General features: G+C 40.1%; 3 protein-coding genes and 1 long non-coding RNA gene across 6 annotated transcripts; 2 read left to right on the forward strand and 2 right to left on the reverse strand.

Annotated features, from left to right (window-relative positions):
• Positions 1-82,202: 82,202 nt before the first annotated feature.
• MPPED2 (metallophosphoesterase domain containing 2) lies at positions 82,203-190,160 on the forward strand. 2 transcript variants are annotated; one of them, XM_075755295.1, is made up of 7 exons: positions 82,203-82,583; positions 87,566-87,809; positions 120,518-120,699; positions 141,348-141,573; positions 182,777-182,892; positions 185,570-185,683; positions 188,728-190,160. In XM_075755295.1, exons 2-7 carry the CDS (start codon positions 87,682-87,684, stop codon positions 188,844-188,846), a joined length of 885 nt encoding a protein of 294 aa, XP_075611410.1. In that variant the 5' UTR covers positions 82,203-82,583; positions 87,566-87,681; the 3' UTR covers positions 188,847-190,160. The 2 variants fall into 2 exon arrangements, with proteins under 2 accessions (XP_075611410.1, XP_075611411.1); XM_075755296.1 differs by lacking the exon at positions 82,203-82,583 and adding an exon at positions 83,748-83,831.
• A 36,405-nt stretch (positions 190,161-226,565) lies between these two features.
• On the reverse strand, positions 226,566-235,255 carry ARL14EP (ARF like GTPase 14 effector protein). 2 transcript variants are annotated; one of them, XM_075755297.1, is made up of 4 exons: positions 235,057-235,255; positions 230,634-231,140; positions 229,488-229,618; positions 226,566-228,063 (listed from the first exon to the last, which is right to left on the reverse strand). In XM_075755297.1, the coding sequence occupies exons 2-4, from the start codon at positions 231,054-231,056 to the stop codon at positions 227,835-227,837; spliced, it is 783 nt and encodes a 260-aa protein (XP_075611412.1). In that variant the 5' UTR covers positions 231,057-231,140; positions 235,057-235,255; the 3' UTR covers positions 226,566-227,834. The 2 variants fall into 2 exon arrangements, with proteins under 2 accessions (XP_075611412.1, XP_075611413.1); XM_075755298.1 differs by having other exon boundaries at positions 235,062-235,169.
• A 2,894-nt stretch (positions 235,256-238,149) lies between these two features.
• Positions 238,150-244,093, forward strand: LOC142601938 (uncharacterized). Its single transcript, XR_012835513.1, has 5 exons — positions 238,150-238,490; positions 238,663-238,741; positions 240,076-240,132; positions 240,712-240,879; positions 243,494-244,093. It is a non-coding gene; the product is annotated as an uncharacterized LOC142601938 (long non-coding RNA).
• Positions 244,094-269,480: 25,387 nt separating this feature from the next.
• FSHB (follicle stimulating hormone subunit beta) lies at positions 269,481-270,488 on the reverse strand. The gene is made up of 2 exons (XM_010299552.1): positions 270,330-270,488; positions 269,481-269,717 (listed from the first exon to the last, which is right to left on the reverse strand). Exons 1-2 carry the CDS (start codon positions 270,486-270,488, stop codon positions 269,481-269,483), a joined length of 396 nt encoding a protein of 131 aa, XP_010297854.1.
• Between the last annotated feature and the right edge of the window lie 17,870 nt (positions 270,489-288,358).

Below are 288,358 nucleotides of genomic sequence, written 5' to 3' on the forward strand. Positions count from 1 at the left end.
GTACCTTCGTGGGTGAACGTCAGTGGCAGCAGAAAAGGTGTCAAGGCTTTGCCTCTGTTATCACTGGTGCACAATTTCGTGTCTCCTCATTCCTTCCTCTCCCCTCCCGTCCACTAAGGATGATGTGTAAAACACAAAGGATTTCTTAATCCAATATGCTATATATGCAGTTGTGAAGCATTTCTACTGTCCTTGGTAGGTAAAGTGGCATTGTCTTTCCAGTGGCTACACCCACTTTCATATAAGGAATCAAATGTTGGGTTAAAGTTACCTCTAACACAGTGTGTTTTATGAATGACTGGGTAAAGCAATTTCCTGTGCAATTTGGGAATGCCCAGGATGCAGAGCGTTTTGCGTGAGGATTGGCACTGGTACAAGTAATGTATGTATGCATAAGTTGCAATAGACCGTGGTCAACTTCATTTTATACTTGTAATCTAGTCTGTTTGGCTGCTCAGTTTATGGATGAGTTAAGTATGGCTGCTTCCCGACTAGTATAATATTTTACACTGTGGTGAATTAACTTAAAATCCTGTTGCTGTTCTCCTGTAAAGTGCCTGCCTCACTTTCTTTAAAGTGTTCTGAGGTCTGTATGGCTGCAGCAGTGTAACTACTTTAATTTAAAAAAGTAATAATTTAATTCCATATTATGTTAGCATATTTGGTCAGTCAGGACAAGTAATAATAATGTAATTTCTCACTCTAGTTCTCAGGTTTTAACCCATTGCTTAATTTTCACGCTATTTCTCCAAATTTTCATTAAAATTTTGAAAGGCTAAGCTAATATTAAGAACTGGATGCTAGCATAGGTGTTGGAAATATTGATGAGAAACTTGTGTATGCAAAACTGTGTGGTTAGTAAAAAGCGGAGAATGGCAGATAGGGAGAATTTCCTATTGATTTGGATGTGTTTAAAGTATTCTGTTGTACACAAGCCATATAAAGAATATTTATTTGGTCATACAAAGAATATTTATTTGGTCAACTACAATTCAGTGGCCATGAGGAGTGCAGAATAGGCCTGTATTTGCTAGAAGTGTATATTTTGAGACTGTTTTGCACCAGGAGATGCTGATCCATTATGATTCCAGTAGAAAAGTCACTCGAATTCTGTGAAGTGTCATTTAAAATGGAACTTATTAGAGCTAACACTAAAAAGAGGAAGAGAATAGTAAAATCTTGCATCGCTTTAGATGTTGGGAACCCTGAGCTATGCAGCATCAAAACGGGCCTCTGATCCACGTACAGCACACCGTGCAGACCTGCCTGTGTAAAACATTACTCCATTTTGGTCATTCAAGCTCTTATAACACTTTCTAACAAGAAAACAACTCTATTCATCATTCCTACTGTCAAACAGAAAGGATGTTCACATGAGAACTTGTTGCTGCGCTCGTTAGATAAAGGCAAGGCCAGGCAGGTGGCATCATCGCCGGTACGAAGTGGGAGCTGCCCACAGGCTCCTCCATTGCAGTTAGCCCTACGTTTACCCTAAGTTTATCCCACGGCCAGGAGATATGAGCAGCACATCACAGGGCTGAAGGCCAGGCTGTACAGGCAGCACGGCACAAGCCTGAGACTGCTCAAGTTAACTGTTAGGTCGATGTACGGTGGTCTTCTGGATAGGATCACTGCAGAGACCACGTCCCTTTTGTTCACAACTCGAAAGCGTAGTATCAAAATAGGAAAGGTAAAATACTGGTCAGATGGTGTCTGGTGTTGCTCGCCTTTTGAAAGCCCCAGTGTTACACAATGTGTGTATCTAGTCTGCAAAATTGATTTCCAGTGTTTTGAAATCAACACCAGGGATTATTAAAAAAAACAATTACTGGTCTTGGATGCAGCGTTAGAGTTTTATGTGCATTAGGGCAGCAATACCTCTGTAAAGAAAGCCAAGAAAATCACCAGCTATTGATATACTAGAAAGAAAAGCTTTGTTAATGTATTTTATGAGTTGGAGTGATTCAAAGAATGTCCCAATGTGATCAATCTCAATGTTACTCCTTTACCACAGCTTGAAATGTGGAGAATGTAGAACTCATTGAGTCTGAACTAAGTCTTTGGACAAAGTCACAAAGAGAATTGTGCGTGTTAAATCCTGTTGCTGACCTTATTCAGGAACTCCACCTGCTCAGTCCACACTGCCTCTTCACTCTATAACTTGAACTCCTTCATTATGCAAAATTTCCTTTAATGCATACAGAGTCAGTTTATAAAACAAAACAGTGAGAAATGCATCTCCTAGTTATGCTCAAAATACAAAAATCTATTTAAAGTATTTTGAAATATTTGAAATTTAGAACACTACCTCTTTCCAAAAATCATCTGCTGAGTTACAGATCAGCTACTGAGCAGTATTAGTAGCAGAATATTTTTAAATATTTCAGATTACCAATTCCAGTCAGACTAAATATGAAATATGTAGTTTACAAGAACATAACAGGAGCCAGCTGTGAAGCTGTAAAAGTAAGGAAACTTGAATTTGCTTGACAGATACTGTACTAAAATCTTGATTGTGTTTGATACACCTATTACCAATAAAGGCTGATTTAAAAAAAAAAAAAAAGTAGTTGAAGAGGTATAATTTTATTGTGTTTTTGCGTGCATAATCCATATCATCAGGTAACGTGCAAAAATCAAGGCAGAGGCAAAGGAGCTATTAGAAAATTTGAACCTGGGAACCATAGAAGTATGACTCTTGGTTAAACTTGTATAACCTGCACTAATGCTTATTATGAGCTGTTGTGAGGAAGCATTTTGGTTTGTCACTTAAAATAACCTGCAGGTTATATGTATGAAAATATAATAATTGTGACTACTGCACTGAGTGTCCTTCAGCCATAAACCTTAAGTGATTGTGCATATATACACACACATATATTTGCCATATGCAGCTGTTTAGTTTGCATTCTCAAATGGGCTTTGTAGCCATGCTTGTTGCCAGATTTTACTTTCCCTGTATTGCTGTTCATCGCGCTCTGTTGCCCAGTTGTAGCATCAAACGTAGTGTGCTATCTAGCCTATAAATGCCAATGTGTAATTAGTGTTTTAAGGATCGAGGCTTTTGTGATAAGAACTACAGTGCTCTAAGCTGTGTCGGGTCTCAGAGTGGCAGATAGAACAAATAGGCTGAACCATAAGGGAAAGAGCTGTGTCCTTCTGATTACACAGAATTACCTGGATTTCAAAACTTAAAGATTTGGGTTTTTTTAAAAATACAGTGTGTTAAAACAGATGGAATCCTTTTTCTGCTTCAATGTGGTTAAGGATATTTTACTTTGGAAGGACTCCACAAAGTAATTATTACCCAGTTCTATAACTGTTACAGAATACAGGAAACGCAGAGAAACTAATAATTAAAATCTTAAATGAGTGTGTTTTGGGCTAGGTTATTTTTCTTTCCTCCTAGAAAATTCAATTGTTCAAATGCCTGCTAATTAGAGTAGGGATAGTCTATATTAGATTACCTTCTCTCCTCCCCCTTTCTGGTGTATTTGGAGTGGTATGTTTCAAATTATTTACAGTCTTGAATTGGTGAGATATTCCCAAATGTTTCACTGATATTTTTTTTTCCTGCTGTTGCCATAGATTTAATGTGATTAGTTCTCTCCTTTTCATTAGGTCACTCAGGCTGATGTATATCCTGAATGAAATCTTCTTATTTTATGTTTAACTAGTAGTTATAACGTACTTAACCCAATAGGATCTGATATTTATCTTGCTGTGTTAAATCCCTATTGTCTGCATTTCAAAAATGTGGGGTTAAATTTGTAATTATACCTTAATTATTTGGTTTTATTTTTATCAAATACGTTGCTTTCTGGCATTATACAGTTTTTTTAAATATCCTCTTAAACTGTTTGGCTTTTTCTTACCATGTGGACTGTATTGTTTTAAACTTACTCTGAACATACACCCAAGCGGTGCATAGCGCTGTTGGATATATTCTGTTTTCATGAGATGTGTGAAGCTTTGATTCATGATTTTGTTTGTTTTTTGTCAAGATTTGCTCTCATCTCCCTCCTTTGTCAGTCTGGTCCCTTTCAATACTTATGGGGAGCAGGAAATAATCCTACTATTAAGACGAGGATATACAATCTTTTTTTTTCCTGCCATGTTCACAGCACTCTTCTTTCAGTAGCTAAATGTTTTGTCCTGTCAACTCTTTTGCAGACCAGGTTATTAGGAAGTAGAATATTGATTATTTAGGATGAGATTTTTAAAACTTGCCTAGAGCATTGGGGTGTCCAATTAGAAATTAATGACCTAGAGGCAGCTTTGAAAATCCCACCTGTAGAGTTGAAGCTTTTAAATGAGTCTGAAGTTAAGAGTGCAGCCATAATGAGTGCACAAATGGTGTGATATTTTCCTGTGATTGGAAGGAGTGTTAAATAGCAGCTCTCTATCTTCATGTCAAATAATTAAGGAAGTTACCAGAAGTAGACTTCAGATCAGTAAACTGATCCTCTTTTCTTTGGAACAGGCTAACAGGCAGTTATTTAAAAATACTAAGGCACAGTGCAGCCCTGGTAATGACAAGTTTTGTCTAGGAAGTCATACTGTATCTGTTTTGTGAAGATAGTTCATCAGAAACTTAGAAAAAAAACTAAAGCAAGAATAAAAGCAGGAAATGTAGATGCAGATTTTTTTTTCCAATGGAGTAAGAGAAAAATAATTTTTAGTTATTTTTAGGATGTAAAAGTAATAGTACATCAGCTATAAGAATAAAACTAAAGAAAGGCTCTTGTGTGCCAAAGATTTTTTTTCTTTTTTTTAATGATTCCAAGGGTATGGCAGGTGAATCCATTTAGCAAGTCTAATGACTGGAAAGTGGAATGTTTTTCAAATAGCATAGATGAAACGATCTGTAGCCCATCAGCGTACAGCTGGAATGATGTCATACGTGGTTATGCTTTAATTCTTCCTGCATTGCTAAAGGGGGAATGGGGTCTGTAATATCCTCAGACTGCCTTGTTGAATGCAAATCCTCAAGCTGGAAATGGAGAGCCTTCTCTTTCTCCACATGACTAATGTTAATTTCTTTAGCAGAAAAAAATTTAATAAGTCTCTCTAATGGTAAATTACCATTTATTGTAAATGTGCCACATAAAGGAAGTAATAAGTCATTATTATTGACCTATTACTGTTCTTTCTGTTTTACCTCTAATTAAATAAAAATGTGCACTCTCAGTTAATATGCTTTTTGTTTGAATATTCTCTTATTAGTCCAGAACTGGTGCTGATACTCCAACAGACTGTAGTAATCAAAACTTCCTCTTAGATTTTGCTTAAGCTGGGGCTGAAGTTTTCATCTTAGTTGTTCTCCTTTAATTGGATTCCCCCACCTCATTTCTCTCTCTCTGAGACTTCTAGTTCTGATAGCATATTGTTAGGTGGTGTTTCTAGTCACTTGTTTGCTCCTCGAGCACAAAGGTGGAGTTTTTCTGTGGGGAGATAGTGCCCTACTGAGCTAATGATAACTTAAAATACATTAGTGCTTAAAAGAGTGGACTGTAACGTAGAAGAATGAATGAGAGTAATTATAAAGGAAAGCCAGAAATTCACAGGGTGTGAGTGATGTTACCGTGCAGCTGGTGGAATAGCTGAATGACTGAGGTGGTGGTGTAGTGTGCCAGTGTTAGAAAAGAGCCTCAATTCTCTCTTCTCAGGCCAACTTAGACACTTCAAGAAAACTGCCACAAGGGTAGAAGCTATCCCAATATGGGCTCAGGAACTAAGATCATAATCCGGGAACCTGGAGGCAAAGTACCCTATCTATAAAACCAGCTCTGCTCATTCTTTCTCATGGTTGGTTTTGTGGTGTTTTGTGGGTTTTTTTTTTCTTTCCCCCTCAGGTCAGTATTTCTTTCTGTGTAATAGCACAGGGTTAGCAGGAGGAATCACAGGAATTGCTTTGTAGCTTTTTATACACCCTGGGGTAAAGGCAGTTTCCTTGGAAAACATGGACTTGAACCTCGTGAGGCAAGGAAGGCATTGAACCTGACCTCGTGCACCCTAAGCAAAGGTATGAGTGCTGTGATAGTATATGAAGGTGAACAGTGTAATCACCACCATATCAGTCATATTTAGGAAACCCTGTTCAGATCTCATAAAGACTAGATGCAAAAGCCTACCCTCAGAAGAAGGTCCAGTACTCTGTGTGCTAGCACGCATCTACATCTCTGAATAAGTGTATTCGCTCTGGCATTTAAGATGCAGTGTGTGCTGATTTTTCTCTGGACTTCAGTGCACTGGTTGTTTTGAATCCCACTCTGAAATGCCAGGTTCCTCCATGCATCACAGACATCAGACTCTGAAATCTGAATTCCCTCCTTGGGATCAGAAGCCTAGAAGTTAAATGTCATCACTCGTTCTTTACAGAGCCCTGTGTCTTTTATTGGACATATCTAATCCCAAGTGTCTAGGCAGAGTGCAAGCACAGTATGTCACCTCACATCTCTTTAGTGATCCTGTTGCAGTAATTGTCACTAGGGATACTCCAGGGTCATCCTCGTTCAACTAAGTGTTGGCAACAATACTCTCAGTATTGTGTACAACTATAGTGGGACCAAAGCCTTGCTATGGAGCTCTGTTAAGTCTAATTAAAACATTGTGATGTAAACATAACACAACACCAAAACTATCATGGTATGATGGAAATGCAACCACTGAAAATTGATCTTCAGCTAACGATAACGAGCATGTTGATAAATGCTGGTACTTTCTCAGTCAAAATTTAAAACTGAGCCCAGTCTTTGTTCTCCAATGTACATGGCTAATCCCACTAAATTTGACTCAGTACTAGCTCTCTAGCTCCTTAGCATTTTTTAAGAAAATATATTACACTTTGGAAGTGAACAAAATGCTGCTGTTACTTGAAAGAGAGATGCTAAAGAGCATTGCTAACTGAGGCCTGTAAGTCCTCGCAGACTGTTACGACTGTTGGTAAGTATGGCAAGCGTGGATGTTGCTGAAGGCGTAAGAAAACCTGTTGAACTGCCTGTCATTATGGATTTCTCCTTGCATGCACATATTTTTCTGAACTGAGAAGTCTTCTGAAGCGCTGAATGTCTTTAACTTTTCTTTCCCGGTAGCCATAGTTCCCTTTGTTGCCTGTCCCAAATGTTCCTGCTTCCCCAGTCTTCCTATACATACCCTGCTCCTTCCTTTGCTTCTGAAACACACCTCTGACCCGGATCTCTTTTCCCAGAGTTCAGCCTCTTCTTTCCACCAGTCCCCTGGTACCCTTTGCTCTGTTTTGTTCTTTCCTTCCTTCATGATGCCTTCGCTTACCTGAACTTTGTGAGGAATACTTTGAGGAACACAAGTAACTGAGGCCAGATAGTAATGGAATAATGCATTTTAGCTCATTGTCTCTATGCAGGGAAAAACCCCATCCTTTCTGTCAGAAGTGGCATTGCTCTGTAGCAAGAACTCTTTAAAAAGAAGAAAAATTTCCTAGAATTCCTAAATGGTCGATCTATTTAGCTCAGATTTTTAAATCACTGGTGACTGTATTGTTAGTCTTCAGCAATGGTGCTTAATAAGATGGAGAAAAAATAGGAAGTATAATTTCTGTTTTAATGCTCTTTGTATAAGAGTTCTGATGTAGAAAATCAATACTAGCTATTCAAAGGAAAGCTATTGAAACAAATAATATTACTGGTTGGCAGGCTCAGCAGGCCGTTTTCTTTGATTACATCCTTGCTGACATAGTACTGCGCTGGTGGTTAGAAAACCCAAAAAACAATTCTAAGTGCTTATGCTATGAAACAATTTAAGCAATTTATTATTTGGGATATAGTTAAAATAAACCTCAAGAACAGATGAGAATATGATCTTGTTTGTGCTAAAAAAAAATTTTTGTATTAATGAGCAAATAGATTCTGTACATCAACTCAATGACCACTACTGTCCCACAAACCCTTTCTTTTGGTTGTCCATGTTTGGTTTTTAAGTTTGTTCTTTGTTGAATTCTTAAGTGGAAAATATGATACTTGGGGTTTTTTTAAGATCTCTTTTAGCATATACTTAATCACAGGCATTTTCCTTGTTATATCTGGAACACAGATTACTCAACGGTCTTTCTTTGTCTGTGCCAGCTCATATAATTCACATTTTTATTACCCTGATCAATTGAAACATTTTATTAAAGGTCAAAAGAAAAGAAAAATTGTAAAATTAGAAATGGAAATGGATTTGATTAACGATTGAAAGCATAAATATGGAAGCAAATGATCCAATTTATTACTTTTTTCTGTTTAATAAGTATCTTTGCCTTTGATTCTAGTTCTACATTTTACTCCAGCTGCTTTGACTATACAACTATCTGTTCTTTTTCTATCTAGTCATTTATAAGCATGGGAGAAATCTGTGCTAACCTATGCATGTGTAAAATGGCTGGTAACAATGGCAGTATACGATGTAGTATTGAACTCGGTCAAATGTGTTAAGCGTTCCTTTTTTAATTTGCAAACTCAATACAGTGCTGAAACTGAGAGATTTTTTTTCCTGAGACTGAAATTGTAATGCTAAACATTTATTACTGTTGAAAGCCTATTTTGCAAACAGACTATGTGTGCGTAGCGCTTAGAATAGCAGTCACTATGATCGTGTCTGCGCTGCGGGGCGAGTATGTGCAGCGTCGCTTTGTGACACTGGTGTTGGCTGTGCAGGCAGACTGTGGATACTGAGAGTTCTGCTGACAGCCCGTCAGACCTGGTCTGAGCACCCATCATCTCCCAGTGCTGTCATTTTCCTCTGGAAGGACGTGGGGGGTTTGAGCAAGAAGAGAGACGAGGTACAGTAGGTCAACAAATCTGGTGATGGGGTGACTAGGACTGGGGAGTTTTCTGCGTGTCCGAGCACACTTTAATCCACAGTGTATACACAGTGTAGGTTACTCCAGTTTGGTGGTGGTGGTGTAACTGCTGGGTTCAGTGGTGTTAGAGTGTTTAATGGGTATAAATGTGGAAAATGAAGCCATTTTAGCTGTGTAGTAGAAGGTGTTCTCCCTGTTAGTGCCCAGGTTCAGCAAAAATACTAGGTGGTACTTAACTTTTAAGTGTGCAGGTGGTCCCCTTGAAGTTCACGTCAGGTAAATGCGAGTGTATGTAACTTGCTGAGCTATAGACTATTTTCTTTTACTGGTTAAGGCTGTGAGAGGGCCCTTGAGGCCCTTTGGGAAAAGGAAGTCTTCTAAGCAGTCAGCGATCAAGGCACCAAGCAGGAGAAGGTGCACCCTGTGCACAACATGCTCTCTGAAGTGCAGCCAGGCTACAGCAGAAACCTAGCAGAGGGCAGGTGGTGAGGGCAGTTACGCTTAGGGGGGAGGCTGGGCTGACAGTACAGCTGGATGCTCCCCAGGAAGCTGACCTGGCAAGGCTTCATTGCCCATTGTGACCCAGCTGAGATTATTTGGAGGGATGAGAGTCCAGCCATCCTTGTGAGATGTCTTTTCACAGATCTTCAAATGTCCGGCAGACAAGTGGGTGACTGTTTTCATGCTCTGTGTAAATAAGGCAGTAGTACATAAAGTATCACGTAAAGAAAGTGCAGATAAGCACTTCCTGGACTCTTAATTACACAAAACAAATTGACAGGTATAGTGACATAAATGTTAGCTGAAGACCAAAACAAACTCAAGTCTTTTATCAGTGATCTGAGTGATGACTGTATTCAAAAGAGAAGGAAACTGAGGGTTTGTTTTTTTCTGGAGTAGTAGTAGTGGATTTTTGTCGTTGTTTAGGAATCACAGTACACCATTTTTAACACTATAAAGTCATGTCCTTTATAGCTTGTCTAAATATATTTGTACATAGTACTTTGTTTTCTAGTATGAAGTGTTTATCTTTGTGCCTACTGCTTCTATCTGACCCTGAATTAACAACTTTCCCATAAGCTTTGCATTGATGATTACAGCTAGAGTATCCGACACAGCCGCGCCTCCAGCAGTGACTGTAGCTCCAGTGGCCCTGTTTGGCTGCAGTAACAGCACCGTTTATGTTCCCACACCTCAGTGAGCTGTGGTCTGTCCAGCTGGTCAAGTGTTGATGGTAGAGATGCGGTGGTGAGCACGGAAAATATCCAGTGGGGAAGTAAAACTGATGGAAGTTGAGGATGAGTAGGACAGGAAGACAGTGCTTGCAAGTGTTGTTCCAGAAGAGCTGGGAACTGCTGCACTGATTTTTGGATACTGAATGTAAGATGCCTAGGGTATCCACTTTAGAATACTTAGTGGCAACAAGCACTTCATATGTTGAAAGCTCAACTTGCATTGAGGTCACTTTTGAACATGCTCTATTTGCAGAACTGTATTCACACTTCTGTAAATCAAACCCGATGCCTGAATTCGGGACTGACAAAAAGAAAATTGAGGAATTAGTGGCCATCTAGGGCAAAAAAGTGATTTGAGTGATTTATGTTGCACTATATAGCATCTGTGGCAGGTGAACAAGTTGTATACGCTTTCCAGGTCAGCTTATCAACTGATGTATCTTTCGTATCATCCCAGCCTCTTTCAAAACATAACTTCTTTTTTTCCCCCAACAACCAAAGTGGGTGTTCCTTTAGTTACAGCTCAGTTCCCTCCCTCTACACGTGCAATGAATGAGGCAAGAGACTTGTTAAAATATCATTACAGTCTGTTTTGTACATGTTGCGTCATTGCACACAAAGGAGTGAATGAAATTGTATGGCCAGCCCTAGTTTGATATTTCTCAGGTTTGGAATCCTGGATTTTTGAAAAGTCTGTTGTAACACATTGCACTGCTGTAACACAAGGGGGTTTTGTGAGCAATTATACAATACTCCAAATATGTTAATATGCAGTGGTTGAGAAGATTGATGGATTCTAAATATATCAACAGGGAATTAACTGAGGGTATCTCGAGGGGTAATTTTAGAGACAAACAAGACAAGACAGTTATTTTCAGCAACAGTCATATAATTCTTTTACATGGAACAACTCTTTGAGAGATGTCTGATTCACTGATAATTAAAATTATAAATGAGTCTTGTTTGGCCTGAGTGATTATGTTCATGCTCCAGTGACCATGGCCTCTAAGTACTAAGGCATATAATTAGACCCTTCTTTGACCTTTCAATATCATGTTGACCATATCTAGGCTATAACAGATCCATAGCCTAGATAGTTGTTTAGGGCCAGATGGTGTTTTCATGCAAAATTAACGCAAGAGGTTGCTTCAAAGCTCCTTGTTCCATGCATAGCACAAGAATAGATTATTGAAACAGGGGCTCTGGTATGATATGATGAACTGTAACTGAACTTACTGATGGGCACTTTGTATGTATCATCTTCCTTCCTCTCCAGCATTCTCTGTGTCGTTCTAGGTGATTTAACTTGTAATTTTCTAAACATTTTTTTTTTTCATTCAGCAACAAGATGTAGGTTTTAGTCTGACTGTAGGAATAATTCATATATTTTACCAATAATGATCTTTTGTGTGTTTAGCTAAATAAAATAATTCTACTTTCAGAATAGTGTGACAAGGTACATAATTCGCATGAAGCATCTATGTACTTTGTACATCCAAAGTGAGCATCACCTCACAAACTGCAAGAAGAATACTCAAATGTATTTACACAGTGTGGGAGACTTTCACATACAAATTCCAATTACTAATTCCTTTTCCTGAAATTTTAGTTTGGCTGTTTCCACTTCAATCATTTTAAATTTTGACAATTTTTGTAGGATGAAGGGTCGCACTAAAATGACAAAACACAGGACACTAACAAGTCTATCAGACACTGCTGAGGATTTCCTCAAGTTAGAAGACGATGGCCAAGATAAACATTCCTTTGAAATATCCTGATGAGCCTGAACTTTCAGAAGGTAGGTTATGTTCAATGTATGAGCACAGCATTTCTTTTACGTGCCCTAGAATGCAAATAATCATTATGGAATTTATAATAATTATGGAAATTATATAATCATTATGGAAATAAAACAAAGTAATGAAATAGAAAACTAGGGGCGAGTACGTATCAGCTCTACATCTTGACTGCAGCTGTTACTTCGCCTTACCTACTTAGGAATTCATCAAGAAAAAAATGAAACAATCCTTAATATTCTGTGTAATCTTTAAATCTGTGCATGGGAAGGCATAAGACACACAATTTTTATATATTCATTGATGTGATCCTAACAAGTTGACAAAATATTGGGCTAAACTGTACCCTAGTGTAGCTTTACTACTGCTTTACAGAGAGTTAATATTGCCTGTTTTTTTGCAAAGCCAGCTGTGAGAATTTCTGTAGTGCACAGTTTCCCTTTAATGCACTCGGGCAGACTTTGGAAATGAGGTCCAGCAGTAACTTTTTTCTGGCAGTGCCTCCATTTTCCACATGTTCATTTAAATGATTTACATCATCTTCTACCGTGTCCCCAGCCAAAGTCTGCACTCTGTACCTACTGCTTCAGGTAATGGGCCCAAGCTGTATTTAGAAGCCCAGATGAGGGGTTATTGAATTTACATACTTTGTCTATGAGGCAAATGAAAGTCATATAAAATGGTTTGACTGATGTTGACAACATAAAGGAGTATAATACTTCTCAATTATTGATTTTAAACTAGCCTTTTGGTAAACATGTCTTCGGTTCTGATGTTTCTGGCTTTTAACTGTGAAAGAAATTGGTCTGGGTTTTTCTTTGGTTTGTGTCCTCCTAATCTGTTTAAACTGGGCTGCTACACGTGCTGTCTTCACAATGGTAGATCAAGGGGTTTCTGTTTCCTTTTGTTGGTTTCATGTATAAGTCCGGAGTCAGCCACTAAATAGAGTTATAGTAGCTTTGTGTGGTTATAAAATAGATGAAAATTTGTTCTCTGTGTTAAGTATCATTCAGTTTTGTTGGGTGTAATTTCCTTCGTAAGTATTTATTAGGAAGTCTGACTGGCTGGAAGTGGTGTGCCTTTCCATGGCATGGAATTGTTTCATGAGCCCTGTTTCTCTTTTCCCTGAAACTTACATAAAATACATACTGTGTAAATGATTCCACTACCAGAAAAGTACGTGTAGGCTAAGGTTGTGCTAAAAAGGGCTGAATAAACTGTAATTCTTCATTTATGGGGCTGAAATTACTGGAAAATGTAATCTAAATTTGAACTTTTTTTAATTACTAGGAGAGATTGCTCCTGGTCATTGTTTAATGACATCTTTCATTCTAAACCACTGACAGGAGGTTGTGTCATCCACTGCTGAAATGGATCCAACACTTGTATTTAAACCATGTTAGCAGCAAGAAAAGGGCGTTGGTAGGAGAGCAGCGGAGAGATGACCCTTTATATAACTGGATCTTCTTTTTTGGAGTTTACGTTTCTTAGGAAAGAGATGATAGGGAAAGGATGGATGCATAGATGGATGGGGAAGGGGTTCCTATCGCCCTTTTGGAAATGAGCATATGTTACTTGTGTGTGCCTTGGAGCCATGGCACGCTGGGAGCTGTTGGAGTTGCAGCTCCAGGGAGCAGGGTATGAGAGAGGCTGGGGCCGGAGTGGCTCCAGGAAACATTGAACCTCGGGCAGTGAGTGCCTGGGAAGTCGCTCAGGGTTTGGGCTCTTGCCCCTTCTGTTAAGGATGGATTTGATACTCCTACATTTCTTGTTTCCTTTCTGTCACCTCTCATGACTCCCATCAGCTCCCCTGACTTTCACTTTGAAAGGGACAACTCCTGTTCGTTCTTCTGGTGTGCAGGGAAGAGCAGTGATTTGACCTGGTAGCCGAGGAAATTTTGAAGCCCCTCTGAGAAACAGAAGATCTAATATAGGAGTCCCCAAGAAACATGAGTAAGGACGTTTAGGATATAATTTTCTAATAGTTTTTTCACCAGTGCAGAACTTGCTTTAATTACCATGTGGTTTCTTTCATTCTGTTGCATGTTATCCAGTGGTACTGGTACTGTCATTCAGTTTTTCAAAATACGAATATTCCCTTTTTATTGTAAAAAGAAGATTATAAAAGGATGCTGCTCAAGTAAAGAGTGCATACCTGCTGTATTAAGGCCTTGCCCTCTGCGATTACTTGGGAGAATGCTGTCCTAAAATACCCCCCTCTTTCAAGGCAAGCATATCAAGAGCATCTCCTTTCAATTGATTGTATTTTAACTATTGACTTTGAAATCCTGATTTAAATATGAATAGATGTAATTTTTTTTCCCTGGAGTTAAATTCCTCTATTTGATTTTGGGTCTTTGCTTGTATATTCTCATTTTGTAAGGCAGCTGTTTAGGCTTATGCAATACTAGATAATGCTGACTGAACCTCCCATGTTTGTTTGCATTATGCTTTTGTTTTACTTTGCAGTTCCAAATGATAGGTTGCAGTAAGTATTCAATTTTCTGATGAGGCTTAAAAGAACTTTGGCTCTCCAATGCATCAGCACATGACTTCTGTTTCACCATGATAAGAAAGTGTTTGCCTTTAGGGAAAAGGAAAATGATTGAATGTGTGTGTTTTACATTACTTGAACCATGATCATTTTACTGAAACAGGCCAAGACATTAACAAGGGTTTGGCCATGAGGGAATTAAGAGTCAGTCGTGTCTCTTATATCCTAGTCAGATGTTGCTTTTCTTTTCTTTAAAAAAAAAAAAAAAAAAAAAAAAAAAAGAGAGAGAGAGAGATAAGTGCTGGAGTTGAATGCAGTTGGTTCTATATAAATTTATATAGATGTATATGTGCATCCCTCTGCATGCACTAGCGGCCTGTATGCAACATCTGTATGTAAAGTACAGTGTTATCGCTGAATGCTAATGGTGATCCTCAACTAGCAAAATGTATTTGGAGGAGAAAATACCATTTCAGCATTTACATAGTGGTCAGAAGTACTGAAGAATGAGATGTGATTATACCAAGTTCAGTGCCATTATTCATATAGATTTGAATATAAATCAAAAGTATGTAAAACTGTGTTCTTTGTTATATATTTATTGTATTATAATTCCTCAGTAATTATTTTAGCCTACATCTAGACTTTGTGCCATTTTCAGACCTTAGATCCACTCTCCTTCAGGAGTTGTCTGGCCACAGTCTTTCTTCCTCCAAGAATTTTGGGTTTTATCTTTGAAGTCTCTCCTGAGCTGTATCCGGAAGTATCATTGCTTGTGAGTGAGATTCCACGTGTCACTCTGCTCCCTGAAAGGTTGGAAGCCACTCGGATGCAGTTCAGATGATAATCTAGATGTTGTAGCATGATCCTCTATGCTGTATCAGCACTGATGTTCATTCATCCACTTTCTTTTAAACAGTAGCTGCATTGATGTCCTCTTGTGCAGCATGATGTAAGGGGCAAGCACTGGACCATTTGCTGATATTTTGTAAGAAGTGATGTTCTAAAAGATGAGAATTGTTTGCAGCAATACCTCATAACCAAGTTGCTTCCATAGAATAAACAATGCCAACAAACAGGGCATGGAGGAGCAAATCCTGAAATCTTGCTACCAAAAATAGAATGGCACAATTCACAATGCCTTATCATTTCAAGAAACAATATGATAAAAAACGAATCTTCATTAGATGCAATTCAGCCTCTCTCCTGGACCTGGTAGGGCACTAGTGGTTTATCATCATTTAGGTTGGAAAAGACCCTTGAGATCATTGAGTCCAACCACTGACTTAACAATGCCAAGTCCATTTCAAAACTCTGGAAATGGTTACCTCGTTGTTTAGAGAATGATACCACAAACTCTTGGAGGTGCCCGCCCTCTGGGAATCAGCAGATACACCACTGAGGCTTGTGCTAGCTCGGTGTTCCTGGGCAGCTCTAGGATTAAGCCTTTAGCCAAGCACCGTTACTCCACGCGTCCTGATGAGACAATGGGGACAATGTGTTTCATAAACTGAAATGGTTGCAGTCTGCGTGTTTATATTCATTAGTTGCATGGACTGGATCCTTTGGCTGTTTATGTCAGTCTGTGCTGATACAGCGTATGCGTCTGTCTATATCTTTCCTGTATATGTTGTTCAGCTCTAATGATAGACTTCATGAGACCACAGCTCCTACCACGCTTCCTTCTATGTGCCCAGAGTTTTGCACTGATCTGCAAGAGGAACTGTTTAGACTCCAGCCAGGCTTTCTGGTGGTAGATTTTGGTAGTTTCTAAGGCCTGTTGTTTTCCCTGCGCTGCCAGGGTCTCCTGGGGCGACACGGGAACTTTAGGCCTCATGGAACATGCAGCATTAACCTGTGAAATCAAGATTTTCACTGCAACATAAGCTGTCACCCAGGAAAGCAGTGTACAATGCATTTGTGAAATGTATGAAAAGAAGTCCAGGAATTCAGTTAATTAACCACATCAGTTTCTTAACGTGATCAATTTTAATTAAACTGAATTTTAATAGAGATCTGTGTAGTCTGTAGAGAGCAATTGCTAATTCTACAAAGCATGTGCTGCTTTTCACTTCAGATTTGCTCCCATCTAATTAATATGGATAGGGCATTAAGCCTTTTTGGACTCTGGTGGTTTTCATTTCATGACTATTAATGATTTTAATGAACTGGACTAATTCAGTAGTTTTCATCCTAGTGTTTCAGAGCTTTGTTCATCACAAATTTCAGGTTTATAATTGGTTTCCAGGTCTTAACAGTGGTCATTGATCAGCTTCAGCAGTTTCTTTTACAACCCAGTAGGAACATAAGAAAAGTTTTTAACCCTTTGCAAGCACATGGGCACATCAAAACTGCCTCGGTATCCAGAGAAAGAAGATGGGATCTGTGAGTTCATTGAACACACCAAATTGTGTCTGAATGCAAGTTGAGTAGAAATGTTGCCATTAAGACGTAATACAAATGAAAAGCAAAGACACAAGGTGGAACTCTGTCAATCTTAATATATAATTATGTCACACAGTTTACAATACAGAGGACCTGATTCTGCACTGTTCCTCCTGGTAGTTTTTTTTTATACCAATACAGAACTATCTTAAAGCATTGCTATTCTAAATGTGTATTACCTGTCTGATTTTTACAAACATACAAATATATTTTAAAAATGATTGTGAAAAGTGTGGAGACTGCTTGTTCATACAGTGCCATGTGTATTCAAAACGTTGCATTCATAAATCAACAGACCTTTTTAACCTTTTTATCTGTACCGTATGTGTTCAGATTAGAAACCCTTTGTAGGTTCATCTCCCTGACTGCACAAAGACTGGCACAAAGTGTCCTTCTCTCGGTAGAGGTTTTTACTGTGCTAATGTGTATTATTACTAACAGCAAACACCTTCTTTCAGTAGGACTTAACTCTGCTGTTGAGATAAGTACAAATGCATATATATTATTTTTGCATTTAAAAATACCAAATATTTTCAGCAGGGTTTGAGCAAGAAACCTTGTACCTGTAATACAAGTTTTATTGATTCCTACATAAAACATTAATGCTGGAAGTTCTCTTTCAACAAACAAAGCCCCTGGTTTTGTTCATTCTTGTAGCTATCTGCACTGCCTTTGTGGTCCTTATGAATTTTAGGACAACCAATTCAGAGGAAGCAAATAGTGTCAAGCTTCATTTTTAAGTTGGTTGGTCATCTTAGACTTGGGAAAATAATAAAAAAAAATTTGCAAATTTGTTTTAGGTGTAAACACATGTTCATTTACAAGCGACATAGAATGCTTTGCAATTGCTACAGACAATGTGCTGAGCCATGGAAATAAGAGGCAGCCATATGTGTCCTGGTGTCATGGCAATGGTACTGGTGTTTTGTTTGTTGAAAATCTTGATCATTGACCAAGACTGAGTGTAGAAGGCAGGAGAACAGGGTTATCTTGCTACACAGTGTACTCAGCAGTTACCTGGCTGTTTGCAGATGGCCATTTGCAGAAGGATGCAAACCACTGTGGGACCACTGCTCATTGGCATGAGAAGGCAGCCGGGTCTGGTGAACTGAGCTACTCGTGGGCATTGACTTCCGCTCAGGTGAGTCAGGAAGAAGCTGTGCTCTACAAGGCTCTTGTTCGGTTGTGTGTCAACCTTTTTATTTCTCTTTCTCATGGATCATGCTACATTTGGAGTCAGTGAAGGTGAATTGTTTCACACCCACAATTTCCTAATGTTTATATACATTTCTAGTCTTCAATTACTTGATTTCTAAGTGTTAATGACAGCTTGGAATGATATTTGCAGTCAAAAAAAAAAAGTGCACATCTTGTCTAGAGGCAGCTCAGAGACCCCAGATGTGAACCTTCAGTAAAGCATCAAGAAGCTATGAATTCAGGCTGAAAAATAATGCGGTGTGGTGTGTTTTTTTTTTTAATTTTCATTTTAAATCTACCAGAAGAAATAACAGCAGTTTGATAATAACACTAGAGATATATTTAGTAGGTTTGTTGCTGAACGGAACTGTATTTGTGCTACTTCACCAGTATCAGTTGGTACCATTTACCCATCATCTACCAGTGCACATTGGGTAATTGTGTTCAAGTTCTGAATGGATAAGAGCAAGTCAGAAGAGAGAAAGCCTTATGTATATTCAGAAGATTAAGCAATGATCATAACTATTCCTTCTGGTCCTGTAATCTCTGCAGGCATTAGCATAGGGTTCCCATTCCTTCAGAAAGACACCTTGCGCTCTGACAGAAGGATCCCTTTCCTTCTGCTTCCAGTTGTAATCTCTTTGGTTGTGCCTGAGATGAGAAGATTCTCATCCAACTGCACTGTAGTTTGGAAATACCTCTGTTTCAGCACTGATGTGTGTGACTCTATCAGCAGCAGTAAAGATCCATCATGCTTCCCAACTGTCTGTTAATCCCGCTTCAGTCTTTGTCAGGGTTTGTTTTCTAGCTGCCCTCAGACTGTGTCACTTTTTAAGAATACGACATGTATATAATGTATGGATGTGTGAGACCAAAATTGTCAGATTGTTAAACAATAATGGTGAAAAAGATACTAATAACTTTCATTATTCTCCAAAACAACGCTCTCTTTTTAAGCTCGCTTTTTGGCATTCGCCTATCATTTTTAGCACTTTTAACATTTCAAAACAGCGCTGAGTCAGCACTAAGAAACATGCTATAGTAGTAGGATCTAGTGAGTAAGGTAGTGAAAGATAGTGAATGGTGTTTGACACTTAATGGTTCAATGTTTTCACTGAAAAGTGAATAGAAGCTCTCATTTTATTTTCTTGCTGTTTGTGAGGTTTGAGCTTATCTGTAGTCTAGCAAGTTTCTGTTAGAAAGCGCTGTGATAATTTCTTGGAGTGAAGGTAAGGGAGAGATTTGACCATGTGCTTATTACATTTCAAGAAATAGGAGTTATCCTTGGATTTCTACTCTGTCTCAAACAGATTTTTGAGACTGCTGGAAAAATGCAAAAGAAAATCCTTCTGGACAAAATGAACCAAGTAGAATGCCTCTGACTCCAGGTCCCTGTCCCTGTTTTGCTCCATCTGCCCTCCAGAACAGAATTCTGGGAGGTCAGCAGTATTCTGACTTCATGATGACTTGCAGCAAGATTTGCACGACACTATCTCTGTGTGTGTGCGTGCCCCAGGCAGAACTTACTCATTTAATGTAATTTGCAATATGCCGCAATGATTCTGTAAAGTCAGGAAACATTCTATACAGAAGGATTAAGAGCTGGGTTTACAGCTGTAAGAAATACCGATATGTAGCCATGTTTTATAAGCTGTTGAGTCCCTTTCAATGATGAGTGTAAATGTTAACGTGCTGACATAAAGTCCATTGACACTGAGACACCATTGTTCAAGAATTTACCTATACAATATCTTTACCTCATAGTGTGGTCCACCAGAATTCACTGGAAGGTATTTCAGGGAGAGTGTGCGTAAGGAAGGATATGGTCTTATTAGAAGCAGTTTCCCAAGCAGATTTTAACCGTTATGATTGGTTGGCTGTTGTCATGTCAGTAGACCAAAAATGTGCTAAAAAGCAGATGCCAATTTATTCAGTTAAGTTGAAAGTGGCTTTTTCAGTTTGCAGTTTCTCCCTTTGATATAATGCAACGACAGTAGAACAAAAGGAGAAAAAAATAACGGGGAAACAAAGACGAAATAACATTAAAATACAACAAACTGCAATCTGTTTTGTGTAAGGATGTGGTTTTGTAATCAAGGGGCAGAGAGGAGGAAAAATACTAAGATACAGCACCAGAAAGGGACAGAGCTATGTTATATTGTATAGCTAATACAGTCCTGAACATAATGTTGCTGCAACACAAAAAGCAGCTGTGATTTAGGAAATGGTCATGTTTGAAATGTCTAGATTCCAGTTTTCCTCCTTCTTTCATCGTTGCAGTCAGCATAGTAACAAAAAATAGCTCTCATGATGTCATAAACTTTACTGAAGAAAGCGGTGTCTTTCTTGAATTATTTATTTTACATAAAACATTTATAAAGTGCTACCAGACAACATGTAAGAGCAGTATAATAAAATCAATAAGCATTAAAATCAGAATTAATTTGGACACCTCATCCGTTCTGTGGGATTATTCTTCAACTGTGCCCTATATGTGGCTACAAAACACCTTTTCTGCCATCCTGGATCCTGTGGCCTCTCTGGGGAGGCTCTTGATATTTGAACAACGTTGCTGGGCTGTCCTCAGCCAGATCCCAACCATTGCCAAGGGACTGTTTCCCAGCTGGGATCTGCATGTCATGGTTTGTGCTGACCTCGTCGTTCTTGTGCTGTTGAGCACCAGTATTTTTGCAGAAGTTTGAAGGGTAGCACAGAGTTGGCTGAGTTGGTCCATGAAGTGCTGTCGCTATGGTTGGGGATCTCCCAGCTGCCCCCATAGCTGAGCTTTAGGTCCCATAAACTCCCTTGGAATAGCAGAAGGAGGACCAAGGAAATGACCTATCGCAATGAGCAGTGATCATTATCGTCTTTCTGAACCTGAGATTAAAATTCTCAGTGTAAGAAATAAAAAGCAGCTAAGGAGTTCAAGTAATGTGGAAAGAAGGGAAGATTGCTTTTGTTCTTACCGAATTTGTAACTACATTTGTAGTTATCTGAATTAATAACATCACACAAATACGAAATAACAGCATTACATAGAGCATATAAGCGTAATATAAATTACATCATTCAAAAGCGGAGTCTGTGCAGGTGTACAAGACAGGCGCTGGACTTTGCAAATACAGATTGGGAAGTGAAATGAGATCACTTTGTCACACACTCAAAAGCTTTGCAGCGTACACTCTGGTGTCATAATTCTGTCGCAAAATTTATTTTTTAAATTGCTGAGTGATAGTTTTGCAGTGAGGTGGGGTTGGTGCAGCCAAATACCTCTTTGAGAGCACTGCTTCGTCCCTTCATACAGTTCTTGGGTGCATCTCTTCATCCTCTGGTGAGATTCACACCCTGGTGAGGTAAGTTATCATACTACCAACTCTTCCTCTGCTCAGTATTTCTTGGCTGCTGTGTTATCTGTTCCAGAGCGACCTCTCTGGGTTTCCTCAATTAGTACAGCATAGTTCCTTGAGGCAGTATCGGTATTGCCTGCTGATAAGCTGTCAATAGGTTTCCCAATAATAACAACCTGTTAGATGCTGTGTGCTGTGATTTCTTGGCATGTAATTTGCTGGTGGGGTATAATAAGTCCTATCTAGTTTCTAGACAATATCAGCCAACAGATGGTCCTCATAATTGTACCTCTTCTTGTTGGTAATCCTCTTGGTTCCAGATCGTAATCACAATTAAGGATCTGGAAATAATTGATTAAATTTTTTTTTTTTAATAGAGTCTATATGTCAGCTGCTGAGGGAAAAAAAAAAAGCTGGCAGAAAAGTTACTTTGATTTGGAGCAAATCTTAGCTATTTTCTCATCTCAATGAAAAAGGGGAAAATTGAACAAAGCATACCATTCAAAGTTAAATGAGCACAAAAAGAAGACTGCCGCTTCACTACTTGAACTTGCTTCAAGAACTTGAACTTGCGTGTCTCAGAAAATTGACTGTAAGACCAGGCAATACAGTCACTTTCTTTCATACGCTGGGGGTTTTGTTTGGTTTGGTTTTGTGTCAGTAAATATTTGCATATTTTGTAGTAACTGAAGGAGTATCAACAGCAGAAGCTGAGAGCACATAGGCAGAGACTGTGTATGGTTTTGACTTGTGAAGTGAAAAATGAAGATTTTCCTAAGCAGAGAAATATATTGAATCTGGCCTTGCACTACTGTTACTGGACATTGCTGCTGACAACTCCACTGACAAGTTAGAAAGTTGATCTTCAAAAACGTTTTTGCATTCTCCAAGCCTGTTTCGATGGGTTTCTCACAAATTTCCTATTAGTTTTGGCCCGTGTAGTTTTGGGATGGCCCAAATTAAACCTTCTGGTAAATAACTTAGATAGTATTTTCAGTTTTACATGTGTGTACTTGCTTGGGTTTTGTTGATATGTTTTGGGTTTTTAGGGGGTTTTTTGGTTTGTTTGTTTTTAAGGGCATTGCATTAACAGGCAAAATTATGTGGTGAAAGTAATGTTTTACCAAATTTTGCAGTTTGTGAGTGTGTTAAAGACTCAACAGATAAAAATATTTTTAATTGTACAGGAACTATTTACTTTCACAATTGCAGTAATCACTAGCAGTGGTGAATGTGCTTTGTACAGTATAATAAGAAGCCTAATCTGCTAATTTTTCCATAGTGTGTTTTCCCAGGCTGATCAAAGTTTATTGGTCTCATGACTGAACTGCTAAAGCACCTAAAAAGCCTCTAAGACTTCATAGAGAAGCTGCTCTACTGTATGACTTTTGCATGTGTTTGCATGCAGGTTCACCAAACTCTGTGAGTTTTTATTTTTTGCTACCTAATTACTCTATCTGTAGCAAATCAAATGGGATCTGCTTGCTTTAACTAAAATTTGTAACACAGCAAAGCCCTTTGCATGACTATTGATCTTGGGTAAGAGTAAAAATGTTGGAGTGGTAGAATTCTTCTTAGAATCAGTTTTTGTCCATTTAAGTGCTTGTCAATAGTCAGATATGACTATAATTGAGCCCGTTCTTCCTTTCTTTGCACAGGAAAGACTCCTAGGAGGCAGGAAGAGTTTTGCATAAATGAGGCAGGTCACAGTCCTCTAGACGGGCAGTATTTTCACAAGAGCTGCTCCACATATTTTTTTTTCTGCCTTCAGCCTGTCCCCAGTACACATATACCTCTATATGCCATAGGCACCACTGAGCCCTCCAGGTAGCTACGTGTCATGGGTCTCTACCCAGCACCCTGACAGGAAGACTCAGTGGCTCAATTTGGATAAAGTTCTGAGACTTTATTAGTGATCTCATGGTTTCTGATGACTTGGGATGTTCAAGATGTGCTCTGATGCAGGACATTCAGCGCCTTCAGGTCTGCACTCTCGCCATAAAAACAGAAGTCGTCCTTTGACTAAAGTGGTTTGTGGCAAAGCGTCTCTTCTTTTTAAAATCTCACGCCATCGAAGTGGCAGACATGATCTGACAATGATGAAGGATGGGTCAGTGAATATTATATATCCTGGTGAAATGCAGCGTTTGGGAGTAGCAACATTGAAAGCTTCTTATCGGCTCCTTGCTAGTACACCAAGTGGAGTCTGCCCGCATGGGACGATGGACACATGCCTGTTTCTCCCTTCTTGAAAGGTGGTGGGTACTACTGGTTCAAGTACTCTGGGCTAGGTGGGACCCAAAACTGGTACCTGAGGTTTTCAAGGAAAAAAAAAGAAGGGAAAAAACCCAACCCCCAAAAAAACCATCCCAAACCGCAGATGTCTTTTTTTTTTTTTTTTTTTAAAGTAGCTCTTTTGTTTTAAGGGTTTATATCTTGTATTCTTATTTCTCTGGTATTTCTAGATTTAGCACATTAGCCTGTCTTGTAAGGGTGAAAAGTGGGGTTGATTTTTAGACCTAACTGAACAGCTATTTGTTATTTTAGAATATTTATGCTAAATAATGTCTTGTTATTTTAGAAATCTGTTCTTTGCCAGGTTGTCTAGTTCAGTTATAGGCTGGCTGGCTGGTTGCAAGGCAAATACTTTGAAATCTACTGAAATAATAACTAGAATAATGACAAATACTTTCTAGAATCTGCAGAATTTATTGTCTGCGTTTGGTTTGAATTTTGTTGATTTATTATTGTTATTTTTAAAATAAGCCTGTCCGTTCTCTGAAATGAATACATAGTACAGAAGTATTACCCAATTACAAGAATCATCTGGCTAAATGTTAGATAGAGTGCTAGTTAGTCAATGGAACTGCCGTTCTCCTGAAAGCCCAAATCTGTTTCACATAGTATTACTCTCTGCTGCACGTTGTTCAGTTTTGTACGCAGTGCCCAGATAAACATGCAGGGATGGCTTTTCCCTAGGCAGTAGCATAGCACGACTGTAATCTATGAACTCAGCTTGCGCATGCCTCCACATTGCTAGTTGGTCTTACTACTGCTGAGCAAGATGGCAGAGTGCAAAACGGGATGACAAGGCGGTGTTGCTGAGCAAGGTCACCTGGAGCTTACGTTTCACAGCTAAGCAGGCTACTGCTCTTGACTAAATTGCTGGTGAGTTCACTGCCTGGAAGAGTAGGTGGCCACGGCAGAGACAAGACTTGCTTGCTTACTTTTGGTAGGAGGATAAAGGCGATGCTGTGAAGAGACAGAAGTGGTGAATTCTGTCTCGGAAAGCTTTTATGTTTATTCTTACAGTGGCAAAATTCAGTTTTGCATGTACTGTATGGAGCTGACCATATGAAGATGATACTTTAGATTTAATTTTAGTAAGTTATGAGGAATGTGGAGATTATAACTTCGAAAGAAGTGATCACAAGTGATTCGGTTTAAACTACATGGAAGGATGTACCTAAACACCAAAGTAATTTCAGAAGGAAAGATTTGAGAAACGTATTAATTAAGGATCAATTAAATGAACTGGACTGAAGGATTTAGGGAATTGAAAAGTGCTTTGGATCTTCAATTTAAAGAAATTCCAACGCGTAGTGTGGAATTTGCAACCAAGGACCTAATTACAGAGCATCGGGTACAGTTACTACAGAGATAATTTTGGCCCTAAATTAAGGGATGCGACCCATAAGCAATCATGTTCATTGCGTACCCTGAAACTATAATTAAGCTAATGCAGATCTAGTGGGAGAACAAATGTGCATAATTTTGCTTTGAATAAATTCAGATTGAAAACTAGCTATTGTGATTCTGGCACAGCTCTCCAAAAGAAGCATCAGGAGACAGAAGACCTAAATGGAGTTACAGTGGAGCCCAACATACTGTTTAAATGCGTTACCTAAAAAGAGGGTGTAAGCTGAGGGTGTAAACCAGATATGAACTGTAAGCTGCCTCTGGTATTCTTCTGTACAATACTGTGTTGTGCAGTGTAGGTTTACCCTCAAAATGTGTTTGTTACAAACCTGCTGTACTTTTTCAAGACTCCCGTTGACTATAAATAGGCTTTAAATTATGTCCCAAAGCAGCAAGTGGGATTTAATTTGCATAGCTCCTAGTACCTCAGCTGAAGGTACTCCTTTTCCATTTCTGGCATGGTAAAGCCTAAGAGAAAGAAAAGTCTGATTACCAATATTTTACGTCTGTCACCTGCAGCTGATGTTTTTTAAAAAGAGAGGAAGAAAACAGGCATAGAAACCCAGTGCGACAACCAGTATCAAATTGACTGACAGTTCCATCCTAGTGAAGGCTGCATGTGCGTGTGGGAGTGAGCAGGGAAAGGGGGGCCAAGGTCCTGTCTTACCTGGTGCCTTGCTGCCTCTGCAGCTCTCTACCTCTGGCTTTTGTAACACTTATCTGAACACTTGCTTTAAATGAACAGGATTTTAAAGGTGTGCAGGCTATTTTATGTGAAAATAAGGGAAGTTTAGAAGTATGTAGTCATACATATTTTTAGGTTTTTTAATTTCAAAACCTCTCTAATGGTAAGCAAGAAGTAATCCCATTACAATAAGCAGTGTTAGTCATGGGCTTGAATGAAGTAATTTTGCTTAGTTGGTGCATAGAAATATCCAGAGTCCCAGTGCTTAAGGAATCAGCATAATATATCCAGTGTCCCCTTCATGTTTTATATTTTGGGAACCCAGAGGTTATATATTTTTCAAACACATTTGAAATCAAATAAAATCAAACAATATTAGCAAAGCTACTATATAGGATGTAGCACTTAGAAGAGAGAGAACATTTGAAACTATTAAATTATTATCTACAGTAGTACCCAAAATATTTTAGCCTCATCTATGAGAACTTTGAAATTTGTTTTAAGGGCTATATAGTTAAACACTTTTTAAATGCACTGTTTAATTTTTCCTCACATTGTAATTCATTGTTGGCCTTTTCCACAATGAATTGTTGGGATTAACCAATAAATCAACAGAAAAGACATGCCAATTTCCTCAACAGTTGACAAATTACAGTGTGGGCAAAGTACTGTATGTTTTATTTATTTTTTAAAATTTATTTCATGAGGAAGGCTAACATTCAGATGCCTCCAAAAAGTGTTGTTTTTATTTGCTAATATTGCATTTAATTATGTTTCATTGTTTCTCAAGTAGCATTTGTAAATGTATTGCTAATAGTCATTACCGATATTAAAGTAACATTTTCCTTGATTTACAAATATTTACTTAGAAAAAAATTGTAATATTTGGGAATAGAAGATTTTTAGTTACAAGGTTTTTCTTTCTAGAGCTTCACTTTAATGAAAGACCTTTGTCTTGGGTGTATTTTTTCAGAATAAATAAAGCAGAACTTTGGGTTTGAATACTGTAGTTCTGAATTATTTAAATACTTGCATTCTAGTTTCCACACATTCATTATTTCCTGATGTTTTGGGATTGTAGCTGTGCAGTCAGACCAGGCACGGTATCTGCCATGTACAAATCCTGTGTGTGTACTTACAAATGGATATTTATCAGGCTATTTCTAAGTAGCACTTGATGTTTGTGAAAACTAGTGAGAAATGGCCATGCAAATTAGGCCGTTAATTGTGCTTTACCTTGGATTTCTCAGTTTTTAAATATCATTGTCTGCAAGGGTTAAAACAATAAATACAATATAGTCCTTGTCAGGAAGGTAGTCTCTTTTGTCTTTATCATAACAAACCTATTGTTTAAGACAAGCTTTTGTTAAGTGCTTAGAAAGTGCCAGTGGAGAGAAAATGTTCCTGACCTTGGCCATGTACTACACCTCCTGAAATTGTATTAGCTTTTATACTGCATGATGTATGAGCAGCCTTTTGAGATCTGGGAGTCTGGAATACGATGCTGAAAAATAACCATTCATGCAATCCATTCAATATTTAAGGTTAGTCACGTGAAAAAGACGGCAACCTTGGAGTGTGTTGCAACATTACAGGGTTTCTTAGAGCCCCGAAGCTGCAGTCGGCACCTGGGGAGCTTCCCTGGGACATGGGGAAGTTCTCATGCAGCAGCTGCCTTGTAGCTGCCATCGAGACATCTCCCTCCCTCAGAGACACCTGAACTGTGGCAGGGGAGAGCGTTCATACGAACTGCGGTGTGCCAGGTCTGTAGAAATGAGGCAAAGTAGAGAAAACGCCCCGTAGTCACGGTCCTGATCTCAGCTGCTTGTTGTGCACTGGCCTGTAGCTGCTCCCTGGGTGGGTGCAGTTATGAGGGGGGAAATCAGATCCTGTCACAGAAGAGGTGAAACATCCCTGGGGACGGGGATGCAGCAGTGACTAAAAACCAAATGATAACAGTAAATCACCTGCGACTTAGCAAGATCAGTATTGAAACAGAGCTTATGCTGTCTAACAACTCTTGAGGGGAAGAGGTGAGGGTCCTGGCAGAGAACATGGCTGCATCTTCCACCTCCCTTTTGTGTTGCATGGTGGGGCTGACTTTGCCCTCGTCCCTGCTTTTCAGTCAGCCTACATTTTTGCATGTATGGGCGGCGTTGCCACTTTCTAAAGCTCTGTGGAAATCCAGAGCTCACCTTACTCCGGGCCAAGGCACGGGTCCCATCCCACCATCACCCCTCGCTGACTGAGCACACCTGGGGACAAATGAGGCGGTGCTTGGGGAACACTGTGCTTTTTCTTGCTGCCTTTTGTTAAAAATTATTTGAGCTTCAAGTATGATCTCAGTAAAAAATGGTGCAATTTCTATATTGCTGTGTGATAGATAAAGTCTTTAGCCTGCTTCTGGACAGGGAACGTTCTGGGAAGGGTGAAGGCCCCGTGGGGGCCAAAATGGATTTGGGAGCTGTGGGCAGTACTTAGAGTGTCTGTTTGCATGTTAAAACTGAATTTCTGTTTACTCATTTAAAACTCTCTAGAGAATATGGCCAGGTATATATTGCTTTAGAAACTATACATTATTTACTCAGCTGTGACAAACATGCTCCTGATTTAAAACCAAACTGTGCTGCTTGTTTGGGTACCAAGTAAAAATCCTGTCCCACGTAAGAGGAAGTATCGCTCATGAAAAGCATCCGTGGTGTTAGAGTGTGTTTGTGGGAAGGGAACTGGTTTGCTTCTGAAGCTACCGGACTTGGTGGTAAGGCACTGGGAGACACACTCATGTGGATACAGAGCCAGTTCTTGTGGTATGAAAATGTCTGCCATACTGGCATTAATTGTAGTTAAGGGCAGACAGTGTGAATTAAAAGGGTAGAATAGTGTGAATGAACAGCACTTTGGCTTTACATCCAAACTTTAAATGATCAGCTAAACTCTCCTTTGTAAGAAGCTCTAGCTGTATTTCTGTATTATCAAGGTGTTATGAAACTCGTCTGTCTGGATATATCTCAACTTTTAAAAGTTAGCTTACATAATCTGAAAAGCGTGATAGCACCATTGCAGCTTCTGTAACTAAAATCTGACAATCGTAGGGGTGCGGTTGTACAATTCATTGCTCTTGGCGGTTGGACTGGCTCTAGTGGTTTCCAGGCTGGGCCGATCATCTGCGTCCCCTCGTGCTCACGCAGCTTTCTGTGGCGCTCCTCTTGTAGGGAGCGCTTGCTCTGGTTAAACACAGCCTCGCAGGCAGCTGAGGAGACCTTGCTCTTTGGGGAGTGGGCAGACTGCTTGTGACAGCCCTGCCAGCACGGCCTGAGGCTTGGGAAACTTCCTCCTCCTCCTCCTCCTCAGCTTCTGCCCTGGCTTGCATCTTTGCCATTGCATTGAAGGCTTGTAAAAATGTTTTATTTGTTACGTTACAGCAATGTTTCACCTTACAGTTTCTTTTTGGTTTTCCCTAATGTTTCAAAATCAAGCTTCAGAAAATTGTTCAGGAGGGAGAAGGAAGGCTTCCTTTATGTATTTGTTTCTGTAGGCTCTCTTCTCTCTTTCATAGTATAAAAATATTACTTACCTGTCTTAAGAAGCTTGTAAGGGATAGCTTGAGAAATTGGTATTTAAATATGTATTGGAACAAAACACTCTTGGAAGGTTACTTTGGTGGTAATTTACAGCTACTTCTGGGATCACTATTTTGGCAAGACTTCCTTCTTTTTAGGCTGTAAACCAAATACAGCTCATAAAAGCATCATACCAAGAAAATACAAGAATATGCAATACATATAGTACATCTTTCTCTTTTGCTCCACTAGTAATACATGATGAGGTAAGTAATTTGTATAAACAGTCACAGATGGAGCTTCAGTTTTACTATTAGGATCTCTCATAAAGCACTAATTACTTGGCTTAAAGGAAAGCACTAGGGGGAAAAATGGGGTTTGTGGATCAGAAAGAAGGAATCTGAATTGAAGTTTTTGTTTCATAATTGCCTACACTTTTCTTTTGGTTTGGGCCATGCCATGACCCCAAAACCTCTGAAAATAAAGGTTTCAATTTACAGACTTCAAAAGCTTTGTATCTGACTTTCTGCTTTCCCATTGATAAACTTAAATGAGGCAATAATTTAAATAACCTACCAATTTTAAGGGAGCATTTGAGTGTTTTTCTTGCTGTGAACATTACTGGCAGGAAAGAGGTTCTTTCCTTCCCCCTTATTTTCCAACATGTGCATGTCAGAAATGAGCTCAAAAACGAAAAAAAAGGCTGTCTCCCCAAAAGTGTTAGGACAGGACTCACGTTTGTGATCCTTAAGAGTGAACTCAAAGAAAAAGCTATATTTACGGTGCTTTTTGAAGTCAAAGGTCTTTATAAATGTGGGTAAATTTAAAACTAAGATAATGAAAGGTTTTGTCTCAAATTGTGCAAGTTTCTTGCTCTAATAAATTTGTCCACTGCTGGTACTAGCAGTCTTTTCACTGTCTGAAAAATGATTCAGATGACCCACCTACAACTCTCATTGCTATGATTAAATCTTCTTATCCAGTGGGGCCACCCTAAAACACCCCAAACATTTTGTAAATAAGTTTTACAATAAAGTGTCCTTACTTGTGGGTGGCAAAAGCAAGTTAGATTTTTATTTCAAGGCTTAGCTGGGTTTTCTCTGGCTGATGAAATTTGGATACAAAGCCTTAACGTTCCAAGAATTCAACCTGCTGCCGGTATTTGTCCTTTCATGCTTTCAATTCTTGATTGCGTGATTCTTTTGATTAGAAAGAATATGTATGTATGTGTGCTAATAATTTTATCTAGGGATTAATAATTGCTGTGGAGATTCATTTAGGAATAATGATGATTTGAAAAATATTAATTAACCAGTCAGGTTGAGAGCATTGGCTAGCAGCATTAGATTTCCAGGCCTTTGATTTCTTACATGTACTTTTGTTCTGTGAATCTACATTTTCCTGCATCTAAGTCTAATTAATCTATAATAAATTTTTCTCTCATTTCTAACCCTTTGCTTTTAGAATTCCATGGTCTTGTTCTGTTTATTAAATAAAGGTTGCTTTCCAAATACAAATGTATGCTGAAGAAAATTAATATAACACAATGAAGTGAATGTTGCAATTTTTAGGGTATTTAATTAATACTAGAACACTTGAAACAATGTCCTGAAACGAATGGGGTTTGCTGATGAGTTGGTTTATATTTCATTTTTTTATATTATCCTGCTTCTCCTAAGGGGAAAAATATTTTTTGTTCTTAGTCTAACATTTGTCTCAAGAATAAGCGTAATGAGCATCTGAAAGTTGACTGTGGGTGAAATGATGTGACATGCCAATGACATTTTCATTAAAAAATATTTTAATGAGAACAGGAAACAGGAGGGGGAGAAAAACCCTGTAGGCTCTGATGCACTGTTAGCTTCTAAAAAGTACAACTATTTACTTTGGAGTGTGGTGGGATAGATAGGTAGATATTCTTTCCACAAAATAATCTTTAAAGATGTGCCCAAGTTTTTTGTAAGGGGTTATAAGTAATGCAGAACATAAGGGTAAAGTAAGACGTTGAGTTTAGTGACATGAGCTGCTCCTGTTCTTTGTACTACTGGATGCAGGAGACTCTCAATAGTACCTGGTTTTAACCATTCTGACAGTTTGTTTGAAATAGTATGCCATTGAGTGGAACAGGGAAATGTAATGTGCTGCATTTCAATATGCATTTGTATAATCTTTTTTTTTTTTTTTATAGCAGCAAAAGCTATGTCATTAGAATGAAAATAAAAAATAAAAGAAGTCAGACAGAAACAGACATCAGCTGACCTCTCCCAAGTGGATCCACTTACAAAACTACGGTGGTATCTCTCAATTTCCATTATTCATACTTTGGTTTATTTGACTAGTACCAAAGCAATTCAGATTTAACATGTTGAGGAGCATAAGCTATGTAAGTAGTAAGACTAAATTAAAACAAGACTAGTGTTTGCAGAAGAAGTCCATGCTTTCCCTCTAGTGCACCAACTATTTTTACAAGGTGTGTTTTAATCTAAGACACAAGTACTGTAAAAACATACAGGGTATACATGGCAGAATGATCATCTTCACCAAAATGCTGAAAATAAAGAATCATTCTTACCTTTTGTGGTAAGTATATATTAATGAATGCATCACCAAATCCTTAGTGTTGGAGCAGAAAGCGTACATGCTGCAAAACTTGTTGCATTACATTATGTTAAAGTCAATGAGGCCTTACAACTGTCTGCAAAAATAGTTTTGCTTACAGAAAAATGAATGTTCAAAGTCATATAGGGGAAGACAAACAGAAAAATGTCTGTTTAACCTGCTTCTGACTGTTGGCTAGTGTGTACGTGCCTGAAATTTTTGTTTGAAATCAGTCAAGTTGTTCTATAAACTTCTGCATATCATCTCAGCCAGTAAGAGCCTGAGAGGGTAATTCAAATGAGTGAATATTTTCTGTATGTCTCAGAACACTTATACAATTAATCATTCCCTTGAAAAACGTTTTGAATTTTTGCCAGCGCTTATATTGGTACAGAGCCAGTGCAGAAATAATTGAAGGGTCCTTATGTGTAAAAATTGTAATATATAATAGAATTTGGGAATGAGGGAAAGGTCTGGGTTCATGTTGCAGTGATGTCATCCCAGAGCTCAGATACCATGCGAGGCGGGGGCTGCAAGCTAGAACAAGACAGGAAAAGATCCCTCCCCCTCTTTCTCTCTTCAACTGTGACCATGATGGCTCAAACCCGTCTCTTCTTCCACACTAGAATTGAAATCAGAAGTCACTCTTCTTCCAGTCTTTAAATGTAACAAAGAATGAGATGTGGAAGTGTCTTGTGTAGGGGATATTTAGACCAGAATATGATCTTTGGTTTGGATTCTAATAATCTGAATGGATAAAGGACATCTTCCTTCATTAATATCCCTACCACGCTTGGTAGGCAGGGATCCTGAAGTTCTAATAAGTATCAAAAACCCACTGGAATCTGTCCCTGACAGTAACAAACCATTTAAAATAAATGAGACTTGCATAACTCACTTCAAGCACACGCGAAGGCAAGTTTCATACAAATGTCTGTATGCTGTCTTAGCTTCACCTGCCAACTCGGTGTCTTGGTTGCCCTTTCAACACCCCTCATACTTCTGCTGAAAGGTCCCTTAAAACGGAGGCTGACAGCCTCATGCCAAACTATCTAAGGCAAAAATTAGGACATGAATAATTTTACCCCAGAATATATTTTACTTGTGCCTTTGGGTGAATATATAATAATAAAATGATTATCACAGAAGAATAACCTCAGAAAATCCTGACTGAGTAATATATCGTTTGCTTATTTTAAAAGAAAACTCTGACTACTTTTTGTCTACAGAGAAGGACAGAGGGAATAGAAAGGTGTGCCTAGTTTTTAATGTTCTTTAGTCCAGTGTTTAGAATTCTGTTGGTTTCTAATATTTTTTTAACTTAGAAATATATTTAAATGAAAATCCATTAGGTAGACCAATTTTCATAGCAGAAATAATGACATGTTTTCTTCAGTCTCTGACCTTATGAGTTGTGCCACAGGGAGATTTTACCTTTTTAAACAAACCAAGTATTTCTGTGCAGTGAGCTAGCTCTGAAGGACTGAAATTCGTAACACATAATTGTAGTGGAAGAGTTAAAGGCAACTTCTGCATTTTCTTGGCAAATAAATACCAGATTTTATTAACTATATGTTGTGCAGAGGCAATGCTCCACATAGAGAGGAAATGGCATGTATCCTGCAGATCCGGAAGATGCCTTCTGCACCTTCCCCAGGCACTGAACTTCACTGATTAGCAATTAAACCTGAAAACATGGAACTGTAGGACAAGGTGCTGTGGCAGTGATCAAAAGAAAAAAAGAAAAAGATTTAAAAAAAAAAAAAAGTTCTCTATGCTTACAAGGGGAAAAAAGCTAAATATATAGAAATGTTTATATATTAAGAAGGTTTTGTATATTATGTAGTGTTTGGAAAGGGTTCACAATACTGAAGAACTGGAGTTTCTTAATCCTTTTCCTGTCCTTAAGTCTTGGGTTTGTGTAAGGACCATCAGTTCATTCCAACTTTGACGTTTAACTTGGCTCAGATTTTCAGCATTCAAATGTTACGTTTCAACCTTATGTGCTATTCAGGAGGCCAGTTAAAAATCTCTGCTTGAGATTGAGTTTTTGGTGATTTTCCCTTTTACCATTGCTTTGTTTGTGTGTGTGGAGTCAATATTGTCTCTAGCGATCATTCCACAAAGTTCTTGCAGTTAAGGGAGGGGGGCTTGTTTGGGGGTTTTTTGTCTTTATGATTAATAGCTGTTTCTGCATCTTGTCTGATTAAATTTGGGTATTTTAAAATTAGAATATTTCAGTGACAGCATTTTAGTGACAGCATTTCCCAGTATTATGAATCAGCTGAATTTTCATTTGCAATATGGGTAGTATAACATTGATAGCATTGCAGTGACAGAGCAGACAAACAAAGCACTCCACTGGAAATCAAATAACCTTTGAGTTTGCAGTCCTAAGCACCAAAGCTGTCACTGGTGTGTTCAGGTAGGAGAGATGGTTGTACATAAGCCAGACTATCGATGCTTTCAGGCAGAAGATTTTAATGGTTCTATCAAAATGTTCAAAGAGGAAAGATGAAAAAAAAGATCTTTGGTGCTGCAATTTTGCTCTCATCTGTGAAGTGCAAAGTGTACTGATTCGAACTAAGATCAGTGTGATTGACTTGGAGACTGTCTGATTACTACTTGGATACTAATTTTAATAAATTGGTTTAGAAACCAATTCAGGTCTATAAAGCACATCAGGCTAAATCGATTTAAGGTTCTCTTAAACTGATTTAAGAGAGACTGCACCAGGGAGTTGCACGGATTTAACTAAATCTGTTTCTAAACCACTAGAGTTAACTCAGTGCTCATATTGTATATAAATCAGCCTTTAGATGTAGAAGTTAAAAGGTCCATATTTTATAGTTGTTCACTTTGTTCATGTGATTCATCTAGATATATGTACAAATGTTCACTGTACACAACTATTTCATTAGCAGCGAGCAGCATGGAACAGGAGTCATAATTTTCTTTTTTTTTTTAATTGAACTAATATTTGGAAAAGGAAATACTTGAGATGCATATAACAGTGCTTTCTGCTGAAACCTTTAGAAGGATGAAAAGACACTGGATGATAATGATATTGTATTTTGAGCTTTTTTCCATAAAATGAAGTAGTCATTCTAGTGTGCGAAATGCTATAATTATAAAGCAATTTGCCACCCTTAATGGGAGGACTTTTATTTCATAAAATATTAACAAAATATAATATCGGTGCAATAGGTTAGGAACAGTCTTATTTTCTCCATAAAAAGTCAATTTGTAACCACTGTAGACTGTCTTGCTCAAGATGACTATATTAGAGTAACTGATCCTTTTATAGAAGTATCAAAATATAAGCAGTAAAATAATCACAACAGAGGTCTCATTTACCTTTCTACTTAGTAGTCAAATATTTTTCACTGTCTGCCTCTAATTTAAAGGCTGGTGTTTTTTCTGCACATGATTGGCCAAGGGAAGTACCATCTAAAGTGCCTAAAAAAAGTAAAAACATTTGAGACAAAACTACTTTTAAGAAGGGTTATCAGCTAGACAACATGGACCTGTCTCCCAGCGTGCCTAAAAAAACCATTTGTATTAGGCTAGCAAGTAAGGAAAAATCAAACTTCTTTTCCCACAGTGAAGCAAGAGGAAGGAAAGTGAGGGAGCATCTGTAGTTACAGGATTTCAGCTCTGGTCTGGGCAGCTGCAAAGCATATGTATCATATGAAGAACAAAGGACTGGAGATGGCAGAATTAACCAAGCCTTAATGGATTTGTTCTTTCATTTGCTCTCTTTGTTACTATTTTTAATTAACCAGTAGATTTCCTTTTTCTCTTTTTTATTTGCTCCTGTTACTGTTCCAGTGTCCGCTCAAGCAGAGCAGGATCAACTCCTACGGCAATCGTTAATCATATTCATTGTGATAGTCCTTCAAGATGAACTAAGAAATGGAACTCTCTAAACAGTTGAGACAAAGATCAACTCCAAAGATGGAGGAAACCACTTCAGCAGAATGATAAACACCATTTTCCCCTAAAATAAATGAGAATCCCCCCGTGCTCATGTTAGCTGGGGTGCTAGCTGGGTAGAAAGGTAGGGAAACACCAGGAGAGACAGAACAAAATGTTCAGTTAGCAAAGTAGGATCAGAAATCAAATGTGAACCACCTCTTTCTCCAGCTTTCCAGTCATCTGATCAGTCACTAAAGATGAATACAACAAACCTTACCGCAATATTTAATTGTTGCAATGAAGTTGATAAGAGGTATCTGGTCAGGATGAGAATCTGTCAGGGCTAAAGTTTGTGTGTTTGCTGAAGCTCAAGGGCCAGGAAGCCGTCCTTTCATTTTAACAAACAGGTTATGTTCATTGGCTTCAGTGCAATTGCACCACTTTACACTGAAGATAATCTGGATCCTATGTCTGGTAAAACGGTGTCGAGTTTTGTGCAGGTTTTCTGCTGACCCAGAACATTCAGATGTGATAAAATTAGATGGATTTGATGTTATCTCTGGAAGCTATGCTCTGCCTTTTTTTTTTTTTTTCTTAAGTCAATAATGACAATACATATTAGTAGCATAACCCTCTGTATTTAAAACCAAACCAACAAAATCATAGGCAATCCATGGGCAACTGTAGAGTTAATGTCCATGAGAAAGAATTCACCAAACTTTTTTCAAATGCAGCCCCAACTCTGTTTGGCAAAATGTATTTGTAAGCTTTTCTAAGTGGACTAAATCTCTGTTTTAATGATGATTGGGTTTTGTTTGCATTTAAAAAATAAAAACAAAACCAAAGGAACAGCACTACAACAACCAGTTAAAATCTTTTATTTCTAACTATATTTTAAGAGTTCATTTTCTGAATAGCAGGAAAATAGCTTAAGGAAATTACATTTATCTGATTGAGGATACAATAAAGATCATTAGAATTTTAGCCATTCCAATGCCGTGAGGTCCCATCCTAGTGTCCTTTATGCAAGTAAAGCTCCACTGATGTTACGTGGGCTCTATGGGACGTTAGTTGATGTTCAGACTGAAGGATGGGATCCCAGCAGCATAGTTAGCAAATGGTCCCTAAGAATTCAGTGTACAGTGTAAACTTGATTATTAGCTAACAAATCACTGCGAGCTGAATGTTTAGTCAGTCTGCCAAAGCTGCTGGTTGGAAAATCTGTATCTAGAGAAGTCATTCACACTGGAAACCCATCCTGCATCTATTATTAACAGGGTGGAAGCAATCTTGCTTATGTCTCTATGTATGTTCACAGCTGTCTGGCAACCAGGAGTGGTGGAAAACACAGAAGAAACATTGCCTAAACTAGTTGCTTGTGGGTTGAAAAAGCAGTGTGTTGGTATTTATCCCTGTCAACAGCAGGCCCTATTAACTGTTTTTAATGAATCACCGCTGCTTTTACTTTTGCCATCAGCCATGACCTTCACCATTTAGAAACACATGGTCTCTCATAAACGATGGTCTATGACATATAAACTTGAGAAGGATTCTATCACGGCTCAAACTACAATATCTATCACTAAAACAAACTGCTCATTCCAGCTGAAGAGACACTCGTATATATCATGGAACCAGCCTTCCATATTTTGAAATTTACTGCCCTGCATTGGTGCTTCTTTTTCTTGGCTTTTTTTTTTTTTTTTCTTTAAGGAGGCCATGCAACCTTGCTCACTTAATACTTTTGATAAACTTCTACTGACAAGGAACTTGATTAATGATGGTTAAAAGAATTGAATCAAGAGTAGGAAAGACAGGGCCAAAAAAGCAGACTGCTGGGCTGATGGAAACTAACGTCTCTACAGAAATATATGATGGACCCTCCTTTTTGCCATGCCAAGTAATTACTCGCACAGGCCTGTTGTAATAATTCCTATTACAGCCAAAACGGAAAAGTCAGTAACTCACAGCCCTGGGACAAGGTGAAGGCAAGGCCAGAGTAGCGTGGATCAATATTTCATTTACTCACTGAGGTTAGCTTCTATCCCTGTATCAAATTCTTTTACAGAAAGCCATGAAAGAAATGAGGTTTGCTGAAAAACACCAATACAGGGCCCTCATTTCCTTGGGGGTGCTCATAGAGTACATGGAGCAACAAAACCTTTCAGCAAAACAATATGCACTCAAGGTCACTCATTACTTGCTACTGTTGGAAAATAAAGTGCCATTAGCCTGATATGAGTAATGTACATCAATCAACTGCAGACCAGCAAAAGTATGTTTTCAACATGGTGTTGCAGCTGAAAATGAATGAACCATGTTAACGCTTTCTGAACAGTTTGACAACAGTGAAGAATTTTTCCTCTGGCGTTATCATTTATTTCAGAGTTTCACTGCGACTCGTCTCTGTAAAATCAAGCCAGAGCATCTCTCTTGTTTGCTGTGCTTTATTATAATTGAATTAATTCTCATTAGGCAAAAGTCATTATTTTGATGGGGGCAGTTGGATGCTTTCCAAAAAGCTCCTGTCTGTGTCTTACAGGACACTCAGTCTAAGGGCAGATAAATAGATTTAAGAAGAAATGATCTATCGTGTTAGTAAAATAATTTAAAGCAATTCTTGCTTAGAATACTTCTACTTTGCTGCATACAGCCAATATTTTCTTCCCTAAGGAAGTTTTGAGGAAAAGGAGGACCTCAATATATCACTCAAGAATTGCATGTTGTATGTAAGGCTACCACTGTGCTGATCTGAAGGGCAAATATATGCTTCTGAAATAGCTAAAGTACACCGTGGTGTATTTTTTTTGCTGCTTCCTCTCACGGACTTCCTTTAATATTTTAAATGTTGTCTTCCCTGTAGATTTGGGGTTTCCAGAGAAGCTGTTGGCAGAAGGTGGTAACTGAATGTGTTCTGGAGCTATGTACAGGAGACTGTATGAAGCGCAGTCACAGTGATATAGCTACTGTGCAAAATACTAGTGTTTTTTCTTGCATCTGGGGCATTTATCAAAATGCGGGCTGTCTTGTTTGAGCTTTCTCATTTGTAAATACTTCCATGAAAACAGAAGAGAAAGTTCTTTTCCTTCTGTGCACTTATAGGGATACAATCTTGCTTTTACTGACTGATTTTTGGAAAAAGTATTTAGTGGGTTATTTATGATTGCTCATACGGTTGATGACGTTTTAGATCTTTTCAAATCATCTTGATTGTCATCTGGTCAGAAAGTTACGTTTTGGTCCTTAGACCCATCTCCTTTTTGTGTGTGGCATTTTTTGAGTATTTTCTCCTTTAACTTACTTAGGGCATTAATCTGTTTTGTGTTATTAAAGTTCAGAATTCTCTAATCTTACCTGCACCGTTGAAAAATTTATATCATAGTCATGAAGGGATACCTTCCTAGGAACTGCCATGTCATCCTATAGAATAATAAATGCATTTTGTAGACATAAACTGTTACAGAGTAGGGAATATTACTGTATAAAGGGCACGCTTCTTTTTCTATGAGATGGCAATCTTTTCTTCCCCCCCCCCTTTTCTCTTTTATAGTATTCTCTTTGTCTTTCTTTAGCATTTTCAAATCACTTACTAAATAAAAATGTTAAGTCTTTGTTCCAGGTTCTTATCCTGAAGACTTACTGTGGCGTGCAAAAATAGTTGAAGTGTTTAGGATTTTGCACTATTATTGTTTTCTGTAGTGGTGAAGATAAAGCAGTTTCTTTTTCTAGCACCATCTCCTAAGCGTTGAGCTACTTCCAGCATTGAACTCACTTAACCCATGTTAAGTCCATGCAACACTCTGAGGCGTAAGTAAACACAACCCAGAAGTAATGGAACAAGGGGAAAATAAGTGATTGAAGGTCATGTGCTTAGTCAGAAACAATTGTGGTCTTTCACATCTGACATTTTGAAAGTTTCTGTTAAGTTTACTGCTGTTCAGTAGAGTCTAGGAACATCCAATGAATTAATTTCATGTCTCCTGCATAAAGGTGTCCTCTACAGTTGTTAAGAACTTGGATAATGCTCCTAAGTTTTGTGCGGTCAAGATGTTTTGTATTTTCATTTACAATTTGGAAGCATTGGCAGTTCAGCAAATACAGTCTTAATCTCCGTTCCTTGCAGACCACGCTGTTTCCATTTGAGTAAATCAGCTGAACCACTGGTAAATGTGAGTTTGATTATATTTGGGGTTCATTTGTTTGGTTTTTTTCCAATGGATTTCCTTCTTTAAAAATGAAGATTATAGTAATTGTAGTACTGTGGAACACTTACCTCTCCTTCCCATTGTTCTCCCTATGTGCTATTTCTTTCTAATGATTTAATGTAAAATGATGTACAGTGTAAGAGTCCTGAGACAATACTGCTCCCTTCTTCATGCCTGCAAGAAAGAGAGAGAGGTGAACATTTATAACTGCCTGTGAAACGAAACAGATCAGTTTAAAGGGACTCTGTCTTTCTAGTCACGTAGAGAGGCTCTCTTGGATTAAAAGGGTCCACTACATTTGATTTGCTCTGTGGTTTAGATGTGGAGTCAACTTTGTAAAGAGGGGGTAGTTCAGTTATTAAAAGTCTAATAATTCCTTAGAGAGATCCTTTGAAAGGCACAGAGGAGAATTAGAGAACCTATCCCCTGTTCTCATAGGAGAATTAGAATCACAATTTCTTTTTTTTAAAATCATGTTGTTGTGATTAAGTTACTTTTCAAAATCTCATTCACTACGGGTAGTAAGCCTATAATGCTGTATGGGGCTTATCTATCCTATGTTCCTACAGTCTCTGAGGCCCAAGTCCTCAAAGTTATTTGGGGGACTAAATATAATTTGAAATGATTCAGTGATGTTAGTAGTTCATTCTCGTGAACCTTCTTTGAAACAAGGAGACAGTATTGTCTTCATTTACTGGGAGGAAGAGGGGTGGTGAAGCATAAATAGGTTTAAAGGCATGTAGGTGCCCGGTTAAACCAATAGGAAATGGGCACCTAAATACCTGTGGAAGATGTAGGTTTCACTTACTATAGGGAGGATCAGCACCTAGGTATTATAAATCTCTGGAGATTTCCTATGCTTCTTCTTGCAATGAATAAATCTTTCAAGAATGCCTCAGTCAGGGCAGGAGGGCCTTGTGATGGGAGGTTGAATGCTTCAGTATGTTTTAAAAGAAAATTAACCCCCTCTTTCCCCCCCTAACTTTCACTGGTATAAAAGAATCAAAGATTTCTTTTTCACAAACTAGCACTCTAACTTTGGGGTTTGCTTTTTTTCCTGTTTCACAAGAAAATACCCCAGCGGTTCTTGGTGTTACTGAGAACTAGGAGTCACTACTTTGTGTTGGTGAGCACTCTTGTATAGCTTTCATAACAATAAAGTTGTGTGCGGCAGGATTACTCTTTGAACCAGAGTGTTAACCGAGAGATTGGGGTCACATCCGTCACCCAAATGTGAGGTGGTTTGCTTGCACTTATAATAAAGAACAAATGTTTGGTCTGGAGGTCAGGATTTTTGGATTCCCAGTGCACTTAGTTAGATCAAGGTCTGATCTGGGATTAAAATCAATATTGCAAATTGCAGCTAAAATGACAAAGAATATGTTTCCATCTATGTTATATTTTAGGTACAGTAGTCTTAATGTGTAAGTAGGTCAATTCCATTAAGATGTAATTTCATTAAGGGACCATAATTGCAACTGAAATTTGGCCACTAGATGAATTGTCTAAAGCAACCGTACAGACATGCATCGCTCTTGGATGCTGCTCACGTGGGTAGTTCTGCTTTGGAACAATAAACCCAGTAATCGTACAGTGCACTCTGCAAGAAAGTTTGAAGAAAATCAGTAAAAAAGTGTTTGTCTGTAGGGAATGCATTCTTTTTTTTAAACTGTCACAAGAATACCTGTAATATAGTAAAGCAGTCAAACGTTGAAGAAATACACACTTCATAGAAATTGAGTTTAATGCACTTGTACAGGTACAGATGCAAGTAGGGTATTTAGCAGTAGAGCCTTCAGGCTTGCTTTCAAAAGGAACATGAGACAAAACACCTGATTTTCGGAAGCTTCGCTTCAGTTTCTGTAATGTGGCAAATCTTGACCATAAAATACTTCAAAGTCTGTGAATAAGGAGAGGAAGAAGTCATTCAGGAGAAGACACTTCTTCTGCGTTCATGCTGGCTAAGGTACAATGTGTGTCTCCAAGCATGGTGCATGAAGGGCTGGCAGATGAGGAAGAAAGGGGAAGTAATCTCAACATCTTGGAAAAGAAGAAAGATAGTGGAATGGCTTTTATTTAATAGTCTGTGAGGATTAATTTCATGTGCTTAAAAGTCATATGGAGCTTTGTAACAAAGCGTGATGCCGCATTTACAAAGGGCGGCTCTGTGTCTGCTGGTGGCTGGGCCATAGGTTGAGTCATCTGACTCTTGTAACTGTTGAGCTAGAAGAGGCTGTGTATTTTTTGCACAAACTGGAAAAGTTTATTTTGGGTTTCATCCCCACTGCCCATTACCCTAAGGGCATCACTCAGCATTGCCGTACAGCACGGAGCATAATATGCTTTCATCCACTTACCGTGCGGAGTCAGGGAGGAAATATAGCCAAAGCTGTAGCCAAGCAAAGAGCTCTGGCTCTTTCTCTCTGCTGGGGGGGGCCTTAAGAAGCCCCAGCTTGCCGACAAAGATGTGCTGCGTGTACGTGGAGGAAGTCTGGGGAGAGGGAAGATCATAACTGGGCAGCAGCTGCTCTGTATGACTTGCTTCCCTGGTAACCTGGCAGCTCTCCAAGGCGAAATCTGAATAGGAGTTAAACTGCGCGAAGCATTCATTCTCCGTACAGTCACGAGCCTTCTCTTTCTCCTCCCTGCTCCCGCTGGAGCAATGCTCAGTAGAATTGGAAGTATCCTACGCCCGTGCAGGATTTGGAGGGTTCATGCTGTCAGCAGAGATGGGGAAGGTGCTGCTACTCAGCATGGTTTGTCTTGAGTATTGGCTGCCTGCTGTAACAAACAGGAGGGCTGGGATGTTGATGAACGACTCTTTTCTCTTCCTTGGGCCCCATCACTTGACATGGCTCGATCTCATGAGGAGTTAAACACTGCATTTACAAACTTTTGTGATTGTATTGATATTTGGTGATTCCTGTTTACATGGAAGGCTTTTCTGTGAATTTCCAGTCATGTGTAAGGATCTTGGGATTACTTTCTGCTGCCTCTGGGTGACTTGGACATCACCCCCCTGCTCTCCTTCTGGTATTCTACATGAGCAGAATTTTCTTGGCAGCTTTTCAGGACTCCCCAGCTTATTATTGGGTTGTCTTGACTTTCAAAACACTGCTCTGAATCTAAACCCTGTTGCAAAAATGCAGTTTTATGTCCCTTTGATATTTATAGACATATTGTTTTAAATCTTCCCAGTTTCAATCATGTTATAATTTGTGGGTCTTTATAAGTACCTTTTAAATTATCCTGTTTCCTTCCTGCTGCCTTTTGTAACAGTTTTGTCTTGAGCTTTCAGTTAGTGTACAACATTAGTGACTCACATATTCCAAAATATTGCAAAGAGGAAAAAATAAAATTTCTACCTGTTGGAGAGTGAAGAGATGTAAGTTAAGCTGGGTGCAAATTAGTGTCTATTAATGAAATGCTGATGTTTATTTTGTCAAGATATATAAAAAAGGAGTATAAAATTAAACAAGAGTAACACATACAGCTACTTTGTGCTTACTAGTAAGTTTTCTCTCTATGGAGGCAGTAACGACAGCAGCCCAGACAGTTTCTTAAGGCTTTTCCTGCTCTTCTGTGCCCTCTATTTGATCATCTGCCAAGGCTTGTGAATAGTGCCAAATCAAACAGTACAGCATCTCCATAAGTCTGCTTTTGGAAGCTAAGGAATTCGGCAGTTGAAGTTCAATGCCAGATATAAAAGAAGCAATTATAGTGGACGTCCAGGAGTTTAGGTTGAATAACTTTAATATTTGTTTAACAGATATTTTGAGGCTCCTTTTACTGACTGGACTTCTGCTTTCTGTATGCTTTATCAACAGAATCTTAATTTATGGAAATACAATCTTGTAAAAACATGGTTTTTCCCTCTCTTTTTTAGGTTCTGAAGTTCCATACAAACTATGAAGCCTATTTCTGTGTATACTGGCATTGGCAACTGAAGAGCAATGTTCACTGAAAGGTGAAAGAGAACCTTTGCAAAAGGAACCAAAGCATATTTTGAGTATGGAAGACCACCTTTGTCTTTGCAAGTATTTATCTTTCTTCATGCTTATGCAGAAGCCTTCTTAAGTTTTTTGTCCTTCTTACTTAGTAACAGTGAAGAAAATATTTAATGTGAAATCTCACAGCTTTTCATGCTTTATACAATGAAATGAACTAGTGAGGTAATGACACTGTTTAGAGTGAAAGGAAGAAAACTTGGATTTCTTTCACTGAATTGCAGTGTGGACACATGCCAATTCTGACTGAAGTAAAATTCATCTCACTGTGGTTGACCATCCAAAATCTATTCACCGTTTAATCTTCGGGAGCACAAAGAGGAGCTTTGCCCCAAATGAAACTATTTTTACATCTACGTTAGTGAACAGCCATGCTCTCTTGGGGTCTAGAAAGCCAGAGTGCATTTGCACTGATTTAACATGCTGCTTGCTTAAATTCTACATGTGGGGGCAGGGAAAATCTAACTGAACTTGGAACTTGATTACAGTATGACAAAGTTAGGGGAATAAATGGCAAAATCAATCTCACAGTTAGTGATTTTCCTTACCTGTATATGTATTTTCTTGTTGTCTCCTAAAGAAGCAATGGCTTCTTACTAACCCACATGACCCAGACCTTCCACACTGTGCCTGTTTGTTACGTTCATACCACTGTGTTCGAGGGGGGAAATAATTTCTTTGAGTAGCTTTAACGAGATAAAACCTCGGTCTATTTTCTTTGTTGTTTCAGTCATTCGTACCTTGGAATACTTGGACTATCATGATAAAGGGAAAAATAGTTGAAGATTTCCACTTTTATGTGAAATTTATTGAAGTAGCTTTTGATGGTAGTGAGCTCTAACAAACACTAAAACAAACAAAAAAATCCTTTTTCTTAATTATATGTGGATTTTTCCCCTTGTTATTTTACTGTGCAGGCTCAAGTCTTCACTACAGTAGATCAATAAAGAACTTGTTTACATTAACAGGGCTAACTTTACACTTGATGTAGGTGCCTGGCTGTATACAAAGGTCACTTGCACTGGAAATGCATGAGAGAAGTCAAATCTTTTACCTGCTTTGGTTGAATCTATGGACAGATTACTCCTTTTCAGTTGAGGGACTTAGTTCTTAATTGTAGCTACTAGAGCTCTGTTATTTATAGTCTCTGTGAGACTTGTAGGAGTAATAATAATAAAAAATAAATCCTAGATTTAATTCTATTTTTAAGCTCACTGCAAAAAATTAGTCTATTTGTCTTGTAAGTTCTACTTCACAACATCACAGTCAAATTCCTTTCCCATTCAGAAACACTTTGTAAATTCTATCTCTTGGACTAACGGGTGGCTTCGTTACTGCACAGGCACAAATTTTCTAGAGTAACATAGTGCAGGCTCATTGTAACAGATCTCACGCTTACGCTCGGGGGAGTTCACTGTCCTTGTTAGCAGACTTTACCTGCTGGTGAGCTTCTAAGTTGTATTGGCATCTGTTTAAGACAGGGTTACTTTCTGTCTCCTCTTTCTTCTTTTCCCTTGTTCTCCCCATCTCTAGTGAAAGATGCAGCAGAAGTGACGATTACCTATCAAGCAGATGTAAGTTCAAGTATATATAGAGAACACTGTGGCAATGCGGGCACATCAGGTATGCTGGGGAAACAATCTTCATGGTATACATATATTTTTAATGACATAATGACTCTAAGTTCTTTTTGCTATGGAATGGTTTGTTTCATCCCTGCAGATGTTGAGCTGATGATGCACCCTCTACATATGAATTACTTTGCAGCCTTTCAGAGGGCACTCTCTTTTGGAGTGAACTGCATAAAGGGAAAAGGACGCGTGAATTATACACTGCAGTGCCAAAAGGCTGGAGCTCAGCCATGGGAGTGGATGGCACTGTATGGCCGGGAAATCTTGGGTCATTGTGGAACTTGTGGCAGAAAGTTAGGTGTCTCGTTTGGGACTGATAGCAGCCACCGTACTGAGCTTTGGGATGCTAAAAAGGCACGTGCTAGGACACGTCAAAGAGAAGGCTGCATCTAAAACTTCTCTCTCCCGCACAGATGCACATGCCTATGTTCTGGTTTCAGCCATGCTTCTGGTGAATGTTGGCTTCAGAATTTGGAGCTGTGCTCAAGCAGAGGTGTGTGTGTGGAGAGGAACTCTGTTTAGCTTCTGAGATCTCGCAAGATTAAAGCTTAAGTTCACAGGACATATTTGGTCCTCAGGATGCAGCTACTTGATTTAGGGTAGAATTGGTAGAATGAATTTTTAATATTTCATCTTTCAAGGCTCCTTGAAATGCAGAAAAAAATAGTGTTGTAAGGAATCTTTATACTTCTTGTATGCAAACCTAGTTGGTTTTTTTTTTACTCAGTACTTAACATGAAGGAGAGGTTTGTTCATTTAATAATTTTATGTTCTAAAGGAACAAGTTTCTAGCTTTGGGTTTTGCTAAAAAATAAAATCTACACGTGTGCACACAAATGTGCTGTCCACCAGGTGACATTTTCTAGTATCTTTTTCCTAGAGAAGTAGGATATGTTGAAAAGAGAAGTAAAATAATTTCACTTTGCTTTGGAAAGCAACCTTTTGTAATGTGTAATCCTATGTTACCACTTCCTTGGAAAAGCTTTCTTTTACCTAAAATAAACTTTCTGAAATAACTCTCACCATTTGGGCAGCTTTCAACACATTGTAGGACAGAGTTCGTTCTTCTTCTCTTCCAATAATGCTCTGCACCATGCTGTGACTTGAACTTTTTTTTCACATGTTGTGGGAGCATCTGAAATCCCTTGCCAATCCACCTTTCTCTCCAAATCCTTGAAACAAAATTAACAGAAAAAAAAGGTGTGTATGTATAGGTATGCTACAAATACATGTATAGGGTAATTATTTTATAACAATGGTAGGTAGGAAAACAACATAGGCTGCAAATGGAGCTTTCTGACATCATTTCCATGACAGATACTAATAGCAAATGCTGGTTTTAGTTTACAAGAAACTGGTGAAAGTTCAGCTGGTGCAGGGGCAGACCGATGATATCTTATGGTATAAAATAATGTTTACAAAATTTCTATTTTTTTTTTTTTTTAATTGTAAACTGGGTAGGAACTCTTCTAGGGGAAAAATATAATCAGATAAGGGGTGGGGTTTTGTATAGCAAAGAAAAATTTTAGACTAGCCAACTGTTTAGAAATGGAAGTAGGATATAGAATCCAGGCATAGCTATTACCTGCGGTGTGGTGAGGATACTTAATCCGCAGTCTGCATATTGAAAAAATCTGTTGGGTTTAATCTGATTTGTGATAAATAGTAATGGATTTTTCACTTTGTGCAGTTATGTTTGTTGTTATTTTTACTGAAGCAGTTTATGTATAAGTTAGCAAAATCCTGAAACCCAGTCAGGCAATGTTTGTGATTTCAGCAGTTCATGTGACTAATCCAAAATAAGCTTGCTAAATGGAAATGTTGTTATGTCTTTCACTGATGGATTTTTTTTCATGAAATTTAAGTTCAGGTTAAGTCATATTATGTTCAAAGAGAAAAAATAATGAAGAGTCTGATCCTACAGTTGCAATTTCTTTGAATCAAGAACTGTATGATTTGGTCTTGATATAGTAACAGTTAATGTTATAGATTCTTACATTCACCTTGAGCAATTATATGGTTTAAAGTTTATGCAGCAAATTATTAGGTTTGGCAATGACTCAGTCGTCAAGATTAGTTTTACACCAAATTACTTGCAGATACCAAATGACAGGTTTTGTAATGAAAGGTTGCAATTATTTCTAATTTCTTCAATAGTAGTCACAAATCACTGATGCTGATTCTGCCATTTGTACATGGCTTTCTAAAATAATATCCTGGTGTGTCTGCCTTACCAGTCTTTTATTCTGTTCACAAAGTTGAATAAATCAGGTAAAGTTTCAAGTGTGCAGGAGGAATTTTCAGATAAATTATTGCTGAATGACCGGAGTGTGTGTTCTGTTTTGGTTTTGTTTCTGTTTCGTTTTGTTTTTTTCCCAGCACATTTGGTTCTTACTATTTATTTGCCGTTGATTTTGTTTGTTATTCCACCTCCCTTCTGAGTTTTACAGTGAACTGCAAAAATGGGTAATTAACCGTGGTACAGCATTACACTGATGTGACTCTTCTGCTCCTAGTTCTGCAGGTAGCATGCTCAGCCCTGTCTCAGGGATCTTTGCATTCTGTGCTACTCAGTACAGCATAAACGCTTTCAGTCTTCCCAAGCTTCTGAAATTATTCAATCCACAGAGGCTTATTACACTGCCAAGCTCATATAATCTCCTTATCATGGTCAGTCTCACACAAGTAACACCATGACTTATCCTTATGCTGTCCTGGCCAATATTAATGTATTCTTTCCAAATAAAACAGCTTCTAATTGCCTGAGCTGTGCCTGAGCTATTGTCCACATGGCTACTACTGCTATTACAAGTATTTAATGGCTTTGTAATACCATGAGTATGAAAAAAAACTATGTAAAAGATACTTTGGTTTATTTTATGTCATGTTTCAACAACTTGCTGCAACAGCACTGTCTGCAATAGTAGTAATTGGGATTCTAATGCAATTTTCTGATTAATGCTTTTGTTTATGGTGCATGTTTAACTGCATTTTACCAAGAACAAAACTGTACTGCCAGAGAAAGCACCTAAAATCACACAAACTATGTGGAATTCTTTTCATTAAATACTTGTTTCATCTTATCTAAAGTTTTGGCCAAAGCTGTGTTAGCAGTTTACACCTATTCAGTACATGCAGGTGGATGGCAGTGCTATTCTGGATGAATATGCGACAACCTAAATCTTCAATGTGATCTGGATTTAGATATTCATTTTGAATTCTTTCTTATTTTGGTTACTTGCAGGAAGTAGCACAACTATTGACACTTGATATACTACTGTAGAGTTAAAGCAATATGCCATTTGGAGACCATGCTCTGGGAGCTTTCATGCATGTTTTGAAGAGAATTTCCTTTTTTCTCTGCCAACAGGTTTCGTGAGGGTGCCCCCACCCAGCCCCAGGGGTGGAACATTTGCATTGCATTTGTTTGCCCAGTGCAGATATTCTTCTAAATGAAAAGTAGAAGTGCAGATTGTTGCACAAACCTCTTCTCAGTGCTTCTCCCTCATTCTGACAAGATGTTAACTTTCAGAAAATGACTATCAACAGACAAATAAAAATTTCTCCCTATTTTCCTTAAAAATTTGTTACTAAAAAACTGTGCTGCTATTATTCTTGTATAAATTGCAGTAACCCTCTTGGGGTCAAGTTGTTTTAACTTTCAAACAATTCTCAGATGAAGAATAGTAGTAAATAAGCATCAGTGGATGTGCAATACAAAAGATGACTGTCCTCAGTCAGTTTGGGTTTCTCTGTGCTCAATTTTTATATTTGCAAATATGGCCATTAGAGAGGGAGCATATTACACCTGAAATAAATATTTTAATATTATTTGATTGAAATAACTTGAAAAAGCTTTTCTTTCAAGCAATGGGTTTTAGTTTATTTTATATATACACTAAATATTTTCTTAAAAATTCATAGTTTTTCTGTTGAGGAGGAAAAAAGTTTGGTAAAAGTAAAAGGGTTGTTCAGTATAAAAACCAAAGATATATGTGATGTGTTAGTTCTCTGGGATGCAGTTTGTTCTCAGGGGTCTGGGATTCCCAAAGTGGATGCACATAGGGGAAAGTCTGGGATACCCAATTCCTTCACATCTGTGACCTTCTCTTAGAAGCGAGTAAGACATCTCTGCTTTAACAGTCAAACTTTGGTATTTGCGGTATGATGCTGCTATGCTGGAATAACATTGTCAGAAAATGTCAGTATCCTAAAAATGATGGTGGTAGGCACTGACCGTCAGACTAAAGCAAAACCTTCTGAGATATAACAAACCCAGCAATATGTGCTAAACATGGTAGTGTAAGCAATCTTCTGGCCACTTAGCACAATACAATGAATTTTAGGAATGCATTCTGGAACCTGACTCTACTTGATGGAAAAATAATCCCTTATGCTGCCTGGGAAGGGAGAGGGCAGCAAAGCATTTTAACAGAATATTTTGGGAAGACAGCAACCTTATTTCTTCAGCATATTTTATTTGCTACAGACTTGCAGTGGCGGTTTCACTCTATGGCATCGTGGTGCTGTACAGCTAATATGAGACATGACATGAAATGCAAAATAGGTAGGAAGACTTGCAACTGCTTACAGATGGGCTATGTCTCCATGTATAATCACACTAAGTCAGTATTACCAGGGTTTTTGCTAGCATTTCAGACCCTTCGGTGTTTTGATTTTTTTTTCGTAATTGCATTTACATGTACTGTGTTCTTCTATGACTTACCAGGCAGCCTCTAGTGATGGTCGGTGTTGAGCGTATTTTTCATTGCAGTGCAAAGGGAATGATTTTACACTCAGGGTATTGCCTTATGAATAAGGCTTAAAGCTGGCCAGAGCTTTAAGTCCAGAGCTATATTCTTTCTGTATTACTTAATTTCATTCTTGGGCAACTAAATTCTTTTTCATTTTTCTCTGCAGTTTCAAAAAGAGTTGTTTATAAAACAATTCCTTTTCTAAGCTGCAGTAAATATGAGCAATGGGTGAAACGATAACTGTATGCTTTTGAAAGTGTATATAGTAATCAATAGAGGCAGAAGGCTCTTTATAAAAACAGGAGTTAGTATTTAAAATCAACCATTGAAATACTGCAGAATTTTTAATTACTCTTAATTCTCTTATTTTAATTACTTGTCAACTGTTACCTTAATTTTTGTCAGATAGCCTTGGTTTGGGTCAGGCAGAAATACTGAGGTTTCAGAACAGCACAAAGCAGGAAGCTGGCTATGTCTCTTCCCGTCCTTTTCTTGTGTTCAGGTTTTGTACACGAGGATTAACACCCGTCACATGGCAGAACTGTAAATATTGCAGAATTTTCTCTCTTAAACCTGGATGGTTTCAAATGTATTATTTTGTTTGAGAAGTTCAAGCATAAGAGGACTATGTCTTTCTAATGAGTCTTCCTTTTAACACCTTTGCTCCTCTCCAGAAACACTACTCCCAAAGTAGCAGACTTTTTTTTTTTAATCCAGAGATATAACAGCTTCCTGAAAGGCATGCAGCCTGCAATTAACTTTTTTCTTTACTTTTATTTTTTGCAGAAGAATCAAACTTTCTAACATACTCTTGACAGCCTGAGTCATTTGATGGGGTCCTTCAAGGTAAAAGGGTCATGAAACATCACAGAAAAAGGAGACGTCTTCAAAAAACCCCAGACCTCAACCTTTGCTATAACTATACTTCTTTTACTTCCCAAGAAGAAACACTGTGCTTCAAAATGAAATATTTCTATCATATAGTAATAAACTAGTGTCGAATAGGGAACAGATATAAAATTACTCAGCAATTCTGTTCTTTTTTAAAGTCTGCGTTGGGAAAGATGATTAGTATAAGGCCCATAACAAAAATGATTTAATTTATTTTTCTGTACCCTATTCTTTGGTCCAGTCTCTTCTTTCCAATCAATTTTATGAGAGGCTACGTGGGACTTCTGTTTAATGAATACCCATAATACCAAGAGAATTTACAAAGGTAGACTTAATAGTACAATTATTAGGATTCACCAGATGCCAACTAAACTAGTAATAATGTGTTGGATCTCAAACATCAAACCTTGCAGTAGGTCTAATGCTTAACTGTACCACTGGTAGAAATGAAATCTTGATCCCATCGCCACAAGTGGGGATTGGCTGCATTGCTCTCAATGCTCAGACTCTGAGCTAATCGTTATCAGCCATATTATCTGCTTGCTTTTCAAGCATGAGTATGACAATTATAGAAGTTCTTTTATAAAAAGAGAAATGATATAAAGAAAATCTCTATGACAACTATAGCAGCTTACCTGAGTGTGTTAATATAGATATAAAGAACTATTGATAATTGTGTAAAATAGTTTTACCCTTTAAATGGAAACTAAGGAGATTAAAAGTATACTAATCTATCATTAAAAGAAAATGAAACTTCAGAAGAATTTATGACAGTTCCCCTAGTTTGCTGTAGCCTTGTGGTACTTGTTACGAACGTTAATTAGGAAAGGCATAACGGTGGCGCAAATAATAGTCAAGTATGTGGCAAGGTAATTGAGAGAACTGTCTAATCTGACTAGAAAACTGGCAGATGCCATGAGGAACGTCTGAAACATTTTTGGGCTAAGAAATGCCAAGGACCTCGACACTAAGATGAATAGACATACTTAGCATGGACTGGACACCGGACACTACAGAGAGTCCAAAAGCAAGGTGAGTAAGCGGTGGTGTCTGAAACATGACTGTCGAAGGGTATGCTTCATTTAGGAAAGATAGAAATGAAAGTGATAGGTGATTTTCTGTGCTAATGAATCTGTAAAGTAATACAAAAGAATAGAGTGACTAAAACAAAGATTTTGGAAGTGTCGGTTGAATAATGACCCAATGGAAAAGTATCAGCAGTGAGTTATATACTATCAAAGTAAGTTTTGGTTGTGAGTAAAGAACCTTGTTACATAGTTTGACAGAGCCCTGTGAGAATTGTGCTGTGGTGAAAAGGTTTAACGTTCCACATAAAAATGGAGGAAAAACTGAGGCATTGGTGGTAGGACCCAATTTTAATTCAGTGTGAGTATGATGAGTTTCTTTATCAAGTTGTTACAGAAGAAATAAAAGGTGATACTATGCTACGGTAAGCTATGAGTACATAAGAAGAAGCTGTGCACAGAGAAAAGCTTTGGCTTGGTTGATCCTTCGATTAATTTCAAATTAAATAGAAATATATCTCACACTGTTTTTGAAGAAATTACTTAAATCAAAGTAAAGAGCTATTCAGTGGAGTCACGTGGACTGTCGAACTCAGGACTTGGAATTGCTCTCTACTTTTGGTTTAAAAAATGTTTGAAATTTGCATCTTAAGCAAGAGGGAATAAACTTGTAAGGAAGGTTTTGAGGTCTAGTTTTGTGATGTTAAACTGCGTAACCATCTAGAAGATTATGAACAGTAAAAATCCCACTAGAAATTAGGAAGCAAGTTGATGAACAGAGGAGGAGATCTGCCATGGGTAGGAAAACTGTCTAGTAAGTATGACATGAGAAGTGCCAAAGTCAAGATGTCTTAGACTTGTGAAATAAATTGAATGTAAATCGATGGTAAATAGTTCCTTATCTTTATTTTTTTTAAAAAAGAAAAAGAAGGTGTTGAGAGGAAGTGGGACTTGCATTTAATGTAAATGAGGTGTAGACTGAGGGTAATCTGGGTTTGGCCAAACCAGTTGGAGTTGGGTGGTGGTGGTGGGGGTTGTCAAGGAAGCAACAGAGTTCTTAATGAGAATAGAAAGTATGAAAATGTAATCTTAGTAAAGCCAAAAGAAAATGAAAACTTGGAAAGCATAATATACAAATTTGGCAGAGAGAAAGTAGGAGAGAAAAAAACCCTCTGAATAACTCAAAAAAATATGGTATGTGAAACTATGGTTTAAAAGATCAGTAAAATTGTATGTGGTGCCAAAACCCAGGAGAATAAAAGTTTTAAGAAGTTTATGCATGGTGGTGAGGATGGCACCTGCTGTCTGTTGTTTTAGCTTTAATAGTATTCAGAACTTTAGAGAAGTTAAAAGAAGATACTAAGAATAAACAAACAAAAAGTTCTGGAGATTGATTTAAAATGGGATAACACACACTGAATTTACCAACAATAAATTATACCACATATCTCTTTGATAAATTAAATTCTTCATGGAAAGCATTTTTTTTATTTAAAACATTCTGTATGGATCCTGTGGTAAAAACCATGAAGGATGGGGTAGAGGGAAATAAGAGAAAAGCCGTAAGGTAGCTGAAGAATTCTACAAAAATCTGTTCTGAAAGTAGAAAATTTTGATTGGAAGTAGACTGAATGGAGGTTTTTTGAAAGACCACCTTTGAATCATTGTTATATAATAACACTGGAATGAAAAGCAGGTACAGCATAATTAAATTATTGCAAAGCCCCAAATTATGAAGTTATTGTTATTAAGAAATGAACTTCATAAAGGAAGAATTTGGTGACTGAGGATAATGGAAATGGGAAGGCATTTAATACTACAAAGGCTGATGCCATGCTTTTGAAAACTAGTCATGAGGATTTCTTTTGCAAGATCTGAGCTAATCAATTGGAAATGACAACAAAAAGAAGAATTTGAATATATTAGGAGATTACAGGATAAGGATGAGCTACCACCATGATGGGGGTTGTTAAAAAAGCAATAGTTTGATACCCCTGGACAAGTATTCCCAAAAGGGACAGCAAACTGCTAAGGTCATATATGTGACAGTGCTACATGTCATTTAAATTATTGCATGCTGTTCTTGCCCCTGTTTCAATAACATCGTTCCAGTTGAAAGAGGTGTAGGAAAAGGCTGCAAGGATTGTCGATGGGATGGAGAACCTCTCTGCTGAGAGAAGACTCAAGTAGCTTTGTTTGTTTAGCCTAGCAAAGTGAAGCTGTAAAAGAGCTTGCTCGCTCTTTACAAGTATGTTAAAGAAGTGAACACCAGACAAAACAGCTGTTTAAGAGAAAGGAAAACATTGGCACAAGAACAAATTGTGCATCACCTGGTCTTAGATGCGTACATTTGGGCTGGAAATTAGGAGATCTCTAAGGATTGGAGAAGGGAGATGCCAGAAATGCTGTCTGACAGTAGAAATGGGAGAGAGATGCCAAGGTACTGTTAAGATGAAGTATGATTAATTTATAAAACAGATTGTATGATGATGTGGCTTGTGATAGCAGGCAATTAATTTTGATTTAAGAGGTTCCTTACTGCCCTGTGTTTGGGTTTCATTAAATGGTCTTCCCACCTGCCTCAGAGTGCATGTTGAATGTGATGGCATGGCACTGAGGGAACACCAAGGATGTAATTTTCAGCTGTGTCATAAAGTCAGGGGATATACCAGTTGAGATTGTTTAAGATCCTATGACTGTTTTCTCGAGTTCTTTCTTACTGCTTATGACTTTGCTAGTTTGCTGGTTTTATACCTACCTTCTGTCTTTTGCAGTTTTGCTGTGCTAATATAGGTCAGAATACTTGGCCAATTCTAGCTTCCCTTATAGAGCACTGAAGGGCAAGGACGAAACCAGACTTCCTCAGCTGAGGAGTCAGTCAGAATTCCCTGAATCTGTTCTGGTTATGGGGTTGCATCCTACAACCCTCCTAACGTCTCTGGCACTGCAGGAGTGGATGTGGGAGTCAGAGAGCAACAGCTAAAGCGCTCTTGAGCTTCACCGGTCAATGCAAGGTGGGGCATCCCTTTTGGGAACCACAGCCGGGCAGTTCTGTGGCTCCTTCTGAGACATGCTCAGGCTCAAGTCTGGCATGAAAACAAGTCCCAGAATCAAAAAGCTGTTGTGTTGCCAGTTCCTTTTTGCAGTTTTCTTTTGGTAAGCTGACAATTTTTCTGCAATCGCTGGGTGATAGGAACCTGCTAAGCATTAATTCACTTTGATGTTGTGCATTAGTAAGCAGTGGCTGCATCCCTGTTCTGAAATATGCTTTAATGAATGAAATTACATTTATACATAAACTGAAAAAAGTATGAGTGAATATATCTTACATAAATGACAACTGATTTTTTTATTGCATTTAGTAAATTAAAAATGTATATGCTGATGGTAGGGTATTAACACAGATGCTTCAGCCTCAAGACAAAAAACCCGCACTCAGAAATGAGGTATGAAGAATAATCTGGGTTTGGGGTTTTGTTTAGGAGGTAGAATATTAATCATGAGAATTGGATCTACAGGGGGATTTGTGAGGTAGGGTAAGAGTTCGACATTGCCTGCCAAAACCCCATGCAGCTGGATTGTTTACCTACGTATCTTTGTAAGAAATCTTTAAAATAAGGAACCTATCTACCAGAAAGTCTTTTTATGTTTCTTTCTACAAAATTGTCATGAAGCTTTGACTCTAGATAAGGAATTATAATGAAATAAAGGAAACATTGTTTAGTTGTCAAAACGAATTTGAAGTGTGACATGTGTGGGAAGAAAGAAACCACAGAAAATTGGATATTGGCTCCTTGAAATTTACGTATATAATGTGATGACTGTGGATTGTCTGAAAGAATCTAGCCCTTCATGATTGGTAGAATCAACAATTTTATTGACCTTTCTGTTTTTATGTTTTAAAGAGTATTAATATTAATGACACATAAACAAATACTGTAAAAAAGCTCAAGAAGTACTCATTTGCAATCAACTTGATATTCACTGTTTCTGCTTTTTTTCAAGATTTATTATCATGCTTGCTCAAATTCCCTAGTAAGTGATATAGTAGATTTGAACTGAATGTTGTAGAGCGTCCATGAAACAAAACATTCTTTGCATCATAAACAGAGTATTGGGTTTACTTAGATGATTAAGATTTGCTTTTATACAAATAAGAACTAGTCACATGCCCTGCCTGTGAATCAAAAATCAAATATTTTGGTGTAGGAATGACTAATGCTATTTCTCCTAATTACTGCTCAATAACCTTCACGAGGCTAAAGTATGTAAGGTTCAAATGTAAAGGAACATAGAGAAATATATTCTCTCTCTCACATACACGTATTTGCATATGAAGAGAGTCAAATGATGGAGGAGCATGTTTTAAAATACAGATATGAATTTAAGGCATTGGGTTTATCTTCTAATAGCCAAGCATTTGCATAATCAGGATCGTATCAACGTCACAAGAGATGTATGGAATCCTGAAGTCAGCTTTGACAGCTATAGCACAGGGAGCTACCTCAATCCTTTGGTTTTAATGTGCCTTTATAGAGAGTACTAGAGTATACGATAATGATAGTGCAAATGAGCTTCTGTAAGACAACTTGTTCTCTCAATAATATTGTTCAGTTCTGTATAAACCATCAGTCAATTTTTAAGTTTCTTTGGAATTCTCTAAAGCCTTTATAAAATGGTCCAGGAATATGCATACAATATGTTTATGTTGACAAGGCTAAGAATCTAAAGTGAGGTTGATGAAGGTCTGTGTTATCTCAGCGCAGTGACAGAGATGGCACTGTAAAGCTGAAGACAGTGTTATCTGATGCTTGTTTTTGTGCCATTTTATGCTCAAAAATTACTCTTGAAAACTAGGAATAGCAGTACATTCCTTCACAGACACTAGTCAGAATAAAATTTTCCTTTTCCAAAAGAGTTCACAGGAAAAATTTTACTAATGCCAACTGATCAATACAGGGGGGAGAAGCCTGACTGGTTGGTGATGAGCAATATGTCACTGGTTAGAAGCTGCTGGGGGCTGGTAGCAACTGAAGTAGTCATTCTCTGATGGCTCTTTGGTAGTTGCGAAAAACAAGTTCATGCTTCATTCAACTCTTAGTTGACAAACGCCTTGAATTTCAAAACCTACTGTGCTGGTTGTCACCAACTGCAATGCCTTTTTCGGTAATTTCGCACCGAAATTCAAGAATGAATGAATTATAGAGACTTAGATGTTCCTTTGCTACTAAAGTTGTAGTGGCTCTCCTCTCCACAACTGAAAGCATCCATATGGATTTATAAAGACTCATGGAATTTGAGCCTTAGCTCTAGTAGACTTGTGGGAGAGTTTCTCTCTTTACGATTCTCTGTGCAATTTTCTTTCTTGTGTTTTCTTAATGTGGGCTAACTGGGCAAAAGGAGACACTTCACGGGACTCCATGTGGTTGCAGGAGCAGGATGCCAACCGAGCTGTGGGTCAGGCTGGCGCAAGGTCCTGCCTCCAGGCACGATCCAAGAGAGAAAGGTCTTTCCCTCCGCTGTGCTTCCTCGTGAGGGGAAATAATCTGCTGCCTCCTTAGTAATTATAGGACCCACCACACACTCACCTTCTTTCTATACTATGAGGTGACTGAAACATTGAAGAAAAGCTTGAGTTCATTTCTTTCAGCCAGCCGTATGCCTTATCTGCATGAGGAAATGTGAAACTGTGGCTGTAATCCCCTCTCTCCAGGTGTGCATTCATATGAAATGAAATGACGCTGCGCAAGTGCACGGCCTCTGGGGGGAAATGCAGGGAACCAACCAGACAAAAACCCCAGTGCCCTCACAGAAATAACAGAGAACTTACGCTAATACTGCGAGCAATGTTTCAGCAGCAGCAATATTTATATTTAAACAGCAATACAAAGTCAGCTCAGCAAATCAAAACTCAGTGAAGGGAAGGGTTTAGTAAAAACTAGGGTTTTATTGAATGCATGATATTTTGAGACAATTAAAACTAATTCGGAACAGATTGCGTTACCGGTGACCGAAGCCTGTTCAGGAAGACCTGGAGCTGCAGTTAGTCTGTGGGTGTGTTTCCCAACACGGCCTTGCACACACCCCAGCTCTTTTTTCCCCTTGCGCTCCCTACGCCTGGCTGCAAGCAGTGACTGCAGCCCAGGCTGAGGCAGGCAGGGGCCCCGCGTCTGCGCCCGGTGAAAGCTAGAGTACTTCCACTTACTTTAATGGTGTCAATCCTGATTTACTGTGGCACAACTGAGCTTGTAATCTGGCTCTGAAATAATAAATTGATGCACACTCGAGGGGGGAAAACATGTCTTATGTAAAATCAGGAAAATGCTTTTGTTAAAGGACGACTCTGAGATTTTTATTTTTTATTTTGTTTTGTTGGGTCTTTTAATCTCTGGTAAAAAATTCAGTTTTTTCTCCGCTCGCTTTGTCACATAATAAAAAGAATATATAGTAAATAATATCTTGGGCTTTGTAGAACTAAATGTAAACAGTGTGTTGTTCATGCCAGTGAAATGCCTGCCTTTTTCAACATGTCAGGGCACTTCTGATACACTTGCGTTGGCATCATTATACTGTGGTAGGAGGAAGTCATTTATTTATTCCCTTTTGGCATCCATAGGATTTAGAGATGAGACATCGTCCTTCTGGATACGTAATCCAATTCTGATGCTTTCATTTTTTCCAGTAAAACATCAATAATTTGATATGTTTCTATTGTCTAAAGCGGTTGTGTCTTGATGAAAGACATTTTAAGTGGGCAGTGTTTCAGAACAAAATTTCTCTTATGTATCTTGTCATTATGTGTATAATGTGTAAGTAAATCTTATCTATTAAATTAATGAGAATGTGGGGAGAAGGAAATATTTTTGATCAGTGGTAACCAAACTCTGAGAACAGGGAGGAAAAAAAGATGTGCAAAAAGCTTCAAAATACAGCGCCGCATTGTTTGCAAAAAGCCTGCTGTTTCCTTTATGTCTAACTGATCCGTGCCAGAAGCCCTCTTGAATTTCTACAAGAATAGAGCTTCAGATCATCTGCATTCAGTGCCAGAGTCATGGCCCTGGAACCGATAATTGCCTCTGACAGGATTTAATTACCTTCTCCAGGACCTTTTCTCTGTTTGATTGGAGACCACCCCCTGCCTCCGATCAAATCAGACAGTAATAACACGCCGCGGCGCCGGAGCCAATCCCGAGCCCGGCCGGCGCGGTGACCTTGCCGAGCTGGAGCCGATTGGCGGTGTCGGCCTTGTCGGCGGTGGCAGGCAGCCGTCACCGGCCGGCCACCGGGAGATAAGAGAGCGGCATTAATGCTAATGGAGTCTGTCAGCACGCCGGGCCCCGGGTTGCGGTCGGAGCACGGCGGCATGGGCAGGCACAAGGGCTGCGGAGCTGATGCAGGCCCCGGGTGCCCCGACCCGCAGCCCTCTCGGTGTGCCGGTTGCCGTTCAGCGGCAGCCCTGGTAGCCGGCCGGCCGCGCGCGCTCGGCGTGACACAGTCGCGTTCAGGCGAGTCTTCCCGCGCTCCCCTCCGAAAACAAGTGGGGTGAAACCCACCGGTGTTTTGTTACGTAGGTGGAGAACGTCGCTGCTTGGTATGCATCACGCAGCCCCTCTTTTTAATATTAACTTGACACGTGCAGGCACTATATTATTTATGGTCGTTGTAATGTAGAGTCTGTGTGTACCCTCGGATCTCAGAAGGAAAACTGCGTTCCTTTAGCAGTCAGCTTTTGGAGACCTAATGCTTTTTAGCCGAAATAGCAGCAGAATTTAGAGTGCGGTAGTTTTTAACAAATATTTTTTCATTTACAGAAATTAAGCAAAATCTTTTGCCCGCACCCGATTTAGCAGCTGGATGTCTTTGACAGCATTACTGCTTTGAGAGTTTAATTGGCCGGACTTCAACGTAAGGTGTGCGTAGCAGCCAAGAGTCAACAGATATTCTTTTGGTTTTGTTCAAAGTTATATTGATCTTGGTGCAGGTAAAGGGCTTGTCCCTGCTCCAGCGAAGCCAGTGGCCGAGCTCCAGGTGGAGCAGGGGTAGGTCCAGCCTTATTTCATGCTGTATTTGTTGCTTCATCTGTTTTCACCTCGAAGGGAGATGTAAATGTCATGTAGTGAAATGGAGGGGAGGGGGTGATTTGATGTCATGGTAACTTCTCCAACTCTCTGTACAGCTGTACATAAAATCCAGAACTGCTAGAGGCAATGCATCTCATAGCACCTCAGACAGCAGCGGGGAGATGCTGATGCGATTCTTTTCCTTGCGGCTCCACTGGGAAGAGCAGCGGTTACCCTGGTGAATGTCTTGCATCATGGTATTGCCTCTTCCCATTTGAAAGGCCTAGCAGTGTAAACAGGAAAACGGATCACAAACAGTGCCGCAGATGCAGCGTTACTCAGAGAAGCAAAAGCACAGAAGGATGGAGAGAGCGTGTTCAGTTCTGCATTAGATAATCTAGCCCTTTGGGCAAACTGGCTTCATTTTGCCAGTTACCTTGTTTTTCCCTTTTCCTAAGTTTCTGTGTAACCGAGGATCCAAGATGCTTCCATATGTTCCCAACAGGAATTACAGGGACGTAGGGCTCTCCTGACTCTCAAGGCTAAGACACTTCCATACGAATGCGTTGTTTGGTGAAAATAAGTTGTGTTTCTACAAGGCAGCAGATAACCGTGTATGTGTGGCTCTGGTCTGACCAAAGGCCAGTTTAACTGGGAGTTATTTCACCTTTCTGCGGGTGGTCTGGCAACACAGCGGTCTTCTGAGGTGAAGAGATGTTAGACAGGAAAAGGTGGAGGTGCGATTTTTTTTTCTTTTTCTTTCAAAGCTTTGCTAGCATATAGCAAAGTATGCAGACTGCTTGTATAGACTGAGGCACTGCACAAATGCTCTTAACTGCAGTGCAAAAGCAAGTAGCGTTTTATTTTTATTTTTTTTTTCATTTGCCCAAACAGATTCCACTGTGAACATGTAATGGTTTTCACTGAAGCACTGTGTTATTTTAAGGTAAATCTGCTGACTTCAGAATGCATAATCAGTTTCATGATCGTAATAAATTATATCACAGCCATCTCTGGTGGGAAAATGCAAGGAAATGCACAAAGCAAGAGCTCTAGGACACCTTCCTGGTTAGGATGCTAGCCTAGAACCCATTTTTTTGTTGCTTTTTTAAGCAAATAATTTAGAAAGCATCTGGGTCAATTAAAACCTCATTTTGAAAGCGTTGTACGCACTCAGAATTCAAGTGTCTCTGAAAGATATTTTTGAAAACGTTGCTGCAGTTCAGTTCCATAGCTGTAAGTTGGGAATTGCACCACTTCTTGCAAAGGTGATGCATGAAGAAATGTATTTGAAAGGAAGTGGAACAAAACAGCAGCTCTGTAAGGACCAAGGACAGACGGACAGGCTACATAGGCTGTGGTACTGAGAGCAGTTACTCACTAGCGGTCATAGCTTAAGCAGCTCGGGCATCTCTCCCCCCTCCCGGCGGGTTCTTCCCAGCTCTTGCATTTGTTGCCACAACTGTTTGCACAGCGGTGCAGTGAACTTGATCAAGGAATAGATCCAGTTGGTAAAAGATAAAATATATGCTGACTACATGGCAACACAAATGTCTCTGCCAGCCAAAACACTGGTTGGCACGTGGGGCGGAACGAAGACTGGGAGGAAGGAGGGTGGGAGCTACTTAAGCAACCTGCCGCCGAATGCAAATTCAGTCTATTCTTATTTTCCAAGTACTTTAAATGTTAATCTAGAACAGTAAAGGTTTTGTTCTAATGTGCAAAAAGGATTGACCATGGTCTGATGAGAAAACTTGGAGATTTTTGTCACTGATTTCTATACAAGCGAAACTGGCTCTCTCATTCAGATACTAAAAAAATAGAAGTAAAATAAAACAAAATTTGTTGAATGATGGCAGTAGCCCATGAAAAGATGATTTAGGAGTCATACTGTCAAGTGCTATATTTTGATTTTTCTGAAGAATTTAATAGAAAACGTATAAATGGAACACTGCCTTTAAAAAAGACAGCTATAATTCTTTATAACTTTTCTTAGAAGCTTGTATTGTATGTCCGCTACAGTATTACTTTTTTAATTACCACTGCCTAATTGTGAGATAAATCATTGTTGCATTACCCTTTTATATTTGAGATACAGATACTCGTACTTCAGGTTTGTCTTTCCAGGCTTCAGTGGCAGTATACTAAAGATGAATTTCATCTATTCCATGTGACACAGGTTGTTTAACAGGAAAATGTTTTTATTAGAAGAGCTGGTTTAAGGGTCCATCTGGAACCAATTGAATTCTCTAATGGCCTAACCTTCTATTTCTAGAGGGAGAGAGGAGAAAAAGCAGGGAGGAAATTCAGGCTAACAGTGCAGTTCTCAATGTGAATTTAAGAACTTTCCCCTCCGCTCCCTCCAGCCTCTTGTTCCTGCTCTCTTGCTGTAATTTGCCACGTCCTCAGCTTCGTACATACAGCTACTTCTATGACTTGCAGTAAATTACACTGTTCAAATAACTGCTGTTAAAAGTCATCATCAAAAAAGGATGAGGGGAGCACTTAAATAGGACAAATGAGAGAAGAGTAAATTGTGCCATGGAAAAGGATATGAACATGGGTCTACCAGGGAAGATCAGGAGCTCCTCAAGCCATGATCACTTGAGCCAGTCATCACTAAAGCCCATATGCCATATAATTACAGACTCAGTCACAGACTGTGACGATCAGCAGCCCTCTTTAGATGACCAAAGTATTGCTGTGTACCTCCCAGGACTGCGTACAAAGGCTTTATCAATATATGAAGCACTAGAAAAATGGAAGGCTACATATTGCAGCCTGATTCAAAGTCCAGTGATGATCCTAGATCTCATTCCATTATTCCAAGCGGCTTTGGAGAGAACCTGTGTGTAGCATTTCTACATCAGATGGGAGGAATTCTGCCCATCGGGTGCGACAAATTGGGCTGAGCTAAAAGAAAAAAGGGGGGGAAAAAGATTCGCAGTAATGTTTCTTTAAAGGACTTTTTCATATCAAAAAAGACATTGAGGCAGCATTTGTCCTGATACTGTGTTGCTTATAAACCCAGAACTTACCGAGCTCCCCATTTTGTAAACCTATTCTCAATTCAGGCACAATGTTAAGCAATTGCTTTCTCAAATGCAGACAGCCTGTAAGACAGCAAATGATTGCTACTTGTCCGGGATGAAAAGGTCTACAGTACATACATTAATATATGTCATGGGAATCTGAATTCTTTTTTTTATTTCATTGCTCGTTTAGTTTCAAAGCGCAGTGTAAGAGTCATTATTGATAATCTCACTGTATTTATCTCTGCTGTTTCAGCAGCTTGAAATAAGGTCTCTGCCCCAACCACCTTAAAATTTTGTTAGTAAGCGATACAGAAAAAATTGTCCAAAAAAAAAAAAGAAAATACTTTCCCTTGTTGAAATTGTCCACTGAAAATATTTTATTTCCAAGTCATGTTGTATTATTAACTCACATCAGGGTGGAGTGGTAGCAAAATGTAGAAAAAGATTATGTTAATATAGAAACAAACAGCTGTGAAGTCTGAAGCTGTGAATTTTGTGTTACTTGTGTTTGGTAGCACCACATCCTTGGCAGAAACATTGTAGGGTAGAGCATAGCTAGAGGAAATTAATGCAAAAAGTGTTGATTATAAAATATTGGTGAATGTATTTGTGTATGTGTTTGGGGAGGAGATAACTGCGCAGTTCCCTCCTAACCCCATCTGCTTAAGTGCACGGCACAGTTATTTGAAAAACCTTATAAAAAAGATAAAATCCTGAGTGCAAAGAGCCTAAAAATGCATCTGTATTGAGAAACTGTAGCCAATTGATTATTCAGCTCGCAAAATGGAAATTTCAAGTTGCATAGACAGCTAATTGTGGCCTGCCTATGGAATGACAGGTCTATAATTTTTAGTTTTGTGCACATTCAAAGCCAGTCACCTTGACACTTAACAGTCCATTATCTGCCGGCCACCGACCATATGATGATATTCAAAGAGTGACAGGTCTTTTCCATTACAGAATGATAAAATGCACTATGCTTTATTTGGATAAAGCTGTCTTCACAGACAGAACAAACCAGGTGCTTATCTGATCCTTGCATGCAACAATGACATTGGGACACCTTTTACTCCACAGGGCTAACCTTTTTTTGTTGTTGTTGTTCTTTTGGGATAAAGATGAGAGAAATGAGTGAAATTGGTATCCCCAGTATTATTTTCTAGAAGAACAGGTAAGCTGGCATTCATATCTATGATTTCTTTCAGTATTAAATAAGATAGATTGCAGGAAGCATTGGGAGCCAGGTCATGCAACTACATGATTCATAATCTAGGGAGAAATGTTTATTTTTTTTATAAAAAAGATTGTTGTGTTTTCAGCATGAATACAGAGCAAGGTCAGGAAACATGTCCCAGGATACTTGCTGTCAAATAATAAAAAACAAACTGCCACAAATCAGTCTCAGACCTGGCATTTAATTCAAACTTAAACAAGGGGCTGGATCCAGCCAGGGACTCTGCTGCACCTTCCCTGGATGTGGAAAATGTGTGTGCGGCTCAGTCCCTGGGCTGCAGCAAGGACACGAGCCTGGTGACCATCTCTCTTTGTGGGACAAACACAGCTTGAAGAGCCAACGGTGCTTGGAGCTGGTTCTGTAGGTTAGGGCGTTCCCTGCCTGGGCATCTCTTGAGGGGGTTGTGTAGTCCAGGGAGGGCAGGGAAGCGATGCTTCTGTAACAAAAGCTCAAGTCACAGCGGACAGAGGGATTCCCTTCCTTGTACCTTGCTGCGCAGGGAAAGTCATACCTTGGAGCGCTGCAAAGGGTTTGAGTGCAGGAGCTTGCAGTCTTCAGGAACCTAATGGGAGATGGGCCCATGCCAAAGTCATAAACTCTGCTTTGGCTTCTGTGCCAAATTGTTCTCAGTGCATTTTATTTATTTATTTCTAAATGTGACTTTTTAGTTGGGAATTTTGAATGTGGCTTTAGAATATTTTGAAACTATTTCTGAAGTTTTAACAAGAGCCAGTACTGTTTTTCTTTGCCGGCAGGGCCTGTTTCAGCTCCTGGTGACATTAGCGCAGAGACAGTCAACGATTCATCGTGTGCTGGAGCAAGTGCTGTATGAGTAACTGTGCAGAACTTTGCAAGCAAAAAGTTCTATCAACAGTTCATTTTGAAATGATCTTAAAATGATAAAAATCCTGTGAATTGCAGATTTACCAAGCCATTTTCTTGGCCATTTAGAGTTAGCAATAGTAACCTTTGCCACTGGAAAAGATGACTTGTGGATTTTCCAAATAATACAGAGCTGCCATTTCAGTGTTAAATATTATTCTTTTAGCTCCTTGCTTATTCAGTAATGATCTACAATACTTTTGTGGGTTTTTTTGTTTTTCCTGTAAGAAATGTACTTCATATGCAAACGTTCGGTCTCCTATGTTCTCATATGTACAGTATATTGCCTGTATTTATAGCTCTGGCAAAAAGGCTAATGAAGAGAGCATATTCTGAAGAGGACAGTCATGAGACTTCATTTGTTCCCTACATGCTGCAATAATACTAATACACCTTTTACTCTACAGAATGGCTTGTACTTGGGGAATTGTGTTTCATCCAATTTTCTTGCAAATAATGAACAAGTTCCCTCAGGTTTATTGGCACTATCTTGTGCACACTTTTTTGGTGTAAATTATTTATTCTACTAATTTAACAGCAAACAGTCCTGGATAGTGAGCTTAGTGAGGCAATTTCATACATATTGGTTGTAAGTTAATTATTTAGGGATTGAGATATCTCTGGTAATGCCAAATAAGTACAGACCTAATCAGAGAAAGCAATTGAATGCATCTAGGTTTTCCAAATCTCAGATCATGCAACCATTATTTGATGGTCATTAAATTTGGGGTCTTAGTGCAAAAGAACATGAATGCGTTTTGAGGTAGCCCACAAGTTAACCCTTATAGTTCCTATCATTTCTCAGGCAATCGACCCCTTGGTCGCTATGAGCCAGCTAACCAGGATGTTCAGATCCACGTATTCTGTTCTGGAAATGGAGACGGTTAAGGATGTTTTTGGGTATACGTCTCGTGGGATAGCTTAACGGTTTGGAGGCTGTTGAAATGGGAATGCTGAAGAATCAACAGATAAATCATATTTAGGAATAAAATAAACATCCTCTGCTGATTTTTTTTAAAAAGATGGTGTGCAGCCACACAGAGGAGATAGTTTAACTGTTATAATTGTCACTACTTTATTTTTATAGATAAATTTTGAAGCTAATCATCTTAAAAATGGGAAACATTTCAAGTCCTATGTAACATCACTATCCAGTGTCAGTTTAATGGGAATGGGTATTGTGTATTTTTTTTTAATTCAATGAGGAAAACATTATTCTTAATCAGTATGAGGGGTTTTTCCGCTGAGATACAATAAGTTGGGCAATTCATTGGAGAGAAGTGTAAGCTCTGAGTAGAGCCTGGGAAGACAATGAATGAAAAGCAGTGTGAGGAGACATCTGTGAGCCAATGCTTGTTGTGGAGAAAATGTTGTAGTTGTTTCCATTCTGTCATCTTTATTTATACAACGAAATTATTGCTCTGTGCTGTGCTTGACTCCTTAAACGGCACTCAAAGCAGCCCTTCGGAACAGCTAGAAACGCTTTTATCTTATGTCCACGTTCTAGCACCTCTTCAATAGCAGTTGTGGGGGGTTGTTTTATTTTTGAAGATCCCCAATGGAGTAATCTGCTCTGTAGGCTGTTTGTTTTGATAGTTTGGGGGTTTTTTCTCTTTATGTTTGTTTTGGTTTTGTTGGGTTTTTTTAAAATACGTGTGTGGATTCTTTTTTAATGTTAAATTTAAAGCAAGTTCCTAAAACGTGCTCTCTTCCAGATGAGCCCTACCTTCTTGCTGAAGAATCTGTTTTGTTAGAGGAGTAGTTCATTGCAAAGCTTTAGGATTCACAGGCTTTCCAGTGTAGAATAGAGGATGTGATGGTGAAAGCATGATAGTTTGCATTGTCAAAGGGATGTACCAAAGCATTCTGCACTAACTGGATTTTCTTTAGCACGAAAGCCTTCGTGCCAGATGTGTTGCACTGGTAAGAGAGATGAATAACCGAAGATCATTAACCAGCAGGACAGGATGGAGTCACTTAGCGGCAGATTGAAGGAATCCCCATTCATTGCCACATAAGGGCATTCTGCTAGCAAGGAATTCAAGAGTACAGCTAAACGTGTTTCCCATTTCCCATTCAGTTGATCTGAGATGCATCCTAACAATATATTATTCTTCTCTGTTTCACTATGTAAAAATAAATACAATCCTTCAAGGAGGATGAAAAGCCTCAATGCATGAGTGGTTCTCTGGTAGGAAAACATACTAATCTGCTACATTCACCAGTTGCTGTGGCATTTTTGCATTTCTTAGGAGAGAGCTAATAAAACTCATGATTAGTGGAAGAAGAGAAGAGAGCCATGGGTAGTCCTTTAATGATGGAGTGCTTCAGGGAAGCAAGGAGGAGACCTGGGGCTAGAATCTAATGGACAGCTCTGAAAAGAAGCCCAAAAAGATGGATGTTAAAGAGTGTCCAAAGTTCTGTGTATCTCTGGGGTGGAATAAAGAGATACTTCCAGCCATGAGCTGAGAGATCATTCAGCAACTTATATTTTATGGAACTATGGAAACTAAAAATTAAAAACATGAAAGGAAGGCTGTAATAGTTGGAAGAGTATATGAGGAATCTTGGCAAAAGTATGAAATAAAACATATACAGCTGTGTTAAGAAAAATATTTAACTCCATTTTAAATGCCATGAGTCATTAGGATTTGTTAAAAGGCAAAGAGCAGCATAGTATAGGTTTCCAGCAAAAATGAGGGAGGAAAGCTGCATCTTACTTAATTGTAAAATGTTTTAATTACAGGAGTATGCTGCGTTTCTGCTTAAGTGCAGTCCCTGTGCTCTGAAGTCCATCAGCTTAGAATTGTGCAATTACATGTGGAACTGGAAACTCAGATAATCAAAGGCTTCAGACTTACACAGGGTGACTATAGGAAGGGCTGAACTGGTTGTGTGGAGGATTTGGAGCGATTAGACATGTGCTAGTTCTTGTTATTTTAGAATTTTATTTTGCTAAGACAAGGTGATGATGACAAGTAAGAAAAATTACTTTTTCATAATTCAAGAATTGTATGACCTGGTAGGCTGGAAGAAAAGAAAGAATCTCCTAATATTTGGCTTCTGTGAGCTATTCATGCAGTACAGCTATTTTTCCTACAAAATTGAGAATATGTAGGAAATGGAGCTGTGCAGTGTAATTAGAATTGAGGCATCTGATTTTGTGTTCCTAGTCTGGCCCATAAGTGAGAGCAACAAATGAAAGACACAACTTCATAAGATGAATGATTTTCTGACTGTGATAAAGGAAGAAAAATGGATATGGACTGAGAGAGCAGTGATGGATAGGTCTTTAAAAGCCTCCTAGTTTGGGGAATAAATTAAATATTTATTTTATTAATCTAGATAGGGATGCTTTAGCTAGTCCAGTGTTTAAAGTTATGCCTGTATTACACATCTTAGGGTTCTGTAAAGAGCTACTTGAAATAGCGGTAAATGAGCAAGCCAAGTACTGGAAACAATCTGGTTTCTAGTAGTAAGGAACTCAATAAGCCCTAATTTGTCCTGTTTAAGAAAACACTGGGTTTGAATTCCTTGGTTTTTCTTTCCTGCTTATACATTTTAAATCATCAGTGCAGGATGCAGTGAAATTACTGCAGTGGGTTACGAAGGTGTAATTTTGTTGGTTGTGATGCTGCTTCTGAGTGAATGTTCAGTAAGACGACCCTGGATCCCACTCTGCCAGGTTCCTTGCTTCTGCTTTCCTGAGCTGAGTTGACACACGCTTGCTGTAATATGACATGAGATCCAGCACTGTATTTCTAATGACAGGCTTCAAGTTCCCCCTTCTCTTTGTGGCATTTGAGTTGAATTTTTGTAGAGGATATTGTAGACAGGCACAGCAGTAAGGATTTTTAATCCTTTTTGTTACAAAACTCAGTGAAAATCTTCAGAAACTCAACATACTTTGTCTGCTAGGCTTTGTGCAGTAGTTGCTTTTTTATTTCTGCTGAGAAGCAGTTCTTAAACAGAGTGCAAACCAGTAGGAACAACTGTACAAAAGGCGTGATGCTTTCCATTGTATTACTGAGCTGTTTCCCAGTTTACTTCCTGGCCCCTCTGATGGCGTGGAGATAAAGCTTGCAGCCCACCTGCATGAAAAGGAGGGCGCAGGGCTGATTTGGATACAGCCAAACTGATGAGGGAAACTTGAAACAAGGAACCCCTGACAGATTCAGGGGGTTCTGGGTGGAATACAGCCTTTAAAAGTCTCCAGAGGATAACACATTGTCTTTCAATTACATGTCTTTCAATGAGTCCTCTCATTTTCACATTGTTCTTCAGTATGAAACGTTAAACGGAGATTCCACCTGCCTGTTCCACAAGTAGGTCAGCATTTGATAACTGCAGTAAAATTGGCCTTTCCTAAATCCTCTCTCTCACTGTAATCCTTCCTGTCCCTCTCAATTTTCCTATGTTCTAATGCTCTATTATGGAGAAAATGTTGTCTTTTTTCAGATTATTTCCAAACTGTCGTGCACAATGGAGCTGTTTTGGTTTTGTTTTGGATCACATTTCTTCCCCAAGAGGTTCCAAAGATAGGCATCACGGATATGATGCCACATGGGAAAAAAGGGGGGTTTATGCTCATGCAAAATTCCGTGTCTTTTTCTATTGTTCTGAAAAAAAGAAAACCCAAACCATTTTGGGCTTGTAAAAATGTCTTAAAGAATGTATTCTGAATATGTAAAATTATTTGGTAATTTAATTCTCAAGCCTAACATCCAGTTCATTTTCAATGTGGCCTATCACTTCTGGTGTGACATTACTGAAAGCCTTCTGATTAAAGCCAGCTCTCTTATGCATACTTTACCTCTGTGACCTATGAGTAGCTTGAAACCATTTGAACTCCGTCTAAATTGGATCCCCCTGGTTGTAAGTGTTACTGCATGTCAGTTCTATGTCAGTTGGATGGAAATCTTGCTGCAGAGGATGAAAGTTCACAGCTCAGTATTAATCTACTGGGCAAACTACATCTAATGCCTTCGGTTTTCTTGAAATACAGCTTCTGATGACCTCTGACAGGTAAAATACAATATAGGATTTTCTAATATTCATTTCTAGTGTAGATATTTAAAATGTAGCATGTATCATCCTTCTGTACTAAATAAATGCTATGAGACACAACATTAAGAATAGTGACAAGTGGGTTATTGTGTGTGGAGACTTTTGTTAATAAAATATGTCTAGGTCCACTACTTCACAATTGTCTTGTTCTCAAAACAGAAAATGCAAATCCTGGCTTCAGTAAAGGAGGCTGTGTACCGATGAACTGCTGGCTGGGATTCCCTTGATATCAGTTGGATGAGACTTTCAAACTGGTGTGTGAAGAGGAGTTTAAAAAAAAATAAAAAATTCCTGAAGCTGCATGGCTTCTGGACCGGGCAGCATAAATCATTGAGTGCTAGTGGAGTCTCTCTTTAACTCACAAATAAGAACTTTGAATTTAGCACCAGCTACTATTTAAAAGAGGCTGTCTAGCTTTGTGCAGCTTGGATGACACCATTATCAACATCCGCTGTTACAGAGTGACACCTTTGCTCTGCTGTCTCAGTGGTAGGGAGTCTTAAATCACAAGTATATTACATTTGGGTTTGCTTTTGAAGTGACCTTTTTGCACATAAAATTCCAAGCTTAAAGAAAAAAAACATCTAACAGGTCCAGGTTTGTAAGCCTGCAACCTCATCTCACTTCTGTTTAACGGTAAAACTCATACCTCCTTCAGTAGGAGCAAGATTGCCTTTAAATATTTAGTTAGTATCTGAAAGAAAACTGATCCTGTGTTCCTTGCAAATCCCAAATTGTCTCTGAAAGTAGTGGGATTTGGTAGGAGGAAAGAAATCTAAGATTAAGCTCTGGTTTGCGGTGGGATGATGCTGATGCTGGGAGGGATGCTTTTTGGGCACTAGACATGAGTCAAACTCATCTTTCTCAAAACCCTCTCCAGTCCTACTGAGGAGAACTGGAAAAGTGTGCTTGTGCTGGGCCTGAATGGAGCCTTTGGCTCTTTGAGAAGTCTGTGCTTCAGCCCTGTGTTTCAAAGAGAAATTTTAGTCTACAGGTGTGTACCTAGTTGATAGTATCTTTTGAGCCCTTCCAACTCCTCCTATTCTGTAACTACAGTTTGTCGTTACAAACCGTTGCCGTTTGATGCCAGATAGAATATCTCATCTGGTGACTCTCATCCTGTTATTCGTCTTAGGGAAGTACACAACAATAGTAATTAATCAGTATCGGTATGGCCAGAGGTATTTTAAGACAGAGGTTATTGGATCAGTTCTTGGTGGACAGCTTAGGAGCATATTTTCCTGTTGCTTCCATTTTTAAGCCCAGACTTCTAAAATCCTGCGAGCCTGACTCTTTTTCCGATGAGTCACACAGAAATAAATTTTTGATTACAACAGGTGCAGAACCCAGAGTCCCAAACCTTGGAGTTCTCTTCTGTCAGAGGCTCCAACACCTGCTATCAAAAGAGATCTCAAAAGTCAGCGGAGCTCCCTGTGGATGCAGCGTTTGGTCACACTGATCTCTAGGAGACCAGAGCTCATTCAGCAGCAATGCCACAGAAGTTTTCTCTACGTACACATGCTGTATGTACACACGTTCTAATATAAATATACAATAACAGCATAGATACTCTTACAACAATGTAACAAGAACAGAGTATTAAAAAAAAAAGGAAATTAAGCAGCTTGCAGACTGCGGCAATCTTGTGGCTTGTGGGCTTTAATCATTGATTTCTGCTTTGTTAATTTGGCAGTATTGAACGCAGGGAGCTGTAGTGTTCTGATCCGATAAATATGTGGAAAAGAGCGCACTGATGAAAATCCATCAGAAGATAAGTGAATGTTTCAAAGTAACATGAGCGTGCACAGTCAGATTTTGAACTGAAAGTACAGAAGTGTGGACTGGCAGCAATGATCTCTTCCTTTACCCTTCATTGCCTCACACGATTCATTTTACTAGAGACCCCCAGATATCAAGAGTTAATTTACCCATTGTAGAACTCCTGTATGTGGTAAATTTTCTTTTTAACCTTACTGAGTGCTTTATGCTAAGCTAAACTTGAAAGAATAGAAAGAAACAATGGATGAAATAGTATGGTTTGATGGTTTTTGTATATGAAATAGCTGTCTAAAAATCATGTATACTTAAAACCCCCCCAACTTTTATATCAACAGCTAATGTCTCATCTCAGATACAAGGGTTTGATCTCAAGGCAGGGCAGAACATCTGCTCCTTTCCATTTTATCAATTTAGCTAGAAGTGAAGCCAAGGATTTCAGTGGGATGAAGGTGATTCTGTACCTTCTGCTCTCTGACCCAACCATGTAAAGCCTTTAGTTTGAAGCTTGGGCAGAAGCTTAAATATACATTTCTCGGGTTATTGTAGATTTTGACCTTCTTAAGGTGAACAGCTTGTTCTAAATGGGAAAGAGTCATTGTCAGACTATTAGTTTATCTTGCATCGGGGTGGAGACATCAGCTAATCTGGGGACGCTTTGTGTCTGGGTTTGTTTTAGAAGCTATAGAGTTTTGTAGGCTTAGCCCCATACTGAAATATGCCACTGGGCTTGTGGAAAGTTGAGACCTGAACCCCTACTTTTTCCTTTGTCTTTTCTGTATTTTTAATTTTTTTCCTTTTCACTTCTCCTTTGCAGAGGTGAGCCATCTCGATGGACAGGCACTGTTGACAATGAGGGTGCTACAAACAGACACTGTGACTCTGCTGCTCTCAGCTACCGTCAAAGGGTACGCTGCGTGCAAATCTGAACGCACAGCAGGAATCCATCGGAACCCTAGGTAGACAGAAAGGTACCCTGGTTAAATTCTAATTGAGATTTATAAACTGATTTTATAAACTGGTTTTCTTTTAGAAGGCATTTTTTACAGTAAGATCACAGTTTTGAATTTGCAGTAATAACATCACAAAAGACGGAATTGTGGTCAATAAGTCAGGGGCAGGGGGGAGCACTGATAGAGGGCGGCTCCTCAAGTGCATAGTTTGGGTTAACAGTAACTGACAGAGAAAATGACTTTTTAACACATAGGTTTTGAGATTCCCTCATGGGAAAAGATGATACCAAAACCTATGGAAATCAGGCCTAGATTAGTTTAGAAACTTGAGTGTATTACCAGAAAATCCTCTCAAGATTCCACTCACCCTTTTTCTACTAAGCCTCCTATCTGTATATTCCCTAATAGAAAGAAGTCTTCTAGATATTTGTTAGCACAACTTTCTCATTAGGCTTATTGATAATTAATCTGGATAAATCCATGTGCAGAAACTTCTCATTATCATTCTTTTAAAGCATGATATAGGACCTTCAAAAGATGCTTGTTTATATTTCCTATTTCGTGGTTTGTGCTATGTGAATGCCATAGTGAGATTGTGGGTATAGTTTAGTTAAATTTCCAAATTAGACTACACTTTAAAGAAATTAGTGCTTGGTATCCACTGCTTGATCTTGGTGATTGATTTTTATACATTAAAATGTTGATGTGACTGTAATAAGTACCCTGAGATAAATACTTTCACACACAATAGCACACTTTAACATTTCTGGGTCTTTGTTTTGTTTTGTTTTTTGGTTTTGGCTTTGGTTTTGGCTTTGGGTTTTTTATTACTTCCTGGTTCTTGTTCACCTCCACAAGCACACTGCTAAGTGGCAGGAGGAATAACATATAGCTTGTAGTCCATCATCTGCATTCCCTGTGCATTAGGTGTAACACTGGCATGAAAATCGAAGCCCCTGCTCCAATTTTTCCAGCTGTCTCTGTCTCCCTGTGATCTTTTTGTACAAATTTTCTGGCAAGTCTTCGAATATGCAAGCTTATATCCCTTTCGTGAGCATAACATACACATGTTGCTATCTCAAAACATGGGTACAACTGAATAGAATCATTAATGTTTTTTTCAGTAATTTGAGTGTGTTTACTGATGTAGGCAAACCCTTAAAGCATACAATATCTTTTTCTTTTGTCCTCTTGCTCTCAGATTTCTATGTAAGTTTGTTTTGTTTTCATTCAAAATGTATGAATAAAGCAATATCAGGATCTTTTCACTGCCATCTTCAGGTTTTATTTACAGAGTACTTTTACAGCTTCAGGAATTGTTAACTTTTAGGCAATAAATGTCATCTTACTTCTAAGGTTACATTTGTTTTATTTTCCTTAGCAATATTATTGCTTTAAAACTGTAATATGTTTTCTATTTTGGTCTTTTTTCCTATTGCCCCAAGGGACTTGTGCTATAACTAAGATTTGCATTGGCCACGGTGCTGTTCTTATTCTCTGTGTGGTGACGGGCAGACAGGCGAGAGTGCCAGGGCCAAGCATGGTGTTCTGTTGGAAGAGCTTGTGCCAAGATTTGGGCTTGAACAATTTGGAGGAGACATGATGTCACTGTCTCAGTAAAGTGAATTTGGACAAGAATGTTGCATTGTAATTTGGGCATGTGTTTCAAAAATAACAATTAAATAATATCTGGTATGTTTCCTTAATTTTTGTATTTACTCTCTGGTTTCACAGACTTCACCCTACATTTCTCGTGTCCTAGTGGTATTTTGGTTTCATTATTTTTCAAGCAGAGTTTGATGACACTGATTTAGCAGTTTCTCACAGTTCACTGCATCAGTTTTCATCAAATTATACTTCTAGTTATACTAGACACTTTCATCATCAATTTCCATATGCCTCAAAGACATGCAGGGACCAGTTTGCCAACACTGAACTCAAATGCTAGACAATAACTGGAATACAGGTTGGATTTTTTTTCCTAGGATGTCTGAGACAAAGAGTATAGAATCCCTCAGTTCTTATCAAGTGTTTTCAGCCTAGATGCATTAAAAGTCTAGACAATAACTGCTATGGAATATTGATTTTAAAACATCAAATCAGGGGATAAAAATTAACATTAACCAGAGATTATACCGTAAGGTCTTATCCATTTCTTTCCAGAAGCCTGTATTACCTTAGAGAGTGCTGCATGTGAATTCAAGCTTCTCTCTTTCACCACAGAATGGGAGGAGTCATAAGCATCCTGAACTGCATTTTCTGTACAACAGAGTTTGATAATTATGATATTTAACAGATAATAAAGATTTTGGCTTCAGGCTCTTGGTTTAAATGTACCTTCAGATCAGCAGCATTACTGGGGACATTCAAAGTGACAAGACTCCTGAGAATGACTGTGAAAGTCTTTTCCTTTCTTTAGGGAGTCTGGTTCTTACCTTCATGCTCAAATTGGAAAGATCTCCATGTTGGAACACCTGACCCCTTTAAAGGTTTTTCCATTATGTTCATCTTAGAATTCCCTACAATTTTCTATAAAGGGACCACACTCCTGACCTAAAGGTAATTTGGGACTGGACGTAGATGAGCTGGAGACCGTGGTTCTCATGTCTGTCAAAAGCGTAAAGTTAATTATGCAAGGCATGAAGTGAAGCTCTGGTGCCTATTTGTTTAGATGTAAAGAGGCTAACTCTGAGTAACTGTTGACAACAATCATCATCATCAGATGAATTTGCCATTAAATCTGTAGCCTTCAAGATAGCATAGGAGTAATAATCCCTCCTCTGCAACACCATGTAAATTGCTTTACTTGCACTGTGAGCTAAGGTCTATTTCAGCTTTGCAATTTGCTTTCCCTGTGGAATTTTGACTGATGTTGAGAATTTCATACATAACTTTCAGCGCAATAGGGACCTTCTCTCAGAAATAGAGAGAAGATTTTTTTTCTGCAGGAATTTCAGTGCGCGGAGTCCCCCATTTGCAGAATGCACTCAGTGCGATACAAACCCACTTCACAGAATCTTCTGTCTAAAGTCAGAAGGACGTGGGTAGAGGGAGAGCATAGACAGGAAGCTGTCTGATATCACTGTGACTTCTCAAAAGTCATGGGCACGCAGTTCATCTTACAGCCAGGAACAGAAATGGAGCGTGGACAGAGTCTGCCACAGGATGAGATAATCTATGTGATGAACAGGGAAGGGAGTTGTTGAGTAAGTTAAAGGTCAAGGAGAAGAGAGGTTTGTAATACTCTCTACTGTAGTACTGTCTGTTTCCTGACAGAACTCGAAGTTTTGGAATTATCTGGTACAATGAGCTGTGAGTGCCCGAACTGAAGCTGAATAAAACTGAAGGTTTTCTCATGCATTGGCTTTGACTCAATGCATTGTAGACCAATTAAGTGATAACAGGAGCACTTGAGGAAAAAGGCATCCACCTTCTTCTAAACAGGTACATTGATATGCAATAAACAGGCTGTTTGAACACCTCACATTACTCCCACAGATGCTTATTCCCTGCCACAGCTCATTGACCAGAAGGTGACCACCAAAAACCTTTTATGCCCTGAACCTTCCGTATCTGGGAGTTCCTGCAGTAATGTCTTTGCAGCAACTGCTGTGCATCAAACAATACTTGCATCTTTATGTACATACAAAACTGAAGTGACTGCCTGCTCTCTTATAAAGGAATTAATCACCCATGCATCCTTCTCAATTTTGAAAAAGAATGTTTGGTGGAATGTTCAAAAACAAACAAGCAAAAAATTAATAGAAATGGTTTCTTCTCTAGGTACCTTGACAAGCAGTTACTCTGGGAGTTTTTAGAAGGGCAAAAGATTCACCTGCAGCTTTTTTGCATCACTTTTTATTTCTACAGAGAGCAAGTAGGAGAGTTCCAATCAAATATTTAATTTAATTTAATAGGGGCAAGGCAGCAGACAACCATTATCCTGTGACAATGTTCTGGTCCATCGAATATAAAAAGAATGCCCAGAGGACAACTAGTGATATTTCCTTCAGTAGTCTTACCTGATGCTCTGTCAGCATTATAATGATGTGCTCCTCTGTCTGCAGATTCTGACAGAAGGCTCGAGTTTCACTTCCTTTTGAGAATTGTCCTTTTTTCTCAAAAAGCTGGTGCACTTCTATGGAGAGGCCATGGATTCTTCCTCAAGGTGTAGTGTTTGCTGGAGTGTTGAACAGGTTAGTGTATGGGCCCATATTTGTGAGAGAAAAAGTCAGATAAAAATTCACAATGGTAGGGATTACAAAAATCAAAAGCCAAGAGGCTTTGGGTTTTTTTTAATTCAGTTTTTAGGATTTAATTAGCTGCTAGTTCCAATCTGTAATTTTCTTAAGAAAAAGAAGCTCTAAGAACTAAAAAAACCAGTTTGTATCTTCCAAATGGGAATCCTGGTTTTTTGTTTGTTTGTTTGTTTTTTATATCTGTCCTGGTTTCAGTGGGATAAAGTTAATTTTCTTACTAACACTGTAGTGCTCTGCTTTGGATTGCTTAGGATGAGAATAATGTTGATAACACATTGATGTTTTGGTTGTTGCTAAGTAATGTTTATACTAAGTCAAGGACTTTTCAGCTTCCCATGCTTTGCCAGTGAGGAGGTGCACGAGAAGGTGGGAGGGGACACAGCCAGGACAGCTGACCCAAACCGGCCAAAGGGATTCCATACCATATGATGACATACTCAGTATATAACTGGGGGAATTGGTCAGGGAGACATTGCAGCTTGGGAACTAGCTGAGCATCAGTTAGTGGGTAGTGAGCAATTGTGCCGTACATGACTTGTTTTGTATATTCTTCTATTATTATTGTTGTTGTTGTTATTACTATCTTCCTTTTCTGTCCTATTACACTTTATCTCAACCCACAAGTTTCACTCTTTTTTCTGATTTTTCTCCCCATCCCACCAGGGGGGAGTTAGCGAGCCGCTGCGTGGTGCTTCATTGCCGACTGGGGTTAAACCACGACAATATCTAATCCCATGTTTTCCTGTCGTTGTGACGACGTTGGCCAGCATGCACACCAAATGCTCTGTGACTTAGGGGCTACAAATGGAGGAAGAGGGCAATGGAGACCTTTTAATCTATCTGACTACGTTCTGCAAATTCAGAATGTAGTATCTGCTCAGTGGGGCATGAAGCCTAAACTAGCACAGCTTTTCTCCGATTGTCTTCTGTTCCACAGTTAGTGAAGAATTTCTACTTTAATGAGGGAAACAAGCCTGTTAAGATACAGGTTTTGGCAGAACTGCAGTGGTCTATATTGAAATATGGTGAGTCCAGTGACTTTCAGTGTAGATTGCTACCAGTGGATGTCCACTGGATGAAACTCTACTTTCTTAAAACGTTAACACATCAAAATAGGCATTGTCTAGCACTGTGGGTAATTTACTAGCGTACCTGCATGTCCCAGTCTCTGCAGGCTGAAATTGAGTTCGCTCTGCAATACAAATGAGAACCCTTGACGATCTTATCTTAAAATGGCTAAAACCCCAGGAAATACATGTATTAAACAAAAAAACCCACCTCTGATACTGTGTTCAGACTAAAAGATAGTGTGAAACACTGGCCTAGCTTTGTCTGAAACTGTAGCATAGCCTGTGCAGCCTTGGTTCTGCGCTCCAGACTGTGGCATTGTATTATGCCAGCACAAGCATTCAAGAGAGTGTGCTGTGGGCTTCACTGGGGAAGGGATCTGCTTTAAAAACTTTTTTGCCTTTTTGGAAGGAGGCTTTTTTAAAAAACTGAATTTGTTCTTCTTGTGTGGTTTGTATCCCAAAGTATAGGAGCAGAAGTAAGTGTCAAAGGAGTGGGGGAGTTGTGGCAACACCCTTAGAGTAGCACTGTTGATCATTTTATACAGTGAGACATGGCCTTGTAATCAGGTCTTCCTTCCTTTGGTTAGATGATGGAATATTCTTGAGACAGCTTACTCTGAGAGTACCCTCAACGAGCAACATGCAGCAAATTGTGGAGCATGGTAATGCACCGCATGATGTAGTACATCCTGACCATGTAGGACCTGTGTCAGGACAGTACTGTAACAACAGACCGATGTCGTGATACGCAGGTTGAAAGATTTTCAGTTGTTTTTTTTTAATTCCTTTATCTGTGAAAGATCACTCCAAAAATCTTATTATTTAAGGAACCAGTTCTCTGAGGTTGATTTTAAATTATATTTTTCTTGCATTGCTGCACAGATACTTAGGGAAGATTTTTCCCAAAGTAAAGAGCAAAGTGAGATGGGTCCATGGGTCACTCTGGACTAGCCTATGTGTGTCTCAAAAGTTGTTAGCTCTTTCTTGTGCTTGGCAGAAACTGGAGACCTACGGTCTCCATGGTACCTGTGAAGTGTATTAGAGATGACATAATAGACTGTGAAGAATCTGTATGCTTTTTGTTATACTATAGTAGTTTATAATTTTTAACATGTATCTGCTGCATCTGTACATTTGATGTATGTTGGATTTGTGAAAAAACAAAATCCAGAGCAAACTCTGAAACTTGACTAAGGTTTCATGTATAACATACACTTTTAACATTACGAATAGGAAGTATGAAACTAAACAAAAGCTGCTTGTTCACTGTTTTGAATTTTGCCTAACTAGAAAAATCAGGCCTGTGACACTCACAATAAACAGTCTGTTTACTTTTTAAGTTTTTAAATTTATCTCTGAGATCCTCTTGTCAAGTGTGTATTAATACACGTTCTAGCCAAAATAAAGACGTTTTCTGTACTTACAGACTTGCATTTTGATGCTGCTCTTGTGAATTAGAGAAGAAAGGCAACAAAATGCAACTCTTTTCCTCAGAAAACCCCTTAATCAATTTCAGAAAAATATTTTTTCCTTTTTTTTTTTTAGCAACTTCAGGGCCAACATGTTTCTAGAAGTGGGTACATCTTTGGAAAGCATGCTGTTCTCAGGGAGACAGAAAACAAGTAGTTTGTTAAAAGGAAGACTTTCATTATGTGCTCTTGACAGAAAATGTTTCAGGGTTTGTCAAGTCATCTATGACTGTATTACTGCTTGGTGTTGGTGCCAAACATTTAGTAGTGTGAAGAAGATGTGACCTTAGAATCAGGTCCCATTCTGGATTCATATGAGCAAAACCCAAGCACTGCTGGCTTTCAGACCACATACCTTGCTTGTTTTGAGCACTAGTGAATTAGGTAAATGCTTATTTCAGTACTAGGACACTGGGGTCATGTCTGATTTGTCTGCCACCATACAAGATATCAGAGAGAAGGTGTTTGAGCTTTCTAATTCCAGGTCCAGTCCCCTACCCAGGCTTCTACCCTGTTTCTCCCTCTGTGCTAGAAGCTCATTTTTGCAGTGCTGGGGGCTCTAGATGAGGTATGAGGACACAACTACAGGAAAAATCCTTCTGCGGCAACTGCAGAGAAGGGATGCAGGAGGTTCGGGGTCAAACCTGCTCCTCCTTTCTCCCCATGTTTTTATATTTGAGCTGGCAGTAGTACCAATGAACCTATCCTGTCCTCTTTGTGTCCCCAGTCGCTCATCCCGTTCCCTGCCTTGTTCCAGCAGAAGCATGTGCAGTTGTGGAGTGGATGAGGAGGCTGACCCCCAGCAAAACAGGCTGCTTTTCCCTGGCGCTAACGGGATGGGTTTCCAGGCCGAGGGCTAGGCTAGTGCAGGGCCAGAACTGGGGTAAGTGGGCTGAATGCTGGCTTGCTTATTTTACAGCAGTGTCAGAGTAAGTCAGCTAAAAATATTTGTGAAGCTACGGCCTCAAGACTCCGTTCCAGGCAAAGATTCCGTGGAAATGTTGCTTTGATTTGGTGAGGAGGACGACTCATCCGTGGGCCATTTTGTCTGAAACAGGAATTTTCCTTTTGTGGTTCGCAGTGCTTACTTCTATTAAAAAGGAAAATGACAATACTTTAAAAAAAATCAGACTGAAAGGTCTAATATCAAATTTGGAGACAACTTCTGCCGTTTAATGTTTTTTTCAGGTTGATTTTTCTTAATTTGCCATGCTTTTAAACAGGACAATCCATCCTGGCAATACTGGGGACCCTTCTCATTGTTTTCAACAACAAAGAAAAACCTGCCTAGTTGCCATGCATATCCAAAGGTTGGCCAGAGTTAAAATTACTTATTTAAAATATGTAGGACACTACTTAGAGGCCTGTTAGGACCTTTTATTTTTTGTCAGCTCGATTATTCCAAATTATTTGGAATTTTTCGTTTTCTTTTTTTTTTTTCTCCCGTTGTAAGTGTGTCTCTGTGGAAGTCCCCCCATCCGTTTGCGGTCTTGAAAGTAAAAGAACAAACACCTCTAATCTTTACTTTGTTACTGTTGTGGCTGTTGACGCAATTGCTGTGGATTTCGGAAAAAATGACAAAAAAAAAAAAAAAAGACAACAGCAACCTCCCCGGTTCTACCTCTCCATAGAAAAGCCCCAGTTACCCTAAGATAATGTTCAGCCTCAGATGCTAACCCTACAGTAGTGTTTCTTCATGTTTTTCCTGGTTGCTGAGGTTAGCTTTATCTACAGAAGGAGCAGAGCACTGCATTAATACCTAATGATGAAAGGTGCGGGACATGTGAAAACCTGTTTCGAGGATTTTTTTTTTTAATTGTTGTTGTTGTCATCTTTTTATTTTATTATTTATTTCGGCAGAGGAAGAGCCGAGCGGCGATGCCGTGTGCGAGGGGTGCGAGCCGGGCGCCTGCCGCGGCCTCCCGGGCGCTGCTCCGCGGCGGCGGGGGGGTGTCCGGGCGGGCTCCCGGCGCTGCCCTCCCCGCTCCCCCGGGGCTGTGGCCGCCGGCACCCCCCCCCCCCCCCCCCCCCCCGCGCCTTGACCCCGGCTGGGCCGCAGAGCCGCGGCTCCTGCCGGCCTCTCCCGCCGGCTCGGCGGGGGGAGGCTGTGCCGCACTTGGGAAATGCAGCAGCGATTCCTCCCTCCCTCCCTGCCCGGGGGGGTGAAGTGCGAGGCAGCGGGAGGAGCTGTGCGTGTGTGTGTGTGTGCGTGTGCAAGCAGCGCTCCGTGGCCGCCGTGTTTCCTGGTGCCTGCTCCCTGACCCCAGTGGCAGCCCCGCTCACTGCACCGCGCCCGCCCTCGCCGCCGCCCCGGACCCAGACCCGGACCCAGGCCGCCGCCGCCGGGCACCGCCGCGGGGTCGGGCGCAGGCTCTGCCCCGGCCGCGCCCCCGCAGCCCCATGGAGCGGCCCCGCTGCCCGCGCTGAAGGTATCCCCGACCCGCCCGCAGCGGCAGCCGGCGGAGGGAAGGTGAGCGGCCCCGGGTCGGTGTCTGCGTGCCGGGGCGGGGGGGGCCTGGCGGGGGGCAGCGGCGCACAAAGCGGCGGGTTAGAGGTGCCGTGTCATGGACGAGAACGGGGCGGGCAGGCAGCAGCTCCGGCGGCGGCGCCGGGGCCAGCCTTCTGCAAACAATAATGATAAAACTGGCCGCCTGCTCTCGCTGCCTCCCCCGGCGTGAGCGCCCCGAGCCCGCTGGGTCGGGTCGGGTCGGTGCGGCGGCGGCGGCTCCGCAGCCGAGGCGGCTTTTTCAGCGGCGCTGAGCGAGCCTGCCCTGCCCTTCTCCCCCAGGCCGTGCCCCCGCTGCCCTCTGCCGCCGCCGCCTTGCTCCTCGGCCGGGGTGGTGGGGGGTGTGTGTGTGGGGGGGGGGTTGCAGCGCTGGAAGCGGACGGGGGGCGGGAGGCGGTGTGCCGGCTCCTGGCTCGGGGGTCGGGGCGGGGGGCGCCGCGGCGGGGCCGGGAGGGTAGGCCGGGGAGCATTGTGCTGCTGGGGCCAGCGGGCGGGCGGGCGGCAGCTCCCGCGGGCGCAGCGCCGAGCAGCCGGCGGAGGACGGGGCTCCCGGCGCGGAGGGACCCGGGGGTGGGTGAGGGAGGGGGAACACACACGCCGCAAAAAGTAAGGAGGGTAGCGCGGGTTGCTTTGCCGTTCCCCGGCGGAGTTTCCCCTCTCCGTCTCGCCGGCAGGAGAACCCGCTTTGAAACCCTGATCCCGGAGGCCTCAAGCACTTGGAAACCTTCCGGGGGTGGGGGCGAGGTGCGGGGGACGGCGCGGTTGGCAGTGCCGGAATAAAAAGCAGCGGGCATCCCTCTCCCCTCCCCCCCCGGCCCCGCCGCGCTCGCCCGCGGCTCGCTGAGGAGTTACTGCATCCCTTCCCCGAGCATCCTCCCCCCTCCCCAAAAAAATTAAAATTTTCGGTTCTGTGGCGGTGCCGGGGGGAGGCGTGATGTGAACTTTGCGCGCCGTGGCACGTATCGCGCAAAAATTGCAGAAATGCCCCTCGGTGGCAGCCGGGGCCGGGGGGGGGGGGGGGGGGCAGGGCAGGGCAGGGCAGGGGGCGCGGGGCGGGGGCTGCGGCACACGCCGGGACGGGGCCGCGCCGGAGCCATTGGCCACCCAGAGCCATCAATCACCGGGGGGGCGAGCCCGGCGCCCCGCGGGGCCGTGGCCGGGGCGGCCCGGGAGCCGGCGGCGGGCGGAGGCGGGGAGCGACCGGGAACCCAGGTACCGGGGGTCGGCGGCGGGGGAAGCTGGAGGGGGGAGTCGGGGTCCGCCTCTCCCCCCCCCCCCCCTTCCTGCCTCGGACTTGGGTAGGCTGGAGCGCGGAGTTGCCCGCAAACTGCAGCGCAGCATGGCGGGGGCTCTTGGGGCAGTTGCTAAATAACCCCCGAGGCGCAGGGTAATAAACTGTGAGGGGGCGGGGGGGCGCCGGCTTTCGGGGGGGTGTTGCGGCGGCCGGTGCCCGCGGTCCGGCCGGGTGTCACGCGTGGTGTTGCTGTAACAGTGTCGGGATAGTGGATGTAGCCACAGAAGGTGTTGACACGGAATTAACCCTTTCGGTCTCCTGCCTTTCACAATTTTCTTTTACAGCCCGAGAGCAGCCAGAAGGCAAATTTTTGAAATTCAGATGAGGAAGGCGTAAATATTTTATTTGGGGGGGAATGCGTTTTTCGCGTGCCTGTATGTGCCCGTGCATACGTAGAGCTTGTGTGTGTAGCTCTCCGTGAAATGTAACGTTACGGTTTAAAATGACTTATCGGTGCGTATTTCGTGATAGTTTTTTTTGACGTGGCGGTAGCAGGCTGAGTTAAAATTAGCTGCGCGTAAGTTTGTGTCAGCCCTTTGATGAAAAAGTGCGGGTTTATACCTGTAAAGCTGAGCAGATGTATACAATAGCGCAGCTCCTGCCTCGCTGCCGGTACAAATCCACGCTGGAGAAGGTTTGTTGCTCCCAGGATAACAGCTCTAGTTGGGAAAACGCAACATGCTAAAAAAAAAAAAAAAATAAACATCTTTAGGTTTTTAATATAGTCATTCTTATTCAAAACTGCTACGTAAGGTGTGGAAGATGCTGCACGTTGTTTACCTGACAGATGTGAAAAAAACCGCAACTTTTATTCTTTTGTACTCAGCTCCTGTATGTAATCTTCAAAGAGTGATTGCAGTTGGAGAAAGAACAATGGTAGTGATTAAAAGTAGCCTTTTTGCTTTATTTTGGTTTTATCTCGGGCCTAAAAAAAAAATTTGTTTTTAAAGTTTTGAAGTGTTCAACTCCTTTTTGATAGTTTCTTCAGAGACGTTTCCAGTAAAGGTAATAATTAGATACTTCTGGTAGGTGAGCTGTAGTACTTCATGGAACACAAAATGGAAATTAACAGAATTGTCACAGAAGCCAGCTTCAAATTCTACTTTTTTTCCAGTCCGGCGTTTGTTGTTGAATTTCATTTGAAAGGATGCTGTGTTCGGCTTTGTCTTAATTTAAGTATAGAGATTTATTCTTAAGATTAAAGATTGGAACAATGGGAAGCAATTGCAGCTTACTGAAAGTCAACTTTAAAGTATTTAATACAGCTATTCAAGTATCCTCTTATCATTCGTTTTATGCCAGTTAGTTGTAATTTCTTTTTGTAACGTGGATTGTTATAAACCTTGTAAAAAAAAATGCTTATTATCTTTATGTATAATTCACTCTCATGAACAAATTGGATTTTTTTTTCCATGAGTGAACTATAATATGAAATCTAGTGTTCTGACCTTTCTTATGCTAGATTACTGAAAATAGTGTGATTTAGCTTTGCTGAAATCCCAAGCATATTTTTGTTGTTGGTTTAACGTGTCGTTTTATATCGTAGCTTTTAATTGCGAAAAAATAACATTAGACATGTAATTTTCACGCTACTTCTTAATTTATGCAGCCGCTAAAGTTCTTGCTGTGTAGAAGAAAAACTTATTTTTTTTTCCTGGGAGCTTTGATGGCTAGCATTCTTGTTAATGACAGTCATTTTTCTAACAGGAAGATGTTTTCATTTGTATTTACTTTTCAGTGCAGGGCAATTATGCTGCTCTGTGTTTCACACTCTTCGTAGTTTCTATCTCAAAAGAATTACAGTGCTTGGAACAGGACTGCAATTTGAAGCAGGTGTTGTGTTTTACTGTTATGCAAAATAACACTAAAATATAATTGTAAGGGAGATTAAGGAAACAGCTGCAAACTTGGTACGGTAACCACTACATTATGATTTGTGAGCAGTTGTTGCACGTATCTTACATCACGTCTAACGCAGGAAAGATGTGGTTTAGTAAAGCTCACCTTGCTGATTTTTACTCCTGAAACTCTTGCGCTTTTTCTTACGAGAGGGACTTAGCGCAAAGACCAGACCGTAACTCGATTACGGAGATGTGCTCACTGGTGCCTCGGTTTGTAAATGGGAACTTTACAGTTTAGTTTCATCTTCGTATTTTTTTTTTTTTCCCTCCGATGCTAAAGAAGGTGAAGGATAGAACCCAATTACTGGAATGAAGGTTGCAGAATGTCTTAACCCAACTAACATATGGAAGCCTACATAGGCCCGAGGTTGTAAAATAGTAAAATAAATGGCCTATAGCAGGCCATCTGCCATTTGCAGGGCATTTTTATCGTGCTTCATGCCAAACTGGAAATTAGTCTTTGTATTAAAAGTATATTTTGAATACAAATCAAAGATTCCAAATGTTTAATGTTACACATGGCAAACACATTTCTATCTAGGAGTGAAGTCTAGGAATATCACACTGTAAAAAATATTGCTTAGTTCGATACCCAGGGCGCAAGTCTCTCTCTTCTTCTCTTTCTATCTCTTTGTCTTCCTAGTAAGCACTGATTTACTTTTGTAAATTGCACACCAGATATGACAAATCCACTACTGAGTGTAGCAGCTAAAGGGGGATCAGCTGATGCAAAGTGTCATGATTTCATGTAAGTCCTTGCAGCTGAGCATCCACCTCGGAAACAGGGCTTTTAAAGAGTTACTCATCTTGAAAGTATTCTTCCAACATCAGGTGATCAATTTTCACAAAGTCCTTCTGAAAGGAAGGCAGCTGAGGTATCCTCAGTTTATCGATTGAAGAAATCGAAGCTCGGATTCTGTGCAGGGAACTTGACGCAGATCAGGTTTGGGAAGTTTCTGGCTTTTGGGCTTACACTCATGTTATAGAATGCTTCCAGTCTTAATGCAAAATATGTTTAAGAGCGCTTTGAAGAAGTGAAAGAGAGGGGACAGTGTATTTCTTTCATCTTGTACAGAAATATTTATGCATAAAATTGCACTTAAATCTGTCAGATAAATCATTACTGCCTGGTGATGAATCCAAACCGGTTTTGTTGCTAGTGCACTATAGCGTGGATATTTTGTTGACGTTGTCTAGATACTAGCCTTTCTACTTTGATTCCAAGGTATTTGAGTGTACCTTTTGCTATGCAATTGTATTTTTTTCTGCTTTATATCAACTTCTCATGAGTCTCTTGGATGTAACTTATTTTGTAAAGCTAAAACAGGCCCTTGAAAACAAGTGTGCATATTTGTGGAAAACCATTTATCCTTCAGGAAACTGGGTCCACTTGTTAGTTTTCATGGTTGCAGTTAGCACAAGATGTTATTTAAAATAAAGGATAGTAGATGTGGAGTATTTAACTGGAGCTTTCAACACAAGTTCTTCCCCACCCACCCCGCGCCCCAAAGATAAAGCCTTATATTTAAGCACTTATCCTTTGGATGTATTTAATGATGATGGAGTCAAATGATGAGGTAATTTAAAAAAATTTGTGAGTAGTAATGCTTAGAGAGTTGGGTGATGGGTACATCAAAAATACAGAAAAGGATCTCTGAGCGGAAATCAGGAGAGGATAGAGTAATATGTCTGCCTATGTTTACATCTCCTTTGAGTTTATAGCGGTGTGTGCTGTCTTTCTGTCCTGGCAGAGGTCCGTGGAGTTGATGAGGTGCTGCTTGGAGTCGGGAGCCGCCGGGAACACGATGTCCTACCCCGCTCCTGGCCTTGGGAAGTTGTGAGCTGCTCATGTCCATAAGGAGGAAGGATGGCTCATGGAATTCCTTCACAAGGCAAAGTTACCATAACGGTGGATGAATACAGCTCCAACCCAACGCAGGCGTTTACACACTACAACATTAATCAGAGCAGGTTCCAGCCTCCGCACGTGCATATGTGAGTATTCCTGACGTTGCCTTTGTGCGTGTCTGCGTGTGTGCCTGCGTGTGCGTTGAAACCGAGATCCGCTGCTGAAGGAGTGGGTTGAAAACTGGAAAAATTGGTTAGTCACATTAGCTAATAGGCAAAATGGTTATCGCATTTCTGACGTGGTGTCTTTGAGAAACGCTGCTCATCATCTGGAGATAGCTCTTCCAGCCTGAGGCGCAGTGCCACCGACTTCGTGGAACTTGCCCCAACAATGACTAACAGGCTACGTCTCACTTTACTGATCTCACTGTAACTCGCCTGAGGGACCCGCTGCTTTAAAATTTAAGCTCCTTTCCCCCTGCCCTTGCACTCGGCTGTGAAATAGGGCTAATTGGGGCTAATTGTCCTCCCCGGTCCTTTGTCCTCCTGGTTGCGAGTGGAACGTGTGCCGCAGGCTGCCTTCCACTGGGGACGGCCGCACAAAGGAGCAGGGGGGGCTGCCCGGCAGTTCCTCTCAAGAATTACAAATACTGCATTAAAACCACGTCCCTGGCCTAAACTTAAACCAACAAAAGCATGGGAAGGCGGGGGCTGGAGGCTTCCTACCTCACCTTGTTATTCCCGGGGGTTGTACGACCCCCAGCATGGTTCTGCTGCAGGTACCTGGGCACAATGGTTGCCCTTAAGAGCTAAGTACCAGCTTTAACTCCGAATTTCCTTCCCATTGTTCAGTTAGGTTTGATCTTTATCGGTTATTTCTGTGAAGGTTCTTTTTTTCTTTTAACATTAATAGACTGGAAAGCACGTGAAACTAAAACAAAGAGAACATCTCTTGACCTCCTGCGTGCCATTGTTAGGCAGGATTTTGAACGATGTCACACTATTGAATTTGATAAGGATTTTGCATAATAAGAGGGGGAAAAGCTGTATGGAACTTCATGGCATTTTTGTTATGTAGAAGCCTGCCGGAAGAGTCACAATGTAGGAGTTCAGCACCTTCTAATAGGATTTCGTGTGCTTACAATATTCCTAAAGGCAACTTTAGGAAGGATGCTGAAGAGTCTGTCCTGCATGTGACTTTTCAAAGTGGAAAAAGTTGTCATTAATTACATTTGATTTAGTACTACAACGGTGATGTGACTTTTCTTTTAGAAATATTTACGTTTCTTGATTCGCCTTGCAGACCTTTTGTCAGCAAATTTCCATGGCGTGTTTTGCACTCCAGACTGCACTTCTGACTAAGTACAAATTCTATGTAGAGAATGAATTCAGAACAAACAAAAGAAATTTAGATAACGGTTTTAACGAACCTCATCTTATTGACATTGATTTCAGCAGGGCTGATTTTAGGACCAGCTAAGTGTGGTGTTCAGCATTGTCAAAATCACTCATGCTTTGTTTCAAAAGCTCACAAACATTTATACAGCTGCTTCCCTAATAATTTGTGTTTCTTTTACGTGGTACTGACCTGATAGATGTCTTAAAAGATATTCTACTTGTTTAGAGAAATTGTAGAATTGAAATAAATACTGAAACTATAAAGTACAATATAGCAACAGTATTTAAAGGGATTTTTAACTGAAATACTGCAGCTTTCTTAAAATCAGTAATTTGGTTTCACGGAACGGTGTGGCATTCTAAAAGGGAGATCAAAATTGAGAAAAACTGGAAGGGGATTAGTCTCAGATTTACAGTAGAAGCAAAGAAAACAATGTTGCAGTGCAGGAGGTGAGTTCAGGTATAGGTCTGGATAGCAAATGATGGATTTTATAAAACCTGTTGAGGAAAAAATCACAGGATCCTACCAGGTGTCTGGAATTGGGGGTAGAGGAAAGCAAGGAGGTGAAGATAGAACTGTGGCTGTGAGCGTGTGTGATGGTGAGAAGTGTAGAGTTATTTCTGGGGAGGAGAGACTACAGCGTGTGATAGCTTCAGAGGGGGTCCTACTTTGTCTTCCCAATGTTTTGTAATGGAAGCATATTTCTGACAGAGGATGTCATCCTGAACAGAAAATTGGTAAAAGCAGCGTTAACAAAGAAACCGTGATCTTTTTACTCAGTTGTATCTTTGCTAGTGCCACATTGCTGCAGCCGCCAGGATTGTTTGATTTGGTTTTACAGTCTGCTTTTCTTTTTTGCTATCTTAAAGTAATGCATGCAGTATTTTTTTGTTTTTTAAGATAGTTTGAGGAGGTTTTATTCTTCTCTAGTGAAAAATTTATTTTAAAAAAAATCATGGGATGATGAAAAATGAGTAACGCGACATAGGAACTGAGTGTTATGACATGTATGTGAATAGCAGGGCAATATATTGCTACAGGGCCCTGCTGCGTACCATAAATCAGTGGCTGGGTGCAGCTTAAGGACAACATTCTTTCCTAAAAGAAATATTTTTTTAAAGTAATTTCTTTATGGATATGCATCTTCATGTGCTGAGGTGAGAACTGGATTCTTGGCATATACTGAGCCATTTCTGGTTCCAGTATCCTTTGGGCTTGACTCTCACACAGAGTAAACGGAGAGCCTGTGGAATATCGCCAGCGTAAACCTGTGGTTAAGGCACTCCTGGTGTTGCGCTGCCCATTCCGCGGGACACGTGGGAGCAATGCTCCCACCCACAGGTTTCACTTACTTTCTGAAGATGTTATAAAATGTTAGTATTTGAATGTTTACTTTCAGTTAGTTGTAATTAACTGCATCACCTTAGTTCCCTGCTTTAAAGGGCAGCTGCAAAATAAAGCAATTATAATGTGCCAGCCTTTGCTTCTTAATGATTATTATTCTTCTGAAAATCTTCGTACTTTCCCATTTTTTTGTCAGGAATCGTGACTTCAAGAGGCAGATGCTTCTTGCTCCTTCGGTGTAGCGCTGCCAAGTATGGTAAGTTTGGGGTTTTTTTTAAAACAAACCCCAAACTTGTAAGCCTGTTTAGACCCTTGAGATGTTCCGTGTGAGGCTCGGGTCAGTGGTGCCAACAATACCATGAGCAGCAGTGGGATGGAGCCTGGGGCCGGGATGGGCGCAGGAGGAGCTGGCAGCGGTTGTGCCTTCAGCTGCAGGAGGCTTCAGCCTGCAAAACTGCAGGCTCAGAGCAGAGAGGATAGAGAAAGTTTGTACTGTTGTAAGCAAACAGTAGGAAAAAAGTAAAAATGACTAAATTTAGAAGATAATTGAATTCATTAGGTGTATTCATCATTTGCTTAGGGTGTTCTCTTTTTTTGGAAGACTGATTTTTTTTCTTTTTCTTTTTTTTTTTTTTTTTTTGGTCGTTTTTGACCACAGTGGGTCTTTAAATCATTTTAACTTAACAGGAATTGCTAAGGCTCAGTTTTGTGGAACCCTTTTTTTTTTTTCCTCAGTCCAGTGGAAAGGAGCTGAGAAGAAAATGGGACAAATCCAAACGGAAACTTACTTAAATTTTAGTGAGTGGGAAAAATCTTCCTGTTTGGGTACAACACGCCATTTACTTGCACAGGAGAAAAAATAGGGGAGAGTGAAATAAACTTAGTGTATCTGTTGTGGAAAATGCCTGTTCTGAGAGGCTGGGCTGGTGAGGATGAGGGAATTTTGTGGAGACGAGCTAGTTGTAGCCCAAGCTGCAGCAGGCTGAGCCTTTTAGAGGAGCTCATTAGCTTTCCTCTGATCTTACCAGAATGGCTTGGTGGCTTCTTTTTAGGGTACTTGAAGTACACTAAAACTCTGGTTTGGTTTATATTCAGTAGTAGAAGAGTAAGAAAGATAGAGGTTTCTGTGCCAGAGCAAAAGTCTTCTAAATGAGTTTATATATACCTGGAGATACATTGAACAATCTCTAACTATATAATTTTACTGCCTTTTCTGTACTGGAGTAATTTCCCAGGTGAATATTCTTATTTTAAAACAAAGAGTATAAACAGCATTTTAGATTAGTAGAACTATGTATGTATAGTTCTACTAAAGTATTTAAACGTATGAGTGTGTGTAAATGTGTGTATATATAATAATACTCCTCATAGAAAAATATAGCTGTATAATCATAGAAGAAAAACCTTTCAACTGTGACGAAGCCTTAAATTGTTGAAACTCAGAGATCTTGTTAGACTACTAACCTTGAGAAATAGGATCTTGTGTATTTTTTTTTTTTTTTTCTTGGGGAAACCATCCTGCATTTAATGGGCTTTATAAACTCCCACCCAGATTAGTGGGAAATCATTTGATTTGTAATATTCTCAACTTTTGTTTCATGTAAGGTGTGTGATATTTAGGGGGAGGGGGAAAGAGTTGGCATTAGTTGAATATGGACTCGTTTGACATTTACAAAGTAGTGGAGTTTGTACATGTAATAATATTGGTTGAGAGAATACAGAGATTCAGTGTCAAGCTGGTTAGCTATACCTGGGCAGGCTATTTCAGTTGCTACTAATGTCATAGAGGATCAGAGTTTTGGTGGAGATTGTTGCTCTGTCCGTTAATAACACTTCTTACAAAAGCATATGTAGCTTATGACCACCTAAGTTCCTTTTCACTACTTATTTTTCTAAATAAATCGAAAAAAACCCCAGGACTCCTTGAAACAGTCAAGTTACATTTAAGCTCTAGTCGTGACAATGTGAGTACATTGAACAAGTGTGGTTAAAACTTGAGCCTTACTTTTGGACATGGGGATTTTTACTGGGGTCACGGCTCACTATCCGTCTGCTTACCTGTGGGCAGCTTTAGCCTCCTTTCCCTCAGCGGCATGGGTGGCTACTGAAACGCGGAGGTTTACAACCCAGTGGGTTAAGTAAAACAAATGTGTTTTTCTGCAGCCGACAGACAGAAGTGGCCCTTGGGCAGCTGCCCTGAAGCAGCTGAGCTCTCCCTGCGCGGGCTGGGGATTCCAGCAGAAAGGCAGGGAGGGGGACCGACAGCTGGAGGGGAGAGGCCAGACAGCTGTCCCCAAAGAAATAGTCCCCACTCAAGAAGAGGGCCATTAACTGGTGGCGTTTTCTGATTCTCCTGCCATAGAACAATGGAACCTGAGTGCAAAGATGATAATTTTAATCGTTTTTAAGAAAACTTTTACTGGAGCGCTTCCATGTCTGTGTGAGTTAAGATCTCTACTGATCTCAATGCTTTTACATTATTTAAAGTTATTTATTTTGCAAACATATAAGTATAATGTAAGTTCTAAACTTAAATTTTACGTGTAAAATGAGAAAAACTTTTTCATGAGGACACACATTTAAAGCTGGCTGCTGGCATGGAGTGTGCTGAAAGTGGAGTCTTCACACAGTGGTGATACAAGGCTCAAGCATTGCAGTTTTGTAATTAAAACTCAAATTTAGGCCCTTTCTATTGTATTTATGCAGTGTAGTCATAGTATGCTAAACTCTTGAAAAATTAAGTTTCTGACATCTCTTTTTGTCATTGCAAAAAGGAATAATACCAACCTACCTTTAAAAAAAGTTCTGGCATCCCTGGAAGGCTGATGCTGTAAATTATTAATGAATTTTTTTGTCACCATTGCACTATTAGTTACTATATTTCTGGATTGCCGTGTCCTAAGCTGGAAGCCAGGTCTGGTCTATAGTGGTGCTAAACCCCTTTACCTCGGTGCTGGTGGGAACCGGCTGCCCGAGCAGCCTCCATAGCTCTCAAAATCAGTCAGTGCCTCCAGGCGGGTATCGGCCCTGTGCAGTTACCACTGGTGGTCTGGAGGTGCGAGCGGTGTCTGTAGGCTACTTGCAGGGCCGGAAGGGGGAAAGTCGTGGATGCACAGACTTGAGCGCTGCGGACCTGCCGCTGCCCGGCTGCTTGTTCCTGCCCCCGTGCCACACACGCGCTCTGCCCCCTCCCCGGTAGTGCTGGCAGAGTCTTCTGCGGGCCTGTGGTATGGATCATACCACTGAAATGCTCTGGCTTAAAAATGTCCGTTCAGTGGTGGTTTTTTTTTTTTCCTAATGAGCTACTTCCAGTGATCCCTTTCTTGGTGCAGCCGGAGCAGCAGTGGGTTATGGTGGTGGCCAGCACGGGGGAGAGCGCAGTGAGGTTACGGATCAGCCGCTGGGCAAGGGTGGGAGGAGGTGGGCATGTCTTCACCTTGCTTCTTCATTGACGAAGTCGTGCTGTTGAAACAACACCTTGTAGAGTCAGTCCGGCCTCTGTGGCGAGCCCTGAGAGGGAGAAAGAAAGAAAATTGTTTGGGGCTTACGCACATGTATGTTAATGTTCTTTTATGCTGTATTAATCATGTAAAGAAGCCTTCAGGTAACAAGTACTTTAATTGCAAGGCCCGTTTCAGTAACTGAACGCTATAAATGGAAATTTTCATCACGTGATCTGATTCTGTGTTATCGTATTGCCTGTGCAGTTCATTTAGTGGTCGGTCATACTGAGTGATAGGTGAGTTACGGTTTCATGGCTATGTACAATAAACAGGGTGTGCTTGTCTGGTGGGAGGTGTGTGATGGGATCTGACCGGGAATGCTTTCCGCAGCGGTGGTCCCTGCCACAGTACCTTGTGCCGGAGGGAGGCTGCTCACTGAGGGAGTTCTCTGCTCTGAAGTAGTTAGCCAAAAAAAGGTGGATACACATTGCAATCAGGATGTTGTAGTCAGTGGAAGCTTGTGATTTCTCATCAGGGCAGTAGGGACACTGTTGTGGAAGCAGCAGGTTCTTGCTTTTCTGTAATGCTTGAAGGGTGAGAGGACGAGCTATCCTGTGAAACAGCTTCTAGAGCATAGATTTCCAAACAGGGAACTTTAAAAAATTTGCAGGCCCCACGCTGGGAATCTCATAGTAGAGGTTTTGGCCCATGGTTTTCTCCTAGTGGCAGACCGAGCCTGGTCCTCCCTGCCAGCAGTGATGAGAGAGCCCGTGCCCTCTGACGGGTGGCTGTTCCAAGCCCAAGGAAAGAGCTGCACCTGCCTACCACACATCTTGTTGTTTTGTTTTACAAATCCTTGTTTGAATAACTTGTTGGACAAATAAGCAAAAGGAAAACCCTGTAAACAGTGTGGATTTAGAGGTCTATGTTAAATAACTATACGCAGCTTGCTTATGTTTGATGAAGGACTATTTCAGAAGTGCTGAAGTGTTGGTGGCGAACATTGATGCTGTACTGAATGTCGTATGGTAACTTTTTGAGTTTACATTTCCAATCTCTAGCTACCCAGAGGTGACTTAACTTTCGGATTCAGTTGCCTAGCATGGGTATCTGTGGAAAAAATGAGAAATGGAGGGCCAGCATGTCTCCTTCCGTAGTACCTGATGAGTTTTGTTTGGAATTCTGTAAAAACGTCATGGCGTAACTTGAGAAAATAAACGTGCTTAGGCATAGTAGAAATACAGCAAGGCAGGGATTTTTCTTTAAACCACACATCTCTTACACCAAGCTATAACGTTACTTCTTAGAAGATACAGTACCATTTGGCGCGGGGGTTGGTTACTTGCATTGCCCTGGGTGCTTCCAGAGAAGGTGGAGTGCCAGTCTTGGGCAGATCTCCTCAGCCTTGCGTGGTAAAATCCTTCACCTCTTAATTCATGCCAGGTTTTTCCAAGTGCCTAGAAAGGATTCCAGTGAGTTGTGAGTTTTGGTCCTTGAAGCAATGGCTTCTTGTTTCCAGTGGTTTGAATCATACTTGGCATAGGCAGTTGTAGTTTCATGGGCTTCGTTGTGATGGTTTCTGCTTGCAGAAGGCCCGACACTGGCTTGCTGATCTTTTCTGTCACGTGTACATGCAGAGCAGTGCAAAGTGGAGGAAGGACGTAAGCGTGTCTGCATATATACCTGCACATACTTCATAGGAGATATTTCAGAAGATACAAAGAGCTTGTTGTGTGATGGGATGTGGAAATTCAGGTCTTGCCCATTTACTTTCAGTTTGGATATGGACCATTAAGATTGCAATTTTTCGGTCTTACATAGCAGAGGGCAAGTTCTGTGATACTGTGTGCGGTTGTTTTTAATTATGAGGAAACTGTGGCCAAAACATGTGTGCATTTAAAACACTGAAGTCAAACCAATTCTGTCCTGTAGTAAACATGACTAGACTTCATTTAATGATTTTTATTTTTACGCCTTTTTCAAACAAAAAGCATATGATAATCTTGTACCCAGTAACATGTACAGTAGCCAGTAACATGCCCAGAGCTGTACCAAGTGGTTAGAGCAGGAAGTCTGGATTCCAAGCAATAAACTGTAGGTACCTGGAGTTGCAGTCATTTTACTTATCTCCTGAAGACCTGACCATAGAGCTTGGTCTTAACCTCCGTAAACCTGGAGATTTCTCCCGGCACGTCAGCCGTATGTGTCCTGCAGGATCTGCTGCATGAAGGTGGGCTGAAACAAAATGCTGGTGGATGAGCACTGGTGTTGCACGCTGCTGCTGAAGCTTTCAGGGTGAGGGCAGAGGATGGCTAGAGAGCAAGTCAACCCGTAATCCCCAAATACAGTTGTCCTCTTCCTAACTCTGATGGATCAAGCCCATGTTACTTCTTTCTTGTCTTCTAGATCAGAGTGCTGTCAACAGAGTTCACCTGGCTACTCTCTGCTGGCAGGGAAATGCTTGCCCCGGTTTTTATATGCCCTATTTTATAATGGGCATGTTTTCTAAATTTGAATCATTATGCTGAGGGGAGAGACAAATAAGAAAACGCCAACTCTCTCTTGTTTTTACCAAAAGATTATTTAAACGATGGTGCTGTGTGGTGTCTTGCAAGATTTATTTTTGTCGCAGGTTGTGGATTTCATATTCCCAGACCCTCTCTTCCTCGTGTGGTGCTTGACATTAGGGCTGCAGAGATTCCACTGGATGTTGACAAGGAAAAAAACTGTACTGGAGGCTTCCTCGCAGCAGAGTCCCCACTTGCTGTACTGGGCATTAACTTATATCCAGCACATTAGACTTAAAAGCACAGAGCCATTAAGTGTAGCACTCCTTTCCCAGGAGGGCAGCAGATGGAGAGAGAATGGGGGAGGGAAGGAGAAGGGAGTATGAGAGAGGGACTTTATCTGATGTATTTGTAAGCCGGGAAACTTGCTATTTACCACGTTTACAATTTCTCTGCTATAAGGAATTGAGTGTAGTGGCGGGGAGCATCAGGGTCAGCACATTACTCCTAAATGTTTAGCTATTGTATCAGTTTATGGGAAGGAAAAGGTGCAAGTCCAGTATATCTTCTTCCCTCATGCTCCTTTTATATAGGGAACACAAAGAAAAAAGTCATTACTTTTTAATTACTCTAGGCTTCTTTGTTTCTTAAAGCACATTCACTTTTGGCCAGCAGTGAGAATTACCAAAGGGTTATTTCCTTCCCTGTGAATGGTGAAGTAGTAGTTTTGGGGAAAATAATTGTTCAGAATTAAAATTTCATGTGGTCCAGCATATTTAATAAATAGGAGCCTTGTCCTATACTAGTTAAATGCAGTGATTAGTGACGCTGTTGTTGCTTCCACTGGGACAGGACCAGTCACTTAGAGATGCCAGATTAAGTGGCTCCCTCAATTTTAAGCTACGATTCTTTCAGGGACTTCTTTTCTCTGGTTGTTAACAATGTACATATGAGATTATGATAATTAACAGATATTAAAGATGTGGGAAATTTCATCTTTATGGTTTGTTTATTTTGTAAATTTCAAGTCAGCCAGGCATTCACTTTTCCTTCTGGTGGAAAGGAGTCAATAAATTAAAACCAAATAAATACATAATTATACATTAAAAAAATATGTAGAACTCAGATGTAATCTTTGAAATTACATGAAAGTTTTAAAAATAAATTGTTTTCATTTTGATAATATCTCTCTTGACATTAGTTTGATTTTCCATCATCTTTTGTTTGTTAAACAGTGATGTTTGCAGCTTTGAAAGGAAGGCATATTTACAAGAACAAATTTTGTTCTGCTATCATTATTATTCTATACCTTGAACGCTTCCACTTAGGGCACCTTCTTTGGGTTACTGAGGGAGAGTTGCAGCTCATATTGCAATTTCTTAGATCTTTTGGAGGGTATTTTAATTGTTTGCACAAAGTTTGTAAGACAGTTTTTCTGCTAGAAACGTTGTCAGTATAATGAGGCTGCACAGATCAAATACAGTAATACGAGTTTCAGACACCCTCTGAGAATTAAAATGATGATGATAATCCTCTAGGGGTGATATGATTTTTTTTTATTATTTTTATATATTTTTTTGGTACTCTGACCTTTGGCGGTGTTGTTCTCGGCTACTTTGCATTGCTGCTCTGTGAGAGTGCTGCTCTGTTAATGGAAGGATCACACGTACTGTTCCTCTCAGAACCTGATACATCATCTTGGCAACAAAATGAAGACCTTTAACTCTTCGAGTTTTCATCATTTGTTGTTAGTTAACTATTACCATAAATTCTATGCCTTCAAGAAAACAAGTTGTTTTTCAAATGTATGTAAGTAGAGTAGAACCTTCATTTTCTCTGTGCCAGAAGAGAAGGGAAATCCTCGTATTGGTTTCAAGGAATTTAAATGGGCTATGTTTAGGGGGATTTTATTTTTGTTTTCAGGCTCATTCATTTTAGATATCATTAATACAGAGCATATTTTCCCAAAAAGAATCCTTGCATTCAGTCTAGGCTGTCAAGAGGAATATGAATGTAAGTTGAAAATTAACTGTGGATCAGCTGGCTTCCTTGATGGTCTGTTCATACCATCATTTAATGCTGTGATATGCAAGAGTCACTATTTTCAGTCAGTATTTCTGTTAGAAGGTTTTTTAAGACATGATTCTACAGAATGAGAAAGACCTTTTATGAATCATTTTATTGAAGGCAGAGTTAAAAGGTGTAAACTGAAACACGTAGAGTCAAAGAGTTGGTGGACTTTTTATTAATTAGTTCAAATTACATGGAGGTCTAGAGAAGATTTGGTACAGGAAATGGCAATTTTCTGGATATCTATTTATAAAGAGACAATGCAGTTTCCTTAGGGTCCAGACACTTGTCAAATAAAATGCAAGAGGAATGTACTGGAGGTGACAGATACAGAATAAATGGAAGATGAGAAATGGATAAATGATTTCAAATACCCAGAAATAACCAGAGATAAGATGTTGGCCTAAAGTACAGTTCTTAGCACACCTTGCACCTGCAGCTGTATTTCATTTGTTACGATTTTACTGTCTGCATATGTGTTTAAAGGCAATCTTGCTCTAGCATGAAGCGTAGCCGTAATATATGGCATATTATTGCTGCAGCAGTAGGATCGGAGTCTGTCTTTCAGGTTTGTATGTGTTTTATTATTTTCCTAACAAAAGCTTTTTTAGATCTCGAGCTTCCAGACTTATGCCTTGTAGTTGTTCACAAGGGAATCTGGCAATGCTGACCAAGAGGTTGTACGTTAACATACTGAGACAAGGTCATTTGAACCTTTCAGTGCTGTGCCCAGAACCTAGCAGCTTTAAAGGCACACCTTTTTTTTATTATTATTTTATTTTATTCTTTACAATTTTTCTTCTGTTGGGCATAGTGCGCTTGTGAGCAGTGTCAGACGGTGCACTGGGAACAAATTCTCTTTCTCCACGTATGCACACAGAGCTATTGTAGTTACTGTTAGAGCTTCCCTCATAAGTTCCCTACAAATGACTCTCGTCTCTTACCTGTAGGGCCTTCGGGTGGAACCGGGAGGGTAGATTAGTCTCTGCCTCCATTCAAACTAGAGTTTCTTCAGAGAACACCAGTTGCCGTGGTGGTCTTTGTTACGTGAACGTCTTTATAGGAACTGAACCAAAGTCCTTTGTGGGTTTTTTAAGGCACTGAACAGCTGTCAGGGGGTAGAATTTCTGTTTGTTTAGGGTCAGATTAGACAATGAGCTCTAAATGAAAAATCAGGTATCCTGCTATCTATCCCCTGAGTCATCTAATCTTAAACAATATACTGTGCATTCGTGGGCCATGAGCAGTGCTGACAAGTATGTTCGAGGAATTTATGGATTTTTTTTCCTTTCTATTTTCTGAGCAGAAAAAGGCAGAGAACTATGAGTTAAAATGTTGACTCGCTGATGGTATAACTTAAGCATATTATGTATTGGCTACACGGGCGGCTGCTGGAGTTGCCATCTGCAGCACTCTGAAGGCTGTTACCTTGCAGAAGGAACAGTTGAATGGAGCGTGCAAAAGTTTCCTGAACTGCCTTAGTTTGCACTTCAGTATATTACTCTAAGTGAAAATCAGCTCTAGTTTACTTGAATACTTTGACTTGAAACGGTGTCAAGAACCTTGGGTGGCTATGTCTGGGACAGGTATGGAAGAGAGAGTAAGGCCTAGGCTGTCCTTCCTTAATTTCCTGCCAAACATGGGTGGGTACCCTGGCTCAGAGTGAGCAGTGACACCGAAGTTACATTAGGCAGCATTTAAACAAATGTTTTAAAATGTTTATCTAACTTTTGCAATAATTTTTTGTCCAGTACTGTAGAAGGGTTGTGTTACTATCCGTGTGACTACCTGTGTTCTTTGAGGTCTGTTTTCCGTGCACGTTAGGTGTTTCACCCATTGCCAATTTGGGCAGTCGTACCGCGCTACCTCCTAGTTGTTGGAGGCGTTGTGGCTGCTGCGTTCGTTGCTACTTGAGATTTTAGTGATGTTGGTTCAACAGTTCTTGCAGATCTCATACCTGAAAGGGCTTTTAGAAACAGGTGGGTATAGTGTTAAAGCAACGACTACATAGGGCATAGCAACAAATGTTTTCTATTTGTCTTACTGATGCTGCTGCCTGTGTTTTTGAAATGAAGTCTTCTGATCCATTACACAGCTACCCTTCTGTTTTCTCTGAGGAGCCTTATGACTGTGTTTTGGACGTGTCTTCTGCAATGTGCGATAGAGCTGCCAGTGACCTGGCAGCTTAATCAAGTTGGGAGTTCAGCTGTACAAAGAAAAAAGAAACCATATTCATTAACCCCCATGTATCTTTTGGTAATTAGTAAAGGTGGTATGGGTAATTACAAAAAAGACTCGAAGGTAAATTGAGACATTTTAGTAGGTATTTCCCTCACTGTGCGAATGTGACTTTGTGATGGCATGGGGGGACACCAGTCCACATGTGCAATTTAAATAGGTCTGGATTCTGCATTATAAATATGCACCGGATGCAGGGGAGAAAACCAGCGCATTCTCTCAGGATGCTGTTAGGGCCAAGCAGAATCTCATTAGGGACAACTTCAAAGATCAGTTCCTCATGTCCATAAAAACAAGTGTAAATTATCTTCTGTGAGCCTGCTGTTAGCGGTTGCACTGTTACATTATGCATGATTCTAGACTGCACATGGTATGAACAAACTGCACAGTTTCATTAGCGTGTTTCATTTTTATGCTAAGCCTGGCAACTTTGCTATTTATTGGTGGTGTTTTGGCTCATACACTATTTGACTTAAAATTTTCTGGTTTATAAGCTGTTAGTAGTGACACAACATCTGAAAAGGACTTCTAAGGTTCTACAGTGCTTATGTTTTTGCAGAGGAATAGTGTATAGATAACTCCCCGTACTGTCAACTTTACTTGCTTTCTCATTCTTTTGCTCCCCACGCTCAGTAAGAATGGGGCTGCTCCTGACTCTTGGAGTGAATCTTGACGGAGCTTTCTGTGATGCTGCTCTGCAGCACTCGACCTAAATGTTTGTGAAAACAGTAAGAGGGTAGAACTTCAATAACTTGTGCTTTCGCTGAGCTACGTACCCCATGATATACATTTGAAAGGCTGGTTTGTAATTGTTGCTGGGGAAATGGTTTGAGATAGTGAAGTGCAACCTCTGTGCATGGGTGTTTTGTGAAGTGCAACCTCTGTGCATGGGTGTTTTGTCACAAGTTACAGTGGGATCAAGATTTTTGAGTTTAAGGCTTCATTATCCTTGCGGAAACAGTAGGATGCTGTGGAATATTTTCCTCAACTGAGCTGTATTGCTAAAAAGGGCAAAATAACTTTTTTTTTTCTCCTTTTGTGGTATTTCTGCCTTTATTTATATGGCTTAATCGCTGACGATGCCAAGCTAGTAAAGCATTCACTTACACACCTAGTCAGGATTCACCACTGTCTTCAGATGTGACGTTAAACTCCAGAATGGGTCAGCAACCTGATTGGCACTGTGGTTTCACAAAGCAACCTGGGGCTGCTTTAAGCTGCTCAAACTAACATCCCTTGAAACATCTACTGTGGTTTGAGAGCTGGTGTAAGCCACTGCTTGTTAAATTCATAATGACAGTGAGTGTGTGAAGCTGTGGTTTTATGAGGGCTTTTTTGTTTGCCCCTTGGTTTGGACTTTTTTTTTTTTTTGAGGTGGCGGTACTGCCAACTTGAATACCCCTCACTCCTTTGCACCACTGTTCTCTTCTCCCACGTGTGTTTGTGTTGTACGTGTAGCATGATGGGGAATTCAGAATGATCCCCTGGAGCGAGGGAAACTCTGTGTGGCCCAGTTCAGTTCTCCAGTCCTGCTCAGCACCAGTCCCTGCAGAGGGTTGTACGGGCGCCACGGGGTGCCTCGGGGCAGACTGCCGAAGCAGGAACCAGCCGCAGCCAGGGGACCGGGAGCTGCAGAGGCTGGCAGTGCTGCTCAAGGGTGAGGTTTTCAAACTCTGTACCTGCGCTGATTAGTAACGGCCTTGTCTTTAATGCATAGCTGACTTGGCAGTTTGTTTGCAGAAGTACTTCGCGAGGCATAGCTATGGATTGTGGGTTTGTGTCTCGTGGCGTCGGATGGTTTAGCGTTCAGTGTGTAGGTGAATTGCAAAGCTAGAATGAACCCACACGAGTCTTTTGCTTAATTTCCAAACATGACATAAAGAATTCCCCACCATTGTTAAAAGCTACAAGAAAAATCTGAGGTAATTTCTACATCCTGCAGGCCCTGAGTGCCCCAAGGAGATCAGTGAGAGTTCAGCTCTGACTTTCTGCGGGGCCAGAGTGGTGCTTTAAAGCGTGGAGTGTGCCGAGCTGCCAACTGTCCTGCTGGTGTTGCCACAGCGAGTGACGATGAGAGGCACTGGTCGGTGCAAGGATGGCACAGAAGTACCCCGTTCCGAACTGTAGGAGAGCGTCTCTGGAGCTTCCCTGGTACTGAGGCATCTGGGGAGCCACGGGCTGTCAGCACGGTCCCGCTTGAGGCTGTGCTGATGGGATGGGATGAATGAGGAATGGTCTTTGTTACATGGAGCCTTGGATAGGATGATGTTCTCTCCTGGAAAACCCTTAACCCTCGTTTAGAATTCCTACCTGTGGCTCATCTGGAAGAAAGGGCAATTAGTCTGAACAGAGGCCAAATCTATTTTAGTGAAGTTTGCTAGTATAGTTTAACGTTAATCATGTTAACAGATCCACCTAATGAGAACGCAGATTATGCTGGTAAAAAAAGCTTGTACTCTTGACAGCAAGCAGCCAGATGGAGAAAAATTATGGAAGCAAAAGACTTGATCCTTCCTGGGTTTACGTTTTTTGTTTTGTTTCATACATACCAGATCTTTTACTGTTATAAAAACATTGCAAAAATAATTTTCTCTAACTGACATCACTTTATAGTGTAGAGTTGTCTGAATTTTAATGAAATGAAAAAACGTTGAGTTCTTTACTCTGGAAAACTCCCAGCCACTTCAGCTGCCTTTTAAAATCTAATGAGCCAAAGAACCTCCTTTAACTTTTTTTCTGTTCACTAGGTGTAACAGAGGAGAATTTGATCTTTTTTTCCCCCTGTGATTAAAAACCCAAAGGAATCAAAAAACCCACATGGTGTATATTTGTTTCTACACATGTGTATGTGTGTACATAAACATATAGTTGGTGCTTACCTGTTGCCTTGAGAGAATGTTTATATCTAGTAATATAGCTTTGCCATTCTCTGGAAGCTTGATGCCTATTGAAATTCTCTTGAGTTTGATTTTTAAAGCCTGTAAAACACCAGCATGGTTTGTTTATCTCGCTAAGGAGTGATCAGTTGCATTAGAAGTTCAAGACTGGGAGGAAGTCTTCATTTAACATCATTGTTTAGGTCTGGCTCTTTGTCTGACCATAGCAGACAATGTTTGAAATGGCGATAAGATAAGAAGTGGCAGTGATAGCCATGCTGCAGGGTTACTGGAAGGGCATGAAACAGCGTCTGGCCATTGGGCTGTAGAGGTCTGATTCTTAGTTGTAATGGGTGATTGAAATGTTCTTCTCACAGAGTTGGCAGTTAATGTGGCATTCATGTCAGCGTGTCCCTCAGGAAAAAATGAAGTGGTTGTAGGAAAACAAAAAGGAAAGAAGCAAAGTCTGTAAAACTGAGCAGAGCATAACTCTGCTTTTCGCATACAGCATGGTCACTTGCTGCTTTTAAAGCTCAAATAAATACATGAGACAATGTAAGGACACAGTTTTATTCGAGGAAGATAGTGGCAAATGGAGTAAGAAAAAAGCATTGATGGTTAGGACTGAGATGCTGGGAAAGAACAGTGTGAAGAAGATTGTGAAATACAGCCCCATAGCACAATAAAGTAAGTTCAGTCAGGGCTCCTGTTATCTCAATATATTAAAGTTAATTGCTTTTTTCCCCCCTTCATTAATTTTGCTTATTTGATTTTAATTTTTCTGTTTAGGAAATCTGTTTCCCATCCAAGCCTAATATAGTCTCTAACAAAAGGAGCCATCTAGAAGCCAGACAAACGATGCGCGATCAAACTGCGTCTTCATTCAGACCAAGGACTTTCTTATTGTTGTCTTAATAGGAAGGAAAGAAAAACACTTAACATGGAGGAAAATTGCTATGTTGATCCAAATTGTAGCTTCTGCTGAAAGGAGCAGCCTACTGCCTTCACTCCTGCCATACGCCAGTGCTCCTGTTGCTTCACTTGTGCTTGTACTGGTGAGGTGAATGGGCTCGTGGAGGGGCCACACAACTTCCAGAGCTAGTCCAAGTCAGCAGTCGTGCCATTGGAAGGGGCAAGGTGGACACGGGAGAACAGCTAGATCTAGGTCTAGGTCTGCACGGCTGTCCTGTGAATACTCCCTTCTCTGCTGTGATGCCTGAATGTGAAGTCTTGGCTTGTAGCACTGGCTCAAGACCGTTGTTGGTGCAGCTGCACTGTGAATGGGATTGGGAAGAGATTTGGCTGAACGCATGCCTGGAAACAAGGAGCGGTTGGGAGGATGTGACCAGCAACCTGTCTGTTGGCTCCCAGTATAGGTTCTGGGTTAGTGGGAGAGGAAGAAAGCCTTTTTTCCCTTCTTCCTGACAAGTACCCATGAAATGGCTCTTGACTCACCTTTTACGTTCTGACTTTTAAGGAGGGCCAAGTCCCTGCTTACGTATTTTGCGCTGTTAGCCTGCGAATAGTGGCCTTGACCAGATCTGTGAATGGGATGAATGGTATAGGCAATCATCTTGATAGGCTTCCTGATGCAAGTTGTTATCTCTCATGAGTCAGAGCTTGGTGCCACCCTCAACCCTCATGAGAAAGAGAAAGGCTGGGAATCATCAGGGAAAATCCAGGAGACAACAGAGCTTCATGGTTAACAGTTTCCTCTGTTTTGCTTAGCGGTGTGAAAAATCACAGCAGAGTTTATACAATCAACAGCACTTCCCTGCACTTACTTCAAAATATAAAAGTGGCTGTACATTGTATTATCCTCAGTGTGCAGCTCTGACATCTTGTTAAGCTGGTGGCAGGCCATACTTAACGTCCCGGGGTTGAATTCCCTTTGTACCATACTGCAGTTGTCCCTCCACGTACAAGCATGTACCCCTCACGCTTGGATTGGAATTGCATTTTTGCCATCAGGCTGGGAATGAAAAGTGAGTGGCACATGCCATGGGTCAAAGACCTTGTTAAATTCCTGTGAGGTTAGATTCCCTTCGGATAGTTGGCTTGTCTGAGTCGAGCACAGCTCGGCGTACCCCTGCTTGCTGAGGTCTTGGGGCTGATGGTACGTACACCTGGCAGGTCGCCTCATGCTGAGAAATAGTTCGGTGGCAAGTCTGTAATTGGGGCTGTTCTCTGGGCATGGTTATTTAGCAAAGGTCAAGGGCAGAGCGACTTTCTGGATCGTGTTTGGTCTGTGTGTGCGCAGCGGGAGAGTGGCTTCTAAGGACGGATATTGTGACGGAGTGAATGTCATTGATCTATATGGAAGTGGTTGTCAGCCTCTTTAATTAGCTGTTTTACAAAAACTATACACCTGTGCTTGTTAAACGAAGTTGTATTTGCTGTTATCTTGGTGACGCTGTAAAGGGTATACAGGTATCAAATCGTACAGCAAGGTATTGCTTTGCTGAGAAATGGTCTTTGGGGAGATAGTGATGTTTCAGACAGGAAAATGTCATTTGTGTGGGCGAGATGAACATAGCTCTTTGGAACTGCGTGATATTCTCTTCACCAGTTAAAGATGATCATTATTTTTAAAAAAAAATCTAACACATTACTTGACAAGGAGAGAAATAGTCGTGATCCTTGTTACTATAGGTAGTACCGATGGAAAAAAGCAAGGGCTAGAGATGGTTTCTTATGCACAGTAGTTGCTACTGGAAAGCCTCGGAGCGCGTTACCACTTGGTTTCTACAGCAGCCTGCAGACAAAGCCATTCTTGAGGAAAAGTTGAGAGCAGTCGATTTTCCAGAAGGCAGGTTCACCAGAGCCTCTTAATTCTAGAAAGAGCCAATTCTGCCCTTGAGGGGTATAGTTAATCTCAAGTCCTCACAGCCTGCAGAAAATGAAGGAGCACAGGATTTTATAGGCCAAAGTAAACCAGTGGAGTAGAACTAGGTGGAATAAGCAGTTGCAGAAGGGATTTCTGGAACAGAGTGAAGCATCTTGCCAGTTTTGCCCTTAAGGGCACTATTCGTTATGAAACAGCCTGTAAGTCTGTTCTTGATTGCCAAAAAGTTTGGAGGGAGGAAGGAGGAGAAAGGTTGCAGGAAATTAGTCACTTCAGTCAAAGAACTAAGAATCTTAACTGCTAATTTTGTTTAGTATAGATGACTGTTAAAGTATTGATGTGAACAAAAGAGTTTCACTTAGCTCACATTCCTGTACCATTACGGTCACTGTGAACTCTGACTTTATTGACTTCAGTAAGCACGAGCAGAAGCCCTTTGTGCTGTCCAACTGGAAATTTCAGTGGCAACGCCAGAATGCAGAAATGTAAAGAAAACTAAAAAACCAAATGGATCCAGATGTAAAGGAAGAAATGGTTAAGACAGCTGTTCCCAGGTTTTAACAGTTGTGGGTTGGTTTTGGGGTTTTGGGGTTTTTTTCGTATCCTTGAGCAACTTACTGAATTAGCCTGTTTCCTTACTTAGAAAATACCCTAATAATTACAAGACTGTCAAAGATACTGGGAAGTTTTACTTACTATCTTTTACAGAATGTTTAGTAATGATTTTTTGTTGAAAACTCACAGAAACCTTTTCTTTTTTCTTTCTTTTTTTTTTTTAATTCGCAATTCCCCATAGCCTTGCAGAGCTGTCGTGGAATTCTGGCATAGTCTGTCCCTGGAGGGTATCTTTTCCTGCTCCATAATGACAGGGAAAAGAACTGGCATTTCATTTGCATGCTGAGAAAAATTTACTGTAGATGAGTAGGTGGGTGCAATTTTACACATATTATTAGTCAAAGCAAAAATGGCTTTGATTGTTTAAAAAAAAAATCAAAACAAACAACCCACCCAACTTAGTATAGCTGATAAGTGCACCCTGATATTCTCCACGTGTGTGTATATATATGTATTTTGGTTTTGCCAGTTTGTCAGTTTTACTGTAAATTTCCAAGTAGCTGAAGCTTGCCTTAAGTTTTTATTACCGGAATACATATTAAAAACATTTAAGTTTCTTTTCCTTTTACGTACAAAGAGGAGTATGAAGGTGAAAACGAAGACTAATTGTGTATCCGTATAGGGACACTGATTCAGCTAGTTGCTGCAGAAAAGGCTGTTCTGCAGCTGGTACTCTGAAATTCCTCTTGGTGTGGACACTCATATTCTCTAGGAAAAGTGCTTAAGCTAAATCAGAAAACAGGACTGTGCCTAATAAATAGACTCCCTGGGGAGTCATAGAAGAAAAGCTATGGTACTTTTAATTCACACAGCCTGTCTTTCTTCAGAGTAACCTCCTCATATTCTCAAGCTTGAAGAAACCAGAAGATAAATAAAAACAATGAAAAACATTATTTTGCATTAAAAAATGTGGGGTTTTTTTTTTTGTGTTTTTTTTTTTATAGTTAATTTTGTTGTTTGGGTTGTTTGGGTTTTTTTTTAAACTCGTGGTTTGGGGGATGTGAAATATGATTTCTTTGTCTTTAGCTTGTTAATGACAAGCTTGGTGGAATTCATTTCTGTGCATGAGGCCTTATGTACCACTGACTATGCGAGCTTAAATTTGTGTACCGCTGACTGTGATCTTAAATGTTGCGTTACTCAGTTTATGCCTTACCAGCACCCACCGCAATAGGATGGATTTCACCCGCCTTGGTTATTCCCATCTAAACGTGAAATGACGGTTTCTATTTGTTCTGCTGCAGATACGATGTTTCATAATTTTTACGTCTGATGCATTGGTTGAAGTAATGAAATTCCCTCTTTTGTTTTGAAGTGTAATCAGTGAGATTGCATTTGCATCGCTTGTAACTGAATCACGTAAGTGAAATTACATTGCCCACATCTCATTTTGTATCGTAAAATTTATGTGGTGCAGCTTGTTTCCCTCCTTCCTGGAGCTTTTCAGGGTGATATTCTTTCTCTAAATTTCAAAGCTACAAAACATTTGCTTTTTTGTATTTGGCATAGAAATGACTTTCTGCAGTGCGCTTCTACATCTGCCACGTGAAACAAAATTTTGATAGTGTGCAACATACGATTTGGAAAGCAGCTAATTTTCAAAGCTTTCAAGGTCTTGCGTTCTGTTGCATATTAAGTGATTACTAAGTCGGTTTGTACGATTAGCAACAACCTCCGAGTCACACGTGGTAACACCTCACTGCTGTTCGCATACAGAAACTGCATATTGAGGGGGTTCAGCTTATTTGGCTTTGGAATTGACTTGTAGATAATATTGAAATCAAAATGATTCTGTTGTTCTTCCCTGTCCCCCCGTCCGTCCCCCCCCCGCCTTTGTTACTGGCATAGAAGTGAAAGTAAATGCATTTTTAAATTGAATTTTCTAAAAGTATCCCTGAGGTAGATATCTATCTTGACTATAATTCATTTTTGGATTTATTTGATTTTTGGGGATACATATTTGGAAATAAATGGCTTAACACAGTAAGAATAATTGCTAACTGCAGAAGTCGGTAACAATTCTGATAAATATGAATGTCCCAGATACTCCCACAGAGGACTTTTAAGTCATTCATTTTTATGATAGAAGTATAAACAAAACAAAAATGTTCTTAGATAACCTATAACACTGTGGTTGCCCGCAAACCCTCTGCCTATTAACTACATTATTGATAAAACCTCCTGATTGTATGTGCAGCAGTGCTTCTCATAATATTATCTAAGCGTGATGTGTGTCAAATAAATGCCATAGACAAGTTATAGCGCAACAGAAATAGCGCTGGTTTTTATCCGTAAGATTTTTTAAAATTTTCTACAAGAGGCATTGGTGTCAAGTTCAGCAGCCTCTGGCACAAAGTACTCATTGCTTAGGAGAAAGTCTATGAGAACTCCAAATAATGAACGAGATTTGAAAAACAAAATAAAGGGGGGGAAGAAAGTAAGTCAGAATGAATTGTGCATTTCTCAGGAGTATCTCCAGCTGAAGCTTACATTCGTGCAGTGTTCTGCGAGCGCAGCCATGAGATTTTATTTCTCCCCCCACTATAGCTTTATCTACCAAGCTTTTTCTCCCTCAAACTAATGTTTGTATCTTGAAATATTGTGGAATGTATACTATTTGACCTGCGGTTTCCTTGTCATAAGTTGTTTAATACTGGAGAGAGAGAAAAGAGGGAGAAAGCTATCTGGTGTAATCTTTTTAGCTGGGAATGTATTTGGCACAGTCTTTTACAAATGAAAGAACCTGCTTTCAGTATCTGTGGTACAGCACGCTACAGCCCTCTCCAATCCAGTCACCAAGGAATTGCAGCATTTTGTTGATTGAATCCAGTTCTGTCTGCAACTGGGTTTCACGTTAGACATGTATGTCAGGGAGACGACGTTAGCTGTAATGAAGGCAATTGCACTAGAAAGGTAAAGGATAGAAAGATAACAGTGCAAAATTCCCTCCAGTAGATGCCCAAAGTCATCTTTTATGTTTCTGTGTCTCCAGCAAAGTTACTCTTCAGAGTTGAGAGCATATCTAAGAGCAGAACCTTGATTCTGGTGATTTTTTTCCCCTACTTCAAAGAAAATTATACGAAGTAAATACATGGGTTTTTTCTATGCATCCTGAGACTGATTCAGATCTCTCACCAGACTAGAGAATTCAAGTTGAGCTTAAGATGACTGGTGTCAAAATTTGTGGCAATGGAATAACTAGGACTGTAGAAATATTAGACCAGCTGTGCGACTATGTAACATGAAAGCTTACATCATTTCAGTGAACCATTTTAATGTACCGATCTTTTCGGTAACCTGGATGCTGAGTAGGAGCCTGTATTTTGGTGTTGATAGAAGGTAGTTAATAATCTCCTCTCTCTATTGCTATTAAAAATAAGGACTTAACTTTAGAAGGAGAGCTAAATTGCTGTCTTTTATCATCTTCCCTGCAGAAAGCTTCTTAAACCTTAAGAAGAGCTAGAGGCTGAAACCTCTGACAAGGGCTGAAATAATTCATATACATGAGACTGAGCGGCAAAAGGCTTTTTAAGACAGCATAGCTATTATGAAGAGTTTTACTTAGTAGGAAAATAGCGTTAGATGCCCAGAACTTGATGGGAAGCATTTTATTACTAATATCTTCAAAAAGTGTGTTAGAGCTTAGCTACAGTAGAGACTGTGCATCCTAACCGAGACAGATTTTTGTACTGGTTCAGATCCACAAATGGATTTTGTAGCTAATGTACAGCGCTTGCCAGTTTACTACCTTAAAAGAGTACCCGATGCTGCATGAATACTAGGAAATTTCTTTTTATTTGAGTTATATGTTCCGCTCTGTTTGTTCACCGATCTCCTGCTAACATCAGTGACAATTTCATAGGCATGTTGATGGCACTCTGTGCCCTTAGTAACTTAAAAATGGGAACTGGTGGTGTTTACCCAGCGTGAATTGTCCTTCCTTTGAAAAGGTTTTTTTGGACTCGGTTCCATCAACCCCGTGGAAGCCAAATCTTAAGGCAGAGGAGCAGAGAGACTCCTGGTCAGCACTCTGTTTAGGAGAGGGCTAACGCTTTGCCTGCATGGAGATTGAATTGCATCTCATCCCTGGAGAGGGTGATACCTTCAGGTCAGAAAGTAAAATGATTGAGAAGGCTAAGTGCAGAGTTTCTTACTTGCACTCTATACTTAAGGAACCCCACTTGTATTTCCTGAGCTGAAAGTCAGTGAAATTCCAAGCAGTTACTGTACTTTAGACCAAATATGTATTGGGGGGAAAAGAATCAGAACCAACCTCGGGTGTTTCCCAGCAAACACTTTAGGCTCAGTCCTGTGGGTGTATAAACACTGAGTATTTGTTTCTGAAACATGAAGATAGATTTTTAGATAGGGTAGTAAATTCTAGAGGATAATCAGTTCTCCTCAGAATGTTGTACGTCTTCAAGCCTAGTGCCTTATTACATGAGTAATTGTCTATTTGCTGAATTTATCATCTCCAAGAAAAAGTATTGAGTTATGCTTATGAATTCTGTACATTTTAGGACATTCCAGATTTCATTCTTAATACAAATGGGCATCGAAAATGGAGTTTATGCTGCAATAGATGCTTATACCAGTCTTCTTTTGACAGAACCTAGTGATTATAAGTCATCTCATTAGTTTTCTGGATTTGTTTCTCTGACCAAAGTTGTCCTAATTTCTGAGAAAGATGGCATTTTTGATGTGTCAAGTTAGAGTGAAACCAATTAAATTTAATCTGTCGTGCAGATCTGCTTCTGTTTGTTTTGGGGTGGGGTTTTTTTGCATTACAGTTTGAAAAACTATTTTACTATGGAAGCAAAGGCTAAAGCCTTCTCTGTCATTTCCACCCTAGAAATAAGTCCACCCCATTTTATGACTCATGCAATAGAAATAATTAGAGTGATATTGCACATTAATTTAGCCTCACTCTTGCCGAGATATAAAAATAATTTTTCAAATCTCATTGTCCTTAAATTAAGATTGGATCGAAATTTGCTTCTCTTTGGGGTTTGGGATGCCAGATTGTACTTTCTAAGCATATCTAATGAGTTGGTGTTTGTAGAGCTTATAGCAGGGAAATAAAAATCTGCCTTTGGTATAGAGCTTATTGACCTACCTTCCTAGTAGGTGCAGTTTTATCAGCAAATGAGTTCTTGCGGGGTGGGGGGAAGGCATGATTTATAGCAGTCCCCAACAACAACAGTAAAAGTATGTGGGAAAAGTGCTTCTTAATGACTTTTAATTGAAACCATACCAGCATAGAAATGGCAATTTAATGTTTTATTTAAAGGAGAAACTTTTGCCTGGGCCTTAGAGTGATGCTAATAGTGGTGTTGATACTGTTTTCACTTCTGTTTTGCTTCTCTAACCTTTGGAAAGCCACTTAGACCCAAATTTTAGAAGGTATTTCATTGACTAAAAAGAAATGTTGTCTGCAAAGGAGTGATTAATAGGATTTTCAAAAGCGCTCAAGCAATTCAATTTCTCAATTCCCACTAATATCAAGGGAGGCTACGTACTTCACAAGAAAGACCAGCTGACTATTTGCCCTCAAAGAACACCTTAGAAAATCTGAGGTTTACCTCTTTCTGGTTTTATTACTGACCAGAATCTGGACTTAACAGAGTTTGGACGCTTAATTGGCTGAGATTTATACTGGGTTGAGAAGATGTATTAGTATAAATTCCTTATAAAGAAGGGTTTTCTAAGTTTGCCCAAATGATGACAGTGGATAATACAGGTCTTTTCTGTTTAATCTCATAAATCTCACTGGAAGTAAACCAGCTCCAAAACCTGTAATAAAAAGATCTATCATTTCCCTGCAGCTATAATTGTTGGAAACGTTAGCAGTAAGCTGCTGAGTGGTGCATTGAATCCTCCTGTGGGTTTGTAAATGTAATTTTTTTTCCCCACGTTGCACCGAGACACAATTAATGCCACTTCTGAAATAAATATCAGACCCCTGTTTTACAGTTTCCAGAACGCTCTCTAAGGTTTTGATGGGCGACACATGTACATGGAGGTTTCCAGAAGAGGTGGAGCTTTCTAGCTAATTCGGGGTAGTCTGTTGTTAGATACGTGTGCTTGTATAAATAAGATCTACCAGCGAGAGTGTTGAAAGGTATTTGCATCCCTTTCTTTTTAGTCAGAGAAGAAACCAGATGTTTTCTTGGTGTTTGACCATACTGGAAGATGGAATCAAGTTGACAAAAGCACTAATATGTATGATTTAAACAATTAATGGCTGACAGCGGCCAACTAAAGCAATGCTATATTTTGACATTCATTGTGTTTATTGAGAGGAAATGAGTATTTGGCTTTGTGTCATTCAGCATGTGTTGTATCACAAAATTGGCTCTGTGTATGTGCATGTATACATTTTTCTGGCTGGAGATGTCTGGATATCTATGTGATGTGCTGAATTTATGCAGTAAGAATTTGCAGACAGTCCACCTTCCGTTGGAGGGCACAACGCGATTGAATAACCTGTCTGTCCCCTTCATCAGAGATTTTGTAGCTTCACTTGCAAAATCAGGAGATCAGTTATAAATACTGAGAAGTTAATCTGTTTGCCAAACCATTTTACATATATTTTTGAAGCTGTACTGACTATTTTATAAGAGGCCTGTTTTCTTTGGAATTTTTAAATTCAAGTTACAAAGTGATAATAATTCTTGACTGACTGGAGTGAATTGTGAGGCTCAGCTCCTTGCGTCGGGATGTTTGCACAGTGGGTCTGGAGGTGGGTCTCCTCTGTGACAGCCTGGAGAGAGAGAGACGACCTGAGCTTTGCTCAACCGGCAGGCGTTAGGCTGAAGCAGCCATCTGTGATGTGCCGTTAGCGGAGCGGTTGTCTTGCTGGGTTTTCTTCCAGTCCCACCACCCCACCTGGCTTTTTCTCCAGTTTGCTACCCTGTTGGCTGAGGAAAGCCGTGGTAACCTGTGGTGTCTGGCTTTACTCACGGGTACTAGGATTTCTTAAGCAAGAAAATGAAAAGACAAGAGGAAACGGCCTAACGTTGCACCAGGGGAGGTTTAGATTGGATATTAGGAAATATTTATTCACCGAAAGGGTTGTCAGTCATTGGAACAGGCTGCCCTGGGAAGTGGAGGCGTCGCCATCCCTGGACGTATTTAAAAGACGTGTAGCTGTGGTGCGTAGGGACATGGTTTAGTGGTGGACTTGGCAGTGTTAGGTTAATGGTTGGACTCGGATGATCTTAATGATCTTTTCCAACCAAAACAATTCTATGCAAATGGTTTTTGCCAGCTGGGTGGGGGATTCTCCTTCACCTCCTCCCCCTTTTCCACGCACGTACTTTGTTTTCCTTTTTGTAAGTTCTTGTTGCTGGGCCATCTTCCTGCAGAGTCTCATTTAGGATTGGGATCTACAGCTGTAGACGCTGACTGTGTGCTGTTGGCGCTGGCGTGTGCCCAACCACGGCCCTTTCACTGGCGTTTCGTCGTGGCGGGCGAGGGGATGCGCTTGCTCTGCCCGGCCGGCCATGGGGTGTCCCAGGTGGGCAGCACGTGTGGGATCTTCCCAGCTGCCTTAAAAATTTGGGGAACCGCATCCAGAACAGCTGTGGCACAGCGTATTCCTTTGTAGCTTTGGGACAGTGAAGCAGCTCAAAAGATTTTGAGTAAGTTCTAATGAAGAACAGGGATGCTGTGTCTGCTCCACACTTGATGCTGGAGTTTTGGGTTTTAATTTGATGGTGTATGAAGTCTTTAGTAACGTGTCGATGTTCATATCAGCCCAATCAACTAAACTAAATTACACTACATTTTAAGACTTACATTAACGTTATGAGCCAAAGTTTTTAAATTCAGATGTTAAATTTTTTTTTCCGAATGTAGATACGTTTACAGTTTGATACAGTCCTTCTGGTCTGTGGCATTAAAAACTGGTTCTAAAATTATGAAGTTGGCCTAATGGTCCTGAGATTTTTTTAAAAGTAAGAACAATTACACATCTTTTGGTTTCATTCCATTTCTTCAATATCTGCAGGGCATACAGATACATTTCATGCATTTTTCTTCAACTGAGAGACCTATTGATATATTTTGACAAAAATAATTAAGCCACAGGTCTCATGTGATCACCCAATTCCACCACTTGGGACTGGCTTTAAGAGAAATAAAAAAGTACCACAATATATCAAAGCTGTGAGATTTGGCTACAGTAACAAATACTTCAAGAACTGTAGCAAGTTTTCACAGAAATTCCCATTATTCTGTTCTCCTGAACTTCCCATGCGAAAGGGAGCGTGGGTAGAGGCAGAGGTATGAATTCAAAGAGAGAAAAAGATGAAGATGTAGAAAATACGTTGCTTTTGTTTTCCAGTTTCAACAAAATTACCTTTTGTTGCCTTAGCTGAGGAGGGGGAGCTAACAGCACTTAGAAACAAGCTTTTTAAAGTGTTTTTTTTTTTTTTTTTTTCCCCAGAAAATGTTTGCATTTAATCCTAAAATGAATGTATCAAGCTAACTGGCTCTTTGAAAAAGTATTTTGTTTACAAATTTTGAGATTAGGAGTAGCAGGAGGAGCATGAAGATTTTGCAAGAGAAAGCTAAACTGTAAATAAATAAAACTGACTATTCATAGTAAGTATGTGAGTAGGTGGTTTTTTTTTTTAAAGCTAGTAATATAGATATGTTTTTAATATAGAATAGTTACTAGATAGCGTGTCTCCAAATGATTCCCAAAACAGTACAGTAAGTGCAACAACACATACAGATGTTATGTGGTACGCAGACTTGAAGCCTGTGCTTAAATCAGTCTATAATGAATACTAATTTAGATGTCATAAAAAGCAAACCCACAAATTCAGTTACATATACAAGCCAGTGGAGAAATTATTAAGAGATGAGAAGACAGCATACAATGTGACAAAGTCTGCGACAGGCCCGACTGTTCGTGCATCTGGTGAGCTTGGGAAGGAGTAAAATTATGTGGTCTTGCATGCTGACTGCTGACTTGTTCACCTGTAGCAGCGCAAACAGAACCAGCCTAAAAAGTAGTGTACTGTGAGCGGTAATAGTGCCGGTTTGAGTTGTTGGGTTTGGGACGTGTGTGGGGAAAAAAAAAAATCTCTGCGCATCTGTAAGTGTTTTGTCCGGCATAAGTGCTGCATTCATCAGAGTGATTTATTCCACTCTAGGAACTGGAAATTCTTCCTGGCTTAATGTTTAAGATTTTTATTTAGTTTTTGGGGATGAATTGGTTTCTTGGGAATTGTTCTCTAAGAGGGGATTTGGGGTCTGCATAGCTCAAACCCCCAGAGAGCAGGGAGGCGAAAAGGCTGTGCGTTCAGCTCTCTAAGCGCAGGCATTCCTGGGGACCGGCTAACCCAGCCGGAGCGCTGTATTTTCAGCATTCGAACTCACCCGTGCAGAATTATCCTTTGGAATCAAAACTTACTTTCTTTCAGAAAAACGGTGCTTGTGTCTTTTCTAAATTTTCTTTAAAAACGTGACCCCAGTGTAATTCTGCCTGCAGCTATGTCTCTTGGAGAGCTGCACTGCCCTTTCTGTCTCGGAGGTGCTTTCTAATGCCGATGATTTGTAGGACATCATTATGAGTAACTAGCGTGAGCTTGGGCCGAAATCCACAGCTAACGTGTCCGCTCCATGGCGTGACATCCTAAATCAAGTCCTTTGCCTCCATGCTTGTGAACGGCCCAATGCTTTCCTCTTCTGTGAGTTTCCAAATTCAGCTCTCCTACCTCGCTGTCAAAATCCCCTTGATAACTTCTGCATTGCTGATTGTCGTTTAATTACTTAATCTCTGCTTTCAAAACATAAAGCCACGACAAAATTTGCAGCCTGATGGATGAGGACAGCGTACAACTCCAATTCCGCGCAGCCGGCGGGGCAAGGGGCAGCGCTCTGCTTCCCTATGTACGTGGCCCTGCTGTCTTGGAAGTGCCATGGTAACCGTGGTTTTGGAGGAAGATGGTGATTAGTGATAGCTGAGCAAACCAGATCCGAGCCCGTTATGGTGTCCCTTGATTCAGCTGCAGCAGTGTGTGAGGAACTGTGAATTTGAGGTTTGTACCTGAGGGACTCCTATTCCGAGTGAGAACAGCTGATGGTAAGGGCAGTTTAATAAAGCCGAGTAATTATCTGATAAACAAGGTCCTTATAGAAGTGTATGAAGATTACATTGTCCCTTCCGATTCCTAAACCCTTGTCATAGATACATTAAATGTGACAGATCTTACATTACTGTCATGATCTTAGAAAGCAGTCATTGCTCAACTGCCTTACGGGATTTCATTCCAGGTCTTACAGAAACTTTTGAAAAAACACCCAAGTACCTGATTTTCTAAGGCGCAAAATACCTTGGATGTCCACGTTCATTTAGAAACTTAAGGCAAAAAATCTTCATTAGTTTTGATACTTGAATATTTTGTTAGGTTGCTTTCCATGTCTTGATTGCTGTATTAATCCTAACGTATGAACTTTCAGATTAGTCTGGAATAACGTTTACTGCATGTTTCCATGAGCGTGCTTTTCATTATCTGTAAAGTGTTTCAGTTTGCCAGCTCAAGAATACTGAAAAAATAAAGTATTGGTGGTGATGGAGAATGTCAAAGTTAGCCGGATGCACTGTGTTTGGAGCAAATGGTAAAGAATACGTTGAATTTCATAGGTATGTGCTCTGATTCAGCAGAGACTGGTGGTAGGGGGGCTGAAATAATTATTTTATCTCTTGTTGAATTGGAGTGAGGGTCAAATGCATAGCTATTACAGAGCTTTTAGAAATGCCAGTCTGTAATGCCCAGATGTTGGGTCGTGAGGTGAGCAAACCACCCAAAGAACAGATGTGCAAAGCCCAGGTAGAGGCCCGCTAGCGAGCAGCGCGTCACCAAAAGCTGTGAAAGGGGAGCGCCTCGCCTACTGCACTAGCTGATCTCACGAGTTCGGAGGCCAATCCTCTTGTGATGTAGTGAAATAGAAAAAAATCCTCATTCCTCTTTGCCAGGCTGTAACTGTGGATGGAAGGGAAACTTGAGCCTTCAGGACTGGCAATAACACCCCTTTTATTAAGTTTCTATTGAAGGACTATTTTGAGTAAGATAAATTGGTGGGCTGAACACAGTAACCTTCAGTATCTCGCTTTCAAATACTTAAGGAAGAAATTAAGCTAAGATGTAGAAAAAAGGTTAATTGGCAACATCATAGTGTTTGTGAAGAGGAGAAAGAAGCATCAGGAACGTAATGAATTTTGATTATAGAATTTTCTGTAAGTCAGTCATTGCATGAATAGAGAAAAAATCCTAAACCAGATTTTGGTGTCATGCTCTAATAGGGATTGCCTGAAGCAAAACAGGGTTTATTTGGAAACAAACTGCAGAGAATAGCAAAAGCATGGCTGCTGTGCATGAACAGAATTGGACTCCCCAGAGGCAGGCAGTGCTGGTCGTAGCTCAGGCAGGGACTCTCTGAACAAGGTGTGTGGTACTGGTGGAAGGTGGTGTTCATTTTTTGTGCTGTCTGGAGTAGACATCCTTGGAAGTGTGGAAACGTTGATTCGGAAACCCCCGTGTTTACTGTGTGACATATTTCTAAGAAGTTTCAACTTATCTTCTGTAGTTGGGAGGAAGATATCAAATACAAAAACACTATGGCCTATAATTACAGTTCTGCCCAGCCTGCCAGTGTGATTTCAATGGTAAATGAGTTTTACTCTGGATATAACAACCTTATTAATTTCTAATCCTTGCAGAGAGGAATCCATTGGTTGTCGGAGTTCAGATTTTTGTAGTGGGTTTCTGTGGTGGTAACCAGTTGTATGGCTCAACTAATCATACCTGGTGCTTTGGGTGGAATAGGAGGTACAATACCAAGAAGAAAAAAAGTTATCCACCAACCTGCCCCTTCCCATCCAGTCCACCCTGCAGTAAAATCTGCTTTTAAGATAAAGATTGTATTAAAATAAACATCTGCTTGCAGAGCCTGAATTTTGCAAACTAATTCAGTGGACCATGGCAACCAAATGTGATACGTCTATGGTATATACAGTTTGATTGGAAATATTTATGGTACCTAGGAAAATGCAATCTAACAAAATGTGCTTTATTTTCTATTACTGATTATGCAGTCTCAACTATGGGGATTTAAGAAAAACAACTTCACAGGGATGTGCACTAGTTACTTGTTTTTCTTTTCATTTAGTGTGGAGAGAAAAACTAATAAAACCTGTTTAATTTTAATTTTACTTTCAGGCACTGAGTTTTGAATGTATGTTGTGCCAGTTTGTCCAAATAAGTCTTAGAACAGCATTATTTTGGGTGCTTAAAAACACTGAGAGCTTGGCTTCACTGCTCTGATGATTGGAGATGTAAGTGGACCATTATTCTGACGTAACTCCTACATACCTCAAAATTTCTAGCTGAGCTGTAAGTATGATCAGTGGCACATCAGTGGAATGGGTTGATGTTTTGTGGGGTTGGGATGGGATTTGCTGTAGTGTTAATCCAGATACTGTGCTATTCAAATGTTGATTTACAGTGTGGTACTTCAATCTATGTCAAGAGGAGTTGAGCAAATCAAGTTATGGTAACTCTGCGGAGAAATAACTGCTATTCCAAAGCAAGCAATGGATTTCCTTTTGTATTTTAAGTTATTCTGTTACAAATTGGAACTTTTAACCACAAAGTATGCATAAAGTACTTTTCTTCCCTATTATTTTTTTCTCTCTTTTGCTTAAATTTATAAAAAAAACTCCAAAGAACAAACCAACAAAACACTTCAAAACCAAACTTCTGTGCTGGGTCTTATATAGTCAATAAGATCACATTAACAAATGTAGCTTGCAAATAGCCAATCAAACTAAAATTTTAACATCGTTTATTGTAGATAAAAATGTTTTATCTATGGTTGGTTCGTGCTCTACAACATCAGTTCCTAAATTTGTAGAATTTGGGAAGATGAGCTCAGGATTTTGTGTGAGGGTAAGAAGTCATTAGATTCAGTTCTGTGATTTCGAGGCTTCATCGACATAGTCCTGAATGTACATGATTGTGTGTAAACAAATATTCCTGCTGGAATCTGTAGGAGTGCCTGTGCCCATGAAAAAAGTCAGATGCTAAGCTGCTCAGCTCAAGCGAGAGCCTGTTGCTGGCCTACCTGCGAGACCTGTTATTTAATGGCCCATGCACTACTTCATGTGTAAAACAAGTGACAGAGAAAACATGTCTGAGTTCAAAATCTCTTAAATCCATTTTCTCCAATGTTTAAATTAACTTTAGTATCAGAAACTGGCCACATCTTGTCTATTTTTTAATCTTCTTGCCTTACCAGGTAAGTATTTGAGGAGCACTCTGGTCCCTTCAGGATGTTGGGCAGTGTTGCATTACAGAGTCAGTTCTTTCAGCACGGTGTGTAAATGGATGTGTATGTGTGTGCGTGCACGCTTATATATAGAGAGATCTGTGTTGATATGTGAAATAATAGATGTGAGGGTTTTAACCTTGTAACTGTTACGAGATCTTTATGTGTCTGCTTTAGGGTCGACCCTATCCCATATGACACTCCAAAACCAGCGGGCCACACGCGATTTGTCTGCGTCTCAGACACACACTCCAGAACAGATGGCATCCAGATGCCTTATGGGGACATCCTTCTCCACACGGGCGATTTCACCGAACTGGGACTGCCCTCAGAGGTTAAGAAGTTTAATGACTGGTTAGGTAAGGAATTACTGCGTTTTGGTGACCCCAATTAACCTCTCCTGTCCAAGTGTCAGTCACTGCCTCCTAATTGAATTAGAGCACTTGAAAATCCCCCCCTACCCTTGCTTCACTTGTCCTCATGTGATGTGCTGTTTCTAGCCTCAGTATGATTCTGTTAATTAAGACAAATTTAGAGACTTTGCTGTATTTCTGCGTTACCTTGGGGGAAAAGATTCCGTCGTTCCACAGCAAGGAGGACTTCTGTCGTTCCACAGGAGGACTGTGTGCGGCCTCCTGTGTGCGCTGAGGCGGTGGTGGCACCTCAGATGAATGCATACAGCATCCTGTTTGTTGATGCTCTGGGGTTTTGTGTCCAGCGCCGAACCTATTGCCCATTGTATTTTGGGTTTACCGTAATTGGAAGCAGTGCTGAAAGCTACAACATATTTGGAAATGAGGAAAGTCCTTCTTCCCACAATACAGGATGGCAAAATCAGTAACATTGGTTGGAAGAGGAGAACTTTTTGGGGGTGTTATTCACGTGATGTCCGCTTTGAGTTAGAGTACTGGCATTTTAACTTTGAACGCAGGCACTCAATGCCTCTTTGGTAGAACACCTCTCATATTTGGCTGTATTTGATAGCAGTGCCTTGATAGCCTGTTGCTACAGTTGAGGGCAGCTAAGTTGCAAAAGCAGAAGACCAATACGAAGGAGGGGAACTTGTGCGTGATGCTCCAGATATAAATGCTGCTGGTAGGCCGGCTATGTGCTGCTATGTCACCACTTGCACTAGAAATATTCAGAGATGAAGGTGACTTGAGCAGCTGATCTTCAAGAAACATTAGAATGAATTTACAGCATTATCTAAAACCTTAGAAAGCATAGCTTTGTCGTCATGCTTTACGTCCATCACTGCACTCTCTCTTGCCTGCTGTATGATGGCCACATCGCTACCTGCCTTTAATAGCATCATTTTATTCCATTGGAGTTCCTTGGCCGACCCTTCAAGACATAAGTGAAGAACATTTGGATTTACTAAAGGAATTTTTAAATAGAAGAGCTTCCACATTCTCTGTCTTTTCACCCTCCTTTGCATTTTCTCCATACTGTTCTTTTTATCTTCCTTCTGACCTCTGATTTCCATAGACCAGTTTTAAAGAACGTTTTTTCTTCTCTTTATTGCTGTGCATGTGAGATTGGGGCTTCCAGATACTGCCATATTACTGTAATTTAGTTTTATTGTTCTTGTTTCTAGAAAGCTGTACTACATTTTATGGTCTCAAAACTATCATTTTTCTGGGAATGTAATTGCAGGGTCAGGAAGTAAGAAGCGGTACGAGAAGGAGGTGGATATGTACATTGGTTGAGGGAGGAGACACTGTAGGAATCATCTTCCTCAACTTTTGTGTGTTCTTTGTGATAACCCGTAAATGTTGGTGTTGTGAAGGAGGAAGAGGAGCAAGCAACATAAGGGCAGTGGGAGGCCGCACAGCTTCACGGGGAGTGGGCGGTGTGGTCCTACTGAGCATCAATCCTCCTAGAGAAGCTAGGCAGCACTGCTGTGCAACGAGGTTCAGTTTTTACAGATGTTGGGCAGCTCCAGGAACGGAATTGCTTTCTGGAGAGCGTAGACCTCCAAAGTCCAGCACGAATGCACCGCTAAAAGCAGCGCCTGGTTGCCAGAGTTCCTCTTTGGACTTTGGGTCATTTCACAAGTACTGTTTTGCTACAGCCAGAGCCCACGTCTAGTGCTTGGCATCTGAAAACACTAACTCAGTACTGCTGAAAGCCAGAACAAGTAATCTGCTAGTGCGTGTTCACCCTTTCGTAGGGAATCTTACGGTATCGGCAGCCACTTGGCATTCCTTGTATTTAACGGGTGTTTCATGATGATGTTATTTTGTCACATAGGTCCTTGGTTTAACATTTGCAACAGAAGAGTTATAACCCTTTGAACAGGTTTTGTTCCAACCTCGATCATTTACCATGGGACTTTCTTAGCATGTGTATAGTTTTATAGGAGTCAGTATGATATTTATCTGAGAAACCAGGTTTTGCATTCTTTGGCAGTCAGTGTCATTGAAAGGGGAAGCTTTGACTGTGTGAGGACCTACTGGCTTTGGCTTCAGGCTTTCATATCTCAGGTACAGAGAAAACTTCTTTAGGTTGGGGGTTTTTTTTAGGTTTTTTTACATGCACAGAGTCCACTTGCATTTTCATATATATGACAGTACCAGTTATTAGGTTTCTGGCATAAGGTGAGGCAGCAAATTGATTCCCCCGAGGAATCTTGTCGTGTTGGTGAATACTTGTTGCAGTGCCATCCCCTCCTCCTCTGGAATCAAAACAGTATGAAGTCAGGCATGCCCTTTTGCCACTTTATTTCAGGCTCCTATCTGCAAAATGGGAGTAACCGCATTTTACTATTTACTATGTATATTGTGAAGATTAATACTTTCAAGGTTGTGAGGCGATGGCATGTATTGGTTCCAAAGATACATACCAGTAGCAGGCAGGAACAAGCAGGATTCCTTTTTCTTCTGCCGTATAGTGGGAGGCATCTTTTTTCGTCATAGTTGACAGGAACCTTATTCTGAAGCAAGGCACTGAGAACTCCCATCAAATACAGCATCGCCCTTGTAGAAAGGGGTTTTCATATCTTTTGTGTGCGTGGTTTTCTCCACTGGCAATCGTGTTGTAAAGCGGTAATGAAGACAAGGCATCTGTATCGTTTATACCTTGAGGGAGAGAAGCGAGATCAAAGCTAGGCTTCGTTCTGCAGCTTATTTTACCTACTCTGGGGTAACAAAACAGGCCCTCGTCTCCACTAGGATTATATAATGGGATAACTAAGACACCGTAACTGTCCATAATTTTCTTGGCAGTAAAACCAAGGAAAAAGTTAAAAAATGATTATTCAGAACCCCTGCCTGCCTTGTACTTCACTGGGTGTTACATATGCCAGAGTTTTACAGGACTGAGAGCACTTCTGTCAGCCCCACAATTTTCTGTTTTGTGGGTCTTGGATCCCTTTGCAACTCTTTGGGTATCTCACCTGAGCAAAATGTGCAGCATCTTGTCCATCTCTTTCAGTAATATTCACCCTTCTTCCTTGTCTCTGCAGCCTGATCACAGAACCTGCTCTCCGCGCCCTCTTTCCCGCTCCTCCTAGCTGTAGGCCCTTCTCGCAACTTTTACTAATCTTAGGCTTTTTTCCCTTTGGCTGATAAATTTTCATTATTGGTTTTGCATGAAAGTCGCCTGGGCTCATACATTGAGTAACCTCTGTGGTCACTTAGTGATTACATACACTGGCTGAGGTAATTTATTCACTTTGTTTTGGTGTGAACATGTCCCTTGGGTCTTGTAACTGCTGTAATCACTTGACCTTAGTGACTGTTAAATGCTTTAAACACAGTTATTTTAAATTTATAATTGTTTTCATTAAAAATCTCTTATGGTAACTTAACTGACCTTGCAGTAAACACAGCATTATGTGCTGAGGAAGAATTAAGACTTTTTCTATGCTCAGTGTATTTCCTACTGAATGTTTCAACATACTATTATCACTGTTCATGTTTTTCCCATCTATTCTCATTGTCATGTATGGGAAAGGAAATACAGGAATATTTAATTATAGTTCTGTCTTCATAGTGCAGTATTTCCTCTCCTGCCTGATGGGAAGTGATTGAATAACTCATAAGAACTGAAGAGAAAGCAAAGATAAATTCAAGCGGATAGATCTTTAATGAGTGACTATGTTTATTGTGCTCAATTAGTATGGGCCTGATTGTGCATATCCTTACTTGTGTGAATAATTTGCATCTGCTTTAGTCATTTTTTTCAAATAGCCAGCTTTGTTCTTTTTTTATCTAGTGGTTATCTCTTACTGCGTTCATTTTTTTGGTTTGGATTTTTATTTTTATTTTTTCCCTGCAAGATTTCTAATATAAGGCACATTACTGGACAAACTAGGCAAATTTCTACAGTGGTGGATGCGAATAAATCCAGTAGGTGAAATTACTGCTGGTTAATGTCTGCGGAGCTGAGACTAGAATGTGGCTCGGGTTTTTACGAGTTGTTCTGGAATTTAGCGACTTGACTGTTTCATGACATGTTTTTATTTCATGTCTTGCTTTTGTTTTGAATGCATATTTCTTGCCATTTCTGCGGGATAATGACTTGAGGAACTTTGTGAATGGTTTAGTGGCCAAACACATATGGGTTTGTACTGGAACAAATATTTCTTTACCCGTAATATATCCTTGCCTTTAGTATAAACATTGTTGATAGAGCTAAAATAAATATTCAGCTTTTTTTTCCTGTGGTGTAGTTCCTCCATCATGTTACTTAAAGTGAGAAGAAAAGAATGATTATACTATTTTAACGTGGAGGTTTTCCTGTTACACTCTGCACGTATGGATGTGGTCCTCAGAAACATATTGCCAGTTCTTTTAAAGTCCATTTTTGTGTGAATGTTTAGTTATTGAAAATAGCAGCTTCAGCCTGGAATTGCTGGCTGTTACATGGAATAAATGACAAAATGGGAAGAATGTTTGGAAATAATGGTGTTGCTCTCAGAGGTACGGACAGACACTTGGTTCCAGTCTACACTTAGATTTCTGCATTAGTACTGTAGAAATTTGAAATTATATCCAAAACTGTAAGCCAGAAACCTGCCAAAATAATGTTTGATCTTGAAGATCACTGTTTAAAAATTCAGGGTCACATTCCTCTTGTGTCCTTTCTCAGTCTCTCTGGTCTGCTTGGTTATTCCCTCATTTTATCTAGGCTTCATCTCCTCTCCAGGCATGTTTCATTTAGGGGTTTGTGTGCGTGTGTTCCTTTTGCTAATGTGCACTGCAGACAGTTTCATTGTGACAAAGTATTTGTACTTGAGAACTTTTACTCCTTAAAAGTATTATTTCTGGTGTGAATTATTTTACCATCTGACATGATACTTCTTTAATAAAAACAAATCAGTGAGCTCTAAATTTCTCCAAATTCAGAAGGATATTAGCTTTTAAAGTATTTTGAACTAATTTCGAACCAGAAGGAAGCTTATGAATATTTTAATGTAAAATTATGGCAATAAACCCAAATCTCTTCCTATTTTTATAAATTGATTTATTTCTGATTTGTGCTTTTACCATCTGGAGCATATTTTGAACCCTACATTGCTCTGCTTGTTATAGCTAGAGTGAATAACTGACTAAACATAACATTTTGATGGACAAAACTCTCAGCACTTAAAAAAAAAAATTTGCATTCGTTGCAAGTGAAAGAAAACGCTGAAGTAGCTTTAATCCTGTAAGTATGGATGAGTTTTGCACAGCTGTTCTGGGAGAGAGGGAAGCAACTCCCTGGAAAATCTATTAGTCTAATTTTGAAAACAGCTATGTCTCTGTGAGCGGCTCTGATGAGGAGCATCTTTAGGCTTCAGGCACTGGGATGGGATACTTTACTTTAAAAAGAGGTTGAGCTGGCTGCTGATGGCAGTTGACACTTCCATTGGCGTTGGTGTTCCGCTGTCCCTCGGATAGCGGTAGGACTTGCGTCTGATTTGCAGGATCCAGACCACGCTGGCTGCCTACTGCAGAGATGCTCTGAACTGGAGAATAACGGAGACCTGAAGGTGCGCTGGCGAGCCGTACGGACAGCTTTGGTGTGTCTAATTGTTTATTAATTCTCATTGCTAATAGGTGCTGAATATTACAAGTTTGGAACATGTTGATGCAATTTCTTTTAAAAAACCTCCACATTTAGTATGATGAAATCTAGAGTCACCTTCATGTTTTTTTGGTTTGATGGTTGGCTTGGTGGGTGTCGTGTCCCCCCCCCCCCCCCCAATTTAGTTCTCTGGGATTTGAATCTCACTGTGTCTTTATGGTAAAATTTTTAAAAACTTCTTCCAAGTTTATTTAGATTTTATTGCAGTATCACTACTTAAGAGTATTTCCTTTGCTTTTGTTCTAACTTGAACTGTGTTTAATGTCACTATTAAATTCTCATTTGTACTTAATTTTAGATTCCCATATGGCTTGACTAAATTATTCATCAATACTCAGCTTTTATTTGCATACATTTTTAAAAGATATATTAATACTAATTTTAATTTTTTTCTTCTCAGAGGAATACAAAAATAATCTGAATGTTGCATTTTATGGTATTTATGAAATAGTGGGAAAATACAGCCATGTGGATTTTTGGTAATAGGCTAGATAACATTTTCCGGATGTAGCAATCTACAGTGAAATGTGAAAACAAAATGAAAAAAGTGCAAAATTCTATTTTTGTGCTATGGTTATTATGGCTGCATCTTCATATTTATCCTCTGCTCTGAGTCAGATACTAGATGCTTTGTGCAAAACAGAACCCTAGAAGCGTAACCTAAATGCTAAAAGAGGAGAAATTGTATAGAAATGAGTGTCAAGATAGTAAAATTTCCACTGACTGAAGTGCGTGAGGAGCAGTGTAAGTTTATTACTACCTGATCAGTTGTTTCTTGTTTTGTTCTTGTTATTCCTGGCAACTTTTCATAAAGAAATTTAACAAGAAACTATTTTTTCTCTGTTAATTGAATACATAGAAACTTTCAGGGTTTTTATCTCAATTGTAGTCACTAATTTACTAGAGTGCCAGTGTAAAATACTCTATACATAAAGTTGTGTACTACCTGCTATGAGCAGTCAAACCAAATGTTAAGGTGTTATTTGACAGCCATTAGAAAACTTGGCTCAGGTGAAATGTGCTTTCAAAGAGAATAATGTTCTGGATTGAGTGGCTCTTTATATGTTGAAACCTCAGATTCATTTGGTAATTTTCAATGAAAGAAAGGAGGCAGCGAGCACTGGAAAGTATTGCACAAGTCTTGGGCAGGACTTTCAATCACAATAATTGCTCAGTCATTTCTTGGATAAGGTTTCAAATAACAAACCATAACCAAAACAAATTTATAAAATAAGCAAAATAATTCTTCCTTTCAATTCCCTCTTTCCCGCAAATCCACTTTAAAACAGAACAAAGATTTATGGTCGTTATATTGACCAGGCATGAAACAAGTAATGCCACCCAAATAGAAAGTTTTATAGACATTGTTGTCAAATTCTTCTTGCAGCGTTGCTGCTGCAGCCGCATATAACATGAGAATGATTTCACTGGAAAAGCAATCAAAGTGTGTATTCCTTGTACACCATCAATTTATTTTGCCACTTACAAATTAAATGTTGCATCAAAAATACAAAGTGCAAAAATGCCTCTCCTAAATTTTCACATCACGTGCACCATATTAACAATATCTCATTAAAATAAGACGTCTTTCTGTTAGTAGAGCATCACATTCCTGTTTAGAAAGAACAATGGTTTCGGGGTGGAGGAGTTGCTTTGAGCAGAGAGAGGTTGGGGCTGGAGGGGGGGAGAAAGCACTGCAGATTTCAGTATAATGTGTAGTGTTCAAAGAAATTTTATTTCATCATAAAGATTAGCAGGCTGTGTAATTCAATTTAAAGCTGGTTGGCAGTGTCCTGTCTATTACAGAGGCTTTTTTTTTTAATCACCACTGGTTTGGGTTTTTTTTATGTTGTATGCGACTACAGAACCTAACAGACAGCAGGAATGATCCTTGGGTTTTGTGCCTCCTGCTCCCCTTCCTCTTTGCAGTTCTGCATGTTAGGAAATGTGTGAGATTACCTTAAACTGAGCTACAAAGCAGCATCTCAGGGAAATGCCATCCTGTGGGGTTTTTTTGGCTTGTATGAAATGATTTTTTTAAAAAAAAAAATTTTTTTTTTTTTTGTGGCCATCCACTTGAGAGTGAAGATCTGCTAAAAATCTTAGATTGGGGGGGTTGAATCAAGCTTAAAAATCAAATGTTAGCATTTATTCACACTGTTGTGGACACGACTATGCTGTAGAAAAGCAACATGCAGCAGATTATCTTAGCGCAAGACTGGCAGACCTTTATCTTACAGTAATTGCCTATACTAGGGGGTTAATAAATGTTCCAAGAATTACCAACTACTTTTTTTTGTTAAAGAAAAATAGATTGTTGCTTCTTGCTGGCTATGATCAGCCTGCATAGCTTGTTAATGAACCCTCTTGTTGCAGTGGGCTGGAGCTCGGTATTTGAGCGTGGACAAACTCTGCATGCTTTGTATGTATCGGGAATGATGTGTCTCGGCACAAAAGGGCTGCGAAAGAAAGACCCGTGCAACTCCAGCTCTCCCACTCATCCCGGTCGTGCCTGTTAGAAGAGCTTGAAATCTTTGTTGGCTGTCTTTAGGGAGTATATTGATTTCGGAGGATGGGTGTTCTATTCGTGGGCAATCTGGTACCCCTGGAGAAAAAGGAGAAAAGAACCCCTTCTCCCAGAGCCAAAGGAATTGGCATTTTTTTTGTCCTGCTTTGTCATCCTGAGGATGACAGCGTGAATAAGGGTGCTTGTTCTGTAGGGTGGTTACGAGACCCACCGGCAGCGTCGTCTTCTCTTGGTGACCCTGGTGCAAGGCTGGGAGGACCCCTTCTGCTGCCACGTCCCGCGGCGCTGGGCCGATCTCTGTGTTTGGCTGACGTGTGGGTCGGTTCGTGGTGGCCCTTCCACAGCTTCGGGAACTGAGTTTCTCAGGACTTGAGATCGCTTGGAGGCTTGGGTCACCTCGGTGTCTCACTTCACGGAGCTGTTCTGGTCTCTCTGTTCTCATCCTACCCCCCAGCTGTGAGGTGACGGTTACCAGACCCTCGCTTACTATTGATGGTACGTTTAGTAGAGGAGGAACAAAGCAGCAGAACGGGGGACAGCGCTGTAAGGAGAGAGGCAAGAAGATGCAAAGCCAACACAGGAGAGAACAAAATAGCATCGTGCTGGGGGAGGGACGGAGGCTACAAAGAAGAGGGAGACAAATGAGATGTAAAGTAGTGGAGATCCACCTGCTTTTTCCAGAACTTCGTTTCTTCCCCAGGTAATCAAATTAAGAAATGAAAACTCAGGAACACGCTGTACTTTGAATTTCCTGTGACTTGTCGATAAGTGAACCTTAAAGACCTCAGAATTATGTACATCTTTTGTAATGAGCCAGAATCTTTAATATTGCAGGCCAGGCTGGGTATCAGAGTGCAACAGCTCCTTTTCTTCTGAACGTTGCCGTTAATTTTTATTTTTTTTTTAAATGTGACCAGCCACAGAAACAAGGAGAGTTCTAGTTTAAAACAGAGCTCCAAATGACAAAAAGTTGCCTGCATTTCCTTACTTTTACCTGACCTTCTCTCCCCCATACATTCCTCTTAAGGCTCCCCACTCCTGAAGCAGCATTTGGCATTTGCCTTCACTCCTGAGAGATGAGCAGAAAAGCTGGAAGGCAACCGTGATGTTTCCTGCGTTTTTGTGCAGATGTCTCCTGAGCATTATCGTGGGGAAAGAAGTTTGTTCCTTCAGCTCTCCTCTGTCCCTGCTGCAGGCTTCGGTGGTCGCTGGGAATAAAATGAAGTAGCTGTAGCAATACTTGTGGCCCTGAGAGTAAAAGTCCCAGACTAATGTCCCCTCGCAAAACCTCTGCCAAATTAATTCCCAGCCTAGCGCTGGTTGGGCTGTAGGGAAAGCTATTTGCCATTTGCAGTCTCCTGGCTGTAAATTATAATCCTGTGCCATTAGCTGGAGTGTGAAAGGCGGGGAGGGATTGCCTGAGCGAGAACGGCGGAAGGGATGCCCTGCTGCGGCCGTCACCCGCCTGCCCTGGGGACCGCTGCTCCGGTGACTGACAGCTCTGGCTGTCCCTCTTAAAACGGGTCCTGGCATCTGAGCAGGTTACTAGAGAGGATGCGTGTACAGTTAGAGTGGAAGCAATATAGCCATTCATAAACAAATGCTTCCGTGAAGCCAGCTGTAAAAACAATGATGCTTGCCTTTGAGGTGAAAGGGCAGAACCTTAGCAGAAAGGAGTATAAATAAGAAATAAATTGTTACCTTTGTGTAAGTGACTGAAATAGCTGCTCTCTTAGTGCTTTGTCTTAATGACCTGCTCTGATTAACTCTAGCTGTCGCTTTATTCAGCAAAACTTGAGGTCGGCATATCATGCTTTTTTATGGCAGTTTTTTCATCCCCCCCCCCCCCCCCCCCCCCCCCCCCCCCCCCCCCCCCCCCCCCCCCCCCCCCCCCCCTTTTTTTTTTTTAAGTCTAGAAGTGATGGCTAAAATGGGTGAGTCAGGAGAGATCCTACTCTGCAGAAGGCACACTAGATGAAAAAATTGCAAACACTGCATGCCCCAACAGTTAATGATAGCATTTACTTACAGAGAAATATTTATTCATGTACCGGGATCCTTGGTGTACTTCTGTACACAAAGGAAAGTACAGATGCTGCATCGTACAGATTTTCCGGCACCTTGTGAAAATGTTACTGTAAATTCAAATGCACAGGTACAGGTACCATAAAATCTCACATATCCATTTAACTTGATTTAAAAACATTTCATTACTTTGGTAGGATAGGTGTTTACTCTTATCCTTACTAAGGAGCAGAGACGACTGCAGCAGAGGGCCTATGTACTTGTAGTAACAAGGATAGGAAAGGTAAGAGTTTCACCTGGGGTTACTATATGTGCTTAAACTGACAAGGGAGGTATCTGAGGCTGTGTGCCATTCTGCTCAGGCAATTCTGGATGGCTAGGAAAAAACCACTGCATAAGAGGAATTCAGTTCCTTGTAATAACACGATACAGCTGGAGTGATTCGGTTGTCTCCTTTAGTAGCTAAGAAACCTCTCTGTGGTCTGGGTTATTAGAAGGAATTTCCTTACAGGGCTCAGGAGATTCCTGGTATCCAAGTTCATCTTGAAAGACTATAATGGAATGTTTAGGTTTATTTAGAATAGTAAATTTAAATGTGGGATTCAGAAAATAATAAAGGAGGTTTATAAAGACCTGCCTGAATATTTTTAGTTGACTGTAAATTGTGTTTGTGTTCTCTCTGTACCTCCTCTTTGGTTTTTATCCTCTGTAAAAATTTCAGGGAAGGATTGTGGAGGGAGTTCTGGAATTCAGTACCTGGTGCTGTCAAATCGGTATCGGGCTGCTTCTAGAAATGGAGCTTAGTTCAGGTTTTAGATTTCTCCTCTTCCGACTTACAAAAGGGAGGGAAAATTCCTAACAACCATCAGCATCGCCATCCGAAAATATGTTTAAAACCACCTTGGAATATCAAACTTGCTTCTCATTGTTTACAAGAAAGAGCACAAAACGTGATCCCAGGGTAGAGTTTCAAAAGCAGCTAATTGCTTTAGCACGCTGGAGAATGTTACATTCTCAGAGTTATTAAAAAGCTGATGGTCCTGCTTTTAAACAGCAGTCCGTGCTTTTAAAACCTTTGGGATATTTAAAAAATATTTTATCTTATTTCTCATTTTTCCTTTCAGTTTCTTTTCCTTGTAATTATTCTTGCTGTCGTCCTTGCGTATTATCTTTTTCCCTTATCACCGTGAGAACTTATCCACGTTACATTAGTATTGGTAGTTAGTGAAGTGTGACCCCCAGTATGTTTTATATTTTTACCAACAATGTACTCTAAAGTCGTAATTTTGAAAGGAAGAGTTTCAGTTCCATGTATAAAAATTGAGAAGTTATGGAAAATATACTGTATTATAGAAAGAAAACTAAAATACTTATCAGAAGATTCTTGTTTATGTATTTGAGATTTTTCTTCTCGTAAGAAATGTTGTGACCACCCTGCTGGGCTACAGAAAAAAGGTGGCATCTGGAGGGATTTTTTCAGAAATACTGACTAGGCTTTACCGGGCGGCGAGGTAGAGGGAGGCATCTGCCTGCTGCTTCGTGCATTGTAAGCCTCAAAGACTTTCATTTAAAAATGAGAAAACAAGTAATGGGAACAAGTTGAAAGAGGAGAGACACAAGAGAATGTTTTTGGTGATTATATTTGTTTCCTGATGGATTTATTTATCGTAAAGTAGGTGGGTAGATAGATCTCAGAAGTATCCTGGTAGAGGTGTGTGTTTCGGTCCTGGGGACAGAAAAAGAAGTTCTGCTGCTCACATAAAGGTCCCTGTCCCTAAGACGGAAAAATCTGGGGCAGAATCTGGATCTAGGTCCTGCATTTATAGTTCTTATTGCCTTCAGTAAGTAGTGAAGAACTGATATCCAGACTTGTTTCTCGTTTAAATAAAGATTTTACTTTGTCTGGAAAATCTTGTCCTTAGCATTCGCTGGCCTTTTGCAGTGTGAAAAAATATGTACGTGAAAATACCGAGACATTGTCTGTGATAATTATGATTAGCCTAATTACTTTCTGTGTAATTGTTTCTCAAGATGACCTCCTTTTTGATGGCTTTTATTCATTTATTTTAGAAAAAAAGACTTAATTGGAATTGTAAATTACAGAGACAAAGGGTAGTAGGTCCAGATCTGTTTGTGTGAGACAGCGACTGTTGGGTTTTATATTCTTAAGATTCATGGAGGAAAAATCATTTAAATTGATACAATATGTGTGTGCACAAGGTAATATCAACAACCAATGTATTATTTCAAAATCTGGTGCGTTTCTGTATAGAGGATTAGGTTATAAAGTGTGGGGGGACTCCGAAAAGAAAATAGATTTGTGTATTGATGCCTTTAGAAATATTATTTGAGGGCAATAAAATGTTCCCTGAAATTCCCTCCTGAGTGGAGAAGATGGAGTTTGTTTGCAGTAATTGCATTTTCTAGCATTTGCTTTCGCACTTTCCAATATGAGTTAAGCCAATTGGAACCTGTGATTTCGTTTTGCTTATTGGCAAAAGTACCATGTAAATTGATCTGTGATGCATTTATAGAGAATGCTTTGAAAATTTTGAAATAGAGATGGCTTTTTCATATTAGATTTAGATAGTATTAGGGTTCATTTCTATATTTTAGCCTAATGTAATAGTAACCAAAAATGTTCCTTTTCAATTTAGTCTTAATCAAGTTCAAGGAGAACATTTCTACTTAGCCCCACTGGCACTGTGAAGGCCGAGTTTATGTTCCCATTCTCAGCCTCGATATTCAGAATTTAAGATCTGAGCCGTTTGAAATCACACTGAGCTGAAATCCGTCTAAAACTTGTCAGCCCTGGTACATTAAGATCTCGATCACAAGACGAAAACGTAGAATTATGTTGGACAAAATATAGCGTATTTCTATGTATTTGCAGTATACGTGCACTATATATAGACCTTAAACTACAGGGGGCTCAATGCAAATCTCATCACAAGTGTAAATATGGGGTAATTCTGTTTAGAGGAATACCTTCAAGTCTGCCAGACAAAAGATGTTCTTGCCTTAAAACATTATATATTTTCCCAAGTGAATGTTATTTCACTTGAAGGATCACTTTGAAAGTACGCACGTAGCCACAAAGTGGTCGGAGTAGTCCTTCACGTATTGCTTTGCTACGGGAAGGAGAAGGGTAGCAGGAACTGCCATTTCTGCAAGAATCGCTTTCAAAAATGGAAAAAATAAGGCTACTGTGATTGGCAACGAGGGTGTTCTCAGAATTTGCTAAACTTAAAGGGTAACTTCATAGCTGTCAGCTTTTTTAAGTTAAAGGGGTTTTTTTTATTATTGCTATTTTTCTTGAAAGCTCCATCTTTTAGGTTCCATAATTACAAGCCTGCAAAGAAAGCTTTGCCAGGGACTAGCAAGCAGACAAATCTGTGCTACGTCTGTTTCAAATTTCCTAATTTTAAAGTCAGTTTGGGAGACTTTTTACACCTAAAGTTGGCAGTGCTGTGAGCTGCAAAATCTGGAGGCTTCTATGTTTTTGAGGTTAGGCTAAACAAAAACTTCAGATTCTGTCTGTTTCAAAACAAATAAATGCCATGTATTAATTGATAAAACTTTAGCGAAGCTTTCATGTTTCAAGAAAAAAATGTTTCAATAACGGTAGCCCAGTGAAATTCAAAACAACTTTGAGATCAAAACCCGACACAAGTTATGTCAGAATAACGCCGAGGAAGGCAGGGAACAGCGCTGAAGTGGAACAAAAGATTGTCGCTTATGTTATGCTCTTTTTTTTTTTTTTTTCTTTTACCAGAGAGGAGAAGGATATTAATCACAAACAGTTACATTAGAATAATGTTACGGTTGAGACATAAATGCATAAAAGCAAGGAATCGTTACCAATGCAGAGCATCGCTAAATCGGACCCATAGTTAACTAGGTTCTGCAGCGTATATGGCCCTGCTCAGGGTTCACACCGCGCTTGGCCACGTTACGGCCCCATGTTGTGCAAAATTCACTGCCTTTACCTGTGGCAGAGAGGAGGAGTGGAAGCACTTGGTATCAGGTACCGCTGGTTCTGCAGCGTCAGACTTCTCCTACGTGCCCCTATAGGTTACGTAGCACCTGTACCTGCGGTCCTGCAGCGCCTGGGCACTACGTAGCCGACTTATAGATGCTGAGGCAAGATTCATTCGATACTTCCTTGCTTTCATGGGTTTATGACTCAACCTTGGCATTATTGTAACGTAGTTTTTTGTGTTTAATGTTTCTTAGACTTGGTTTTCCATTGCCAGCATGGAAGAAATCCTAATGCATGAGTTTCAGAGGAGAAGGTAGCAGTCTGAACCTGCTGTGTGGCTCGATCCGCAAGTGTGAGTATTAACGCTAGAGCTGTCAGGCCTTGTGAAAATTAATGAAGCCTGACGGTTACAGAGTGAAAGGTCAGAGGCAGAGCTTGCACTTACCTAACATTTCTGTTTTGTTGTGTCTAACAGCGTTTTCAACAAAGGCGAGCTTTAATGTACAAGCTTTAGATTTATCACAGGAATTCAAGGGTCTCAGCCTTTGCTTCTCCCTGTGCTGTGGTCTGATGTTTTCTTTGCATAAAGGCAAAACAGTTAAACTTTCATTCATCTACTCCTCTTGCTGTGTTGCCCATGTGTGTTTTGCCTGTATTTTTCTTTCTCCAAAATTTTCTTTTGGAGAGGGATTAAAAAAAAAAAAAAGCAGCATCCAAACCAATGATAGTTTAAAAAGCAGGTAGAATACTTTAATCGAGAAGGTTTTGAGAGATCTTGTACTTCAGCTCTTTGTACTTCTTTAGAAGCATGTTCTGGTTTTGTGCATGTCTGGTCTTTTTATTTGCCTGCTTTTTTTGGTTTTAATTATTTCATTCTGTAGATTTCTACAGACACAGAGGTAAATGTGGGTTACGTTTTCAGCTAGTATGTTGGTTGACATCAGTTTTAACTATTCCATTGAGGACTTTTTGTGAAGGCTGTTCAATTAAAACAACCGGAACATTTTCCCAGTCAGTTGGTCAGTCTCATCCTAGAAAAGATGTTTGGTTTTCCTACCCAGTTTAGGATCTCCATACTTGCAGTTAATTGTTGGTGTGAGAAGTCCAGCTTATCGCTTGAAAACTCTAGTCTACATAACTGTACTTACACAATCTGACTCATTTGTTGCTGCCAAAGGAGAAATTGGAGCCTTTGAGATATTCTTTCTTTTAAAAAGCTGAAAGGGCCCTACGAGCATTGCAATTGTGCCGGAAATGCTGGGAAGAGAGAGTAACCATGGCCCTGAGATGCAGTGGGCTTTCCATGAGAACCTCCATGAGGAGTTAGCGAGCTGCAGGACAGTAGCAGGTTCTGCGGGTTGTCCTCGCTGGCCACCCATCGGCGGGCAGCTTGGGCTGCTCTGGCCAGGCAACTGAGAGCAACCTGTGCTGCTGTGGGGGCTGGAACTCCATAGGTGCCACACCAGATCTCGTCCTTTGCTCTTTATCTCCGGATGTGTACGTGGTTGGTTATAGGTGAATGCTCCATGGCTAGTTTTGCACTTCTGAAGCCTATATGATATACCATAAATTGGAGTCGATTCACTGGCACAGGCAGCTCACTTATACAGATTTTCCCTCTTTTTGAAGAGACTATGATGAGAAACTTCAAGGTTTCTCAGCCCATCTCTCAACATATGGCCAAAGGGTCTATGAGGCTATGAAATGGGCATGAAAACGCTTCACATTTCGTGGAAGCGTTGTGTGGTTTGAATAATTAATACATCCGTATGCATATTCAGAGCTTCACATCAAAAGCACTTGCGTGGCATTTGTGTGTAAATATGGGTTTCTACCACTGTATAGACAGCTAATATCACATTATTTCTTATTCACCAGCTTCCCTGTGGGTTTTGTAGGTAGCAGTAGTCAAAAAATAATGTGATTTTTCTATTTTTATAGGGACTCGGCAGTTAACGTTCATTGCCAGTCAGACTCCTTTTCATGTCTGGCAGCTCTACAGAACTTGGGTTGTGTGATTAAATTGTACTCGTATGAGGCATGCCATTTAAACAGGAACGGTTGTTCAGCCGATTAAGGACTCCTAGGATCAAGTACTTGAGGTGAACTTAAAAAAACCACTGGAACACCTACTTAGGTGGGTGGAAAAAAAACCCCCACAACCCCTCACTCCTCCAGCTTCCAGCCCCTCGTGCTGTGTAATAGGTGTATTTAAAGTCAGTCTGTTGTTCAGCTAACACTTTAAAGTGATGTAAGCAGTGCAGCCAGCAAAAGAAGTCCTGCCTTACCGGCAGCATGCACAGAACCTCATTCCTTTTTTGCTACACCCGTTTTCAGCTGGATCGGTTTCCTGATCTGCTCTGCTCTGCGGCCACCAAATCCTTGTGTTGGCAAACAGGTGCGATGGCACAGGAGTGAGGGTGAGCGCCTGGGGACGCGTGGGACTGTAGCTTGAGGGTTGAGTTGTTAAAGGAGAAGTCAGAGAAATCTTCTGAGACTCCCAGATTAATGTATTTACTGTAAACAATTTAGTTTTTACAAATAATTCATGGTTAACTATCTTTGCTTTTATTTGAGTGAGAGTGATACTGACCTTTTGTCTTCCAGATAAGAACAACTTGTCTAATTGCAATATTTTCTTAATCAATCATTACATCGAGCCCTTGCTTCTCCTCTTGAGGACAGACATTGAAAAACATGTTGGCCAAAATAATATATTGACGATAAACACACACATGCACCCTGTGTGTGTATATACACATACAAGATTTCAAATACTCCAGTATAACTGACTCAACTTCACAGACTTGGTGCCCTAATAATTTTTAGTAGCTGTAACTTTTAGCCTTTTGATCTCACCTGTTTAAATTAAAAATACTTAAATGTTTAACTCAATTATTACCCTGAAAGTTGATAATCGGGGTTTCTGAAGTGCTCACCCCAGCAAACACATCAAACTGTTTTCCTAGTTTGGAAAGCCATTCTTGTATCTGTTTTCCAGATTCGCAGTATAAATTAGAATGAATAATATTACTGATGCGTGATGGAAAATGTAATAGTTGAGAAATGAGAATAATAAAGACCAAATGTAGCTAACAAAAATTTAGTGAAGGAGAATGAGGAAATGCCTTTCAACCTGTCTGTTGTGCTACATTGGTCTCTCTCTGTACTGACAGCACAGATGTAGATATGCTGAGATTAAGCTGGTCAAGATGAAACTAAAATACCACGGAGTAGGAGATTTTTCTGTGTGTCTATTTATGCTTCCATATTAAACACAGAAGGTCAGCAGATTATAGACAAAGGGCAGGACTGCCAAAAGCAAACACACCAAAATATTTCATAAATTCTATCAGAGAGAATGAATGTTGTGCACTGCCACAGGGCCTTTCAGGGAGGGAAAACCTGAATGCGCTGAATAAATAGCTAATCTGATTGCAGGTAATTTATTACTGTGATTAGTGCTATATAGTCTTTCCTCAGGAAAGAGGAAAGAAATGGATGAGACTTCCTCTTGCTGCTCCCCTTTGCTTGAGCCTGGTTTTTGATGCGTTGGCATGTTGATGAGTGGTGTTGCTCATCATCAGCTCCCGAGCCGGCTCTGGAAAAGGAAAGCAAAACACGACTGGTTATAAAGTCGGAGAACTAGGGGTGGGGAGTCAGGTCAGACCTTGGTGCCCATCCTGTGGTAAGCATTAAAGTACGTACAAATACGGAGCGAAGCACATCTCGTCTCGTTGCGGGGTGGGGGACCTGGGTCTGCAGCCATTGCATCCTCAGCCTGCAGATGTGCAGTACCGCTGAGCTGGAGCTTATGGGTAGGTGTTGCCAAACCTTGGTCCCCATGGGGTTTCTCCTCCAGGGCCTGTTTTGCCTTATTCCTCAGTCCTGGTGTTGGTCCTTGGGTTTCATTGGTGTGGCCGTGTCCTGAGCATCCTGAGCTCCACAGCACCGGGGAGAGGTGCCTCTCCCCCAGGGCCCCCGGCTCCTTCCTGGCTCTCAAGGGCTGACCAAGCGGAGCCTCTCTCTCTAGTCTTAATAAAATCAATGGTTGTCTTGACACCAATTGCATTAAATACTGTTTAGTTTCCCCTTCTGATTTCAGGTGCTTATATAACATGGTTTGTCTTTTCATGTCCCATGTGTCTTCAAAGCAAGCCCTCTTCTTCAAGGTGTCAAGATAAAAAAAAGCACTGACTTCAAGCAAAAACGTTCCAGACATAATTGGGCATAATTTCAGCAAAATGCGCTGATTTTTCAAGTCTATCATAATAAATGGGAGAAAGTGTAAAACTTGAACATTTATCCAGTAAGATGAGAAGTTTTTCTCTGCTAAAACTGGCAAAAGTTGATAACTTGGCAGAAACCTGAATTTAAGTTCTCCATCCTACTTCTCCGAGAATTTTATCACATCTAGCTTGTTTTGGGGGATTGATAGTTATGACAAGTGTATCAAATTTCATGCCAGTGGTATCTTTTATGTTTCCTGAGAGAGAAGAAAATAGCAATTTTACCTTGTGCCCAGGAGTCACAGAGAGCAGGAATTCCAGGTACCTGCCATGTTGAGTTTTTAAATAAAAATGAATTGCAGAGCAGCGTGTAGCAGAGATGGAGAAGGGGAGGGAAGAGGGAAAGGAGTGAGGCATAAACTGTAGAGGAGCATTTATTGCATCTCCCCCAGTTTTTAATCTAATGCCAGCACCGCAGAGAGTTATGAATTTGTATGACTGCATTTTGTTCAGCTGTGAGGTGTCTGTGAAGATTTCTGCTTGGATTTTTCAGGGGACTAGAGCTTTTTGGTTTTCTGTCTAGAATTAACTAATTTTGCAAAGATGATGTTTATGTGCGTATCTTGTGTCATTCCTGTTTCCGTGCTGTAAATATTGAAAAGCAGAGGGGTTTGACTGGTTCCCTGTAAGTCTTATTTAGGGGAAAGTTAATCTTGTTGTAAATACTTACAGTTTTACTTTGAAACTTACTTTTTTAAAAACAACACAAACCTAAACAGTTTTGAAAGTTGAAAGACAAGTTTTAAACTAGTAAAGCCACATCTGTTTGGAGAACTGTATTCACGAGACATATATAGCATCCGATTCTGCATTCCTCAGGGCAGATGTTGGGAGTACCAGAGCTGGAAGATGGACCCGTAGATTTCCACATGCATTTTGGTGCCTTTATGAAAAAAAAACAACCAACAAAACAAACCACAAAATGACCAAACAACACAAACCCAACCTTTTCTAAATTACTATTAGGAATAAACACCAAAATGAATGATTTGGTATAAGACTAGGAAATCAGGCTTATGGTGAAGGCAGTAGAAGTTAGCTTGGACGCAAACTTACATACAGTTTTTGGCAAGTTACAGTGGGACAGATTTTGTAAAAGAACCCAACTTCTGTGAAGACACCACAGTATGGGACCGTATTTTTAAGGGAGCTCAGCACCCAGTATGTTTATTTGGAAGATCTGGCACTGATTGTTGGTACCAAGTGCTTGAATAATCTGTCTCTGAACTCCAAAAATCTGATTCCGTGGGCCTGATCCATGCCTTGTTCCAAACGATGGGAATAGTTGCCCTGAATTGGGTGATCAAGCCTGTACTCTTCATCTCTGGCCCTCACAGTACATGAATTAACCAGATTTCCTTTTTCCTACCTTATGTCTTATTTGCCCAAGTTTCATGGTTTCTTCTACATGTGTACTTACAGAAATGAGATACCACCATAAACCATGTAATAATAATGGTAATGTGAAAGTCCGTTGCAGGTGAATTGGAGCTTTGGAGAATAGGCTAGGTCTGGAATAAATGCCACTTGAACACAAATCAATCCAAATAATGGCGTAATTAAAAAAACCCACAACAGCACTAGCAGCCTAATTCAGTACCGCATGCCTGGTACCCTCAGGATGTACTTGTGGGGCACACTGCAGTCTCTGGTCCAGCCACCCAGACACCTGAGGTATCTCACTGCCCCTCACTCCTGTGGATTAGGACACAGAGCTGCTGACTCTGACCCAGTCCTGTGAATTAAGTGGTAGGACGTGGTGTCACGTTTAGGCTAACCTAAATCAGTGCGTCATCAGTTGAAAGCGAGGGAGCAGTGGTGGTTTATGCCACCTTTGGAGCTGGTTTGGTGCCTACCAGCTTGTTTTGTTTAACTCTGCAGTGTTTAACTGTGCAGTACAATTGTGACATTGCTTTGTGTGACGTTACTTTACACTTTAACACCGTTTCATTCAGTGGAAGAGAAGCAGCATTAATAACTTCTGCTCAGCGTGGAGATGCACGCGGATCTTGGGTATTTCATTCTGTCACTGCTAGCTGTCTACTTATTGTGCCGGCAATGCTGGCGTGGGAGGAAAATGTGCTAATTAAGTCCTCTTTTTTGTTATTTCAGGAAACCTACCATATGAATATAAAATAGTGATTGCTGGGAATCATGAACTGACATTTGATAAGGAATTCATGGCAGACCTTGTTAAACAAGATTACTACCGCTTTCCCTCTGTGTCCAAATTGAAACCAGAGGACTTTGACAATGTTCAGTCACTCCTGACAAATAGTATTTACTTACAAGATTCAGAGGTAACTGTTAAAGGATTCCGAATATACGGTGCCCCGTGGTAAGTCTCAATTTAAACTTTCTTTGCTATTTATTACTTGAACCACAGCAGGAATCATTCCTGCTGAAAATGCATGAAGCTGCTTTGTTGTGTTGCCTTGCAGAACAGTATCAAACTTAGCAGTAAACCACCCCGAAACAATTGCCACATTTTTTGTGGGTAAATAGCCTATATTTAGCCATGCGTGTGAAGTAACGCAAAAGGAATTGCAATTTCTGTTCTGCCTGCTGAATGCACTTAAATTGTGGACTCAATATCCACTCTGTGCTTGCGGATTAGCTGTAGTGGCATCTTCATATGTATTAGGGAAGGTCCGTTATATTGTATGCAGTTTTGATATTTATGTCTGCTGTGCTAATAGATTAGTATGATAGCATTTAACGCCCACACAGCACATGGTACAAGGCAGCAGGTGCTTTAAGCATTGATTCTGATCAGTTCTAGGCATTATTTTCTTTTGCTTGTAAAGTTGTGATAATGAGATTTCAAGCCGGTTGTGATCTCCTTCCACCCTTGTGCCAAGCACATGCAGGAAAAATTGCTGTCCAGTTTTGTACTAAGGAGGCCCTTCCTTGTTTTTTCTACATGTTGTTTACTTGTGATGCCTGCTATCTCTGTGTGGAGTCTTGGGTAGCACTTGTTTTAAATCCTCATGCTGCTAACAGCCGCAGTCCTTTCAGGCTCCACCAGAAACCTGAACTGCAGTGATGGTGATAATCAACATGCTACTTGGCGGTCTCAATTGTCAGCTGAAGTATTTAGATGCTAATTTATGCACACCTATAAGAAGGGTTTATTAGAAGCTTATAACTTAAATTTTTGATGTCAGGCTTACTTTAAAGGTGAAAGTAGAGGAGAGTTGAACCAAAGAATGGGGCAAACCTATACAGACGTTATAAATTTCCCCCTTCATCTCATCTCGACTGACTGTTCACTTGGCCTGCAGGCCTTGGTGATTCGTGTGACACCACACACATTGACAATGCTTCTGACAGTGCTTTTTTTGTCATATTGTGTACATAAACGCTGGCTAGAAAACTGCGATCTAGTCACGTTCTTGACTTAAGCTACTAATTTTTTTAAGTCATAGCCTTTAGCTAGTAGTTTAAATCAGCCTGACATTGCTTAGCTAAAAAAACCCCCAAACTCTCAATCCTGCAGTATCAGCTAATTGGGAAAGATGATCTTCATTCAGAATCATCTCTTAAAGACATTTCAAAGTGATTTTTTTAGTTATAGCAGCATATAACACGCAGAAGAAGATGGGGCACATAAGGCCTTGGATGGTGTGAAGTGGATGTGAGACTTGCTGCAAGGTGAGCAGCTGTGTGAGCTGCTAAGATTGAAATTGTGTTCACCTTCTTTCATATGTATGTCTCAGACTCAGAGGGCTTGTATTCTGCAGGCGTCCAATGGTTACGAAGTGTAGGCATCTTTTCAAATTTATTTGGGGCAGATTTACCTGAACTCTGCTTACAAAGCTGCCGGAGAGGTCTGGAGAACATAGAATCCAAGTCTGGGGAGGAGGGAGCTTGGCATTCTGAAATGGAGAACTGTGTGATATGCCTTTACATTTACATTTGTATGTACTGGCAAAATGTAGTGATCTTTTTTTCTCCTCTTTTGCTTCCCAAATCCATGATGGCAATCTGTTATCCTTTTGTCTCCAATTGCATTTAGAAGTTCTTTCATTGTGCAGGTACACACATGCATTTAGAATGTTTGTTCTGAAATACTAAGGGATGCCACATCAAGGAACGGAGTTGTTTTAACCGTAACAAGTGACTGGCATACGTATTCTGACCTAGTCGTGAAAGATAAATCTTAATTATTCCTCCCTATAATCCATTGATAACTGGATTTTTCTGATTAGTGATCAATGGGAAATGAAGCTAGATTGCTAGAAAGGCATGCTCAGCTCCAACCAAGTGCAGGCTTCTCTCTCTTGAAGGATGTTTCATTGTGTTCAGCTGTGAAAAGCTGTTGTCAAAGCATGCTTTGAGCAACTGTTGATGTGGAGTTGAGGCTATCATTTTGAATACAGCTTTTTAGATCAGCTAGTCTGTGTTCGGAGCGTAGAGATGCTGTGTCGTCTTTTCTTTCTCTCTCTCTCTTTCTCTTTTGGTTTAATAATGATGGTTCCTGGAAAACGTGAAAATTCAGCTAGTTTACTGCATTGGTCTTTGAGAGGAAGGAAAAGTCACTAGGTACTAGACAAATCTGTTCCAAATCTGTTCTGTGCCTGGAAACTGAGACGGAATGAGCAGACAAGCCTGCTAGCACTTCTTAAATTTTTTTCTCCTTCCCCTCCAATCACATCTCACTCTGCTACTATAAATCTTCATATTACCCCAAAGGAAGAGAATTTGTGCGGGTTTTCTATGTATTTATGGCCTCCTTACCCCAATTAGTTCTGTCACAGAAGTGGAACACTGGTCATTAACCTAGAAGATGCTCCAACCCTAAAATGAGATAAGTTGGCATGTTCAATTTATGTGCATTTTTGTAAGTATTTCCAGAGGGAAAAAATTCTCATTTGCTGATAAAGCTACTGGTTTTAATTTAAAAAGAGGGATCAAACCAAGAATAACAGCTGTGAATTCTGGAGGTTTCAGCCTGTCAGGGGTTTCTAAGAAGTAATTGCCAGAATACTGGGAAAACTGGCTATAAGTCATCTATCTATTTAGAAAATGTAAATTGCCAACTCAGTGTAACTACAGAAAAGAAATAGCAGTCCATATTCATTACATGTTATTACTCATGGTACATCTGAAAGCTTTCTAAAGACCTAAGAGAATTCAAGTAGTGCCTCCTAACTTACAATTTAGTAGAATTTGTATGTAGAAAATAACTTACAATACACGGGAGCATTCATGTGTATTTGCAATTGGAATGTGCGGTGGTGCATATCAACAGCCTCTAAGGAGCAGAAAATTTGAATTTAGCCTGATGGTTCTGAGAGTATTAAATGGCATTAGCTGGAGGGGAGTTGAAAACAGGAGTATCGGCCCCGAAAAGAGAAAAGAGAAGGGTGGGACACGAATCATGTTTGGACCTCTGCTGGTTTTCAGAGGTGGAGAACGTAGCTGACATTTTCACACCTTAAATAGGAGATTGCTTTGATGTAGCTTGAAGGAGCAAAATGGCTGAAGATTTTCCGTTTGGTCTGCAGATAACAATCCACAAAAACATTTCCCTCCTTTCTCTTCCTTCCGACTTTGCCCTATGAACCTGGCTTGTTTGGTGAGAAAATAATTGATAGTTTATGCAGTCCAAACTTTTAAAGATTCCAATGGAAACATTTTTCTCCTTTGGAAATTTGACATTGAGGCTACTTACTGAACAGGACAAAAAATACAAACAGTAATGGATATAGGAATTTTTAAATCTTAAAACTCTCTTTGTGAAGTATATGTGAGCATAACTCGTACTGATGTATCTGTGAAAGGGCAAGGAGAGACAGACTGGGTTTTACTGCACCTTCGGGTGCTGACTGCATTGAAGTGAATACATACAAGTTTTATTTAAATTCAAATGTTGTTATTTTAAAATACATGTGTTTTTTTTAAATTACATTTGAAATTGTTGATCCATGCTAAGGACTGAAATTACTATAGTCTACTGTAGATGTTTGAATACAAATATTCTAGCAATGTCTGTTTTCTAATGAAGCCTTAAAAGCATTTAAACCACCAGAGAACTGCAGTTAACTGGAGTCAGAATTTGTTTAAACCACGTTTTGACAGAAACAATTGTTCAGGGAGGATATTTTCCTCTTTTATTTTGTTCTGCTATTCAGCTCTAACAGGTAGTCTTTTTGGTTTGTTTGAAAGACGAAAATAGATGAAATGAAAAAGTATTCTGAAAAACTTTAGTTTGTGTGCGTAGAAATTTATGCTATTTACCTTCATGAGTAATGAGGCAATAGGCTTATTTATGGATTTTAAGTTCTGTTCTCCGTAAAAATTCCACAAAAAATGTCACAAGCCATAAGTATAAAATAATCTAATAAAGCAATCATTTACATTATTTTTAGCTATTAAAATATATGGGCAAATTCCATCCATGTCTAGCAGAATGAAAGTGAAACTGAAGACCCAAGACTTTCAGCATATATGTTTGTTTAGATAACTATAGATGGATCTTTTTGAGGCAAGAATGTGTTTAAAATAAAAGCTAATTTGATATAAATCAATGCATTTTAATGGTTAACGGTGTCTACTTTATGGAAGAAACTGAAAAGCACAAACGTAAAAGATTAAAATTGATTATTTAAATAATGATTGAGATCTGCGATTTGCATCATTGTGATGAAAATCAATTCATCCTGAATGAAGCCGGGAATAAAGCTCTTCCCTTCTGACAGGAACAGCCGCATTGTTCAGCAATATCCTGCACATTTGTCAAGTTGTAGCTTGTTCAGGTCTCAAGAACAGAAGCACAGAGCTGGCCTCCCAGTTGCTTTTAATGAATACTGGTGGGTTTTTCCTATGTCCAAGAATTTGATCTGTAGGGTGATCCAGAGGTCAAGAACAAACGGCTCACTATCGCTCACCTCTGCGAAGCCAAGGCTTTCATTTGCTTTTTTTAGTAAATCTAGAGGAAGTGCCTTAACTCTTTTTCAGAAGCAAAATTTTAATTGGCATAGATAATGCAGCCTTAAGAAAGTATAGGCAGGTTCAGTCATCTCCTTTGAAAAGTAACGTTTTGTGCAATTTTTTTCTTCTCTTTTTAGCCCAGTGGAAAATTTGGGGGTTTAATCGGATGGTTTTGCATTATTTCTATAATTCTGTTTCTTTCACCGCTTCATTTGCAATCATATTTTAGGACAAGTAGCTCTAAGTACCTCTCCCTTCTTCTGATCAGTGTTTTCAGACTTTGTGTTTATCCTGTCAGAAAACCATCAGATGTTGGTTGTTTTTTTTTTCTTTTCAATTATAAGTTTTGTAATGCATCATGGATTTTGCTGACAGTCTTCAAGTTCTTGAAATAGCAAGCAAATTAACAGCAGATATTGAGTGTGAGGACTGGAAAACCAATTGGCAACTCACATGATAGGATTCAGATATACTGATGAGTTGGAATGGATCTCATTTCTTTTATTTTCATAGTCTTAGCTGGCAATTAGCTCGCGCCTCAAAAAAGGAGGAATAGAAATTGAACTGCTCAGCAATGAAGTTCTTCATTGCTATTTAGCAGCGAGGAAAGCAGGGGGAGACTGGATGGGACTTGGTGGTGTACCAGTTTTTCAGGAATTCTGGCTTTACGCAGTACAAGTCGGCAACTGGGAAACGTGTTGGCGAAGACTGAACTCTTCTGTCTGCGTGTTAAACAAACACAGCGCCGCTGTAGCGTGGTTTTGTTTAAAGGTGCAGACTTCTGTTTCATTTTTCTTGGCATTTGTCCTTCAAGTCTCATTTTAGGATCGAAGAACGTATTCCCTCTGGTCTAGAATTGCAGCTCTTTGTTTACGGTTTTTGCCTTTTTGGGAATATCGCTGATTTTTCTTCAGTTTCCTTTATATCAGATTCACTTCTAAGTAAAAAATTACCCTGTTTACTTTTAAAAGCTTGTTTGCTTTCTTCCTTTTCCCCACTTCCCTCCTTTCCTCCCCTCTCTTTTTCCCCTCTTCCCCCCCCTTCCACCCTTTCATTCCTTTTAAATAGTGTCATGTTTGTAATTTTAAATATATTATCTCATTAGTCATTTTTAATACTATGACGCTAACCTGTCTTAGCTAATTCTATGGACAGCTATGCATCCTGGCACCGAGGCAAATCATGGACTCTGAACCTTTCCTTCAGGCTTGGCTTCAACAGGAAATAAGAACTTTAGAGTATTCATTACTAGTTTAACACATAAACTGTGTCTATTTGTGGGTGGAAGTCTAGCCAGTTAAAACAGACGTCAAATGGTGGCTCTCCTAACTTTTTTGAATCTTTCCTAGTGTGGAAACAGGGATTTGAACTCCTTCGGAGCAGTACCAAGCAGGTGATTGTGGGAATCTGCTCAGTCTCTTAATTCCTGCACCCTTTTTTGGGAGTGTGGTAGGTGCTGCGCAAAAAAGCAAAGATCCGGAATGAGCATGAGCTGTGCTCTTGAGGTGCTAATTATTTATGGTGATCTCCTGTTCGTAGGTTGAAGTGCGGTTTGCTCAACATTGAGGTCATTTTGATATACAAGTTGTGCATACAAAACCCACAAGTTGTGTTGGTAGTTTTGCTTTGTTTTGGGGTTGTTTTTTTTTCACTTGCCAGCTGTCCAGGAACAAAAAGTTTGCTTTCCTTTTGCTGAACGCTGGGATAACCCAGTGGTCAGTCTGGCATTTGTGTGTGCTGAGCAGGCAGAAAGCATTTGCACCCAGCAAGGAGTTAGGAAGAGTATGGGTTAACTAGAATACTACCAAACTCCTGACATTTTCAACTCAGCTGCTACAGACTTTGCCTTGGGAGGAGGCCTGAAAACCCTTAGAGAATGGGAGCTGGGGAAAGAGGAGGGAAGGTGAGAGTTAACCCAAATGCAGAAGTACACTGTTCCTTCCAGGATCGGACTCGGTGTGTTATGTTGATGCTTGCTTGAATAAATTCTTCCGTGTGGCTTCTGCACTTCACAATTCCTACTTTTCCATTTTCTTCTACCTGTATGTGTGCCGTACCGCTTCGTGGTGGTCTAGGGCAGAAGGGAAGAAAGACAAAATTGAAAATACCATGCTGTTAAGGTTAACCAAAAAATTATTCAGTTGAGGACAACTCCACAGTAGGAGAGTGAAGAAGTAAGAGAGGACCTTGGACTTTGACGAGCTGACATCAGAACAAATTCTGCATTGGGTGGTGCTCTTCAAGCCCGATTACTTTCTTTCCTTCCTTGCCCCTATGTGGTATACCCAAAGCAAGAAGAAGTAGGGAGCAGCTGGATGCTTTGAGTGACAGGCAGACAGGCTGTGGGAGGTGTGGGCAAGTGCCAGCCAGGGCCAGGCTGCTGGAGCTCAGAGCAGGAGGAGGTTCAGGGCCGCTGAAGGTGCCAGAGAAACCAGGACTCCAGTCGGGAGCAAAGTGGGAGACCAAGACTTTGCTGTAGGGGTTGGTGGGCTACATGAGAGCTGTACTGCTGGAAGGGTGAGCCTCATCCAGCCCAACGTGCGTGAACGTGTGTGTGTTTCCAGCAGGGTATCTAGATCCAAACACCCCATCGGTGCGTTTGGTGGGGAGTTACCAGCAGTGCCGCCCCTTTAAAAGCACTGGATGCATGAATCCTTGCTAAGTCAGGCGTTGTGACTCTGAGTGAGAAGAGACTCCATGGGCTGATACCTTCACAGGGTGAGTGTCAACCCACACTGGAAAAATGTAGCGGAAACACCCACACACACACTTCAACAAGGTACCTAAATGTGCCAAGTCTGGGAGATGGGTACTTCCACTGACTCAGCTTTAATTAAATATATATAATTATCCGTTATGTACAAATATGCACGTTAACAGCTTTGCTGAGTTAAATTGTAATTTGAAAAATAGGGATACTTTCAAGTGTCTTTACAAGATGTGGTGAAATGAATGAGATTGGGGTGGAGAGGGTGATGGGAGAAGGTAGGTCTTGTCCTGCATACTGTCAGGTGTGAGAAACTGATGTAGTCTACAGGTGGCGTCTTTCATAGTTCATCCGTTCAGGACTAACGGGAAAAAATTTGGAAGAATTTACATTGCCTGTGGTAGAGCTGATGATAAAATTCAGATGATGTGATGGTGATAAAATGCAATAGCAATGAAAGAGAAACTGTGTTTGAAAAATTGTATTTGGTTTTAATACAAAAGTAAGTCAAGTAGCAAGTGACTAGATTTTGTTAGCTCCCAGTGAAGGATAAGATTTCTCATGACTGTCTTCAGGATGATTTGGGTCATATTTATCTAATAGTTATTGATCAGAATGCTAACTTTACCCTGACATGTGTATAAAATGCTTAAAGTAATTCACAGAGGCTATGAAATAAAGCAAAAATTGCACAAGTACTTCAAATAAGAGAACACTGATCGTGAATCTGAGCATAGACATAAAGGTCAAGAGTGACAGCTACATTCATCAGATTTTCATGAGAATCCATTCAGTAGAATAGATCTGGCACCGTATTTCAGAAGTGGTCACCACTCATGGATTCAGTTGAAAATCAATGAGACCGCTGGATATTTATAACCACCTCTAAAATGTTTAGGTGCTAGTCTATGTTATGGTTTGTGTGCATCTAAAGCATGGGAGTTGCTGACATTTCTGACTCTGCTAGTTAGCCATATTAAGATTTTGATATTTGAGAGCTATGTTTGTGTATGTGCACACAGGGAGAAGGCTTAGGCAGTGGTTTACAAGCAGGAGGATGTCAACAGCTTATCATTGTGCCTTCGTAGATGTGGCTGTTATGTACACCCTTGAGTAAGTAGAGAAGGCCTCACAAGTTGCGATGCCATGCTGCCTCTTTGGCTAATTTTGCACAGACAAGGACATGGTTTTACAACCTGCACAGTGTACCTGAGAGAAAGTAATGGAAGTTGCCACCTAGGAATTTCATTCTGCGTTGTTCCTCTTCAGCGTTTTAGATACACGCTAAACACGGTATCCTTTAATATGCGTGCTTAACTGTTTGCCTCCCATACGGACATGTATGTCGTGCTTGGAAACGCTGTGCCTATGGCTACTGTGACAAAGGAAATAATACTTCGTAGAAAATGAGCTCGTGATGATTTGAAATCATCTGACAAGTGTGTCGTATTTATTTTGCAAGTAATGTTGTGAGTACTTGAGTATTGTATCTGTAGATCTGGCAGCCTGTCTATCCTGTTTCTGGAGAGCTCCCGCCTTCCGTTTTGATGCTTCAGCAGCATTTGCTGGATGGGTAGGACTGACAAGAAAGTTTTGTGGTCTGGTTCTTCAAAAAGCCAGTTTATTTCTGTACATACATGAATGAGTGTATCTTACTGACATTTGCAGCTGCTAACTGTATTGCTCTCTTGAGTAAGGTTTACAAGGTTGTACCTTGGGAATATACTTACAGATTGTGTATCGCCTCAAACTTTATATAAGAAAGCTTTAGGCAAGAAGGGAGGATGAATCTTTTCAATCTCCTTTTCCTGGCACAGATTTTAATGCATCTTGTTTCCAAAACTGGGAATGTAATAAAAAGACACTGCAAGAAAGGTGTTCTCTTTAACACCTCTCTTGGTGTTCCATCTGGGCTGCTTTGGACACTTCCATGTCCTACGTCGCAGGAAAAATGGAGGAGAAAGGCAAACAGTGCTAGTTTGTGTTCCCGTTCTTAATGTGGGATGCCCCAGTACACTGCAATCTCCAGGGTTCTGGGTACCTGAATTGTTTCTTTCAGTCGTTAGTAAATTTGTCTCCCTCTTCTGTTTGTGAATGTAACACAGGGTTTGTATTTGTTGAGAAACCTAGACGGTAGCATTTCAAGGAAGAATGTCTTCATTGTCTAACATGAGGATACTTTTTTATAAGCTCCTAAGCTTAGAAGGTTCAAGAATGATGTTGCTTATGTTCTTGTGTGTATAGCATTGGAAAAGGCAGAGCTTTTGGGGAAGCTTGGAAAATGTGAAAATAAGTCGAGTATAAATTACTCTGAAAATATTGTTTAACCTCCCTGTAGGTAAAGAGATACTGTGTCACACAAAGGATGAAATCCATCCCTCCTGAAGTTAGAAGGGCTTTTTTTAGTTCATTCAGGATCTTGTACAGCAGGTTGCACGTGTTTAATGAAGCACTGGCTTTGAGTGGTACCTGCAATTGTTCTTGAACTCTGAAGCAGGCACAGACACAGCATTTTGTGTTGCTGTTATCTTCACTACTTTTTGTTACAGCCAATCAAACCGAATACTTTCAAAAGCAGAGAAGCTTTTTTCCTTGGAGGCACAAAAAAGTTCCATCATTTTCCGTATGGTATTTTTGTAGGCAGTGCACATAGTTCATGCGTAACTTCTAATTGCTGAACATGGGCAAAACTCCAGGTAATGAAAAAACGGACATTATCTCGCATTTTGTTTCAAAGGGATTTATTTGTAGGACTTTCTCTGATCAAGTACCTTTTCCTCATGAGGTGGAATCCTGCTTAGGTCCGGGAAAATCCGCTGCCCAGGATGGCAGGGCAGGAGCAGCACGCCTCCTCGCAGGGTTAGATGGGATACGTGGGATCTCGGCTGGGTCTTAGCATCTGCGAGCATATTGCAGTGGCAGCAGTGTTTTGAGTAACAGTCGTTCGTTATATGTCAGTGTTGTATTTGCTGATCCATGTATGCATAACTGAAAAGTAAAATAGTTCCTGCGAATTTTATAATCATCTAATATCAACAGGAATTTAAGTGATACTTAAAGTGTGAGATGAAAGTATGCTTTGTTTCAGAGAAGGATCTTGTTGTTTCATAAATTTTGGAGTTCAAGTACAGGTAAATTACTCGGAGATGCAGAGGATGATCGTCCATCTGGAAGTGAGCTGCTGTAGCGCAGAACGGTGAGATCTCGCCATAAGGCTGTGCCTTTAGCTGATAATTACTAGCAGTCAAACTACCTAGAGTGTACACCTTTTCTTATTTATATTCCAGTCCTGTAACCTTCCCTATTCTCTTGTGCCTTTGTTCTATTAATCTACAAAACAGGGCTCGACTTGTGATTAGTCCTTAGAGGTTGTTTCTATTAATCAGGCTGCAAAACAGGGCTGCTTGGATGTTCTGTTGCAAGTGCTTAATGTGCTTTCCTCATCAGTCCACGGCACCGAGCTGCTGGGGTTGTCTTAAATGGCAATGAAATCAGCGATGTGTCTGCTGCGCTTTCTTTGTGTTTACGTCTTGATTGTGTTGCTGTAGGATGGGGAAAATAGAAAGAGGAAAATAATTGCAGTCCTATAGAAAATTGCTTAAGTTAGTGACATTTGTAGACACGCGCTGATAGAGAGCTAACCGGCAGCTGAGGACGGATCCTGTCGCAGCGGAACCAGCCCCTCCTTAGCTGCCTTTTCAATGAGAAGAACCTGCCCCGTCTTTAAGTGCGAGGATTAAAATTCAACCTCTGAGCGCAGATAGGGAGGGGGCTAAGTTTTAAACTCTATAAAAAGAGTTTTAAAGATAAATCTATCCCCGTAACGTTCAGAGGGTCATTTAAGATAGTGCGTATTTTTCTGCAGCCAGACAGATTTCTGCTGATGGCGTATATAACAAAAGATAATCTAAAAGTTGGTGGACTATAAACAAAAAAAGCCCAAACCAAACTGTTCTGTAACACTTCCATTATTAGAACTTACCGTAAAATTTGAACAATAAACAGCATATGTAGTGAGAAACTAATCTAGTTTCATTATAGAAGATATTACTAACCATAAAAGTGTAATGATTTATGCTTCTAATTAAATACAGTGTTTCCTCCCTGTAGGAGGAAAGTTATCTATTTTTAAAATGTATCAGAAGAAACAAACCAGACCCCTAGTTATTTTTTCTATACTGTTCCTTTGATTTTTATTTTGTAAAGTTTTTGTTATGTTGATTACGTATTTCTTTGCCAGCTCAATAAAGTCTGTCACCGAACTAAAGAACTGAGCCTGCTGTCTGGAAAAAACCCTGGCCCCGAGGCAGCAGGGTTTGTCTCAGCTGCTCTGCTTGCCTCTTGCTGTGTCGCTGCCTGTTTTTTCTGTACGTCCCTCAATTTCTTTAGTGCGCAAGTTTAAATTATCAGAATTTACAAAACTGGCCCAGTCTTGACTTGCAGTGAAGCCCACGCCTGAATCCTTGTTGGCCCTGCTGAGAACTGGTCCCTTACCGCTTCATGCCATCATTTCACCGCTGATTTGAAAGGCTTTGTGCCGCCTCACCCCCAGCTACAAACCGCTTCGTTAGGCTCGTGGTTTGTCCAGTTTGACCTTTGATGGCCTAAAGAGCAGAGTTAAATACCAGCGTGACACCTCCCTGCCTGGGCTGACGCAGTGCAGATGTCACGCCTCGGGTTGTGCCTCCGCGCTGACATGATCCCGACACGAATAGCTTACGCGCACCCGAGTAACCTGGTTCGCAGCAGTTGAGGAGAAGGGGTTCCCAAACGTATCGTGCCTTGCAAATTCATTGCGCCTGCTCTTTGGTTGTGTCGGTTGAGGGGGAGCTGGGATTCTGAGTTACCACCTTCGTCTCCCTGCGGCGAGCCTGAGGTGTTCCAGAGGGCGAACCGTTTGAAGGTGCCATATAGTGAAGCCATTTTTTTAAAGAGGTTTGCAGACTACTAATAACAGTCACTTAATTTAGTCCTAGTTTGTACTGTCCGAGGTGATTTTCTTTCCAATTCTAGCCATCTTTGGATAAAGCCACCACTGTGAAATTTTAAATACCTTGTTCTGAATTCAGAAGAAATAGAGCCCCCTAACACATTTTTTTCTCTAGTCCCCTTTTGGTCATTTCATTCCTGCCACCTATTTCTACTGGTTTGTTTTCTTTCTTCTTTTTTCCCCTCTCTCCCTATCATTTCCCCAGTTATCACAGAAATCACTCTTCCTGCATTGATTCATTTTGACCAGAGTCTGGAAGGCACAGGGAATCAAATTAACTAATATTTTACTTTTGCATGTGATTAATGCTAATGCTTACAAAGAAGAAAATACTTTTCTATGATTTAATTTTCGTTCTCCGGTTGATTCCCAGTGATTTAATTTTGCAGAGGGTTGTCTCTCTGCTTATTGTCTCTTACGGAGTCATTGAAGTTAGAGATGGAAAAGACCTATTAAGTCATTCTGCTATCACAGGATTGTCTCCTACACTGTATTTTTAATGTTTTGCCCAGTTTTAGTGAATGAAGAAAAGGAATTTTAGCAAATCCTTTTCCAGATTGTTCCTTAGTGTAGTAGGTGTTATTAATGGGAACTGATGTTCTGCTTATATTCTTCTTATGTTCATTTCGTATTTATAAAAAAATCCAAATTGTGTCATACTTGATGAGATGAGCCTAAAGATTTTTGTGTGCCTTTCATTCTTGCACCTTTCAGGCCCTGTGTCAATGACATTATATACACAGTCTTTGTAATCCTTTCAGATTTCTCTATTTTGCTCTTTCTTATTTCTGGTGAGGGTTTTTTTTTTTTATATTCCTGGATGTTGGTTGGCAGGTTTTTGGTAGTTTGGGTTTTTTTGGGGGGTGTGGGGGGTGTGTTTTGTTTTGTTTTGTTGGGGGTTTTTTGGTTTTCGTTTTTTTTTGGTAATGTTCAGAAGAGGCTCAGAACCCAGCCCCAGTATTCCGCGTGGTTGTCACTGATGTACTGTGTGTTGAGTGGAGATAGTTGCCTACTTGCAATACCGAGGTAGCATGGTGACTGTATGTTTCATTGCTTCTGCAGAAAGTCTAGACTTGCATCAGTGTCTTTTTGATGTCTTGTGATACATCCATGTGTGGAGCCCAGATCTTTTTATTATTATTCCCATGCATGTTGCAAGCTCATACATAATTTGCTGTCAGCTGCTGCCCTTAGGTCTTTTGTTTTAGCTTAACGGCTATTGGGTTTCTTCCTTTCAATGATTATATACATTTTTTAAATTGTTCTCAGATGTACAAGCCTGCATTTTTTTCAGAAGGAATCCCGTTTTACTTCTCTTAGTGTTTCTAACCTGCTTTTGCATAATTTCTTTCCCCACTGTCATGTTTATAACACCTCTCACTATATTGAAATCTGTGAATTTAATTAACGTACTGTTTACCCTTTCTTCCAGATCGTTAATAAAGATGTTAAATAAAACTGATCCTAATACCAGTCCCTGTGGCAATCCACTAGCACCTCCCTTGTGCTGCTGCAATCTATTTGTTTATAGCCCTTTAGCCACTATTCATCCGTGTGATAGTCCTCACAGGCAAGCCAGGTTTAGGTTTTTGAAAAGGGAGCGTATCACATTTTGCCAAAGTCTGGGATGATACAATCTACTATATTATTTTAATCTACTGACTTGACTGAATTTAATATATTTACAAAAATTAAATGTGATGAAATGGAGCTCTGGATTTAGAGCACTTTGAAATCTTAGCAGCTGAGTAGCTGTAATTCTCCTTTCTTAGAGCAATTACACCTCCTCCACCCCCCACCCCAATTACACAGTAATTTTATTCTGTGCTGAATTTACACTTACTAGGAGATAACTCTCAGTATCACTCCTTAATTCATGGTATATAGATCAGCACCACATTTCTCGCTGCTTCTCCAGGATCCGATTTTAAAAACAAAAGTACTCTAGATAGAATTCTTCTGTTAATATTTCAGTTTGAATTGTCTGTTGATTTATGTGTTTGCTTAAGTCCAACATGGGTTTAAGTGCTTTCTTGCTGTGCAGCTTGGGGGTATGTATCATTTGGTTAGTAGCCCACTGAATTTATATTTCATTCAAACTCAAAGGTATTTTAAATTCAATAGGAAAAATCTTCTGCTTCGTGACTTTTTCCATTTACATGGTGTGCATCTATATGAACTTGAATAACAAGTTGTGTTGTCAGCAGTTGAATAAAAACAATCTTGGAAAAATTTCAGTTTCTTTTATGTATGTTTGGCTTGATTTTACAAGCTCAGTGCAAAAATCAATTTTTACATTATAAAGTGTGGCATGGAGAGTTTATTTGTCACAGCTTGGTTGGAATGGTGTGCTGCCCAAATTGCAACTGAATCATCGTAACCAGGAGAAGAAAAGGTACCAAAATATGGGTCACAGCCCTGATTTACTACTGTGCAAATCCAGAAGTATAGCAACATAAAACCCGAGCACTTGTTGATACCTTTCGGTTGGTTGGGGCTGGGGAGTACCGCAGCCTGAGGGAAGAACCGGCTCGTGGCGTGCCTGGTGCTCGTGCATCACTGGCCGCTCCGGGACGGGACTTCTTCCTTCCCCCTGCTGAAGAGGGCAACGTCTCCAGTGACACTAAGCAGTGAGACGCTGTATTACGTGACTTGAAACACAGCAATTTTGATGTCACCCTGCAAGCATTTAAGTCCCATTGAAATTGGGGAAGGGAGGGGAGGCTGGGAGGCAACTTAGTCTCGGTTCCACAGTCAGTAATACTGGTCTGAGCTCTGCCATATTACCCGTCAATACAGACTTCTCCCAGTCAGCTGGGTTTCTGATCCGTTCCCCAGAGCCTAAAACAGGGAGCGCGTGCTGACTGCGGGAGGGACGCAGTTACTCCTTCAGCTCTGCTCCAGATTTTGAACTGGCCACGTTTATACTGGGCAAATGCTTTGCATCTTATTGCTGCAGTGCTTTCTTTTGGGGTTTTGATCTACTGCTGGGTACGCTAAAACAGCACGTATTGTCTTGTTGAACGATGACTTCAGAACAGAATAAGTATCTCGGTACGATTAGCACTTCTGTGTATCTTCGTACTTCTGTATGTGTGAGGATGTCCCATATGAATTAAAGTGCTTTCTGTACAAAGCAGGGAATGGAAAGTGGCTGCGATACATTTTTAAACTCAGCTGGTGTATGTTCATAGTATGTTGAACCCTTGAGGAGAAAGCCATTAAGAAGTTTCTGAACCCTCCCATCAGAAAGCCACGTGATTTGTGCCCATGCATGTACGTGAAAGGCGATTTCACATAGGTGACTGCTGCGAAATAATTATAATTCAAACATATTTCAGAAAGGTAAGTGGGTAAGTAGATGCAATAAACGCATTGGTTTCTTCGGGAGGCAAACTCTTGGGTTGTGAGTTCTTGGTGTAGAGTAGAGAGAGCGCTCTAGAAAGGCATCCATCGTTTGTGAGAGCTGATCACATACATGTCAGAAATGCCTTCAGAATTAATAGTTAGCACAGTTACTACACGAGTAGAAGAACATGTAACCTCAAGGAGATCTGGTCCTTCTACTGCTTCTTGAATTATACTGTGCTGGTATGTACCACGGTTTAATGATAGGACTATTTTTAATTACAGTATTTGATCTATATTAATTGCTGCAGATACAGTAACCAGTGGAACTTCCCTGTTAAAGTTTGTTTGCAGAGCTGCAGAGCGCAGGCAGCCGGTGCCTGTGCTGGCTGTGCTTCAGTTAGAGCTGCGCGATGCCCGAAGGATGGAGCGTAGGGGCGAGGGGACAGGGCAGGGGAGTCCCAGCTCTGACACTGTCTAACTGTACGAGGAGCAGCGAGTAACTGCTTTCTTCTGCCTTGATTTCTTCATCTATAAAATAAGGCTCGTAATATTTATCTGTTTTCCTCACTGCTTGCCGTTTGGACAGTAGTTTCAGAACGTGAAGCACTGTGAAAGTGCCAAGAATTACTGTTAACTTATTTTTAGCAAGATGATATAGCAAGGTACTGAGCAGATGCAGACTTATTTCATGAATGATTTCAAAGGAGCCAGCGGGACTGTTTGCCTGCTTGAAGTTTGTGTACTTGCTGAAGTACTTGGCTGGATCGTGGCACTGGAAAGCTAAGTAGGTGTCTATTTTTTGCAGGATAAGAAGGGGCGTATTTGAGATACTGTTGAAGTGGAATAGATAGCTGCGTTACTTGAAGTGGGAGCTGATAACGTGTGATTTCAGGACACTTGAAGCCCTCTCCTCCAAAAAGAGGAAGGTTAATAAAAACTGTGCTGAGCTTACTTCCTGTAATTTCTTTTTGGGATAGTAAATGCATCACTCATTAATGATTATTTTATTAAGAAAGACTAAAAGAATGCAGACAGGCTTCAGTCTGTACCACAGTACAGTGGAGTCAGGGAAAACCATCTGAAATTGTTTGCTGGAAGTAACTGTGCTCTCTTGCTGCTATCCAAACCCACGATGGGCTGGCTAGTGTGCCGCTAGTATAGAAACTGTTCCCCAGACCAAGGCTGCGCCCGAATGCCTGTTGAGGACTTCTCCCAAGGAAGTGGTGAGTTGTCAAAGACCTGGGCAATCCAGCCCGCCTCTCCCCACTCCAAACTCCAAGTCCTGCCCACTTGTTTTCCACGGAGCTTTTAGGATGTTGCTTATTTTTCCAGTAGACGCACCTTGGCACTGAATATTTGTGGGTAAGATACTTAGACTTCAAAGGAATTTAGACCTTTGTTTGAACTTGGGGGTGGGCCACACGTAAGCACCTGTGGGAAGAAATCCACCTTTGTACCACACAAAATAATACTAATATTCATTCCTACCTACTAATAACCACCTCCTGCTCTTTATTTGAAATAGGACTAAAAGTAGAAGATTCAATCTTCAATTAGAGGCACTTCCCAGGTATTTGAGAAAAGAGTCCTGCAGTCCAGGCGGTGAAAACCGATACTTCTTCTTACCTTCTATCAAAAGCGGTGTTGAAATGTAGGGCCTGTTATTGTATATTTATTCAGGCATCAATCACAATCAAGCCTCCTGCTAGTTCATCTGTGAGGGCATTGTAATCCTATTTTTATCAGTTCCTTCCTGTACAACAGACAGTTAAAATAGCATGAGTAGGGGTCAGAAATATCTTAATGGGTTCGGTTCCCAGAGATATCGGTGACCAGAGGAAGAGTTTTGCCGAAATTTCTTCCTGAGCTGATAAGGTAGATAAACAGGGGCAAGGTGCAGAGCGAGGGCATGCTGTGGGAAGTAGCGCGCTGGATGGCACCGTAAAGGAGCTGCAGAAAGATTAGGTAGACAGGGTTACTTGTGGAAAGGCCTCGGGAGCAGAGGGAAAATAAATGTTCCTGTTTGCCAAGCTACCTGTTTGTAAAAGAAAGTCTTTAATTTTTTTTTTCATAGTGGGACGGTTTAAGTCTAAGTGGTTTTCATAATTAGCTTTACTCTGGGTTTTGCTTTTGTTCTTGTTAAAAATCTAGCAGTGATTATTTATTTGAAGAAAGCTGATTGTCGCTGATTGGCAACATTTCATTCTTGTTAACTTGAGACAGTATGCTACTTAGTCTTGTTTAAATAATAGCATAGCTCACTATACGTTAGAGTCATTACATTTTTATTTTACGTTTTTACACTTTGTATTTTTTGTCTATACATTTCAAATTTTTCTCGTTATAAAGAGATGAATTATGCTTTTTAAACTCCTTTTTTGTCATTAATTCAAGCTATCTTTAGATGCAAATTAGAATTAATTTATGATTGAACACAATGAATGGTTTAAAATTTGTTCGCTTACCAGAATAAAACTACCTTGGAACTTCTAAATACATAAAGAAAAAGTAAGTTCATTATAGCAAATTTTATCTTTCAAGACCAAGTATTACCTTTGTCTCAGTTTTTCAACTGACCTATTGTTCCTGGTCAAGCTAGTCTTTCAAGATTGCAGAGATAATGGACCTAGTCTTTCATACATAGTATTTAGTCATAAATTGCAGGTGGCACCTTTGCTTTTCTGATTCCGAGTCTATTTTTTTTCTTCATTTTAATTAAACATTAATATGAACTGCTTGTATGATCTAAAATAAAACATACATTACCTCCAAAAGCAGAGACTAATCCTGTAAAAAATCTTTTTTTAGCAAACTGATTCTCAGAGCTTATTTGGGGACTTCTGCCAGTTCAGTGGCTTGACTTAACTTTAGGAGCAATTAAACATTACTTACTTTTTAGTATATTAATGATTTTAACATATTGTTGTAAGTGTAGACTTCATGTGGGTAGTTACAGATTATTGAGGGTAAATGTTAAAAATAATTAGCTGTCCAAACGAGTAATAATGTACTTAATCTAAACTAGAATTCATTATGTAAAAACTCAAAATAAAAATCCATGTTAATGAAATCAGAAATGTAAGTTTGTCTCCCCACCACCATTTGTTGTTGTGAATCTTAATAATTTCTGCTGCAAGTCTGTGATAAACTTGCTGAAGAGAACAAAGAAGCCACACATGTCAAGCTACTTGTCTACTTAGTAGAGTATTTCCCCCCCTCCATTGTGCTAGGGGTTGCAGCTGCTTATGACACTTGGTTTTATGTTGAGTTACACAATATGAGAAGTTTATGCTAACCATGTGCTGAAGATTTTGAATGGCATTTCACCATGTTTTTATTTTAATTTCAGTTAATTATTCTAATTGTGTATTTCAAAATATCCTTTCCCATGGAAACTTATTTAAAATAAATTGTGCAAGAAAGCATCTGATCAGTAAAGTCAAAAATATTTTTGGAGATTGAATGTCCTTTGCAAGCGATAAAAGAGTGAAGGCATCAGCATCCTTCCATCATGAATAGTGAAAATTAGCAACAAATAAGCCATCCCACTCATTGCACACTAAAACTGTGTATGTAGTAAGCCAAATTTCAGTATTTCCCTACCTCTTGAGTTGTGTGATGCTTTCTGGAATGCATATAACGCGAATTGAGATGAACACAAAGTCTGGAGAAGCACATGGGGATGGGTGGTGCTTTTGCTGATGGATTCATGCGTCAGGGCTGATAGCAAGCAAGCACTGCAGGGAAGGCTTGCACGGGGATCTCTCCAGATCTTCTTGTTTGCCATTTTGTTTCTGTAATGGAAGTTCCTTCTGTTTTTCAGCCTACCTGTCCAAAGCACTGGTCTTTCATACAGAAGTGTCATGCTGAATTGTGTATTAAAAATCTTAAATTATCATAATTTTGTAGCAGCTGGCCTTACAACATGATCCATTAAATGTTACTGATTGAGAATAATCTTTAGTTCAAGAAGAAATTCTGCTTAGTTACAGTAATCTAGGTTTTTCTTTCATTGCTGTTCTTAACTATCCTTTCAAGGAGTATTAATCATTTCTGGGGGCATAGTATGTAAGTTAATTTGAAAGTTGGTCTAACTTTTTTTCCCCCTCTTTAAATAGGGAGGTAAATATTGATGTGAGCAAAAGACGTCCTTCTAGTTGGAATAAATAGTGGGGGCAGAGGGAGTGGTGACTTTCATATCACAGCTTTCATCTAATACTTCTGACTCTAATTATATTGCACTTCCCTCTCACCCTGCTCTGATGGTAGTATTTCAGGTGAATTCGTTTAACTCCAGCAAAAGCTGACAAGAAAGGGCAAACTTGGTGAAGGTATAGAAACCGCTCATTCTTGATATTCTGTTCCAGAAACTAGATTTTTTCATTAGCGTGGTGATTTTTTAAAACAGCCGCCCTGAAGGCAGCCGAGCGGCACAGGGAGCTCCCCAGGCTCTGACCGGACGATCCATCTCACGCTGCTGCTGCGCTGTACTTGTAACTGTTCAGGATTGAAAAGCTGCTGTTAAAACTTAGCGCGAAGAAGTTTACAGACTGAGGCTTCTATGCTTAATTTCTCAAATATGCGATGAGGCTGCTGAAAGTAAGGAGAGGAGCCCGTCCTCCAAATTTCGGTGTGAAAAATTTCATTTGCTGTAAGCGGTTCCCTGAATGCGTGTCAGTAATTGTGCGTGTTTGTGGAAATGTGGCCTTACTTCTCTTCCTGCTTACTCGCCGTCTTTCTGCCATTCATATACGCTCTGTCACGGTTTATTCTATGGGGATTTTATATACATAATGAGTAGCATGCCTCTAATCCTTTGTGTAAAATTTTGCTAGCTCTGAAGATGATGATGCTTTAGGCAAGGTGTGATCCAGAGCTCGCTTCATCTTTCCATTGACTTCAGTGAGCCTGGTGGTCCGGTGGTCTGGTCCTTCTCATTCCAGTTTCATGGATTTCTAATGTTTTAGTATCATTATCATTAATGAAATATGTTTTACAATAACCCTGCAGTAAATGCCAATAGTCACCTAGAATTAAATTTTGATATAGTTTAAAGCAGCGGGCAAACTGCTCATTTCAGTGGGAAACGAAGTTTCGGTCCCTGTAAATGACTGTCAAATGTAGGAAGAGAAGACACAGGACCCTTGTTTCTCCCCAAGACAGACAGGGACTCTGTTTTGATATATTTTGCAGTCAAGCAGAAGTTACTTTATAAACCTTGCATTGTATGCCTGATATTCTCCAGCTAAAAATAAGACATTGTGCTTGTAGACGCTTTGGTAAACATATGTTTAAAGGTTAAATGGTAGATTATAAAACATAGAAAATGGCAAATTGTATTTACCTGTGTGCATACATAGGTCTTGTAAGAGAGCAGACTGACCTGGGTGGCTTTGGACAAGGAAGTTGATTGCAGTGGCCGTGCAATATTGATGCAGCAAAGAGAAGTGTCTGGGTTTTAACAGGACTGGGCTGACAGGTTGCAGTGATTTTCAGTCCTCTAGTGCCAAAGGAGGCTTTTTTGGCTGTGAAGTAGTATCTGATTTTGGTGCCATGTTATAAAGCATGGCACTTATTATAAATAAACCTACTGTAGTCATCATAATAACTATCAAATAATTATCTCTGATAGTTACCCTATGTGAACTGGTTTTCATAATTTAATATCTTTAAATATGCTAAAAAAGTATAGCTGTTTCCATGAATAGTGTGAGCAAAAGATCCTGATAATTAAGTCATTTTCTCTTTGGGAAGAATAGAATTACCATCTAAAATATTTATAGGAAATATCTCAATGACCATATAATGTATCAAGTTCAGTTTGAAATCACCATTTCCTATAGCTTGAGTTCAACAGAAGTTAAAATATCTTTGCATAACACGAGTAGAAGTTAAAAGTGTTATTAGTCTGTATTTTATCGTGAAGTTCTATTACCAAGGATAAAATTCCCAGGTGTACCAAACAGAGGGGGGGAAGGGTGGAGCAAAAAAGAAGCACCAGATTTCCAGAGAAACAAAGAATAAAGAAAATGTCTGATTAGTACAGTTTGGGATAGGAATGTAGGAAAGTTGAGAGGAAAACTAAGATAACCAGAAGTTTTGATACCGAACTAGCAAAATTGGCATAGTTCAACTGAGAGTCTGTTTGTTTTCAAAATCCACGTGGAAAGCACTCAGCTTTTTGAGTGCCTTCAGCATCTCCAGAAGGGCTGCATCGGCTCCATGGCAAACTCGCTGGATGCATTTGTAGGCCCTAGATAACTTTCTGCCTGTGGTCCTCTGAGTCTGGTCCAAAGCTTATCGAAGCCAATAGGATTTTTGCCACTTACCTCAATGGGTTTTAAATTATGTGCTTGATCCTGAAGTTCTTAGACAACAGATGAGAAAAATTTAAATACTGTACTTGGAATTCTGCCTGATTAAGGACTGCAGATGTACATTATGAAATACAACCCTATCTCCACCTTGATTCCACCTTTGTCATCTAAAGAGCTTAGAAAAATATACTGAAGTCTCCAGGCCTGTAAGAATTTGAAAATGGCTTTTGCTTTATGCTTGCAAAGAGTCCTTCACTGCAGCTGTAGTCTGAAAAGTTATGTAGGTGCTGTGTTTTCCACATTATAGATATTTTCCAATATTTCAGTGTCCTATTTTAAGAACTGTCTTTCATTGAGCAGGTATCGGTTCATTATAAAAATAAAAGATTAGGGATGAAAGCCAGCGCCTGCTGAAATCAGTAGCATTGGCTCCTCCAGTTCTGTAAAGCCAGGATTTAATTTCAAAAGTTAATCAGAAGACAAAAGCCTTCCTAATGAAAGGCATGGTCAATATAGATTCATGCTAGACGACTAGATAGATAGAGGACCCTTGTAATTCCAACTGCTTTTCAGCTATACTGTACTTGTTAGAGATGTAAACATAATTATTTGAAACCGTATGTGAAATTGTTCCAAATTTCTTAAAAACTGTTGAAACTTTCACTAAAAAAGAAAAAAAATTAATTCTAAAAAGAAACTGTTTTCAGTTTTTGCTTTTGTTTGTGATGCAGTCCAATAGTATTGCACTTTAGAAAGGCAGATGGGGAACGATAAGAGGAGGCATCTAATCCACACGCCACCTTTATAATAACCCTATTTATAATGTGAGCTGAAGATGGAGGGCTTTTTAAGGTAAATTGTGTAGACTTGAAAGCATCAATGCTGAATATTTTATGTGAAGCTTGTCAAAGGCCCTTACTAAAATAGCTTAAAAGCAGTATCGCAGTTGCCTTCTTACAAGCATTACACACTTTCAAAGGAGAAACATGCTGAAGGGTTTTCAATATTGCCAGAAGTTGGTATATATATATTTTTTAGGTGTCAGATTTTATATGCTGTATATATACATGCATGCTCATGTGAACAAACACCTTTCTCACCACATTTTTCAGCAGCTTTATTTTATATAATGTATGATGTTCCTTAAGGTATAGTAAATTTTTTGTTGTTGTTTTTGGGGGTTGGAGGTTTGATTTATTATTTTTTTTTATTTAAAAGCTGAGAGTTGAAGCTAAGCAAGAGTTCCTCAGCTCCCTTTTTAGTTAAAGGGGATAGAAGGCAGCACCTGCCATCTATCCCAGCTACTTTAAACATCATCCTGTGGACAAGTTGAATTAACTTTTGCAAGGGCTTGTCTCTCTCCCCATTGCTATAAAGGAGCCCAGCAAATTAGCTTGTACCAAACATTTGACTTTTGAATGGCTAAATTTAGCTGACAAGGACTCTTAGTATTAATAGACTTGCATTCACTGTACCTGATAATAACAAGTCATATTTGTTCCTGATGCATTCTAAGAAATAAAGCTACAGCAGGGATAGACTTACTTCAGTAAGGATATCGTGACAGTGATTTAGACACCGAAAAACATTAAGCATTGTGGAAAACTTATTCCTGATGACAGCCAGCAATACCTTGTATTTTAAATGCTTTGCTAATTCATCTGCCTGAATGCAAGTTGCAGTTAAGCAATTAGACGTTGAAACAGAAAGTTAAATACTGCTTTGCCTTTTAAAAACCGGTATTTACAGGCAGAAGTTGAACTGCTCTAACACTTGATGAGCAAAGCTTCATAAGGACTTGTATGGTTTGATATGCAAGTATGTCACACTACTTTAACATGCCAAATCATGCTCATTTTCTATGCATTTTTTACTTTATTGTAGTGGCATAGCATATAATAGAGCATATCTTGTTTATATATATGAAAAAAAATACAGAATATATTGTGTGCATGCATGCATAGACTTACTGGCCTTGCCTGTAGGGAATGTTGAGGCTATTCCTCTAGTTTGTTGTTTATTTAATACATGTCTCCTAACTTTCTGAGGAAATTTTTTAACCACTCGGGTATTGAATAAACTGAAGTCAACAAACCCAGCCTTCTGCTTCCCTTCCCCCTTCTTTCTCCCAGCTGTAGCAAAGGAATGGTAAATGAAGGAGATGGCTTGGGCTATGGGTCTCCTGGGGGCAGGTAATCTTCTGCATCCCTGGAAGAGGAAGGTTTCAGATGCATCCCGCTATTAAGCTGTGAAAATACATCCCCAAAATACGGTATGACTCACTCTTAACATCTCAGTCATGGAAGATGCTGATCATTTGGGGCCCCTGTTGTACACATAGATTTACATCTTTAGGGGAATCTAGCCAAAATGTGGTGCAGAACCCTATTTTTGCACTACCTCTACTACTAATCAAAAGTTCGTTTCCTAATGCTTATAAGAGAGACCATGATGACCTCTGGGTTTTTGGTGGTTTTTTTTTTTTTTTTTTACTCAGAAGGTATTGTGATAGTCAAAATGATTTCTTGTGAGGATAAAGGCAGGTGAAGGCTGAATAACAGCTTGTATCAGAGAATGGATGGCAGCGGGGCCTTATAAAGAGGGTAGAATGTGAAGTTTTAAAGTGGATGTTGCTAATAGAAATGCACCTTTTCATATCTTCTGCGCTCTCAGAAGCAAAGCAATATCAAAGAGCAGAACAGTGAGAGATGACTTATTGAAAAATAAATCATGGGTGAAATTTTGAAAATTGACTTCAATGAGACTAGCACTTCGCACACATTGATACGGGTGCTGGATGTTTCCAGGTGGAGGTTGCTGCATACAAATGCTCGCTGCTCCTTTTTTAGCATTGCTCAGAAAGAGTCATTGCAAGTCTTCCTGTCTCATCGAGCTGAGGTAAACAGGAGTGTTATTCAGAGTGAGCAGTTACTCAAGTGGAAGAGAGAGAGTAAGCAATATTTAGGTGTTAATTGGTATATAATACATATATAGACCCATCTATTTTTCTTCTAGTGGTTACCAGCTCTATGACATGAGCAAGCCTAAATGAATAAGTTGCCTTTTAAAGGCAGAAGGTACTATTTCCTTACAGCAAGAAAAAGAGCTTTGGAAGAGAGATACCCAAGTTCAGAGTTTGATCTTGAAGTAGTCTTTAGAAGAGTTCATTGTAGTTAATAGAAATACTCACATAAGGTAATGATAAATGTTGCCATTTATTATCACATGGGTCTTCTCCCCACTGTCACTGAAAGGAAATCTTTGCAGATTTTTTGAAATCCCAGTGAGCAGGAGGCATCGTCTCTTAAGCAAAAGTTTTCTGAAGGATGTTTTCTTTATCTTTTTATCAATACTGTTCAAGCCTCATTCTATTAATCCACATAAAATATGTATTATAGCCACATGGCTCAATCTTCTGTATTGCAGGGGTTTTATTGCTGTCAGTCGCTCTCTAACGTTAGCGGGAGAACCTGTGGTAGTAAAGTAAAAAATACTTGCAAGATTTGGCCCTTGGTGTTTTCTAATAATGTATGTATGCATATACATACGTACATAGATGTATACAAACTTTTCTTAACCTGTGCTCTATATTTCAGCCTGTGTGAAGTCACATTGTGGAGCTTACCCCTGTTACCATTATTAATACCTGGGAGTGGACTAGGAGCTAGGGGGAAAAGTAAATTTTCACATTTGCCAGGCATGGTTCGTTGGAGAAACTAGCTCCGTTGCTTTCTTGTGCCTTTGCTCATCTGTCATCGTGGCAATACATAGTGACATTTCAAACTGCTAGCATGGAAATAAGATAAAAAGTGTTTGGGACAACTGGGAAATTTCATTTAGACAGAATGTCAGACCCTAGTCTCCAGTGAAAATACTGTAGGTTTACCATGTCCAGCTTTGCGATATCATTTGATGTGAAATTAAATCAGAGGCCAGCCATGAGCAGGAAAGCAGTTGAGCCTGTTCAGTTTTAGTTTGTCGTACAATTCTGGTACTCCTGATCTTTGTTCCTTGCAAGAGTAAGTTACGATGGCTAACTGTTTATAAACGTGTTTTGAAAGCATGATTCCCACAGAAATGTCTTTTAATTCCTTGCGTTACCTTGAAAAGTTTGTGAAGTCTCTAAAAACTTTCTTCTGGCCCTCATTGTTCTTGTGGATTGAGTTCATGCTGGCTAACAGTTATTTTGCTTTGCACAGTAACCTAACACTGATATTCCAGGACAAATAGGCACCAGCGTGGCTCCTGAATGGGTGAGTTACATGTATTCATAAGCTATTCCATTCATTTCTCTGACATGGAAAAAAGGGTAGGGCTGCTTTCATCCTGCTGCCAACCCTTTTATCGCTAAAGAATCAAATTTCAGGAAACCTTTCTGCCTAGGTCAAAATTTCAAAGGGATCCTGTAATATTTAAAAAGTTTAGCATCTTAATTCTCATCATTTTAAGGGGACACTTTCTTTTTCTGCTGAGAAGACAAAACAAAGCAGCCCCCCAAAACAAAACAGAAACCAGTGAAAAAAAACTAAAGCCAACCGCAGGTTTGGAGATGTGGGGGTTAGTAAAAATGTGTTTAGTGTTAGTTCACTTCCTACTATTCAGGACAGTGCATTGTTAAAACTGATGCAGTGTTTATACACATTGTGGTTATGGCTATAGTCGGGGCTATTGTTGAAGGATGTTATACAGACGTTTATCATAGTATGTCAGTAAACCCATTGTAAAAATGTCCTAGTAGTTAAATGAGGCTTAGATTTAATGAGGCTGTAAGAAAGGACCATTTTTTTTTTTTTATCATACTGTAAATAAGGTTCCTATAGCAATGTCATTGGGATTAACGTGCAGATTTTCTTTTGTTTCAGAATAAGAGCAGTATCTCCGTGAAGTTAAGCAAGCAGTTTAAAGAATACACTTTTACAAAGCCTTTGAAGAAATAGTTGCTTGGTCATACTCTGATTACACAATGATAGTAAATGAAGGTGTGACATTATAAAAAATCCAAGCCCCTCCCGTAAACTAGTAGTACAATCTAGGTAATAAAGTCCTAACACTAATAAAATACTCTGTTAATGGCTAAGTAATACATTGTCCATGGCATAGAAACCCTCTTCAAGACTTTTGAAAAAGAGACTCACTTAATGCAGTTCCAAATTTTTGTGCTGCTTCATATGCTGAACTGACTTTAATACATGTTTTTAACACTGCTGCCACTAAGAAATGTAAAAATGAGGCTCGTAACCATTATTAAGATTTTACCCACCAACATTTATTTTTCTTGTAGCTGTGAAAACAGCCATTTAAAGCTCCAGAAGGTAGTCATTTGGACCACATTTTAGCTTTCTGCATTTATTTTCAATCTGACATATTTTCTGTGAAGTATAGGGGGTGTGCCTTATATTGTTTCAATTCGGAAGTATGAAACTATAAGGGGCAATAAATAGAATTTTAACCATTCAAAAGGACATTGTCAACAGCAGAAGATTAGAAGGGAGGATTGTCTTAATTATTCTTCATATGTTTCTTTTACGATTGTTTTTGTTAAAGCTGTGGTTCGATGGTAAAGCTTTAAGTGAGTTTTGCCATCAGAGAAGCAGTTCCTGCCCTGAATAACCAGTCCTGAGCCCAGTGGTATCGTTTTCCAGTCCCGTATTTGTGCTGTTGAAGATTTGAACGCTGTAAAACCAAAGAACTGAAAAAGATCTTCCAATTTGTTTTTAAACATGGGTGGTGTCAGTGACCCCATCTCGGTGTCAGTGACCCCATCTCAGTCTCACCAGTACCACCAGAAGGGAGCGGTGCCTGTGGCATGGAGCAGCAGGGAAGGCTCGGGAGAGAGGCAGGAGGTTTTCCAAGTTGTTTTGCTGCCCAAGAAAAATATCTTACTGCAAGCATGTCTTTCTAGTCTTTGTAGATTGAATTGTGCTATCCTGCTCGTGAGGGACAGCTGTCCACAGTGCAGAAGGCAGGGCAACCCTGGGCTCCTGCCTCTCCGGCAGCCTGCTGCGAGCCCCAGGATGGAGTGTGGCTGCCTGGGAGGCTGACTCACCCAAGTGAGAGGCACAGAACTCGGTTCTGCATCATTTGATTCCAATTTTAGTATTGCTGTCTTTAAGAGGAAGATCCAGACAATGGAGTGTTCTCAGGGAAGAAAAAAAAAAAAAAGATCATTCAGGATGAGGATATTTGGATCCTTGGCAGCAGCCATAACCACAACAGCTTTTCTCTTCCACCGAGAAAGATTTCAACTTAGCCAGGGACTTGTGTGCCCCGTCAGTGTCCGAGGTTCCCCTTTGGCAGCGCGTTTCCTTTCAGCTGCTACATTCTTTGCTTAAATTTTTCCAGGGGTATTGCTAGGGATGTCATTCTGAGTGCTTTATCCTACAAGAGTAGATTCCTGCAGTTCTCTATTTAGAAGGCTATTTAATGTTAGCTCTCTATTCATTTGGAAATAATGGTGTTGGGGAAAAAAATTAATTAAAATGGCTTCAGAAAGTAGTTAATTATAAAGCCTACCATGGCCTGAAGTATAAAATACATTGCAGACTGAGAAATCATGTAGGGGTGCATTACTAAAATAATTAATTTAAAATTTTACATATATCACCCACACAGCAAATGCCGTGGCTGCTGCTAAAATGAGTCCAATGCCCTTCAAAAACTGTGAGCATCTCTTGTATCTCCCACTCACTCCCTTTTAGATATGCTTGTTTTCTTCTTTACTATGGGCATGCACTTTGTGTTAAGAACATCAGTTTTGTGGAAAGGCTTTGGGTAAGAAATGAAACCTTCACTGCATTTATTTTAGCATTCTCACTGTGTTTCGTGGGGCCAGGCTTTAACTCATTGAGTGCCCGCTCTAACAGAGGCAAGAGGTGCCCAGACCTGACTGCAACCTGTGCCATGCTTCCTTCATCTGGCATCAGCCTCTGCGTTGATCTGGATCAGTTTGTGCCGGCTGTTAAACTAGTCTTACATCATTTACAGTCCTGCCAGCTCTCTCGAGGAGTAACAGAGACGTAGGGCCGCACCGGTGTGCTGGCCTTACACCACCATGGGATCCCATCAAGGCAATCCTTTAAGTTCACCACTGTTGTACCAAACGTAGGGCTTTTCTCTGCTATTTGCCTGTATGTGCCATACAGGAATTAAATATGGCAAAGCCTGACCTTTAAGTGCAGGAAAATAGCTGGTGGGTTTTGGTATTTGGGGGGTGGGGGTGGTGGTTTGGGGTTTTTTTGCTTTACTTTTGAAGAAACAAGAACGTGTCCTGTGCAGGTGCTGGGTTTGTGATCCCATCCAAACCATGCCTGCTCTCCGGTAGCTATCTATCAACACGCTGCGATTCTTGCCTCTCGTCAGTCTAATTTCTAGTTGGTGCAGGTTCTTGACATTCGGCGCTTTATCAAACATAGGCTGCTTGGCACCTATTACCACTGATCTCGGCATTGCTAATAAACAGCAACATCAAGGCCATATTTTCTGGTTCCTGTCAGACCACTGCTTTCCTGGGTGAAATAAAAGTCCTATTAACATGCTCCTCCTCATTGGCTCTGACAGTTTGATTAATTAGGCCCCCTCTTTAGATGACCTCTGCACTGACACGACAAGGAGGTGAATATAAAATGAATCGTTTGCCCACATAATGGCCTACTGCAAGTTTCAGATTTTTATCAGATCAGACTGAAGTCCGGGGCCTGTGTTAAAACCTCCAGTGTACAGCAATATACAGCTGTGGGTTATGAACCACAGGCTTTACAACGTGGTTAAAGAATTAAAACCAAACCGATCCATGCCATTCTGATATATTGACTTCTCCTCGAAGAATTAATCTTTCCTTTACTCTCTTGACCATACAATACAAATCTAATTCGTTTACATTATCAAATAAAATGACCTTTTGTTTTCAACAGATTTTTTTATTGCCAGAAAATACAGTATGTTAACTCTGTGGTTATTCAGCCTCCCATAAAATACTAATGTAAAGCCATTATTCTAGTGCGACTCTATTTAAATGTCAGTCTGCCTTTCTATTACAAACCGCTAGTTCATAGGCTTGTAACTCATCAGTAAAAAATTTACTTCGGGTGAGAATTTGGAATATGAGCTCACAACTTTTCTTCAAAAGTGTATTTTTTAAAAATGTGAGTGTATATGATGCCAAGGGATGAATACGTAATTGTGAACCTCTAGCACGGCATTCGTAGCACCAGAAGTGCCTGCTCGTGCCAGCGCGTTGCCCTGACAGCGCGCCCGACGGGACGGTTGGTCCGCCGGCTGCGCGGGGGTTTTTGCACTACATCGCAATCCAAGTAGGAGGCAACTCGGGCTTTTCATAAAAACTGGAGTTTTGACTGGCAGTCAATGAGAAAGACATCTTCCCTACCTCTTTTTTGCTGTTTCTTGCTTGCACTTAATTACATTCCATTAGCACTCTGTTGAGGGGGATTAGGTGTTGGATGTTGCTCTGGAGAGATGCGGGGGTCAAAATCCTCTCATCATCCAGGTGAGAACTGGACAGAGCATGAATAGCATTTAGCATTTAGTTGATCAAGTACATCAACTACTGAGGTAAAAATTTTACCATGTTGGTTTCTAACTAAAGTTTTCATGTTAGTTTGGGTGTATTTTGTTTTTTTTTTTTACCAGAAGAGTCAAATGATCTCTCATTCAGTCTGTGGTAATCTGCATCTACCAGAAACCTCTTTGAAGGGATGACATGAAGGTGGATGAGCCTAAAATTAAATGTTGTGTAAACTGACCTGCATGTAATCTGAGCTCCTTGTTTAATGATCTTGAAGCCAACAAAAGCAAGTGACCCATGCTTAAACAGATCCTTTTCAATTAAAATAATGCTCCTTTTACCTCTGTGATGCCGAATGCTCTCTGCAGTCTTTTCAGCAGCTCCTGCTTCTTTTATGACCCTCATATGTGTTTTTTTTACCTCAGTGTCTCCTGTCATTTTTTTTCTTTGTGTTCATCTGTTGATCAAGTAACTGCATTACTTTAATTGATTTGCTAAATTGGCTCATACATAAGACAGCTCCTCCAGGTAATAACCTGAAAATGTTAGCTTCTATTACTGGGGTCATGCTTGAGTGCTACAGCAGTTGGAGTTTTCACTGGTTTGGGAGTGCATTGTGCCATTTCTTCAAGTTATTTGTTGGACTCCTTCTCACAGGCAGAGCAACAGGACATAAATGTATTTTTATACATATATATGTACACGCAAACATTGTATGCATGTAATATCGGGTATAGGATTTTTGTACGTGTGAACTTTGTTTGCATACAAGTCTCCTGAGGTTGCCTGAGCCGAGAAGGAGGTGTGATAGGCGTGTGGAGATCCATAATCGCCCCTTTCCCCAGATGACTTTTTTTTTTAAGCTTCTGGGTTGTCAGAATTTGACAAATTAAGTAGCAATGGTTTGGGATAAAGATTGGACAGGAGTTGCTAACTTTCCCTTCCTGCAGACTCTGAAGTGGGATCACAGTTTTCAGTAAAGGTAAAATTTTGAGTAGGCCAGATGTTAAATTTCTTCACAAAGCAAAAGCTGTAATAAGTGGGAAAAAATGAAGCAAATCTGCCTATCTTTTAAATAAATGGTATTTCCTAAAACTTGCAATTAAACAATAAACCAGTATTATTGCTTAAAGTCCAGCCATGATATTTTGTACTGTACCTAAATGCCAAATAAGCATGTGTTGTGACACTGGAAACTCTTTGATTATTTTGGCTGTTCTCATCTGGTTAGCGAGGGTAGGCGACTTGACATCCAGCTTCAAGAATAAGCTGAAACGGAAGGCAGCACAGACTTCAAACAAACAAGAAATGCTGAGAGCATCCTGTGGCCTAATTATAACTAACTGTTTCCATTCTTTTCTGTACATTTTTAGACGATTATGTTACAAGTTCCTACAATTAAATATCATGGGCTATGTGCACGTGGAAGACTAATACATGTGAACCTTGTTTGGTTTTCCTAGCAGTCATTCTGGAAAGTTTCAGTTTCTTCTTGAAGAATGCTAAGCAGCATTTTGAGCAAAACATAAATAAAAATAATGGTGGTATTTATAGGTAAACAGCACCATCTGGCAATAAGCAATCTCGGTGTCTGATTTTAAATTATTGGAGTAGATAAGAATAATTAACTTATTGTTAAAGACTAATAGTGAAAATCATGGCGGGCCTACCATCTGACTGACTTCAAGCAATTCAATTAGGAATATATTTTGCTAAATTTATTCTTAGGGTAATCAACCTAGTTCTACACAGTACCTCTATAAACAGTGATCTATCTAGACGCTTCTGAGGCTAAATTAATTATTACTTGTACTGCAGAAGAGTTTTTGAAAGCCTTCGAGTTCCTGTGATTGTGATGCAGGCTTGTGCTTAGTGGGGTTTTTGGGTTGTTTTTTACTTTTCAGAAACCAAAACCTGTTTTGTTAACTCTGGAAATTAGATCAGGAAAAGCAAGGGCAGCCCAGACATCTGGAACACAAGGGCACAAAGACCAGCATCTTTTCTTCTTGATTCTATGTGCTAGAGCATGGAAGTGTGTTATGCAGAAAGCTCTAAAGCAGTGCAAAAACAAGGCCTAAATTAAGCTCTGACTTAAGCCCACTGTTTGTCAGACTTTATAGCTCAGCTTAATTTCGAGTCCTTTTTAGTAACGATGGTTCTACTGTGAGAGTCTGAGTACTGGTGATGGGTTTCATGCCGGCGGTGGCTCAAAGCGCAGGTGTGGTACCTAGTAGGTATTCCTGTAAGCGTGAAACAGCAAGTCTCTGTTTTCAGAGGATGATCTTCAGAGAACATCAGAGTGAGAAAAGTTACCTTCTTTCAGGTAGACCAGCTATTGCTTTTTCCTCCATCGTCTGTGGCTGGGGTTTGTGCCATGGCTTATAGAAGTAGTGACATCATCTAGTGTTCTCTTTCATTTGTTAGTCAGGATTCAAATAGAGTCTGCAAGACCTGGAGCTGGTACAAGGACTGATGGTGGGTGTTTGGGGGGGCTGTGGCTGCTCTGGGCAGCAATGAACTGGTATGTTGGCTCGGCGGCTCTTGGGGAGTCTCCAGCAAAAATTTAATCCTCAGGGGGAAGACTCACCTTTTGTGCTGCTGTCATTAAGTTACATATATTAAGAGCAGTATGGGGTGCACATGTAAAGTTACGTAAAGGTGCTGAAACACTACATAAAAGCGTGTACCTGGAATTCCTCTGGTTTGTGGCTTCGGCATTTTTTAATGAGTAAGCAATCATGTTGTTCTCTGACCAGCACAGCCTTTTGGAGGAACTACTAAGACTCTTTGGCGATGCTAAAAATTCTGTTTTAAGTAGCATTCAAAAACATGAAGAGAAACTTTTAAGGGGTGTTTCTTAGGAGCAAGAACCAAATTCACCAATCAGGCAGGCATGACTTCTTTCCAGTGTTTTATTTGTTGTATTCAGTTATATCTGGCAACAGTTGTTCCACAATTCACTGAAATGTAGCTTGTTTGTTTCAAAGGCTGCCATCTTTCAGTTAGTATTTTCCAAATGCTACTTTTATAAATATATAAAGTATTCAACAGAAGCTACTGGATGTAATTACACCTGTACAGATTTTGCTTTTTTTATATGTTGAACACCCACACACACTACCCTGGTGGATGGAAAACATGCACCATAAGTGTGTGTTGGGGGAGCAGCCTTTGCTTCCCTTTTGCTTTTGCTCTACTTTAATTTGTGTTGTCATTGCAGAAACAGGGTACTAGCAGAACCTTCTTCCAGATCTACCTGGGGTGGAAGCTTTGTCAGTTTGCATTTCCTGCCTGGGTAATAAGAGGGATGTAGAAAATTAAGATGTAATACAACTAGCGTATTACGAGCCTGTTTACTGGAAGAAGCTAAGCATCCAAGCATCCTTCTACAACATGCACAGTTGTTAAGCAAAACTGAATCAAAATTTCAGCCAGCTGCTTTTTCCCTTTTGTTTCCTTTTTTTTCCTGCTGGCCTGTCCTTCCAAATGGACATTTCATTTATGTTGTGGTGAGCTTCAGGACCAGAGAGCTCCTTCCTCTAGATAGATACTCCATGATTCTCTGTGTTTCTACAAAGACCACAAAATTCTACCATAACAATTTGAAGAGCTCAAGCTCTTTTCAATCCTGCAGCATCCTTTGACATTTCCAAGGGTGGATGCAGAGGGATGCATTATGGGAATGAGGGGGAGAATGTACCCGCTCTGAAACAAGGAGCAGTTCTGCAAATCAGTCCTGCATGGTGCTTCATAGGCCTGAGCTGCTGCCACACTGCTCCCATCACCACGCGGGGAAATGCAGTGTACTTAAGGTATGGGCCCAGCTGAGGCTGGTGCTAGCTTAGGCCAGGTCTATCCTTCAAGCCATCCTCAACTGTATGCAGCACAGAAACATGCAAGGTCTGGAATTTGCTTCTATTAGTAAGCCTTTGTAATGCTGTTCTTTTAAAAAATAGAGTGAAATTAGCCCTTGGGTCAAGTTTGAATTATTTTCTTTTTTGGGGGGATATTAAAATATCTCCCAGATCTCATTAAGTAAAGCCCTAAATAAAATAATTGCAATACAGTTAGGGATTGGAAAACCTCCGAAGATTTGGAGGAAATTTCCTCTTTGATGAGCAATTCAGATACTTAAGCAAAGGTTGCCTGAGTCATAAACTTTAAAAATTCCTCTACTCCATTCCTCTCTTTTCCAGTATCCACTGGCTTCCTGGTGTCATCCCCTCCTCTGCTTCAGTGTATATTCTTTCCCCATCCTCTGTGTCCAGCAGTCCTCCATGTCTTGTGATCCTCCATGATATTTGCTGGCATTTTAATCTCCTGCCTGTCTGCTTTCTGGCATCAAGTTTCTTACACCTTGGCATGTTTTTATGTGTTTCTTTACACAACTTCCTTCTGTTTTCTGGTTTTTTTTTCAATCCATCTTGCTGAGAGAGGACGAGTTGTGGTCTTAAATACTCTCTGTGGTGCTGTGGTTAACACAAAACATGTGAACTGAGCAGATGTTCTGTGTTCCTCTTCCAAAATGCATCACTAACCATTCAAGACACAGGATAGAAGATGACAGCGATTGGTATGGGCCATCAGAGAATCCAGACATGGAAGGGTATCTCTCGCAGAGTTAGTAGGCTTTAAATTTGGGAACCAGAGCTCAGTTACCCATCAATAAAAGTTGGGGCAGCCTGGAGGCAGCAATGGCAGAGATGTGCGGAGTAAGAGAGGGAAGAACTGCAAGATGCAGGAGAGAATTCTTTTCACTTACTGTTTTCCAGCCATATGGACAGCTACAGCTTCACTTACTTGTCTATCTGTCCCTGTTTTAGGCAATAATCTGATCCAGATCAGTACACCCATGGAACATGCTGAAGGCAGCAGTTGAGGGTCTTAACTTTTTCTTTCTCATCTCTCACAGATCCAAGCACGGGTGTCTGTCTGACAGGAGTCTAAGCTAAAACCTCCATTGACCAGTTTGTACAATCCGAGGTAGAAATTGAGAACACCTTGGTGCCAGGAGTGTACCAGGTCACACTAGCTTCTGGTGGTGAGGAGGTTGCTGGAGCTTTTCGTTGTGGAGGGCTGCTGCATAGAGAGCAGGCACCATGGGGACTCTTTTCCCTCCAAACACAGTGGATGTTGGGGGAGTTGTGTTTATCAAATGTTTGTCATTTAGACAGCCAGCAAGTGTTTAGAGTGAGCTGAAAGAGTGATACAACCTACCAAAAAAAAAAAAAAAAAAGAAATTACCAGCAGCTGTTGAGGCTTCAGGTTTTTGTAATGTCGTAAAAATAGAACTATGTTTTAGAGACTTCCTGACTTCTGTGCGGGTCAGTAATAAGGAGACACATACAGTAACGTGGCTAACATAATCACCATACTGGTAACCCACTTTTGTGAGAGCTTCAGCTGTTTAAAGATGTGAGGTAAGCAGAATCCCAAGGCACCAGACCCTGTGATGCTCCTTTTGGTTGTGTATTATTGTCCTGGCTTCCTAAATGGGACACTGAGGCACAGCAGGTAAATGCTGGTGGGAGTGAAGTACAGCTCAAGCCACCAGACTCTGACTCTTACTGACATCACAGCATTACATGTAATGAGCCCATTTAGGAAATCATTTAGCATTTAAGATTTCCTGGTTGTTGTTACGTTATGAAAAAGCATTTGAATATTCACTGTAAGAGCGAGCTTAACCCCCCAAAAAATGTTTTTGTAGCACAGAAGGCAAGTTTCAGAGCCTTTATAGATGCTCTTGTACAACGTGCTTCTTAATGCATTGTGCACTTGCCCTCCTCAGCCTTTTGTTTCCACGATTACACACGCTCCCCTTCTTCCCCTTCCCCTCGCCCCACGCTGTAGTCCCTTTCTGTGTCCTCCCAGTAGGCACACTCTGGCCATTGACTGAAGGGAGACGGGCACGTGTGTGCTGCTCTGCCCTGGCAAACATTTGTGCGCGGCATTGGGGCAGAGGGAGGAGGATTGAAAGGCTTTTCTTTTCTGTGCACAAAGGCCACCTTTCCCCCACCACCCCCCCCTTCCTTTGCGGTTTGTTCTCTGCTGGTGTGCTGCACTGCTGCAGCTTTCCTCTAGGACTGTGATAGATACTTTGGGGCTGTGTTTGTAGGCTGGTCCTGGAACTGAACAAGTCTCGGGGTGCGTAGCGGTGTCCTGTCCCACCGTTTTTGTTCTGCTAATGGCACCGTCTCTCTCCCTCGTGAGCCAGGTCTGCGTGTTCAGTTCGAATGCTGACAAAAATAAAGACCATTTCATTATCGTTATTAGTTGGGTAGAAGTGCTTCCTGCTGCCATGCCTTTTAGCCACCCCCTTGGCTGTTGTCCTGTGGAAGGAAACAGATGGAAATTTTTGCCTTCTGTGCACTTTACTCATTGGATTAAGGGTAAAATTGAAGCTTTCCTAAAAGACTGGGTACCCTTAAAAATGAATGAATACATGGGATTAAAAACCCATGAGATAACTTATTTTCTGTAATCCTGTTTAGAAGTAACTATTGAAATAAATGGATTTACTGCTGGAGGTAAAAGGAAAACTCGAATCTAGAAGGTCACATTGTACCTATACATTTTGAGTTGTTGAACTCTGAGGATCAGGTAATTAAATTCATGACCCAAAGAAGAGGTAAAAGTAGGTAGTAGGAGATACCATCCTTTAAATGTTTAAGTTCCAGAGAGAGTTGAAATTATTGTATCACCTGGATGAACTTGGCCCTGGCCTTGTGTCTCCTGTTTCCCCCTGTGACTGTGTTGTTTCTGAGGTGTACACACCAAGGAGCAGATTTTGTGTCATAAAATAATGCTGTGCTCTTTTTTAATGATACAGGAAAATAGTAAACCCATGCAAAGTTACTTGGGAGAAGGGAGATCTGATCTCCTGCTGAAGAGGCAGCTCTCTGCCTTTAAAAGCAGACGGATTTGTGCGTAGTCGGGGGGTTCTCCCAACGCACCTGCAAAGGGAGGGCGAGTCTTGTCACAAATCTTACGATCCCCTCCTCCTTGGTATTATGTCAAGTGGTGTCTGTGTCTCTTGCAGCACAAGGCGTGAAGATAATATGCAGCCTACTTCATAACCATTCTTTTAATTGCAGAAAATGTAACTTCCAAAGTGCCAGGTGGAGGGGGATCTGTGGGGATTCCTGTGTGGAAATGAAGAACTGAAGAGAGCAACGATGGGCCAGGTGTCTGCTTTTCATGAGGGTATTCCCTCTGTCACATCTGGTGCCAGCATAACTGCTATCCCTAAATGATAAGGAAGCTTAGCAGTCAGGGGAGGGCTGAGCTGTCAGGTGAGCCAGGGATCAAGAATTATCCTGACGGTTTGATGGCACGTGAAGGATGCTGTGAAGTGCGGCATGGTTCCGGCGAGCAGGGGCTCAATTAGATTCTCCTGGACGCTGGCTGACGTGCCGGGCAAGTGGGACCCGCGTCACGCCGTGCATCGGGTATGAGGAAGTGTTCTGGTCCGTCAAACGTAAAATGACAAAATCGTTTGTATGCTCTCATTACTAATCCCTGTGGGTTTTGCGTCTGCGCCTCCCTTGTGGCATTATTCAATAGCTGATTGCTTTCTTTTCTTGCCAGCTACTTAAAAATGAAGTGTACTATTAATGGTTTTAGGAGTTTACTGAAATCTTTTACTTCGAACTTCGTAGGAAAGAAAAATACGTCTGCTCTTAAATATGGTTACTAATGACTAAGTAGACTTTACTAATTATTTGCACCTGGTTGCAACTTACCACAGGTGCATGCAGCCAAAGTTCATTATAGATGTTTCTTCCTAGATGTGAGGTGGTTTCTCCCAGTAAATAATTAGCTCTAGAACATGTTGCAGAAGGCACGTAACTACATGCACAGTTTTTTCTCCCTCTAAATTATTAAGAAGTTGAGAGTGACTCCCATTTAACTCCTACATATGCAAAAAAGGGCACTAATAAGAGTAAAATATGCCCGATCCGACACCTCTTGGTAGGATGCTGCCTACCTACAGTCCAGGCTTTGTCTTTCCTGCACACATTTAAAGTTTGCTGGGGGTAAACAGCTATTCATCTGTCTGCTCACGGGATTCACAGTACATCAACTCCATTTTGTCTGCACTGCAACACAGCGTAGTGCAAACATCGAGTGACCTTCCTTGTGATCTCATCTAAACCTGAAGCTGTGCCATAAAGCCATTTTTCTTCTTGGTGGTGTTCTGAACACATCCTCTTTCCTCTTGGCTTTCTGGCGGTGCCTGAACCGCCTCAGAAACGCAGGGACTCTCGGTTTGGATCATCAGGGTGCGGTGCTCTCATTGAATATGCAATGCAGATTCGTGTTTTAAATGCCTAAGTCTGTAATCCAGGTGTTCTTCCCGATTTATTCATTTTGTATGGAAATATTTAATATATTAAGGAAGTACATGACCGTCTTTTTTTGTGCACATCCCGCATAATGGGGAAGGTTTCTCGAAAGTTTTCTTACAAGCAGATTCCCATGTGGTGCCTGTTAGTCACAGCTAATTACAGAGGCTGGTGAATGAAGAGTATATGGGAGCTCAGGTTCCCCTCCTCCTCCTCCTCCTCCCCCAGTGCTTCAGAAGAAAATAAAATAAAAAATGTGCAGACAAATCCAGGTTTTTCTGTGGTTGTAGTCTCTGAAGAGCTCCAGAGAGATCACAGATGTGGTTTCACATTTCAGGTTTAACTATGGTGTAATAACTACAGTATTATCTGCAGGAGAAATGCAAGCGGGGAAAGAATCATTAATTGACAGTGAAAAGTTCAACCTATGTGCTGTATGTTTGTTTTTTTAAGCAGCTGAATGTTTAGCCAAACCATATTTTAACTTTTAACTGCAGCCCTGAAGGTTACAATGATCTTGATATGTTAAAAACTCAGAAAGGAAATTTAGATACATGTTTCAGAAAGGTCAGTCATAGAGAAGCAGAAACACTTGTGATTTAGCTAAAGCTAAGACACGCGCTTCAGTTTTAATTCAGTTGCCTACAAACCTCCTGTGAGTTACTCTGCCCTTACTGTACAACATAGGAGCTTTTTTAAGTGTTTCAGTGGGTACAGAGTAAGCCAGCAGTGAGAGGTGAAATTTCATTGCTATGCACATGAGGAGCCCCTAGCTTACATAAAATGCTTAACTAACATCTAATTTTCCTGTCTTTTATTAGCGTTCTTCCAGCATCCAGGAAGTCTGCTAGGTTGAATGAGTTCCTATGTGTGTGTAGTATAAGTATTAGTTCAGTAGGACTACATGGGATATATCTATTATTTGTTACTAAGACACCAGTGGCCTTCCTGCTCCTGTATTAGCAGTGCCTGCTGTTTTCCCATACTGTGGATTGTCAGGAATTCAGACCATACAGATAACTGTGTATACTCTTCACTGGTCAAATTATTGTCCCTGGAAAACAAAATACTTTAATTACAAAAAATAAAAATTAGAGATTTAATCTCAGCAGGAAATTTCCACTTAAATGCATATTTGAGGCTGGGAAAATGCATAATTTAGAGGGTGCAGGAGGCAGACTACAGAATTAAATGATGAGGACTCTTAATGATTTCTCTCTTTTTAACAGATATGCTTTTCTTTTAAGGTTGGTTTGTGGTGGTTTTTCCCCCCCAATTTTTGTTTTTATTTTCAGAACAGCAGTACATAGAAGACAGCAGAAGTTTCAGAAAACATGCCTCCAAATGATTATTAGGGCTAGGGCAGGAGTAGCCTACCTGGAAAATGAAACAACCCCGTCTAAATCTGTTGCTTCAGCTCTAGGAAACACACACATGGATGAAAACTCTTAAAAAACAGCTGTATAAAAAGTTGTTAGTGACAGGTGTAAATATTACATTATCTCTTCAGAACAGCTGCTCTGTGGACCTACCTGATAGGAAAAGCTTTATTATAATATACCTGCATCAAAATGATGCAATTTGGCTGTAATACATTGAAAAAGTACTCATAGAAGGTCCACTTTTCATCACTACGTGCTTGGGGTGATGGATAAACCAAGGTCTCAGAACAACGCTATGCTATGGTGGAGGAGGCTGAGCATCTCAGTGTCCTTTAAGAAGTCCTAAATGAATTTTGAATTATAAGATCTCTGTAAAAAGTCGTTGTGATGCTAAACATTGTGTGATCAAGGCCTCTAGGAGGCTCAGGACTTCAAAGCCAAGTTGCGTGACAATGTACTGATGTTAAAAGTGCTTTTTAAAAGGGGCAAGTTTGAGTCTAGTGAAATACCATGGTACAGACAGTGCTTATCACCACTGGAGCATCGTACAGCCTTCCTGTTGAGCTGTTACCCACAAGCTGCCTTGTGCTGGGAGAAGTCGTCTCTTGCCTCCAAAAAAATTCTGGGATTTTTTGCTTGTTTTGGAAGCAACAAACATAAGGAAGGAGTTCTTATGTTTGAACATCCCCAAACTTTGGAAAAAAGCTTTAGATTTAGAGTCTGTTATTTTAACTTTTTCTAGTTGAGTAAACGTCCCCAGGGCTGAATACTTTTGAAACACAAAAAGAGCATAGGATATTAATCTAAATTCAAGCGTATAGATTAGTGTATGTATGGATTTGAACCAGTTTGTTTTTGAGGCATCCCCTTCAAAAAGGCTGTCTGCAAGTAATTTCTGAAGCACAGAAATTGTTTTAATTCAGAAAAACTGGAGAAGGGAAGAGATTTTGATATTATGCTGATGCAGTTCATCTTATTTTCCCCCAAAGGACACCGTGGTTTAATGGATGGGGCTTTAACCTACCCAGAGGTCAGTCTTTGCTAGACAAGTGGAACCTTATTCCTGAGGGAATTGATATACTAATGACACATGGACCTCCCCTTGGTAAGTGAAACAAAAGCTGTATGTGATTCTTTGCACAAGAATTTTACTTTCAAAATAAGCAAAATGAATAATGCTGTAAGCTGTACTGTAATCGCACCCTAACTCAAAACTAGGGATTAAAAAAGCCTTTTTGGAAGAAGTGTAAAGTGATGATTAGGCTTAGCAGATCTGTTGAGCTTCCAGGTGTTTTCTTAATAAAACCTAAATTTTTGTTAAACTTAAGCTAGGGAAGATCAAATATCTGACTCCATAGCCATTATGGTTTGACATTTTATTTAAGAATCTGACAAACAGTTTCCAATCCTATATGATTTTTCAGAGATTGACTAAAACTTTTAAAACCTTTTCTCACTACAGTGATGTTTCCTTAAGGTTTTAGGCTACACAGTTGAGTTCTGGAGTATGTAGTCACATACTCTCCTTGATAATGTCCTTGTAAACTTAAAAAATGTTACAGTCGTTTTAAAGATATTAATTGACTTATAGCAAATTTGTGAAGGAATGAAATTATGCTCTGAGATACTTGTTCCTTACTTGAACTAATGACAGGTGAGCACAAGTCTGCGAATGCATAATTTGTTTTTTCATTAAGTAGTTGAAGTTTTTCATTTAGTTAAATTTTGGATGCCTTGTAAAGGTGAGTAATTCACTGGTCCCCCTGTTTTAATTCTAAGTTCTAAACTAAGTTCTGATGGTCTCAAAAAGATGCTAAGATGTTCATTCAGCAGAGGCGAGAGTACTCAGTTTTGGCATATCTGAAGTCATTAAAGCCCACACTAAACCCTTTTGAAAATTCCCACTATTTTCTCCCTATCCTGTATCCCACAAGACAGTATCGCATATTATTTACTGCTTTTCTGTAAGACATGTGGCAAGCAGTCTAGGATCATATTTTAAATATTTCAGTTAGTTTTACAACAACTGAGCATCTGCCTTTTATAAAAACGGCTTAGCAGGGTAAGAAAGCGTGCCAGTCTCTTCTTCATTACTGTTTCGTTAGTAGACTGTGATTTTGTCAGGGGTTTAATAAGCTCTTGAAATCCAGTGTGTCAGATCATCACATGATTTTGTGAAGTCACTGACTTCTGAGATGATAGTGAATATAAAAGAAACTTCTCTGAATTGGAAGGTGCCATGGTAAAACAGCATTTGGGTGCTACCAGGCTGGCTTGGTGCTCTCATAGAGCATCTCAGTGACCATGGAGCCAGGAATTAATACTGATGTTTTGTATCCAATTAAGTTAAGAGTCCGCAATCTAAGCAGAGCTAAGGGTGGAAAAAAATGTACAGAAAGTTTTTGACCAGTAATGTACTTATGGCTCCTTTTATATCCTGGTTACTCTTTTAATACTACTTAGAGAATGTTATAAGACAATCTGCAAATTCTCTTTAATCTTACTAGAGCTATGAGCGTGCTGCTTTGATAAAGTAGTGATACACCATCCACTGACATGGAGTGCACCAGATATTGAAAACCAACGCTTTGAATAGCACTCTTTTAATCTGTTTATTTTCCCAAAGAAGGAAAAAACCCCACAAGCATGTTTATAGTGTTTCATGGGTGCTATTTTAGATGGGTTGCTAATCTATCTGCTCTGAATAAGGTTCTTTAGAAATAATATGATGCTGCAGACACTAAGGAGTGCTTTAATTCAATAAGCATACTTAAATTTTGGGTTTGATGGAGATAATTAAGTTCAATTTCAAAAGGTTGGCACTGTATCTTAACTAGAGAGACAGATTAGGTGCTAATACTGTGCCTAAAAGGAGGGGGTTTAGGTCTCAGCCTGCACGTTAATATTGACAAAACGCCGCTTTTTAAATTACATAAATATTAAGGGAGGTAGAGGTGTAACTGGACTCTTTGTTCTCTCCAAAATTCAGTCACGTTCATGTCACAACATGTTTTTACTACCTGGGATAAACTTGGCACAGGGTGTAATTACTTTAAAGTCCGTGGAACGGTGCTGCAGTTGGACGTGGCTCCTGATTTCCCTTTTACTCCTCACTCACCTTGCCCTGCTGATCCCTATCAGTGCTAGTCCAGGCCGCAGACTTCTGTCATAACGGATGTCAGGTTTTGTGCATTTTTCCATATTAACCATAGGACCGAGCAGCAACGTAGTCAATTTGCACTAGCTTGTTGGAAGCTGGTTTGCTCCGTTGCTGGTTGTTGGTGACCGGGGACTCAGAAGTAACCTGACATTTGCAGACCGTGGTCCTCAGCAAGTTGTGGGAGTCTGTATTTTAAATCTTTGGGGCGGCAGAGGTATCAGGTCGTAGATCAGCTGAAATTCCTGAGGTGTTTCATTTCTGGAGTAACCACGCAGCTGGCTTGGGAAGCTGACTGCTGTAAGAGCCAGGGGAAAGGGAAGAAAAATCTGCAGCAGTGCCGGGAATAAATGTCCCAGGGTTTCAAGGTGGAAGATGAGTTTAAACCGATAGTTTAAAAAAACAAGTCACATCCAGAAGAATATTAATGCAGATGGAGGGAGGAAATCTTAAGAAAGACAAAGTGACAGTGAACATTTCTTAAAAGCCATTGTGTGCTTTAATGGAGAGGTTACGACTACAGATAATGTAATAAACCTTCCGTGAATTATGACTTCCTGAAAGACTACGTGAAACCTTACCTGAATAGAGAAAATTAATAGTATTGATTGCATTTTGCCTTCAGGTTTTCGAGACTGGGTTCCAAAGGAGCTGCAGAGAGTGGGTTGTGTGGAACTGTTGAACACGGTGCAGAGGCGAGTAAGGCCCAAACTCCATGTCTTCGGTGGGATTCATGAAGGTAAGGAGCAGCACTACTCCCCTCTCCGATGTCAAAAAAGCGCCTTTCGATGGTGCATTGCAAAGGATGGATAAAGCCATATTGGACTAAAGTAGGTAGGGAATTGTGGGGAGGAATTGCCTGCACAGCACTTCGTAAATTTATGCCAGAATTAAACCAGACTGTTTCAGGAACATGTGCTACATTTAGCCACCTACATCTTTCACTGTGCAAAGGTTGTTCTATACAGGTTATTTGAAAGCAATTTAAATTTTGACAAACTTGGTTAGAGAAACAGATGAGATTCCCCACACTCTCAAGCCAAAATAAAAATTATCCCCATTATTCCAAGCACAGGAGCCAAGAAAGGTGCTAGAAAAAAGAGAAAATCGAAGACAACTTACTGGCTCAGCTCAGCTCCCTCAGCGTGTAAGGAAAAGCAGAAAGGAGGGCATCTTGACTCAGACTTGAGGAGGAGAGATTGCCAGAACTCACTTTGCATACATTTCTAAAAGTGTCCTGTAATACAGTTTGTACTGGTTATGTTACCTTCTAGCAGTCTCATATTTTAGAAGAGATACTTCCCCACTGTCAGTACCAGATCAGGCAGAGTGTGAAGCTTCAGAAACAATAAGCTCAGTTTGTGGCAGTGGAAGAGACTGAGAGATTAAATACATTTTGGAGATACTAAAATATTTAATACAATTTTGTAGCTTTCATGTGGCTGAGAGAAAGCACTAGGAGTTCTGCCTGAGAGTGTAAGACTTTGTGACCCTAGAACTCCAAATTACACATTAAATGCTTTATATTGTCCCCCCTGGAGGTTTCACCATTGACTCTAATTAGGTTCTCCATAGGCTTAAAGATTGGGAGGACTTCATAAAAGAAAAATAAAAAAAGGACAGCTTTCTCAACTAGTGGTGTTGGTTTTTCTGAAGCCCTTGTGACTTCATATAATGAGTTTCATGCCTGGTATCTGTAAATAAAGAGTTTATAAGGGAAATACTGACATGACCTTAAGTATAGTGGCTTGAATAGCAGTCTTTTAATGCACCCAGGAAAAGATTGGATATTTTGTATAAATATTAATCCTTCCACATTAAGAATAAGTGAATACAGCAAGACTTCTAGCTAAAACATGTATATTGTCTACAGCCTTTGTAGGCACATTGGATGATGAAACTTTTAGTTGTAATAGTGTTAAGTAATGGGAGAGGAAAGTATTTTAATGTACAAGATCATCATCGTGAGAAAGCACCAGGGAACCATGTGCAGCACCTTACCTTTAAATCTCATAGGAAAGGTGGCAGCACGTATTAAAAGTGAACATTCAAATTAATTCTTACAAGCATACTAACAAAAAAGTTAAAATCCTGTTTAGTACTTATGCAGAAGACATAAGAACTGCTTTTTTTCAGTACAGAAAGAAATAGCCAAGTATTAAGAGCTTTATCTTACAGTGCAATTAATTCTCATCCAACTCTGGCTGAGATGAACGCGCACCACATTCCATTAAATCAACGAAGGCTATACACACATTTTGGTGATGCAGGTTTTTTTCCTGGTTGATAAGCAAGAACAACCACAAGCAAGGTTTTTCCCACCATGAGATGATCTAAATCAAAATTGCCAGTCTAAATAAATAAAGTAATACAGGCGGACAGTGCAGCAATTCTGAAGTGATTATTCTTCCTGATAGACACTGTGGGTAGCTGTACGTATCTTAGCTTTCAGACAGCAGTGATCTGTACTGTATCATAATGGTTTAAAAGAAAAAGATTTTTCCCCTGTGGGTTTGCGATGGGAAGTTCTCTTCTTCCATGAAACACCGATTTTTTAAAAAAAATTTTTTTAAAAGTACATTTGGTGCCAAAGTCTTCCCATTTTTTTTCTAGCTTCTTTGTTAGCTTCTTTTGGATGTCAGCTGAAAACAATGGCAAAGCTTTCTCTCACCTTTTGCACTGGTGGAAGTGGAGCCCCTGTCTCCTTATCCTTGAGAGAATATCTGTAAGAGGGAGAGCTTCTGCCTTCTCCGTACTTTTGTTATCATTCATTTCCTCACAAAGGAACCTCATAAAGGCTGAGGTGTGACTCAATTCATGAGTCACTATAGTTTGCACCACTTGCCCAAAATTACTGTGTGGCAAGTGGGAGAGAAGATAGAGGCCAGCAGGTTCCTCAGATGCACTCTGAACACAAGCATTGCTGGCCAGATGTTTAGATGGCTGAGAACAGTCTTCAGCATCCTGAAACTGATGCCATAGCATTACTGAGAAGTCAAGTCCTTGGCGTGCTGAAAAACCTGTGATAAATATTCACCACTTCTTGCTTTTTTATTTGGGAACTAGTTATCAAGATCCCTTCGTAATGAAAAGCAGTCATCTATGTAACCTTCACCTCAGCTGACTTCCAGTGCTCTCTTGTCTTTATAGCAGGAGATTCCTTTCCTTAGTCATGATTTGCACTGATAGATAACATACAGATATATTAAAAAATATACAAATATAAAGTATGTATGTATGCATGTATATTCTTAACGTGGTAATGAGTTTCCGAGGTTTCACAAGCCAGCGTGAACACCAGCTTGGCAGTCCTGTGATGAGGAACTGGATGATAAGGGCTAGCATGGGGAAGGCTTACCAGGTTGTGTTTGTTACCCAGAGAGGGGGTTTTGTAGGCAAAACCAAAGTTGCTTCTAAACCTTTTGCTCCTGTTTGGTTTTTTTCATATGACAGACATTACAGGCATGCAAACTACAGCTCGCTGATTAAGTAATTAGAAACGGTGTCTGTGTGAGTTCGTCTCATGCAGTTGTAACAGAGGATTTTCCATGGGTGAAAAAAGTTTGTACATAAAAACAAAAGCATTGGTTCTTATTTCAAATACAGTACATTGCATTTTTTCAATCAAACCTTTGCGGCAGCTTTCAAGAGCTTGTATCATTTTGAAGGGATTAATTTAATTTTATTCCAAAGCATTGATCCCACAACAAGCTTTCAGTGCAGCTGCCCACGGGCCGTATCGTTTGTTTGTGTTACAGTAAGTGTGACACGTTCTCCCTACAGGTTACGGCATCATGACAGACGGTTACACAACGTACATCAATGCTTCAACGTGTACAGTCAGCTTTCAACCAACCAACCCTCCAATTATATTTGACCTTCCAACCCCTCAAGGATCATGAAGCACTACTGCACATTTGGAACTGGGGAAGGTCTATAAACTGCCATTTTCTAATTATAAAACTTACATTCTGTTCCATGTTTATTTCTAAATTGAGGGTGGGTGAGTGAGAATTTGGGGAAACTGTGGGGTTTTTGTTTTCGGGTGGGGTTTGGGGTTTTAGGGTTTATTTTGTTGTTTTTGGGTTTGTTTTTTTTTTTTTGTAAATTGCTGGTACAAAAGAAACGAGAAGTTAGAGGTTGTGCTTTTTGGAAATGCAGCGTTCATTTGAAATTGATGAAGCATTGTGAATTTGTAAAATGAATTTTGTTTTTTTTCAATAAATTTGCCATTGTAAATTGTTATAGTGTTCTCAAAAGGACAGCCAAGCTTTCTTTTAATAAGTGAGAGACCTTATTTTAATATTATATTATAAGCTAAAAATAGGCAGCATTTAAAAACACCCAAATTTGCACAACTTATGTTATTGTCGGGGTTTTTTAAGTGTCTTCTTTTTCCCTAGGTCTAAATGTTAGCTTTTCATCTCCATTTATACCAATTTTTTTTAGTAGCACAAACAATATTTTGGGGTCCATTTACCTCTTGATATGTGACTTGTTGCTATTAACAGTAGAATGCAGCAAGGGGAAAATAGACTTCTCAGCTGTTTGTCTCTACCTGCTTTATACGTTAAAGACTGATATAGATAGCCACAGCCTGTATGTGATATCTACCTTTTATTGTTTGTTTTTAAATTATTTTAGCTTTAAAAGACTGGGAGTGAAAGCTGCAAAGAGCAGGTATTTCATGCAGTAAAAAAAAAATGTAAATGCGGACTCCTTTTAAATATGAATTTATATATATATGTATTTTTTGTGCATTATAACTAAGCTAGGATTTAATATTGCCAGTATAGCATCTGCAAAATTATGCTGTACAGCACATCTAAATTATGAAGGATGTGACACATTTTCCAAGTGCTCAAGGCCTTCAAGAGCCCGAGTTAAATCTTTGTCGTAGTTCAGGCATGTATAGACTCAAATGGATACAATCAAGCCTAACTAAAATAAGGCTTAGTTGTCCTTTATATTTAAATATTCTTCTTGTCTCTTTATTTCCTTTTTCTTATTTTGCACTGTGTGTAAATGCAATCTCGCTAGCACAAAATATTGTTGCAGATAGTTATTTCTGTTCTACCACTGTAAATGCTATTGAGCTTTGTTCTGTTTTATGTTACCTTGTTAATGGAATTTAGAAAAGCAGTTGTTTCTTTAAATTTATTGTGATATTATATCTAGCGGCCTTTATATGCAAATAAAATTGCAAGATTTTTAAATATGTGGTTTAAGGGAATTTTGCATTTTTCTGTGGCATTAACCATTTGGGGGGCAGTGATAAGGGTAAGAAAGAGCTTTTCTATTTCTCAATAAATTTTTATTGCTTACCATTCATAGGATGTCAGTTGGGTCGATAGCACTCAGACTTCTTCCATTTCTCTGCCATCCGTCTCTTTCCATTCCTTTTAGACGGAAGAGATTTCGTCTTCAGATGTTACAACTCAGTGCAACCAAGTTTGCAGTTAAGCCTTGTAGGATGCTATTCCAGGTGATGTAAGGAAAAATCGACTAGGCAGTAACCTTTGTGCTTCCTCACTTGGTCATTAGTACCGAGCTGCAGGTGCCTTAGGCTCATCTGCTGTGGGTTAAGAAATGAATAGTCACAGATGAAGTATATCACTTTTTATCTGGATCTCTTCTCAGTTCTGTGGCTACAGCAGGATCCACCACTGGCAAGAGAAGTGCAGGGGAGTGCAGCTCGGTGTATGCCAGTAGAATGGCAAACGCAACAGGACCTGCTGGTGTTGCTGCCATACAGTTAAGTATATAGTAACAGAATCTTGTTCAAAAATAGAAGTTATGGCTGTGGAAATCCAGTTTCAAACATGAGAAGGTAAGGGGTTGTTTTCATGAGTCTGCACCTGCAGTAACAGGAAACAAGACCTGAAGCCACAGAGTGTTCCCATCTATTTTAGCAGGTTGTTAACTTTTGACATTATTTTGATACAAAGGTTACAGAGAACAAATTTTAGGTTCTTACAGCAGAGTGCTACTTAGAGGACTGCTGCTTGTGTATTTTGGTGCAGTGCACATTACGCATAACTATGGAGTTAGGCTGAAATTTTCAGATTTATAAGGCTGCTATACCAAAGTCTTTTCTGGGAAAGAAGCTGCTGTAACTCTTAAATCTAGTTCTTCTTGTGTATGTGGAATTTCTTGTCAGGTTTCCTAATGGACTAGACAGGCATCTTTCAGTGTTTAATGATATCTGCCCTGCTTTGCTTGCAGTGCTGGTTATTTTATCAATTGAGCCAAAGGGAAGAAGTCACCAAATAACAGTCCTTCTTTTTTGGATGTAGGTGCAGGGTCTGTCTTGCGGGGTTTTTATCAGCCAGCAGTGGGAAGACTAAGGAATTGGTTTTGGCAACTGCAGCTGTTTACTGGCAAAGAACATGGCTACATTTAAGATGGCTGTCCTTCCTCAGATAAAGCCTTTTCTTGGAGCACTTAGAAATCATATATATAGCGCACCTTAGAGCATTCTTTCACTGATCTGTTGCTGTTGTCAGTGCATAAGAAGGAAAGATCTATCACCTGGGATGCTTTGTAGTGCTGTGAACTTCCAGATGAGCAGAGAATAGCCAGCCGCTGCATCTGGATTGCTCTCCAGCCTTCTGAAGGACCTGGTGCCCCGTCACTAGCTAGGACAGGTACAGCCCGTGGTACCAGCCTGCCGTTCTCCATTTCAGGTATCTGCCTCTAGTGAAAACTGGGTTATTCCTAAAGCAAAAAATGTTAAGCCAGCGGCTTTGTTCCAGGATTTGAGCAGCCTGAAGCCTTCTGGCAGCAGACGGAGCCAGATGAGTAAGGGCTGGCGTAAGGTCAGCCAGGAGTCTGCCTTGGGTAAGGCTGGCAGCGAGAAAATACCAGCAGCGCAATGCCTTGAAGAAACAAAAGTCTGTACCAGACTCTGCAATAAACTGTAAACTGGTACTTGTAGCTGTAGATGTCGTAAAGGTGTGTGTGTCTCTTGGTTTCAGCTGTTCCCCAGAGGGCTTTTTTGCTCTGTGGTGCAGCAGGTGTGTTACCAAGTGGATGTGAGAGCCTGGGTCTGTAACAACAGGCTAAGACTCTCTACTTCCATTTAGACAGGCATCAAGGATAGTCACTGCTTTGTCATCTGTTGATGCTGAATGCAACTGTTAATTTAGAGAAATACCCAATCTTCAGGGGTACGTTCTACACGTGTGTTTTCTCTTGTATTTTTTTTTTCCTCTCTGGCTCTGTCAGCTTCACCTTGCATACCACCGGGTGTTCAGCACTGAACTAGTTCTTCTCTCTGGCAGGATCTTTTTAATTCCCTCTTTTTAATTTTATTCCCTCAATTTTCCTTTGTCCTTTCAGAAATTGGTCTAGCTTTTCCTCTTCTGAGAAGGCTATCATTTTGGCTAGTGGCAATTACAAAAAGGCTAGGAAAACACCAGAATTTTGGCATTTTTTCTTTCTGTACTCTTCAGAGATTTTGAAATGTATATGTGTCTGTCTTTGCTGTCACAGGCAGGTAATTTTCCTTTGCTGGATGTCAGCCATATCTGACAATCATTGTAAATGGGACACAGTATGATTTGAAGGAGTTTGATTTCACGGGGAGGCAAAAGTGTGATGAATCTGCTTCTTTTCAAGGATCCCTCACTACTAAAAGTAGCTCAATATCTGTATGCAGAATAAACCTTGGATAATAAGTCTTTCTCCGGGGTCTGATCCAAGCCCATTGAACTCACTGGGACTCTTTCTATTGACTTCAGCTGGCTTTGGATCAGAAACCTGGCATCTATCTGGATTGTGTTTCTGTCTATTACTCATCCTTCAAAGTGGAGGAGATGGTCCCTGGTTAACATGCAAGAACCTCTTGGCAGGAAGAGGGACCTACCTATTGTAAGTGCTGAATCTTTCCAAGTGATTGATTAACAGCAGCGTAGTCGATTAACCTTTCTTCTTCTGAGAGCAGCTTTCATCTAGTCATCTCGATAAGGCTGAAAGCAGTCAAGGCCTTTATCAGAGGAGGGCGGCGGAACAGGATGTTGCCCAGAGGTGATTGGTTCCCAATTCTCTGTGCATAGTGAATTTAGTGAATTCAGCAGACCTTGAGGTCAAGCATTTATTAGGCTAAGAGACTGTCAAATCAATCTGGTCTACTCCAGGCAAGTTCTACCAGGAGAATGGGTTTTGCCAAGACTCTGTCTAAGAAATAGATTGATGACTAACTCCTGGTTGAAGCTGCCTTTCTCTTTTCCATTTTCCGTGAATCAGATTTTTTCCCCTCACTGACACCAATATTTTTTCCCTAGACAAATTTTATTAAGGAAACTCCTGGAAACCATCTATGATTTAAGTCGAGGGGAGACTTCCAAACTCTGTAGCCCTTCCATTCTGTGTTAAATTGACCCAAGGGCTTTCTTTGAGACCTTGCTTTTGACCACACCTGATTGAATTACATATCTGGAATTTTCTCTTCACCCTTTGTCTGCCCACACCCCCCTCCTTTTTTTTTTTTTTTTTTTTTTTTTAACTTGAGGATATTTTCTAGCAGTTATAGACAAGCAGGGATCCTGATTTTCCCTGCCCAATGTGATAACTTCTTATTGGAAAGAGAAATGCATCACAAAAGCTGCATGGAACAAAGCCTGCAACACAAAGCAGTATATTTTGTCTTGCCTCTATTTTGAGGTGTAGATCCTGACTTCCTTGTACATGCCTCATTTGCAGTAACTAATCTTTTATGCAACATTTTTGTTTCTAATTTTCTAATTTACATTCAACTGCTACTCAGATAAAATCACATTATGATCAGGCTTAGACAACTACGTCAGCTGTCAGCCCTTGTAGGACACCCTGTGCACTTCTGCAGAAGGTCCCAGCCATCAAAGCAGTCTGACCTACAGAAGCCCAAAGAAAGGGACTCTGATAAAGGAATGCAGCCTAAGTGCAACACGGAAGGCTAAAGTCGGGTTTTAACATCTTCAGTTCCTGTCAGCCTAATCAAGAGAAAATGCAAGAGAAGTCTGAGCGAGTTTTAGTGCACTAAATTGGTTTTCAGACATCCATATTGATTTATGTTTTTCCCCATCTAGTTAACGCTTTTCCTACCTTCATTTCTGGCTTGAGCGAGCCAGTTTTGTAACGATTAATTTATGATGTGGCTATAAGGACACATCTCATTTTGTTTTACTTCCTTAAGTTTTTCTGAGGAAGTTTTCCTTAGGCTCAGTTTACTTTTTGCTTATTATAGAATAGAATCAAGAGTCCTTCATTTCTTCCAGGCAGCATTTCCCTGCAGCTCTTATTACACAAGTTAGTAATTTATTTTGTACCTAAGGTTTACATTCACGGGAGAGGGTCTGCCAAAAACCTGTACCTCAGTTTAGGATAACTGAATGAATGGCTTACATTCATCTCTTCCTCAGACAGTGGGGAGTATTTATCTGGGTAGATGGCTCAGTGGTACAATAACGCTTGTCAGCTTTATGAACTGAGGAGTTAGGACTGAGAGAGAAGACTTCTAAACTACAAAACAGTCAACAGTAAACTTGAAAGTATAGACTTAAAAGTAATAAAACAAAATACTTAAGCCTTCCTCTAATCCCATTAAAATGTATTTTTGTACTACTGTTACTATTAACATGGCTCAAACGTGTCGGTCTGTTGCCAAGGGCTTTCAGTGATGAACTGTTAGAAAAGGAACAACCCAAGAAATTTTAAGGTTTTTTCATACTGTGTACAAGCATTTTCAACATTCAGTGGCATCTGAGTATTTGAGCAAAATATTTTTTCTGGCTGCTGAGGGTCACTGAAATTGGACTGTAACTTTTTGTTGTTGTTAATTGTCAGTAGAGATGGTATTGCCCAAAGTCAGCATGGATCTGGTTGGTTTAGGAGCTCATTCTGCACGTAACAAGGGGTCTCCTGTGTAAGGCTGAGTCTAAAGGGACAGGATGCTGGAAAGGCAGGAGAAAAGGAGTCTCTTGAGTTAACAGATTGAAAAGCGACCAGCTTGCCCAAGATCTCACAGGAGATCTCACAATCCTAAGAACTGAATCTGCATCTCCAGAGCAGTGTTCTAGCTCTTTAACTACAGGTTTCCTTTTTGTACATTTTCCTTTGCAAATAGATGGAGAAACCATTTCCTTTGTTCCCCAAGAACAAAGCTGCTGCTATGAAAATCATCCCAGGATCCTGGAACACAGGCTGGCTTGTGACAGGGGAGACTCCAGCTAGGCAGAAAACAAAAATCAAAGCAAATTCCTGCATTTTTAATCAAGCTAGAATAGAGGGAGGATAAACAGGTAAAAACCAAGCTTTTGGTAATAGAACAAGTAATCTCTATTAGATGCACAGCAAAACATTTATCAATCCTCTTAAAGTGTTAAAGTGCATCTAATGTTTTTTCTTCAGCAAGCAAATAAGTGATGAATTAGCTTAGTTTAGACTCTCTGAAGATGATCACTAGCATAGATTCTTTAAAAGGTCTGAAGCAGGTACAAAATCTTTACATTACTGTAAGATACAGAATACAGCTCTGTCAGTAACACCACATTGTTATTGGCTTTGTGTTACGAGGTACCTAGAGAATTTTGGAGACAACGTGTTTGAGCATCGTATTGACACTACAAGGCATCTGGCTCAAGCCCAACTCGGGCTGGGAGAGTGGCAGTTCCTAAGAGGACCTAAATTGTATTGATTAAGGTCTCCTGATCAACAGAACAACTTCTACTACAAAGTGCTATTGAATTTACTGTAGGCTTAAAACTACAAAATACAAAATACATAGGCTTATTATTCATAATCAATTACACGAGATGTAAAACTTTGACATTCAATAGCTATATCAGCTTAAACTCAAGTGGTTTATTTTTATCTTTGATTTGGGTTTCTATTACTAAAGCGAGGCCAAATTTTCAGATATCTTTATGTTGCCAGGACCATAGGAAAAATCCTATCGGACACCCCATCACTTTGGTGGCATTTAAATCCACCACCTTATGGTATCTAGAAGTATGTAAGAAAAATCCAGGTTTGTGACATGTCCTTTGCAAAACATCTTACCTGTTGCTCCAAGATTACTTTGGAGCTACCACAGTTACCAGTTAGACTTAAGCACAGTGGATAGTTGCAGATAAAATTTACTGTTCCTAATATAACGCCCTATAGCAAACTCCCAGCTATGCAAATACTCACTCGGAAAAGCTGTGGCTCTCATTTGCATGTCAGTGGCACGTCAGTCAAGGCTGAGACCTCCTTGACTTGGTGTTACATGTCCAGCGTGGAAAGGGAGTCCCTTTCCTGTGAAGCCAAAGTCCAGCAAGAATCAGGGAAAGCAAAAAGCCGGTAACTATGCTATTTGCAGTGTTGGAGGAGCTGTGAGACAAAAGTGAAGCTAATCAGCCACAACCACACCAGTGACCTGTGGCCAAACTAAGGATTGAATCCTTATTTTCTGATCTGACAGCTTGTTGCTGTTCAGTTCCCCACAGCTTTTTATTTGGAAAGATCTTAAAATGAGAATGAGCCAGCTTCCTAATCGTAACTCGGAGAAACAAAATAATTTAAAACCCCACAAAACACGTCACATTAAAGCTGTCATTTGAACCAATGATAACCAATAGATGCCAGAAAGGGCATTCTGAAGACACATTGCATTTCCAGGCTTAAGTACATGAGCTATAATTTCTGCAAATGTTAGACAAATGGTATTTTGTTAGTTGTTTACTAAAATCTTTCTTCCTCTGATAAAAGCTTACAATGGTGTGTGCCCAAGCCAGGAGCAATTTTAAGACCATCCCACCTCAGATATTTTGGAGAGAGGGATGGTTGGTTTGGGGATTTGATTTGGTTTGGGTTTTGTTTGGGTTTTTTTGTTTTGCAAAGTAGCTCTCAAAGCAGTATTCTGTGGGTAGGAAGTGCTCTTTGCTGAAATCTTAATCCCAGTTTAATTTTTTTCAGACCAGCCAGTCTGACTTCTATTTGCCGTGCAGTAAATTTTTTTCTTAAACTGTGTTTTGATAGATTTAGCTCCCTGCTGTAAAGACATGCTCGAACAATGGGGGCAGGTAAGCAGCATGGTTGCGCTGATGATTTAGAGTTTGCTGGCTTTTATATGGAACAAGAGGAAAGCTGGTCTGGTGTCAGCAGTCATTACCTTCTGTCTGTGATGTGCTTTCCCGACACAGTGGCACTTGAGAGACTGCTTTGTAACTACGTTACTATGAAAACAGACTTTTCCAAGGAACGAATTATCTATCTGGAGTGTAGTAACCATATGCAGACAACCCCAGCTGTAGCTGTGGCTTTCGCTAGTATCATTTACAGGCCTGAATATTTGTATAAATGCCAATTAAGCTGCAGCACCATTATTTGTCACAGAAAGCTTGGCCATATAACGAAAATACCTCCGTTTCTGGTGCCAGACAATTTCAAGAGGACTCTTACTGCAATAAATCAGCCTTGCACGAATACAGAATTGCAGTAAGTAGTTTCAGCATTTCCGTGGATCTGATTTTTATGAAGTTGGTGATACTGCTCGTGTGGGTTAGGGACTGGGTGCTATGAAATCTTTGATGAAACAGCAGAGACCGGATGGGTTATAAGAAGAGAACTTCTATCTGATGGAACAATCTTAAAGCCCAAGAATATGGCAATGGAAGAAATACTGGAAATGTGTTTAGAAAGAGATTACACAAAGTTTACTCCCTCCTCCAAATACAGATTCAAACAAGAACATCTGTCCAAAGTAGGTTTGACCAGCAGCAATTACAGCACTGATTTCAGAAATGAACATGAAACGCATTGCACATGCCTGTGAATTGTCCTGCATATTAATTTGTGTATTTAATTACTGAAATAGCTGTCTATGCTTTTCTGGCCTCTAAAAATCAGTGTGTTGCTCTACTATTGCATATTTGTTACTATACACATAGGCCAACACTGTGATGATAATCTGATACATCCACAGTAAGAAGTAAATGACCTGCCATCTAAGTCAACTGTTCTTTTTCCTTTGAGACAAGATAGTATCTCTTCGTAGCAAATGAAGCCTCTCTAATCTTCAACCGTTCTCCATTTACACATGAGTAAATAGGTTAAACTGTTCATAAAATGACAGAATCATACCAAAGAGTAATAATACAAAGTGGCAGTAGCAAAACTGAAAAGCAGTCCATTATATTCTGCTCTGGATAGTACCTGCCAACAAACCGAAGACTGAGTACAGTATTGGATAGCGATCCAGTTAATGGGTATGGGGAGATACGGTTATTCAGCGCATCTTGCCCTCATTCCTCCTGCCAGGGGAGACGAGCGCTCTCGCCATGGCCCTCCCGAGCTCAGTGCAGCCGTTCACCTGTGTCCCTCGAGCGAGGACCTTGCACCAATGACTAAATGGCCGTAAGGAAGTAAAACGTCCCCAATTACGAGATTGTGTCTCTGCATAAAAGACCAGCGAGTTTCATTACATAATTATTTCTTATTTTCCTGCGTACTTCTTTGTGGTCTGGTTGGTACAGTAACCTTTCAACGCACATCATGTTTCTCCCTTGCAGCAGTACCTGCGAGGTCTGCTCCTGCCAGCCGTCGGGCTGAGCACTGGGCAACACCGCAGGTTCCCATCACCAGCACCCACCGCTCCACGGGACCTCCCTAAAGCCATGGGAAGGGTACCTGAAATGGGCAGGAGAGAGAACGAGTAAGAAGCAGCAATATGATTTACAGTACGTTGGCATGAACAGCAGAGTGGTATTCTTCTAGGATGTAAATAAGCATAAAAGAGTATCAGTATTACTCTATCAAGCAGGAACGATTAACTGAGCTAGGCAATTTCCCAAGCCCATCATCATCCCTTACACTCTAGAAAGCTGCTGTGATCCTATAATAATCACTGGACGTTAGCTTTCCATTTGGGTAGTTTGTCCAATATAATTCAGCCAGGACTTACAGCTCATCCCTACAGTAATAGGTCACCATATGCTTCACATCTGGTCCTACAAAAAAAGCCATGTTACACATACGATGGCAACTATTTTCAGGGACAGTCTCCAGAGACCCATAAGTGTGACTAGCAGTCTTGACAGTTTAGCAGTTTCATTAATCAGCATTAAAACCTCATTTTACTATTACAGGCATAATTACTACTAGTTCAAATGATGACTAAAATAAGCACTTTGACGAGTTTTGTTATTTAGTGAGCTGATATAGCCAATTTTTTTTAACATGTAGGCACTTAAAAAAACCCCAACAGCAAGACCACCATTTTGTCTCATCAAAAGCCATTGGACCAAATTGACCCCATCAGTGATGATAGACCAGAAGTGTATTTAATCAGAAAACAAGAGAAGGATGTAGGCTTCTTCATGTTTCTCAGAATTCAGATCTATCTGGTTTGTCACAGAACAAAATGCTTGCCTGGAATATCTGAGTATCTGCTGTCAGGTGAATATTTCAGCTTATAATTGGTGTCTAGCTCTAGCTTTTATCTGAGAGGGGAGGAAAAAGGGAAAAAAAAAAAAAAAAGAACCCACTTTGCAGGCAATAGTATGCAGAGAAAATATATCTCCTCTTGCCTCACACACCACATCGTGGAACCCACTGGTATTTAGAGCCTATAGAGGATCGAAACTTGATACAAATTCTTTACCTGAAGTCTTCCTACAGGGATAACACACAGGAGCCTGGATTAGTCGCTGACTGCCACGTACAATTCCATGCATGTGCCTATTGTTCTCGTCCGATGTCCTAACAGCCTTTTCTTAACGTGCCATCCTAAAACCTTAATAAGAGGACAATGTGCAAAGTGGACAAGTACATTCTAACTTTCAATAGTTCGTATTGTGAGACAGCTGCCTGCGAGAAGTCAGCCTACCAAACTGAGAAAAACGTCCTTAAAAAGAGCCAGAGAAGAATAATTTGGTTCTCTCTCACCCACGGAATCAAAACTCATCCCATGATCCATACAGCACAGCCGACAGCTTTTGCCTTCACCGGCTCCAGGTCCTCAGCCTTTGAGAGGATTCCCCTGTGCCAGAAAAAGCTAACCTCATCCTCTTTAAGCAAAATGCTTTCTTCTTCCCTGCCAAAAGAAGAGTTACTTTCCAACAAATTTAGCAAACGTTTGGGATTTCTGGACCCCAGATCCAGTGTAGCGGCAAGGTGTACGTACTGCCTTAAAAACTTGGCAGGATGAGGGCTAATTTCCAGGTGATTCGTTATAATAGGAAATCCTCTAAAAGTGCTCTGGAATAGTGGACGTGCCTCTGCTCTGCGTATGTCCTGTGGGCACCTCTTCAAGAACAAATAATTCCTGCAGCACTTGCGGCCAAAATTTCCCCTTTTCCTTCTGATGGCCAGAAAGCCGCTTCGTTCTTCCAACACAAGGGTGACTAATTTGGTATGGTTTTGGTGGGCAGCTTTTGGGTACTCTGCATTACAAGTAGTGATGTACCCATTTTAAATGAACTGTGTTACAGCTACAAAGCAAGGAAAGACATTTATCCCAGGCACTGCAATTAATTTGGGTTTACTCCATATCCCACCTTTAAATAAGCTAGATATTGGGGTAAATGAGAGGGGATACTGGCCCAGAGCTGCCCCAGGAAGTCCCTTTAAGGGCCAGCCGCTGTCTTTCCCAGCTGGGTCCCTGCCAGCTTAGAAACTGGAGCAGGAGGCACTGGAAATCCCTTGAAAACTGTCATTTTTCAAACTGCCAAGAACTGCGATGCTAATCGAGGAAAACACGGGAGATGTACTGGATTCTTTACATGAGCGTGTCTCCAGGGCTGAAATTTATTTTAAGCTTGTGCTTATTTTTAGAGAGTTTCTTGCTGTTGTTGTCAAACCTATGCTAAAGCAATTATTGCCTGTGAGGGTCACCTGGAGTTCAGCATTACTGAAAAACTTACAGCAGAGCCGCGAATGGCCTGAACGGCTGGGCAGAGCAGCCTGCGCAGACTTTGTCACTTAGAGAAAGAGCAGCTTCCTTCTGGCCTCCCTGCCTTCCTCTTCTTTTTAGTTTTTTTAAACGAGAAGGAGGTTTGAGCCCTTTTCTTTAATTGCATGAAGCCGTACTGCCGAAAACCCCTCCCTGCTCCAAGTAGCCAACTCCCTCCCCAAATGCAAACCCTGAGCTGCACTGGGGCGGCTCCATCCTCCTTTCCCCTGGCCCCACAGAGGTACCGAACAAGCCATCATTAGGTTTCAGAGCAACCCATCCGGACAAGACCTATTTCAACATCAGGTCTAAAATGGACAAACCAAGATAGAGACAAGATAAAGTTAGGACAAATGAAAGCCAAAACAACCATAGCCATCTAAGGGAACCCCTCAAACACGCTTCCCCCTGCCCCGATCAGCTGCCGGCCAAGGCGGCGGGTACGGAGTTGTGCTGCTCCAGTGTGCACGTTGCTGCTGCGCGGAAGCGAGCGCTGGCTGCTGCCTCCATGCACCTTCATTTCAATCTTCACATTTCCTAACTGATACACCAGCTCTTTTCTTAAATAACATCGGGTTTAGGTTTAGAGAAGTTAAGAGACTAATTTTTCTACTCAGTCCCTTGGTTGGGGAATTACTAAGTAATGCAAGGCAGCTGTTCCTGCATTTGAAAGCTCTAATACCAAGAACTCGCACAGAGAAAGAAGCCTGCACTGGGGAGAAGGAGGAGTGTAACAGAAACAGCAGGGATCCTGGGCTGGCTGCTCCAAGGAAAGATGAGGATTTTATGAAGCTGCGTCAGAGCAATACAGCCATCCTCTCCACCACAGAAGGAGGACTCAACAAGCTAGGTAAGTACTATATTCCTGTGTGAAAGCCATATTCATTGGTTTTCTCCCTGCTATAAAAAAGCAGAACGCGTGTGGGGCCAGAGCTGTCCCAAAATGCATTATATTTTGACAGCTACGCCCCAGAGAAAAGTGGGATAGATGTAGCTGTTGTTTTGGGAAGGGAGGAAAGATTTAAACAGCAAAAAAATCAGAAAACTGCCTTCTTTCCTTACTTACTTCATGCACTTTTTGAAGCAGACCATCAGCCGCTGTGAATTTGCACGCTCGGCTGAGGAGCTCAACTGCTTCGTTGATAGTGGCTGCAGGTGGAGAGCTACAATGTATGTGTGTTTTTATATGGGTGTATACATACAAAGTCAGCATGTTTTCACTTTTATATGTGTGTGTATATATATACACCAGAAATTAAAGCGGTGCTGGCGCTTTGTGCGTTGGCAAGCGTCCGCAGGTGTTAAGGCAGCTGGGTTTATGGGATAGGTGCACACATACACACAGACTTGGAGCACTGTTTTCATTATACCCAGCCAGGAGGATTTTTAATAACAGGGCTCCAGAAGTTGTAAGAAAGGTTTATTTTCAACTTCTCTGTCATTCATGAAAAATACCAGCTCACAGACAAACCTGTTTATTAACTCAAAAGAGTCGTGATTACATGCAATCCTCAGGACAAACCCCTTAGACAATACCAAAATGCCACAATTTTCATCACGAACAGATTGTATGAGGTACTGCGGAACTGCAGCAGAGCAGGTATGGGCCTGATCCTGCATCCAGCGGAGTCAAAGGTTTTGCTGCTAATCTCAAAACCACGGGTGAGCTCCGGGGCTGGTCGTGCTGGTCAGGAACGATAGTTTTACCTCGGAACAGAGAACAGAAAAAACCCTGGAATTCTGATACCAGCTTTTGGTTGAAATATATTTTCTTCTCTGATCATCATTCTTATATTTAATAATTAGAGGTATGTGTACTAAGTAAGCACAGCAGGATCAAAATAATTTCCTGATGGAGAGACCGAGGCCTTCAGGGCAGGGTCAGTCTTTATTGCCTGTGAGGGTGCTGTCAGCATAAATAATTATCATGAACTTCAACTTCAAGCAATCAAACGTCATCGTATTGAAGGAGCCCCATTAAATGCTCAGATTGTTCTTAATTTGATCTAGTGCAGTCAATTCCTTAGGGTAAGAGAGACTGCAAAAAAAAAAAAAATCAATACAGCGTCGCAAAGGAAGCCGAGGTGTCTTGGTTGTGTCCACCAGAGGAAGTGGAACCGTGGGGAGGAGGGGACTTGGTCTCGGCCCCGCTGGGACACAAGGGCGATAAAGCTTGTCAGCTGCTCAGAAGCCCTGGGACCCGATGATGAGTTTTGAAGGCAACTCAGCTGAGGTAAATCAGACCCAAAGCAGCATTTCTTCTACAGCTCTGCTGAGCTGGGATTAAGCTCCTCTTCTAGGTTTCCTTGTTTCCTGAGTCTTACCCAGCCAGATTGTGTGACGGCATCTGCTCTGCCGTGACGACGCTTTTCCACCGCTCGCTGCGTGCAGCTGGCAGGCTGCTGGGGCGGTCGCTGCTGCCTCGCCTGGGGTTTAACTTCCTCTGCCTTCAGAGAGAGACGCAGAGCGATGCAGGTTTCAATGCACCTTCTGTTCCCTCTCTGTTTATAGTTCTGCAAGTCAAAATGTGCTGCTGGTTTCAATTTTTTTTTTTTTTTTAAATCTCCACTCATCACTTTCTTCAGAGGATATAGTGAAATACTAGATGTTAAAAGGGAATAAACCTGAATTTGTGGGCAAAACTTAAGAATCAAAATCTAACCCACTAGATCGAGCTTTAATATTCATAACATTTAGACTTATTTAACTGCCTGGACCTGTATAAACACCCCCTCCCCAAATTAACCACTTTTCCTACTCTATATATCTTGCACTGTGAGCTTCTGCTGTACTACCTGTTGCAACTATTATTAGAGAGCATTAGAAACTTGAAACAATTGGCACGGATTTTTTTTTTATTAGAACTGCTCTTCTCTCTCATGACTTAAAAATTACTCTTGGTCACTTTGTAGTAATTCTTTTAACCAAAGTTCGTATTGAATTTTTTCTAAACAAAAGAACAGCTTGTGGGAAGCAGATATTTTTGCCTCGTATTTTGATCATAGGACTGTGGAAAAAAATATAACTCAAAAAAAAAAACCCAGAAAAATTAATAAATCCAAGGCCATTTATAAAGTAAAAAGCCTTTTCATTTGAAGGCTCTCTCTACCTGCCCACTTACAGGAGTGGGAATTGCACGTGTGCATTGGGGATCCGAGTTTTCCACCAGAAAGAGACTGAGATGCTTCTTCTGAATTGTGCCTCAGATAACTAAATTAATTTCGTGTCAGAGATATTGCAAATGACATGGATAAAGATTTTACAAAAAAGATTTCATATTTCCCTGTCTCATTGCCAGTTGAATATTGGGAAACTTGACCTAATTCAGAGCAGGAATAACAACTCCTGCTCTTTCAAGTGGGCTCAGTGGACAAACGATGCCTTGCTCCTGCTCCTCAGAGGTAGAGAAAGCAAGCAGGCTTTCATATCGCCGTAGCCTTTCCCCCACAGCAGGTTCAGAGTGCGCGCTTAAATCTGCAAACGGAGGACACCGGGCTTTCCCTTGCCTTTTCAAAATAAATGAACAAAACTTTTAGCTTGCTTGTACCAAGCAGCCACCTTTTTGTGCGGCAGAAGATGGCTTTTGACTGACTGACACGGCAGGTGCCGTGGGAGCCAAGAGAATTCTGCATTTCAACTGATTGTTGTCACTACCAAAGCCTATTAACTAGGGTAATAAAGTTTAAGATTAAGGGGATTCTGCATGTTTGTGTTATTCTCCACAAAGCTTATCTTCTAATAGACCAGCTGCTTTATTACGCTTAGCCCATCCCTTCTCATTGTGTAGAGAAGCCACATGTACGAATGGGAACGCGCCGAGGCAGACCTCGTCTACCAGCTGGGAATATCGTATCGCCCTCGGCCTCCGTCTGGGAGTATTCGGTTACCAGCAGTTGCCAGCTGGGAACATCGCATCTTCCACCTTGCCCAGCAAAGCACGTCACGTTATTGTCAGGCTTCTGCCAAGACCGTAACCCGGTTGTATTCCCGCTCTTCTTCTTCGTGGTCTTGGGTGCTCCACGTGTAGCTGCTCTGGCTCTGCTGGCCCGTGGTGACCACGCCAGCTTCGTACTGGAGAAGGAGCAAGTATTCAGATGAAAACATCTCCTCATTCTGTTCTCTGGCGTATGCCCTTGGAAAAAAATGTTAAACATCTGTAGCAGAAAGTACTCAAATGAAACTGCCGACCATTCATCACTCGGAGGATTTATGGATGTCTTTCCCTCAACTCTTAAACCTTGTGTTTGCTGAAGGCCACAGCGTTGAGATATTATTGCCACATATCTTATGCCAAACAGGCACTCGACTAACCTCAGGTCAGGGGGAGGGGGACATGGAGAGATACTCTGTGTTGTCGCTCCCCCCCCCCTCCCCTTTTTTTTTCCTTCTCTGGATATATCCTAGATGCATTTTAACAAATAGGATCTGCCAGTGTAACACCCTGCCTTCCTCACAGCGTGTGTGGGAACATTAAAACACCGTTAGCGTTGCGCTTTCGATCCCAGGATCTTGGAGTGTTTCAGAGGGACAGAAGCAGCCTGGAGGAACAGGTCAGCAGGAGCCTCACAAAGTTCAGCAAGGACAAACACAAAGTCCTGCACTTCGGAGGGGCCAACCCCGAGGTACAGGACTGGGGAGCAGCGACGCTGAAAAAAAGCGGTGGGTCATGGGAGCAGAGAGCGGATCACGGGCATCGGGGCTGTCCTGGGAGGAGCACAGCCAGCAGGTGAAGTGATCAGACCCCTGTCCTCGGCACTTGTTAGGCCACATCTGTAATATTGCCTCCAGTTCCGGGGCCCACCGATGTAAGGAAGATGAAGAAACTATGAAAACAATTTTATCTGGCTTCTGTATTACCGTTTGTTTCCGCAATAGGGGCGTCCTTAATGGCCCCCCCAATAATGCAATGGGGGGGAGTGCAATAGCATGTCAACTCCAAAGTCCCTGCCCTTCATTCAAGGCACTCAGATCTTATGATACCTCATAGCTCCAAAATGAAGACTAGAGTTGACAGTTTTGGTCTTTGGGGATGGCATTACCTTTAGTTAGCAGATAAGACTACCCCTAACTTAAAAACTGAGTTGTCTTTTGGATTGATGTAGCAAAGCCAGAATAAACTGTCCTGAGGTTTGAGAACAGCTTCAAACGTCACTTATTTCCATCCCTGATTCAGACACACTGCCTTCATATTGGCTCAAGAGAACAAGCACATCAAAGATCAATATGCTTTAGGGAACAGATGGGAGGAAAAGAAGAAGAGTAATGGTGAGATGATTCTCGTATTGCTTTGAGGCATATTAATATTTCCTTGGCCACAAAACACAGGTCACAGGTGACTTCTTAAACTCCAGAATAAGGTAGGTTTTTGCTGCAAGATGCATAATGCTTGCATGAGCTGGGAGCCCTGCAGGTGTCTTTAACGGGTACCAAACATTTATTGGGAAAACAGGAAGAAAGAGTAACAATTGTGGGCCAAAACAGTCTGCATGGATGGGAAGACTTGGGCTTTTCCCCTGTTTAGGGGTGCCTGCAGCAGTAATGCACCCTAACAAACGTAGGCAATAATGCGCATCGCTCTGCAAACTCAGAGCCATAGATAAAAAGACTGGGCGAGAATTAACCAAATATCAACCAAAAAAAAAAAAAAAAAAAGGCAAAAAGAATGTCAAACAGGAGATTTTCCCTTCAGTAATTCACTTTTGGGAAAGATCTAGCCAGCCCTACTAGAAACTGAGATCAGAGCAGAGAGTGAACATAGACTATAGTGACAATGCCACAGTTCACACTCCCATAAGCTGCTTTATCATAAGGCAACAGCACTTAATTTAGCTCTTAATAAAAAGTGTCAGAAGATTAAGACCAAGCCGAAGATTTCTACTGCCATCCTGGGATTTAGAGGTTATGTTGAAATCATTAATACAACCACTATTTGAACTCTTTTGATCACCAAGTATTAAATTCATCCATAAGTACATAAATCCTAGGAAGCGGGAAAGCAGAGCTACCCAGCATCAACAGTCCTTTTTCACTTGCTTTTCTCATCATTGCCTGTGGTTGTAATGTCTTTCAATCATCTCCCGAACTGCATAAAGAACCAATACTACTGTTCCTCCTCATAAAATGCCGTCCTAAATTCTCTTAGAAGCTCCGTTTTCTTATTTCAGAGTCTCTCAGAGCGTGCATTAAAATCCCAGGTGGCTTATTTTCCTCCGCCGGGTCCCCGGGCATGCTTTGTGGCACCCCTGAGCGCAGAGAAGCAGGCTTGACTTTGCCCCCTGCTCTTTGTAGCCAGCAGGTGTTTCTCAGATGCTTTAAATGATGCCGATGAGTCGATGTGTTTGCAGTATCCCCAGTCATGATGGCCCAGCTGAGCCAACGCAGCGTGCTGGAAGAGGGCGAGGCAAATTTCATGGGTCAATATGGGAATGTACCTCCTCGTTCCCCTGGGGATTTCAGGTACGTTATACACTCCTGCACGGAATGTCTGGCTGCGTGTGGGGGAGGCTGCGAGGTGGGACGCTGCCGCCCCCCCTTCCTATCCGTGTGGGCAGGAGCAGAGGTCTGGTTCAAAGACACGGCACGGCAGCACCTGCTCTGCTCGGGTTTCTGGTGAGCGTCAGTCCTTTGTCGTGCTATGACCTTGCTAGTGTGTATGGCTTTGGGGTTTATCCCTGAAGGTTTTATTCCATATTTTATTATGATGATGTTGAGTCTGCAGCTATGAGGACTCATCTGCTGGCACAGCTGACTTCACAGAGCTGTTCTGGCGTGCACATCCCACCATAGTGGGTCTGCCTGTAGGTCCAACCACCTTATTCCTGTGCTGTGGTGATAAAAAAGAGAGCTATTTTTATTTTATTTTATTTTATTTTATTTTATTTTATTTTATTTTATTTTATTTTCTGTTAAATAAATTGAGTGGCTAATATAAAAAACAACCTCTAAAGCCAAAAGATCTGAAACTATTTACTAAAACAAAGTCTACATTGGAAGTGGAGGAGTAAGCACAGCAGTCAAGGAACTCTAGCAGCAATTTTTGTTGTTGTTGTTGTTTTAGAAGTTCTTAACAAACATTTCTAAACCAGACAAAGGATTATGCTAATGAGCCTGCTGAGTTGACACTGCCTTCCCACAGCCACAGCTTTTAAGACTATGGTCACATTTTCTTCTAAAAGCAACTCATTAAAAGAAAAACCTCCAGAACACACGGATTCTCACAGAGAAGCAATTCCTTTAATTATATTTTCTGTTCTACTTTAGGGAGTATTTGGATAAAACTGTCACTCCAAAATATTATACCGTTGTTTCATATTGTTTTCTGTCCTTAAAATGAAGATTTGTATGAAACCTCTACTTACCATTGCAGAAAACTGTTGGTTTAGGGGGGTTCTTTTAAGCACCCCTCACCGCAACGCTGACAGCTCAGGTTAGATTACGGGATCTCTTAGGAGGTGAAATGGTCTTAGTAATGCTTTCGACTTTCATTACTCAGCCAGATTGTGGAGTCTATCAATTATACCTACATTGACACGTTGGTGAATTAATTGGCGCGTTTGACAAGGACAGCTATTACCCCGTGTTGTTCTGACAGCTGGGTTTGATATCAGAAATTTGTCAACCTTCCCCTTCACGTGAGCTGCTGGAGGCACAGTTGAGGAGATCAGGTGAGGACATTGCAAGATTATTTTTTCTTCCCACCCCCCCCCCGCCCTGTACAATCTCAACATCTGGTGATAACCTAAACCCTAAATAAAATCACACACATTCATAACATCAATAAGCAAAGAGCATGCCAGACCTGTGCTATAAAACAATCTCCTGTCTGGGCTGACAAAGCATTCGAGGAGTCAGAAAACTAATTTATTATCAGAAAAGTTAGCACCTTTCAGTAATGACTTTCTATGTGTCCTTCAAGTGCCAGTTATACTTATTGGGTGGAAGTATTTAAGTTTATCTGAGTTTGGGGACTGGCGGTTACAAGACAGCTAACTTCAACTTCACCTCACTTAAAATCAGGGGCAAGATTTGAGTTACAATTGGGCGTAAATAGCGCTGGGCACAGAGCACCTTGCTGGGGAGCTGTGCTGCTCGCTGGCTACAGCTGTCCCACTTTGAGACAGTTCCTGATAGTTTATTTTCTTTTCCGTGGCCGCTCATGTGAGCTTTTCCTTTGCCTTTTAAGACCAGATTAGAGAATTAGAAGGAAACAACATGCAGGCGCGTTCCCCCCTGGAGCTGGCAGAGACTCGCTGGCCTTGCGGCCTTCGCCTTAGCGCTCCCCCCTCCAGAGGGAAACACCTCAGCTGGTCCCCAGCTCGGCGAGAGATCGTCTCTTTCTCGGCGAGCAGCAAAAGCCAGGCCTTGGCTTTGCCCGCCGTACCGATGGGCACGCAGAGGCAGGAGTGAGCCGTCCCTCTCCCAGCCTGAGAGCGGAGTGATGAGAATAGACTGCTCCTTCTCACAGCCTAAAGCAGCTTAGGAACGAACCCTCAGACACATAACTTCGTTAGGTCTAGAATCTAGCACTAATGATGCTCAAAAGTTAATTTGTAAACAATTAGCATATGTTAAAGCTATTAGGGAGTCAAGACTTACAGCAGCTCTGTACAATAGAAAAAAAAAAAAAAAAAAGAGCCCAAAACTTCCTAATTCCCCAGTGCAGGAGCCAAGTACCAGCCAGTTGGCTTTCCCAAGGCCACGTGGCAAATTGCGGGGAAAGGATCAGGTGCTTTGGGACAGTCCTTCAGCCACAAAGCAAGTATCATTTTTCTTGGAATAGAATGATTTTGTTTTTAAGTAATAATCTGGAGAACAGGTTGTCATCATCCGTTACCTTAAGAAAGCAGATGGTGGGCTGGTTGGGCTGTGACAGGGACTAAATCCGTGGGGAGACTGGTCTGTGTGGCTGGTGTCCCCGTGAAAGCAGGGCCCAAACCTGGCAGCGGGCCTCTCCGGGCAGCCTCGGGACTTCCCCGATCCCACATTTTGGAAGAGAGCATGCTCAACGAGAGCTGCCCAAGCTGGCCGGCAAAGGAGGGTTGAATCCCTGTCCCAGCGCTTTCCTTCAAAGCGTTTGTCTCCACGTAGATGGTTGCTATAAATCCTTTCTCCTACAACTGCGGTTTCTCCTCCTTGAGCAAACACAAGGAAGAGGAGCTGCTCCCTTCCACCCATTAGCCAGTTATCCCCGGGTTAATTGTGGGGCCTTGACAGGGTTTCAGCACAAGCCAGGTACTGGAGTACACAGCGCTCTGGAGATTTCGGCACGCTCTGGCTATGCCGAGAGCATTTAGAAAGATTTATTGGGAGACACTTAAACACCTAAGGAATTAAAGCACAGTGGCTAGGTGGCAACAGGGCAGAAGGACGGAGGTCTTGTTACTTGCTGGGCAGCTAGATCTTTAGTGGTTTTTTTGCACTTTCCCACCCTCCCCACGCTAAGAAGCCTTTAAATCTGTGTTTCTTGATGTTACGCTTGCTGCTCAGAAGACAAAAAAGGGCTTAATTTTTAAATATTGTGAAGACCATGGCATGGTGAAGCATTGTTGTCCTGGATAGTGTTTAGCTATCAGCTTCAAAATGTCAAGTGACCGTATTATTGTTACATCTGGAAATTACTGGTCTTTTAAAAAAGATAATAATGCAGCCAGGTTTTTATTCATACCTTACTAGTTTTGACAGTAAGTGGTATACAGTAAAGATTCGGTCATCTACAGCTTGGTGAAAAGATACATAGGAATTGCTATTACGGTGTTTATGACTCTGCTGAGAGGAAATAGCTGTAACCAGCTCATTTATTTTCTTTGACCAGGTCACATGTTGGTGGACGGCAAATTCATTTCATCCGACGCCCAGTTAGTACCAAACTTCTTTAGCAGCTAGTCCAAGAAAACTAAAGTTAAAAAAATAAAGATTTTGTAACACACTAAAAAAAAAAAAAAACCGACAACCTAGCAGGAGGTGATCTGGCAGGCTCAGTCCCACTGATTCTTGTAGGAAAATTTGCCTCATGGAAGTCAGTTGTTCCACTGACACGACCGGGGGCTGCTCGTGTGTGCAAGGGTTTCCAAAGCTCAGCTGCAGGGCTGTTTGCTCTCCGCTGGAACAAGGGCTGTGCTGCCTGCCTGCCTCGGCCTCGCGCCATAGGAAAATGGACTCCTGCGTGGTTTCTTGTTCTGCATTTCATCCCCCCAAAAAACCTAAGATGGGGCAAGAATGCAAGGGAAGCGCCTTGCTTATTCCTTCCACATCTGGCTGCAAAGCTGGTAAGGGATAAATCGTTTGCAAAGGGCTGGAAACGTGCAACGGACAAAACATGCAACAGTCTCTGTAAGTTTGGTGGTATCGCCTCTGAAGCAAGTGGATGGTTTAAAAAGATTATTCAATCAGCGAGCAGAGAAAGTTGCAAAAAATAAATGCAGTTTAACGGTGAAACATTTCCATTTTTGAGGTACTGCATTAAATTATGCAGCTGTACATCAAACTAACTTTCAACTCAAAGTGACCTTTGGTTAAGGTATAAGGAAATAATCTTATTTTAGGAAATATTTGTTAGGGGGAAACAAACCACAGGACATACATAGATTTTGCCCTTTCAGATACTTGCCTTACTAAATTAAAAAATGCAGCCTTGTAAGTGTTCATTAGCAGCAAAAGAAGCTGAGGGGTACATATAGTTAGGGTGATCAGAGTGAAGTGTTAAATTACCTGAGCCAGAACTGCAGTAGATTTATTTTAGAAAAAGGATGGTCAAGCAGCCATAGGCGGTAAGATTACCTTTAAAATGTTTTACTGTAGACCTAAAATAGCTACCCAGCTTTAAAAAAAAAAAAAAAAAAAAGAGAGAAGGGGGGGGGAAGAGAGAGAACATAATTTCAAAACCCTTAGCTTATTTTTAATTTATAGTCCTTGGAAAAAAAATAAGTGGATAGCCCAATCATTTATATGCTTGGGCAAAAGCAATACATCTATATAAAAGTACAGTGATATATTTCTGTTGCTAGTTTAATGTGCTGCTCTGTGCCCTGCGTGTTCTGATTCATTGGAGAGCAGCAATCATGTCGACAGGAGCTGTTCTTCAGTTCCCATCAGCGACAACTAAAGGCCAATTCAAGGTTGTGGTGGGGTCATGAATCTAACATAGTCACTGATAGAACAATTTCCCTTCCACATGACACCGTCGGTGGGACACAGAGGGAATATACGGCAAGGACCGCTGTAGGTATGTCTTGTTATTCCCATCCCTCCTCTCCCCCCACCCCCCCTCCTGTTTTATTTTTAATTTTTGGCGATGGTCCGTGCTGTTAACAAGGAGCCTCTGGGGGATACAGAATCAGTCAGTGGAAAATAAGGAAAGGGGAAACTTCTAAGCCTTTAAGAAACCAGAATACTCCTGGCCTCTGTGCAGGGCAACTCAGCAACACCAGCTCAGTTTGAAAGCTGGATGCACCCCAAGGCAATACGAGCTGTACATCCCTGCCAGTCTATAAACGAGAAAGATGTGGAGTTTGCTCCACAGTGATTTCACCTCTGGTACAGCACCCTTTGATTTGGATAAAGAGCCATTTTTATCTGGATATAACCCCACCAGAGTCACTATGCTTTTGCAGTATGAAAATCAGCCCTGAGTTTTGCCTGACGCTTGTTTTTGCACGCTGAAGCCCGTAGATGATCCTTCCAGGGGATTTGGCACAAGCTTTGAGCAAGTTGCAAAAAAAAGAGCCAAGTCCCACGATTGTTTCTGCCGTATGTGTCCCAGGGAGAGCAGATTTTGGATCAGATGAATAATATTTCATTCTCATGCTGCTATTAGTCATCACAAGACCGTACAGTTAATAGTGTGGCTTAGCCCTGCAAATGCTAACCACCAGGCGTGGGGCTGATGTTGAGGAGCAACTGCATTGCAGCTGATAGAAACACCTAATGCAGTCAGCTTTACATTTTGAAAAATTACTTCCAGTACCTCAAGTCTGCAGACTGTACTGTTTTCTGCCTTCCCTCGCAGAAGAAGCAGACCTGTAAAATGTGTTAGACCACGCAGTACTACAGTTCATTTGCAATTAATGTTTAAATGATGCTAGAAAGAGCTGCCGACCGCCAATTCAAAATCTAAAATAATCAGCTACAGCAAGGTGCCCAGTTAGACTCAATGCTTGTATTTCCCATGTCTCAAAAGCCAAAAGCCTAGGACATATCCACAGTGAATATGGATAGGTCCAAGCTTTTCTTGTGACCAAATTTTCCTCCCTTGTGCATTATGCTCATTCACACCTGGAGCGAGGCCACTCTGCAGAAGTCTCTGAAAAGGCCATAAGTGAACTTGACCTCACTGAGGCTCAGGTCCTCCTTCAATGGGCTGAGCACAGAAGGGCTGAAAGAATGATGACCCTTCCTATTCACACGGATGCTGTTTAAGGGTGTTGGGAGCTTGGCCAGCCTGCGAGGTTGAGCCTGCTCGCCGGTTCAGTCTTCCCCTTCTGATACACCAGGTGTGAGTCAGCAAAGATGGGGAAGAGGGAGCTGCAGCAGTACCAGAAACAACTGAGAGGAGCTCTGCTCTCCTGGGGATCTCCCCAGATTTCTAATGAATGTCTTGCAAATGAAGTTTTGCCCTCCCTTTAAAATAAGAGAAGGTCCCTCCTTGTTTTAAGCAGCTTCAAAGCTAGGTGAAGTTGAACAACCGCAACTCTCTTGGCCTGTCTTCACAAGCGAGGTGCTCCAGCACTCCAATCATCTTTGTGGCCCTCCTCTGGACTTGCTTCGACAGCTCTGTGTTTTTGTTGGACTGGGGACCCCAGAGCTGGACACAGTACTCCAGGTGGGGTCTCACGAGAGCAGAGTAGAAGGGCAGGATCACCTCCCTCGACCTGCTTGTCACACTTCTTTTGATGCAGCCCAGGAGACGGTTGGCTTTCTGGGTTGCGAGCACGCATTGCTGGGTCATGTTGAGCTTCTCATCCACCAACATCCCCAGGTCCTTCTCCTCAGAGCTGCTCTCAATTCATTCTCTGCCCAGCCTGTACTTGTGCTTGAGATTGCCCAGACCCATGTGCAGGACCTTGCACTTGGCGTCGTTGAACTTCATGAAGTTCACACGGGCCCACCTCTCAAGCCTGTCAAAGTCACTCTGGATGGCATCCCTTCCCTCCAGTGTGTCAACCGCACCACACAGCTTGGTGTTGTCAGCAAACTTGCTGAGGGTGCACTCGGTCCCACTGTCCATGTCACCAACAAAGATGTTAAACAGTGCCGGTCCCAGTACCAACCCCTGAGGAACACCACTTGTCACTGGTCTCCACTTGGACATCAAGTCATTGATGATCATCCAGCCAATTCCTTATCCACCGAGTGGTCCATCTGTCAAACCCATGTCTCTTCAATTTAGAGACAAGGATATTGTGCAGGACAGTGTCAAATGTTTTGCACAAGTCCAGGTAGATGACGTCAGTTGCTCTTCCCTTATCCGTCAACGCTGTAACCCCATTGTAGAGGGCCACTGAACTTGTCAGGCGTGATTTGCCTTTGGTGAAGCCATGATCTCTCACTGGTCACCCCCTTGTTTTCCATGTACCTTAGTGTAGTTTCCAGGAGGATCCACTCCATGATCTTGCTGGGCACCGAGGTGAGACTGACTGGCCCCTAGTTCCCCAGGTCTCCCTTTTTCCCCTTTTTAAAAACGGGGGTTATGTTTCCCCTTTTCCAGTCAGTGGGAACTTCACCGAACTGCCACGACTGCTCAAATATGATGGAGAGTGACTTAGCAACTTCATCTGCCAGTTCCCTCAGGACCCATGGAGGCATCTTATGGGTTGTCCCACAGTTATCAGCTGCAAATACTAAAATCACAGCATTGCTGGGAAACACTGAAACCAAATTAACAAAAAGCTCAAATCTAAAAATAGACCTGTAACTTACAATTTCCTTTAACAGAATTTTATTCCTGCACTTGTAATTGGAGATATTTATAGATAGTGTAAAAAAAGGGACTGAAAATGTGTATTTATGACTAATAAGGAAGAGCTGTAAATGGAAAGAAGAGATGTTGTGCAACATTCCTGCTGAAATACAGGCTTCCCCAACAAAGTCCCGTTAAGGATGTTAACTCTTACCCACTAACTCCCGATTCTGGCTCAGCCCCTGTCAGCTGTATGCAGCTGTGTCTAAGCATGTGATGGGTTGTTTTTTTTTTTTTTACTCTTGTTTATGCTGTTGTAGTTGCTCCTAATCAAACTCGCTGCAGATAAGATCACAGCATGCATTTGAACTCAAAGGTGAAAGCACACGTCTTTATCCTCTTATTGAGCAACTTCCATGTGTGGGCATCTGTCACACCACAGGTGAAGAAACTGGAGGGTCTGAAACCTGTTGTCCTCAGGCATTGCAGCTAAACTCAGTTCTTAGCCTTGCTTTGGGCAGGATGTTTTGCCATATTGATTTCGCTTGCATTAAAAATTCTTCTCTGGAAATGAAAGACTTGGATCTGTCTCATTATTTGAGATCTGAGCTGGCAACTGAGTTAATATTAAAATGACATACACACGCAAATCACATTTCCTATGTTACAAATAACTGGAGCAAAGCGAATATACCAACATGAATAATTTACCTTATGAGCTTAGCTCCTTTTTCTTTTTCTGGAACTTCCACAAGCAGATTGCAATTTCCTCCTATTTATTCATTATTCCAATTCAGTCAACAATTTAAAATAAAATGTTTACCTACCAGATAGCTGGTATTTTGCTTCCATTTTCAGTACTCAGTATTTGTAACAAAGTGTTAGTCACAGTCGTGTAATTAAATCACGTAATTTCTGTTCCTCAGCTAAATCAAAATGTAATACTTCTGGGAAAAAGTACTGTCCATGTGTCTATAAAAATCAAATTTCTACAAATAGTCTTGTCTATGTCTGAATTTCATCTACATTCATTCAGACTAACTCAACTGCTCAGATGTTTAGCAAGTAATCATTAAAACAGGCAAAGCAGTTTTATTTCCTTGCTTCTCTGTAAAGAAAGTAAATACATTTTCTTTCCTTTAGCAATCTTTAACTGCTTCCGCTACTCAGTTTTTCGCCTTCCCCCTGGTTCTGCAGGTGCCATTAACAAATAAAAGGCTACTGACAACAGATGGCTTTTAGCTGGTTTTATTCACTTCCTAAAAGCAGCCTTTGGGTTTCTGCAGACCAAGAGGAAACCAATACAAAGCCAAAGAAACCTTGGGTGTCAGAAGCAGAACAATGAAACGTCTTTCACTCTTCCCACAATTCTTTTTTTTTGGTTTTGTTTTCATTTTTCCTACCCAGGACAAGTTTTTTCATCCTTTTTAAAGTTATTTTTATTGTTAATTTCTAATCCTATTCCTCATTTATTGAGGGCTAACAAGACATGAAACCTGCACACAGGAGCTTAAAAGGCACCAAACCAACCCTTGCCACTTCTCCCTGCTTGATTTTCAGCTAAGCATTCAGGTCCTCCTCACACTCAGAAATGTCCGCCGTCACGGTAGGGTACCATTTCTTTCCATCACAACTGGAAAGACACTGTCCCACCAGCCCTAAGTCCTTACCACGTCCCACAGATCTAAGCAGAAGATCAGATTTGATCAGACATAATCTCCTTGTGTGAACAGCATCAGTTATTTGGTCAAGCTGCGTGGTCCTGCAAGGTGAGCCACCCAGGTGGCTCTTGATCACTGTCCTGACTCTCTACCTTCAAATGAGAATAGAAATAAATAAACAAAGATGAAAAAAAATCTGTCCTAGTAGACAGCATTACTGAAGCACACTTAGGAGAGGTTTTTCTCTGCTGCTCCTCTCTAATGATAGAATAGCTTTCAGCTGTCTGCCACAGCGATCACTGAACGCGATCAAATTGCTTATGAAACCTGTGGACTGCTCTGTTAGACACCGTGAGGACTAAACGTGCGTGCCACCCGGGCAGCTGTTCAAGCACAAGCACTGTAAGACCTACTAAGCGAGATGGAGTTCTACCAAAAAGTAATTACCCCTTATGGAACAAACATAGCAAACAGGCAATGCCAGGTGACAGCCGTATGCGAACTGCAGATCTTCCATTGCTAAAGCATAAAAAGCATGAACGGTTGCTCTTTGGAAGAGCGAGTTACGACTCTGCAGCCTTACTTAGCTGCCCTGTCGATAGGGCTTGTCCCCCGCGGGCACCGGCCACCCTGGGCACCGCGGGCAGGAGGTGTTAGATGCCTCCAAGGTCTGTCCTGAGTTCGGCTCGGCACTCAGAGCAGCCGCTGGATCATAAAGCATATACGCGATTCAACCATTCAGAAAGACTTCATTCCATGGAGGATTTCTGCCAACCCGGTCTTCCATGCCACTAAATGAATGTAAAGATTTTAACACCAGTTTGCACGTGCACAGCTCTTGGAAATGAGCAGAGGCTTTTGCAAAGCAGAGCGGAGTCACGGCAGGAACCCGGCTGCCGACAGACGAACGTGCGAAGGCAGGGCTCACAGCAGGCAGGGCGGCTCTCGCAGGGCAGGGATCTCTTCTCCTCAATCTGTTCTGCCTTCTGAACTGCAGTGCGCGCTCTGCATTTTTGGAGGAGACAGAATAGATTTAGCAAGTGGCTGCTTATCGATTTATAGTCTTTATGCTGGACATAGCTTTTTATTAAAGAAAGCAGATACTCAATAGTGTTAACTAGTAATGGGAATTGACTTTTCACTAATTGCATAGAACCTGGCATTAATACACTTTAATAGAAAATAGGCCTGTGCACTCCAGATCAATCCAAAAGTTTTTCCTGACTGCGCTACAGACAAAAGACTCCACCACCACCACCACTGCTAAATAAGACATTTTATTTATTTATTTATTTATTTACCCACCAATTACCGAGATAAGGACATATCTCCGGGGAACGAGGGAAACACTTTAACTTGGCTGCTCTTCGGCTGTTTGTTCGCTCCATAGGGATCATTATTTCCCAGTGCGCTATTCTGCCCCACTCGCCTAGTTTGTACACAGAGGAGTGTTTTTGTCTGCCGCAGGTACGGTGGGATGCAGGCAGAATAAATGTCCTGGAAGTGTGGCTGACATTAGAAATAAACACCTTTGGTTTTTAATAGATACTATAAATATGTATAAATACATATTATTTTATTACTTATTATTATAAGCTTGTTTTAAATGTTAATGTTATGAAACAAATTATGTGTTCGGCTTCACCTTTTGGTTTCTGGTTAGAGGAGGAGGAGGGGAGTAACAGCCGTGCGCTGCTGAGCACCCTCTCCCCCACCAGCACCCTCTCCCTCCCCAGCACCCTCTCCCTCCCCAGCCCTTCGCCTCCAGCCAGCCCTCTCTTGAACCACTCCTCCACTCGAAATGCTCCAGCTTCCACCAGAGCAGTCCCTGCCTGGTCATCTTGCTGGGTTTCTCTCTCTTTTGTCCAGACAATGCGTAGCGACCGTAACTATCTGTGATAAAAAGGTTGGCGGTTGTTAAAACCCCCTCAAGGTTATCATCTCGGGTGTGTGGGTCCCCAGGGCTCAGCAGCTGGGTGCTGTGAAGGTACCACGAGTTTCTGGGGGTCCAGCTGAGGAAAGGTAGCGTGTTCAGTTACAAACATTGCATTTTTCACCCAAGTGTTGTCACTAATTTTGAACATTTACTATAATGTCGTGCTCCCATTATGCAGTTCACGTGGAGGTTGCATTGCCTGTCAGCCACCTCCATAAAACAGTTGAAGACAAACAAACCGGGATCAAGACTCAGTCGCTGTCCCACTGAAACGCTCGTAGAAAATGAGAATATGTGCTCTCCCAGCAAACAGCGGTTCCAAGTGGAGCAAATTGGAGTCCCAGCCCCTTTTAGGCACTATTACCAGTCAAATAAAGCAGCTAATAATAAAGGATTGCTGGTTTATTTCATGCACTTAAATAAAACAGATTGGCAAAACCTCACTAATGGTTTGTGACGCTCGAGCATTATACCAGCCGGCTCCTGGAGACAGGCCCTGCAGAAAAGCAGATTTTTCACCAGCTTCAGCCTTCTAAGGGATGCAAGTCCACGACTCTAGCTGAATAAAGTTTGAACCACCCTCACCTTTATAACTACCCTTCCCATAGTTATCGGCTGCTCTTAGATCTCCCTTTAGTCTCCTCCGAGCCCAACTGAAAAAAAAGTCGCGTTCCCCGGGGCACTCGCACTGACATGGGGGCTGACAAAGGGCAATGCTAATTAATGCTTCATGCTAGTTAATGATGTATGCTCGTGTCATGAGAAAATAATTTTTAGCTCCCTGTAGTTTGCACAGCTTGACTTCTTCTGTCGCTGGCCTCCCATCAAATGGAGTCTGAGATGAGCTGGGGTACAGCGACGCTGTATTTCTCCCCACAGAAGCGAAAGCTGCAAAAGGAATCTTAAACTTTTCAAAACTTCTGACTCACCGCAACACTCTTTGTACGACAGAGCCAAACGGCGGAGGAAAACCCCCTCCACAGGGACGGGGATGCTCTGAAATCCCTCTCTGGGCAAGTGCCGATGGCCACGGCTCTGCCCCCCACAGCGCTTGGGCACAGCCCTGTATTTCCCTGTGTTTTGTTGCTGATGAGAGTTTATCAAAGAAATGAGAGGTCAAACTATAGCTCGGTATTAAGAAAATAATAGCAGTTTACCATGACTACTATTTAAAAGCATGTTACGATACTGCCTGTAAAACACTACTAATATATTGTTAATATCTTATCCTGAAGTAATTTATGCCATTATTAATCAGTGATAAAGCTGCCTGTATTTGTCCTCTTTTCATAATAGGGTAGCTTATACAGAAAGAGCCACTCTACTGGTAGTGCCAGACATTGGGTTTCCTCTGGATACCTGCAGATATGTAGAGTAACTTGCCCCACAGGAATGTTTTATTTAGTAAGGCAGGACTTCGAAGTGAAAGGGTAACCATTTCTGATCATAACCTTGGCATTGCACTTCTAGTGATTATCCTTTAATTGCATTACCCTATTTGAAATAGAATTGTAATTAGAAAAAACAATTTGACATTCATCCCCTGATGCATACTCTGACATGCATTATTTGCTTTTTATTCAAATATAAATGTTCTCTATAATACTATCAAAGAAAGGGGAAAAAATAAAGCAAAAGTGAAATGTCAGTACCAATTTTTGACATGTGAGAAGCATCATCAACTAGTGCTGGATGGTAGGCAAGGGGTTTCCATTCACTTGAAAAAAAATCAAATTGCAAAATTAGTGGAGTCAGAGGAAAGGAGAGATGTAAAGGGCGAAAGAGCCACAGCTCCATTCCTCCAGGAGCGCTCTCTGTTGCACATGGTAGTATCAAAATACCAAGCCAGCTACCAGCCGTAATTGAGTGATGAATGGGCCTTTCAGATCACATTGAAGCGGAAGATGCAGAAGGATAATTTCCAACCTTCCAGTTAACTATCGAATAATTGTTAAGGCCAATAAAAGTCAGTGAAACGCAGGTCCCCTTTACTCATACTCTGTGGGACAGAACATCTGCTTAGGCAGAAAAGTGGTTTTGCATCTTCCATCTCAAGTCCTCTTGGGGGGGTTCAAACAAATCTGCTCTGATCACACCATGCCATTTGTACCTTGCGTATCTGAGAGGTGAGCTCCAGCTAGTTTGGCTGGGTCAGCTGCATATACAGCCCTATAAGCACTCATACGTACACACACAGCTTTACCCAGATTTGGAAGAAGTAAAAGTACCTGATGGGGTTCAGGATCTGAATCAGCCTTAGACCGTTTGGGGCACTGTGCAGATTAAAATGAAATAAATTACAGGTACAAAGTTAGTGGGTTAGGTTCTGCCATTCTGGAGGAAAAATATTAATCAAAACTAAGAGATCAGTATGTGCTCAGATGGTATATAGGGAAAACCAGTTACCCCAGTTCGGGACGGAGGTACCCGGCTGGGATGGGGGCGCGTGCATGTAGAGCTGGATGTTGCAGTTTGCTCAGACCGGAGGAGTAGAAACTGCAGACATCTTCAGCAGCAATTCCTATGATGGATGTCCTTTGTCAGCGGCCCTGCGTTCTCATTTGCTCCAGAGCAGATCCAGCCCAGTGTTTTACTTCAAAGAGTCAGCGGTTCACAGACAAGAAATTAACAGAGGGGAGTCATAAAGCGGAGGCAGTTGGCACGGACTAGGCTGGATGAATTGGACCTTTCTGGTGTTTTGATAAAAGCAAAACCAACCCCAAAACACAACAGTAGGAAGAAAACTTTCTCTTAAGAATATTCTGGGTTTGCCTAGAGATATCAACAGCTTTCATTCGTGTAAGTTAATTACTCTGTGCTTTCTACCCATCTAGTTTACTATGACCACATCCAGCACAAAGCATATGAAAATCATCTATTCCACCTCTCCGTGTTCGGCTGCCTTGTCGCCACCTCCAAGCCTGATTCTCAACTCCAACAGGAAGCCCAAATATTCGAGTCCAGATCCAGGCATTTGGCACGAAACATTTCATAGGGACTTCAGGCTTCTCTGGATCTGGGCTTTAGGGCACAATTCTGTAAAGGTTACCCAAACATTTCATTTTGGGACCCCAGCAGCAGAAGGAGATTTTATTTTGGGCATACACTGGTGGTTGCTCCGTAGCTGCCTTCCACGGTGGCTTTGTAAGATCATAGGATCTCGGGCACAGTCTCTGCTCCTGTGCCAGTACGAAAGCATACATAACAGGTGAGGGTGAATGGTCTTTGCCCAAGCAGTCCGACCAGCTTCAGCATTTTATCACGACACATTTCACGTGTGCAGAACCCATCTGTTTGCTTGGCCTGCTTCCCCACCTAAGTAATTCCACTGAAGTCAATAGGACAGTGAGTATGAGCTCACCACTGAGACAGAACAGCTTGCTGTGGTCAATGAAATAATACACAAAGTGGCTTGATGGAGCAGTGTAGCTGAGATGTGGGGCTCCCTCGGTGATGATCTGAGGAGCTTGTACAATTTAAGGAGTCTGGCTGGAGGTTAGGCACACTACACAAGTGTATTTAACAGAATAATAACTCTGATTTTCTGCTTTCTTAGAGATTGAGCTGAAACTCACAGAAATCAGCACAAAGCTAATAAATGAAAACTAAGCTGCAGAACAATCACCCTAATTACTAAGATAACTATTAGGAAGAGCTGGTTGTCAGGAGAAAGGTTCCAGCAACATTGAAGTCAGCTGGCAGGATCCAGCCCACCTGACTGGAAACTGCCAAGGCAGTCACCTGCCAGAGCACTACCATGCTATAAAACAGGAGGAAAGGAGCAGTTTGGAGGTTTGGTGGTGGGGATTTTTATGTTTTTGGGATTGTTTGGGGTTTTTTTTTGTTATAAACTTGCAGCAGAAGATGAAGTGAGGAGAAAATTCATTCTTTTGGATACATCTGGATTATCAGGTACTCCTAAGAAGGATGAACTAAACCAAGAAATACTGAATTTAGGAACCTTACTTTGCTACTGAAAGTCAGTAAAATCTGATTTTCTACCTTTAAGCAAAGTAGTTGTGTTAATGGAATAGCTCTGCAGTCTTTATATATGCATTAGGTAATGATGCTTGTTTCTCCTCTGTTTGGAGTGGGCTCTGGAGAACATATGTTGATCTGTAGTTCCAGTTTCTTAGATGACTTATGAGGCCTTAAGAGCTGTAGATTGAGTAGGACCTCAGTAATTTCCCTTTGAGAATTTTTTAAGTTCTGATGGTTCTGCTAAGTGGCTCACTTGGGATGCTTAGCTTGTGGGACTATTTTGTTCTCTTTTTAATATTTAAATTAATGCTGTCTGATTCATGGTGTTAATTCAGTAGCTAAAATGAACAATTTAAAGTAGGTAGAGCTAGCAATTAAAATGAAAAAACAAGGAGAAAAATCAGAAGACGACTGAAGAGAATTGCTTTTATTTCTGGTTGCAGTCTGGGGCTCTGCATGGGCACTAGATCACTGCTTACTCTCTGGAGGTTATAGAAGATAGTGCTGTCACCTGTGGCTGAGATGGAGAACCGATTCTGTTGTGCTCTAGTTGTCCGTGTTTTGTGAACTAGAGCCTAGAAAGGCAAGGCATTTAGTGTGCTATACGGATTTAATTTGCTGGTGAATATGTGTCTGTCAAAGGAAGCTGGGGGAAGAAGAGAAGAATTAGGGCAGTTTTATCTTCACCTAGTAATGGTAGGAGACCCAGGGAAACTTCATCCCCTGGGCCTGCCACAGCTTATGCCAGGCTGCTTCTAGTTGCTGTTGTAGTTACTCTGGTAAAACACTGTCAGAGTTTTTATCTGTTTGCGTGGGAAACAGGACACTCGGCTGTGCTCTGTACGCTGGCAGGAGCAGCAGTGTGGATGTCAAAGTCTCCTGTTCTGCTAATGAGTGCAGGACACTGCTATGAGTGGGTTTCTTGGCTGCTTAATGCTGAATTTCTAAGGGAATGCTCAGGTAGAAGCTTTAAACCAAGGTTTCATAGTGAACACTGTAAATTGTAAATGTATCTGTAAAAATTGTGTTGATTTCTACTTAAAGAACCAATGATCAGCAGGGTATTTGGGGGGCTGGATGCAAAGCTTTTATAAAGACAAAAAGAAAAACAATTTCTCTTATTTAAGTGATAATCTTGTACTTGAGGCTGCTATATTTCAACCTCACAGACATGGTAATGCCTCTTGCCTTGGACTCGATTCCTGAACCTGTCCAATAATGAAACCCCCTCTGCCCAGATGACTGGGGATGCACCAGAAGTTCATGGTCAGGTTTGCAGTAAGGTGATGCCCTCTGCTGGGTATGACAAACTTAAAACATAAACCTCCTATTTCAGAGCAGGATAACGAGTTTCGAACAAAACCCCCACAAAGAGTGAACTGGGCAGTTTAATTGTAACTGTTCACCGCTCCCTGCAATATTTTTAAATATGTGCTTGGAGGAGAGCTGTTAATTCACTGCAATTCGATTTCAAATTATTATAAGAATAGATGTGGGTACAGCTTCCATATTGTTAAATATTAGATGCAACTTGTAATTAATGATCTCTAAATACAAATATAATTCTTTTAATAAACTGTTCCTCTACTATTGGTAGGATTTTAAAGCTTGTGTAACTTAAAGTTGGAGAGAACTGTTTAGCCTGTTTAAATAAAGATATTGTTGATATTGACTGGTTAGAAGTCAGTGTAAAGGTGGATAAAACTTTAAGAATGTTTGCTGAAGAATTATTGGGGGAAAATAATCTGGATCATGAGGGACAAGCTACTGCATGTCTGTACATCCTATATTCCACTGAGAAATCAGTTAATAAATGCAGAGTTTCAGCACTTTTTGAGACACAAATATGACTAAAAAAGTGAGTCTAATATTAGAGGAAAACAAATTGAAACTAGAAACTGTATGTTTATGGTTTTTTGTGAGACTAGGAGAACTTGAGGGCTTCAATGCTGATTCCAGCAAGCTGTAGCTGTTCCTGTCACACAAGTGACGGATGTCCACCTGACCACTTAACCTCTGTGCAGCCATGTCATTATGGGATTTTAGTGCGAGCTCCTGTGCCGTTGTCTATTGGCCCATTCTGGCTAATACGGGTAAGACTTATATGAAAAGGCTAAAAAGAATTTAAACCAGGTCTAAGGAAAAAAATTAAAAAATAGTCACCTTAACTCAGTTTTCTTTTTTCCCTTAGAGGCTTTAATTCTGACTTCTGGATTTATAAAATCGTACTTCTTGTGTAGGTCTGTCAGCTTCCTGCTGTTTCTGATGTCTTGAATGGCCAGCCAAGAGGTTCAAAACTTAGTCTCCCTGTGTTAGTTTCCAAGAGTTATGAACTTAATTGATTAAAAGAAAATGAAATTCATGCTATGTCTAAGGATAAAGTTATAATGTAACTCCCAAAGATAAATGCCTTTTAGTAGCATAGATGCTGAAAACATTAATATTACACTTTCTCTGAGTTAATTACTTGACTGTACTATATTGTTATTTGACTATTTAAACTCATTATTTGAGTATTTAACAGAAAGCATCCCAGGGAATGTTTCATCAGTTTGAAACGTTCAACTCCACTATGGGGGACAAAAACCAGGGCACATCCTGTCTCAGATATAACCACAAGGTTGTGTGGTAACTCTCTCAAAGTCCACAGAAGAACTCTCACTGACTTTAGAAGATGTTAAAATTTGACCATGTTCTAAACTTGATGTGAGATTTGCTTTGTGTGAGAAAGAAACCAAAACAGTACTTAACACTGTACTTAAGAGATCACAAATCTGGAGCTTCTGTTCAATAAAGGCAAATTGACCCATGAGATACGCATTGTTCATAAACCAGATTCTTTGTTGTCATTAATTTCTGTCTTTTGAGTATGTAAACTTTGTCTAGGTATTAATTTTTGCAATTAATATCAAAAGGCAAGTTTTAACATGCTAACTAGGGTATGTCTGCAGTTAGCTTTCCTCTTTAATGCATGCAGAGCTTAAAATAATTATTATACCTGGTGTATGAACTTTGGCTTTTATGGCAAGTAGTTGTTTCTTTTAGCTATATTAAAAGAACAAGCTGTTTAACAGGCTTAGTTGTAGAGTAATTCTGGAAGATGGGGAACTACATATGCTATTGGGAACAATATGCACTCACTTTTAGATGATAAAATAGCTCGTGTATGCTGATGGGATAAATTTGTGTGGTGTTTATAAAAACATATAGAAAAAAATTGGAGAAATTCATAGCTGTAAGCATTTTAAATCTAGCAAGATGGTAAAGTTTGACTTGCAACACTCTTTCACAAAAATAGATGAGGGAGACATAGAAGTATATAAAAACATACTATTGAACTTAACAACACACTACAACCTAGGCATGTTAAGGAAATGAAGCTAAATGGAAATGCCCTAAATATGTAAGGAGCACATGTGAACAAGCAACACCAAAAAGTCCTGTTTTACTGGGGAAAAAACCCACCCCAACCCTAAGTCTCCTGTACCTTCTATAGCATTCAACAGCACCTGGTACCGAGCGCAGGTTTTTAGTCAAACAGCAGTCCTATACATGTTGTTAGGAAACAACTTGAGTAATTTATTTGGGAAAGCACTTGCTGCTAGTGAATCTGTAAAATGAGAGTGAATATACTAACTTTTCAGAGACTTCATGGAGATGGAGAAATACAGTTCTAATAACAGGATGCTTGAGGCAATTTAAGCAACTGGTAGACTTGTATTTCACTTCAGTGAAATGCTTTAACAGTTACCAAATCCGAAGTCTAACTGTGGACTTAAGTGCTAAATTATATTCATCAAACAGTTGGAAGCCTGTTAAGTTTATTAACAATGGGTAGTGCTGACACTGGTCTAATTTGAAAAAATAATAAATACAAAAAAAATTACAAGATTGGACTAGCTTTTTCCCCTCTCACTTTCATGGAGGTATCTATTTATATCTTCATCTAATTCAAAAGGTTTCTTAAGAGATGAAACAGTTCCAAATGTGGATCAAGCACATGAGATTAATTGGTGTGTCAAGATAAGCATGCTCTGTAGTCAACAAAGTAAAATGTGTTAAATGCTACTTGCACGGAGGGGAAGCCATGGCTGTTACTCAGTCGTGGTGTTGCTATCTGGAAAAGTGTAGAGCATGATGCTCTCCCTAAATAAACTCATGTGATGGTTCTCGGAATAAATGTGGCTGGAACCCAAAGCTAATGCAAGAGACATCCATTGAAAGAACAGCCAATGCTCTGACCAAAAAAAAAAGAAAAGTCTTTATTTTCATAGCAGGTTTAATAAAAATGTAGTATAAGTTGATGCTTATACTTCACTAGGACCAGCAGATGTCAGTACGACTCAAAGCACAACTTGGGATTTTAGCAATGCAACCTTCATGACGCTTGGCAGAAAGAAAATTCAACAAACAGCAAGATTATACAACTTTACCAAGTAAGTCTTCAGAAGTCAATAGTTAACTGTAGTCTTGAATACGCATGACCCAATAAACATGCAGATCTGCCAAGTCTATCACAGAAATAGGAAATTTAGCCAAAACACAACAGAAATACCATGGCATAACATTTAATATTACTAAGATTTCAATTATTGTAAAATTCTAATGTTCTGAGGATAGATAATGCATCATCCAAACATAATTTCAATTCAACTGGGGTTTTTTGTAGCAGTCTGGATATTCTTAGTTTGGGAACAGACACTTAAGTTCATTTCAGCTGCATGTAAACTTTAACTTAAAAACAAGTAAAAGAAAAAAGAGGGCTGCTGAAGTACCAGTCCAATTACAGACTGATAACAAATACAGCAAAATTATTTCAATTGTATTGTACAGAAATCAGCAAAACAGTACCATAATTACATACTTAAGGTATTTTTAATGCTGTAACAGTTTAGTAACACTTTAACAGTGAGGCTTGTATTCATAAGAATAACTTACTCTCAAATCCCAGTAACTTAGATGGGATCTAAACTTCTAAATGCCTTTGAATCCATTTAAGTGAACAGGACTGAATTTATCAGATGTAGCTGGAATAAGGTATAGAAGATACAGCATTCTCTATTAATACTGGAGAAAGCTTTATTAATACTGCATGCAAATTTAGTGAACTTTTAGTGTGCTTCACATAAACCACGAGATCCTGAACTAAAGAAGGAAAAATGAGGGATATATGGAGATGGTACACTCTACAAAACAGTATATGAAACAATAGTGAATGGCTCAGGATACATCACATGAAAATTTATCACCTTAAACACAATGAAAGACTGTTCAATGAGAACTTATTTGGATGACTAACAAGACTGCATACAAGATAAAGAAGTGTGAAAAGACAGTAATACGATTATTTCTGTAATCATACTGAAAATGGATGTGAAAACAAGCACATTAATCATATGGATTGTGATAAATTCCAGTGGCTTTCATTAAACCACTAAATGATGAATGCTCTGTGTTTAACCAAAGCATGGAATATATACTGAGGATAAAGAATGCACATGTGCACTAACCAACGTGCTTATTTCTAATTATTTCTCCTCCTTCTATCTCAATCTGCTCATATAGCCACTTGCGGTCACAGCGACATTCAGCTCCACACTTGTTGGAGCCACACTTGGGGCAAGCATAGAAACATCCCAGGCAGTCTTCATCAAGACAATCGCAGAGGTCCATCCCGCTGTAAAGCAGCAGTCCCTGGCTATCGTAAACTTTACTCTTGGCTGGTATAACTTGCCTGTATAATGAAAAACAACAGTTATTTCCATGTTAAAAAAAAAAATCCACTTATTTAGATGCCAAGCTGCTAACACCTGTGGACAGAAGTTTGCTTTCAAGTGTTCATTTTAACACTCTTAATTTAAAAGATGTATATATGTTACTGTATTTGACAACACTTCTCAGTCCTAATTGTACCTCCACTATAGTGCTTTTGAAATAACTTCAAGAATGGGAAGTTTTTATTTCTTCAATAGCACACTTACTCAAGCGTTTATGAATATTCTTAGTCACATGATGTCAAGTTCAAGTTACCTTTCAGATGATGTGAAATGTTCCCTTAATTTCCTTTGTAATGTGTAGCTGTAATTCAAAGGAGGTCCATGTAGAATCATTTAGGGTGCACATATTCTAATTTCAAGTATTTTTTAGGCTTTTATCATTACCCATCTCTGTAACAATTATTTTAAACTGCAGAATCAGAGACCTCTGGAAGTCACCTTGTCTGACCCTCTGTTCACAGCCAGGTCACCTCAAATTAGGTTGCTTAGGGCTGCATCTGAGCTATGAATAGCTCTCATGTCAGAGATGTCACAACACTTTTGATTCGGTGTTTGACTACATACACAGAAAAAGTTTTCCGAACATTTCACCAAAATTTCCCTGGTTGCAACTTGTGCCCAAAGCGAGTAGAAGAAACAAATGGAGGGGGAAAAGGATGTGTGGGTTGTGAACACATCTAGTGTCTGTTTCTGTCTTGTAGGGTTAAACTTAGGTGTAGAGCTGGGGAAAGGGATTAATGTGATTTTTTTTTTTTGCATGTTTTAACAAATACTGTATGACTAAAGCTGGGACTTCTATCACTCTCCTATTAGGCCAAGACTGAACTTTTTTTTTAGTGGAAAATGACAGACAAAATTCAGCTGCATATACCTTTCCTCTGTAGAAAGAGTGATTTTTAAAATCAGTCAAATTAGAAGGTTGTAATTTATCTAGTATTATCCAACTTGGACACTAATTTCCTTTTTTAAAAGGAAGGCAAGGTCCTAACTTGCACACTGTTGTTTACAAAGTGTAATTACTGAGTTTATTGAAAGATAACTCCAGTATTTTAAGTGCAGTCTACTTGATCTTACTGTATTCAAATTTAGCCTATGATCAGAATTTTAGATTATGCATAAATTAGCAGCTTCATCTATGAGCTGCGTTACCAAATATTTGTTTGTATTCTAACTGCCTGAAACATGAACTGTGTGCTAACACTTCATCTTCTGTTTTGTTTATCTCATTACTGAGGGTGAGCTTTAACATCCTCCAAAACAAAAAAGCAATCCATAAACATGAACATCAACATAGAAAATGTTATAGTGTTACAGGGACACTGACCATCAAGATTATTTTATTTCAAAGTGAAAGTTAATGTAAATACAGGAAACAGTTCACCTGTCTGAATTAAATGATGCATTTTTTGTCTGCAGCCTTCTTTTTTCCCTCTTACTGGTCTCAGGAGTGAATTCAGTCTGTCGTCCTGGATTAGCAAACTGTAGAGACTTTAAAGCCTTAGCTGTACGTCCCTGAACAAAGACAGAAAATCTTATTTAATTACAAATACAAATCTAAATTAATAAGAAAATGTTCAGTCAAGCCAGGATATTGTAACAACTTAGGTAAACTGCTGACCTCAACTCAAAGCACTGGATTTCCCAGCAGAAACAAGTCTTAAAATTTTTATACTGCAGAACTGTACCAGTCTCAAAAGCCAACAATACAAGTTTTATAGTAGCAGTTTTAATCAAGGCTTTCAAATTTCACCCCCTATCAGTCTCCAAATCACACTGACATGTAATTGAAAAATACAGTTGGGCAACAGCCCTTGGGCTAAAAGGGACAACAGCTTCTAGAAGGCGATTCTCCTTCACTACAGGGCATATATGGATGAGGTCTTGTCATTTTGGTTGCCCACACTTCTACTGATTACCTGCGTACATCTTGAACAATGCATCCAACAACGTATTGCTGTATTCCAAACTCAGCGCTTAAAGCACTATCCTCCCACACCAGTTCATTACTGACCCTGAACAAATGCCATGGCCTTCACAGCTCAGACACCACAAGGGTACACTTAATTCACCTCAGTGCAGGTTCACTTGGTAATGAACTACTAGAGAAAGTGGATTTTTTTTTTAAGCTGAAGAGACTAACCAAGAGGTTTATCTCAACACCTTTAGAAGGAACCTTTGCAGTGTTCAGTTTTAAGCACACAAGCTTGTTTTTTGCAATGCCTGAGTAACAACTTAAAACACAAGCAGCAGTCTAATACTTATATAAACTTACAAGTTCTAAGTCACCCTAGTACACACAATCATTTGAATTTAAAAGGCCATAATATTTAATTAGGGAAGAGGATTTTTTTAAGGTCCTCCAAATAAAGGTTTAAATACAGTAAACTCCCATACATCCAAAAGACTACACCCTTTCATATTTCTAGTAAAAAACCTTAATTTCTTGAGGTAGGACTTGTATGAAGCCCAATTCCAATAGCTTGCAGAACTTAGAGGGGAAGGTGGAAAAACTGATCCATATACATACGTCTGAATCAAGTTTTCTTCTTTGGCGATCTTCAGATTCAACATCCACGCTTCCGTTTATTATCTGCATGCATTTGGGACAAAGCTTCCAACCAGGCACAAACTGTCTTCCAAACTTGGCACTTAGAAAAGTTGCGTCATCTAAGTCAATTGCACGTAAGTTTTTCTTTGATAGTTTTCTGTGTATATTAAAGGGATCACAACATGATTTTTGTAAGTCTTCAAATCTCTCAATGTAAATTTTTGCATGATGGAAGCAGATTGTATTGTTCTCTGAAAGGGTTATTCCAGTCCTAAGCTGAAGTAACAGTAGATCAGATGAAGATATCTCTTGCTTAGTCTTGAAGCCAGTGTGACGGGTATAATAGATCTTATGGCATTCATTGGTAGCTTGAAGCTGAACTCCAACTGAACAAGGATCCATTTTACTTTATCAGAACAACTTATTTCATTTATTTTGCCTAAAATGAATTCTTTGAAGTCTTTAGTAGTTTCTATGAAGATCACCCTGGAGAAAGCATTAAAATCAATCAGATTTGTGCTGCAAACATTTCTCTGTAAGCTTGACAGACTAGGTTTAAGTAATTTAAAAAACATGTAAAGAAATTCTAGCATTCTAGTCTAGATAAGACTAAAAATACACTGAATTTAATTCTGGAATGAAACCATGCATATTCTATTACTTTCAGAGGTATTTTTGCCCAGCTACAGTTAAGTATCAATTAAAAATGTTTAATAGCATTACTTTCTCAAAAGCAATCTGGGAGCAAGATGCAAGGTAGATGAATTGTTCAGACAGCAGCCTGCTCTGGTCATCAGTTTCCTGGGGGACTCTTCTCTTGGCACAACCCCTGCTAGTTAAGATGAGTTGTGAAGATGGCCCACAGGAAGAGACTGCTGATGGCTAAACAACTAACCTATCCTGTTTCCAAGTAGTTTCTAGGAAAAAAGACTGCTGAAGGTAGGCTGCATAGGCTGTCTGCTGTCTGTTAGCAATTCACATCTGATGGTGCTTTCCTGTGTGTTCTTCCTGTGTATACCAGGTGCAAGTCAACACACACCCCTGAACCTTTTCAAGAAAGAGCCTGAGGTATACACACAGACTGGTGGTTCTGGATGTGTGCACTTGTGGTGGTCACGTGGCCTTGGCGTGCAGCTCTCTCCAGTTGAGTACCATGTCTGTTTGCTGTAAATATGGAGCAGTTACTTAAACACTAATTCAATTACCAAATACAAAGCTAGCTACTGCAGAGTGGTCTCTCACCCATGCCAAAGCTTGTTACAACTCCAATGCTGGCCCCAACACATCAGAGCCTGAGCCCATCTTGTGCTATTTTCTACCACAACATAAAGGACAAATTTCTCCTAAAAGATAGGCATTCGTTTGCTTTCAAAACCTCAGAGAACCTTAACTACAATGAATACAACCTAACTGGGATCTTAACGTTCACCTACACACTACTCTGCAAAAACAAATTAAAATGTACAGTGTACTAGTTTTGGCTGGGATAGAGATAAATTTCTTCGTAGTAGCTTGCATGGGTCTGTTCTGGATTTGTACTGAAAACAGTGTTGATAACATGCTGATGTTTTAGTTACTGCTGCATAGTGCTTACAGTGTCAAGTCCTTTTCTGCTCCTTAGACTGCTGTGTCAGTGAGTAGGCTGGAGGTGCACAAGAAGTTGGGAGAAGACAACAGCCAGGACAGCTGACCCCATCCATACCACATCATGTGGTGCTCAGCAATAAAACTGCGGGGGAGGCTGGTAGGGAGGGGCTGCTGCTCTGGGGCTGGCTGGGCATTGGTTGGTTGGTGGTGATAAACTGTTGTCATTTGCATTGCTTGTTTTTTATTGTCTCTTCTGTTTTTGTGGTGTTTTCTCCCTTTTTTGAATTTTTTTTTTTAATTATTAAACTGTTTTTATCTCAACCCAGAAGTCTCTTCCTCAGTTTTCTTTCTGATTCTCGATCCCATCCCACCGGTGGGGGAAGGAATGCGTGAGCAGCTGTATGGTGCTTAGCTGCTGGCTGGGGTTAAACCATGATACAAAATTATTTGTGCTAACCACCAAACAGGGTAATATGGCTTTTTAATCAATAAAAGTATCAGCCAGTTGTGTAAGGGAAAAAGATAGTCTGGGATGCTACTTTCAATAAAATAAAAGCAAATAGCATCACATACAACCTAATGACGTGAAATGTGCAAGTTTATCCAACATACAGAAATATGAACACAGCAGTAAAAAGTTTAACAGAAAACAATGAGAAGCTAATAGGCTTTTTAAAATGACACTGAAAAGCCACTGCCTGGAGCATTTTTGCAGCAGAAATCCTCTTGATTGTAATACTTCAGTTTTTCTGAAACAGATGTGATTATCTGAAGCAATTATATAACACATTTCCATGTATTAAACTGTATGCACAGTAATTCAAAGGCCTTGCATAGGACACGCTATTATCTAGTGATTCAGCTCTTCCAAATATAAATGATATGCTGGGCTATACTCAGGCCACTAAACTTGTTTTAAAGTATAATTTTATATCTGATTCAAGACAGAACTGAGTATAACTGAACAATTATTTTTAAACAAGTTTTCTCAGCCTATTGTTAAGAATGCTCCAGCTTTCACACTTAAATGAAAGCAAGAATAGAGGCACAATGTTATAAACACCTGAGTTTGCAAAAAGGGGTGTGTATTTCATTCTGAAAATAAAGCAAACTTGGTTCTGTTTTTTCAAGTTATCTGAAAATAGAAAGACTTAAGTATTAGAATATTTAATACCGATTTCTCAGGTCAAAACCTAATCCTGTATTTTAAGGCCTAGAACTAGTCCAGTACTAAACTGCTAAGCTATGTGAACTCTTCTTCACTGAAATTTCTGTATTTTAACTAAAACTTCTGAAGTTTTGACCCTGCACAGCTCTTCAGCTCTGCACTGAAGAATACAAATAAGGAGTAAAGTGTAAGTAAAGTAAAGATTTAGATGCAACTGCCCTTAAATCTTATTACATAAAAGTTCCAGTGCCTTTGCCTCTTTATGTGCTTTTACTGTGGTACTGACTTTGAATTATTTTAAAGACAGGTGATCTTTAAAACTTTACCATCCTAGTAAACCAGCTGTATTTGGAATTAATATTTTTTCATTGGGTGTACAATGTTTGTCTTTCAAACTAAGGTAACTGGAATTGTGTATGATCAAAGCTCACTGCGGCTGAGTTAGCTAAATTGCTGTTAAAACGTTAATACCAAATAACTCGACTCAAAGAATTCTGTTGTGGGCTATGCACCAAGCTTGGTTCAAACACTAACGTGTACTTTTGACTGACTCCTGCTGTGGCAGGTGGGGGTTCTGTGTGTGGATGAGGAAGCATACTGGGTCAGTATAGAAATGATGATCTGAATTTTCAAAATTTACAGATGTATTGTAAGTCAGAACTCTTGGAAGATGTTCTAATTTAAAAATAACTTGTTTTCTATAAAACAGAAAACAACTATTGCATTGCTATCCTTGGCAGGCATCTGTTCTGACAGTTGGTTACACTACCTGAAACACCCCTGTATCATACAGAGGGAAAGCTCATCAAGTCTATCATCACAGTTTGTTCAAACAACAGCGCGCTGGTGACATAAGTTATGTATCTCATCCACTTGATTTGTTAAGAATTCTTGGTAGAAGCTTCAGAAGCATTTCTTCCCTCCCCCCCTTGGGAGGAGTACACAGCTTTCTGCCTTTGAATTCTCTTTGATGGAAATAGGAGAGAGCTTCAAAACCCAAGTATTTAAATGAAGGCTTGTATTCACACCTGTGAAATCATCAATTAGTGTTTACTGCACCAAACACAACAAGCTAAAGCAGAAGACAGCGATGAGGATCAGCACAGCAAAGCACTTGTGCAAAACAGGCCTGCTGCACTAGCAGATTCAACAAGGGTGTTCTAGCTCCTTGCTGCAAGTAGAAACAAAGGATGGAGGAAACTAGTTTAAGCTGGCAGCACTGGGCTATAAGAAGTCAAAGGGAAAGAACTGTCCTGAAATTGCAGATGTGGCCCCAAGTTATGCTGGATGTTCAGCAGCCGTACAGCGCTGCACGACAGCCCCTCATCCGAAGGGTGGCAGCCCCCGGCCAGACGGGTTAGCCCTGCGGAAAGCCCAGCCGCTCGCCTGCTTTTGCGGAGGGCACTGACCCTTTGAGAGGCCAGCCTGCCAGTCCGGCTGGGCGGAGAGCAGGGCGGGGGGCGAGCAGCGGGCCTGCCCGCCACCGAGGGTGGCTGGGCGCTACCGGGAAGGCCGCTCTGCAGCGCGGGCGTGGCCCCGGGCCGCGGACGGCTCCTCTCAAGCGCGGCCTGACACGGAGCCGCTGCGGCCCATCGCCTCGCGCCGCGCACCCGCTACCCCTCGGGCGGCAGGAGGCCGCCCCGGTACCTTGCCGTGGATTTTCTTCCGCCGTTGCGCGGGGACGCCGGTACCCCACTTCCGCGTTCCCCCGACGACGGCGGCGCTGCTTGTAGCCGCCATTAACCGCCGCTCGCCCCGCCCGGCCTCCGGCCCACCATAGAGCAGCGGAAGCGCCGAGCGGCCCAGGAGCGGCACTTCCGGCTGGAGACGGGAGAACGGCGACACTGGTCGCTACGGAGGAAGCAGCGGGGAGGGAGTGTGTGGGTCACGTGGCCAAGCGTGGGCTCGTGCGCGGTGGCTTCATGCGGGACCTGACGTGCCGCCGTGTTGGGCTCGTGCTGCGCGTGCGCTGCCCGCTCTGTGTGGAGGGGAGGGGGAGGGGAAGGGGAAGGGAAGGGGAAGGGAGGCGGCTGCCGCCGCCGCTGCCTGGCTGGGCTGAGGGGGCCCGGGGCGACGGTTCGTGGTAGCGGTGGGGTGGGCTAGGTGCAGCCTGGCGAGGGAGGGTATCTGCAGCGTCGCCGCCCCTGGCCACGGATGGGGCTGGGAAGGCCGCGGCTGGCGTGCGGCAGCCTGGCCGGGGTGGCGGCGGGGGGATGAGGAGAGGAGCGCCGCCGCCGCCGCCGTCGGCCGGTGCTGAGGTTGGGGGCTGCTGCGGGGAGGAGGGACGACGGGCGGTGATGTCAGGGGTGGTTCGCCTGTGGCGAAGGGCCTGATGTGGTGCCAGGCGAGTGAAACGGGCCGAAGGCAGCGCTTGCACCAAGGGCAGGGCGCGGCCTGCTGCCTCTTGGCATTAGCCAAGGCACTGGTAGCAAGTCGGGCTTTGAGGCGGAGTTGCTGCTGTGCAACTTCCTCCTCCCCCGACGAAAGACAGCTTTCAGTGCTGTCAGCCAAGGGCAACCTCAGGGAGTCAATAATTGCATTTTTTTTCCTGCAGGTTCCTCGCAATACTCTCCCCCTCCTGGTCCCCAAGTCAGTGCTACTGAGGCTGTTAATTTATTTTAAATAAAAGAAAAACCTTGAAAATCTGTTGCTTCATTTAGGAAACCCCCCCACACACAACAGTTTCTTGGTCATTAGAATGTCTCTCAGAAGTCTTGTTGTTTGTTTGTTTGTTTGTTTTTAATTCTGTCATGTTTTAAGGACAATGGATCTTTCCAGGGAGGAGTTACAAAATTTTGACTAGTATTTGTTCTACTGCTAGACAGTGACACCACACCCTACTTATTCTTGGAGTTTTTGGAACAGTAACGGTAATAAACAGAACACAGGTATCCTAATAAGTACCTTAAATTTATCATACTGATGCTGATTTCAAATTGTAATCATGTTAGTGGTATGCCTTAAATTACCACTTATACCTGTAGAAAGTTACTGTTTTTATCTATTTCTGTTGAGAATTTGAGAGTTTACAAGAAAAAAGTGCTGGAATAGAGGATGTTCTATTTCTCTTTCGTGACTGGATTCAACCTAGAATTTTTTAGAGGATGTGACTGTTCTTTCCAAACCTCTTCAAAGGCAGAATAGCCTTTTGAAAACTTGTCCTTCTCATAAACAAGATGTGACGTGCAGACTTGCTAGGCGCTGGGCTGCTCTACTTGTGTTGCTCCTGTCCTGTTCAATAACTGCATATTGCTGTTATCACACAATGAGAAAAAAAAGATCTGTGAGGTCATCTGCTATATGTTTGTGCGCACGCAGAGCTACTGCCCATAGTACATCAGTATAGCACAGCTTGCTAACATTAGCAACAAATTAAGGCCACGTAGTTAGTCACGCTAGAGGTTTACGTTCCTTCTCCAGTCATTTATAACTAAATTACTAGCTGGCTTTCCAGCAGATTTTCACTGAATGGTAATAGTAAGAAAACTGAACTAGTAGTCAGAGCAAATATAGAAAAGGCATGACATGAATCTAAGCCAATAGTTTTACTGAGCCACAGAAACTAATATTAGAATAGTGAGTAATACCGTACTCACTATTATTTGGGGCTTGACACAGCTGGTGGATATTGTGCTAACAGATGACACCTCTTTCTAAACACATAAATGATTTTGGGGCTGAGCTACAGTAGTGATTAGTGCAATAGAAGCCAGTCTTGAGTCACCATAAGTATTTGGGTGCAGATCTGGATGGTTAAAGTTGTGATTCAAACAGCTTTTGCACCTGGTTTCATTGGAAGCTTGCTTAAGCTGAAGTGATGTCAGAATCTTGTATTTGGCAAACACTACCCAAGCCTAAAAGAAACTAAATTTGCCTTAAGGGGCAAAAAACTGGCCTGAAATATGTAGCCAACTTAAGCTAAAAAAAATACACAGCTTTCTTGAGACCTAGGGGTAGTTTTTCATGGCTCTGCTGTAGTGTGCCATTAGAAAAAAATCTTAGTGTGGGGAAGTACTGAAGCCAGTACTGCGCACAAAAGTTAGAAACGGCACGAAAGATCCAAGGGAGCAAAGTGGAACGTTTTCTTTTGCGGTCTGTTATTCACAGTAGCCTTTGTCAGTACTAGTAAAGAGATCACCTAAGCATATTTTCAGGTAGAAATAAGATTTTGAAATTGTTTGTATCTCGTTAAAATACAGGACTATAAATTGGGGTGTCTTTTCATCTAACTGTTTGCAAGAATGTTGAAAGATTGGTGGAATAGTTGTCTGAAAATAATTAAAAACCTGTGGAGGTGAGAAATAATTTTATACTTGCTTCAGGAGATACCCAGGATTCTGAAGCACAGGAATGTAAAGCTTTTATTGTAATGTGACGGTTAACAGCATGTAGGCTGTGCCATCTTCTGTTTCTCCATCTGACCATTAAAGAAAGCAATTATAAATTCCATATATGTTGCTTAAGTCATAGATTGGCTCAGTGATGACAGAGGGGCTGCGAAGTGCTATCATTCAAGGAGGCTTCAATAAGGCTTCCTCTGCTGACTTGTACTTAGGATAAGATGTGTGGAATTAATGAAGGGGAATAATTCATGAGAGGAGATATTTGAGATATAGATTGTGACATCAATTTTTATTAAATAAATATAGGAAGAGCAGTGAGGTGTGTGTATTCACTTTCTTGGCAACACAGTGTTGGTGTCAATCTGTGAGGCTGATTGTATAGGGCTAGAGACAGATTTTGGGTTATCCGGGTGTTAACCTGTAACAAGTCTGCCATCCGTGGATTTAGACTGGTTTTGGTTGATCACATTAGCTTTTGTCTGTGTAAATGAAATTGTGCCTTTAGGATGGAGAAGTTTGGGGTTTAAAGTAAAAGGATTCTAGATATGGAAGATGAAAGATAACAGGATCGTGAGCTAGACTGATGTGGTAAAAATATTCTCATATATTTTGGTAATACTGGGCTGGAATTTAGATTTTTTTCTCTACCAGTGCAGGTTGACTCCATATGCCAGTTTCATATGTAAGTGCATCTGAAAACTGTCAAAGCTTGTGCTGCAAAGGAATATGTACGTCAAGGTAATTTTTAATGGATTTCATGTTGAAGAGTAGTAGAAGTCATACTCTGAATCCAGTTTTGGTCTGCTTGCTACGATTCAGTGGTTAGCGTGTGCCTTGGTTCACCCACATGTAAAATTGAATAAAGGAGTATTGACATAATCATCACTTAAAAATTGCTATGTCTTTGTAGCACCCTGATTTTCCAGAATCTGAAGCAGTGACAGATTTGTTACTGACCTGCAAAACACTGGGATAGACTCAGAAGAAAGGTGATATTAGCACTGTATTCAATAGAGTGCAAATTCCAGGTAGGTCAGCTCAATTTCAGAGAGAATCAGGTGAAAAGTTTTGCAGTAGAGGACTACCTGAGAAAGCAGAAAAAGTAAGTCTTTTGGTAATTTTTCTTCCAGGAGCACTACTGGGGTTTTAAGTTTTTCCTAACTACCTATCATGTTAACAGCATTGTCTTAACAACTTCCAGCTGATCCATAGAAAACTTCCAGCTGATCCATAGAAAACTTCCAGCTGATCCATAGAAAACTTCCAGAAATTCAGTTTATCTGCATCCAGGTAGACTGGCCTAGAAGCCAGCAAAATGCCAGTAAGAGTCAGAGATTTGATTTAATTTCTTCTTTAAGCAACTTTGAGAATGCTGGTAAACTTTTTTATTAAAGTGAAACAGACTAAGATATTCCACTAGTACAGAACCTTTTGTATCACATGAAGTGGCTCTTTTAAACTTAAGTGTTAAATGAAAATAAAATTTGCATATTATTATATTTGGCGTATTTGATAAGGAAAAAAGGATCTAATTAGGTTATATACTTTTGTTACAAGCAGAGATCCTGTTTCTTTTCCTCAGAGTTTTCAGACAAATATCTCTCCGTGTCTAGCTCCTAGCAAGTGTGCTGAAACACTAAGTAGGCATAGATGTTGTCTGCTTTGAGGTTTTCTATGAGTTTCTTATGAAGTATTGTCATGTGCCTTTTCAAAAACATAAAGTCAGAGATAAAAAAAACCATAAAGTCAGAGATAGAGAGAGTGATTATAGCAGGGAAAGAGGAAGAAAAAGCTGACAGTTTTGGTAGGGAGCATTTAGGTGTAAATGGAAAAAAGAAAACTTTTACTATCAAGGAGTAAATTCAGTGTGAAGGGGTAAAATTCTGTGTGAGGTGCAGTTCAGAACCTTTGAAGCTGCATAACAAGTAGGAAGACTCACAGAAAGAAGGCTGTATAAGTTGAAAGGGTTATTGTGAATTACTAGGCTCTTGATAATAAAAATAAAGGTTTGATGGGAGAAAATAGATGACAAACTTGGCTTAAATCCGAAGATGTGTTTGGTTACATCTTGTGTATTCCCTTATGCCGTGGGGATCCCCAGCTCAGCAGACTTCTTTCTTTTGTGACTGATTGTTACAGTCTGGGAGTATTAGCCTGTGTAAATATTGCTTGGGGAACAAAAGCATTAGTTTGTGGAAGGGTGAAAGAAAAGGACCTTAGAGAATTTATTATGTTGCCATTAAATTTATGTCGTCCAGCTGATTTTTTTTTTTTTTTTTGTGTGCTGCCATTTGTTAAGTGGCCTTGTCTTTCCCCTTTATAGGGACCTACAGTTTCATTAGAACGACATCTAAATAAATACATTTTATTACAAATAAGGGTAAGTGCTGATTTCACACTCTTGCCCGCACAAACTCAAATACAAGAATAAAGACATTCACCAAACCATAGACAGAGTTGTAAATAAGTTGCCCATGTGAGTTTTTCCTTGTAAAAAAATGGGATGCCAAGTGCTGCATTTTATCAGAGTCATGAACTAATGACTTGTCAGCAACAGAACTTTCTTTCACACCAAATCTTAAAAGTTGCCAAAAGTCTGGATATTGCCATAAAGCTAATGTTTTTTTAAAAAATATAATAAAAAGTCTTAAAAAGCATATTATTTTCAAAATTTGCATTTACATTTTGACATATTTGGATTCATATCATGCTGCATTTTTTGAGTAATGTATTTCTATTCTGTCAGGCTGAAAAAAACCACTGAAATCCCCTCAACACTTTGATTCTCACTGTGTCAGAATGAGAATCATCTGCTTTACTGGCATCTGACTTTGGGATGCCTCTTTGGGAATCTTTTGCCCTTTCCAGGCTGGTTTCTTGATAGTCTTTATAAATTTATTGCCTGGAACGTTCTGTCTGTCTGCTCAGTGAGATCTTTCTTTTTTTGTGTGTTGAGCAGGATTTTGGCTGCTACTTCCAATCTGCTCCTCTTGTTTGAGCAACTTCACAGATGATGTAGCATCACCCTGTTGCTATACTGTGTTCTTTGCTTTGGGGCTGAAGAGAACGTGCTTAGAAACATGGATGTCTGCTCTCCTTTGGAATTGGTGCAGCGTCTCTCTGCCAGGTTTGTATCTCCTTAGAAAGCCACAATATTTTGTTCTAACATTTGTATCTCAGGTGGTGCTGATTTTCAGGAGAAGTTTTCTTTACCCTTCTGTAAAGATACTGAATTTATTTTTGATTCAGAAAGCAGGGACATTAGTTTTTGCTGTTATTACAAGCAATCTCATCCAGCCTCTTTCTGGCCTCTTAGCAACTAGGACTTGCACAACCTAAGACCAGTTAATGCTTACTCACTGGTAACAGGTTAGGGCGTTCAAGGAATTTAGGATTTGACCTTTGTTAAGAAAAATGTCCTCTCCATGCTCGGTTTGATGCAAAATGGAGGTTGTTAATCTGACGGTAGGCGAATCAAATACAAATGGGGAAACTACTGGTTTTGCATTGGTGTATGCTCAAGCATTTGCCTATTTATCTGTTACTTCTTCCCAATGCTCTCTTCTGTCCAAGGAAGTAAACACAGATAATGTATGCGTGCCCGTGAGTGGACATTGTGTCTGAATGTAAGTATGCGTTTATGGGTCATACATCATGCCAGAAAGCCTTGCATGGTTGTTTCCTATTAAATAGTAGGGCTTGATTTGTGGCTATTCTGCATTTCTTTTATACTGTCTGTCACAGAGAACAAGCTCTAAGGCTATCTTAATTGAACACTAAAGTTGAGGAGAAGAAATGGACAGATCAGCCTTCAGGTCTAGGAGTGTTGGTTGTATAGCTGCCACCACCAGGTATTGACAAGGACTGTAGTTAAGTCCTAATTTTGGAAAACCTATCCAACACAAATAGCATTGATCTGACCAGCCACATCCTGGAAACTCTTGTGTATGATATTGTCTGCAAAAGGAGAAATTTTCCTGTGATATTTTTATTCAAGGAAAATATTTACTCTGTTCACATGGCATGAAAGTGTTTCTGCTACTATGGGTAGCTAATACATACTGTATTTTAAAAGGATGTTTTCAAGGGCAAATCACACCTATCTTAACACTCATCGGTTTGTTACCTTATTGAGGAGGTTCTAAACAATATCACATAGAGAAGTTGAATGACTCGCTGAAATCCTGAAGCAGTTCAGTAGCAAAGTAAGAATAGCACCTAGGAAGTCTCAGTGTAGGCTTATATTCCTGAGGACACCTGTGCAAGGTTTGATTGGTGCAGTTGTACTGGCACAATCATATAGGAAACATATTTTAGTAAAGCCAGCTGCTTTAGTGAGGCCCTGCTGCAGGAGTACTTTTGCCTGCTAAGCCTGGTGTTCATAAGACATCAATTCTACCACATTTCCTCAGTTACACTTATGGAACAGCGAGTCCTGAGATGTTTGTGACAAGGAATGTCAGAAACTGACTCATGTTTGACTATCAAGTGTGTTGCACAACTTCTTATCAAACATAAAGTCTTGGTATTAAAATGGTGAGTGCAGCTGGGTGTTTACATAAACAAAAAAGAAGTGTATCTATGAGGTTAGATTATTTTCAGTCCTCTTCTGTTACAGGGGTTGGGCTCTGCACAAAATTCTGTAACTGTATTCTTCAGTTCTACAGCATTCTGCTCCATGACTCACTGTACATCAAATTTTTCTATCAACTGTAGCTATGGGGATTGCCGTGGTTCCTTGAAGTCCTTGTAGAAATGTGACAGTTATCCCATGAAACCGTTACTGAAATCAAGTTTATTTATATCCTTTGTGTTTTTACATTAGAGAGTGATTGATTTTTTTTTTTCTTAAAGCATGGGAGACAATTACATTGTCCAATTTTATAGCCTTGCGACAAATCGGTGACCTAAAAACACACTGTTTGCCTCTTGGATTTTGTGTATCATTATGTATTTGGAGAGAAAAAGAGTGCATTTGTCTGCAACTGATAGGTCTGTTTGCAGGTACCAGCAAATATTGCAAACAGAATCTAAACATAGCAGTTTATAACTTCAAAAAATTAATGTAAAACCAGTACATATTCTTTTAGGCTATGTTATTTAAAAATGTTCAAGCAATCAGATTTTGGATTTTTTTTATCCTCTGTCTGTCATTTTGAAAGGTAAACCAGGGAAGTCTCTGATAAATGATGGGAGAAAATTCAAGTGTTTCTCATCCCCTCTAAAAAACCACAGTAAAACATGTGCAACCTAAGACCACTTTGTTGATGTACTTTAGAGTGTCAAAGCCAAGCCAATACTATTATTTATTATGGTGGAACAAACCAATTTACGAGTCAGTCAATCTATGCTGATTCAAGAGTGTTGTACAGTAGTTTATAAGTTACAGCAACAGTTTACTTGATAGCTTGTATTGAATCGAAGTAACATACTTAAAAGATGACACCTCAGCTTCCTAAGGTAATGAATATGAGTTCATACCAGCAGCTGTATTGACAAAAGAAACCTATTACCAAACTGGAAAGGTGTAACTATCCTAAAGACAACCTAGAAGTTGTTTCTTAGTTTTGACAGTAATTGTAATCTTTTATTTTTCAAATTAGAATTTTTCATCTTATGTCTTTATTTACAGCTAAAGAACAAGAAAGATGGTGATACCATGCAACATGCAGTTAAAATTTCTTTATGGAGGGAGGAGGGAATGACATTGTATACTTCATTGAGACTTCTTGTTTCTCTAGGTTTTTTGGGTTGGTATTCTGGTGCCAATGTCATAGCTGAGGGGAAGAGGAAGGTCCTGGTCATTAGGGCTACCATGTGCTCACAAAGCGCCGAGGGAAGCCTCTATGTGTGTATCTAACCCCAGGTTCCCGGGATCTGGTGGAGTCTGCTTCAGGCCGACGGTGCAGGCTCAGTAGTGAGTTGCTTTGAGACTCCAGGGTACCAGAATCTGTTTTTTTCAATACATCTGAACACCTTCTCCTAGAATATCCCCAAATGGCTTGTTAAGGCAGCTCATACCATGAACTGAGTTTACTTATTCATGTCTTTTTGTTGCCAACTTCAAATGCTCTTTTTGTGTTTTCCCTGGGTAAGTTGCATACTAGCTGCACAATAATGACCTGCTATCATTTTATCTGTAATGGTTTTCTCCTGTCTTGGAGGTAATTGCAGCATGTAAGTCTCCTGGTTGATTTCTGATAAAATTCTGCTTTCCCCCAATAATATTTCTGATATTAACATTTCTTGTCTTCTAAGAAATCTTTGTTGCTATCGTATCTCAACAGTTTTGTTTCTTGTGTCAGTAATGTGAATTTACTATGATCTATAAACAAACCTACTGGGGAAAAATAAATTATTCACCATTTAAATCAATTTATGTTTGGAGAGTCCACAGTTTTCCTGAACTTTAATAGTTAGTAAATTGTTTAGGATTTTTTGTTCTATTTCTTACTTTGGAACAGCTTTGTCTCATTCTCAGACAATTGAATTGCTTTGTACCTTCTTGTTTATTCATGCTTTGATTGTTAGTACCAGGGATTTTTTGTCAGTGTACTGTGTTAATGCTCTGTTTATGTGGGATCATCAGTGTTTCTGTGTGGCTGAGGACAGATTACGCTCTTCTAGTCAGCAGCAAGATATTTAATCTGTTCTTTTTGATGGTAGAGACTTCTTTTGTACTTACTGAGCCATCCAGCCTCCTCCAAATCTGGTTATGTAGGAAGTGTCACAAACTTTTGTGCAGTTGATAAAAACATACTCAGTGGTGACTGAAATCCTAGGGAAATGATGATTTCGTGATACCATGGGGTTAATTCTGCTTCTGCAATTTGCTTCCTGCAATCCTGGAGTATAAAGAACAGTTCTGATATCGGGGTTAAAACATTGCATCAAGACTACAGATTCTCATTCTTTAGCATGGACAAAAAGATTCCCTTTATCTGCTTGCTCAGCTGGTATCTCGTCAGCTGTACATCGTTGCAGGTTTCCCATTGTAACACAATTGTTAATTGCTTTGAACAAATCTCCTAGTACTTTCCCAATTTTTATTTTCAAAGGAGCAGATGCCTTTTTCTCTTATGCAATTAATATCTGACTCTTATTTTCATTTCTTGTTTATGCCATTTTAAATAGTTCTGATGAGGCAAATGTTTTGCTAATCTTTTACTTGTTACTTAATCACATCTTTACTGTTTGGGCAGAACTGCTGTGCTGTCAGAGCGCCACTGTAGAAACCCATCTTTGTTGAACATTTGCTCTCAAATTATACTTCAGAATTTTTTGTCATAGGCTATTGGTTCGGGGTGTTTGTTTCTCTGAGACCTCTGAAGAGCAGAGCTAAGAGAGGGCAATAGCTGATAAATCATCTTAAAACTTTGGTAAGCGAGATATTCTCCCCATTCTCAGCACCTACGGCCTCCTTTAGATGTACGTGATAAACTCACTAGCTGAATACCGAAGTTCACACACTGTAGACAGATAATAGATGGTCTTGTCTACCCTCTGTTTTCCACTGTGCTTGGTGTGGTCTCTGGTTGTCCAGACTGAGTGACCTGCTGGAGTGCGTGACAGCTCTTACCATATCTGGGTTTGCTTGAAAGAGAAGAATGGGATGGTGGCTACCTATGCCGTCAGCATCTGGAAGCTGGGAAGTGCTCACAGACCCCATGGTTGTGCTTAAAGAAATGTGGGTAGGACTGAGTTACATACATTAATTTTAGTTACAAAATATTCATAATTGTGTAGTGACAGTAACTGTGAAGTATGCTAATGAGAAGACTTCTCAGGCTTATGAAGAGGGGAGTTAAAAGGCTGATATTTCAGACATTTGAAATGAATATTCTCCTTTCTGTACATGCTATGTTTTGTTTTCCTGTCTTTATTATCCTCCAGCTATAGCAGACAAACATTTGGGCTGTTTGTCATCTTGAATTCATGTCATTTTAAGTATATAAACATACCAGTGGAACATTTCCTTATTTATTCACTTTAATGGACTGTGACCAAAATGTTATTTTCCTTTTGTGTAATTTCCTTTCTTTTCTGTAATCTCTATGTTTATGGTGTTTTGTATTGCTTTCTTTTCCTTTATTTTGAAACTTATGCATATTATGTTCATACAGCCTCTGTATGGTACCCAACTATAACGAGTAGAAGAATTTTAGAAGTCTCTATGACTCTTACTCTAAATGATAAGCATGTATTTACTTATTTTCTAATGCTTTCTATGGATTTTGAAATATTAGGAAGTCCTTAGCTTATCAAAAGTCCTTAGCTTTGTATAAATGTCCTATTGAAAATGTAAGTCATATGTACAAGTGCAATTTTTAATTTTGGCAGCTAGGAGCTACATTATGGACTACAACTTTAGTGTGTCAATTGCTGCATAAAAACAACAAAAAAAGACCAAACCCAGAAGGTTAGTTGTTCTTCTATTGCTGCAAGTAAATGAATATTAGGAAACCTGTCCAGAAAATGGTTCAGCAAATAGGTTATGAGTGACATAGGCTGAGGAAATTTCTCCCTCAAGGGCTACTTTGTATTGTTAATATTTTATAGTGTCTTGGAAATTTTCCCCTGGAGTTGTTAAAATATTGTTATGTATTGATCTAACTGGAGGATGTTTTTAATCTGAATCTTCTCAAAATGTAGAGAGGCTTGAAAGACCCTAGTGTTCAGGCTCATCCTGTCTCTGATTAGTGGCTTCTCAAGTAAGGGACATGCAATGGAACCACAGTTTTCTGTCTCAGGAGAGTATCTTCTCATAAATTCACGTTTTGCATATTTATCAGATGTCTCTGAATGTAAGTGTTTTTTCTTTTAGTAGCGACAAACTCTTTGGAGTGGTACAACGCAGTGAAGTACACAAAGCATCTGCTTTGTTCTGTGTGTGTTCCCATGAGGTAACTTGTACTCTACACAGTGTTTCATTCTTTTGGTGGCCCTTTGCTGAAGGAGGGGGAAGCTAATTTTGTGAAGTGAAATATGGTCACTGTGTACTGTGCTTGGATCAGGGTGAGTATTCTGGAATTAGATCCGACTTGCATTTAACTGTTTTCAGTGTGGTTTTCTGTCTTAGCACTGTTTTTCTGTTTTGGAGTTTTTTTTTAATGTTTTGGTTTTTTTAATAGTGGAAAGCATCAGAAAATAATGGCAAACATATAAAAAAGTAGAAAAAAGATTTTGTCTTTGGAATAGATTATTTATGCCACCAAATAGGATAGATATTAATTATTTCTACTTGTCTTTACTGTCCAGATAGCACCATGACTAACAGAAAAGAGATAATGTGCTATGTTATAGTCAGTTGCATAGAAAAACTGTATATGCTATGCAATCCTTCTCAGGCTTTTGTGTCCTCAAGCTCCAAATGATGTCTGAACTAACTTCTTTTAAATGGAAGCACAAGCAAGCTGGTACCTGTACAGTGCAACCCTGTGGGAAAACTTTTTGAGCTTTGCAAAATGTTTAGCTCTGAGAAGCTAAAGCAGATGTTAGAGCAAAAAGAATTTATGTCAGAACTTAGTAAGATGAACAGAAGGGGAAAAGGTAATGGAGGAAAACGCAAAATGAGAGACTGGGCTGGACTGGGACAGAATAAATGGAGGAACACTGAGAACTGACTGAGAACCTAAGTTTGTTATGAACTGAGAATGCAAGGTAGCAAGACTCAAGAATCGGGGAAGAAAGGATGGAAAGAGGAAGATGTAAACAGCAAAAAAGGCAGAAGAAGAATCAGTGGTGGTAATGGCAGAGACCAGAGCTCTGAAGTTAAAGCATTTTCCCCTCCAGTTAATTTCACTAGATAAAGTTATAATGTATGAGCAATCTGGCTTTGGTCCTTCTGACAGTCAAGGTACACTGGTTTCTGGAAATAGGGAAAAGCAGGAAAGTAATATGTTTTAACTTTAGGAAACAGGTATGAGAAAATCCAGTACAATGATTTCTTTCCCTTTAGTGTACAAAGCAGCAGTCATTTGTCAAGTAAGTGGTGCAGAATACTTTCCTGGTCACCAACTGTGCACTTTTTTCTGTGTTTTTACATAATTTTATGAGCACTGAGAGCCCAGAATATAGGCATGTAAGAATTAAAACATTAGATAAGACCAGTGGTTTTATCAAACTCTTGTTATTTTGTCAGAACAACTGCTTCAAGAAAACACAAGGCAGCAAGCGGAAAACAGTTTGGAGATAACTAGCTTACAGAGACTGGGTTAAGAATAAGCTTACTGACTCTAGTTTGGCTCACACACTGAAGCAAACAAGTTTAAATTGGCATGTAATAATAACACATGCCCAGAACTTGGGAGGGGGAATCATGCTATTGTTGTATTAGAGAAAATCGAGGATGAGACTGTGGCCTTTACTGAGCTTTTCACAGTATTTTATGAAATTTTCAAATAAAATTATACAATACTTTATTCATACTGAAATGTTACACAATCACAAGCTAAGCAATTAAATTTCAAGAGTTTCAATTGACTCAATTTTTACATCAACATTTTGGCTATGAACAAATTAGGATGAGAAGACTCATGAAGAAGGTTTGTGCTACTAAAACATGGTAATTCAAACAGAAGAGAAAATTTTCTGACTATTCTGTTGACTCTTCATTGTACTAACACCCTACATCTCAAGTAGTTTCAAAATGTTGTGCAAATCATGCTCTTAGATAAGTCTTCCTACAAGGATCTGTTTGGCCTTGAGTAGAATGCAGTAGCTCTTTGTAGCAGTGAAAAGCAATTGTTGGCAGCAGTTAGTATAGAAGAATAATTTCTCGGCATGTGGGAATCTTTGATAGCAACTGTATTTATTTACGCTGAATTATGGTTCAGTATGCCAAGCTTTTTTTTTTGCCTCCTCTCTTCTCGTCTTCAGAAATGTCACTAAAGTTCGCAAAGGGAGACGGCCGAGAATACATGAAAAGCCAGCTCAAATGCTCTTGAGATGCATTATACAAGACCCATTACAAGGATGAAAGTGATGGAAGCACTGACTTGACTTTTTGCTTGTAGACTAACTTTGTCTTTAATGAACAAGTTAGAGGTGTGCCAGCAGTCACATATTGATGTTCCCTCAGTGTGTTACTTTGTGATCTCCCAGAGCAATATGCTTAGTCTTGGCTATAAACTGATAAATCGCAACAATTACCTCTTTGCTGTGCACGTTCGGCAAATCTTTTTCCATTCAGTTTTTGTCAGTGATGATGTAAAATTCCACGTGGTGTCACATTGCAAAACCAAAGCATGAACAGTTACTTATATAGTAGATTTCTGATTTGAAGTTGAATTTTTAATTTTATATGAGGTGAATGCTAGATTTTAAACTGAGTATGTTTAAGATTTGAGAAATAGTATTCAACGTCACCAAACAATTCTGACTATTGTTGCACTTTATATAGAGAGATAAATTAATTGAGTCCACTACAGTCTTTATTAAATAAGTGTATTTCAGTGTTCTGTAGTAAAAAAAAACAAACCCAGAAATCATGGAGTTGAATGAGGGTGGAAAAAGAACGATCAGGTTAAAATTGTAATTTAAAAGTCCATTACATATATGCAGCAATCAAAGCAGCTAGAGGTGGATATTTATTCAACAGACAAATTAGTTCATTTCTAAATTCTGAGGAAACCAAGAAAAGTTTAAAGAGGGTTATTAGACTGGATCTGCAATCAATTATTCAGTTCAAATTACTAAGCTGGGTAGGTGGGGTTTTCCAATACCAGGAACCAGACAATTTGGATTGGCCTGCAGTACTTAGACAAGATTTACCAGCTTTACCCCACTAATTTTGTGGTGCCATACCCATGTAATTACACTTTCTGTTATGTGCTCAGTCATTTGTTTGAACGTCAAGTGCAGGAGAGAGATAATATCCTCTAATTTATGTTAAAGGCAAAGAAATGTCAACACATCATCTTGTTTTGCTAGAACATAATAATGTGGGCCCAGTTCTCTTACCTCTTCTGTTGCAGTTATTTACAGTTATTCAAAAAGGGTTTCAAGGAGAGTATAAGCAACTGCCTGCTTTCTGAAGGGTTAACCTTGGTTGCCACTGAAAAAAGGACTTCCACAACTATTAGGACTGTACTTCTAATAAACAGACAGTTTGAAAGTGATGGTGATTTTTTTTTATTGCCTTTCACAGATATAAATAGGCTTATAGAGTCAAAGATTATAAATTCAGAAGGGATATTTGGGGTAATTCAATTTTATTTCCTATATTTATATTAAAAAAGTAAAAAATTAATTCCTGGATCAAACACAGAACTTCTTGAGCTGGAACATGTCTGTTATAAACATGGAATGAGATTGTAATTTATCTGGCTATATTTCTGCTAGCTGTAGTTCTCGCTTGCTCATATTTAGAATGTGTTTTATTTTGTATCACTTTGTTACTTTTGAAGAAACAGCATATTCTTCAGTGTAATCAAAATTAGATTTACTTACAACTTTCTTTAGAGCCAATGAAATTTTAGCATAGATGTTAGCTATATCCTTAAGGCCTCTGTAAAGTAAGTGGATTTTGTCATTGTACAAATCCATGTGTTGATCATACGTGTTAAATTAGAGTGAGCAACCTTTGCTCCTCTTTGTTCCCAGTTCTGTTCTTAGTGTGAATTCATGTTGTATTCCGAGCGTGTTGTCAGTTAAGTGAAATCTGTTAGCTCTGGTGGCAGGGACTTGTGATTTTTGGAGAAGGAGGATCTGAGTTCTTTGTGAGTTGCTAACTGGATGATCCATGACTCCATGCTGAGACAGCACACACAACAGTTTTTCTTTGCAAGAAGGGTTCTCCTATGCATGCTAGTTAAAATAAGGAATGTTATTGTCCCATCTTTCCTGGGGCACCAGACTGTTGACTCATCGATCCATAAATTATGGATCGATATCTGTTTCATTTGCTATTGGTGGCAACATCAACTGCATGATGAAACAGAAAGGAAAAAAAAAATGGTTTGGGAATGAAAAGTTCTCTCTGTGACAAGCAGCATGGATAATTTCAAAGGGAATAAATAATATAAGCCCATTTACTTTTCATCTTTAGAGGTACTTTGAATCACAATGTTATGCCATTGTGAAAATCACCCTTTCTATTCTGTTAAATATAACAGTATTCTGAACAGTAATATTTGTATTAGTAGTGTAATGCAGACAAACCAAAAATGCTAGTCAACATATAAATACATTTTTTTTTCTGATTGCCGTTTCCCAATTTTACAAGTCAAGAATCAAGCTGTAGTGTCACAAGTAGAAATTTACAGTGTGTAAAACATTGAAGATTCAAGCTCAACCTTCTGTTGGATATTGCACAGACAGTGAAAATGTGGGGGTTTTTTGTCAGACATAAAAAGATAGGCAGTAAACAGCACATTGGGGCCAGATCTTTTAAGTCCAAATACGTCATTTGTGCCTTTTTCCACATGAACTGCACTTTAATAATGTGTTGATGCTAGCCCTAAATCCTAACCCACAGTTCAATTTTTTGATCATTGGTACTTTTCATTGGTTCTTTACAATGCAAATAAAATTAAACTTAGATTAAATCTAAAGAGACATTTACGACTCTCTGTGCTATCAAACAGAAAAAAAATCCAAACTTTTTACAGCTATGTTGTCTTTAGTAGCTTAAGCATCTTGTGATTCATCAATTTTTAATGTTAATGCCAGTTTATGTATGAATTTTATTAAGGACTGGCTAAGCCACTGCAGCCTAGGGCAGAATTCCAGTAGTCAGATGTAATTTGAAATATTTTTCAAACTTACTTATTCTAGATTTGTAGCAACGTAAATGTGATGTGAATATGGCCATCAGAATTTAAGCTTGGTCCTTTGCAAAATAATGAAAATCTTGTGAGACATCTAATGCATAAAATCTAATAATACATTATGAACTTATAGAAAATATACCATATCAATATGAAGTGCAATGTGACCCATACAGTCACAAAGAAGAAATATTCTGAGCAGTTTTCTACTTCAGCCCTATATTTATTCCTCAGAAAGCAAGACCCACTGCATGTCTGCCGCCTTTTGTATCAACTTTCATCATTTTCCAGTACAGTTGGAAAGAAAGATGTTATGCACATAGTTTTCTTTGAAGCATAGGATGAGATAAGGGCTAAACTGAACAGCTCCGGCTGCTTGCTGTTATTGCACAAAATGGCCTCAGACCATTCCTCCCCCCCTTACACACTAATTGTAGTCTTCCTGGTGGGGAATATAGTGCTGCTGTATTTAGCCTTAGTTTGTCCTTTTCACAAACATCTACTTCTTCCTAACTGATTGCCCCTTAATGTCCTTCTCAGTGTTTTTTTAATCCAACAGATATCTTCTGAACAGTGAGCTTGTATTGTATCTTGCAGGTTGTGGAAACTGTGCGATCTCTTTATTAATAGATTCCCTCGCCTCTGTTCAGAAAGTCTTCAGAACTATTGCTTTTTCACACGATTGTCTCCTATGTTTTTTTTTAACATCAGTATTTTTTTGATATTCAGAGAAAGCCACACTCTAAAAGATCAGCTATTCTGTTAGAATCAGCATTTCAATTGCTATGATGATAGCTTGATCCTGAAATGAGGATCTGCCCCCAGTGAAGTTATTGGGACCTTCTGCAACAGCTAAGCAGTGTAAATACACTAGGGGATGCTGCAGTTACACAGCTTTTCTTTAAAGTTTTCGTGCTGATGATTGTACAAGCATATCTGCTGCTCTAAGAAGCATAAAAATAAAAGCATTCCCATTAGAGTAGCAGGCAGGAGGGCTGTTAATCAACTGAGTGCCTTGTTAAAGAGATAACTGAAAAATATTCCTCAGCTAAGGCTTGATCCAGAGCCCATTGAAGTCAGCAGGTGGCTTTGAATTAGATCTGGCCTGCAGTGTTTCAGATGAAACTAACAATAAAGCAGAAGGTGCCATGAGTATTTGTTTTAATAGACTCTCCCATCATTTGATCTCTGGGAAAGAGATAGATTACATTAGTTAGGTTTTTTAGTGCTTTTTTATTGGGAGATATGAGACTTTCCTGGCTGGGAGTTTTGGTTCACACTGTACTCCTGATGCCATGACTCTATGTAGCACTGAACAGGACAATGACTGAATAAGTGACAGCTTTGATACAAATCTGTTTTATCTGAAAATAGTGCAGGTAGAATTAGATAAATGGGCAAGGGACCTGGAATAGTTCTAGCTGCCTAGATTATCTTGCTCAGCCTCTGAGAGACTGCAGTTCGTAGGATCTGTCTCTGCTGTAGAATTCTCAGCCTCTGCATGCATCCTTCAAGACTGCTTTCCTGCCAAAGCCTCTGAGAAGATACTGTCTTTATCTTGGTGTGATGCTGGTTTATCTGCAATAGGCCCCTGAAATATCTTAGTGCTCTATTTTTACTGCAGAGGTAGTATGCATCATCTGTGCTGGCAATAGTTTAAGAGGCATTTCTTTGAATAACAGGAGAACACCAAATTACACTGCAGATTTTTTTTTTTCTTTAGCTAACTGGATACTTTTATTAATTGCATAGAGCAGCTGAGTCCCCATTTCGGTGCTATGCTAATTTTCACTATACTTAAATGTCAGCCTGCACCCCTTATGGGCCAGTCAGCTTGAGTGAAAAACATTGCGTCAGCTAGAGAATTGTGTTTGGTAGGAACTACAGGATGTCATTAAATGGGTTCTGCAGTGACAGTGAGCCTGTAGTATCCCATAGACTGGTCCCATGCAGTTTGTTTCTGTTAAAATACCATTGGTGGAGTACTCTGTGTTTTCTAAAAGAAAAACTGCAGTTTTTACTGTTCTGCATTTTCATTCCCTTTATATGTTTTCTCATGCAACTATCTAGAGCAGGGATTGGGGTGTCGGTTTTCTGCATGCTGGCTGTTTACAGATGATTTGGTGAGTACTGAAAATAAGCAGTCAAGAGAGTGTGTGCCAGTGCCTCATGTTCCTCCACCTGGGTGTAGAGCGATGCCATCTTGTGGAGTAGTTGTTATATTACTCTAGATTAAAATAAATCTCTGGGTTTGGCAAGTACTGTCCCTTTACTTCAGAGGAAGAGCTGCACATTTATCTTGTCATAAGAGATAGAATAAACCACCAAGCTGTAAAGCATTATCAAGAGGAGTAAACAATCCATGGCTTTAAAATACCACAAAGGTACTTACAAACAGGTTGTGAAGGAGACAATTTAATACTCTTGATCAACATGTTAAGTATCTATTTTCATACAACACAATATTATTATTATTGTCATCATAGAAAAGGAGAATTTAAGGGAAGATATGAAGGAGAACTAGAAAGTGCCTTTTTGGATGTGTCAGCTCTTAACTTGACAGAAAGTATAGAGGTGCTTGTCTGAAAAATTAACAACTAGATGATGGAAGCTGTCACTATAGCTTGTTTGAAGGCCTCTAAATACTTGATGAGAGGTGATGGGTAGGAAGGATCAATCATAAAGAGCCTTGCAAGTGGTGGCAAATAGTAGAAGGTTGCAAAATGCAGTGATATAAGTTAGGTTGGCAAGCAAGGCTGATGATTCGTGCAGCAGCATTCTTCATAAATCTATTATCTGCAAAAAGTCCAAAAGATAATTACTTTTCATTCATTTTACTATTTGATGTTAACATAATCACTGACAAATAAATATTCTTTATCTTCACTTTTTCCCTCTGTCAAATGTGTCACTGTGGCGCAATATCACACGGGGTAAGGCATATTCTTGGGAAGTTCTGCAGCTAAAACATACACAGTGAGACATAAATGTTTGCAGAAGATATTTATTTATAGTATAGATCAAACAACAATGCTTAATTCTCCATTGACTTTCTTTTGCATTCTTAGCACACAATAGCTGTATCGCTCACTAGAGTGAAAGTAAGTGAACAGGTAAATCTTGTTTCTCTTAATATGAAGTGCCCTCTCAGCTGAGGTGGTGTGCCTGGTATCTATTGTTCTGTGCATGCTGCTCTGCCATTATTTGATGCTATCTAAGAGGACAGTTTTTAAGAATCAAGTTCTGTGTGTATATTTGATTTGGTATGTTTGGGTTTTGTTTTTGGTTGTTTTTTTTTTTTTTTTTTTTTTTCCCCACCCACAGAATTTGCTTCAGCTATAGTCAGCTAGTTGTAGCATCTTTTAAAGTAAGTTCAAGTAATTGAATATTACTTCTGGCAGTTCAAGGAGTCTGAATTTCTAGTTTATACATGGGAATGGTCACACGTGGGAAACTTCGTGTTTATACCTGTGCTTAGTGGTACCCAAGAGAGTCTTTGTAAGAGTTGACATTCTTCAGCTGAAATAGAATTATGCTACCTAATTTATGTGACCCATCACCACTGCTAAGACTGATAGGATTTCAAATATTGATTCTTTACTACTTTTCTTGGAAATATTTTGAAACAGTCTGTGGTGTTAAATCACCAGATAAATAAGTCTAGTTTGCTTGTTAGCATTCTGTGAGCTGAGAAAGAGGTTACATCTGTTTATTAATATCTTAGCAATTTTTACTGTACCAGACACTTCTATAAGGTTATTTTCTGAATACTGTATCTGTAAGGGGTGATTCACAGAGTAGTAAGACTCCTAGAAAAGACCTACGGGAATGAAAAGGAAAATTCCCTTCACTTCAGAATCATGTGAATTTTCAGTCTGAGTCTTTGACAGGATGAGAAAGATCAGTGGAAGATTCCTAGGGTAAGATCCCTATCCGTTGAAATAAAAGGAAGCTAACTCCTTATGACTAGTGCTGGGGTACATTTTAAAGTCAGAGAATACTATCATAATATCACATTAAAGGAGAATCTTGCCATCCCCACTTAAAGAGTATTTCCCTGAATACTGAAGGGTAGTTTGCTTATAGGCAGGATTTGGGTTTTTTGGAAATCAGAATAACTGGTGCTACAGCTATTTCAGAATGTTGTAGTTATTGAAGCTTTTTTTCTGGTGGGTGTAAAAAAAAGATTATAGCCAAGTTTTAAAAAACTTTAGGCTTTGCTCCAGTCCTTGTTTTACTGACTTATTCAGGAAAATGGACTGCTTCTGCTTTAGTACTGCTTCTGCTTCCAAAGAGTCTCTATTGATATTAAGTTTCACTTTAAAATAATTACTAATAAATAATCAAGCTATGAAAAATTTAGAATTAGATCAAAATGTAGATTTCAACACTACTAAAATGTGATGAGATTGCTATCTGATGGCTCAGGTTAGTCCTGTGCCTGGACCTATGTCTCCATTTTTGAAGTCTGAGATACATTTTTTTTTTTAAAAAAATCAAGTGTATTTTTTCACACTTAGCAGGAAAGCAGAGATAGTTCTCAAGATAGAATTTCGTTTTAAAAGCACTGTTTATAAGGTTTTTCTTCTATGTTCTTTCTCTATCCCTACTTTTTTGAGTATGCCCTTTCTTGATTTTAAATAAGTGAAGAATATGCAGTGGATTGTCAGAACTGGTGTACGTGCGTTGTGTTTAGGCATTTGCTGCTGAATATATGCTTTACTTTGTTGAATGCAAAGTCAATCTTTGTTAAGTTTTTAATTATGTAGCTTTAGTTGCTGAGAAACCTTGTAATTGAAGTGTGAAACCCTCAGACCGGGCATGTTATTCGAACTGAAACATTACCAGAATGAGAAAAAAACCCTCTCCTTTTGTTTTAGCCCCCTATTAATAGATCTTAGGATGAGATTTTATGTATCTGCAACAGTATACGATTGCATCATAATTTCTTTAATTGCTAGAACTCAAGAGATTCCCTTTCTGCTGTACTGCTGCTTGGTCAGTTTTTCTCTTTTTTAAATTTAAATCTGCTTTATCTTTCTTAAGGGTTACACTTAACAGATGTATGTTTTGTGTATGTAGGTTTTGTGTTTTCCAGAAGGAACCTACAGTATCATGTATGTGGAAAGCTAGATATCCTTTTTAGGTCCCAGGGCAACTAAAACATCTCAATTGATATCTGTGATAGAAATTTCAGAGCACTTACATGACCTGGAAAAAATACACACAGTCCTGTAGATGATGCTTCAGGGATAAATCCACACTTGGTTGTTGCTAAGTCTTGTGCTTCATTTTCAAACAGTTGAAGATATTTGGTATCGAAGCATTCCCCCATGATAAGTAGCTGACTCCATTTCATCTCTTCTCAACTTCCTGAGATGGATGTAGCCCAGAGATGTTCTTAAATTACACTGGAGTTGAATAGACTTCAGAATACTTAGAAAGAGAATGGGAGGCCACCCATAAGTGAGTTTCCAACCTAAGCACGAGACCTTTGATTTGTATGAATTCATTGGTGCTGTTAATGATATATAGGCAAATGAGAAGGGTTCTTATGTTGAAAAGCATGTTTGTGATTTAGAATTTGTCTCATTTTCGTAAAAGAATGATGCATTTAGGAAGGACTGTTCAAATGCAGGAAGTCTTACAAGTTAGGTGGAATTTCAGAGCCTAACTTCAGGCAACTGTTACACAGACTTGTTGCTTATTCTGGGGAGCTATTTGAGAACAGATTACTGTACTAAAGAGTAAATTAGATTTAGGAAATCTGACTTAGGGAGATTTTAATTTAGATAACCAAAGCTGGGTTCCTGACAGCATTGCTTACAATGAATTACAATGTGATTTGTTTTGGAAACTCAAGTGTTCACCAGGAAAATCTGTCTGGCCTTGGTTTCCCAATGAATTTTACTTTAGTGCAGGTGCCACATAAAGGTCATTCTCATCCAGGCAAAGCAAAACATTGCTTGAAATCAAAACATTGAGCTCAATAAATGCCAAAGACTGTCTGAGCTGAAGAGGTGAAAGGGGAAATGATCTTTTGTTCTACATTGAAAGCAGACTTTGTGAGTTTCATTACTCATATGTGCATTTCTTCTTGTCACAATATCAATTTCATTCTCTTATTTTTTTGTGATTCTTGCTCTAACAGCAGTAAAATAGACTCAGCATTGTGCTCAGCAAAGGTGGAAAGCCAGCTAAGGAAACATTTAAAAATACTAATAATAGATTATTTATAGACTTTATCATACCTTTTTGGGATCTGGAGGGACTTATTCATATAACATAGTTTTGTTCCAAATAGAATCAGAGTTGTAAGTCCTTCAGAAGGTTTTTATCCTATCTTCTTCACTGCTGAAGAGGAGCATTGCATACTTATGCAGTGCACTGACTAGCTTTTGCCATATGTGCTTCAGCTGAGGACTTTTTAACAAGACACACGCTGTTGTGCATTTAAGTCAAAGGCAGTATCAAAAACATCCACTTAGCATCTTAAGCAGAAGATGACTGATGATGGTTCTTGATACCTAACGTCACTGCCATTTATCAGTTATCGAAAATTTGACTTTCAAAGTTTTGTGTGGCATTGTGTGTGCCCAAAAGTGAGAATGCATCCAGTTAGTATTAGTGCAAAACTACTGAATAACTGGATATATGCATACTGAAACATCTAATCTGCAAACTTGAGTAAGGTGGGCATAAAGCTATGCACACAATTTGGAAAAGTAGGTGTGATTTTAGGTGCTTATCATGTGAAAAGAATGAAGACAGAGTTACTGACATGAAAAAGTTACTAGAATTACTCTTCAAAAGACTTTCTATGAAGTAGATGTGAATTGTTAGCAATGTCATGACTGAAAGTGTGTGAGAATGTCTCTTTCTGCTACTGTCAGTAGCCAGAAAATGGGGTAAGGAAAGGAAGAGGAAAGCAACTGTTTTATTACAACTTCTAAATACAAATGTAAAATACCCAAATAAGTAGGTTTTTGTTTTTTTCTTTTTACCTAAAAGCCTTAAAAAGAGTTACACAACCTGAAATCCTGAGCATCAATTAAGAGAATGAAAGAGCAGTAAGATTTGTCTGGCCTGCAATCCTTGATGCATTAAATGAATGCCAAAGACAGACCAGTATTCTCTTGGAGTTTAGCTAAACAATAGGGAAAAATCTGTAAATTGGTGTGGAGTTCAAGCCTAATGAGACCTAGATGGGATTTCACAGATGACGTCACGAGACAGGCTGTACACATCCCTGTGTTTAGCAAACAGATGATGTCATTTGACTTCTGCGTAAGTGTGAAGAGCAGAAACTGGTGCTTCATAAATATTCAGCTGTATTATTGGCTCATGTCTGTTAGGTTATGTGGTAGAAGCCTGTCTGCACACCCAGAAAGGGGCATAGAGGGACAATGGCAGGTGGGGGTGCAAAGCAATGCTCTGCTCAGCTACTGCCAGGCCCGTCGCTGGAGAGCTGTCAGCCCATCAAAGGCTCATCTCTGTAAGCCCAGAGGAGCACAGAGGCTCAAAGGCACATCGGGAACCCAAATTAAGGACTCAGAGGAAGGAACCCACCCTGTCTGCGCCTTCCCCAGGATTGCACCCCTCAGCCCCAGTTCCCAGGTGTGAAACCCCATCAAGAGTCAACACTGGAGCACCTTTTGGACTGGGAGGGGTCACTGCCCAGCGATAATGTGCTGCATTATGGGATGCAGGGGAAGAGTATTTTGGGATTGCACAGGACTTATTATGGGGTATTTAGAGGGGGGAGTCCAAGGTGGGGAAAGGGATGGATTTAGGTGGTTTGGGAAGCAACAAGTGTGGGAAAAGGTAAGGGAATGAGAAGGGCTAGTCTGATGTAAATGGCTTGCTGGTTGGTATGGCTATCTTGCCATGCCTTGCACCTGATTGGCACAGTCTGTCCTATCTTTCTGTTAAATTTGCTTCTAACTCTTCTCCTGGGTGAGGGACTCTATTCCATGTGCATGTGTGTATGTGGGTCTGAGTGCCAGCAACTGGAGTCAGACCACTGGTCAAGGGCCTGCATGTCTGCAGTGCCAGCCGCTGGGGAGACCAGCATGAGTGGACTGAAGAGCCAACAACTGGAGTGGGACCGTGGCTCATGGGGGCCTGCGTGCCTGTGCTGGCAGCACCTGGAGTGAGCGAGGGTCTGGGTTCCAGCACCTGTGCTGGTACCACAGGCCAGAAGGCTCATTGCCTGGGTGCCAGTGACTGGAAAGACTGAAGTGAATGAAATCAAGCGCCAGCCACTGGAGTGGGTGATCTGTGTGGCCACCCATGTATGTATGTAATGTATATGTGTGCTCTGTATGCATATGCCTACTTGGGAATATGCATTGAGCCTAGGTGCTGGTTAGACCTGGGATTATGGAGCTGCAGAAGCCTCGTCTCTCTCGGACTGTTGGGTTCAACAGGATATATTTTTCCCTTAACAATGTCCATACCTGTTGAGTCAGAGATGCCGTAACTCTCATCAGAACCAGTCATTAAACTGCGTAACAGTTGATAAATAATTAAAAGTCTCTTTGTGAGGACATGGTCCATTTCTGTTTAATTCAGCAAGTTTACAGTTTCCTTTATCTCTTCTTTTGGGAAGAAGCTTGTGCTGTAGATTGTTTTCCATCTGTATAACTCTACTTATGTGAAACTTGGGTGAGTTTGAAATACCTGTTCCCTTCTTTCAGACATCTTTGGCTTTCCCTGTAGAAGGAAACATGGCAAACCAGGTTGCAAGGGAGGGAATGCTGTACTAGAGAGTGTATACTAGAGAGTATTCCTTCTGGTAACATTTTTGATTCTGTGATTGATTTCTTGCTACATTGTTTTGCAATGATTGAGGTTCCTTTGTGTTGTGACACAGTGATACTACTTGATTTGTTTTAACTGTGGTATCTCCAGTACTTTTAGTTTCTTTGTTTTCACTGACATGAATTTAGATTGTCAAATGTTCAGTAGCACGTCCAGGTTCACGGTAATAAGTCCTAGTCACAAACAGACCAGCAATATTTATTCCAGACAATAGCTGGAGTGTATTGGGAAAATAGGTCCCTTACTGTTTCCCCTCATTGATGCAAGGAAGAAATGTGACTAAGGTGTCTTGCTTAGTGCTGTTGGGTTGCATTATCCATTGCAAACAAAACAGTTATCTACACTTACTTGGAAATAATTCACAAATTGAAAGAACTAAATCGTATGGATTTCTCATTAGGAATCATCTGAGGTAAGCAAGAAATCCTCTGCTTAGCACAGGCATGTTCACCAAGAGAATGTGGCGCATTTCAAGCAGGAGAATCTGGTTATGACACAAAGTTCCTGATGTGTGAAAGATCTTGTTTCAGTGCTTTTTGAACAGCTGTTTGCATAATGTTTTTGGAGCCATATAGCATAATAAGGATTTATGTAGTGATGTCATACCATGACTGAAGGAATTTCCCAGTTCAGTTGCCTGTTTTCAAAACCTGGCAAGTCTACATTAGGCTCATTTCATCTAGTAGTACAGTTACAATTTGACACTTATTCCTTGTTCTTCCTTTTGTCATGGGCAATAAGCTGCTATTTTCAGATCAAGTATGAGAGTATATTTGTAATAAACTGGTGTAGTATAGTAATATTACCAATTGTATAATGCTTTAAACTGTATTTTTTGTGCAGCTTTGCAAGAGTGAGAAATCAGGAGGTCCTGGAGTCTCCCTTGTCAATTGCCATATCCTTGGGCAGGTCACTTTTTCCATTTCAAAGTCAACAGGGCTGTGTACGTCAAAAGCAGAATTGCTTGTTTTTTTCATATCACATACTGAGTTATCAAGAAAGAGAAGATCCCTTTTTTTTGTGCTATTAATATTACCTAGTTTGAGATGTGGCAAATAACCTGAAATAATATGACAGAAATTAACACAAGAATGACGTTAAAAAGAAATTTTCTAATTTGAGATCTGACACTATTCCATTCTTCAAAGTGTTAGTGAATATTTAATAGATCAGATACCTACTGAAAGGACATAGACTGAATTATTTAAGGGCATCACAAACCCTTGAGTTTTTAACCCCTGAAGCATTGAAATTCATAACTGAGGCTTAGTTATTCTGATGTGATGTTGTTCATTCCAGGCTTGTTCTTATGCTATTTTATTTTTGATTATTAAAGCAATATTGGTCTACACAGTACAAGCAAAACTAAACAGATACTCTTCAGATGCTATATCAGAATACTCTGTAATTCCACTAGCTATCCTAATATTCTTAAAATAAATATTCTAAAATATTATAGTGTTAAATAGGCGAAAATAAATATTCTTAGAGTGGTTCTCATGAGCCTATAAGACCATTCCAGACAACAACACACTTTCCATAAACTACAATGCTTGTTCTTAGAGGTGATGTTTGGGTCTTGTGTTGGGGTGAATTGAATCTTTGTCAAACTGCTGCACCTTCATTATCTCTAATGAATTTATTAGCTGTATATTGGAATTTGACAAGGTAATTTCTACACTCTGCTTAGAGAGATGCTTAATAAAATGGCTGTCCTCCATGTGTTGTACATGCTGAATAACAAATACTAAGTAACTAGATTGTGCATAGACAGGAATTGATTTGCTTATGCTTTTACATTGTCCCTGAACTAAGCATCACAGTGTAAAGTGGTTTCGAGTTCCAGACATAATAATCCAAGTATATGAACATATCCAGATACTTGTAGATTAGGATCTACTTGTCTTAAGGCAAAGTAGAAAAAAACAAAGCCAGTGTGGTAAAGCTTGTATCTGTTCACACTGATGGTGTAAATCAGTCTCCCATCTAAAAGATTATCTTACATGTGATTTAGAACTCTCAGGAAATTTCAGATATTAATTCTAAAAGGAGAAATCATATAGGAAAGAAACTTAAATAATTGGGCCAGATCCATTGTTTGGCAGAGCTTGTTTTGGTACTATTTGGAAGTGGGATCAGAATTAATTTTAAGCTGTCTCTATTATTTCTCAATCATTGGGCTAGCTGAAGTGCATACCCTACTTTTGTGTTACATAGAATCATGCTGCTGATGATTCTAAATGCTTATTTGAAAAGGCAAATGTTACCAGGGCCTAGACCTGATCCATAACCCTTTGCTGCACTGTGACATAAATTTTGACAGTGTCCAAACCAAAGTTTTCTAACTTCTTAATGTTTTTCCTCACTATCATATTATTTTGATGGGGAATTTCCACACCATTCACAAAAGCATCAAGACTTGCCAATATTGTGTAATGAGAGAAGGAGATAATGAAAGCGAAGATAATTTGGAATGAAACTTTAAATGTAAACACATGAAGCAAGAGGAAAAATGGATTCCTTTAGTTGTTCAAAGGTTTTTCTACAAGCCATTGGATGATGCTAGATTGATTTATATGTCTTGAATGTTGGTATCTTAAGGAGGATGTGTTTCAGGGGTTAAAATCATGTTCTGACTGAATAATACCTTTGTCTATAGCATTCAATGTATATAAGTATAGCTGAATGTAATCTAAAAATATTAGATCCAGAATTTACCTTCCTTTCTCATACAGAATAACGTCATACTATACAAGTGTGACAATTACACGTAAGAGGTTAAAAACACAGATGTCCTCATATACAAACATTGTGGATGGAGATCCACAAGGTTGGTATGAGAAGCAGCTGAAGGAGGGAGCCTTGCAGCAGCAGGATGGCCCTGTTTTGGCTAGAGAATGCAGAATAAACAGATAGAGGGTTTCTACACAGAATTTTGAAGGCCACAGTGCCCAGAGTGAGACCTTTTGCTTCATTATCTGTGAAATGAATATTAAAGTTGACACCCCTAAATATGGTAATGAGCTAAAAGGAGCACATGCTAAACATATATGACTATAGTACTCGACTCTCCACCTAAATCATGTTAAAACATTACCCCTGGGAGGGAACAGCTAAGGTTGGAGTATAAAGGATATTGAGGAAGTTACCTCCAGGGAGGGAGAGAAGAAACTAAAGAACCTGAAGAGACAGTTGAAGGGCTGTGCTCCTTCTCCTGCACCCAAGATAGGGACGCGGTAAGCACCGCGACTTCACCTTTTTGGTGAAGAATACTCGGGATAGTATTTTGCTAGCATTACAATCATATATTAGCACTATTGCAGTAAGTGCATCTATCAATGGCAATTCTTAACTCTTCATAGCTGTCACTTTAATAAACTTTCCATCTGTTTCAGCTTTGCAGAACTGTCTCAGTGAAGGTCCTTTAGGGGGCTTTGACAGGCAAACATTGACTCTGATATGTTGCTATATATAATCCTTTAGACATAAACCATTGACCAAGTCCGGGACTAAGACTGGACCTAGCTGTACCTAGGCTCCTCTCTGAGAAGGAGTTTAGAAAGCAAGGGGGTCCTTTCTGAACCTTGTGACTCAATGGGAGGGCCTCCCTCAGCCACGCATCAGGCTCACACCCTTGACGCGACAACAAGTAATACATCTGAACCCCCCCATTATTTTTTTCAGTGAATTAAGAGGTCATCAGTGTGAATGAAGTAAGACTTTACCTCTTGCCTCTTAGAGTTGCTACATGAAAGAAAACTAATGGTTAATGATTGTGAAGCATAGCTAGTTAATTCTTTCTCTTCCCCACCTACACATAACGAAACGCTGACATTTGATGTCTTCAAAGTATGTCCTTTCTCTAACCCTGCTCCTGTCTTGCTTTCTGTATTTCCCAGAGACTGCAGCCTTGTGAGCTGCTGTAATGTCTATCAGTATAAGTCACATTGAAAGACCAAGGCTTTGACAGCTAATGTTAATAACATAAATTGAAGAGAAACATGAGATACACAGAAAAATTTTATAGATCTCATTGCCCGAGTGGAGGGGAACCACTAATCTCAAGGCTGCCATCTCCAAATGAATTTTTCAGATTAGCTGCTTAGCTCTTTTCTTTGGTAGGTTTTTGGTAGTTTCAACCAAGATGCTAGTTGTATTTTTTAATGCAAATGAAGTGTGCAGCTAAATATTGCATACTAACAAAGCAAAATGCGCTTGCTGAGGTGGGAGGGTGAAGGAGGAGTACAGCATATGAACACCACGCTCAACTGTCTTTCCTCTTTCCATTCAAATAGCCCAAGTTAAGTGCAGCCTCGACTGTTTTCCATCTATTATTTGTAATTGCCTCTGTCTCAGGCTAGATTTCTCTGAGGGTTTGTGGATGACTAATAAATCCTTATTCACCAATTGGGTTAACACAAGGAGAGGACATTTATATTTCCTGCTTATGGTAAAAAACTGGTGAGACCAGTTGTATGCCAAAATTATAAAGGCAAGTGTAAACCTGTTTTAAGCTAGGAGGAATGATTTACAGAACTTAGGGAATAATAGCTAAGCATTGACAACAGTGGGGTGATGCTTTATTGATGGCTTCAGGGCAAGGAACGTGTATTTTTTGCATGTCTGTAAATCTGTTTATCTAAAAAGGCAGCTGGGATTAAATGGTCATTTAAATTAGCAGGACTATGAATACTGCTGCTGCACTTCATGTTCTCATTTTGATGTCTGGAGAGCTTCAAGTACAACTGGCACAGACACTCATAAGATCAAGGTCAAACTGTCTGCATAATAAATGATAGACAGTATTAATTCACCCACAGATGTGGTGGCAGAGATGAATAATCTTCACGCAGCTTATCTATACATCTGGGTATTTGAAAGACTTAATTACTTACAGCACAATGAATCCTGTATTAAGTGTCCCTTTCAAAGGTCTTTAAGGGACTGTTCAGCACTACATAGTACCTCTATGCTGTATGCCTACATACAGTTTATAATACCAGGGCATTATAAACTGTAGTTTTCCAGGTTTTCTGCTTTCATTGTGATGCAAGAAAAGAGGTAATTTTACTTAACTGCGAGTAAATAAATAGATAGTTTGGTCCATTTTAGTTTTTACTACCTCTAAAGTTAGTTTATGTAGACTAGTGGCCAGTCTGACATGTTGTAAGGTCTTTTTGCAGAGCCTGCCTTTAAAAATAGAATTAATACTCAGTTTTTGAAAAGTTCACTATTGGCAGAATAGTTCTATTGAAGTTGAAAAGCATTTTACCTATTGATTGCAATGGAAAGGGGTAGGCCCATGGAGCCCATGGTAGGAATTCTTGGAAATCTACTTCTGACTCAATTAAGAATGTTTCTAAAAGCTTACCCACCAATTTAGTATTTAGGGTAGCGTGTCATACTGAGACTTTCACCTTTTGACAGAGCTGCCATTTATTCATCATGGTAGAGCTAAGCAAAGAGCATACAAATTACTTCTTAAATGTTTTTCTTAAATAATAATTTAAAGCAGATTTGGACCTCAGACTACACTGATATTGATGGCTTGCATGTGCCTTTACTAAAATTTTGGAAAATACATTAATGTAAAAGTAAGTTTAATGAAATGATTGTTGGGCATTGAATGGAAAGGGATAAAGTCTGTCTTACAAACTATCAAAGGTAGTCCAAGATATCTTCAAGTCAGGCCAACCTCCTGTAAGAATTTCTGAATTTTGCTCATTGAAACTACTGACAGTGAAATATTTGCTATCAGTCTGTAGAAGAACAAGTAATTGTTGACATGATTCGGAATGGATTTCACTTCAGAGTAGAATACCAGCCTTAGTTTTATATAAATGGAGGTATATATTCAAAGCTCACTGATATTAACAGCAAGGCTACATGTGGGACTTAGATGCTTCCTGAGCTTTTTGTGTGATCACTTATGATTAAAAAAAGAAGATAAATTCAATAAATTATTTGTTTGCTGTTCCCCATCACTCTTTAGAAAAGCAGAAAGCTTTTGATGCATGATATACCCATTTTTCAAAAAGCCAGCTTTATGGAAGAGATTTGGGTAGAACTCATATCTAGGTACTGGACAGGGGTTGAGAAAGTGTTTGAAAGAAGTATTCCCAAAGGCTGTAATTTGCTTGGCAGGGATTAGTGCTTATATGGAGGGCACCTTTTTCTTTGCATCTCTCAGTCTCTCGGACTTGGTATTTACCTCAGCATTGGTACCTAAGATGTGTGAGATAGATACACAAAGTGAGAGTGTGGAAGCTTGCAGTGATGCACAATTAGGATTTTTTTGCTAGCATCCTGATATTAACCTCAATACTCTTTTGACTGCATCAGTTAGTTTTAGTTTCGAGGTTCTGAATAGAGTCGTTTGCAAAATGAAAATGAATGGTTGCATTTGTCTGATGGATGAAATGGGAGCTGCATGATTTTTGTTTTCATATGCAAGCTAGTTTGTGACAGAGATGTGGACACAGCTCTGGGGAGGCTCTAATCACTATAGTTTAAATAAAAGACTAATGATAATCTTTATTCTCATCCATAGCTCTGTTGTGTTAGAACTATGAAATATTTCATCATCACATTACTGGATCAGGCTAAAGTATACCAGTCCTTTATTTGATGTGATTTGGCAATGTAATGCAAATACGGCTCAGGTGGGTGTATTAGTTACCCCCAAAAAATTATGAGAGGGAAAGAAAATGTATGATTTAAAGCATAGTAAAGTGGGCAGGTGGACTCTTAAGTTTTTTAATTGGCTTATTAAGACATACATAACAGAAGTGCAACAAAGTTATTTTTATTATCCCAAAACGCACAACAGACAATACAAGTGTTTACAGATCTATTTTGAAAATGTATCTTTTACCATACTTTTTTACTACAAGCTACTCTGTGTGGCAATTTTAATTCAAAATTCTGTCATCCAGAATGGAATAATTGCTGATATGAATAATATGCTTAGTTTTAACTGAAGTCAGCTCATGTTTAAAACTGAAATGAGTGAGAGGCAGTTTGATTTACCTGTTACTTAACCACTTTTAAACTTCACTAAACCAAAGAAAATGTCTGTGCAGATTAATCTTATAAATAAAATTAAGAGAAGTAATATCTTTCAGTAAAAAAGCTAGAAATTAAATAAGTTAAAATATCTATTATCTATTATAAGAGAGATCCAGAGTAACAGACAAATTCCCATTGAATAAACATGTCTGTATGAGTCTCAAAAGCAGACATGCCAGGGGATCTCAAGAGGACGTCTGCTTCATTCCCTTGCCTCATGGCAAATTAACTTTACCTCTGTCATTCCTAACACGTTCAATGTGTTCATGAAGACCTGTAGTGGTCACTACTCCACAGTCCCCACTCCCTTCCTCCCTTCCTTCCTCCCTTCCTCCCTCCCTCCCTCCCTCCCTTCCTTCCTTCCTTCCTTCCTTCCTTCCTTCCTTCCTTCGCCAACCCCCTGACAATTTATTTCAGTGTCTAGCTGTCTGTACCTTTCGGAAGATTTGCTCGTGACTACTCTGAATCTTTCATTAGTTGTTCTGTTCACTATGAACATGAAGAACTGACTGTTCCTTTTCTCTTCGTAACAGTCTTCAAGCATGTAAAAGGTTCCACTAATTTTTCCTCCCTAAGTGTTACTTCCCATAAGCAAAACAACCACATTTATTTAAAACTTTTCTCCTAAGATGTTTTTTTAGGCCCCTCTCCATTCTTATTACCCTTCTGTGGATTTTCTCCAGTTTTTCACTGCCTTAAAGTTCTGTGTCCAAAGCTGGAAATAACAACTCAGCTGTGGCCCTTTATCATCTTGAACTGAATGGTGGAAGTAGGTTGTGTCTTGTAGGCTCCACTCCTTACATTCCCACATTTCCGCAGTGGTGTGATACTGTTGACTCATACTTAGCTCATATAACCTCTAACTCTTCAGTGCCGACCTGCTGCTGAACCAGTTGCTCTCCATTCTGTGTTTGTGTAGGTGAGTGTTTCTGATGAAGAGCAGTATCTTTTCATTTTCCTGATAGGATTTCATTCTGTAGGTTTCAGATAATTTCCCCAATAACATGACATAATTTTCCATTCTGATTCAGTCAGTCCTCCAGCTTGCTTCCAGACCATCCCAGCTTCATACCATTGCAGAATTAGGTTGCTGCAGAACTCTGTGAACTTCCATTCTCAGAAGGGACTACTGTGGACTGCACAGTTATCACACCGTGTTTGCGCTACTGGGATCAGGTGCCTCTAGATTCATCCCTAAATAACTTGTGAGACTTCTATGCTAGTGTTAAAAAAATTCTCAGTCTTACATTTTGTTGCATAATGAGAGGAAATCCACTATTTCTGATATGTGGCAAAATTTTCAGAATTGTTTAACTGACTTAGGATATGTTTACTGAGATGAAAGTAGGCAGCTGATGATTTTTTTTCAAGTTAGCCAGGTATAACTAAAGTTCATGTTATTTGTGTTATTGTGAGCCTGAGCTAACAAGCCTTACTGAGAAAGCACAAGAGTTCAGGTGACATTCACCATTTGAACATAGATTTTGGCTCTTAAGTAAACATGCTGTTATTATTTACAGAGCATAATGACTATATACAATATTTTGCCAAAAAACCCAAAAAACCATGATCTCAGCTGAGAGGGGTTCACAGTCCAACTAATAGAAAGTGAGGGCACAGATGTTGGTTGTAAGACAACCAGTGCTGCAAGGCTTTTTAAAATAAGTGCGTTCTGAGGAGAGATGGAAAGCAGGGGATAATAAAGACTTGGACGTTGGGAACTTTTTGAAAGCATAGCATAGCATAGAATAAGCTAAGTGAACTAAGCAGTGGAAATACAGGAATATAAAGAATGAAGGTGTAATAGAGAAGAGGAGGAGGCAAGGTCAGAAGGAATCGGAAGCAGCATTCTGTAGACCTATGAAAATGGTTTTAAGGAAACTGATGGGCTAAGTAGGGAAGGTCTGAAGAGAATTTTAATCGATAGCTCTCCCTTTCGGCCTTAAAAATCTTTGTTTCAATCTTGGCAGTTTCTAAGTAACCTTGCCAATTATCTTCCACTTAAGCCCAATCAGTACCATTATTTAGAAGTCAAGATTTAGAGCCAAACTGCCCTGTCTAGTACCCTTCATTGGCTACTTCCATTCTGGCTGAAGGAACAGTAGGATGGCCCCAGCCCTCTCACAGTGCAGTCAGTGGTGTCAGTGTCGCAGGTCTCACAGTGGCACTCTGTAGCTACCGGGTACGAATAAAAGGATTCGGGATGGTCACCACAGCCAGGGATCTTCACTGTTTCATACACAACCTCCTTGAAGGTACATGTTTGCTGAACAGATGATACTGGTGGATATTTATATACTGGATCCTGAAAATTACAAGAAGGAAATACTCATTTTGAAATTTGTTATGGGGTAGAATTCCAAATGCTTCCAAAATAAAGGAACTGATGCGAAAACTAATTAAACTGGTGGGGAAAGTCCCACTGAGATCAAAAGGCTTTGGATCAGACTCTTCTAATTTCACCTGGATTAGATTTCTACTTTCAGGAGGACCGATACAGCAAAATTGTATCATACCATCACCAGACAATCTTGCAGGTGAGTTGCGAGACTGCAAATTATTTGGAAAAGTAGAGGAGTCTACATAGTGATGGCTGCTTTATTGTATCCGTTTGCAAGCACAAATTGAACACAAGGCAGAGATCCAGATTGTAATACTTTCAACTCTAGTTATACAATATAACCATAATGTGTGCAGCCAGTTAAAAATCTGAATTTTACTGGCATCTTTTCACCCTTCCCTTTGTAGTTCAGGTTGGCTGTGTATCTGCTTTCCTGTCAAATAGCAGTTTACTTAGCCTGTTCTTTCACAAGGCTCATCCTGCCTGCATGTTTGCTACAGACTGGAGAAATGGGTTATTCATACATCATTTGGAATATTTAGTTTCGGTGCCTGAAAATAAACTTAAGATTCTCACCCTTGTGAAGCAGTATCCTGAGCACCACGTGGCATTCACTGTAATACAGAATTGACATTCTTCTCTTTCCACTGCTATAGTAATATTGGTGAGCTGGCAGCTATTGCAACAAATTGCTTTCCAGCAAAATAACAGCATATAACAATTAACTGTCTTCATCCTGTGTATAAAGCAAAAAAATATATCTATACTGGAGAAATGTAGTTATTTTCAACAGGAAATATTTATAGAAACAGGGAGAAATTGAGTCTTCACGTTATCCTCAAGTGGTTCTATAATAGCAAGCTTTCAGAAATATCAGTGAGAACATAGGATAAAGCCATTAAGTAGATCTATCTGTATGTTTATTGTTAAAGGAGTTTGATTTTTCTAAATGACTGAAATGGCATGTCAGCAATCTCTGCAGAATAATGATAGCAGAGTACCATACCACTTTCAATGAAATATTTTTATCTAAGTTTCTGTACAGAGAATGTGTCCTGTCTTTAAGTAGTAAGAAAAAGAAGCAAGGGAGAGAAAGAGCAAAAGATAATCTACTTTTCAGAAGCAATTAATTACATACAATGTTTGAAAGTTGAAGAAAAGATTTCTAGATCAGGAGCTGATGGAGACTTACCTGTGTTCTTACTTGCCTTCCTGGTAGTAGCTGTGGTGAAAGCAAGCCCTATGCTTACCTTTTATACTAAATTGTGTGTAACTGATACCTTGAGGATTTGCAGTGTATTAATGCGGCAAGCATTAGTTTGGTACTTGGTGAAAGCGGATTAATGTTCAGCCAGACAGTGAGATCAAGTCTTGTTAAGAGGAAAAAAACAAAATCAAAACACAGACATACTCAGGAAGTGATGGTGAAGGTTACTGTCACAATGTCTTTTTAGAAGTTTCACTGGATTTGATTCACTGGCATTTAGAAATAGCTGAGCCATTCCACAATTTGAAAGAAGGTTGAGAAGCCTATTTTTGGACAAGAAAAGTTCAGGTGTTTTAACTGTGTTTTATGTCAGCCCTCATGCTAAAGTGGTTCTTGGCTAATGAACATGTTCAGTGTATCAATTTTAATTGATTTTCTCTGAATTAGGTCTTACCCTGTGAGCTGCGTTGTTTATTGATCTGTGGTCCACGAAAGCTAGTAGTGCGAGTTTTGTTAAACCATGAGTAACTCCACTTTTCTTTACCATTTAAAATACCACTGTGTTTTTTTCAAAATTCAGATTTCTATCCCAATATATGCAGTCCTGGTTCCTGCCTGCTGCATGCTCACATTTTTTTAAACTTATGTAAAGGATGTCTGCATTGTGGAAAGGGACTATAAAGATGTCATAATGAGGCTCCAGGTCTGTGTTTTCTGTCAGTGATCTCAGATCAAGTGTTGTCATGTTACAGGGGAAAATGCTAATATTTTTAACAGGCAACTATGCAAAGTCAACTTGAATGCATTCCTTAGTTCATTGTGATAATAAAAGATTCTATGAATAGTGTTCCCCTGCTCACTGCCCTTTTCCTGTGTTCACAAGTTAGGGATGTGTGCCTCTTCACCAGAATAATGACAAGTAACTTTGTTGAGCTTCACATATCACTTCTGGGGAAAATGACTCACAGTAGCACTGTATTTACTATCATCTGCCCAGAACAGCCAATCTTGCTTTGTTATGACTGTTCTATTATGGTCAGTCTGACTTTTACAGAAATCCATCCACAAAAGAAAACTAGACAAGGACATCCAGTTAAAAGCATTTTATCATGAAAAGAAATTCTCACTGGCTTATTAATTGTCCTGCAGACGGGATACTTTTCAAAATGGCTTTTAGAAATGAGCCCTTCAAGTGTCTCATACCTTCCTGTGGTCCTGCAAACTGGCCATCTGTTCCAGTTTCCATCCAGTCTGAAATACCTTAATTTGTTAATGAATTTCCTATCACGCCGAAGTTAGAAAGTGATCTGCAAATTTTCCCTGGACATCTCCTGTTAGTAATAACTTTGATTGAGAACACAGCTCAATTATAAAGAAGTCAAGAAAGCAGACATCTTCCTCTTTACTAATATAAACTCTGGGATCATTTGATAACGGTCTTTTGTGTTGTTTAGCATTGACATAGTCTGTCTTCTCAGAGAAGATTCTCACTTGCTATAAATCACTAATTCCAGAGATACCAGACAAAAGCTGATTACAATTTGTTATAGCCCTACTGAGGATGTGACCTTTTCTCAGTACTAATTTATGCAAATTAAATAAAACTAAATGAACTTCATTTGCAAAGGACAATACAGAAAATATCTCTCAGTTGCAATGATCTGTTTCGTGATTTGAGGAAGTCATACACATTCACTAAAAAGTGCAAGTTCAGCCCCTGCCATGCTGTTTCTTCCCTCCCCTAGTTCCCTGTTCTGGCCCACTCAGCCACTTGTGGCAACACAAATTAGGGAAATCATTCTGATCAAAAGGAAAAAACCCAGCCCAGCCATCTTTTTTTTCAGCATTGTTGTTACTCCATATCCATTTGTTCCACAATGAAATGAGCAGCTGTAGCAGTGTAGTTGATGGGATTGACTGGGGAGTGGGAATGAGGGACGAGGTTAAGAGGAAATGCTTTACCTGGTGTTCTCACTGCAGAGTTCATGAAGCCACGTTACAAACACAATACAAACTTTTTTAACAGGAAGATTTGGACTGCACTGACTTCAAGGGCATTTGTTTCTGTAATCATTGGTTCTGAGTTGGTTCTCCATCCATCAGCTCTGCTAAATTCATTGTGTGAATATATGAATATGCATTTTTAGGGTAATAGGACACCACAAACTGAAATCAACTAGCCACCAGTCTGTCATCTGAGGAGTGGTAATTTGGTGAGTTGTTACATGGTTGACTTTGATTTTCTTCCCACCATCTTTTAGAAAGATACACTAAAGGACTTACTTCTCATGACAGGCAAGATGCTGTGTAAGTACATGTTTTTTCTACAATTATTAGTTCATACCTCTGAGAAATGTTTATATGCTAACTATATCATACTCCTTCAAGTTTATATTCCCATTAGATTAAAAAAAGGTTATGGTAGTTATGAAGGGAATAACAAATGTTACTTATCTAGAATGCTGTCATTTTCACACATGTGCGAACATTGTATGTAGGTTCTGTGTTACTGAATTTTGTGTCTGTTTGAGAAATAGAAATGCTTTCCAATTTAAGTGGTTTATATTTCAATTTAGGGAATAATGTCAGGGGGAAGAACACTTCCTCTTCACATGCTACAGCAACTTTTAAGTGTTAAGTAGTGCTTCTGTCTATCTGTTTCCTAAGCAGTATCACCCATCCTAGATTTATCAGTTGTCATTATGCTTCTAGGCTGAATGCTAGGTGTTGCCCAGATTGTCAAAGAGGAATTATTGAAGCCATACTCCTGGAGTTCTCTGGTGGTTTATGTAAACAGCCTAGGAAATGAAAAGATTCAGACAGACCTGCGTGTGTTCTGTTCACACTTGCAGCTAGCTAAGCAATTCACAGATCTGGAATGTCTTTGCAAATGGCCTGTTTGGATTGGGGCAAAGCAATCTAATGCTCTTTCTCCACCGTTCTAGGGTTAGCGTACTAGTGGGTCCATTGTGCAGAATCCAAGCTCTAGCAAGCCCCATGAGAGGGCTCAAGTTGCTGCAGAATCCTGTAATTGCATTATGATTGAGAATGAATCGGAATGGCTAGCACTTCATGGCTAAGCCCTCTGTCAGTGGAGATTGCTGTATTCCTATTGAAGTGAGTGGGGAAATCTGGCAAATCCTGTAACGGGAGATCTGGTCTGCAATATGGACAGGGAGCTGGTTCATCGGAGTATAGGTCGTCCTGTCGAAGACTCTCCGATTTTTGTGCAAGTCATAGTGGGCATCAGATTCATATGGCTGTGCTGATGCCTTAGTGGCATCTCAGGGAAATAAAAGGCTTCTCTATATCGCTATTTTTCTGTATTCTATGGCATTTTCCCATGGACTGTTTACTGTTGTAACCTAGCATGCCATTGTTACCACTGCTGCCACAAGAGAGCACTTGCTTTGCTGTTTCTAATCACTTCAACTAGAAGTGCTGTGACACATTCTGCTGTTGTTTCCCTTCTAAGCAGTAAATGCTCTTTTTCTTTTGTTTGTGGTTTGGGGTTTTTCATTGTTGTTTGTTTGTTTGTTTGTTTTTCAAAAGCATCTAGTACAGAACTGAAAGCTTTGCATTTCTTTTATGTCCTAAACTAATGAAATTTCTTTCTTCAAGGGGTGGTGGTAAGACTAACAATTCTGTTGCTGCAAGTTGTAAATCTGCCTTGCTTAAAACAAGGTAATTTAGATCTTTCAGAGAACTTCAGCATCTATCAATGTGCTATTGCAAAACTTGGTTATATGTGTGCAGCTCATCCACCATGAGTAATAAATCTGACTCTGTCTTAAAAGAAGATGTATTGAACCTTGTAGTGGAAAACCCACAATGTCTGATGTAAAAGACAGGTCTTATCTGTAAATTATTCCAGCTGCAGACTAGCTTTAGCTTCTAATATATTCTTTTAAAAGTGTCAAGGGATGTGGCTTTAGGTTTGTTAGATTCATGGTTGTGGTTACATGTTTTAGGTCTTGTAAAACAGATGCGTTACTGGGGATAATAGTTTTGACATCTGAAAGCTGTTTCTCCTTGAAAGTATGTCTCAAGACATGTTTAAGGTGCTTATGTCTATGGCTTAATTAAATTTCTATCGCTTAGAACAGAATGAAGAATTGGTTCTCTTAAGTTTGGAGTTGTGCCCTTCAGTGCCATCATAGTGAGTATAATATGTGCCTGTGTCAAGTTTCTTCTACACACAGCCTGTCTTCACTGAGTACCCTTCCTCCCCTCATTTTTGTGTTTGTCCAAATGTTTTTTCTGCAGTGGTCCAAATTTAACCTGAGGTATTTAAAGCAAAAGACTTTGCTGCTGCTACCCAGTGGTTGCCTAAATTGATATCCTTGAAGTACACAGATTGCAAATTGCTTCTGAATCTGTGCTTCAGGACTCCCTGTGTGGGGTTGGTATTTTACAGCACAGCAGTACAGGCCTATCTTAAGCAAATTGATTGGAGCATTGTCTTTCCCTTTTGTTATTGTTGGTGTTGCTTACTACTGGTGGAAGATGACTTTTTGTCATTACATTACCCAACTGTGTGCCTTTGGGGTTTACTGTAATACTTATTAAAGTCATTGGAGAGACCCTCATTGGCTTTAGTGGTGACTGCATTGGGTAGTTGGTCACTATTGTTCAATACAATCTTTGCTGATACGGTTTTCATTTCCCAGCACTGATGATGCAGGACTGTGAGGTAGCTTATGACTGCTGAGCACATAGCTGGATAGTTGAAACTAATTGGTGTCAGCTAAAGAGTTAATCATTAGTGAAGAATTCATATATCCAGCCATATGCAAGCAGAATACTTCACCCTCAGGCAAATAAAACACTAGAATACGTTGACCACATATTTACTAGCATAGAATTTTAGAATGCTTTTGAGATACTAGTTTCCATTACTTGGAGCAAAGGTTCTACATCCCATATTTCCAAATTACCTACACAAGCTGTTAGTCTTTCTAAGTCTTGTGAGAATCCTGCTTGCAGTCAACAGCAGCAGAAACTAATCCTTCTGAAAAGTGTTTAATGAACACAGAACAGTGCAAGGAACAATACAGATGCTTCTGTTATTGTCACTCATTTGGTTTTCTTGCAGTTTTTGTCTCACGTGATATAAATTCATTCATGCCTGATTTTTATACCACATTTCTGAATATGTAAACCAGCTGCATTTTCTGACCCTTTGTAGTGATGGGATTCTTACAACCTTCAGCTGTTTGCTCTTGCAAACCCACATGTGATCTTGGCTTCTTACCTAAGATCATTTGATAACTCCAGTGTTATCTGTTAGGAAATGTATGTTAAGATTCTGCTCAAGACTAAATGAAGTTTAAAAATTATATGGTTTTTGCCTTTTTTCTTTTCTTTACCATTCTTTCATTTTAGCATCTCACTTTGTTTCTGAGTATTTTATGTTTCCAATGAAAAATAAATCTTTTTTTCCTAGGACTAGCTTCTCTGTGTGTGAATAAGTAGCAGTTTTGATCCTGTGACTGTCCTGGAGCACTATTGTTTTATTTTAAGCTTTGTGGGTATGACTAGTGTTTTTCAATGAGAACAAGAAAGCATCTTAATGGACTTAACACAATAGATTAGTCATATTAGAAAAGAGTTGGCAAAGCAAGGGAGAGACCTGACGAACGGTATGTGTAAAGTCATGTAATCCACTAATACATAACCATCTAATGTTTCCTTTTTGTTGTGTGAGCAGTTCTTGGGTCTGTATGGGGTTGCTGTTATGCTGTTGATAGCAGAAGTGCAGAAATATTTTTATGAGGATACGAGTTGAAGAAGCTAGAAACAGCGGCACAAGACTGCATCTGATATGATTCATTATAATTTGTTTTTGCTGGTCTTGCACAGAGTACAGAGACATGCCCAGATCTGTTTCACACCAAGTGGTGCCAGTGTGTGCCTGTGAAGAAGGAACCATGCGAAGTGTTGTCATCGTCCTCACTGAGCAGTAGTAGAGAACCCTCTGGATTTACTTGTGACTTGTGGGTAGTTAAGTAGAAGAGTTCAGTGTGAACGGAAGCAAAACTATCTGAGAGAGGAAGAACAGTTTGGTTTTTTAAATTTTAATTTTATTCTTAAAAAAGAAACCCCAAAAGTTTGAAGTCCTCTATAGAAGGAAAGCCTTTTCATTGTTGAGTTGCTTCAGATTACTGTCTGTCTATCTCAAGTTACTGTCTGTTGAAGCCAGAGCATACATGTGGACTGCCTAGGCAGCTGCAAATACAGAAAGTGCTGGGTTCCCCAGCCTTGGAAATGTTGTATGCTCAACAGCCCAGCGTGATAGGTTTCTGAGCAGTCAGATGAGAAAGCTGGCAGAAAACCTAAGTTTCAATAAACTTCAGTGAAATCATCTTTATAGAGCAAGTTTTTAACAAATTTGAAATTCATCATTTGCTATTTACCTACAGAAATGGTAAATTTTTGGAAAAAATGTATCAGATTTCTTTGGGCTTCTGTTTTGGAGAGCAATGATCTTAGGTTGCTAAAGAGACACTCAGATGCATATTACTCTCTTAAACTGTATTAATTGGGAGCTGACTGAATTTTGAAATCCAAACCAAAATGAAAAATAAATAAACTTATCTGACTATTCATTTGAAAAGCCAAATCCAATTTTACTGCATTTGAGTGCTTTGGTACTGCATATGCTTCCTAAAAGTAAGTGCGTGAGAGAAAGCTGAGATACTTAGCTTCGTTGACACAACTTGCTGAGTGGCAAACCTGGCAATTTCTGAGCTAGGAGGCCTTCTGGTTTTCTTTCTTGATAGTGTTTACAACTAATGTACACAGATTCTATCAATAACAATATATATATTTTTTAAACTTTTATGTAAATGATACTTCAAACCCCAAATATTAAAGAATAACTTGAGTCCAAAGGACAAAGGCTACCATTAGGAGTTTGTGTGAGGAATGGTTAAATTTTTTTTCTAGGTAGTTTGGTTCACTGATCTGTCATGTTCTTATTTTGTTCAACCTAGAAATGAAAGACAATGTTTAGGACACTTTAAAAATTGATCAGTATTTGTATTATGTTCTGTAACCATGGAAAGAAGCTGGGCAAGCATTTGTCTATGACTTCTGTGCTTCCCTGAAATCCCCTGTGCTAAGTCTGCAGACCACTCATCATTTTAATTTATTTTTATGTTGTCTTCAGCTTTCCCCTCTTGTCCTTGGATTGTTAATGCCACCTAAACTAGTTCTATTTTGAGATGTTAGGAAGGACTTCTGAAAAAATGTGCATTTCTTCTAAAACAGTAAGTTTGATGGGACTATGCCTTATTCACACATAGACAACAGCACCTGCTAATTGTTTTCAAACTGCAGCTATGATACACAACATAAAGCTTATTTGAGTGTTGCTGACAGTGTGCATTGATAACACAATAAAGTTGATACAGAATGATTTGGCACACTTGGATAATGGATGAAAAGCCCATCTTATTTGGGTTGCTAAATAAAGTCTTAGACTGGCGATGTCTGACCCATATTCTTTTTGCAAGTACAGTAAATTTTAGGTCAAATTGCTTAAGAAAAATAGGTTGAAAAGAATGCATGCAACCATAGCCACCATCAGCTGTGATTTTAACATTTTATCTGACCAACTGTATCTACAATATTCACTGCTTTTAGATATTTTAAACATTTTTTTAAAAGGATTTTTTCTCAGCAGTCCTATGGAATCTTTATTCTAGGGCATGGAGCCATTATTGTGCAGAATATAGGATGTTGGAGTTGCTCTGTGAGCTGTAGGAGTTTGATTGTGATCAGATTGCAAATTTGCAAAGAAATTTCATTAAACCACTGCAGGAATCAGTATTGCAGAGCTTTAATGAGGAAACAAATCTGAAGCTTAAAGGAAAAGCTTTACAGGTATCAACCTAGTATGTAGCTCAATAAGAAAGCCAAAGCTTATTTGTTAGATTGTATTAGCAGAATGATGAAATAAAAAAAACCAAACAAACAAGCAAGCATTGTATTTGGCTAAATTCCTGATGAAGGTGTATTTTCCCAATTATAATAATTAAAACCAGAGGCTTTATTCTTAAATAAAGTAGGTACAAATTTGGCAGTTTCAGGCTGGAGCTGAAGTCTTAACTTTTGATTACTTTATACAGCATTATGCACTGTTCAACAAATAAGTGGTTAGCAGGATCTGCCTTCTTGCCCCTTTTGCCTGCGACAGAGCTTGAAGCGTATGTGTGAGTGGGAGCTGAGGGTTATTCTTCTTGTGGAAGAGACAATTGTCTATCTCATTCCTCTAGCCATTTTCCTGGCATTAGCCAGACCAAGACCCCAAGATTTCTCTATTTTTCTGATGGCAGCTCTTGGTCTCCAGAATCCCAGTTCTGAGTACCAACAATTCAGTTTTGCTCGTGTTTCTAGAGGGTTTGACCTGGTGCTGCCACATGGTCATTTTACTACAGAAAAAAATCCAAAATTGGTCAGAGATATTGAAAAACAAATATCTGAGCACCTTAATGTCACTGAATTTTAAAAAACCGACAACGTGGTGGCAGTCAGAAAATCACTTTCATTTAATTTGGTATATTGGGTACCTTTTGCCTGCTGAGGGCTGAACACATTTTGGGGAGCAGTGCACAGGTACCAAATTTATTCAGTCAAATACAGGTTTAGAAAGCTTATTTGAAGGTGTGTTATTTTAGGTATTGTGTTAATGGCTTCTGGATTTGATGTTGTTTCCTTGGTGATCGTTGGAGGTTGAGTAGAGAAGTGCACAAAGCAGTTTGTGCCATGCCGTAATATCATTCCTTCATGCCCTCTCCAATCCACAGGGAAAACCTAGAAATACTGTTCCTGGTAGGAAGCAGGTAGGTGAAACACCATTATAGTCTAGGGGAAGTGAATTATAGTGGCCAGAAGCACCTCATTATTTAAGGGCATCAAAAAATAGCTGGAAGGGTTTAATAGACAGGAGGAGCCTTGCATGTCGTGTGGCTGAGAGTGCGCACTGCACCAGCCTGTGCTATGGTGGGATGTATTGGTTGCTTAGCCTATTGGGTAAATACTCCTGTATCTGACACGATGTCAGAAGATGGAAAGCTTTCTTATGGCAGAAAAGTAAAGCTACCTGATGGCTGGAACCTCCAGCCAGAGCCTTGGCCAGACTGACATCAGAAAATACTGCTCATCATTCCCTTTGGGATCCTGGAGTCCTTCTTATCTTGCTAAGGGGCCTAGAAACTCATTTTCTCTCTGTGTCGTTAGGGGCTTGGGACCCTCTTGTCTACCTGCATGGCAAGTGTTGGGCAAGGAAGGCCCACTTGGTGGGCAGCTCTGTGTGGGAATAGGGGATGTGGGATGCCAGACAGGGTACTGGGGTAGGCAGGGGAGTTGAATGGTGGCGTGGGAGGAAGGAACAGGGCAGCACAAGTTGAATGAACCAGCCTGTGAAATGAGAGTTCCTAAATGTGATTAAAATAACCTTGAAATTGGATACCTGTGGTCACTGATCACCTTTTAAAATATATGTTGTGTCTGTTTCAGCACAGTATTCAACAGCTGTTTGACATGGATCAGTCTAAACACTGGCTGCTCAGCTTTATAGGAATGGAAAAGTCACTGAGCAGAAATCCATTTGTAATCTCTGTAGTACTGCCTGAAAAAGAAACAGTCCTACTCAATTGCTTTATTAATTATATAAATGACCAAGATTGTAATTGCTGATAATTCAACAGGTTTTTGCGACTTGTGGTGCCATCTCGTGGTTCTTGAGTAAAAATTCACACGTTGCTGAAAGTTACTTCAGAGCTAAAGCAGATTTTACAGCATTGCGGCAAGCAAAACTAAATGCTAGGGTTTAGATCTGAAACAGCATTTTCAGCCTGCTGGCTATTGACCAGATTCCTGCCGTGTTCAGTCCTTTCTAGACCTACTAAAGCCTTTGGGCAAAAAGAAGTTTCAGGACTCTCGCTGTAAGAGTAGTGATAATACAACAGTCTTTAAATGCAGTGACATTAATTACTTCAGGCCGTTTTGCTTGTCCCTGTGTATGAGGGGCATGGAGAACTGTGCTCAAGAAACACGCCTTCTCTTTTCTTTCTCCCTAAACTGTGGAACATTAAGCATAATCATTTCTGCTGGTGTCTTAAGCATAGAATTGCTCTGGAAGTGGATAGGGAGAGTGCAGTGCCTCTGTTTCTAATGTGCCTTGTTTAGGATAAGGAAAGAAGATTTACAGAAAAGTCTATATAGCAGTCCTCTCCAGCTCATTTCCACCTACTCATTACAGAGCTTGGTATGCCGAGGGGCATTCCTCCTGACTTCAAGCGGTCTTTCTAAGTCCTGTGAGGGAACCTCACTCTTACTTATTCTCTAAACCTTGAAAAAGAATAATGTTTACTCCAACTTGTACTCCTTGTGTTCCAATGTAGTGTTGTCAAGCAGATTGTTAATGAAAGTCTGGTTTTTATTAGGCTTTATTTCTGCTTTCAGTCCTCAAAAACTATGGAACTTTCAGTATCATTAAAATGGTTATAATTTTGCAGCCTTCTATTTTGTTGTTGTCCACTGTTTGCCATTCTGTTTTGCTATAACGTTTTATCACTTTTTATTGCATCCAGATGATTAACAGGCATTTTTCAGAAAGATATTTGTCATATCTGTCTCTTCTTGAATTCTAATTTCTGTTTGTATTACTTTTACATAGTGATACTTCTGAAAGAAACTGACAATATATCCATCTATCTGATAAAATTTCTGTGTGTCTGTAAATACTAAGAATCCCACAGTTGCTGGCCACATATAATTTAATAGCTCCAAACAGAGGTTTTTGCTTCACATCTCAGTTTGCATAGGTGGTGGACATAAAAGCATCACGAAAGAGCTGAGCAGGCAAGGCACTGAAAGAGAAAATGACTTTGCTATATAATATGCCCTTTCCTGAATAACCTGGAAAGGCTATGATGTGATAGTGCCATGGACGCAGTCTTGGAAGAAGAGATGAGAACTGGCGTGTTCATTGCAGCACATGGAATCCATCCTTATGCATAATTTAATAGCCTGTGGTTTTGGTAGACTTGTAAAATGCTTAAGGCAGATCTCTCACTGGCTGAGAACACTAGGATCTGTGCTAAGATCTGAGCATACAGGGAAGGTGAGGAGGTGGGCCTCAGGGACTGGTTATCAATCTCCTAGGTTTGAACATTTTAGGAAAAAAATAGAAGGCTCAGTAGGTACTTTTGTGAGCAAGCTTTTTAATGAATTCCTTGGCTGGCTAACTGAAGCAACTGTGATTCATTAGCCGATACTGGCTAATGCAAAAGTGAGGTCAGAGAAGTGGTTGTTGCCACAGTGAGAGGACTAGTCATTACCTTTGGTACTATTTAAAAGACTCTAAGTAGTATTTAAGCCACCGTATTTGAGTGGCTTAAAATGCAGATTTTTTTAAGGCTGTGGAGCTGTTCTACATGTTCTCATACATATTTTTACCTTAATATACTTGATTAGGCTGGAGAAAAGGAGGCTGAAGGGAGACCTTATTGATCTCTGCAACTACCTGAAAGGAGACTGTAGCAAGGTGGGTGTTGATCTCTTTTTCCCAAGTAACAAGCGATAGGACAAAAGGAAATGATCTCAAGTGTGCCAGGGGAGGTTTAGATTGGATATTAGGAAAAAATTCTTCACCAAAAGGGCTGTCAAGTGCTGGAACAGGCTGCCCAGGGAAGTGATAGAGTCACCATCCCTGGAGGTATTTAAAAGACATGTAGATGTGGTGCTGAGGGATGTGGTTTAGTGGTGGACTTGGCAGTGTTAGGTTAATGGTTGGACTCGATGATCTTAGAGGTCTTTTCCAACCAAAACAATTTAAGGGTTACCCCATAGAGCATAACATGTGCTAGAGACAATCCAGCGTAAGCTCTGCAAAAAATGCCAGCATACTGTCTTCTTAATTTCTGTTCCTTACTACCAATGTCATCACCTGCTTCTGGATGCTGGAGATTATTATAAGACTTGAATGACCTATTTAGCTGTTCTGAATTTTGAATGATGATTTTCTTTCCTCCCTTATCTGCTGAATTCTTCCCTCCCATTCCCCTTCCCCCCTTTTAGCATAAAACAGAAATTTTGAAAGATTATTATATAGTTTTGTAAGACACTGATCCCTCTATAATGTGGAAAACCTTTATAAGGAAATTGAAGACAAATTTATCATGGGTACTGTAAGATTGGGGAAAGGAGGAGTTCTTGCTTTTAAGCCTTATAAATAATAATGTCTATTGGATACTCTCAAGTCCCTATCCACTATCCCATGACGATGGAAATAAGTTTTAGAAAGAAATTATATATTCCCAACAAACAGCAGTTAAGACTCAGAGAATTTCAAAAGCATACATGTACTTTTACATGCAAATGACGCAGTATACCTGTTTTCCAGTGTGAATGTGCAGGTCAGAATTTTAATATCAAGACATAAGTCCCAGCCCACACTAAGATCAGGTCAAACTTGTGTAGACATTTGCAAGTCTGGCCTTTGCATGATGTTCAAGGATCTATCTTTTTATTTAAAAAGTGCAACTCTTAGATACACAAATTGGAGTATTTATGGTGTACGAAGACTAAAGTTTGATTCTAGTACAATGCTGTAAAACTGTCCCTGATACTCAGTCTACCCAGGTCTAAGATAAGAGTTATCTTCCAGGAATTAAATCTAGAGGAAATAATTGATGCTATTTCCTGAAAACAAAAAGAATTCTTTTTTGTTAATGGTGACAAAAAATATTCAACTATTTGAGCCTGGATCCTTTCCAGTTAAACAAAGGACATGGATTTTCTTAATTAGGGAATACTTGGATTCTGGCTCTCAAGCGAATTACAGACTTTATATCATAAGGAAGTACATTATTTGAGAAAAATGGCTGCAAGTTTTAGGTGAAAGAGTTTATCCTTTGCAATGAACTGTAGTACACTACAACTAAATGGAGTTACGTCAATGATACAAATTTATGCTTTTTAATGTTTTTTCTGTCTTTCAGTATTTATCAATATCTGTATATGTGTGAGAGAAAATGGAAATCTTTCCTGTGCTTCAGAAACTTTTCTCATAAACTCACCATGTGCAAAACAAAATGTCACATTTCAACAAAGTTAAGAACAATCTCTCAGCCAACAAAGCAATATCTCAACAATTAACCCAAAAGATCTCCCATTTCCATAAATGACAACTTAACTATGACACTCTTTGGGAGAAAAAACCCACGTAGACAACTACATACCCATGAGTCTGAATTAATAGCATGCAAGGATTGTGAACTTATCAACCGAAAATGCAAGCAAAAACATAAAGGAAAATAATAAAGGAACAACAACAAAAAGGCAAACGTGACAGGTTGTGATAGATCAGCCTGATAACCTTGGTTCATTTTGACTCTCTTATAAGCCAGGAGACTACATCAGATCTTAGATGGTCTCCAGAAATATATTTGGTATCATGCCATGTAAAGTGTTGTTTAGCTGGGAAGTGTGGTGCGTAGCAGATGAATTATGAAGTGATGAAAAATTCAATGCAATAATGAAAATTTTAATGAGATGAGAACTAGTGGTCTGAAAGAGAGGGTACAGAATAGCGTAAGCATCAATCTTAGGCATCTCTCTCTCATTTTTACCCTGTTGTAAATTGTAGGCAAATTCATTGATGTCTTAAAGCTGGAAAACATCATTTGATTCAAAGATGAGGTGAAACTGGCTAAGTGAATTTGAAGTGAACTAAGAGAAACAGGATGGAATACTATATTAAATTGGAAGGTCATGCAGTTAGAGACTAATTGCAAGAATTTCTGCTATCAGCTAGAGCTTCATCAGTGTGCATTGACTGACAAGAAGCAACACATGAGTATACTAATCAGCTGCAAGATAATTACATTCCAGCAGTGATAAAGCAGTGAAAATAGCAAACATGATGCTCAGGTATATCAAACAGGAGAAATCAGTAATGCTGTTGTACTGGTAAAACCTCCTCAGGTACACTGTGTGTATGGTATAGGCCAGCTAAATCAGATGAAGTTGGTGCATTGCTCAGATGAGTATGGGAGATAGAGAGCTTTGCCTGTAATTTGTTGTAATTTGTTAGCATGGGCAGGATAGTATGCTCAGAGATTATGACTCTATGATTAGAGCTGGCTTGTGCATTGCTAGTCTGGAACAGAGGCAGCACTCTATAATGTGACAGTGTAGACATTGGCCAAGAAAACTGCTTTGGTAAGCCTAGCAAAATAAGGCTGAAAGGGATGTCTTCTCTCTGTAAATGTAGCGGGAAGTATGTATCAGGATGCTAAATGCTTGAACTAAGGTACAATGTCGGCTGAGGGATAAACAGTTCTAAGCTGCTAATTAATAAATTTAGCCTGGAAATAACAATGAGCTTTAGGAGGCAGCATGATAGATTTATTACTGGGAATGTATTGTAGCAGAGTCTGTCTGCTTGTTCTAGTCGTTGGATCAGGTTCTTACACATGGCTTTTAGACAGAAGGAAGAATAATTTCTGTAGCTGGAAGACTTTTCACAGAAGTGCTCACAGTCCCTTCAGGTTCATAGCATTGATTGCAGAAGAAGAGTGGCTGTCTCCCAGTCAGACTAATTTTATTATTTTTTAGTTTGTTTTTACTATAATTCTGACAATGAAGTAATTGTCTTTGCCTTAGGAAGGAAGAGTTTGGGCAGATTGTTTTTCAAATGGGATATTTCCTCTGAAATGTTCCTCTGACTGAAGAATGAGTAACTTGTGAATACCCATCACTTTCCTTTATCATGTGGGAAGACTAGTATTTAAGGAATGTTATAAATACAATGTTTGCATTTCTTACTATAGTTCATATGCCTTCCATTCTGTTTTCAGGGATTTTATGCGTTACAGTCTTTAGATCAGAAATGTGTTTCTTGTGTAAGAAATTTCAGTGAATGAACTTCCCTCACTGAGGCTGCATGCATGAGAATATAAAGACATAGGTCTTTCAGTTGTTTCTAGTATCTATTGTTTCTAATGTGTTTCTGATTATCTTCCTACATAGATTTACTGCTTCTGATTTCCAATGGTATCATCTTGTGCTGTTCACTGAAATCCCCTGTGCTAAGTCTGCAGACCAGTCATCATTTTCATTCATTTTTATATTGTCTTCAGCTTCCCCTTCTTGTCCTTGGATCGCTAATGCCACCTAAACTTAGCTCTATTTTGAGATTTTTGGTGTGGTTACTGTCTTCACTGTGACAGTTTTCCTCTGAAGAAATTCTGATCAGCCCTTTAGTGATGAACATAGCTGGAAACTATGTAATAGCTACATTTCTTCTTTCCTTCTAAAGCAAGGTATTTGGTTCATGTTACCTCATTTTAAGAAGGGGAAAAAAAACTGAGAGAAGGGAACATATGTCTTTGATATCAGAAAGGCATTTTCCCTGATACAGATATATTGGATTCCTCTATTAAAGCTTGGTTTGAGCTTATATAGTGGGCATGGATATGAAGTTAGCTCAGACTTGTCTTGTTAGCTATGACTTGCTTCTCTTTCAGTTATGGAGTTAAATAGTTCACTTGATTTCCATGCTTGCTTAAAAGGAAAAAGAAGAATGGGCTGTTACTTTGTGCTTGCAGTGGCTCTTAGCAAATGACTTCAGTTTCCAGAGCTTGTTTGTTCCTACTTAAATTCTGCCTGAACTGACCATTTACCATCCTTTGCCGAGGGATCTTTAACCATGTTCTTAGTGAGAAGCAAACAAATAAAAAAGCCAAAAAGGCTTTGCTCTATTGTGTTTCTTTCTTTATGGCATTATTTAAGATTACTACAAAAAATATGTAAGCCTCTCTATCTGAAAAGACTGAAAAAGCAGAGTTATTTCATAGCTATATCTGGTTTTCATTAGGAACAAATCTTACTTCAAAATAACTGAAAATCTGATGAAAATTAGGATGGATTGTGGGTCTAGTTTCCACATTTAAAAAAGAATCATACATGACCTAAGGATGAAAACACTTGAATCTGTTCCTCCTTTAGTTTTGGTTTAGTTGTAAAGTTCATGGAAAACTGGACACTTTAAATTAAAAGCAGAATTCAAAATTCTCTGTTTTGTTGACAGAATAAATGGAGCTTTTGACAGATTTTTTTTCCCATCCCAGATGCCATAAGGCAGCTAATGTAAACTAGGTGACATAATTAGGCTTACTTTTGTTTCTTTAAAATTGCTGTTGGGTCTCTAGGAGCCCTAGTGTATTGTTTTTAATTCCAATGTACTCCTAAAAGGGAAGGCTGACTGTATTGACCTGAATTGGTGAATAATGGCAGAGCAACATTGGGTGGAGCGATCCACCTTGAGAATGATCCCCTGCTGGAGTCTGTGACCTTGGTGGAGGCTTGCTGGCTTCCTGCAGAACTGTCACCTTACAAATATTTAAGCCATTGCATGCAAAATTCTATGGCTAATTGAATGTGCAGTTATCCTAATGGCTTGCACAAATGAAGGCAATGGTTTATAGCCAGGGAGAAGCTATCCTCAGGGAATTGAGAAAACAACGGAACACTGGAAATTTGTATAGGGACCAGAATGAAAAAGGATTAATTCCCCCAAAGAGCTTTGCAGTTCCCATTATTCTTGAAGATTCATGGGTTCTTGCATTTGTCAACCCCATGCTTGTTTCTTTGCTGGCTCACATCTTATTATCTCACAGAGCCTACAGAGATGTATCAAAATGATCCATTGTTCTTCTTTATCAACGATAGAAATTCACCAGTTTCACAGGAGTTGGGCTGCAGTAACTAAGAAAAGAGTTGAAAGAATATGGGGTGATAAACCAAGACATGCTGTTTCTTCCATCTCAGTCCGCTCATGTTTGATGCGAATAAAGTAGATTCATTTTCATTATAGTGGGAAAATGTAAAGGCATGAAATGGGAATGAACTTTAGCCGCAAAATCTAATTTTAAACTAGAAAGATTTTTCTTTTACTACTTTATTAATACAGTATATTTTCTTTTTTTTTTCCTCAAAACAGCCTTAGAACTTTACAATCTGTCCTCAAATGACACTAGAAATGTGGGTTGCCCATGATTTATGGTTTTGATATGAAAATAAATTATCAAGCATTGACAAAGGCCATTTCAAACTGCTGCTGCAACCTCTTAATTATTTAATAGTTGCTAAAGAACCAGGCCTTTATCAGAGCTCTGATGTTTTAAAAATTTGATTCCGTTTTACCTGCAGGCTCAGGGATGCTCTTCTGTCATTAAAACAAGTAGAAGATATTAATGAAGAAAGAATTAATAAACTCAAATAAATTGGCCAGGGGAATGTGCGTGCACTGAACTTCTAAGCATGTAAACAGTAAAACAGCAGCACAGTATCCAGTGATGGCAAAGCTTACATCTGCTTCCCAGAT

Source organism: Balearica regulorum, chromosome 5 (assembly GCF_011004875.1).
Source record: "Balearica regulorum gibbericeps isolate bBalReg1 chromosome 5, bBalReg1.pri, whole genome shotgun sequence".
Taxonomy (NCBI): Eukaryota; Metazoa; Chordata; class Aves; order Gruiformes; family Gruidae; genus Balearica; species Balearica regulorum.

Coding starts and splice junctions, on each gene's coding strand:
- MPPED2 (XM_075755295.1), top strand. CDS start 87,682: ATGGCTCATGGAATTCCTTCACAAGGCAAAGTTACCATAACGGTGGAT. Junction 182,893..185,569: donor GACACATGGACCTCCCCTTG/GTAAGTGAAACA, acceptor TTTTGCCTTCAG/GTTTTCGAGACTGGGTTCCA. Junction 185,684..188,727: donor CTTCGGTGGGATTCATGAAG/GTAAGGAGCAGC, acceptor TTCTCCCTACAG/GTTACGGCATCATGACAGAC.
- ARL14EP (XM_075755297.1), bottom strand. CDS start 231,056: ATGGATCCTTGTTCAGTTGGAGTTCAGCTTCAAGCTACCAATGAATGC. Junction 229,619..230,633: donor GAAGAAAACTTGATTCAGAC/GTATGTATATGG, acceptor GTCTTTGTTCAG/GGACGTACAGCTAAGGCTTT. Junction 228,064..229,487: donor GCATCATTTAATTCAGACAG/GTGAACTGTTTC, acceptor TTCATTATACAG/GCAAGTTATACCAGCCAAGA.
- FSHB (XM_010299552.1), bottom strand. CDS start 270,488: ATGAAGACAGTTAATTGTTATATGCTGTTATTTTGCTGGAAAGCAATT. Junction 269,718..270,329: donor CAGGATACTGCTTCACAAGG/GTGAGAATCTTA, acceptor TGTAATTTTCAG/GATCCAGTATATAAATATCC.